At 30.2% G+C, this 288,358-nt stretch overlaps 9 protein-coding genes across 10 annotated transcripts; 5 read left to right on the top strand and 4 right to left on the bottom strand.

The window, feature by feature from the left end:
- The first annotated feature begins 21,373 nt into the window (after positions 1-21,373).
- LOC135959525 (glycerol-3-phosphate dehydrogenase [NAD(+)], cytoplasmic-like) lies at positions 21,374-23,176 on the top strand. Its single transcript, XM_065510487.1, has 7 exons — positions 21,374-21,431; positions 21,498-21,675; positions 21,739-21,945; positions 22,014-22,202; positions 22,259-22,596; positions 22,801-22,893; positions 22,985-23,176. Exons 1-7 carry the CDS (start codon positions 21,391-21,393, stop codon positions 23,013-23,015), a joined length of 1,077 nt encoding a protein of 358 aa, XP_065366559.1. The 5' UTR covers positions 21,374-21,390; the 3' UTR covers positions 23,016-23,176.
- A 29,091-nt stretch (positions 23,177-52,267) lies between these two features.
- TkR99D (Tachykinin-like receptor at 99D) lies at positions 52,268-212,299 on the top strand. The gene is made up of 11 exons (XM_065516292.1): positions 52,268-53,053; positions 75,938-75,970; positions 123,961-124,789; positions 147,845-147,996; positions 177,938-178,112; positions 188,535-188,747; positions 198,791-198,941; positions 199,193-199,389; positions 206,306-206,445; positions 206,745-206,810; positions 210,806-212,299. The coding sequence occupies exons 3-11, from the start codon at positions 124,350-124,352 to the stop codon at positions 211,237-211,239; spliced, it is 1,968 nt and encodes a 655-aa protein (XP_065372364.1). The 5' UTR covers positions 52,268-53,053; positions 75,938-75,970; positions 123,961-124,349; the 3' UTR covers positions 211,240-212,299.
- A 33,948-nt stretch (positions 212,300-246,247) lies between these two features.
- On the bottom strand, positions 246,248-269,311 carry Vps13B (vacuolar protein sorting 13B). 2 transcript variants are annotated; one of them, XM_065516286.1, is made up of 13 exons: positions 268,491-269,287; positions 267,773-268,394; positions 265,923-267,462; positions 264,680-265,858; positions 260,406-261,474; positions 258,875-260,335; positions 258,655-258,811; positions 257,322-258,598; positions 257,162-257,247; positions 255,530-257,035; positions 255,315-255,469; positions 246,818-248,614; positions 246,248-246,739 (listed from the first exon to the last, which is right to left on the bottom strand). In XM_065516286.1, the coding sequence occupies exons 1-13, from the start codon at positions 269,168-269,170 to the stop codon at positions 246,515-246,517; spliced, it is 11,754 nt and encodes a 3,917-aa protein (XP_065372358.1). In that variant the 5' UTR covers positions 269,171-269,287; the 3' UTR covers positions 246,248-246,514. The 2 variants fall into 2 exon arrangements, with proteins under 2 accessions (XP_065372358.1, XP_065372359.1); XM_065516287.1 differs by lacking the exons at positions 246,248-246,739; positions 246,818-248,614; positions 255,315-255,469; ... (5 more) ...; positions 260,406-261,474; positions 264,680-265,858 and having other exon boundaries at positions 266,897-267,080; positions 267,145-267,462; positions 268,491-269,311.
- A 323-nt stretch (positions 269,312-269,634) lies between these two features.
- On the top strand, positions 269,635-271,320 carry eIF2Balpha (eukaryotic translation initiation factor 2B subunit alpha). The gene is made up of 5 exons (XM_065516288.1): positions 269,635-269,764; positions 269,822-269,923; positions 269,979-270,345; positions 270,764-271,034; positions 271,099-271,320. The coding sequence occupies exons 1-5, from the start codon at positions 269,731-269,733 to the stop codon at positions 271,243-271,245; spliced, it is 921 nt and encodes a 306-aa protein (XP_065372360.1). The 5' UTR covers positions 269,635-269,730; the 3' UTR covers positions 271,246-271,320.
- On the bottom strand, positions 271,243-271,768 carry LOC135964175 (calsequestrin-2). Its single transcript, XM_065516290.1, has 2 exons — positions 271,622-271,768; positions 271,243-271,566 (listed from the first exon to the last, which is right to left on the bottom strand). Exons 1-2 carry the CDS (start codon positions 271,766-271,768, stop codon positions 271,411-271,413), a joined length of 303 nt encoding a protein of 100 aa, XP_065372362.1. The 3' UTR covers positions 271,243-271,410.
- Positions 271,769-271,800: 32 nt separating this feature from the next.
- LOC135964174 (uncharacterized) lies at positions 271,801-272,654 on the bottom strand. Its single transcript, XM_065516289.1, has 2 exons — positions 272,293-272,654; positions 271,801-272,123 (listed from the first exon to the last, which is right to left on the bottom strand). The coding sequence occupies exons 1-2, from the start codon at positions 272,555-272,557 to the stop codon at positions 271,801-271,803; spliced, it is 588 nt and encodes a 195-aa protein (XP_065372361.1). The 5' UTR covers positions 272,558-272,654.
- A 365-nt stretch (positions 272,655-273,019) lies between these two features.
- Positions 273,020-273,906, top strand: Rrp46 (exosome complex component Rrp46). The gene is made up of 2 exons (XM_065516285.1): positions 273,020-273,446; positions 273,513-273,906. The coding sequence occupies exons 1-2, from the start codon at positions 273,096-273,098 to the stop codon at positions 273,876-273,878; spliced, it is 717 nt and encodes a 238-aa protein (XP_065372357.1). The 5' UTR covers positions 273,020-273,095; the 3' UTR covers positions 273,879-273,906.
- LOC135964170 (CDK5RAP1-like protein) lies at positions 273,867-275,681 on the bottom strand. The gene has a single exon (XM_065516284.1). The coding sequence runs from the start codon at positions 275,643-275,645 to the stop codon at positions 273,924-273,926; it is 1,722 nt and encodes a 573-aa protein (XP_065372356.1). The 5' UTR covers positions 275,646-275,681; the 3' UTR covers positions 273,867-273,923.
- Positions 275,682-276,097: 416 nt separating this feature from the next.
- Positions 276,098-281,639, top strand: alpha-Man-IIa (alpha-mannosidase 2). Its single transcript, XM_065516282.1, has 8 exons — positions 276,098-276,577; positions 276,832-277,151; positions 277,211-277,512; positions 277,583-277,769; positions 277,832-278,429; positions 278,799-279,184; positions 279,315-280,419; positions 280,489-281,639. Exons 1-8 carry the CDS (start codon positions 276,209-276,211, stop codon positions 280,648-280,650), a joined length of 3,429 nt encoding a protein of 1,142 aa, XP_065372354.1. The 5' UTR covers positions 276,098-276,208; the 3' UTR covers positions 280,651-281,639.
- The last annotated feature ends 6,719 nt before the right edge of the window (positions 281,640-288,358 follow it).

The raw sequence follows: 288,358 nt of genomic DNA, 5'->3' as shown, positions 1-288,358 counted from the left end.
AACTAAAATTTAATATCAATGTATATGGCTTGTAATATTGAACTCTTAAATATATAAACAAAACATAACTTAAATCTAAACATATACTATTAATATCTAACAGATTGAAGGAATCACAATAAAATTTAAATTTTTTTGATGTTTATTAATGGTTTTTATACCAATTTAACTAATGAACTCGAATCTATATATATATTAACTCTTAAATTCTATTTCCCTCAGCGCTTAAGTTTTCACTTCCTCAAATCTTGGATCTCGATGTTATTATGACCTACAACTAAAGGAGCTCCCTGAGTCGTGCATTTCTATAACCTTCTCACTGTTCGCAGGCCTTTATTCACGCGCTTTTCTTAAGCTCTGGTAAATAAAATTTAATCTATATATACATATGTTGTTTTTCTAATACTTTTTTTTTTTCTTTTCCGGTTCTTACACTGATTTTGTGATTCAAACAACAACAATTAAAACAAAAATATTTGACGCTTACACTTTACATAAAAAAAAACTTTCTTCACGAACTCACAACCTAATATATCTTATAATCTATTTTGTATTTCTTTAACTATTATTTTGATTTTTTTGCGACAAAAAAAATAGGTAATGTGTTGGCTAACCTAAGTGAATTGTTTAAATTGTTTAATACATAATTAAAAATATTTTTATTAATAAATATTAGTATATACTGATAAATCACCAATTCTCTATTTTTTTTTTAAGGATGATATCTTTTCACTTTTTTCTTTTATTTGTTTTTGGCAATTTCAGGATTTGTTTTGGTCTCGATTGCAGATATGTGATTGCTATGTAATTTATAATAATATAAAAAATGGTTACCTGGCTAATTCTTGCAGTGTGGACTAGGCAACTTCTTCGTCACTTCCTTCTTGTTAAATTAGCCAGCTACAAATTTATTTTTAAAGAAGAAAAAAAAACACATATCACTATGGAACTATTTATTACCTCTCCTCAAAGTGTAAACTTACGTTTATTCAATTTTAAATTATTATTTATTAAATTGATTTATTTTCCTCCAGGAAAATCATTTCACTATCTCACAGAAATTCTATTCGGTATCCACACTGTTTTATTTACTTTTAGTAACGACTTTATTTTTCAAAAATTAAAGTTTGCGCACTGTCTTTTCACTTAGAATTTTCATCACCAACTATGCTAATCTTATCCTAACATGAGCTTAAATACCCCCTTTAATTTTCCCCTAACTTCATTTACATTTTCCCGCGGCTTTTCACTCTCAAAAAAAAACTATATTGATTCAAGAAAACTATTTACTTATTTCCCCTTTCATTATGTCATTTCTCCTTTACTCGTATCAGATAGGCCGTCGATCACGTCATCATGTATTTTTTTATATATGAAGTTTTTTGTTTTTCCTACTATTGGTTGTTTATCACGCCATCTGTAAGTTTTTTTTTGTTCTTGTAATTTAAAAATTTTTTCGCGGCATAATAATTTTAATGTAGTACATTATTTTCTACTTATATTTTTATATTTGGCGGGTTTCTTCCATTTGGCGGGCTTTACTACTTTATTACTTCGCCAAATTATTTGCATTAACCTAACTCCCACTTTTAGGCGCTTTCCCTGCATTTTCATATGTTTCTACCGCCTACTCTACCAGGAGTTCATGAATTTTAGGAAGAATTGTTTTTCATTCATTTATTTAAATTTTCATATAAAAAAAAATACACACTCCCATGTCTGAATGAATGAAATGTCACCCTGTACTTATTTACGGTATGTTGCGTAGTTAACATTTTTTTCTACGTTGATATTATAACAACCCTGAACTCACATACATTCATACATTTCTGACAGCAGCTGGACGGACGAACGCGTGGTAAGTATTTTGACTAACTTTTATTTTTAATTTGTATATTTCTTTTCTTTTCAGGTTTTCATAATTACTGGGAACATTTTAAGGTAACAAAAAGTATCGTTCCTTTCTTTATGAACATTTATTAATACTTTTATCTTTTTCAGCCTATCAATAAACAACTTTACCAACAAAAATTACAAACCAAAAAAAAACAAAAATACAAATACCTACAAAAAAAAACTAATTAACTAATTTACTAACAAAAAAAATGGAAACGAAATTTTACTAACAAAACTAACAAAAAAATACTAATGGAAATATAAATAAAAACACTGGGACCCGGGCAGGAGGTAGTGTCTCCACAGGCCGCAAGCCCCTCCCCACATTTCTGAAGACAGGGAGTTGAGGTCAATGTAGTTTCTGGCCTCCTCCCGACGGTTTCCCTAAGGTCCCCCCACGCAAAATTTTTTTTGGGGTCAGGCGTATAACCTCGGGGTGAACCGCAACACAAGGACTAAGTTTAGTCAAACTTTGTATTAATATTTAAAATAAATGAATGATACTTTCATATCGAATATCATTATTTCTTTAATTCAGTGAGAACAAGCTGAAATCACATCTGTAGTTTTTGTATAATTTTCAATAAGGTACTGAATAAGAGAAAAAATAATTTTAAACAAGTAAGTTTTAGTATAATGTTTATGTAGACAGAGAAAACAGATTCGTGATCACAATCGAATTTGTCGCCAATCAAATTTATGAGGTTCCGAATTTATTTAATGGTACACCCAACAGTTTTCAGTATAACATTTTAATACTTTTTATTGAAAATACAAAATAAATATTCAAAAAACGAAGAAGTATAATTTAAAAAAAAACTAAGTAAAAAAAAATAAAAAATTTCTGCAGATAAATTTGGTCAGTGTTACAATATTTTAAGTTACGTAAATCTTATGGATAGATCAGCAATGAAAGTCGTACGGAAACTTAAGACTTTTGAGTTTTACATGGATTAAAGATGTTGTGGACAAAATCATAGAGTAATTCATAGAAATAGTAATTTTGCAAAAAAAAAAATTAAATATTGCAAAAAAACGTCAAATGTATGTCTTGAGTTACAAAATATTTATTTTGACAAATATCTCACTCCAAAACAAAAACCTCTTGAAGGAATTGACCTAAGCTTTATTTTGACCAAAAAAAAAAAACAATTAAAAAAAGTCCCATTTTGAAAATAAAAATAATATAAGAAGTAAATAAAAATTTGTTTATTAATTAGTTGCATAATATTGTAGGGAGAGGATATTAAGAATTTCTTGAAATGTTTCTATTCTACATAAAGCTTTAAGATCTACTTTTTTATCATTTGAATTATGTTTCCAAATCGCTATAGAGAGCGTTTGTAATTGTTTGGTAAAAAATTGCAGTGGATTTTGGAGCACTTATCATATATGAAGATTAACATCTAAATTTGACTTCCAAAATTTTAACAGAATTATCAAAAAGCCTTACAATAGTGAAATGATTTATTTTCTTTAAAACTGCGGAAAAATAAAAAAAACTTTTTTGCATTTTTATTATTGGAACTCAAAATACCGTGACATTTCCTATGTTTCTTCCTTTCTCATCAATTGATTGTTTTTTAATGATTTCCTAATATCTTTTGTTACAATTTGTAACAAACGTGATATTTTCGATGGATCTTAATATTCTGAACATTTGCTGAAAAGTTGTTTAATTTTACATTAGTGGTAAACTGTTAATGCCCAACCATAACTGTCTCAAGCAACCTTAAGTTTTTTTTTTTAAATGTATTAAACATTTTGTTAAGAAGTTGCCAATTTTCTTTTAATTTTTTATGTATTTTTTACTATTTGTTAAATTTTGATATTTGTGTGTGAATATTTTTAATTTAATACAAATATATGGAAACTAAGATCCCTTAAGTCAATGAAAATTTAATGAAGATAAGTCGATTATGGGTACTCCATTTTTTTCTTTAAGTAGCTTAGGCAAATTATCATTGGACCTTAACAAAATTGTAAAATATAGAAATAAAAAATTAATATACAAGCAATAAAATTATATTTAGAAAACAAAATAATGGAAATAAAGAAAATATGCAACAAAAATATGCAGTTATGAGTTAAATATGCAAAAATATGCTATAAAATGCAAAATATGCAAAAATATGCAGTAAAGAGCAAAATATGCAAAAGTATGCACTAACAAATCGATGCCAAAATTCTTATAATTGTCTGAAATGGATAAATAACTAACTCATATGTTTATACGACGCACAGCAAAAAATATGATATTGCATATTTTGAGAAAAAACTTCTGTTTGGCCAAAATGTCAAATTTTGACTTCCTCTATCTCAGAGAGTTCTCGACCGATTTGTTGAAAAATTGTGAATTACTATTAAATAGAACCTTGGTACAAATTTCATCCCGATCGGAAGACATCGATTTCAAAAGTTGATTCATTTGACATGAAATCCCCCATATGTATGCAAGGAAATCGGCCACCATGATTTTTCATGTTCGAAATGATGCTTGAGATGAAAAATGGATTCATTATGATAACTCGAAGTGTAAGAGATCGTATATGAAGACCGATCAACCAGTGTTAAGGTAGTTCTCTGTAGCTGGTGGGGCAAAAGGATCCTATCTATTATGAGTTCTGAAATCTGTTCAGACCAAAAACTGATAAGTTTGAAGTGAGCAGAGAACGCCCAGAATATACGGCCAGGTATGAAACTGTAATATTTCATGACAACGCTCAGTTCAGTGGGAAGTTCCGACGAATACTATTTTTATCGATCGAGGCAGAACGCCGTCTCTGGGATACCCTTCACTTTGAAACCCAGTATCCGATATTGGCTTGATTCGTTCTTGGTCTCAGAGCAGATATTTTGGCTCGGATTCCATATGTTGCCAGAAAGATGGGAAAAGTTTGGTCAATAATTTGAATAAATTTATATTGTACAAATGTTTCAAAATTAAACAGTTTTTTGACCCAGAACTCGAAAACTCAAATTAGATGTGAAACCTTAAACCTTAACCAATTATAGACTTTGGAAGTACTGAAAATCGACAAAGTCGAGTATAAGTGTTTACTGTACATGTGTTTACTGTACAGACTGCTGTATAAAAAATGTTTCTCCATGTTGTTTTTTTCTTTTTCCTTTTCTAAAAAGTATTTAATACCACTTGTATCATAAATTCATGTTCTAAGAACTAAAAATCTGTGTTAGCTACAAATATATAAAGATTTTTTTTGCGTTCATTTTAATAATGTTTGGCAAAAAAACTACAGAAGGGGGAAATAACCCTATTTTGAAAGAATTTGTTGTGTATAGACAACATCGAAATGGAAAGTAAACAACATCAAGTAAAAGTAGTAACAAGGACACGACCAAAATAACGACTAACTATCATTACAACTATTTAAGTAGGTACATATAAAAAAGTTTTTAGTTTAAAAGAAATTTAAGAAAGTTTTTTTTTTTATTTCATTTGTGTAGTTGCATTTTGTTAGATAACAATTGTTAATTGGTCAAGTTTGTTAGTTAGTTGTTGCAAGTAAATTATGTTTATGGATTTATAAGTAAACATTATTTAACACTTGAGTTTAGTCTCGAAATATTTCAGTTGTTAAAAAACATGTAAAATTTTTTAAATATTTAACTATATTTTATCTCTGCGTGTAAATTATTAAAAACTAGTTGACCGCGCCGGCTTCGCCCGGTAGCATTTACTAATATTATTTCGTCAAGTTTCTCCAACCCTGCCTGTTCTTATTTATTTGCAAATAAAATATCTATATTTGTACTGCATACTTTAGGGGCATTTTTATTACAGTTGACTGGACTCAAAAAAACCGATTTTAGCAGTAATTTTTTAATTTTTTTTCTTTACAAACCATCTCCTGAAAATTTCGAATCGAATAAAAAAAAATCAGTCAAATCGCGTGATGACATTACATACATGGACCATTTCATTTTTATATATATAGATACAAATTGTACATTAACTCGAAAATAATCTTAGTAACATAAATATTATTTCATATAAACAATCCTAAGAATGCCTAAAGTAATCAAAACTTTTACACATTTTTATTTAATATAAACAAGTCAATGATTTTATTAGCATTTAACCCAGACATATACAAACAAACAAGTTGCATTAATAACAATATTGAAATCATTATTGTAAATTCTCCAATTGTCTGGATTATTATATAATGGAAATGTTGTCTTAAATTTTGAAAAATAATACAAATTCATTTACTCATACAAATGTCAGAATATTAAACATAAAAGTTTTTTTTTCCTTTAAAAGCTAAACAATTATCCTTTTAATGCATGTGTATGTTGGTTTACATACACATAAAAATATTCATTAGGGTGGCCCTTACTTGGTAAGTAGCTGCCTAGGACGAAAATTGTTAGCCGTCATTAATAAACTAATTGCTGTAAATTCTAGCAAAATCAGCATTAATTTGAAGTTTTGAGTTTTGGGTAAAAAAATTATAACATTTAATACCCTACTCCATAGAATAAACACATAGAACGGAAGGAGAGAGTAATATATATGGAAAAATTACTCTTCACACATACGGGTGATACAATAACAAAATACATGCAATACATTCTCATGAATTAGGTTTTTGACAACAGACTTAGGTTTTTGGCTATCAGTTACCTATCTAGTTGTTGTCTATGCCCTACTCTAAGTAAATAAGCAAAAACATTTTTCTTTTAAAATTTCAAAAATATATATTTATGAGTGATTTTCGGACGTGGGCCTTATATGGGAGCTATGACCAACTGTGGACCCATCACCATGAAAGTAGGTCATGTTACTTATGTCTATATGAAACTTATTTATGTTGAATTTTATTTGTATACCAACATTTTTAGGAGATTTATGCACGTTAAAGTGATTTTCGGAAGCGGGTCTTATATGAGAGCTATGACTAATTATGGATCATAATAAAATTTGTTGAAATGTATTCCGCATATAGAAAACTTATTTGGAGCGAAGTTTGTTTATATCGAGGGTTTATATTCAAATAGTGCTATAAGGAAAAAACAGTTTTTTTCGTTAACTATAAGAGTAATAACTAATGTTTATTTTACAATGTTATTTAAAAACGACGTCTAAATCTTACATATGTTAAGTTTTTATTAATTCCTCATATTCGCGCTTATATGTTAGATATAACTTTTTACAAGTTCAAGTTTTTTTCGATTCTAACAGTGAAATAAGCAGATAGCTCTATTTGAACAAAAATAAGAATGAGCTCATACACAACACCATCAATGATGTGCCATCAAGTGATTGTGCAATTAAGGTGGACACACACACTACAACAGCATGCTGGTACAAAATATTTTTTTTTCCAAAAATTGTGTGGAAAAGGTTGTAATGAATAACGATAAAATTTGTAATGCATTTATTATTGCTATTATCCTAAAACGAAAAAGGAGTAAAAAAACGTGTTTGAATGAAGAAATTACTAGAAAACAAAGGAAAGCTAGGTTTTATTTAACTCTTTTGAGCTAATTTTGGAACACTCGATTCAATCATACTGATACAATCAAAAAAATATTAAACGATTTTTGATAAAGCACCAGCAGCTGGTACAATCACGCTACAAGCTCATACATGGCCAAGCAGCTGGCACAATCACTTGATTGCACATTCATGATGGTGTAGTGTATGGTACCTATAACACGAGCTTTTAATATTTGCTTAGTTGAATAGGCCATAGTTTTACATACGTGAAGAACTTCGTAGTTGTAAGAAAGTTTATACATAAAGCTAATCAGCTTTCTAGAATTTTCCACAGAATTTCTTTTTGTAGAAAGCTGTGATACGTGGGTCTTTAAAAAAAATTGCTTACTTTCTCAGGACATACTCCAAAACGTTTCAAATTTAGGCTGTAGGGAATTCATTTTGTTGGTTGATCGGGTATGCCAGACTATACCATTTCACTTGTTTATAAAAAAGTATTCTTTGTTTCTTTTCACAACGGTTTTTGTTATATTTTTTCGAATGAAATATTAAAATAAAACATAAAAAATCAAATAATGCAAATTTAAAATATTATTTAACACTTAAGTAGTGAATATGGAAGGATGAAATTTTCAATATTTTGAATATTTTTTTTTTAAATTATTGCAAATCTAAAAGGATATTCAAGGAAAAAATTTGAAAGGACATTTTTAACATATTTTGATCCTAACAGGATAAAATCAAAATAATACGAAATTTTTTACAATCCTTCTTGGTCATTTGACATCAAATTTGGCATAGTAGGATGATCAGAACTATTTTAAAACATGTTTTCAAAAATTTATGTGTTAGATAGCACAATACAAATTTTATGAAAAAAAACCATTGGAAATATATATATTTTTTTAAATTTAAATGACAGATGGCAGATTAGTCAGGGAATACGTTGCTAAAAAAAACTCATTTTCTAGAAAATGTCGTATAGCATTATTTGAATATAAACCCTCGATATTCCTATATAAAATAAACATTTATGACCGATAAAGTCTAATTTGGGAAGGACAAATGTCTAGGTGAAATAATGCACTGATTTCATAAATTCCAAAGCGGTCACTGCGTTCTGCTATAATTGATAGAATCGTTAAATTGTATTTTTATAAGCCTCATTAAGAGTTATTGGAATTAAAATTAATTATTTAATTTTAATTCCAGTTATTCGGCTGTCTCGAAATACCACCAAAGCATATTTTAAGATAATGATTGGAAATATTTGTTGATGATTATGATTTAAAAAATGTTTAATGTAAAAAAATGTGTTTATAAAATATATTCCTCAATTTTGACTCATTGCATTTTCATATTATTAGTGGCGGCAAGTGCTTGCCCACAAAACCAAGCACCCCCAGGTTCGATCCCTGGTAGAGGACGAAAAATGTTCATCATGGTTTTCGAGTTTTTTAAAATTAACCCCCTCTAAACAATCCATCCCAGAAGACCCCTGTCAGTTCCTTCCCATGGAAAATCATGGCGAAGGTCAGGCAGCCCGTCACACCCGGGAAAAAAAGGTAGGAATCAAAGATTAGCAAGGTTTTCCACCACTACACCAAATACACATAGGGCTTTGTTTCTAGGCAACGACAGATGATCTATGAATCATTAATGTAAGTTATTTGGGGAATATGGAAAATTGATTTCAACATACCAGCAGACAGACAGATAGACGCACTGGCTATATCGACTCCGCTATCTATAATGATCCAGAATATATAACTGATAAATGTAGAAAGTACAAATGTAATGACAAACTTATATCACAGCTCATGGATTTTAGATTTCAGATATGCATGAAATTTCATAATTTTTTGTGGTATTAAGTTTAAATGGGTTTCCGATTTCAGAAAATTTTTATATTTAGGCCCTAATTTTGTAAATCACGTCACAAAGTGATATTTAAATGGAAAGCGAAAACAAAATTTCAAAAATTTTAAAAATTTGTTTTTGTTTTATATACAAATTCTTAACAGAACAAACGCACCAAAATTCAAGCGTTGGTTTGCCTTTCATAAATTGAAAATTTTGTATATAAAACAAAAATAAATTTTTAAAATTTTTGAAATTTTGTTTTTGTTTTCCATATAAATATCACTTTGGTGACGTGATTTACAAAATTAGGGCCTTAAACAAAGGCCCTAATGAAATACAAAGCCTCGTTTTAATTGAACTTTTTTCAATATTTAATTTCTTAGAAATTTTTGAAGCTTTAATTAAAATGTGCAAACTCTAAACGAATTTGCTCAAATTTTGCAGCATTAGAATTTTAGATGAAGTAGGACAATTTTAAGTGCAAAATAAGTGCAACCCTAGTGTGTATATAAAACCTATATGTTATATTTGTACTAGAGTATTGAGAACATTAATACGTGCACTTGCTCCAGTTAATATACGAATCTATTTTGTATTGAATGTCACAGATGTTGCATAAATTATTGTCAATAATCTTGAGAGAAAATCTCTAGCACATACAGACGCATTCATAAATAAATGTATTTATGAGAATACACGCAAATAAGTATTGATACTCGTATTAATGGGAATTTGTAATTCTGGGAACATTTACTTTAACTTAAGTAAATAAGTTGGAAATTTTTAGAATAATGTAAGTAAGATGTGTTTAGTGTTCAGAATTTCAAGGCCTAATTATTTAAATGCAAAATATGAATTTACTGCATTAGAATGAAACTTTTTTAGATAAAATGCGGACATAATTTCCTAAATATTGATACTTAATATGACTAACTTATTGTCTAAAATCCACCTTGATGTTTTGAGGCTAAATCCCCTCCCAAAGGTCCAAACCCCCAAAATCGGACTATCCGTTTAGAAATTACAGATTTATTTCCCTTTTTCAGTTCGACTGATGTGCAATGTAAATAAAGCTTTCCATTCCATCCACTGTAGATGTTTATTATTTAATTTATTCAAACGCAAATTTAGTTTAGTCCTTTTTATAATTTGATTAAAATCTAATTTTATCATAATGTTTATTTTAGCACTAAATTAAAGCGCTTTGGCTTTTTGGTCATATTTAATAAGAAAATATTACAATTCTTATCCACTTCTAGGCCATAATATATATTTCTTTTCCTTGGCAAATGAAAAATTATCTATGTTTGAAGAACAAAATTACGGTCTCAGTCACAGTCTAAGAAATTTAAAGTACTTTTTTTCTTTTGGTTGTGCTTATTTGGTTTTAAGCTCTTATAAGGTTATTAATTGTGATAAAGAAAGATAACATGTCTGCTGGTGTCTGCTTAAAAAATAAATTTATTTATTTAAAAAGTACTATGGAATACAATGAATTGAAATACACTCTTCATATGCAAAGCTTCATGACCTATAAATCCTCAACACATTACCCAATGCATTATCTGGTAATTGATGGGCATTATTTGGTAAAAAGGTTTAAATAATAATTAATTTCTAACATAGTCTCCTTTGAGCTCTATGTAATGTGTCCAACGTTTATCCAATTTTTGTTATACCTTCCTAAAAATAAGATTTGTAAGATTGTCATCATAATAGGTAATTGTTTGTGAGATGATTTCATTTCGGCAGTCATCTTACGGAAAGCTTTCTAATACCCAAGTGATCATTAAAAATTTAAACTACTGAGTCATGTGAGATGCTTATGGCTTCCACAATCTCTCTCACTTTCAATCTCCGATCAGCCAACACCATATCCTGATTTCTATATCCTTCACCATGTGTGGCAAGGGTAAGGAGTGAGATCGAAAAATTCTTAACACACGTTTTTCATTACATTTTTTAACCCAAGTATTATTTGAATTTTTTTTTGATCAAGTTACCTTTGAAAAACATGTCAGTTATTATGTGTAATGTCAATTATATTAATTTTTTTGTTAATCTGATTAAAATGAGTGACCAGAAAAAAGTGCGTACTGAAATTATTAAATATTTTCAACAAAACCCAACTTGGTCTTACAAAAAGTTGGCCAAGCATACAAAGGTCTGCCGTCAAACTGTTTCCAATGTTATTAAACAGTACCGGGAGAACTTGTCAGTTGATAGAAAACCTGGTTCAGGTAGAAGGAATGGTCCACATGATGTTTCTAAAGCCAAAAAAATAGAACGCATTTTCAAAAGAGCTCCCAACACATCCGGTAGGAAAGCAGCCCGGTTAGCTCAGTGCTCGGACTATTTGGTACGAAAAGTTAAAGCTAATGCAGGTTTAAAAACATACAAGGCTCAAAAAGTTCCTGACAGGAACGCTACTAAAAATTTAGAGGCCAAAAACAGAGCACGGAAATTGAAGTCAAGTTTTATAAAAAAATATTCTTGCTGCATAATGGATGACGAAACGTATGTTCTGGCAGATTTTTCGCAACTTCCAGGTCAAAAATTTTATGTTGCTGATGCTCGAGGGAATGTTGAAGAAAAGTTTAGGACCCAAAAGCAGACAAAATTTCCCAGAAAGTTCTTGGTATGGCAAGCAATATGCAGTTGCGGCAAAAGAAGCCACTCATTTGTTACAACGGGCTCTATAAATACCGAAATTTACATCAAGGAATGTTTACAAAAAAGCCTGCTTCCATTCATAAGACTTCATAATGTGTCCACTTATTTTTGGCCTGACTTGGCATCCTGTCACTATGGCAAACAAGCCCTTGAGTGGTACAAGAACAATAATGTGGTATTTGTACCAAGAGAGGCAAATCCTCCAAACTGCCCGGAGCTAAGGCCAGTGGAGAGATATTGGGCTCTTGTTAAAAGAGAATTGAAGAGTACAAAAAAGGTGTCCAAAAGTGTGGTAGATTTTAAACGGAGATGGACTACATGTTCGAGCAAAGTGACAGAAAGCACTATAAAAACGTTAATGGAAGGGTTTCCGAAAAAGGTTCAAAATTTCATCACTAGTGATTAAAACTATAAAAATAATTTTTTTTGTAAATTGTAATAATAATTTCAATCAAATAAAAAAAAAATTAAAGCTGTAAGTTTAGTGGTTTCTTTTTTATAAACATATATGTATGTTAAGAATTTTTCGATCTCACTCCTTATATAAGTTTGTTATTCCGTTTGTAATTTTTACATTTTTGATTTGTGACCCCACAAAGTATATATATTCTGGATCGTTATAGATAGCGAAGTCGATATAGCTTTGTCCATCTGTCCGTCTGAATGTTGAAATCAACATTCCGTATCCATTAAATAACTTACAAACACGATTGATACATCAATATATCGGGAATTCTCCCGACTCAGTTCCTATTTAAAATCGAGAAAATCGGACATATTTATGATCTATATCTGGATTACTAAGTCATTCATATAGTCAAAGTCCATTTCTACGATGTACATATATAAGGCTATAGTAATTTGGTAAATAGTATAATGGGTAAAAATCGGGAAAAATATTTTTGAAGTGGATTTGTTTTAACCAAAAATTTTTTTTTGTATTTTAAAGTATTTAAATTTTGTATTTTAAAGTATTTGTATTTTAAAGTGAAGGGTAAATAAGATTCGGCACAGCCGAATATAGCTCTCTTACTTGTTTTTCAATTACTTCCGTTGTAGATTCTCAGGTACAAGAGTTAAAATTTGCATTTTGAATCCTTATTTATTGGGTACTGAATTTAGAACATTTTTTTTATTTTTTTTATTTTTTTTTAAAAAATAATTATGAAGATGTAAAATTTAGAACTTGAGATATGCTTGAAATTTCATATTTTTTTCTGGTATCATAGCATCTATGGAGAAATGAAATACAAGAGCAGTTTTTTTGAAAATATTACTACTTTGACCCAAAACACGAAACTCCAATTAAAATGGGCAACCTCTAAAAGTTATCAGATTTTGCTCAAATTTCAGCATTTGATTTATAGATGACGGAGAGCAATTTTAGACCTTGGGAGCATCACAAAAGTGAAAAATAAGACATGATTACTCATGCCAGTGACCAAACTAAACCTAGAAAATACGCGTTGAAATATGAAAATGTCCTTAAGCACTTATCATTCTTGTTTCTAATAAATTTCGATATTAATTACTGATACTTTAAATATTTCAAATCTTTAACAAACAACAGTTAAATATGCAATGCTCAATCTGTAATATTTCAAACCGAAAATCAATTTTTTTGTATTAAAATTCTTAAATCGCGAATAATTTCATAAATAAGCATTTAAATGCGGAAAACTGATCATTAATTTTTAGAACAAAAATCTTAAATTTTCTAAAACTGTGTGAAAACTTTCACTCATATTTCTCAAAATTTATATTGGGTGTATGACTTAAAAATGAGGGATTTATAATAGATGGAGTATCTTTTGAGTAACGAATATGTCATTTTGAAGGGTAAATATACATATGTCATTTATTCTCACTTAATTATTGAACATTATAATGTAAAAAGTTTGTTTTGCGTTATATGCTGAAAGTTTTGCTTTACTTCTTTTAATTGCTTTGTGCGATTAAGATATGGTGATTTTGACTACACCATGAAGATTGTTGTCAACTCAACAAGAGCCTGCAAAATCAGTGGGAGCTACTCAATTAGCAATTAGAAGGATTCATCCAAAAGCCAGAACCCCTTGAAGGTAACCTCGATTTTGTACGTCTGAATTGCTGCTTAAACGCTATAAAAGAAAATCATTATTTGCGATGAAAAATGGATCCATTACGATATTCCATCAGGACAACTCTAGGACACATGTTTCAATACCTGTAAAAACTATTTAAAAATAAGTGAATGGGATGTTTTGCCTCACCTGCCTTATAGTCCAGACCTTGCCTTGTCCGAATACTATTTGTTTCGATCGATACAGAACGATCTCTCTCTGAGATACTCTTCACTTTGGAGCATAGTATTCGATATTGGCTTGATTGGTTCTTGGCCTCAAAGGTTGAGCAGTTCTTTTGGCTCGGAATCTATATATTGCCAGATATGCCAATACCTTGTATAAATTTATATTGTACAAATGCTTCAAAATAGAAGATAAGCATTTTAAAAAATTGCGCATTTTAAAGTTATACACCAAATACAGAAATAATTTGAGCCAAAAATCTATTGCCCAATTCAGTGTTGTAGCATTGTATGCCATAAATATTTTTCAAACAAATTTTTCGAAACAAAAACAAAACATTAATAAAACAAATTACGACATACAACGATACAACGCTACGACACCAATTGTGAATTGGGCATATGTTTTATATGAAAAGCTCTATTCAGAAAAGCGTGTAATCATCAAAAGTACCTCAATTTACTTGCACTTTTGAACTTGTGCAATTTAGTTAGTTAAACCTATTTATAAACTAAAGAATTTTATATTAATGTTGAATAAAAATTTGTGCCAAACTAACTATCACAATCAACAGTGCAACCACCTAAGAATAAATAAACACCAAAAACCATAAACAAAAAAGTACAAGATTCCCACTTGTAGGTACTTGGGGGAATATGGATACAGACAAATTCGCAAAATCTTTTCTATTTATGAAAGAACTCAAGGGTAAACTAACAAACCATCAAAATGCAATAGCGGCAAAAACATTGAGTTATTTAAGGATAATTGTGTAAAATCTGGTAATAAAAAGGCTTTTTTCTAGGGACATCCTAATTTACATAAGATTTTAATAAATTTAACAAGTAAGAGAGTGTTATATTCGGCTGGGCCGATTGTTATGTACCCAACACCAATATAATACGATCACCGATTGTTGGGACTGGGTTGTACGAATCATGTATGTACTTTATTTGGGACAGATTGATCTGGCTACATCGACTCTAGCAAATGAAATATGAAGAAAGTACAAACCGAATGATAAACTTATATATTTATACTTTTACCACTCATGGTGATGGATATAAAAATGTAACAGAAATACACTTAAACAAAATCCACTATAAAATTATATATTAAATATGACTGACTGCAGACATGGTGAAGAGGCTATACAATTTAATTTTTTTTCCCCAAAAATGAAAAGCAATGAACTCTGGATGATTTTTAAAGTGTTTAGACGTAAAAACGTAAACAACATTTGCATTTTTCGTTTGTTTTTTGGGGGTAACATATGTCAACAGTGAATTTGAACAAATGAAAAGACAACCTTCAGCTTGAAAAAAAAAACAGAAAAAACATTGGAAAAAATATAAAGTTGAATGAATGAACAGATGTTTTTTTTTTGCCAACAAAAAACCAAAAGATATTATATTTTTAACAAATTGAATTTAACACCAACATCATCAGTGTCAAGGTTATAAATTATGCAGTTGTTTTATGCGGTATATTCTTTTCTATTACTTTTATGATTAAAATGAAAAAGAGTTTATTTGAAAAAACACTATTTAAGTTCATTAAAATTTTAAATCCATTAATAAAACAACTTATAAAAAAGGGCATATTTATTTACCTTAACCCAACAAAAATTTAAGAAATTAAAAATAAAACCAACCATGTACCAACATTTTTTTTTAACGATTAATAAGAACTTGTGAATATTTCCGTACAACTTGCATTTCTAGCATATTTTCACATTTTAGAAATTTCTACTTATGTATATCACAAAAGAGTTTTTCTACGTTATATAAACAAAAGCATAATTTCAAATAAATTCCTTAAATACATATGTTATTTTTTCAACTTTTCTTATTCAGATTAAAAGCGCAACTTGGCTCGTTTATAATTTCTCCGTGAACTCTTAAGTCTGTACGTCAACACGTCCTATAGATTATATTTATTTAATTTTTATGTTTTATAAATTTTAATGTTCTAGATAATTTATGAATGAAAATGTATGTTTATAATGTGAAACATATATCAAAGAAGACTGTAATAAAAGCTTTACTCAGCTGGATGAAAAATGGTTACAAGTGCTGGTACTTTACTTAGCGAATAATGTTTTTTTTTTTATAAATAAATTGTCACACAAGTACTTACTTATATGCTTGGAAAAACGTGTGAAATGAAAGTAATAAATAGTACTAATATTTAGTCATTAAACTTATAGATATGCACCTTAAAATTTATGGAGTTAAAACATTATGAATATTAAAATTTTTCTGCTTTTTATATGTGATAACTCAACAATTTTTTTGCATTTATAATAACTTTATAAACATGATTTCGATTTTTAATAAAAAAATGTGTAAAATATTCAAATTCTGAAATTGGTGGAAAAATTACAAAATATATATTTACTAGAGAAATACACACAAAATTCTCAATTCTCACTTAATTTACTTGATTATGTACTACTGGTACATATTACCCGATAATAACTATGTACTTTGTAAGCAATCTATCTAAGCCAAGAACGCGACTTTTAATAAAAATATATTTGCTGAATTCACAAAACCCCTTGTATCATTGTATCGAGTGTATTATTGAATTCAAATACAATAGTGTAAGCTTGTTGTTGGAAATTTTCATACACAAATTAAATATACTTATACACTTTTATTTTGTATGTTTTTAAAAAGTTGTATTGGTTTACAGCTATAAATTTCTCTGAGCACATAGTACCCGTAAATGTGAGAGAGTAATTTGAAAAAAATGAGAGTCGGTCTACTTGTTATACATACTACGCTTTCAAAAACATTCATACAATATACAATGGGTGTTCACAAACTAATAAACAAAAATTGTATTTAATACAAGATACACGATACAAATTGTTGTGAATTCAGCAATTGAAATTAAATTTTTTAATAATTTATGATTAGCTGGTTCATGAATTTTATGTATTAAATACTAGTTCACATTACCCTCCAATTTTTTTAATGCTGGTTTTTGGGTTCCTTACAATATTTTCACATAATTTTTTTATCCTTTGACGGAAAAAATTTTCAACTGCAAAAACAATTAGAGAATACATACATACATTAGCTAATTTATTGCTTCACAACTTTTTATACCCTACACCACCATAGTGGGGAAGGTATTATGCGTTTGTGCAGATGTTTGTAACGCCCAAAAATATTAGTCTAACACCCACCTTAAAGTATACCGATCTACTTAGAATCACTTTCTGAGTCGGTTGACTGGCTGGCTGTCCATGTAAACCTTGTGCGCAGAGTACAGGTCGCAATTTTGAAGATATTTCGATCAAATTTAGTATATAATATTTTTTCGGACCAAGGACTAAGCCTCTTGAAACTGGCTGAAATCGGTCCATTATTTCACTTAGCCCCCATACAAATGTCCTTCCGAAATTGGACTTTATCGGTCATAAATGTTTAATTTATAAATGTATCTCCACAAATTGCGCTCCAAATAAGTTTTATATATACAAAATTCATGTCACCAAATTTTGTTACGATCGGTCCATAATTAGTCATAGCTCCCATATAGACCCGCTTCCGAAAATCAATTTAACCTGCATAAATCGCTTAAAAATGTTTGTATACTCACAAAATTCAACATAGCAACATAGTTTATATAGACATAAATCACACGACCTAATTTCATGGTGATCAGTCCATAATTGGTCATAGCCCCCATATAAGGCCCACTTCCGAAAATCACTCAAAAATATAAATTATTGAAATTTTAAAAGAAAATGTTTTTGCTCTTTTACTTAGTGTAGGGTATTATATGGTCAGGCTTGACCGATCATACTTTCTTACTGGTTTAATATCCATATATATTGTGGCCAAAATTTAAAAAAAAACGGTAGTCCACATTACCCGAAGTTACTCTACTTAAAAAGGCCCCAGTTTATTCTCACTAAATCAGCAGAGAAACTTAAAATTAGTCGAGTTACAGGTTTATAGGTGCAAAAAGGCTTTTTACCCATAACTCAAGATTTTGAGGGTTTGGTAAATTTAAAAAAATATTCTTGTACTCGACAATACCTATCAGAAAACTATATATCACTTCGCAGGCATTCTATTTTTTATCACTTTATTTCTATGAACCAAAATAGTTTTTTACGAGGAAAAACTCTAACAATTCATTACTACTTTATAAAAGAGCGTTACTTGAATCTGTTATTAATACATTTTTGCAGCTTTGAAAACAAGCATTTAATTGAGAAAATGACATTAGTCAGTGATCATAGTTGGGGGTAGTGCACTTTATGTTGATTGAAATCAGCATTGCACTATCAGTCACTAAAATTGCAAAAAATTTAGTTTGCACTATTTTTTATCAGCTTTAGTGATAATGCTTATTTCTTAACTAGCACTAAAAAAAATATTGATAGTGATCATTTTTTAACTATCACTAAACGAAGATTTAGTGCAAAAATCTGCACTACAATTAATTAGTGCAAAATTTTAACCTGCAATCAAAAAAAGCTGCATTAAACGTACTATCACTAAATTTTCAAAAATGAATAGTCATGAAATTGTTGAATCCAAATTGAAAAATAAAAATTTTTTGTTATTTTTAATGAAATATTAGTCTTAAGTTTTAAATTAGTGCACAGAAATAAACTTAAACCATTTTGAACTTTAAAATTTAGTGCACAATTTGAAGTTGCACTCGAATTAGTGAATACAAAAAAGTTGCAATAAACTGATGATTGCATTTTTTTAAATCAACTAATTTAATTTTGAGTGCAACATTTTTTAACTCACTGTCACTAATGTTTAGTGAGCCTGCTAATTTTCAACTCAGCACAAAATATGAACAAAATGATTGCACTAATTTTGCACTATCACTAAGTACTAGTGCAAACTGCAAAATTAGTGCACTACTCCCATCTATGTCAGTGATCACATTGCTGATCAAAATTCAATATAAATTTAGTCCATGAAATGCTTAATTTTATGATCATTCATATATTTTTGTTTAAATAAACTTGTTATCGACAAATGTGCAACAATGTGATCAATCATATTTATGTTCGAAAACTTTGAAAATAAGCGTTAACGTGTTAAAGGTCCTCAATATAAGTTTACTTACTATATTCTACGAAAAATCAGAAAAAAAAACTATGATTGTTAAGAACATAGACAACATACTAGATCTAGGTAACTGTGTGCCAAAAACCTAAGTTTTTTGTCAAAAACCTAATTCATGAGAATGTATTGCACAATAATCGGTGTTTATAGCAAAAAAAATATCATGAAAAGCTTTGAGTTAAGCATTGTTTTGTAAGTATGGCAATACTAAATGATTAATGATTAACATCGAAAGCTCTAGAATTCGAATATTCTAGTTTGAAGATCATTGTAGAAATATTGCTTTCTAGTCGGTAATGCAGCGCATATAAATTGGCCGTGAGAACACTAAACGATTGAGTCTAATTTGAAGCATCGTTAAGTAAAGACATCGACTGATAAAATATTCCGGTTTCATGTCTGGCCGCTTGTTATTGGCGTTTATCGGTCAATGCTCGCTTCAAACGAATCAGTTGCGTTCGCTATCGATTCCTTGTGATGTTATGATTAGATTTCAGCAGCTCATAATAGATAGGACCATATCGTTCCCACCAAATATAAAAAATTACCTTTGCGCCATGAATATTTAGATCTGATGTCGATTCGGCTGGTTGGCCGGGCTTCACCTACCATCTCTTACGCTTCGGGTTATTGCAAACATTTTGAAATTGCAGCTTTAGTAGCTCCCAATGATTTTGTAAGCTCTGGAAGCATTACTCTTTCCAAGATGTCTCTATAGATAAATCCATACATTATTTCATTCATTTAGAGCGATGGGCCAACACCAGCAGCAGAAAAACTGCCCCCATACCATTACGTTGCATCCTCCATGTTTCAGTGTCTTTTTGCAGTATCGTGCTTGAAGCCGCGTGTTAAGTGGTCGTCTTAAGTAACACATGAAATCATTTCCGATGATATTAAATTCGGATTCGTCGCCAAATAGGACAGTCGTCCATTTGTTTTCTGGCCAATTTAAATACTCCATAGCAAACTTCAAACGTTTCTTTTGATTACGTTTTGATATAAGCGATTTTTGCGCGTAGGGAAAACGTCGGTGAAGCATGCAGGATGCAACGTAATGGTTTGGGGGTTGGTTTTCTGCTGCTGGAGTTGGCCCATCGCTCTAAATTAATGAAATAATGGATGGATTTATCTATAGAGACATCTTGGAAAGAGTAATGCCTCCAAATTCTGAGGATAATAAGCCTCTTCGATGAGTTATTCAGCGCGATAACGACCCAAGCACTCTTCACATGTTGTTAAATCGTGGTTAGCACAAGAAAGTGTTTCGGTAATGGAATGGCCACCACAATTACCAGATCTAAAGCCCATTGAGAACATTTGGGAAATCGTTAATCAAAGAATCGATCCCGAAAATTGCACTAATTCAGATATTATGTTTCAAGGATTGGTAGATGCTTGGAACGCTATTCCTGCAAATTGTATTGCCAATTTGATAACTTCACTGCCTTGCCGATGTAAGGCCGTCATTGAAAATATAGGATTTGCCATGAAATATTAAGTTTTATAGACAGAAATGTTTTAGAAGCAATTAGTTGCATATGTTTTGGCCAATGAAATATCAACCAATACGTAGTTTTTTAAATTTTTTTCTTTTCAATGCAAAAAATTCTGAATTAAATTTCATATTCTTATTTTTAAAGCATTAATTAAAAATATTATAAGCAAATCAATATTTTTGTTTACATCTTAAACTAGTTTAAACAACTTTTGTAAAATTATGTTGCTGGTTGCATATGTTTTGACCACCACTGTATATCGACGAGAAATTTCAGCTTTATTATTTCGATTAATAATTATGCTGTTTTATTTGGATTTTGTTGGCTTGATTCAGAAACACGAATAAATAATTATGTTCCAATTACAGATCCCACATGAAATAAAAGAGTTCAGTTATAAACTGTTTGACTGATCGAACGTTTCTTTTAATTTCGATAACTTTGTACAAAATTACAGAACAGGGTTTGAATAATTTTTTTTTTTCAATTGATTCGTTTATTTAATTAAGTAAAAACCCTGAATTTATTTTGAAACTTTTGTTTTTTTTGTTTTCCAGGAATTTAAACTGACAAAAGTATAAATTTAATTTCCAAATATGGAAAAGACTAGCATTTGTGTTATTGGTTCTGGAAATTGGTAAATATTACAAGAATATTTGATATTAAAATATACAAATTATGTTTATTCCTTTACAACATAAAGGGCCACTGCCATCGCAAAAATAGTGGCTGAAAATGCCTCAATTTTGGCGGATGTTGAAGATCGTGTCAATATGTTTGTGTACGAGGAAAAATTCGAGGGAAAACGTTTAAGTGAGTTGATTAATACGCTGCATGTAAATGAGAAATACGCACCACAGCTAAAGCTGCCAGAGAATGTGGTAAGACAAGAAGAAACCTCTAAAATGTTAAACGAATTAAATTTTAATAAATTGATGTTACAGGTTGCTGTCACCGATTTGGTAGAGACTGCTAAATATGCTGATATTATTATATTTGTCATGCCTCATCCACTTATACCGGATTTTTGTCGAACTCTTTTGGGTAAAATTAAACCCGATGCTCTGGCCATATCGGTGACAAAGGGATTTACACCGGCTGAGGGGGCAGGATTTCAGTTGGTTTCACATACGATTACAAAATACTTAAAGGTATGAATTGTTTGGGAATAAAAATTAATAATGAAGTTATTGAAATTGAAGTTTGGGTTTTCCAAAAGGTTCCTTGTGCCGTTTTAATGGGTGCTAATTTGGCCACTGAATTGACTTTGGACAACTATTGTGAGGCTACCTTGGGCTGTCGTGATGCCAAACATGCCAAATTGTTTAAAGACATATTGCAGTCGCAAAATTTTCGTGTGACCGTGGTTGATGATGCCGATTGTGTTGAAGTTTGTGGATTTCTTAAGGTATGTAATTTGTTCTTTAAAATTTTGTTTGATTTAGGTTTGATGTTTATTTTCAGCATCTTTTGTCGTTTGGTGCTGGTTTATTGGATGGTTTCGATTGCAATGTTAATACCAAATCAGCCTGCATACGTTTTGGTTTCTTGGAGATGATTCGTTTTATTGATGTGTTTTATCCAGGCAGCAAATTGTCTACATTTTTCGAAAGCTGCGGTTTGGCCGATCTAATCACTGTTTGTAGTGCTAGTCGTAATCGTCGTATAGCAGCAGCTTTCGTTAAGACCGAACGTCGGTATGAAGAACTTGAGTTACAGCTGTTGGGTGGTGAGAAGCTTATAGGTCCGGTTGCTGCTAGTGCAGTGTCTGTGATGTTGAAGCAAAAGGGTTTGGAAGATAAGTGAGTAGATGCTAGGATTCAGTTACATGTTTTTACTCTTTATTTGTGATCATCGAGAATCACTTGAAAATGTGAATGTTCCTTAGGGTGTTCAGATTAGAAATTTAGGAGCTTTTGATATAGGAACTAGAACTTAAAATTGTCTTAAATACAACCTTATTTGTTTATGCTATTTTTATTTCATTTTAAATTTTCTTCTTTTAGATTTCCTCTATTTACCACAATTCATAAAATATGTCAATATACCGTAAAGCCTGAAGAAATATTAAATTGCATACGTAAAATACCGGATATTATGTAAGTGATGACTGACTGAAATATAGAAATAGAATATTGTTTAAACAATACTGATCCTTTTCCTATCTCTCTCTCAATTTCCCCTCAATAGCTATCATCCTACACATGTGTTTCCTTTATAAAATTTGTGTAAACATTTCAAATTGGTTCTTATTACTTTTGCAATTCATTTTACAATAAATTGTATTTTATTTTTTTATTGTATAATACATAATTAAACACTCAAACAAACATGTTGATAGAGAAACGAAATTATTTATGTGCAATAAAAATGTTATTTTGAAATCATTAAAAATGAATGTAACATCTTGTTCAAAATGGTATTGTATATTTGATAAGCATTATTTGTCAATTAGTGTTCTAGGAAATTGAAAACTTTTACAAAATTCAACCTATTATTTGCAGTATAATGAAAAGATATTGAGTGAGTGACATACATACATACAAACATATAACTTTACAAATGATTTGATGATGATTTTGTTTATTATTGAGAGTTTTATGAGGTTCGAGGGTGGTATGGTAGGAATGATCTTCGTCTTTAGAGCTATGGAAATGCAGCTTTAAAGACCAGAAAGGTCTGCAAACAACTTTAGAATACTACTTATGTGAGGAAACAAATCGCTAATACGAGTAGCTGACGTCGCACAGTGGCGCCATTTGAGTTTTTTTTCGTTGCAAAAATCATAACTTTTAAACCAAATGTTATAATCAAAAAATTTAAAAGGCATATGATAGACAATTGATCAGCCTATGAAATGAGTGTCTGAAAGTGGTTCTACGCCTTTCAGGTGTCTACTTATGGGTTAGCAAAGTTGAAATTTGTGGAAAAATCTATTTTATGGGAAGTAAAATAAAATATTTTTTTAAATTTTTGATTTTTTATGTTTCTTTTTAAAAGCTTTTGATTTAAAATTATTCCAGAAAAGATTAAAAAAAAAAATAAAATTTTTTGGTTTCAAAATTTTACCTTTAGAAAAAATGTTTCCCGTTACATTTTTTCTCATTAGGTAAAGGAATAATCAAAGAACTTATTTTGAAAATATGGCAAATATAGAAATTGATAGTTTTTTTATTTTCCATCAAAGTTGAGAAATATCGAAAAAATGGATAGTTGGTAAATATAGATTTACCTGGACAAATACAAAACAAAAAGTACAATTTTTGTTTATTCTTTTCTGAATAAATAGGTCTATCAATAGAATCAAAATAATGATTCGTTACATAGTTTTCGATATATTGTATCTGAAAGCGAACCAAATTACCTAAAACTGGTCTGTTTTTTTGAAAACTGAAAATCAGTCAACTTTGAAGGTCTATATCTTTTGAACCAAAAATCTGATTGAAATAAGAGTAGCATATTTGAAATCGTTGGACAATTTACTGTAAAATAGGTTTATTCAGTATTTTTAGTATCTGATTTAAAAATTAGCCTAACGCTTTCCAAAAATATAAAAATATCTGAAATCGGATGGGAAACAAAACATAGCACGTGTTTAAACAGCATTTGTAGGTCCCATTTTAATAATTCTCCTTGGCTATGTCCCCGTCAAATTTTATACCGATCGGACCAGCCGTTTATAAATGCCAGATTTATTTCCAAATTAGATAGTAATTCAGACACAATTTTTCAAGATCGGTCAAGAACTCTCTGAGTTAGAGGGGGTCAAACTTTTACATTTTGACCAAACTTGTATTTCTTCACATCCATTTAACTTCGATCTTCGACATTTCGAAAAAAAAATTTGATTTCTTTCCAGTGGGATGCCACTCGCATCACACTAAGCGACCAAAAAGGTTTTCATGGAAAAGACCTATGTGTAATTTTGAGCAAAAAAAATTAAAAAAGTTTCCATTTTTAACAAAAAGTCAAAAAAAATTTGATTTCGGAAAAAAATGTCAACATTTTTTTTAACTTTGTTTTTTCGAAAGATCGATGAAAATAAATGTGGGACATATTTTGCTAAGAACAATAGGTAATAAGTTACATGGTTGCGAAAAACACCTGCTTGGCCAAATGACATATTTTGACTCCCTCTAACTCAGAGAGTTCTCGACAGATCTTGTAATATTCTCTTAATTACTATCCAATAGAACTAACTAATCCCGATCGGAAGACATCGATTTCAAAAGTTGGTTCAATTGACATGAAATCCCTCATATTCATTACGAATATACAGCATTATATTCGGAACAGCCGAATATTACTTGTTGTTTATTTAGCGTTGCAAATATATTAAGACTTAAAGCGTGACCCTCGTATATATAAATGTCTGATTGGAAACGCTTTATTAGTTCTTGTTTATTTGATTGTTAAATGTTTCGTATTTTATTTGCCAACTAGCCACCCATGGTGTTTTTATGCCAATGAAGTGTATTTGTTTGATTTCACACAAAATACTAAACTGAAGCAACATTTCATATTAACTCTTTTGTTCATCCTACACAAAGTAATAAGTACAAAACAACTACTTACTCTATGTAAAAAATATTAAAGATGTTTTGAATTTCTGCTTTTTAAATTAGTTGCCAGACAAATACAAATAGATTTTAAAGTAATACATTGTACTAAAAATAAATTTATCAAGGGACTAATTTTGGTTCGGTTGGATGACACTTTAAATTTAATGTAAAATAATAAGCAATACAAATATTAATTGTCTTATGTTCAGCGTGAACACAGTATAACCGACAAATATGCTTAGTATTTTCATGAGAGTATTTTAAGACTAAAATAATTAATTTTTGACAAATATTTTGAAATAACAAAAACAACATTTTTTTCCTGAAGATGCTACACATCGATGTAGCGAAATATTGAAATAAAAATTAAATATTTTTATAAAAAAGACCTTAGCATAAATAATTATTATATTAAAATAAATTTAAAAGGTCAAATAAAATTAAATAACTACTAAAATAATTACCATATTATTGTTTTATAAGTTAATTGCTTTAAAAACAATTTTGTTTGTAAAATATTATTGCTTTACAATGACACAACACAATACTACATACGTTGTGAATTGAATAATGCTATAGAAATTACATCAATTTCACAAAATTTAATTAGTTTTAAATTGAAGTAGATTTTTTTGCAGTTAAAAACACCCCCTGTATTTAATAATTATATTGTTCTAAAATATATATTTGTAATATTTTCTAAAATAAAAAAAATGTTTGTCTTCACTTAACAAATTAAGGTAAAAAATAAAAATAAAACACAAAACCTCCCTTACCTTTATTTATGTACAAAAGTATTTTGTTCGAAAATTTATTTTCCCCATTTATCACAATATATTGTTCACACAAATTTACCAGCATTACTTTGTGACTTTGACATGCCGCTTATCTCTTTTGAGAGTTGCTGTTCTTTTTGCCTGTGATATTCTACCTTTAAGAAAATGTAAGAAATGTTAGCAAGAATTAATAATATTGTTAAAATATATTACAAACATTAAAAAGTACATAATGATATAGGGCTTTACTTTTCATTATTGCCATCAATTTCGTTTTCAACACTTGAAATTTATGTGAGAATGGAGCAACAAAGGCAGAATATTCGATTAGATTTAAAATTTAACAAAAGTAACTCTAAATAACTATAAATAACAATACCTCGCTTATTTTCGGGTTTTTCTCGATCACTTCGTTTAGTACTTTTTTTGATTAATAAATATATTTGAATAACGTTATTCTTAAGTATAAGTATGTTGTTTTGAAAAGATATATGTTTTACATTTCATACGGTTAGAAAATGGCTCAGTTGCGATCGTTTACGTTTCAAAAAATTATAATTTTCTTGACCCTCTAACTTGATCACGAGGCAGTAGAATATTTATACCCTACACCACCATAGTGGGGAGGGTATTATGCGTTTGTGCAGATGTTTGTAACGCCCAAATAGTCTAAACTTAAAGTATATCGATCGACTTAGAATCACTGAGTCATAATTAGTCATAGCTCCCATATAAGGCCCGCTTCCGTAGGTAGGTTCGAAATGTTGGTAAGACAAAATTTAACATTTTCTGATAATAATTGATGCTGAATTCCGGCTTCGATTAAAATTTCCTGTCCGTTCAAAAGTTTTAAAGATATCACTGTTGAAGATATCATTAAATTCAAATCCATTGATGTTATTCTCTGCTCATAAAAATCATGGAATTTAATATTATGAACAAATTACTAATTTACGGAATGAAAGATAGTTAAATATTATAGGTCAAAATGCACAAAAATGAGTTTGGCAATATCGCGGTTATTATGTGTTCAGCGGATTTTTGGAATTATTAGAATAAAAACTTAATAATTAATTTTATACGAGAAAAGTGTATGTATACTAACTTTTTGTCATACATTTCGTTTCAGAATCACTTTCATGTGGAAAATGATATAACTAATTAATATGCGTATAAGCAATATTTAATATCATAATAATAAATATTTATTACTCATACGCCTCAGTTTTTTTTAAACTGTTATTACCAGAGTATCGCGATTTTTTCGTTAGTGAATTTAATTTGAATTTTTCCTTTCGATTCGCGAATTTAATTATTAAATTAAATAAAGACGAATTTAATTAAAACGAATTATTAGCACATTTTTATTTTATTTTTCTTTTATGATATTTTTCATATTTCTCGCTAAGGAAACATATGAAATATTGATGTAAGGTTTTTAAAAGAAAGGTTTTTAAAAGAGGCATTCAATCAAATCGGAGAGAAAATAGTAAAAGTAAAATTCGAACTACATTGAATTTCCAAGAATATAAAAAACTGAAAAAAATCATTGATCGTGGTGCTGTAACGATCTCCAAGAAATAAGGACCAAACAGTCCATTTTTCTGGATGTAATGCAGTCTGTAAGTCTGTAAGTCTGACTCTATATGCGGCAATTTTGTTTTCTAACAAAAGCGTTAATTAAAAAATGAGAATCATCGCAATTCTTTCTACCGATAACGAATAGATAAATTTCGATAATTTTCACCACTTTCGTTTACAGCGGCGAAATTGTCTTCAGTACGCACATTTCTTGGACATGTTGGTGTTATTGCATCATTTAGAGAGTATGTGGTATGAAATCTATCTACAGTTCGATGAAACTATTGCTCAGATAGACGTCTTTATAGTCGTCAATGAAAATTTTTTATAATTTCATAGCGTTTTTCAAGCGTCAGTCTATTCATAATGATTTGCCAGAGTATACTGATCATAAATGTCAAAAATTGAGCTCAATATGACAGCACGTTTGACAGTTAACACTTTCATAAGTTCTATCGGGCCTAAAAAAAACACCATTTGCAATAACGGTAATGGTATTCTAGATAACGGTAACTGTATTTTCGATTATTTCGATATTACAGTTATTTCCGTAACATTGTTTTAAATATAACAATGGGAATTTTTAGGATAATGGTAGAATACCTAGATTTTTCTACCCTACACCACCATAGTGGGGAGGGTATTATGCGTTCGTGCAGATGTTTGTAAGGCCCAAAAATATTAGTCTAACACCCACCTTAAAGTATACCGATCGACTTAGAATCACTTTCACGATGTCCGTCCGTCCGTCTGGTTGGCTGGCTGGCTCTCCATGTAAAACTTGTGCGCAGAGTACAGGTGGCAATTTTGAAGATATTTGGATAACATTTGGTACATATTATTTTTTCGACCCAGGGACCAAGCCTATTGAAACTGGCTGAAATCGGTCCATTATTTCACCTAGCCCCATACAAATGTCCTTCCGAAATTGGACTTTATCGGTCATAAATGTTTAATTTATAAATGTATCTCCACAAATTGCGCTCCAAATAAGTTTTATATATACAAAATTCATGTCACCAAATTTTGTTACGATCGGTCCATAATTAGTCATAGCTCCCATATAGACCCGCTTCCGAAAATCACTTTAACATGCATAAATCGCTTAAAAATGTTGGTATACTCACAAAATTCAACATAGTAAACTTTTATATAGACATAAATCACACGACCTAATTTCATGGTGATCGGTCCATAATTGGTCATAGCCCCCATATAAGGCCCATTTCCGAAAATCACTCAAAAATATAAATTATTGAAATTTTAAAAGAAAAATGTTTTTGCTCTTTTACATAGTGTAGGGTATTATATGATCGGGCTTGACCGGCCATACTTTCTTACTTCTTACTTTTAAAAACAAACATTTAACATATTAATCGATTAACAAAATAACCGATTTTTATAAACCAACACATGCTGTATTTTGAAGCTGCCAGCATAAATCTAAACAACAAAAGCAACAATACATCAACGACAATAACAATAAAGAAAAACAAACATTTAACATATTAATCGATTAACAAAATAACCGATTTTTATAAACCAACACATGCTGTATTTTGAAGCTGCCAGCATAAATCTAAACAACAAAAGCAACAATACATCAACGACAATAACAATAAAGAATGCTTGATTTGTCAAAACATAAAAATAACCAGGAAAAAAATTATAAAAAAACTGCTGGTGACATTGATAAAGATGACGAAAAATAAATCAAGGTTACAATACATTCAAACAAGAAACAAATTGAAGTTTCAGCCATTATTCTTTTTTTCAATGGATTTTAAATAGATTATCCAATTTTTAAAATATTGAGTACAATAAATAATTGTTTATAATTAGGGCAAGTTTTTAAAGCTTATAGCTTGGAAAGTAAGTTGTTGCATATAAAGACTGAGTCAGTTAAAACTTATGTATACACACTATTCCAGTCAAAACTTTTCCTTGGTTCAAATAATTATTATTTTTTTAATTACGTTAGCTTTTAAAAAAAATTTAAGATGCTATATTTTCTAAATCGTTCATTACTGTTATTTCGGTCAAAATGGTCACCGAAAAAAAGTACATAAAAAAATATTTCAAACTTTTCAAAAAATCCAATATGGACTTTCATAAAAATACTATCAAAATCCATTAAATAGTATTAGGAAGACTTGAACATGGAAAGAAAACCAGGATCAGGATGAAAAACAGGTCCAACAGATATTGGTAAGGCAAAAGAAGTCGAACAACTCTTTCGAAGAACACTTCTATTAAGTAGAAAAACAACTCGTAAAGTAAAATGCCAAATTTATTTGGTTGTAGACCCCTAACTTATATGTACTAAAGACGTTCAAACTATGTCCGGCGGTTTGTCTGTCTGATAAAATCAAAAAATAATATGGTTTTATTATATAATTTTATGTAACAAACATATATAATTTAATTTTATTAATTTGAAAAATACTTGATTGTACATTGTAACCATGTTCTTTATTACAATACCATTTATTTATGCTTTTAACTTTGATTTTTCAAATGCATATTAAAGCTTTTTTATGCATATTAGAGAGCATTTTTCAAGTTTTTTGAACTTTGCCCTGTTTATAATAAATATTTCAATATAAATAAATTAAACAAAATAAATTTCGTGGAAACACTTAAACATTATACATATTAAACACAACAATTAAATATTACACATTCATATTTACATACTGTTTATATGGAAAAAAAAAAACACAATTGAAACACCTCTTAAAAAATATAAATTTTTCAAACATGAAAAAAATAAACACATAATCCCCAAAATAAGATTGGTGTAACGCTCCATATGATTTCACACAGAGTTAAATCAGACAGAACCATGTTGTTTTATGGCCCACCAACCTCTTTCTATTCCGCTCTCTAAGTGAATTAGAAGGGCGTACATTGAACTGATATTAGTATTTACATATATAAATAAATTGTATTTCATAAAATTTTAAATTTCGTAACACAATTTGTTAAATTGTTTTCTTTTTGCCAAAGTTGAAAACCATAAACCATCAATTATTTTATTTATTTATAACATTTTTAACATCATATGAGCGTGTATTTCATTTAATGAATTTAATTTAAAATAGACAACAACTTTAATTTGTAAATTTTGAAATTAAAATTGTAAAATATATCCACTGTTATATAAAAGTAGACGACAGCTGTATAAGGTGGTTTTCATAGAAAGTGACAAAAAACATAACATAACAATAAACATGTTAGAAATGACAGTAAAAATGACTGCACAACAATGTTTTTTGGTGAAATATTACACCCTGTAACAATTTTAATATTTTTTTTTTTTTCGTTTTCATGTACACGAAAAAATCGATATATACCAGGGTTCTATAAGACGATTGTTCGAACAATCGACTTTTTGCTGAAAAAAGTCGATATCGAATTTTTGGTCGGATAAAAGTCGAATAGTCGATAAAAGTCGAAAATAATCGATAAAAGTCGGAAAAAGTCGAATAGTCGCTAAAACTCGAAAATAGTCGATAAAAGTCGACATTTTAGATTGTTAAAAAAATATTTAATTTCAATATTAAACTAAAACTATTGCAATTTGGTACACTTGCATTTTTTGTATTGTATGCTAATATAAATAATAAATAAATGTTTATAAAATAAAGCTGTTTTCTACACAAAATTCTTCCAACATTCTTCTAACTATTATCGCCTTGATAAATTTTATTTTTATTGCTAAACATTACAAAAGGCGCATCAATAATTGTAAAAACTATGGCCCATAATCATAGTCAAACACTAAAGTCGGTTCTTTTTAAAAACAACTTTAAATTAAAAACCCGCTTTATAATATTTCTCAACTATAGTCAAAATTAAATTATGTTTTAAATTGAACCGACTTTAACTGGGTCCACCCTCAAATGTAGAAAATGTTTTCATACAGTATACAACAATATACAGACAAGTGGCACCGCTGAACAGCTGACATAGAAAATTAAAACAAAAACCATAAAAGGTAAACAATAAAAGTAACCGGGGCAACTAAAGAAAAAAGTTTTTTTGTGGTGGAAAAATGGAAAAGATAAGACTAATATCATATTTAGAATATTTTAATACTAATTTTATTGATAACTGTTCAATAATTGCAAAATCTCTGCCAAATTCTTGTAACTTAATTTTTTTTTACTTTTTGCCGAACTTTTTTACATGGTGAAGAACAGCTGATGCTGTTGTTAAATGAGTTAATAACAGCTTCAGCTTGTTTTATATTTACAATCGACTTTAACGTCAAAACTATACTTTAACTTGTCTATGGTAGACCTAAAGTCTACTCTTAAGTAAAGACGACTTTATTTCTATTAAAATATACTTTATTTCTGACTATGATTATGGGCCTAAGTCATGCACTTTTTTATGGGCTCCCAAAGATTTGGGGCCTCGGTGTCATTTTTGCAAAAAAGTGATCTTTTTCTCAGGCTAATATCTTGCAAACAGTTCGGAGTTTTGATTTACTCTCTGAGCCAAAGTTGTAGCCCTTGTCATAAAGAACAAATTCAAATAGGTAGCAAACCGTTTAAAATTCAAGGAAACAATCAACTACCAAAATGTACCTAAGATCTCAATAAACAACTTTCTAGAACATTTGAACTTCCTAGGCATGATTCTTAACACCGTTTAGATAGGTCAATATAAGTTAGTAAGAAAAAACTAAAGGAATTAAGTGTTTTCGGCCATACACTATTATAAACTAAAGCATACTTTTAGGCAGCTTTAACAAAATTTATTTCGTATTTTTTTTAAGTTTTTTGCGATTGTTTCAAAATAAAAGCTAAACATTTGAAAAAGTGACCCTATTTTTAAGTCATACACCCCCAATATAATTTTTTAAGAATTGTTTATCCTCTATTAAGTAAAACTGGGATACACAGTGTTATCGAATTTTTCATATGTATAAATTACTGTTTCATGGTGTTATCAACAATTTTTATAGTTTGTATGTGAGAAGGGAAGGTAAACCTACCAATCCGGTAGAGAAGGTTTAGGCATTATAGCATTTCGATGCGATTTTATTCCTTTCACCTTCGTGCGAAGGGTTTATGTACACTCAGGTCTCGTTTTATGCGATAGATGCGTTCCAAAAAAATCGCATAAATTGAATTCGCATAAAATGATACTCTAGCTTCATATAAAAACTAATGATTCGTTCCAAAATTCTGAAAAACCGCATAAATTAAAATTTTAATTAAAAAACCAAAACAAAATCGCATAAAAAAAATCAACAAAAATATATTTATTTAATTTTCTTAAACGTAAAAACAAAATACGTTTTAAAAAAATAAACAAAAATATAATATTAATTCATTAATTACAGAAAAATAGAAAATGATCCAAAAAATATGCTAAAACATTTTTAAGGAAATTCTGTAAATATGTATGATTAATCTGAATCACTGAATAATTGTCGACATCGTTTTGGAATTAGTTAAACGTCACTTTCATCACTAGATGATATAATCAATTTTAAAATCTGTTAAAATTCTAAAAAAATCGTTGATTTAAAAATCGCATAAATTTGAATCCGCATAAAACGAGACCTGAGTGTATATAAGTTTGTTATTCCGTTTGTAATTTCCACAATATAATTTTCCGACCCTATAAATTATATACATATATTCTTGATCCTTATAGATATCGGAGTCGATTAAGTCATGTCCGTCTGTCTACCTTTCCGTCTGTTGAAATCAATTTTCTGAAGACTCCAGATATCTTCGTGATCCAAATCTTCAATAATTCTGTCAGATATGCTTTCGAGAAGTTTCCTATTTAAAATCATCAAAATCGGTCCACAAATGGCTGAGATATAAGGAAAAAACCAGGACAACCTCGAATTTTGACCTGTTTTTGACCTATATCTGGATTACTAAGTGATTAATATAGACAATATGGATATCTGATGATAGATATTTCAAAGACCTTTGTAACGACGTATACAAAACCATAGTAAGTTGGACCTACAATGGGTCAAAATCGAAAAAAAAATTAGGAAAACAAATAAATTTTGTTTACCTAAAAATATTTAAAATAAGATAAGATTCGGCACAGCTCTCTTACTTTTTAAGTTTTCTCTATCTATCACAAGAATTTCCAACCCATGGAATGTATGTCTTTGGAAAATGAAAGATGTCTTTTTTGGGATATCTTTTGTACATTTTTTTTGTTGCTAAATACTGTTTTGATGAACAACAAATTTCTATAAAAAAAACTTTCAAATCTACGATTTATTTAGAGTTAAAACATCTGACTAATACTTCAAAAGTTATTAATAGTTTGAATGGAGGTATTAAAAACTGAAATGAATGAACGTTGAATCTATTTAAAATGTTCGATCAAATTCAGAAGAGCTAAGGTTCAAAAATTATTTTTTTTATTGACATTTTTCTTTTCATACCATAAATTTACAATATTGTTTACAAGAATACCTTCCTTTTAGTTTTGAAATAATTTTTAAAATAAACCGCTTTTATTTTTAGATATGTATGTATACATATGTACACATATCTTGTCTTCATATCAAAAGTTTCTATTATTAAATTGCAATTCATGAGTGTTTGACTTTTGATACGTAATTTTTTTTTATTTTTTCATGAAGATTAAAAAATTGTATAACAAAAACCACTGAAAAGCTGTCATGTTTTTAAATTTTTTTCATTTATTATGTATACAAAATATAAATAAATATTTAAATATTTTACAGCTGATTTAGACCGACCTAGTGGTGATAGTACGCAAAGAAACACGATAATTAATTAATTGTCAAAAAGGTTACTAGTACTTCATAGAATTTCCAAGAGTTTGTGTTAACAGGATAGAATTTTTGCAATGTAACAAACATTGTAAGAAACTCAAAATACCATCATTCAATTTGTAAAGACAAGGTGTGAAAGTGAAACATAAGTAAGTCTTATGAACTTAAATGTATAAAAATTTGGCTTAAAAAGAGTTTTATTTTTTTGGCGCACAACATGTCTGGCACTTGGTTGAAACATAAACCCGGCTAAAATTCACATATCCAAATACACATCTTCATATACATACACATATACTGGTACATACAAATATTCTCTCTTTACGTCATCATTAAAAAAAAATTCATGTATTTGTGTAGGACTCTGTCGTGTTAATATCATCACATCAAAAACAATTTAACACAGCAAATGTTGAGATTTACAAAAAAAAAAAAAATCTAAAACAAAAATTATAAATAAAATGAAAATGAAAAAATAACCCAGAATAAATAGTGACAGCGTGTGAAATTAAAACACATTTTTGTGAAAGTTAATTTAATTGAAATTCTGTTTCGTTTGCACAACATTTAAAATCCAATACGATTTAACCAAAAAAAAATATATAAATGATGGTAATGCGTAGAAAAAATCAGATTAGCTAAATAAATTCTTGAACTGTTAAATACGCGGGCATTAACTTTAATGGAAATCAAATGAGATTGTTTAATAGGTATTTATTTAAATTAAATATATTTATACAATAAAAAGCAATACTATCACGTAGAGGATTAAGATAGTTTTTGTAATTATTTGCATTTCCTGAAAAGTTTGAGTTCTTTTCAGCAAGCTACGAACATTTCAAAATTTAAATTAAAATATTTTCTTAATAGGATTTAATGGGTCCCCTTTTTAAGTTCTAAAGGGAGTTTTTTCTAGAGGAGGAGAATTTTAAATTGAAATAAAACAGAGTAAAACGTTTTTAATATACATAAATAACTTATGTTTGATTAAGATATGATCGTCTGACTGTTTGTGTAAATCACTCCCACATCTAGAATACGAAATTGAAATTATTGAAATTCACTCATACTAATTACTAGTATCCTAAGTAGTTTGTTATTGAAAATCAGTAAAATCGGTTCAGTATGAAACATATTATAAAGCAAACTGTAAAACAACTCAAACAAATTTTATATTTTGTATTAAAATAGTTTCTGCTATTATTAAGATTACTATTATATTGTTTTAATGAGTTTAATATGTTTTGTTATACTTAGGTGCTATGTCATAATATCCTTGGAATGTCAAAATATGGAGACTTTTAGCCACTAGGTATTTATTTACTACTAAATATTTTTCTCCTTTAAGATATTTTTCGTATTTATAAACCAAAAATAACTTTGCAGACACTAATTTATATTGTACAAGACAAATAAATATTTATTTATATACCTACTTAATAGCGAACAATTTTTTTGTAAAAAATAAAAAAAACAAAAAAAATACTAAAAATAATTTATACGATAATAGCTACTATGAGTACGAGTTTATGTAACTACGACTATCAATCATGACTGTCTCAAGGAAATTAACAGGAAATTTTTGGTTTGAAAAAATTAAAAAAACTTTATTAAATTCAATTATTAATAGAAAAATAAATAAAATTCAAAAACCTTAAACATACATATATTATTTAATTGCGCTATTAGACGTTATAAAAATACATCTTAACAAAATTTCACTTGTATATTGATTTTGCCACTACGTTTATGATATATCGAATCCAAAAGTATATATAAAGGATTTCATGTCAAGTGAACCAACTTTTGAAATCGACGTCTTCCGATCGGGATGAAATTTACACCAAGGTTAGTCCTATTAGATAGACAAAATTTTTCAACAATATCAGTCAAAAACTCTCTGAGTTATAGGGGGTCAAAATTTTACATTTTGGTCAAACAGCTGTTTTTTCTCATCCATGTAAATTATTACTTATTGTTCTTGGCAAAATGTGTCCCAAATAGTTTAGATAGCTATTTCTTCAATATTTCAAACAAAATTTCTGATAGATATCCCGCTCGCATCTCACTCAGCGAGAAAAAACCTTTTAAAGAAAAAAACCTAAGCTTTCTTTTGAGAAAAAAAATAAAAAAGTGTCCATTTTGAAAAAAACAAATCAACAAAGTTTTTGATTTTTCAAAAAATTTCAAAAATTGTATGTTTTGAGTTACAAAACATTTATTTTGATACATATCCAACTCCCATCCCACTAAGCGACTAAAAATATCTTAAAGGCTTCCTAAGCTTCTTTTAAAAAAAGCCCCATTTTGAAAAGGAAAGTCAAAAACGTTTTTGATTTTGGAAAAAAAATTTCAAAATTTTTTTAATTTTAATTTTTTTTCGAAAGATTGAAGAAATAGCTATCTAAACTATTTGGGACACATTTTGCTAAGAACAATAGGTAATAAGTTACAGGGATGGGAAAAACATCTGTTTGGACAAAATCTCAAATTTTGAGAAATTTTTTCAAATTGAAATTTATATTTTATTTATTAATATTTTTAATTTTATTTTATTAATATATGTACATATGTATATAGATTTTTCTATTGGAAATGGAAAAACAAAACCAAATTTTGAAATTTATTATCAGAAATCTCGCAATTCCCAAAAAAGTTTTGAAAAATCCCAAAAATGGTATTTTTTAGTTTTTTTGCTATTAAAGCCTGTACAAAATAATTTAGAACATATTTGACCAACTAAAATGGGTTACTATTAGTGTTTGTAAAAAACCGACTTTTTAAAAAACCGGTTTGTCGGTTAACCGAAAATTGGCCCTTTTAAAAAACCGGTTAACCGTATATACAGCTCTACAGCTCTAAAATTTGTGCTTTTTAGTAGTCAGGAATGGTTAATATTAAATAACTATAAATATAGAAAAGTGCTAAGTCCATTTTATTTTGCAAAAATTTCAAAATTATTACCTCAGTCAAATGGAATTGAGTATAAATATGTTACTAAATATACAATACTTGTTATAATTATTAGTTTATTCATTAAATTTCAACCAAAAAATGTAAATCAATTTTTTAATTAAATATTTGATAATTTTGAAATTTATTATCACCTCGCTTTCTGATATGAAACAGAAAATGTTACAAGTCCCAAAAAAGGACCTATATGATGCAAACGCACTTCTTCTTAGCTGTGATTATTTGCCATTAGAAATCATATTTATGAAAAGCTAACGAAATGATTAATAAATTAAAATTTTAAGAACAAAACACACTAATGAAGTCAAATTTATTGAAGGAAGGTATGTACATCGAATTCATTTTAACGTTTGTTAAAATCATTACTAAGTTTTTAATGAGATTTAGCCTAAGCTTATAGAATTATGCGGAATTTAATTTTAATTTTTAATAGTTTCATTATGTGCAATTTATTCTGAAATAGTTTTTAAGTAAACTCATCGTCCTCTACTATTTAGAATCATTGTAATTCTTAAAAATATTAATCTGAAGAGGTTTCAATTGTAAATCAGAGGTTTGTATTGCAAATTTTAGTCCCAAACTTTAAAAACCGGTTAACCGTAAATCAAAATTTTAAATTAACCGGTTCGAAAAAAACCGAGATTTCGAAGAAAAACGGGTTTTTCGGTTAACCGGTTTATAAACACTAGTTACTATAATTTGATATCGACTATTTGAGAATTTTTGACCGAAAAATTAATTTAACATAAAAAATAGGCGTTTTTTTGGTCCCCTCGGTATTAAAAATTTTCAAACTTTTTTTAATTTAAGATATCTATGTTAGCTTTTCAAAAAGTATAAATTCTTTATACATCGTCTTCGAACATTTTTCAATTATTAAATTCAAATATACATAACTTTGGAGTCAGTCATGATTTTTAAAGAATTTTTTTTTTATTTCACATATTTGATAGTCCAATAAAAGAAAAAATGGAGAAAATCGGGAAATATTTGGACCCGGTGTTATCAGGAGTAAGAAATAGGATCGTTTTAAAAGTTGAATACCGCGCTTCTGGTGGTTCCAGCAAATTCAAAACTTAAAGTCGACAACACTTCTTCTTTACGCATGGGAAATTTCATTTAAACCGGACTATCCGTTTAGAAAAATGTATTTTGTGAAAAAAAATTACGATTAAAAAATGTTTCCCGATATCTATCATTAGTCTATATTAATCACTTAGTCCCGGTCCACACTGTGAAACATTTGCTGCAAAACATTTGAGTTTGTTGATGAAAGGGGAAAGAGGAATGAAAAAGAGAACTTTGTTTCATGTACATGCAGTTTTTGTTGAGTATGTCATCCACATTTATTCGTTCGTATTCGTACTGTACAGAAATGTCAAAAACTGAAAAGCAAAAACTTCACTGTGTGGACACGAATGCAGTTTCAAAAGAGAATTTAAAAATGTTTTGCAGCAAATGTTTCACAGTGTGGACCGGGATTTAGTGATCCAGATACAGATCAAAAATATGGAAAAAATCGAGGTTGTCCTGTTTTTTCTCTTATATTTCTCGAGTATTAATAGCAACCGAACCGGGTCTATGGTGGATATATTGGTGTATGATTCATGTATGTAAGTTATTTGCGGGCTACTGAATGTTGATTTCAACATACAGACGGCATGGCTACATCGACTCCGCTATTTATAACGATCCAGAATATACTTTGTGGGACTCGCAAATGAAAAATGTAAAAATCATAAATGGCGAAGGGTATAATGAACAGTCAACATTGCTCAACCATGAAAATAAATATTTGTAAATATTCAACTAAAGCTAATAAAATAAATAATAAATTTAAGAACATTTCATTCTTTAATGGCTAATTGTTACCTATTCTATTCCAGTAATGACAAATTGCTAACCAAATCATTAACTATAAATTATGAGTACCAGTGATATCTAATTTTTAATGACCATTTTTTTTAACAAAATAAATCATTAATTTTGAATTAATTACAACAGTGATATCTACGTTCCTACTAATTATCTTCAGGTCACACTCTCAATTTTCATGGTGATAAATGATGCCACTAATTTTTGGTGCTAATAAAACGTGCTGTGCTAATTATCTCTATATATTTTTTTCCTAATCCCACAGCAAGTGTCTACATGTTTAATGGTCAAATAATTAATTTAAAACAAAAAAAAACAATTTGACTTAAGTAAATTTTGATTTTTTTCAAACCATCATAAATTAACATTGCCGAAACCGTCAGCCTGAAATTTGATCAAGATTAAACAATTGTTTAATAAGGCAGCAGCAACATTAAATCAAGTAAAAGAAACAGAAATGCCTAACAAATTACTTAGCCTAAGTAAACGAAAAATGCAAGAAAAAATATATATCACATCCTAGACAAATTAATTATTGTTTGTTGAAGAAAACTTTTGTGACTTTTTTTATGCCTCCATAATGTTGTGGTTGTGCAAAGACTAATTTGATTGAGGACAAAATATGGGAATAAATTTAACCCAGCAAAAAATAAGATTTTAACAGTGTACAACTAATTCAACTATAGCTGCCAGCAGTAATTTTTCGCTTACATAATCACAGCAAAGAGGCAGTTGCGTCAGGGAGATGTTAGCGAATTACATGATCTAATCAATGGTCAACCAGCAACAAACATGTTTTCAATATATTCCATAATGTGAATAATGTGCGTCTTTTGCTGAACTTATATAAGATTTCTACGATAAAGGTAGCTTCAATTTATTATTTTTGCTGGGTAAAGATCTCAAATTGTACAAATAATTTGCTTGCTTTCTGTTGTGAAACAATAATACTTTAATGGATATGTTAATGTGTTTTTAAAAGATCTTTGACTGGGGAAAGTATTAGAGATAACAACTATTTAATTAATGTTAGGTCAGATTAAAGTGTTATTAAATATTTAGATTATAAACGGATATCAGGTCAAAAGTATTTCCAAGATTCTGAAAAAGTACCTTTCTGTCTAATATAGCATCTTCTGGAAAAATTGTTAATTAAAATTAAAATAAAACATGCTTAAAAAGATAACTTACGTAAAACAAAGTATTCCTATAAAAGTACTTTTTGATAAAAGTACCAAGAAGTAAACATACTTCAAACACAGTAAATTATATTATATTTACACTGTGTGTAATTTTTTGAGTCATGGAAATATAACCATATACAGACACCACTACATGATAAAAGACGAAAAAAATGCATGTACTTTTTTTATGGGCCTCCAAAGATTTGGGGCCTCAGCTCATATCTTGCAAACAGTTCGGACTTTTGATTTACTCTCTGAGGCAAACTTGTAGCCCTTGTCAATTAACAAAAATTGTAAACATATAAAATCAAAAAAACTTCATCTTCAAGATCAAAATCGCAAAAAATCTTTGGTGGCCCTTAAAAAAATGTGCATGGACTTTGTGTCTTTTTTTTTGGTCTTTTATCATGTAGTGGTGTCCGTATATGGTTATATTTCCATGACTCAACAAATTACACTCAATGTTAAAAAAATGCAAAAAGGAATAAAATAACCTTTTTTAGAAAATATATCAATTAGTCCCCATCCATACTGTGAAACATTTACTGTAAAACATTTAAGTTTGTGGAAAGGGGAAAGAGGAATAGCAACGGGTACTCTACTTTATGCACATGAAGTTTTTGTTGAGTATGTCATCCACATTTATTCGTTCATATTCGTTCTGTACAGAAATGTCAAAAACTGAATAGCAAAATCTTCACTATGTGGACACGAATGCAGTTTCAAAAGAGAATTTAAAAATGTTTTGCAGCAAATGTTTCTCAGTGTGGACCGGGACTTACTGATTTGTTTTATTAATTTTTTTATTTTATTAATGAAATTATTTTTCGAAATGCGAAAAAAGTAATTTTTTTAAAAAAGTTTAAAAGGTATTTTTTAAAAAAGTTTAAAAGGTACTTTTTTTTTAAATATCAACAAATAAATTCCAAATTAATAAAATTCTTAGGTAAAATTAAAAAAAAAAAATTTTTTGATAAAAGTACTTTTTTTAAAAAATTGCTATTTTTTAAGTACTTTTTTCCAGTATCAACAACAAAATTTAAAATTATTTAATTAAATACAAGAAAAAATTATGATTTTTTTATAAAAGTACTTTTTTGAAAAAGTACCAACTACTTTCTTTTGAAAAAAGTACTTTTTTAGGCACCAACAATAAATTTCTAAATTAATTAGATTTATTTAACAAAAAAAAAATAGAACAAAATAAAATCTAATGATTAAATAAAAGTTATTTTTTAGAAAAAGTACCAAATACTAATTTGAAAAATTACTTTTCTAAGCAGCAGCAATTACATACGAAATTAATCCGAGTTTTCTTGGAAAATGCTAAAAAAGCTAAGATTTGGAATAAAAACCCTTTATAATTCAAAAATATACCAAATTTAAAATTGTTTTAAAAAAGTACCATTTTGAAGTACCAACAATTATTTTTTTAAATAGTAGCAACTACAACTACTAAGATTTTGGTAAAGAAGAATCTTCGTTTTTTGAAAATATACCCACTACTGATTTGTTTTGCAAAAGTACTTTTTTAGTACCTACAATAAAATTCCAAATTAACTAAATTATTTTTAGAAAATGCGAAAAAAAATACTGTTTTTGATAAAAGTATTTTTTAAAAAAAGTACCAGCCATTCTCAAAAGGTACTTTTCTTGAGAATCAACAAAAAAATTAAAAATTAACGTAAAAGGACCTTTGCTTTTAGAAAAGTAAAAGTACTTTTAGTGCCTGCCTATACAATAGCAATTATCAAAAGGTATTTTTCTTAACCACCACAAATTTTTGATAAAAGTACTAATTTCAAAATGTGCTAACTACTAATTATACCCTACACCACCATAGTGGGGAGGGTATAATGCGTTTGTGCAGATGTTTGTAACGCCCAAAAATATTAGTCTAACACCCACCTTAAAGTATACCGATCGACTTGAAATCACTTTCTGAGTCGATTAAACGATGTCCGTCCGTCTGGTCGGCTGGCTGGCTGTCCATGTAAACCTTGTGCGCAGAATACATGTCGCAATTTTGAAGATATTTCGATGAAATTTGGTACATATTATTTTATCGGCTCAAGGACCAAGCCTATTGAAACTGGCTGAAATCGGTCCATTATTTCACCCATACAAATGTCCTCCCGAAATTGGACTTTATCGGTCATAAATGTTTAATTTATACATGTATCTCCACAAATTCCGCTCCAAACAAGTTTTATATACACAAAATTCATGTCACCAAATTTTGTTACGATCGGTCCATAATTAGTCATAGCTCCCATATAGACCCGCTTCCGAAAATCACTTTAACGTGCATAAATCGCTTAAAAATGTTGGTATACACACAAAATTCAAGATAGTTAACTTTAATATAGACATAAATCACACGACCTAATTTCATGGTGATCGGTCCATAATTGGTCATAGACCCCATATAAGGCCCACTTCCGAAAATCACTCAAAAATTTAAATTATTGAAATTTTAAAAGAAAAATGTTTTTGCTCTTTTACTTAGTGTAGGGTATTATATGGTCGGGCTTGACCGACCATACTTCCTTACTTGTTTTTTTAAAGTTCTTTTTTTGAGTACCAACTATATTAAAGCAGAAAGGATAAGTTTCAATAAAAAAGTATTTATTAAAAAAAATACCAAACTTATTTATTAATAAAAGTACTTTTTTGAATTCGAAATTTTTTATAAGATTTGTTAAAAAAAATTAAGAAAAAAAAAATTATTTTTTTATAAAAGTACTTTTTTAAATTAAAAAAATAAAATTATATTTTTTAACAATAAAAAGTACTTTTGTGTCAAAAAAGTACCAGAAGACCAAAGTATTATTAAAAATACAAAAAGTACTATTTTGTAAATAAATTAAACTAAACTGTATAGAATTAACATTTTCAAAAATATACTCTTTTTATAAAGTACAAAATAAGTAAAAGTACGTTAAAAAGTGTATATAAAATACTATTTTCTAGAAAAAATTTTAAATTTATTAGATTTAGTATTAAATTAAAAAAGAAAAATATTTTTCACAAAGAGTACTTTTTCAAAATAAAATTACCAAGATATTTTTTAAAGAACTTTGAAAATTACCATTTTGGTACAATAAAAAATAAAATAAAAAATTACGATTTCTTATAAAAGTACTTTTTTAACTATTTATTTTTTTATTTTGAAAAAAGTACTTTTATAGACACCAATAATAAATTTTTAAATAATTGAAATTTTCTGCTAGATTAAAAGTAGAAAAAAATAGTTTTTTTTTTCAAATAAAAGTACTTTTTAAAAAAAGTACCAAACTAATTTAAAATACTACTATTTGAAAAAGTACTGTCCTATGAAACAAAAAAATCAGAAAAATAAATATATTTTAAAAGTACTTTTTTGAAAAGTATCAACTGATTTGGGTATATCGATTTCGCTATCTATAAGGATTTCATTTGGGACCGCAAATGAAAATTATTTAATTTTTAAAGTATTGTTTTAAGTATGAACAATTAGAATCCAAATAAATATCGGTTACTGCTAGACTAAAAAGCAGACAAAATATGTTTTTCTAATAATAGTACTTTTTGTTAAAAGTACCAAACTAATTTATCTGATAAAGTACTTTTTTTAAATTCCTGTAAATTCCAAAATAATAAGATTTGTTAAAAAAAAATCAGAAAAATAAGTTGTTTTTATATCGTTTCCACTATCTACAAGGATTCAGATTTCATTTGATATCCATAATTTAAATTGTAGAAATTGCAAACAGAATGTTAAATTTTTCCTATTTATACCCTGTGTTCTAATTATGACCAAAGTTCAGGTATCCTTGGCCAGGATTCCTGGCCCAGAGTACAAAAGTTTAGAAAATCATTTTACCATTACTTACATTGTGGAGAGGTTTCGCAGAAATTTAATTAAATTTTCAAGTTACACTTTAATCATATTAGTAAACAACATGAGATTCTTAGTAAAAATGATTTGTTAATTCCATAAACAATATTAATTATTGTCTACATATGTACAAGCTTAATTAAAAGGCTCAAAAATAGCATTATAAAATCATTAAAGTATTTAAAATTCTATTTATGAATTTCTTAATACCTTAAATTTAAAAAGGAGGAAAAGTAATAACTTAAACGTCTCATGTTGACTATTTTACTGATAACTAGTAATTTTGTGCTTTAATAAATCTGCGGAGATTTTAAGCTTTAATAAAAACATTTTGCTAAAATGTAGCTAAAATTTACTTTAATACCCATAACAATATTCATATTTTTTTCTTTGTATACATTTTTACTGGGTTTTTACAAACTTGTATAAAAAGAAAGTATTTTTTTCAGCATAATTTTTACATTTTTGCTTACTGTCTTACTTTTACTTTAAGAGTGGCATAAAAAATATTAATGATCCATTGCCATTATCATCTTACCTTTTGGTATTTAGTTGGAAAAGAAAGTATTTTTTCATATTGTTTACAACAAATACCCTACATGACATGAAATGAAGCTAAATTTATGCTAATTTATGCCAAGTGGCATTTAGAAACATTAAATTTCTTCAGCTTATGAAATCTTACATGTGCTTTAGGGACGTGAGATGAACTAAGAATTATTTCAGGAAGCTACTAGAAATTTAAAGAAAAAGTTTGTAAAAATATGGGATATGATACAAAAAGTTCTCCTAAAAGTAAGCACTTCATTTGAAAGGGGTTTACATTTAAAATAGCTATTTTGAGTTCTTAATTTCTTTTAATGTAAACAGTTATGAAAATTATCTTATTGTTATAGTCGACTTTGTTAAATTAAAAGAAAATAGTTTAAAAGAAAACAATCTACATTACACAACATAAGCTGAGAAAAGCAAATAAATTATGTGTAACATACTCTGGGTAAAATTAAACGTATGTATACAAATTTTGTTATTATTTACACGTACTCACTCGTACTCAGATCTCTTCACCTAATTTAGCTTTTAATAACCTCCCAGGTTCATAAGTTTACTTTAATGCTCATTATTAGGTTGACAAAGGTAAAATTCTGATGGAATGTATCTCTAATATTACAGGACTTGTTGTGTATGGGTCCTTACATAATTCTGTTTGTTCCTTTTTTTCCTGGGAAACTGAGGTTGTTTATTCAAATGTATGTTAAACTTTATACTCTAAATACGTACTTGTATTTCAGTGTGGTTACTAGGGTGGTCCTTATAATAAACTTTTTTGATTTTCGACTCAAGCAGCGTTTGCAATCAGCAGGATTCATCCAAAAGCAGGGAAATTGTGTACCATACGAATTGAAGCAGAATGACCTTGAAAATGATTTTGTATGTCTCAAATGCAGCTTGAACGCTACAAAAGCAAAGCATTTTTGAACCGAATCCTTAGTTGCTATGAAAAATGGATCTATTGCGGTAACCCCAAGCGTAAGAGATTGTATGTGAAGCTCTACCAACCAGCAGAATCGATACCAATGCCAAATATCCTTGCCACGAAGCTTATTCTCTGTTGGGACCAAAAGGGTGCTATCTGTTAGACCAAAACAGGGAACCTTTACCGAAAACAACTTATTCGTTTGAAGTGAGCATTGGCCGATAAACTCGCAGAATATGCGGCAAGGGTACATGTAGCAATACCTATTTAGAAAGAAGTGGCTGAAGTGTTTTCCCTCACCCGCATTATAGTCCAGACATTGCCCCGTCCGACTACTATTTGTTCCGATTGGTGCAGAACGCTCAGTCTGGGATACGTTTCACTTCAGAACAGAGTATCCGAAAATGGCTTGATTGGTTCATGGCCTCAAAATATGAGCAGAGCCTCGATAGACTAGACGATAGTGTAATGGACTATTAATCCAAGGGTTGCGGGTTCGATTCCTGGCAGAGACTCTGGGTGTTTCTGCAGACTTTTATTAAAAAACAAGTAAGAAAGTATGATCGGTCAAGCCCGACCATATAATACCCTACACTAAGTAAAAGAGCAAAAACATTTTTCTTTTAAAATTTCAATAATTTAAATTTTTTAGTGATTTTCGGAAGTGGGCCTTATATGGGGCTATATCTAATTATGGACCGATCATCATGAAATTAGGTCGTGTGATTTATGTCTCTATGAAAGTTTACTATGTTGAATTTTGTGAGTATACCAAAATTTTTAAGCGATTTGTGCACGTTAAAGTTATTTTCGGAAGCGTGTCTATATGGGAGCTATGACTAATTATGGACCGATCGTAACAAAATTTGGTGACATGAATTTTATATATATAAAACTTATTTGGACCGCGATTTTGCTGATTTTTTTTTATTCGATTCGAAATTTTCAGGAGATGGTTTGTAAAGAAAAAACAAAATACGGCTAAACCCGGCTTTTTTGAGTCCAGCCAACTGTAATAAAAAAGTCCTTAAAGTATGCAGTACAAATTTAGATATTTTATTTGCAAATAAATAAGAACAGGCAGAGTTGGAGAAACTTGACGAACTAACATTAGTAAATGCTACCGGGCGAAGCCGTGCGGTCAACCAGTAAAAAATAATTTAAGGAACAAAATACAATTAACTATTATTATATAAAATTATCTATTAACATAGATTCTTTCTTTTGACTTCAAATTCTGTGTAATTTGACTGAACGTTTTTTTAATTTGTTTTAATAAAAAAATAATTTAATATAACGCAATTCTTAAATTGACAAAAAAGCCTATAAACCGGTTATTCGAACCGGTTTTTGATAGAAAAAACCGAAAACCGGTTTTTAAAAATTACGCTTTTTCGAATTATTCGAATTAAAAAAAACTAACCACAAAATTGGAATACATTCGGTCCAAAAGTATGCTCTACATTTAAAACAAAAAACGGACCAAGGTATGTCCAAATTTTAAAATTTAAATTTTGATCTCGGAAATTGTAAGAGATAAATAAAAATCTTGGAAATAGGATGGGAAACAAAAAAAATGCCAATTTTACATGTCGAAGGTACCCAACATGTCCATAGTGTCGCCCTTCGAGCCTTTGTAGGACCCATTTTAATAACTTAAACTCGAATACTCCTTGGCTACGATCAGCAGTTTAGAAATGCCAGATTCATTTCCAAAAAAAATTGATTCTGCCCCACTGTGCAGTATTGGACAGTTTTGACCCAAGATGTGAAAGGTTTAATAATGTTTTTGAAATTTAAAATTACCTAAATAAAAAAATTTTAAATTAAACATTACTCTACGAATTATATTTGTAAAAAATAATTTAACCAAAAACTAAATGTCTTTGAAATTTTTAAATTTCAAAACATTCTTTGGTGACATAAATTTTGTATACATAAAACTTATTTGGAGCGGAATTTGTGGAGATACATATATAAATTAAACATTTATGACCGATAAAGTCCAATTTCGGAAGGACATTTGTATGGGGGCTTGGTGAAATAATGGACCGATTTCAGTCAGTTTCAATAGTTACAGTTAAAATTTGTATTTGTAATCATTATTTAGCGTTTATTAGAAACAAAAATATTTTCCTTATGTTTTAGAAATTTCGTGTGAACATTTGTTTTTAAATATTGATACTTTGCACAAAACTCGAAATTTCAAATAAAATGTACAACATCTAAATGTTATACAATTTTTTTAAAATGTTCAGTATTTAGTTTTTAGATGACGTAGAACAATTTTAGACCAAAAATGGAAAAATTGTAATATAAGGACCACCCTATTGATTGTGTAAAAGTATAAAAGTTGTGCTAACCTGTATGTCTGCATATTTAAACATAAGGAAAATATTTTGTTAATAAAACTTAAATATTCATGAATGACAGGAATAGTTTAAGAAATTCCCGTGTTTGTTTACAACATTACTTATTGTGCCAGGCTTCACCTATAAAACTAAACAAATTTCAACAATTTCTATATAACTTTAATTTCTTCATAACTCCTACTTAACATGATTTTTAATTGCGTAAAACGTAAATACATCAAATGTATATAAATCAAAGAAAAAGTTTTTGTTTTCCTCTTCCTTGAACTTGATGGTTTTTGCAAATTAATTTAATGTGGTTAAGCATCTGAAATTCCAGGTACTTATTCATCTTTTACTTGTATTTTTTTATGTTATGCTGCTTTCATTTCTGTTTATAAATAAAATACTTGTAATTTTTTTTTTAATTTCATTTTATTAAAACACCTTTTCAGTTGTTTTCAAAGGCCGCAAAACAATAAGTAAAAAAAAAATGATGAAAATCTGTGTTTTGGTCTCAAGGAAAAGCACAACAAAAATTATTTAAATAAATAAACAAACAAGTAACAATAATAAGCACAATAACCAGCAAACTCTCACACTTTAAAGCCAACACGTGTCTTTACGTTTTATTGTTTACGTACGGAATGACCAAAACAAAGAATGAATAAGGAGAGCAAAATATTTCAGCGCATGTGTTAAATTAAACAGTGAAACATTAAATAAATGTTAAAGATAACAGCTAGTGTTAAATTAACAGTAATATACATATGTTATTGAGAATGGTGTTAAGCTGATATTGTAATGGTTGCAATATTCAGGGTTCAGTCTTTTGTTTTACAAGCTTTTCTAAATATTGAATTTCCTAATTTTCTTTATCACTTATTTATTGAGGAATAGAAAATTTACTATTATTATAATTATGTATTTGACATCGTGGAAAACAAAGCAATATCCTCAATACACATTTCCCTCCAAAAAAATTATGGTTGTGGAGACCATAATCAAATAGCGAAACCTAACACAGGACAACAAATGAAAAAACAAATTTTGGTGCTGTTTTTTACAAATCCTTTTCTGTTTTGAAGACAAAACTTATATCTTTCAAACAAAAGAAACAATTTTAAAATTAGTTTAAAAAGAAAATATTCATGAAGTTTTGAAGTTTTAGAATACAGTATTTTACTAAAAAGAAGTGATAGAGAAAAACTTAGTTAGGCCAACGTTTGTATACCCTACACCACCATAGTGGGGAAGGTACTATGCGTTTGTGCAGATGTTTGTAACGCCCAAAAATATTAGTCTAAGTCGATTAAACGATGTCCGTCCGTCTGGTTGGCTGGCTGTCCATGTAAACCTTGTGCGCAGAGTACATGTCGCAATTTTGAAGATATTTCGATAAAATTTGGTACATATTATTTTTTCGGCCCATGGACCAAGCCTATTGAAACTGGCTGAAATCGGTCCATTATTTCACCTAGCCCCCATACAAATGTCCTCCCGAAATTGGACTTTATCGGTCATAAATGTTTAATTTATAAATGTATCTCCACAAATTGCGCTCCAAATAAGTTTTATATATATAAAATTCATGTCACCAAATTTTGTTACGATCGGTCCATAATTAGTCATAGCTCCCATATAGACCCGCTTCCGAAAATCACTTTAACGTTCATAAATCGCTTAAAAACGTTGGTATACACACAAAATGCAACATAGTAAACTAGTGTGATTTTTCAAATTTTTAGCTTTTATTTTGATACAGACTGAAATGACCTTAAATCAATGGCATTAGAATTTTTGAAATTTTTTATTTTCAAATACCGAAATTCCTAAAACGGGGAAAATGTACTCCAAAAACTGAGTTTTTTTAGAAAAGTGCCTACTGTTACGTTATTTACCGTGTGATAGTAAAACTACTTAGTAAGTATTTATGAAACGTATGGGGTTATACAAAGCTTTTTCGTGGATCGGTGCTTTGCCTTTTTAGAATTTTTCACACAAACCGAAATTTTTATTTTTACTGGGGGATTGTATGTCCGCTTAAGTGAGCCAAATTTATCTTTACACGCTTTTGCATTAAGCTATCTTTCCGGATCATATAAAAATTTTATATAGTCCCGAAGAAATTTTTTTTTCTACAAAAGAAAAACATATGGGTTTTTTTGGAAAAAAAAACGTAAAAAATACGGCCCTTTTTACAAATTCCAACTTTGGATGCGTATACATTTTTATACATTTTTAGTTTATTTAGAATTTTATCGCCAATATAGCTGATAATTTAAAAATAAATTTCGACAATCCGTAGGCCCGCCATATCTAAAAAACCATAAAAAGATCGAGCAAAATTAAAAAAAATAATCAATAAACCTGAATATCTCTTCAACTAATAGAGATAACCTAAATTTGTAAGGGTATTTTTTGTAGATCTTCTCAAGGACTATTGATATTCAAAATTACAGTCCGAATTTGAGACCCGAGGTGACCAACTTTGAGGGGCTATGTACAAGGTGGCGCAAAAGTAATAATCCTATCAGAAAATGCTATACATTTTGCGATTGGCCCCTAATGTCAGTTCTGTTTTGACATTTGTGTAGTAAACACATGCGAAATACACGCTAATAAACAATGTTACGCTACACTGCTCCAGAACGCGGAATATTGCTGACTATTTATTTGACCAATAATCGGTCGGTGATTTTTCATCAAAAACAATCATGAGTGATGAGGCCCATTTCCATCTTAGCGGGTACGTAAATAAGCTAAATTTACGCTTCTGGGGCACTGAAAATCCGCGTGTAACCCACGAAGAGCCATCACACCCGCTCAAAGTCACTGTGCTGTTTTCGCTGGTGGAGTCATCGGACCTTTTTTCTTCGAAGACGTCGCAGGCCAAACGGTTACTGTGAATGGTGAGCACTACAGAGCAATGATCAACGAGTTCTTTTTGCCGCAACTTGATGAATTGGGATTGGAAAACACGGGGTTCCAACAGGACGGTGCAACGGCACACACTGCACGTGCCACAACCGATATGCTGAAGGATGCATTCCCCGGGCGCCTAATCTCCCGTTTTGGCGATTTGCACTGGCCAGCAAGATCGCCTGATTTGACCGCTCCAGACTTCATTTTGTGGGGCTTTTTGAAGTCGCGGGTTTATGTCAACAAGCCTCAGACTCTTGCAGCTCTTAAAGACAATATCCATCAAGAATGTGAGGACCTATCGACGAAAATTTTGGCCAAAGTGATGGAAAATGCCATAAAAAGGGCTCAAATGATAATCAACTGTGGCGGCGGCCATTTACATGACATCATATTCTCGACTTGATGTAAAAAACATTAAAAGACCAAATAAAAATAATCCACAAGAAGAATCAAAGTTTTTCATTTTTTTCTTAATTACAGCCAAAAAACATCGGAAGTTTACTTTTGCGCCACCTTGTACTTGCTTAAACCATGTGAAATTTCGTAATAATATCTCCAATAGTTCCCAAGATACCGAATTATTTCCAAAAAAAGTTTCTAAACCACTGTGGATCGGTGCATAATTAGTCATAGCTTCAATATAAGGCCAACTTACGAAAATAATTCATGAAAATAAATGAAAGTAGGTTCGGGTCGAACCTACTTTCTTACTTGTTAAATATGATTTGGTAACTGTGAAAACATTCACTACCAAATTCTATTTCTCACGATTTCAGATGAAGTCCGCAGATTAAATTAAATTTCCACGGTGAAATGTAAAATATTGCAATGAATTAAGAGCCTTAAATATAAGATTTCTGTTATAACATGTTTTACTTCCTATTAAAATCTAGCATAATTTAAGTATTATTCTAACAGTCTGTTAAATTTAACAGAAAAACCGGCATTTCTCTGTTATGTTATGCTAGCTAACATAACTGTTAAAATGATTTCCTTCTTATATGCTGCCTACCCTACACACATTTTTACAATACCAAAAAAACAAAAATTTCTTAATGAACTTGAATATTGAAATAGCAAAATTCAGTTTGTCGGAAAACTTCAAGCGCAGCGGTTGCAAAAACTCTTGAACAACGGGCGCTAAACAAGAATTTGTAATTTAATAATTCAATTCCATTCAATCATTCATTCACCTCTTTAACACTCTACAGGGAAAATACAATTTGAGGGGCTGAAAACAACATTTAGAAAAGAAAATAAATAAATGAAAAAAAAAAATTGTGTAGAATTATTTAAAAAAAATTAAATTAAAGATAACAAATCGAAATGTAAACATTTGTTTAAAAAAACAACAAAAAAAATTTGTTTGTGTGAAAAAAGAAATGAAGGAAAAATTAAATAAAAAAAAAAATAAAAATGTAAAATAAAGTAAAGTAATTTGAAAAATTAATGATTTGCTATTGGCCACAATGTTTACTGTTTAAATATTAGCGGATAATTAAAAACGTCTAAATAATGATGTGTGAAAACAGTGGCACACAAAAATATCAATAAAAATTCTTTAACTAGAAAATAACAAAATATATATTAAACATAAAAGTGTAACACCAAAATTAAATAAATATAATGTGTTAAAACATTATAAAATAAAATAAAGTTGAAAATTATCCTAAATAAAGGAAAATTTCCAACATCCAAAAGAAAAAGTTTATAAAATTAAATTTAAAATTGAGTGTTTAAGAATTAATAAACAAAAATATAAATTATAAAATATTTAAGGTGTGGAATATTTAATTTTCTTAAGACCTTTAACAATTTATATAAAATACATAGCAGTAGCCCAGTGTTGCTTGTTTCAATTGAATTCGCTTATACTACTGACGCAGTAAGTCTGTTTTTTTTTTAATTTAAATACTAAACAATTTAATTATTACCACAGTCTTTATTTACAAGACTATAAATTTAATCAAGTGTTACAAAAGGAAAGTTGTTGTCAATATTTTATATTTATCTATTGATTTTCTTTATTTTTTTCTCCAACACACTTTTCATTATCTTTTATTTCTATTTAAAGTTATTGTCTAGAGGTAGAATAACAAAACTACTTGAATTTTATTTATTGTGCATAAAATATACTTTACTTTACGTTACTTACAATGTCAATATTATTTTCAAACTGTTTTTTTTTTTTGTTAAATACACTTAAATAATTAATGAAGTGTAAGATAATAAATCTATTGTTTAATATGTTAAATAAAATTTAATGAAAAAATATTGTTGAATTATTTTAAAGAGAGAGAAAAAAAAAACACTTTAATATTAATGTATTTGCTAAACTGTATGGTTTAATTATGTTTGCTTAATAGTTTCATTAATTAACTTTGATGTTGTTTAAAACAGTTAATATTTTTAGAAAATTATTAAATGAAATATTTGCTATTCAAAAACAAAAAAAAATGCAAAATATCCCAGGAAAATATTTATTAGTTTCATAACATGCAAACCAGCCAGCACTCATTCTTGTTTGGCGTTGAGGCTAATGGTTTTTGTTTGAGATTATCACCTCCATAACTGATTCCAAAGAAGCAAGAAGCGTTACGGAGCTAGCACTTGTTATTTAGAATGATTCTGGAATCAGTTACTTAAGCAATTTTTTTGAGAAATTGTCACCCTGGTAGCAAGTTCTAGAAAAACTTTACGAACCAATCACACATTCTTAGGATAAATTGAAGAACTAGTTCTTCCGTCAATGATTTTTGTTTGAAATTGCTACGATAAAAACAAGTGCAGTGCCTTGCAGATTCATTACACAGGGCAACAAAAATTTTGGAGGCTTTTTAAACTACTACACAATTTTGATGTATTGTGGTTCCAGTAGTACAAAAAATGGTAAAATTTTTTAATTCTATGGATAGATCTTTTTTAAATTTTTTTTTTTCTAAAATTGTGAATTTTGTTATATGTTGCTTCACATAATTTATGATAACTCAGAAAGGGTTAGAACGATATTATTGAAGTAAACTTAGAAAAGCCTTTAATCTGTTGATATATTGCATTTTAATCGGCTCAGTAGTTTCGGAGTTATAATACCAAATTGAAGCAAAAAATATATTTTTTACGTGAAAATAGCAAATTTTTGTGTTTTAAAAAACTCGTAAAAAAATCGAAAACGACAGAACTTGTTCAGGTTTATTACTTTTACACAAAGCTACACATGTAAATTTTACATGTGTTTTGTTATTGTAACAAAAACAAAACCCATGTAAAATGTACACTCAAAATACACGCTTGTACGCACATATAATTTTCTGAAAATAACCGAATTCACATAATTGTGAATAAATTCGAAAGTAATCCATCGATTTTTATAAACGATATCTCATTTTGTTCTTATTACATAAGGCTTTTCAATAAATCAATAAATCTAAACAATTTCTGCCGTTTTCGATTTTTCATGAAATTTTTTAAAACAAAAAAATTAGCTATTTTCACATAAAAAATATATTTTTTGCTTAAATTTGTTATTATAGCTGCGAAACTACTGAGCCCATTAAAATGCAATATATACATGAAATTTTATACATAGCATTGGTAAAATGTTTTCAATATATTCAATCAATCGAAAGAAGAACATTAACTACTCAATTTTATGTATATAAAAAAAAGTTAAATTTTGTGAAAATGAGCGAATTCACTTAATTGTGAATAAATTCGAAAAGAATCAATCTATTTTTATGATCGATATCTCATTTTGTTGCTATTATATGCGGCTTTGCGACAAAGTAATAAACCTTAACAAATTCTGTCGTTTTCGATTTTTCATGAGTTTTTTAAAACACTAAAATTTGATATTTTCACGTAAAAAATATATTTTTTGCTTCAATTTGTTATTATAACTCCGAAACTACTGAGCCGATTGAAACGCAATATATATGTGAAAATTGGGGAAAATGTTTCCAAAATTCAATCAATCGAAAGAATAACATTAACTACACAATTTTATGTATATCAAACAAAAAAGTTAAATTTTGTGAAAATGAGCGAATTCACTTAATTGTGAATAAATTCGAAAAGAATCAATCGATTTTTATGGTCGATATCTCATTTTGTTGCTATTATATGCGGCTTTGCGACAAAGTAATAAACCTTAATAAATTCTGTCGTTTTCGATTTTTCATGAGTTTTTTAAAACACAAAAATTAGCTATTTTCACATAAGAAATGTTATCAGCCCAATTATGAAATGATTCCCTGGAGTTAAAAATAAGAAAAGAGAAAAAACTCCCGGATAATTTTGTTCATAATTGGGCTGTATATGTATTAGAGTTAATTTCCAAAATTTAATTTGCGGGTATCATATTTTTTCTGAAGGTTTTTGCGTAAATAAAAATAATGGCGTAATTTTTTGGAAAATTTTCACTCCTTGTGTTGGTTCAAGATGAGCATTTTGAGCATATTTTTCTGTAGAGCTAAAACGGTTGTATATATTGCAGTCGATTCTGAATCAAAAATTAATACAATAGATTTTCTTGAATCCTTAAAAATAGTTCCAAAAACCCACAACAGGGTGCGCAAATCTCATAAAAAAATAAAAAAATAATTTCAGTTTTTAGCAAAGCTTTGCAAAACGGCACCAATTTTTCCTCTCTGTCACCAACCATTAAAAAGTTATGTGGCTTCAAATTTATTTATTTAAGTAGAAAATAATAATTGGTAAAAAAAAGTTTAGAAATTTGTTTATTAATTTTCCTTAACAAAACAGTGTCTCCCAGTTTTGCCCCAAGTCATGCATTTTTTATGGACCCCCAAAGATTTGGGGCCTCGGTGTCATTTTTGCAAAAAAGTAATCATTTTCTAAACATTTCTTGCAAACCTTTCGGAATTTTTATTTACTCTCTGAGGCTAAAATCAAAAAAAACATCATCTTCAAGATAAAATCTCAAAAAACTTTGAAAAATTCGATTTCTGTTACCTTTTTTCAGGTCCATAGGTATCAAATCGTATAAAATTTCAGGAAATAATCATCTACAAAAATGTATCTAAGATCTCAATAAACAACTTTCTAGAACACATGAACTTAATAGGAATGATTCTTCACACCGTTTAGGTAGCGCTTAGGTGGCCGCTAAAGTGAAAAATTTCCTGACAATAATTTTTTTTTTAATTTTGTGATCTCTACGCTTTGGGAAAAAGTTTTTGAAATAGACGAATGCATCGAATTTCACACCGTGTAATTTTATGAAACTCTTTGATTATCTAGCAATGTCCGTTTGAAAAGTAAACTTTTGATCCCAATGACTATCCTGTTGATTCATACTCCTTAATATTCAAAATAAAGTAAAATAAAATACTGAAAGTTTTAGAAATGTGCATTAAATGTGATCACAGGAAAGAAACGTATTTAAGATTAACAAATAATTAATAATAAAGACATTTTCTTGCACATTCATCTACAAAAATACAATTGTATTTGGGGAATTCAAACGGTCCGCTATTAAGTCATATTGTCATAATGTTCTAATATATTATGATAGTTTAAACAAATTGTTGTTGTGCTTCAAACAAAAAAGTGTTCAAAAAGTCTTATTAGTTTTGAACTTTTCAGTTTGAAACACAACAATAAACTATCATAATATATTAGGATATTATGACAATACGACCCAGTAGCAGAATGTTTGAATCCTCTAATTATTATTTTTGTTTAACACCTACAATTTGCATATTGTTTATTTGTACAGAAAAATCAAATACCACAAAGACTACTGTGTGTAATTAAGATGGCATTTGTTTATTTTCTTATTATTTGAATAGATAGCGAATATTGCAGCTAAAAGAAAACTTTCGAAAATAAACATAGATGTTTAAATATATGTATAAAGAAAATTAATTTTCTAATTAATTTAATTTCAAAAATTCCTGTTTATACAACATTAAATGTAATAGTGAAAATTGTGTAATCATTTGAGATTCGATAGCTATTAGATGTTTAGTTTTTTGACTAAAGAAACAAAAACAAAATTAAATTGAGGAAATAAAGAGTTATAATTCTCTTTCAAAATATCATGATAAATGTGTCATTGACTAACAAATTGACATAGTTCAACATCAGCAAATATTTGTTTTATCCTTCAGTACTTTCATCCTTCAACAACTTTATTTTTAATGTTATTTTCTAACCATAATTTGTCTGCGAAGTGTTAAAGGTCATTTAAGCTCCAAAAAAAAGCATATGTTGCAAATATGTTAAAACCTTTTCTGCCACCAGCTACATCATCACACAGCATTACTACTACATTTCCTGAACGTGTTGACTATTAGTAAAACTGACAAAATATTTAAATAAAAAACCCATTTCGACAAGTGTCAACAAGTAGTAAATGTAAAAAAATAAAAGAAAAGAGTTCTCAATTTTACATTTCTTGAATACTTGATGAACTTGAAAATTGCTTGCAGCTTGTAAATCAGTGATGGTAATTTATGGTAACACTTTAATATTGCCACGAAGCTTTCAATATAAGTTCGGTACTTTTTCATAGTTTCAAAATATTTTATATTTAAACATGTATGTTGAATAGGTTTGCGTTTATTTTGAAATACTCCCAAAGTTTAAAATTGCTCAATGTCATCTAGAACCAAAATGCTTAACACAATCGGATAACGTTTTGAGGTTTCACATTGTTGTTGATGTTTCAAGTTTTTAGTCAAAGTAGCAATAATCAACATGACTGCTCAAATAGTATTCCTGGGGGACATTTGTATGGGGGCTTGTGGAAATAATGGACCGATATTGCCCATTTTCAATAAGAGACAAACCTCATCAACATAGAGCCAGCTAGCTCCTTTCGCTTGCGACCTACCGTGTTGTCAACAGACAGACGGACAAACGGACGGACGAACGTCTTACAATTTCATAATGAACCAGAATATAAATGAGGGATTTCATGTCAAGTGAACCAACTTTTGAAATCAATGACTAAATCGTTCGAGAGCTCTCTGAGTTAGAAGGGTTTAAAATTTTACATTTTGGCCAAACAGGTGTTTTTTCTCATGCATTTAACTTATTTCCCATTATTCTTAACAAAAGGTGACCCAAATAGTTTAGATAGCTATTTATTCAATCTTTCGAAAAAAAAGATTTTGAAATTTTTTTCCCGAAATCAAAAACTTGTTTGACTTTTAAAAAAAAAAAATTAGCCCTTTTTTCTGAAAAGAAAGTTTAGATATTTTCCTTGAAGAACTTTTTGGTCGCTTGTTGGTGATGCGATATTTTAGATATTTATCAAAATAAATGTTTTGTAATTCAAAACATACAATTTTTGACTTTTTTTGCAAAATCAAAAACTTTGTTGACTTTTTTTTTCCAAAATGGACCCTTTTTTTCTCAAAAGATCTTTTTTTTTGGTCGCTTAGTGGGATGCGAATTGGATATTTATCAAAATAAATGTTTTGTAAGACCCCTTTCACACTAGGCAATTTAGTTGCGCAAGTCTCTTGCCCAACAACAAACCAGCATGCAAAATTTTCTTCTCCTCAACCCGACATTACCTCTGGTATCTACAAGCACAAGAGACTTGCGCAACTAAATTGCATAAGGAAAAGAAAGGCGTCTACTCAAAACATAAATTTTTTTACTTTTTTTTGCAAAATCACAAACTGTGTTGACTTTTTTTTCAAAATGGACCCTTTTTCTGCTCAAAAGAAAGCTTAGGTTTTTTCCTTGAAGACATTTTTGTAAACACATAAAATTTTGTGAAAATGAGCGAATTCACTTAATTGTGAATAAATTCGAAAAGAATCAATAGATTTTTAAAAACGATATCTCATTTTGTTTGTATTCCATGTGGCTTTGCAATAAAGCAATAAATTTAAACAATTTCTGCCGTTACCGATTTTTCATGTGTTTTTTAAAACAAAAAAATTGCCATTTTCCTGTAAAAAATATGTTATTTGCTTCAATTTGTTATTATAACTCCGAAACTGCTGAGCCGATTGAAACAAAATATATGTGTGAAAATTTGTACATAGCATGGGGCAAATGTTTTCAAAAGTCAATTAATCGAAAGAAGAACATTAGCTACTCAATTTTATATATATCAAAAAAAAAACAAAAATTTTGTGAAAATGAGCGAATTCACTTAATTGTGAATAAATTCGAAAATAATCCATCGATTTCTACAAACGATATCTCATTTTATTCCTATTACATGTGGCTTTACAATAAAGCAATAAATCTAAACAATTTCTGCCGTTTTTGATTTTTCATGAGTTTTTTAAAACAAAAAAAATGTAATTTTCACGTAAAAAATATATTTTTTCCTTCAATTTGTTACTATAACTCCGAAACTACTGAGCCGATTAAAACGCAATATATGTGTGAAAATTTGTACATAGCATGGGGAAAATGTTTTCAAAAGACAATTAATCCAAAGAAGAACATTAACTACTCAATTTTATGTATATCAAACAGAAAAGTAAAATTTTGTGAAAATGAGCGAATTCACTTCAGTATGAATAAATTCGAAAAGAATCAATCGATTTTTATGTACGATATCTCATTTTGTTGTTATTATATGCGGCTTTGCGACAAAATAATAAACCTAAACAATTTCTGCAGTTTTCAATTTTTCATGATTTTTTTAAAACAAAAAAAAATTATATTTTCATATAAAAAATATATTTTTGCCTTAATTTTTTATTATAACTCCGAAACTACTGAGCCGTTTAAAACGCAATATATAAATGGTTTAAAGGTTTTGTAAATTTGAACTTTTGTAAGTTTACTACAATAATAACGGACTAACCCTTTTTGAGTTATCATAAATTATATGGAGAAACATCTAAAAAAAATTCAGAATTTTAGAAAAAAAAATTTAAAAAAATCTATCCATAGAATTCAAAAATATTACCATTTTTATACTTAGGTAATCATGATGCATCAAATCTAAGTAATGGTCAGTGAAGACTTTTTTTGCTGTTGACCTGTGTAATAAGTTACAAGCATGAGAAAAAACAACTATTTGGCCAAAATGTCAAATTTTGAACCCCTCTAACCACTCTAACACATAGAGCGGAAACTCTCCTGCCAAAGAACTAACTCAGTTGTCAAAAACCTAAGTATTGAGAATGTATTAGTAAAAAAAACTACGTGAAAACAAAAACAACACTGGTATGTGTAACTTTTTTGAGTAATTTTTTTGTTTCAGTTTTTTTTCGAGTTTCCGCTCTATGTTCTCTATGCCTCTAACTCAGAGAGTTCTAGACCGATCTTGTTGCAAAATTGTGTCTGAATTACTATCCAATAAGACTAATCCCACCGGATGACATCGATTTCAAAAGTTGGTTCACTTGACTTAAAATCCCTCATATACTAATGTGGTTTTGCAATTTTTTTGATACTAACAAAATCTAATTTTTATTAAACGAAATTTAAATAAATTTAAAAAATTGTTTTCGAATCTACAATATAAAGTAATCAACTCCCAATAATCAACACGTAAAATAAAAAATATATAAAATTTATTGGAAAGTTTTCAACTGTTACCATTAAACATTTTCCATCACTATCTTAAAATCCCCCAAAATAAGTATCTCACACAAAAAACCGAATTCCTGACCTTGTGTCAACAAATTACTTTAATATTGTGCGTGTGTTTTTGTCTCTAAAAAGGTGATAAAGAAAATAATTCAGATAAAAAGTAGAAAATTTAATACTTGATTGATGACAGTAAGACACATTTGTTATTTAGGGAACACATTTTTAAAACAACACATGTCTGAGAAATAAGAAATTGTTATAATACTCATGTATGTAATGTCATTTGATATACGAGCATAATGACATTTTAAATCTGGAAAATTTAGCACAACATAAACAGCAAACCAGCTACTTTTAAGCTGATTATTTATAGCCAAAAAAAAATTAAATGTTAAAGACAGGTACTTTCAAGCAAAAAAAAAAGAAATATTGTTTAAGAAAACATAAAGAAAATCTTAAGACCTAAGATATTAAGTTAAAGAAGTTCTAGCAAATTTTAGATTTAGAATTTTTAGAATTTAGAATTACAAAATTTTTACTAAATATTTAATATACATTTACAACTAAATTAAACCATTTCGCCCTGACCATTAGAAAATTTCGTATGTGTAAATAAATTGTATTGGTTTAACAAATGACAACTGACGACTGTTGATAAAACCAACAAAAATAAATAATTTTCATTAAGTATTTACCCCAAAATTGACTTTAGCAAATTGATTTTAACTTTCTAGTGGATTTTTCTACTATTTTATTTATTATTTTTCTAATTCTCTCTATTTATTTTGTTGATTTTTAAAAATGTTGTTTTAGCACAATGTTGTTTTTCCACGTCTAAAAACAAATAAACAAAAAAAAAATAAAATAAACTCTACAAAACTTGCACGAGTAAATACGAGTAGAAAAATCAAACTTTTGACTTAAAAGTGCAAAATTAAAAACTGTTTTGTGAACATAAAAGTTGGTAAATTATTTTCCAGGGAAAAAACTTATTGAAGTGTTACGAGTATATTTTGAAACCTCATGTATGTTAGGTAGGTACTCATACATGAACATTAGGATGGCCCAGTTTATTAGGGGTCAGGTTCAATATTCACAACTGGTTTTTCTGGAAAATTTATTTAACACTGCTCTCTCTGACAATTCATATAAAAGTTTTAAAAAATCGACAAAATTCAAAACCGCGATTTCGGTTTTAAAAATTGAAAACCAATCGGTTTCGGTTATTTTCGGTTTGGGACTTGTTTCTTCAATATTATGATACTGTTAAGTTTTTACCTTTTAAAAACGGTGGGTTATTTTCTTCAAATAAACTGTAAATACAAGGTGGCGCAAAAGTAATAATCCTATCAGAAAATGCTATAAATTTTGCGATTGGCCCCTAATGTCAGTTCTGTTTTGACATTTGTGTAGTAAACACATGCGAAATACACGTTAATAAACAATGTTACGCTACACTGCTCCAGAACGCGGAATATTGCTGACTATTTATTTGACCAATAATAAGATGATTTTTCATCAAAAATAATCATGAGTGATGAGGCCCATTTCCATCTTAGCGGGTACGTAAATAAGCAACATTTTGAAAAATACGCGTGTAACCCACGAAGAGCCATTGCACCCGCTCAAAGTCACTGAATGGTGTGCTGTTTTCGCTGGAGGAGTCATCGGACCTTTTTTCTTCGAAGACGTCGCGGGCGAAACGGTTACTGTGAATGGTGAGCGCTACAGAGCAATGATCAACGAGTTGTTTTTGCCGCAACTTGATGAATTGGGATTGGAAAATACTGGGTTCCAACAGGACGGTGCAACGGCACGCACAGCACGTGTCACAACCGATATGCTGAAGGGTGCATTTCCCGGGCGCCTAATCTCCCGTTTTGGCGATTTGCACTGGCCAGCAAGATCTCCTGATTTGACCGCTCCAGACTTCTTTTTGTGGGGCTTTTTGAAGTCGCGGGTTAATGTCAACAAGCCTCAGACTCTTGCAGCTCTTAAAGACAATATCCATCAAGAATGTGAGGACCTATCGACGGAAATTTTGGCCAAAGTGATGGAAAATGCCATAAAAAGGGCTCAAATGATAATCAACTGTGGCGGCGGCCATTTACATGACATCATATTCTCGACTTGATGTAAAAAAAATTAAAAGACCAAATAAAAATAATCCACAAGAAGAATCAAAGTTTTTCATTTTTTTTTAATTACAGAAAAAAAATCGGAAGTTTACTTTTGCGTCACCTTGTATAACTGTAGCAAAGCTTTCTATCAACTCCATCACCAGCTACACGCCGTTACTATTTATATACCACAAATTCCAGTATTATCTATTACAATGATCAACCAGAGCTTTTTAAGCTGCTTCACAGTTTGTCGGGTTTCGGCTTTGAGCTATGAAAAAAAGCGGTTTCAGTTTCGGTTAAAACCGAACACGAAACTCTAATTCATATGATGCCACAAAATTGTCAATAGTCTTTTGAATTTTTCTAATATTTTTTTGTTGGGCCATTCTAATGTACATAAGTAATTAGTAGCTATGTTTGTGTTTGTACATGAGAATGTGAGGATAGCTGTCGGTATTTTTAACAACCCGATTTAGTAGAATACAAATTAGTTTGAATTTTATTATTCAATTGGCACAAATTTTATTTAGCAATTAAGAGGGTTCATTAAAAATTATTTTAAAAATGCTTGGTAATGGTGTCTCTCATTAATATTTCAGATTTGTCGATTTTTGTTTTAGATATTTCTAAGGTTAATTCATTAATTTTCATTTAGTTAGTTTTGTGTGCAAATTTTATAGGAGATTTACACTTTGTTTGAAATATTTTTGAAATCTGTTATTTAGTGTAATTTATAATGATAAATAATCACAGTTTAGAAGAAGTACGCTGGCGACTTATAAGTACCTTTTTGGAAGTTAGTACATTTTATATTTTTTAGAATTTTTTACTCATACCAAAATTTTTTTTTTTAAATTGTCCAAGTTTGGTTAGTTCTGGGGGTGTTATGTCCGGTCAAGGGAGCCATATTTTACTTTACACGTTTTTGCATTAAGATCTCTTTCCGGATCATATAAAAATTATATATCGTCCCCTCAATAAAACAATAGTGTATAATAGAGTGGGTCAATTTGTATGGATCAAAAAAAATGCACTAAGCGGTTATCAAAATCTTAATCTACGATGAATTCTAAGAATGTTTGCCGAAGAAACCATGGGTCTAAAATCAAAACCGAGCTTCCCATATTTAACGCAAAAAATTTTGCTTTCGTATTTTATTGACCTTTTTAAGAAACTTGACTATGTTTGGGCTTTTTCGAAAGGAAAGAAAGGAAAAAAAAGATGAATCTTTGCAAATAGAGGTTACAAAATGTCATATTCTGGTTGTGCGAGAACCTAAATCCGATATTTTGGGTCACAGTGGGGGAAATGAAAAATAAAAAATGTGCAAAGAAATTTGTAAGTTCTAAACCGATAGGTGAGCCTAAGTTTTGAATGTGGACTTTCAACACTAAGGTGGTGCGGAGACTCAAGACCCCAAATTGGGCTGTCTCGGGTATATTACAAATTAAAAATGATGCCAAATTGTTGTTCTCGATCCGATTTGAAATATTTGTATATATGTGTAATCTACTGGAAGAGAGCTACAAAAAATATTACTATAGCTTTATTATATCTTTTATAGTTTACGAGATATTCACCATTGAAAATTAAAATTTTATGTTTTTTACCTACTTTGCTCTGTATTTTTGTAAATATCGGATTCAAATCTCTTCCGATTTTTTTCAAATATATATGTTTTAATTCACAACAAATTTATAAGTATTATAAGGAAATAATTATTTCGAAATCCATACCAAATCAAAAGTGCACATAAATTAAAAAAAATTTAAAAAGTAGTTTTTTTTTTCGCAATTTTTTTTAATATTTAATTATACAGAAAATAAAAACAAAATAAATACTGCATTTATATTTTTCTCAACGGTAACATTTTGGGAAATTCTATGGAAGAAAAATAATTTCAATATTTGTATAACTGCGTGGTCAAGAGCCTTCCGAAGTAGACCTATCTTTTATGGAAATTTCAAATTTATGGCAAATTTTCTCTAATCGCATAGCTGCTTTCAAAAAATGAAAACCTCTTCTATAAGCCCCAATATGTTCTTAAATATTTTGCAAAGGGAATTTATAGCCCGGATCTCGATACCGTCAACGGAGTCAAAAATCTAAAATTCCATTTTTGTAACTCAACTCGAAAACATCTCAGCTCCAATCATGTAAAATTTCATAAAAATGTCTATAATAGTTCCCGAGATACTGAATTTTTTCCAAAAAAAACTTCTTCAAACCACTGTGCAATGTGAAACTGCGAAAAATGTGTTGATGTGTTACAAATGCACTATAGGAAATTTTCCCCATTTTTTGGCCATAATTAATTACAGCCAAACGGCTGGACCGATTTCAATAATTTTTTTGGATTCGAATTTTTAAAGACTCTTAAAAGGGAGGGAGGGACCATTAAAACTTTTTCATACACTGAAAAAAAATTTCAAAGATAAAAATAAAATTAACTAAAAATTTCTTCCAAACTGTGTTTCCGGGTTACTGGTTCCTGGATCCAGTCCAAACCTGTAACTTTTAGGTATTTGCCTAAACTCTTTTCTTCTATTTTGTTTTTTGAGTGTAATCTAACTTTTGATAATAAAACAAACATAGTTATGTTTAAAATTTTATTTTATTCATCAATTTGATTTTCTCATTCTAAATTATTAACTATATTTAAAAAAACAAGAAAGGCTAGTGCTTCATCAGCAGATAGCTTAGTTGGTGAAATTAGTTTTCGCACTTTGGAAGCTCTAGTCGGAGCCTCTTTTAAAATCACTGCTAAATCTAATTGGTTACATTTACGAGCAGTCGCACATGCAGCAAGTAGTAGAGGTTCAACTTCATTATTTTGATCTTTAACGATTTCGTCTGCAACTCGTCTTTTTGTTCTTTCAGATTTTTGACAAAATGTTAATTGCGGTTGACCAGGCTTGAATTCAGTGGGGGCAAGGTTCACTTTATTTAGTTTCATTGAGGTATTACCTTTAAGGCAAACAGCATGTTGTTTATTAAAATATAACTATTACTCCATTTGGTTTTTATATTTGCACAAAACATTCGTGACTGCTTCTCTAAACATTGATTTAGATTTTCTGAACAATCACTTTTATCAATATGTGACAAGAAATATGCATATATAGCGGCTCTTTTTTCATTCTCACTATATTTCTCATGCCATACATTAAATAATTCTGAATTTTTCACACTGTATTTACCTGAAAAAAGGCGTTTTTTGAAAAAGTATGCAAATATATGCAGCTGAAATATGAAAAATTCTGTAGGTAATTGACTGTCCTAAAGAACTGTTATGATGTTATAACTAACATCTGCTAACATTTTTTTGTAAGTCCAAATTAAATTCCGTTTCATAATTTTATTATTTCATCGTAAAGTCACTTTAATTTTTCCAATTTAATCGGTCTAACATCCAAGTTCACCAAGACTTATCTATATATTAATAAAGTAATCACTTCCACCATTATTTTTAATTTTTTAATTTTTAAAAACTCTATATTTTTATTATGAAAATTTTTATTAGAAATTGTATCAAAATTTGCTGCACTCAATCGTTATATAAAAACTTATTTAGAAATAGAATATAAAACAACTGATAAAGTGACAGATAATCTACTTTTCTCCAAAATTTAAAAATATATGTTTACTTTGTTATATTTTTATTTATACTAGAGTATAAAAAATTTATTTTTCAGAAATTTTAATTTTGCATTTTGGCCAAGAAATGGGGAAAATTTCCTATAGTGAAATGGAATGAAAAAAAAAATATACCCTGCATTTTTTCTTTTTTAATGGTGGTTTATACCCACCTATAATTAATAATTACATAAAGTTGTGCTTAATAAAATGTATGAAATACATTTTTGTTTTAACGAATAGTTAGACTGAAATGTTGTGATTGAATTCTTAATATTAATTTTGATTAAGTTTGAGAAGGGTATTTCGTATCCCAAAATACTACTGACTATAATCTTATTATTTTAATAATTTCATAAAAATGTATTTATTTAATATTGAAATTTTTCTTTTAACTATGAACTGTTTTCTTAATTAAATAAAATATTTTTATGCCAACCCTTACCACATCCCTTCTGTATTCACACTAAACCTTTAAATTTGTTGAATAAAAATAAAATTGAATAAAACTTGGTCATGTGTTTCAACAGATTTTGGCCTCTTTTAACACACTAATAAGGTCCTTTGTAGGAGGCAAATAAAAAAATATATATTAATAGAAATATATTTGTGATAACATAATTTTCTTTTTGAGGTTTTGGGGGTTATTTATCTTTTAAACCAATATTTAGATTACTTTTGCCTTTTTTTCCTCAAATATAGCAATTTTGTTGATATTTTTTTTTTTTTTGGTGTCTTTTGTATTTGTGCATAAATATTGTTGAAGAAGTTTCTTGTTTAGTTTTTAGTTTGTACGAATGTTCCCTTTATTACTTTGAATATGTCAATAAAATCATAATCAAAATATGTACAAATGTTTCATACATAACTATAAAAGAAAGTAAGCCTTAAGGGACATCATTGGTCAAGTAAATCCTTGATATCCTTTTCATTTTGTATTTGCGGTTGTTTTTCTTTTTGGTATTTGCAGTTGTGGTGGTTGCTGTTATTTCCGGTAGTTTTTTTTTTTTGGCCAGAGCTACAAGTAAATTTGGTCTCTTGCTGTTTTATTTATTTATTTTTTGGAGAATCCTTAACCAGGCTGTTTAAGCAGTGTGTTTTAAATAAGATGTTCTTAGGGTTATTTTATTGGGATTTGTCGGTTTCCAGTAGTTTGTTTGCTTTTTCATATTGCAAGCACGATTATTTATGGGAAATATGTACTAGAAACTTAAGTAAATATTAGTTATTTATTTAAGAATATTATCAGGCTTACTTGCATGCAGGAAGGGGATAGGAAAAAAATCACAACAGTGGATAAAAGTATCTACACATTAAGATACTATGGGTTTTTTATAATTCAAAATCTATTTTTAAACTATATAACTCAATTAGAAAGTTTCTCTAACACAAATTTAGCTTTAAACAAGTAAGAAAGTATGGAAGGTCAAGCCCAACCATATAATACCCTACACTAAGCAAAACAGTAAAAACTTTTTTTTTAAATTTCAATAATTTATATTTTTGAGTGATTTTCGGAAGTGGGCCTTATATGGGAGCTATGACCAATTATGGACCGATCACCATGAAATTAGGTCGTGTGATTTATGTCTATATGAAAGTTAACTATGTTGAATTTTGAGAGTATACCAACATTTTTAAGCGATTTATGCACGTTAAATTGATTTTCGGAAGCGGGTCTATATGGGACAAATTATGGACTGATCATAACAAAATTTGGTGACATGAATTTTGTGTATATAAAAATTATTTGGAGTGGAATTTGTGTAGATACATATATAAATTAAACATTTATGACCGATAAAGTCCAATTTCGGGAGGACATTTGTATGGGGGCTAGGTGAAATAATGGACCGATTTCAGCCAGTTTCAATTGGCTTGGTCCTTAATCCAAAAAAATAATATGTACCAAATTTCATCGAAATATCTTCAAAATTGATCGACTCAGAAAGTGATTCTACACTCAGAGAAAAAATATAATTGGGAATGGTTACTGTAACCATTTAAATAGTGTTACAAGATTTTTAACTATATTATAGTCACAGTAACCATTTACATGATTGTGGTAACCATAATATGGTTAATTTATGATTCACATGATTATATCAACCATATATATGGTTACAGTAAACAAATATATGTTTGTGGCAACCATATTTATGATGAATAATTTTATCATAATATGTTGTTCTCAGATTATGATAAGCCTTAAGCCGAGAGCAACATAATATGATAAGCCCTTCATCATATGAATGGTTGTCACAATCATATATTTGTTTACTATAACCATATATATGGTTGCTACAATCATGTGAATCGTAAATTAACCATGTTATGGTTACCACGATCATGTAAATGGTTACTGTGACCATAATATAGTTAAAAAACTTGTAACAATATTGAAATGGTTACAGTAACCATGCCCAACTATATTTTTTCTCTGCGTGTAAGTCGATCGGTATACATTAAGGTGGGTGTTAGACTAATATTTTTGGGCGTTACAAACATCTGCACAAACGCATTATACCCTCCCCACTATGGTGGTGTAGGGTATAAAAAATCATTATATTTGGAGTATTACTTTTATTTTGAAAGATTTGTACAATATAAATTCAATCAAATTCTTGGACATTGTTAGCTATGAACTTTTCCCATCTTTCTGGCAGCATATGGATTTCGAGACAAAAGAACTGCTTATGTTTTGTTCAACAACGAATAAAGCCAATATTAGATACTCTGTTCCAAAGTTAAGCGTATTCTAGAGAGATCGTTCTGCATCGATCGATACAAATAGTAATAGTGCGGTCACGTTCTGGACTATAAAGCGGGTGAGGCAAGACTTCCCAACCACTCCATTCTAAATGGTTTTTACCAAGTATTGCATAATGTGGCCGATCGTTGTCGTCATGGAATATTACGGTTTCATGTCTGGGCATTTTTTGGCAAATTCTTCCAGATCACATACCTTAATTTGTCCTCGTTTTTCCTCATTGATAATGCAACGTTATTTTGTAGTAAGAGTTTGTCGTATCTGGAATTAATAAATTGAATTGAAAAAATTTAAAAAAAATTGAAAAAAATTCTCACTTTAAACGAATCAGTTGCATTCGGTATAAGTTCCATGTGATGGTCAGATCGGATTTCAAATGCTTATAATAGATAGGACCCTTTTGATCTCATGAAATACAGAGAATTATCTTAGAACCATGGATATTTGGCTTTGGTGTCGATTCAGCTGGCTTGCCGAGCTTCACATACGATCTCTTATGATTCGGGATATCGTAAGGTATTCATTTTTCATCGCTAGTAATGATTCGGTGCAAAAATGTATTTTATTTTATTTTATTTTATTTTATTTTATTTTATTTTATTTTATAACGTTCAAGCATAATATCGGACATGCAAAATCTTCACTCAAGGTGTCTCTGCTCTATTTCTCTGTTTTTGGATGAATAATGCTGCCTGCAAACGTTTTAAAATTGCTAATTGAGTAGCTCCTAATGATTTTGCAAGCTCTTGTTGAAATTGACATTAAATTCATGGAGTAATGCCTGCAATTCATGGTCATCAAATTGTTTTGGCTGGCCTGGGTAATCTTTGTCTTCCGTGTCAAAATCACCACTTCTGAACCGCACAAAGCATCTTTGAAACCGATGGAACATTCACCATACATCGACGGGCTTCAGCGACCCCTTTTTTTAAATTAAAGAAGTAAAGCAAAACTTCCCGCATATGACGCTTTGTTGGCACAAAACTCTACATTTTTGATGCCAAAAAAAAGTTGTTGTTTACACTTTAATGCTCAATAACAAAGTGAGAATAAATGACGGATATGTACCCTTCAAAATTAAATATATGTTATTTAAAACAAAAAAACGTGTTCAAAATATACGCCATTTATTGTAGCAGATTGTTGGCACAATCTCCCAAATAGTATATTTTTTTTCAAAATTGTCTTTATCCATTCCCTCTTTCTAAGAGCCCATTAAATTAAATAGCAATCTATCTACTTTGGCAAAACATAAAAGTGCTTTTTATTGCACAATAGCGGTTAAAGTCACTCTCATAAATCTAGTTTGCTTTAGAAAACCAAAGAATATAAAAAAACGCTTTGATTGCCCATAAAAAAATGAAATAAAAGATGAATTTTCGATTGTTTGTGACACACAATTGACACAAATTTCATAAGAATTTTTGGCCAGAAATTCCTGTTTTTTAGTGCTTGTTTGTTAACCTTTATAAAGTCATTTAGATTTATTTTCTGCCTCCCAAAAAAAATATCGATTTGAGATGTGATTTCATTCAATTGTGATAATAAAATTTTACGAAATTAAGTGGATTAAAGATTTTATTTCGGTATTTAGTTACATACACATGCAGGAAGTGTGAACAAGTTGGTCAGCGGAAGTTTATATAAAAATGTTATTTAATATTGATATTTTAGCAAAGGCCAGTTTATAAGTAGCAGCTTTAGGCAATTTTTCAATGATGAAATAAAGATAACACGAAAAAAGATAACCATATACGGACACCACTACGTGATAAAAGACCAAATATAATTAAGAACCGTGTCTCCCAGTTTTGCCCAAAGTCATACACTTTTTTATGGGCCCCAAAGATTTGGGGCTTCGGTGTCATTTTTGCAAAAAAGTAATCATTTTCTCAGGCTCATATCTTGCAAACAGTTAGGAATTTTGATTTACTCTCTGAGGCAAAGTTGTAGCCTTTGTCATAAAGAACTAGTTTTGCCCAAAATCATGCACTTTTTTTATGGACCCCCAAAGATTTGGGGCTTCGGTGTCATTTTTGCAAAAAAGTAATCATTTTCTCAGGCTCATATCTTGCAAACAATTAGGAATTTTGAGTTACTCTCTAAGGCAAAGTTGTAGTTGTAATAAAGAACAAATATTGTGAACATATAAAATCAAAAAAAACTTAATTTTCAAGATTATAATCCCAAAAAACTTTCAAAAATTCGATTTTTTACCTTTTTCCCCTGTTTAGAGGTCAAACCGTTCAAAATTCAAGGAAACAATCAACTACAAAAATGTACTTAAAATCTCAATAAACAACTTTCTAGAACATTTGAACTTCCTAGGCATGATTCTTAATACCGTTTAGGTAGGTCAATATAAGTTAGTAAGAAAAAACTAAAGGAATTAAGTGTTTTGTGCCACAAACTATTAAATTATTATAAACTAAAGCATATTTTTAGGCAGCTTTAAAAAAATGTATTTCGAATTTTTTAAAGATTTTTGCTATTTTGCTCTTGAAGATGAAATTTTTTTGATTTTATATGTTCACAATTTTTGTTCTTTATGACAAGGGCTACAACTTTTTCTCAGAGAGTAAATCAAAATTCCGAACCGTTTGCAAGATATGAACCTGAGAAAATTATCACTTTTTTGAAAAAATTACACCGAGGCCATAAATCTTTGGGGGTTCATAAAAAAAGTGCATGATTTGGGGCAAAACTGGGAGACATGGGTCTTTTTTTTTGTCTTTTATCACGTAGTGGTGTCCGTATATGGTTATATTTCCATGACTCAAAAAATTACACTCAGTGTAAGTAGCCAATTAAAGAAAAAGAGAATAATAGCAGATTTGTTCCATCAAAATTTTAAATCATCCGAATTAAATTTAAATAAAGATGTAAATTAAGCTGTTACGTTTTAAAATCAATTTTTTTTTAAGGAAATTTTGCTTAAAACATTGTTTAAATTTAAAATTTTTGTATGAAAATATTAATATTTATGTATGAATATTTTTGTAATGATATCATTGTCAACATTATTTTACATTATAATTGGCCATGTCTTGATAACATTATTAAAATATTTTTGAAAAATTTCCCTCAATTATGAGACATTTTTTTCCCCCCAACAATTCACAAGAATTTCAATAACAAAAATATGTGCACAAGTAAAAATTTCTTGTTACTTCCGTTTGTCATACAGCTCATGTTTTGAACAAACTTTAAGCTAAACAATATAATTAGAAGAAAAAAAACTTCATTCTTGGTAACTTTTAGTATATGAATTACAGCTCTAAAAGGTTCATATTACAATGAAACGAAATAAAAAAAAGAAGAAAGTAACAACAGAAATCGAAACACGTGTAATAATCATTCAAAACCTGCAACTTGTATTTGTAAAATGAAACTATACACGGCAGCGTATTAATGTAAAATACACAATTTCTATAAAATTCATCTAAAAATAGACTGGGAAGGAAAAAACTAGCTGCCCTACACTCCCTAAATTGTCAGTGTCAAAGGTTTCGAGAGGAAAAAAAGGGTAAAAGTTATGAGCATGTGTGGAATATAGCAACAAATCTTTTAATGTTTAAAATAAACTACAATAGAATTGAATTCTATTGAATTCTTTATTGTAATAACTGCAAATTGTTTTAAAACTATATTAAGAAATATAGCAAAATTTGTTGGGAATTTATTTATTTGTATAGCTTCTTCAAACTTATTTTCTGGGTATAAAGGTGATTTTGAAAGTAAATATTCATATATTTTATTTGGAAGATTTAATTTATCATATTCATTTTGTAAATACAAATACTATGCAGAAGTTGTCTGTTTTAGTCAGAATAACCAAGCTAATGTCTAATCACTTGGCTGATTGCAATTTATATATGGTATTATGCGTTTGTGCAGATGTTTGTAACGCCCTAAAGTATACCGATCGACTTAGAATCACTTTCTGAGTCGATAAACAGAGTACAGGTCGCAATTTTGAAGATATTTCGATAAAATTTGGTACATATTAATTTTTCGGCCCAAGGACCAAGCCTATTGAAACTGGCTGAAATCGGCCCATTATTTCACATAGCCCCCATACAAATGTCCTTCTGAAATTGGACTTTATCGGTCATAAATGTTTAATTTATAAATGTATCTCCACAAATTTCGCTCCAAATAAGTTTTATATATACAAAATTCATGTCACCAAATTTTGTTACGATAGGTCCATAATTAGTCATAGCGTCCACATAGACCCGCTTCCGAAAATCACTTTAACATTCATAAATCGCTTAAAAATGTTGGTATACTCACAAAATTCTTATTTCATATAGACATAAATCACACGACCTAATTTCATGGTTATCGGTCCATAATTGGTTATATCCCCCATATAAGGCCCACTTCCGGAAATCACTCAAAAATATAAATTATTGAAATTTTAAAAGAAAAATGTTTTTGCTCTTTTACTGTAGTGTAGGTCGGTCAAGCCCGACCATAATTTCTTACTTGTTTTGTAGTGCAAAAGGAAGTCAATTGGTTACTTTATACACCCTAGGTAATCTAGTTGAGTTAACGGAATGTAAGAACTGGAGAGGCATAACTCTGTTGAACACCATCCGGAAGGTTATCACAATGTGAATAACAGACCGAATTTCGCCTACCATTGAAAAATCTCTTCCGAATGGACAGAGTGGATTTAGACCGAATCGATACCATCAATAGACAGGCAATATGGTATACACTGGTAAATATTGGAATACCTGACCATCTCATATCTCTTATATACAGGTGGCGCAAAAGTAAACTTCCGATGTTTTTTTTTTTGGCTGTAATTAAAAAAAATGAAAAACTTTGATTCTTCTTGTGGATTATTTATAATATGATGACATGTAAATGGCCACCGCCACAGTCTTTTGAGGCCTTTTTATGGCATTTTCCATCACTTTGGCCAAAACTTCGGCGATAGGTCCTCACATTCTTGGCGGATATTGTCCTTAAGAGCTGCAAGAGTCTGAGGCTTGTTGACATAAACCCTCGACTTCAAAAAGCCCCACAAAAAGAAGTCTGGAGCGGTCAAATCAGGCGATCTTGCTGGCCAGTGCAAAACGCCAAAACGGGAGATTAGGCGCCCGGGAAATGCATCCTTCAGCATATCGGTTGTGGCACGTGCAGTGTGTGCCGTTGCACCATCCTGTTGGAACCACATGTTTTCCAATCCCAATTCATCAAGTTGCGGCAAAAAGAACTCGTTGATATTTGCTCTGTAGCGCTCACCATTCACAGTAACCGTTTGGCCAGCGACGTCTTTGAAGAAAAAAGGTCCGATGACTCCTCCAGCGAAAACAGCACACCATACAGTGACTTTGAGCGGGTGTAATGGCTCTTCGTGGGTTACACGCGCATTTTCAGTGCCCCAGAAGCGTAAATTTTGCTTATTTACGTACCCGCTAAGATGGAAATGGGCCTCGTCACTCATGATTATTTTTGATGAAAAATCACCGACCGATTATTGGTCAAATAAATACAGCCCAATTATGAATAAAAATTCCGCGGGAGTTTTTTCCCTTTTCTCATTTTTCCTATTCAATTTCAATGAGAAAAAACTCCCGGGGAACAAACTCCCTCGGAATTTTTTATTCATAATTGGGCTGATAGTCAGCAATTATCCGCGTTCTGGAGCAGTGTAGCGTAACATTGTTTATTAACGTGTATTTCGCATGTGTTTACTACACAAATGTCAAAGCAGAACTGACATTAGGGGCCAATCGCAAAATTTATAGCATTTTCTGATAAGATTATTACTTTTGCGCCACCTAGTATGAACTAAACAAACTCAACATCTTCAATTCTAGCGTAAAGTCGGTCCTTCTCTACGGGTGTGAAATGTGGAAAGTCACTGAGTGCTTAACAACAAAACTACAAGTGTTTGTAAATAAATATATGCGCAAAATAAAGAAAATATTATATTATAAAGAAAACATCACAAACGCCGACCTGCTGTCAATTAGCAACCACACACCCGTCTCCCACGAAATCCGCCATCGTAAATGATCGAGGATTGGCCACACGCTTCAACATAGCAAAGGCAAGTTTACAATGGAATCCGCAAGGGAGACGAAATGTTGGACGACAACGAGCAACATGTAAAAAGATCTGTTGAAGCGGAGCATTTACAACGAGGCTCACGTGGCCTCAAATCCCACATATGTCACTAGATAGAAATCGCTGGAGAGCCTTCGTGAACATATTCCCCAAACATACGAATATTAATTCCCTATTCGCTATTGTTTGGTAGAACTTAAGTAAATATATCTTTTTGTTTCTTCAATGTAAATAGTCCTTTTACAATTGTATCGCTAGAAGCTTCTTCTCAGGAGTAGCACACCTCGACTGTGCCGACTAAATACAAAACTATTGTTAAAAAACTTTAATAAAAATTTTAAATGTTTATGGTAATTATGTGAAACTATATTTTTTCTCTGTGTGGATCACCAGCAAGATCACCCCGAACTGCTTGAATATGGTATGGAGGCTGTCAAAATGATTTAGCCATTCTATTTAATACTTTTTAGCCATTTGTTTAAGGAAATATTCTTAAAGTAAGAAGTTCTTCAATTTATGTTCTAATAAAATTATAAAAAATATGTAAAAATATATAATCAAACCTTCAGTTTTTCTTTTTTTTATTTAATAAAATCTTTTGCTTTTCTTCTTATTTCAGTAAAACAAACAGCAACAGAAACTAGTGATAGTGGTAAGTTAAGAAATGAAACGAAACACTTTTCTATTACATTCCATTATCATTACTATTCATAACATAATTTTTGTATTTAATTAAAACCTCACATATTTTTTATACCTAGAATTAGTAAAGGATCATAATAGAATTAAAGCTTTCAAGAGTTTTATAAAACATTCATTTTCACAGCACAACTAAGTAATATTGCTGTTGCTGCTGCTGCTATATATTTTGGAAATGAAATGCCATTTGTATTATATTTGAAGTGTTCTTAAGGAGCAGACATCACATCAAAAGTACTAGAGAAGACAAATATAATAAATGTAAATAAAAGACATGGCACCCTTATCTCAACAAGGAAATAGAAACAGTTTTTGACACAAAGTTGTCGAAGAAAATTAAGTTACATTAGTTGATCTTAACATTTGTGGCACATAGTACATCTTACGACGACTCACAAAGAATACTTTCTAAGAAAATCGATAAAAACAAATTCTCATTTTAAGCAATCATACAGCATACTTAAGGTTTTTTTTTCATTATGCATAAGTAATAGTAGCTTCTAGGAAATAGTCATGTATCTATTCCCTTTTGAAAGTTTTAGAAAGTATTTGCAAGCAATGCACGTTACTTATCAGTGTATGTTTAAGGGAATTAGGAGTAGAAGTAGAGATAGAAATAGAAATAGAAGTGAGGAAACGAACAAGAATGAACTTTATATTTGTTAATGTCGGTATTAACTAAATCCTGAAGTGCTACTTAAACTGAATTAACAAGTATTTTTAAATATAGATATAGACTTCATTAGTCATACACAAATACAAAAATTAGGGCCTAAAAATATCTAATTAAATGTTTAACCATAAAACAAAGTTATTACCAAAAAATCATCAAATTTAAAGCATATCTCAAATCCGAAATTTTACATTTAAAAAATTTTTTCAACGAAAATTCAAAAAATTATTTTCTTTTCTAATAAATGCTAAATGAGGATTACAATTGAAAATTTCAACGGATGAGCGTATTATGGATTAGCAGGAGAGCAAACAGAAATATTCAATAATGTAGCGGATCTTATGGCCGTTCAAAATTTCAAGTTGCTCAACCATTTTTAATTCGCTTTGGTTTGTCTTTTATCGATGGTTAAAGTTGAAATTGTACTAAGTATTTCAGTTATTAACAGTTGGCTTTACATCCATATACACCATGGTTTTTCTAGTTTTCAAATTTAAGTGGCTTCTACTTCCCTGCAAACAATCCATCCAAGAAACCCACTGACACCCCTCCCCCTGGGGAGACAAAGGTCAAGCAGTCGCCACCCCCTGTCAAAAAAGGCAGGATTCAAAGATTAGCAAGGTTCCCCACCACTATACCAAATAACAGACGGCGTTTTTTGATCTTGTCAGATGGCAGCCCCATTATCCTAGGACCTGCTGACCAATCACCGATTAACGAAACTGACTGGCAACATCCTCTGACACATGAAAGGGAATGCGCAATGGAATGTACGAACCCTTCATGAATCAAGGCTTTCACAATTAATACATCAAATGACATCATATAAGATCGAAGTCCTAGGCATAAGCGTAATGAGATGGAATAATAATGGTGAACTTATCACTGGAAATGGTAATACTGTAATCTACAGGAAGATGGCGGCAATATTGGAGTTGAAATCAGTATATCAAAGAAAATCAAAAACTCCCTCCAAACATGAAAACTTATGGAAATAATGGCAAGCTTCAAGAGCAGAGTAAGGCATATCAGCATAAAACAGTGTTACGGCCTGACAGAAGACACTGATGATACTAAGAAGGATGAGATTCGAAGAGGAGATATCATAATACTCATGGTGACAACACCAATATTAGCACTACCATTGTAACTCACTACACTGGAGTTAGTAACAACAACGGAGAGCGGTTAATTAAACTATGACAGATATTTTAACTCGTCATAGGTGGCTCCATATTCCTAAGAAAATTAAGAAATAATTCCGATAGTATAACAAGGATGGAAGAAATCCTCAAGGCTTAAGAAGCCGTGGTTGGCCAAAGAATACATGGAGATGCACGATACTCCAAGAACTAGGACAGTGCAATCTCACATGGGAAGAAGCGAAAACAACTGCAACAACCGTGTAAGTTATAGATGCTTTGTGGAAGCCAAATGTTCCCAAAGTAATGTGAAAAAAAGACACTGTTGAAAAACCTAAACAATATTTTAATTCACCAAAATGTTGCTTTTTTAACACCTTATAATATTCTATCGGATGGTGATTATCTGCCAAAAGTTGAAATTTGTGATTAAAAATTCAATAAAGTTTTGTTCGTTTCAATTATTTTTTTATAGTTTTCAACTTTAGGAAACTACGACGGCGGGTCAATAAGGCCGTGTCTTTTAGAATTTCCCGCCTCTTAACTGAAAGGGCAATACAGCTCTGGTCATCAGACTTCTGTCAGTTGACTTCTCATTTAGTTTGTGTTTGACAGAAAATGGAAAAAGTAAATTTCGTGTGCTGATCAAGAATCACTCAAATAAAGGCCAAGATTGAAAAATACTATGGGAACACTGCACCAGCAATTTCAATGGTAAAAATGTGGTTTACAGAATTTCGTTGTGGCCGTACAAGCACGGAAGATGCCGAACGTTCTGGATGCCCAGTTCTCTACAACCGCGAAACAACTGAGTTTGAAAATGCGAGAGATTGTGGAAGCCATGGGCATCTCACATGGCTCAGTGGTTTAAATTTTGAATGATTACATGGATATGGGAAAGCTTTCCCACGTTTTCTTACAATCGACCACAAACGCAATCATGTGACAGCTTCGCAGGAGTGTTTGGCTTGGTCGAACCGAAATATGGACAAGCTTTTGGGTCGTTTCGTAAGCATGAACGAATAGACGCAGCCACCGCAACACACCATATTCCAAACAGCAGTCGAAGCAGTGAGATTCTCGGGAATAATCGGCGCCAAAGAAAGACGAGATGGGGTTTGTCAGCCAATAAAGTTATGGCTACCGTTTCTTGAAAATGTGAGAGATAGTGGAAGCCATAGGCATCTCACATGACTCAGTGGTTTCAATTGTCGATGACTACTTGGGTATGAGAAAAGCTTTCCTAAAGATTGATGCCAAGTCTCACAATCGACCTCAAATTCAATCGTGTAACAACTTCGCAGGAGTGTTTGTCGTGGTTCAAATGGAATATGGACGAGTTTCTGGGTCGTTTCGTAACCATGAACAAAATGATCCATCCACCGCAACATACCATAGACCAAACAGCAGTCAAAACTGTGGTTTTCTCGAGATGAATCGGCGCCTATGAAAGATGAAGTTGGTTTGTCAGCCAATAAAGTCATGGCGACCGTTTTTTGAAAGTGCGTTAGATTGTGGAAGCCATAAGCATCTCACATGGCTCAGTGGTTTCAATTGTGGATGATTACTTGGGAATGGGAAAGCTTTTCTCAAAATGGGTGCCGCGTTTGATCGCACTCGACCACGAACGCAATCGTGTATCAACTTCGCAGAAGTGTTTGGCGTGGTTCAACTGCAATATTGACAAGATTTTGGGTCGTTTCGTAACCATGGACGAAACGTGGATCCAATGCAACACACCATAGACAGTCAAAACAGTGGATTTCTCGGGGTGAATTGGCGTCGGCCAAACATAGTCGAGGTTGTCAGTCAATAAAGACATGGCAACCGTTTTTTGGGAAAAAGGGTAATACAATCAATGGATTGGGCAAGATAAAAGTTCTTTTTCACCAGGGAATCCATACAAAAATCCATGAATTAGGCTACAAATTTGCTATCTCATTCGACCTATTCTATTGTTTCCAAACCTGAAAAAAAGAGATTTGTCTCCAACGCTGAAATCATCTCACAAACAAATATCTATTATGATGACCTCGACAAATTTTAGTTTTTAGAAGGGATAAACAAATTGGTGAAACGTTGGACAAAGTGTATAGAGCTCGAAGAGGAAAAACAAAACAAATTTTTTATCCAAAAACTTGTGATTCATTCAAAAAGTCACGAACTTATTGGGCCGCTCTTGTGTAACTAATAAAGATATAGACCTTGGATTCTGAAATTTTGCAATTTTGTTGTTAGAGCATAGACAAATTCAATATAAGGGTCATTCTAAATTCTAAGTATGAGGCAGGTTTTCAATGACAGTTAGTTTGGGAGCGATTGTCATTAAAATAGGTTGAATTTCATTTGGATACCAATCAATCAAGATTTATGTTCATCGAAGTGACTTACGGCAGTGAAACTTATTTGCATTGAACTATTTTATTTATGTAGATGCCCATATTCTTCGTTAAAGCTATTTTCGGTAGTGGGCACTCAGAAAGTTATTCTCAGTGGATAGGTCTACTTTAAGATGGGTATTAGACTAATGCTTTTGTGCGTTACAAACATCATCATAAACGAAATATACTGAATTGTGTTTTCTATTCCTATATTTTGGAACACCTTTTATTACACGCTTCTTTAATTTGTTTAGCATTTCTATTATCCTACTATTTTCTATTTTCACTACCAATCGCAACTAATTTTAAAATTTCTTTAGAAAACAATTCAATTACATCTATAGCTCCAACCATGCGTTATTGTTTGCAAAGTATTTGTGTGTTTGAAATGTTTAAGGTGCACATATTTTATTGCATCACTGATTTACCTTTTTCTTTCACCCTTCTTTAGTTAAGGTTGATGAGGCTTTTGTTAATATCCCCCAGGAATGTTTAGAAAATTTATAACAAAAATAAACAAATACAAAACCCTAACCTAAGGCAAATGCCATAGAATTCTAAACAGAATACCAAAGAAATTATAATCTTTTGTGGTTCGACCTAAAGTTAATGGAAAACTTTGTGTGGGATCCCTTACTCCCTCTATGTATAAATTTTTTTAATATTAAAATCTTTTGGCTATCCTAAATCTATGTTAAATGGTGGTTGAGTTTCAAATGCAAGTTATTTATGGAAAAAAATCTAAAATTAAAAATTTTCAAGTTTCTCTAAAGGCATTTTTTCTTACATATAAATAGCTAAAAAAAATGTAATTTTTTAGCTATTTATTAGTTTGTAACAATTTTGTAAGAGTATTTTGTTATTTGTTTCTTTAATTTTATTGTTTTTTTTATTGCAAAGACAAGAATTTAGAGAGTTGAGAGGGAAATAACCAAAAAAAGCTAAATGCTTCAAAAGAAAATAAAAATGTACTTAATGTTGACAAAAATACTTAAATTAGCAGTGAGTTCTTGCACAAACAGAGAAAAATCATGTTTCGGCATGGTTATGACAACTCTATAGTGTTCTTTGTAACAATATATTGTTGTCGTACAAAAATAATTGTTATTTTATTGGGTGTATGACTTAAAAATGCGAGATTTTTCCAAATTTGTATGCTTTTAATTAAAACATTTGTACAATATAAATTTATTCATAGTATTGGCCATTGTTAGCTATGACCTGTTCCCATCTTTCTGGCAACATATGGATTCCAAGCCAAATGAACTGCTCAAGGACGAATCAAGCCAATTTCGGATACTATGTTCTGAAGTGAAGCGTATCCCAGAGAGAGCGTTCTGCATCGATCGAAACAAATAGTATTTTTGCGGGGCAAGGTCTGCCCTATAAGGCGGGCGATGCAAAACTTCCCAACCACTTCATTCTAAATAGTTTTTAACAGGTATTGCAAAATGTGTCCCAGTGCATATTCTAGGCGTTTTTTTCCAATGATCGCTCCAAACGAGTCAGTTGTGATCGGTACTCGTTCTCTGTGATGTTCTGTTCAGCAGCTTCTAATATATAAGGAACTTTTGCTCCCACCAAACACAGAGTATTACCTTAACCGCTTCGCGTACGATCTCCTACGCTTTGGGTTATCGTAATGGATCCATTTTTCGTAAGTAATAATTCGGTACAAAAATTTTCCTGCTTTTGGATGAATCCTGCTGCTCGTAAACGTTTTGAAATTGCTGCTTGAGTAGCACCCAATGATTTACCAACCTCTTGTGGAGTTTGATAACAATCTTCATGGAGTAATGCCTCCAATTCTTGGACGATCTTTGACTTCGGTGTCCAAATCACCAATTCTTATACCCTTCACCACACAGAGAAAACAGATTCGTAATAGCAACCGAATTTGTTGGCAATCGAATGATTCTATCTTAGTGACCGAATTTTACAGTTGTGACTACAATATTTTGTAAGGGGTAACTAAAGTTTGGTTGCCTCAACTGAAATTCTTCTTTATCAACTGACTTTCTGTTGTTAGAACTGAAAAATTCTTTGTGTGCAACCGAATCATTCGATTGGCAACAAATTCGGCTGCTATCACGAACATGTTTCTTATATAAGTTTGTCATTCCGTTTGTAATTTCTACATTTTTCATTTGCGACCCCACAAAGTATATATATTCTGGATCGTTATATATAGCGAAGTCGATATAGCCATGTCCGTCTGTATGTTGAAATCAACTTTCCTTAGCCCCCACACAACTTACAAACATGTTTGATACATCAATATATCGTCTCAGTTGCTATTTAATCGAGAAAATCGGCCCACAAATGGCTGAGATATAAGAAAAAAACCGGGAAACCCTCGATTGTTGGCCTATTTTTGATATATATGTGGATTACTAAGTCATTAATATAGGCAATATGGATATCTAATGATAGATATTTCAAAATCCATTGCAACGATGTATATAAAGCTATATAGTAACTTGGCCCCACAATGGGTCAAAATCGGGGAAATATATTTTTGAACCCGATTTTTTTTTACCCAAAAATTTTTTTTTAAAAATAAAAAAAAATTTCGAAAAAAGAAAATTTTGATTTCTTTTATTAATTTTCAAAAACAAAAAAAATATTTAAAATTTGTATTTTAAAGAACATATAATTTAGCTATCTTACCACGATGTATATAAGGATATATAGTAACTTGGCCCTACAATGGGTTAAAATCGGGGAAAAATATTTTTTAACCCGATTTTTTTTACCAAACAATTTTTTTTTTTTAATAAAAAAAAAATTTGGAAAAAAATTTAAAAAAAAAAACAATTTCGAAAAAGATAATTTTAATTTTTTTTTTTTTAAATTTTCAAAAACAATTTTAAAATTATTTTTATTAATTTTGTTACATAAAAATATTTAAAATTTGTATTTTAAAGAACACTATTGAATTAAAAATTTGAAATAAAAATAAATCAAATTTGAAAAAATCGCACAAATCTCTCGCACGTTGAAACCGATGGAACGCAAAAAATCCTTTTTTTCTTAAGACTCCTTTACATTACAAGTATTTGACTTGAACATGTTTAACAAGTATTTTTTGCTTTGTACTCAAAACTTCATAAATATTTCTTTCTTATTTAGATTGAATTTGTAGTGATTTTATTTAATTTTTTTTTTCATTCATTCTTTTGCATTTTCTATCTGTCTTTGGCTGTTGTTCTCATCTGTTTAATAAATAGAAAGAAAAAAAAACTGTATTTTGTTTGCTGTAGCCGGATTGTGTTTTGCAATCAATGTTAATTGTATTATTGAGCTTAAATTCACTTTCAAGTATTATGTTCTTAGCGCAGCTATTGTCACCCTTAACTACGAATACTTTTATTCCCACTCAAACCCACAGAATTGAACACAGTGGGATAATTGGGATTTTTGTTATGAGGAACAGAATTAGAATTTTTTTTAGCGAATTATAAGCATTGCCAGCTGTGAGAGTAGTTTCCTTCTAACAAGTTAAGACTCAGAACATTCGCAAGCAGCAGGTGTTTATTATGTCCTGTTCGAATGAATGTTGAAATCAACACAAATTTAACAACATCTGTTTGTTTACAAATGATAATTTTAATTGTCCTAATTATATCACAACTCAATATTTACATATCAGCACATTAGCTTACAAAAATTATTTAAAATAAATTTTCTTAGAAATTTTCATTCAAATCATGATTTTCTCTTCCCACTGTCTTGCACAGTACTCTAGTTGTGTATCTGTAACTCGTATTTATTTTTATGGTAAATATTTCTTTTCAAAAGGAATATCTTGCTTTCAATTCAAAAATGTCTTGACTCATTTAAATGCAGTCATTGTATTACAATTGATATTCTGTTAACAAAGGAAATAATGCATATTTGTATTGTATGTTGTGTACGTTGGTGTATGTTTACTTTCAACACGTACTGTCATATACACGGACATTGTTTGCCTTTGCTCTCTCATGTTTGCAATAAAATTCGATACGTTTTCAAACATCATTTATTAAATACACTTTGGCACACAATGTTTTTTCACACGTATTATTAAAGTAATTGATAATATAAAAATTCTTATTTAATTTAAACTCCCAGCAGGTTTAAATAACATGTAGCCAGACACGAATTATACATGCATTGCACTAAACATATTTGGTTTCAAATTGTAACTTTTAAATTTATTCAATTTAAAATTTTGTACAAAATTTATAATAAACGAAAACAATATAAAACGCCTTAACGGAATGACAGACTAGCTTTCAAGGATATTACAGGAATTCATTTTAAATTAATATCGTTAAAGTAATTCAACGGCAATAAAGCAAACCCCCTACTTTTAATAAATACTCAACACAATAAGTTCACTGACTTAAATTTAGCTTACAATAAAATAATGCTGCTTTTTATTAAACTACAAGAGAATGAATGGTTAATGACACTTGTTGCAATTACTTGTACTTGCTACAAAAGGCAAACAATGACATGAATAATGCTATTTAAATATGTAAGTATGTTTGCCCATGATGATGTTTCAATGTAAATGTAAATGAATGAAGTTTATTCGATCAACATCATTATTGCCACCATCATCAGTTTGTAAGGCATCCAATGAACTAAACTGTGCTGGGTGTTTATTTATACACTTTGCAAAGGGCATATTAAATTATGCTAATAGGATGTTATAAGAAATATCCTTAATTAAAGAATTCTTAAGAAAAAGCTGGTTTATTAAGATATTAGTTTACACAATATGTAGGCTACAATTAGCTTACTCATGCTCTGAAAATAATTCTATTAAATTTGTTCGTAGCAAATCAACTTAAATGTTAGTTTAAGTCTAAATAATCATTTTAGTGGTTAGAACTAAAACCAGAACCAGAACTAGAATCAGAACTAAAACCAGAACTAGAACCAGAACTAGAAGCAGAACTAAAACTAAAACTAGAAACATAACTAGAACCAGAAGAAGAACTAGAGCCAAAACTAGAACTGATCTAGAATTGAACTGGAACTAGAACTAGAAACAAAACTAGAACCAGAACTAAAACTAGAACTAGAACTAGAACTGAACTAGAACTGAACTAGAACTAGAACTGAACTAGAACTGAACTAGAACTGAACTAGAACTGAACTAGAACTGAACTAGAACTGAACTAGAACTGAACTAGAACTGAACTAGAACTGAACTAGAACTGAACTAGAACTGAACTAGAACTGAACTAGAACTGAACTAGAACTGAACTAGAACTGAACTAGAACTGAACTAGAACTAGAACTGAACTAGAACTGAATTAGAACTGAACTAGAACTGAACTAGAACTGAACTAGAACTGAACTAGAACTGAACTAGAACTGAACTAGAACTGAACTAGAACTGAACTAGAACTGAACTAGAACTGAACTAGAACTGAACTAGAACTGAACTAGAACTGAACTAGAACTGAACTAGAACTGAACTAGAACTGAACTAGAACTGAACTAGAACTGAACTAGAACTGAACTAGAACTGAACTAGAACTGAACTAGAACTGAACTAGAACTGAACTAGAACTGAACTAGAACTGAACTAGAACTGAACTAGAACTGAACTAGAACTGAACTAGAACTGAACTAGAACTGAACTAGAACTGAACTAGAACTGAACTAGAACTGAACTAGAACTGAAATGAACTAAAATTGAAAGAAACTCAAAACTAGAATGCTGAGTATACCAACATTCAATTTCATCACTTACTAAATAACCTCTAGTAAGTTAGCCTTATATTAATTTTCATCCAATTAAGCCATACATTATTTGGCTAGTAATATTTTTAAGAGGTAAAATGTATGTCAGATTGACTCGTTTGTGTTGATTATTTTATTTAATTTATGGCTTTTCATGCGGTGAATAAAATTATACAAAATCTTTGTAATTTGTTTTAAAGTCATCATAATTAATATGCACCTTTTTAGTTTATGGTTTCTCTGACGTTATATATGCATTTTTAAATTTGTTATGGTAAATTATGTTGGTTGATGAACAAACTAGAAATAAAATCAATTATTACAAAGTAAAGCATATCTATGTTGGAAATTTAATTATGGTTTAGTCAATGTCATTTAGTTGCAGTCCAACAAAAAAGTATTTCCATAGCAAAGTATCTTTAAAAGTTTTGTTATAAATTTTACCAAAATTAATTTAATGTTTAAATAAAAAGAAATACATTTTTTTTCTTTATGATGATATCATCACATTCAAGTAACACAAATATGAACAAGTTTATAATTGATGTATTATTAATGACTGGGAATACCTTCATAAGCAAAATTTACATAATATCGGTAACCATCCATTTCATTCAAATAATTATGAACTGACAGATGTCAATATGTGTATGAAAAATAAACAAATACTTGTCAAAATGTTTGTTATACATACACGCGTCAACATACTTTATTTTAATACAAAAAAACCTATTTGAAGGAGAGTTTTTTTTAATCTTTATAAAATATAATTAAAATGAACAAAAAAGGCGAAATTTAATATCAAATTACACATGATTAACTACATAATAAATAATATTTATCTTCAAGCAGTAGACATTAATAAGAACTGCTAAATACTCATGCGTAGTGGGTATTTAACAGTCAGTTATTTAGCGCATTCAAGTGAATCCAACCTAATTATAGTTTTGTTTGCCCCTTCACATTTGCTCCCCCTCCAATATTTACTTAATTTAGATATTTTTTGGACAGTAAACACAGCAAAAGATTAAAATGTAATTTAATGCGAATGAAAGCTAATTATACTCAGATTGTGTAGTGATTTTGATTTTTTAAAAATAGACATTTCAGCAGCTGTCAAAATTGTATAAAACAAACACAAGCATTTTATATTTAGCATTGGAAAGCAAATAATTACAAGGCCTATTGTTATGATGGCTAATGGATGGGTGGAGAAATTAAATGGGTTATTGTTGGTGTTAAATGAAAATGATTAAACAGGAGTAAATTGAAAGGAAATTCTAAAAAGTGGAACAGATTGAAATAGACATTTCAAAAACTAATAGGGGAGGCTATTTTCTAATGATTATATTTGAATTGATGTGGATTTTGTTATAACTTATGTAATTCATGCAAGTACTTACTTGAGAATGTTGAAAATTAGTAAGACTGATTACTGCAATCTAAAAATAAAAGAGTAACACAAAATTTCAGTATTTAAAATTTTAAAATTTATTAACAAATCGGAGACAACCCTAAACTAAGTAAATGAGCGAAAATATTTTTCTTTTCAAATTTCAGTAAGTAATTTATTTTCGTGAAAGATTTTCGGAAGTGCTCCTTATATATGAGCTATTCTGAGTCGATCGGAATACTTTGAGGTGGCTGTTAGACTAATATTTTTTTGCGTTAAAAACACCTGCATACATCCAATATACCCGTCCCCACTATGGTGGTGTAGGGTATAAAGACTCGCGATTTTATTCGTGATTTTAATTTTTGGAAACATTTTTATTCTTTTAAATTTCGAAAAACACGCGATTTTATTCCCGATTTACAGTATTTTATCGGATGTGTGACTTAATAATGCTGGATTTTTTTTATTTTTAGCTTTTATTTTGAAACATTTGTAAACTATACATTTTGGCCATTATTAGCTATGACCTTTCTGGTAACGAATGCATTCCGCGCCAAACGAAAGGCCCACCTTTTGAGGTGAAAAACGAATCAAGCCAATTTCGGATACTCTGTTCTAAAGTGAAGCGTATCTCAGAGAGAGCGTTCTGCATCGATCGAAACAAATAGTAGTAAGACAGGGCAATGTCTGAACTATGAGGCGGGTGAAGCAAAACTTATCAACCACTTCCTTCTAAATAGTTTTTAGTATTGCAAGTATTTATTTTTCATGTGACTGATCATTATCATGATGGAATATTACGGTTTCATGTTTGACCGCATTCTGGGTGTTTTTCGGTCAATGCAATGGCCAAATCATTTGCATTCGGTACAAGTTTCCTGTGATGTTTTGGTCAGATTTCAGTAGCTTATAATAGATAGGACCCTTTTGCTCCCACAAGATACAGAACATTAGCGCCATGGATATTTGGCTTGGGTTTCGAATATGAATATGTTCAAATATGATATTTTACCTTTCGGCTTATAGCAATATATCCATTTTTCATCGTAAGTAATAATTCGGTGCAAAAATGATTTTCTTTTATAGCGTTCAAGCATCATTTCAAACATGCGAAATCGTTTTTTAGGATCTCTCGGCTTCAATTCGTATGGTACCCAATTTCCCTGCTTTTGGTAGAATCCTGCTGCTCGTAAATGTTTTAAAATTGTTGCTTGAGTTTGGCAACAATCTTCATGGAGTAATGCTTCTATTTCTTGGTCAAACTTTTTCAAACTTTTTTGGCTGGCCAGGGCGATCTTTGTCTTCCGTGTCAAAATCACCACTTCTGAACCGCACAAACCATCTCTCGCACGTTAAAAGCGGTGAACACATTCACCATAAGCTTTTGTGAGCAATCGGTGTGCTTCAGCGGATTTTTTTTTTTTCAAATTAAAGAAGTCAAGCGAAATTTCCTGCATATGTAAATTGAAGTTGTGAGAATAAATGAGAGACATGTACCTATCAAAATGACATATCACACATCATATGGTAACATAGAGATGAGACGGATTTGTTAAAAACCTAAGTCTGTTGTCAAAAACCTATCTCTTGCAACAACAAAATACATGCTAGACAATGTATTTTGTTGTTGTATCAGAAATATTATTTGTTGTATTTTTGTTTGACAAATCGGAGTGTCTCGTCTCTATGTATAATTCTCTATGTCACACACCCTGTTCAAAAGTGGCACAATTCAAAATTTGAATTTTTCAGAAATCACATAAAATTATATACCAATTGAAACATAATGACAGGCATAACTGTTTTTTCAGCAACAGTTAACAACAAAGAAGTTCACTGATACTTTTTTTATAGATAAACAGGTGTATTGTACATAGTTTAAGCACACAGAGAAAACAGATTCGTGATAACGAATTTGTTGCCAATCGAATGATTCTGTCTTAGTGACCGAATTTTACAGTTGTGGCTACAATATTTTGGAAGGGGCAACTAAAGTTTGGTTACCTCAATTGAAATTCTTCTTTATCAACTGACTTTCTGTTGTTAGAACTGAAAAATTCTATGTGTGCAACCGAATCATTCGATTGGCAACAAATTCGGTTGCTATCACGAATCTGTTTTCTCTGTGCATATAAACCCGTAAAATGAATTTTTAGTTGTATGACTTTTGAACTGGGTGTGCGATATAAGTTATTAAAAACAAAAACCGAGTTCAAAAAATACGCTATCTATTGTAAATATGTCATACACCCAATATGTAGTCTAAAGAGGGCATAGGTATCTTTCAAATGCATCTTAAATCAATAAAATCCAATTACAGTTTCAAAAAATACGATTATTTAAAGTTAGAGCCCATGAAAATATTGATTTTTACACAAATTTCAATCGTAAAAATCTCAAGTTTTTCGAAATTTAAAATAATAAAATTGGATATGTGTTTACCGTATCTGTTCAAAGTCGAAAGACTCAAAGTCAAAAATTCTTCTGTGCTCTTAATTACCATTAATTTACAAACTGACAGTAAATAAAGACCATTCGATTCGGATTTGCTAAAAATTCTGATTTAAATACAATCAAAATCCCCATTTCCTTTATACTCACATAAACAAAATACCACAGTTAATTAATTAATTAAATTTCTATCAAATTCAAAACAATAAATTAAATCATACAATGCCAAATATTTGGCAGCATTTAATTACTTCCCACCATCATAATTTACCGAAATACATCATCATCAATGTTTAGTGAACAACATTTAAATAATCATAAATGATTTCATTAATAACAAGTAAGAGAGCTATATTCGGCTGTGCCTAATCTTATATACCCTTCAGCAAATTAAACTTTAAAATAAATTTTTTTTTTAATTTAAAAAAAATTTAAAAAATATTTTTCCCGATTTTTACCCATTGTAGGTCCAACTTACTATATCTATCATTAGGTATCCATATTGTCTTTATTAATGACTTAATAATCAAGATATAGTTAAAAATTAGCTAAAAATCTCAGCCATTTGTAGATCGATTTTTTCGATTTTAACTAGCAAAAGAACCGGGTCTATAGCGGATATATTGATGTATGAAGCAAGTATGTAAGTCAATTTAGAGCTACGTATATTTGATTTCAACATACAAACGGACAGACACACATGGATATATTGACTATGCTATCTATAACGATCCACAATATATATTTATATTTTGTGAGTTCGCAAATGAAAAATGTAGAAATTACAAACGGAATGACAAACTTATGTATGCCCTTGCTAATCATGGTGAAGGGTATAAAAAAACCAAATTGAAAAATAAATAAAACAAACCTCTTTCTTTTGGTAACCACAGTGAATAAGCCACAATTTGGAAAAACAATAATATGTAGAAAGAAAATAAAAATAAAAATAAAAAAACAAAAAACATTTTCAGTGCGTGAATAACTAAAATAATCGCACTCGTATGTATTTAACAAATTTGCTAAATAAATAAAAGAAAAAAATATATAGCATTTGAAATGGAAGCACAATAAACAACGGTGCAAATACTAAAAGTTTAACAATAAAAATGTTTTCCTTAGAAATAAACAATTGCTTTCTTTTTTCTATTTTTCTATTCTGCTTCTTTTACTCATTTTCCTAAACAAGCCGGTATAAGAAACAATGATGCCAGATTATAGGAACAAAATTGCACATAAAAGTAGTAATTATTGGTTCAAGCTATATATTAAAATTTTTAGGTTTTGGATGAGAATCTCCTGTTTCCTGGTTCAGAAGTGGATGCCAATGATCGCTCAGATCTGCCAAAAAAGTTTGAAGACCAAGAATTAGAGACATTACTCCATGAAGATTGTTGTCAATCTCAACAAGAGCTTGCAAAATCATTGGGAACTACTCAAACAGCAATTTCAAAACGTTTGCGAGCAGCAAAATTCATCCAAAAGTAGGGAAATTGAAGCCGAGAGAAAAATTAATTCTTTACGATAACTCGAAGCGTAAGAGATCTTAGCTAAATTTATGTATAAATGATGTAGCAATTTATTTTTCTAATGCTTTGTATTAAAATTTAAATTTTCATAAAATGTGGACTTAGCACGTTTGCATACTAAGCTAACGATATATCATACATCATTTTAAAAATCAGCAAAATCTGTTCATAAACATTTTGGTTTATCATTATGTTCCTTCCACATTATGGTAAATAAAAATGCTGAAAGCACATGTAGCATAGGACAAGTTTCAGCAACATGTTGTTATTATATTTATTACTCCAACATGTTGCTAAGAAAAATATTGTTATGTTTCAGCAGCTAGACAAATTTTAAACAAATACAGTAGAAACATACTTTCTTACCGATATGTTTCAGCAACATTTTTGTTAGCAACATGTTTCTGAAACATATTATCACAGAAACATGTTGCAAAGAACATATTTTTGGACAAGAGTTGATATACCTATAAAAATTACGATGAACTAAGAAAAAATACTTGAGCTACAGGTTTTTCAGGAGTCATTTTGAATTACGATATGTATGTATGAATGTACTATTTGAAAACCTGGGTTCCAGGGTAGCGATTAACGAAATCTCATCTGGCAACGTTTTGCCGAAAACTAGCACATAAACGTCACAATATAAATAAACGTTAAATTGAGCATGTGTCTGTGGTTGAATAAAATTTGTTATTGGCAATTTTTATATATCTATTTTATTATTTTTTCTCTCTCTTTCTGTATGTCGCCCTAAAAAGTAACAAAACTTAAACATGAGATTTTAATGCCACCCAATACTACAATTCTACATTTTCATCATGAGAAGAGATGTTAACATTTAACACAAGCACATAAACGTTTGTATAAATATTTTCACTTACGGGTGTCAGTAGCAAAAATCTTTTATGACCAAAATACAACAAGGGAAAATATGTTCGTTCACACACATAAATCCTTCAGATGCCAACTCATCGACAATTAGTGGATTTAAGGAGATGTGTGTGTGTTTATGTGTATTAGGGCGGACCTTATTTTATATGAATATATAAAATCAAAAAAACTTCACCTTCTAGATCAAAATCGCAAAAAACTTTAAAAAATTCGTTTTTTTTTACTTTTTTCCCCTGTCTAGGTCCATAGGTAGCAAACCGTTCAAAACTCAAGGAAACAATCAACTACAAAAATGTACCTAAGATCTCAATAAACAACATTATAGAACATATGAACTTCCTAGGAATGATTCTTAACACCGTTTAGGTAGTTCAATATAAGTTAGTAAGAAAAAACTAAACTAATTAATTATTATATATTATGCATAGCATGCTTTTAGGCAGCTTAATTTATTATTTCTAAATTTATTTCGTATTTTTTAAAGTTTTTTGCGATTTTGATCTTGAAGATGAAGTTTTTTGATTTTATATGTTCACAATTTTTGTTGTTTATGACAAGGACTACAACTTTGCCTCAGAGAATTCGCCAAACAAAATTCTGAAATCTTTGCAAGATATAAGCCTAAGAAAATGATCACTTTTTTGCAAAAATAACACCGAGGTCCCAAATCTTTGAGGAGCTATAAAAAATTGCATGACTTTTTTTGGTCTGTTATCACGTAGTGGTGTTCGTATATGGTTATTTTTTTCGTATTGACTGTGTTATTTAAGCCCAACCTCTTAAATTTTCAAACAAATTACAATTAAATAAAATACAAACACCTTTTTAATTGGAACATCTTTTCAACATTTAACCCATGTTTTTATAACTTTTTATTTTCAACATTATTGAACGAATTTTATAATTTTCAAACAAAATTCAAATTTTTTATAGAAGCGGATAACTTTAATAAAATAGAGACCAATGTTTTTAATATTCATCTAATTGAAATATTTAAACAATACAAATTTATTCAAAATATTGGCAATTGTTAGCTATGACCTGTTACAATCTTTCTGGTAACTTATCAACATATCTAGAACGAATTAAGCCAATATCGGATACTCTTTTCTGAAGTGAAGCGTATCCCAGAGAAAGCGTTCGAGAGCATTGATCGAAAATAGTAGTCAGAGGGGATAGGTCTGGCAAAACTGTTCAACCACTTCTTTCTAAATAGTTTTTAACAGTTATTACATCATATGGACGAGTGTTTTCATGATGGAATATTATGGTTCTATGTCTGACCGCATTTTCTGGTCGTTTTTCGACCAATGCAGGTTACCTGTAATGGTCTGGTTAGATTTCAGCAGTTCTTAGTAGATAACACTCTTTTGCTTCCACCACATACATAGAAATACCTTAGCGCCATGTATATTAGGCTTGTTGACTAAGCTTCACATACGATCTCTTACGTTTCGGGTTATCATAATGGATACATTTTTCATCGCAAGTAATGATTTGGTGCCAAAATGATTTTCCTTTATAGTGTTCAGGGCATGCAAAATCGTCTTTTAAGGTCTCTCGTGTTGAGTAGCTTCCAATCATTTTGCAAGCTCGTGTTGAGTTTGACAACAATTTTCATGCCTCCAATTCTAGATCTTTAAACTTTTTTGGCTGACCTGGGTGATCTTTGTCTTCCGTGTCAAAATAACCTCTTCTGAAGCACAAAAACCATATTTCGTACGTTGAAACCGATGGAACACGTTCACCAAAAGCTTTGGTGAGCAATCGGTGTGCTTCAGCGGCACTTTTTTCAAAAATAAAGTATGGTCGGTCAAGCCCTACACTAAGTAAAAGAGTGATTTTCGGAAGTGGGCCTTATATGGGAGCTATGACCAATTATGGACCGATGAAATTAGGTCGTGTTATTTATGTCTAAGTATATGAATGTTGAATTTTGTGTGTATACCAACATTTTTAAGCGATTTATGCACGTTAAAGTGATTTTCAGAAGCGGGTCTATATGGGAGCTATGACTAATTATGGACCGATCGTAACAAAATTTGGTGACATGAATTTTATATATATAAAACTTATTTGGAGCGGAATTTGTGGAGATACATATATAAATTAAACATTTATGACCGATAAAGTCCAATTTCGGAAGGACATTTGTATGGGGGCTAGGTGAAATAATGGAGCGATTTCAGCCAGTTTCAATAGGCTTGATCCTTGGACCGAAAAAATAATATGTAGCAAATTTGATCGACATAAATTGCGACCTGTACTCTGCGCACAAGGCTTATATGGACAGCCAGTCAGACAGACGGACGGACAGACATCATTTAATACTCAGAAATTGTTTCTAAGTCGATCGGTATACTTTAAGGTAGGTGTTAGACTAATATTTTTGGGCGTTACAAACATCTGCACAAACGCATTATACCCTCCCCACTATGGTGGTGTAGGGTATAATAAAATAATTATTTTTGGCAAATAAACAAAATTAATTATTATACATATAACGAAGGTACAACAAAATCTAATGGAAATTGAAGCCATTCAGATACAAATATCAAATGGTGACAGGTTTGTATATAACTAGAATTAGAAATCGAGTCAGTTTATCTCTTTATATTAAATTTTTGTGGGATTTTTTATTTGCATCCAATTACATTTTAAAACCAAAGAAATTTTTTAGATTTTTAACGAAGTCTACATTCTTAAAATAGAATAATTTGTGCTGGTTGGGAATTCCCAGAATCCTGGGAATTGAATTTTTTCATTGACATTTCTCTCTTCTTCCGTTCTATGGATTTATTCAATGGTGCAAACTCTAAACGTTATTCGATTTTGATAAAATTTCCAGCATTTGCTGCTTATAAGATGAAAATTCAAGAACACTAGGGCCACCCTCATGTGTATGTGTTTGTTTATGTCTTGTTGTTTTCTTATTTAATAATCTTCTAAGTGCGTGCGCGTGGTTTTAATTGTATTCACAGTCACCGATATACGGTACTCATGTGGGTTTATTGATGTATAAATAGACAGACAATGCATGCTGGTGGACTCTCATACGAGTACTTTTGTTTTTAAATACAGATGAGTTTATAGGCAGTTATATTTATCAGTAATTGAAAGGAAGCTCTTGAATTTCATGTATATGTTTCTTTTGTTGTCACTGTCTACTTTAAAAACATTTTAAGTCAAAAAATTTGCTTCAAAGTTGTCACTCTCATGGTATTCAACATTGAATACAGGTGTCATTTACATTAGAATGCATTCTATCTTCAAACTGGTTGTTACAAACTCTCATATTCTAAAATCTTAGGTACTTCTCAATAATTGTTTTAATCATGCCGTTAGATATTGATTTTATCAATCCGTTTATAACACATCGAAATATTCGTCGCAGACCCACAAAATAATAAATATTTTGAGTCCTTATGAGATTCTAATACGATCTAGCTATGACCGTCCATCTGTATGTCTGCTGTAGGGCTCTAACGAAAGGAAATTATCCACAAATTCCCCCTCTTGATAAGGTTTGTTTGGTATTGAAAATTGGCAATACCGGTCCATGATTTCACCTAGCCCACATACAAATATCCCCACGAAATAGTGTTTGAGCAGTCTAAATACTCGGTTGTTAAATTTTCCTTGTAAAATATAAATTATTTCTGCAACTTATCAATTGGGCCACTTTCTAATCGTTTCTTCCTGAGTAGCCCCAGTAATAAACAAATGGGGGAATTTTTTGAGTTTATTATTCATGTTTTTCTGTTTCTTCTGTTTCTTTTTTTTGTGGGAAATTTTTTTAAAAACATAAAATTCCATTCACACTCATCTGCCTAAATATTCATACATATGTTATGTACTGTATATTAAAATTGAATAATGAATTTGCCAAATGAAGCTGAAGGAGTTAAAGAAAACAAATCTTGTTGAAAATACATTTTTGAAAGGTAAATCGTTAACACGCCATAAATTACAAATTTAATGGATTTTTCCCATAAAGATAGTACATACATACACTTAACAAGAAAATCCTATTTAGATTTAACAAAACATTATTCAATTTTATGGCCTGCTTGTTTAAATTAAATTAAAATTTCAACACTTTATTATTATTGTTTGGTATTAAATATTATTGGGAAATTGTTATTTTCTCTTACGCCTAAAAGCCTACTGTGAAATCTGGCATATGGAAACACCTTAAGGTATACTCAACAGAATAGACAAGCAAGTTTATGTTGCTGTAAGTAAGATTTAACGCTAAAACACCTTTCAACACAATTTGATTATTTGTCATAAATTTAGCTTGCCTTCTCTAGCTCTCTCTGTGTTTTATTAATATATTTTTTATTGTTTTAACAAAATCCGCACTCTAGGCCTAAAACGGAACAAATAATAAATAAAACTTTTTACTTTTATTAGTTTCTTTTCTCTTTAAGCAACACTAAATGTTGGGCTGGTATTTTTATGATTCACAGCCGAAAAGAACACAAAGAAAAATAAAATGAAACAAATTTATTGTTTCTCTGAAACGATTTATGAATTAAATTGAATTCTTTGTCCAATTTATATTGATGGACTGATTAGTTTAATGAAATTTATCACTGGCATTTTAAAGGTTGATTTTTATTTGAACTTTGTTTATGATTATTGTTATAAATAAAAAAAAAGTTTATGAAACAATTAAAGTAAATTGAAAGTTAATTGAAAAAGTCTACTAAAATTTTATAACAAAACGTAAATGTTGAGTTGAGTTGAGAGGAAAGAAAAGTGTAATAAAATTTGGTAATTTATGGTTAGCGATAAAATTGAGAGAATCAAACGAAAATGGAATAATTTGTTTTAAACATTTACTGTTTCTAAGCAGACAGCTAAAAAATGCGTTTAAATTGTTGGAAGAAACTTTTAAAAAAAAATTTTAGAAATAAAACAGTGATATTTTTTTAATGAAAATTATGTTATGACATTTTGTTAGACAGAATTATGTCCAGACAAGACCTGCATTTTTTTATAGCCAAAATTATATCATGTTATAATATAAGTTAATTTATAGACATAATTATTACATGATATAACGAAAATGTCGTGACATAAAAATATTCTCAAGATAAAAAAAATTACCTGGTATATATATGTAGACAATTATGTCCTGATATGACATGAAAAAAATGTTAGGAAACAACGAAATAATAAGAATTTTAGATAAAAAAAAGTGGGAAGACAAAATTTTCATTAAAAATATTATATTAACATTTTCTAAAAAAAATATATAATGATATGGCAGAAATGTTCTATAAAAAAATATGGTGGCATGACGACATTTTCTATAAGAAATCGTATGTCATGACATGAAAGAAAATTATGCTCTGACAGAAATTTTCTATAAAAGAATGAAGTCATAACATGACAGAAATTATTTAAAATTAAAAATATCTATAAACAAATTAAGTCACCTCATGACAGATATTTTCTATACAAAATCGTAAGTGAGAAAGAAAATTATGTCATGAAAGACATTAAAAAAAAAATTATGTCATGACAGAAATTTTTATAAAAATCGTAAGTTATGTCATAAGAATGAAAATTATGTCATGAACCATATTTAAAAAAAAATTATGTCATTTTTTAAAAATGTAACAGAATGATGTTATAACATGAGACAAATTATCTCTGATTAATATCAATAAAAAAAATTAAAAAATAGTATGTCATGACAGAAATTTAAAAAAAATTATGTCAGACAGACATTTTTATAAAAAAATTCTCACATGACATTTTTTATAAAAAAAATTCAAAAATTACGGAAAATTTACTATAAAAAATATTGTCATGTCATAACAGATAGAAATTTTCCATCAAAAATATTGTCATGACAGACATTTTCCATAAAAAAATATTATATCATGACATGACAGAAAAGAATTATGTCATGACATGACAGAAATTTTCTAACAAAAAATATTCTGTCATGACACGACAGAAATTTACCGTAAAAAATTATGTCATGACATGACAGAAATTTACTATCAACAAGTAAGAGAGCTATATTCGGCTGTGCCGAATCTTATATACCCTTCACCAAATTATACTTTAAAATAAATTTTTTTAAATATTTTTAGGTAAACAAAATTTAATTTTTTTTTTTTAATTGTTTTTCAACATTTTTTTTCGAAATTGTTTTTTAATTGTTTTAAAAAAAAGTTTTTTAAAAAAATTTTTTTTTGGAAAAAAAATGTATGACAAAATCGTTTCAATGGACTTTGAAATATCTATCATTAGATATCCATATTGTCTATATTAATGACTTAGTAATCCATATATAGATCAAAAATTGGTCAAAAATCGAGGTTGTCCCGGTTTTTTGCTCATATCTCCGTTATTTATGGACGGATTTTGCTGATTTTAAATAGCAAACTTCTCGAAAGCATGTCTGACAGAATTATTGAAGATTTGGATCCCGAAGATATCTGGGGTCTTCAGAAAATTGATTTCAACTAACAGCTGGACAGACAGACATACGGACATGGCTTAATCGACTCCGCTAGAATGTAGAAATTACAAACGGAATGACAAACTTATATATACCCTTCTCACGAAGGTGAAGGGTATAAAAATATTGTCATGACATAAACAGACATTTTTATAAAAGAATTATGTCATGACATGACAGAAATTTTCCATTAAAAATAATGTGATGACATGACAGAAATTTTCTATAAAAATATTGTCATTTTATAACAGAAATTTTCTATAACAAAATTATGTTATGACATTACAGAAATTTTCTATGAAAAATATTGTCGTGATATGACAGAAATTTCTACAAAAAATATATTACGTCATGACATGACAGAAATTTTCTATAGCAAAATTATGTCATGACATTACAGATATGTGTCATTATAATGCCATCATATGACAGAAATTGTTTATAACCAAAATATGTGACAAAATTGCATCAGACATGTCAGAAATTTTCTGTAAAAAATTATGTCATGATATGGCAGACATTTTCTATAACAAAATTATGTCATGACATTACATACATGACTGTAATTATAATGCCATCATATGACAGAAATAACCAAAATATGTAAAAATTGCATCAGACATGGCAGACATTTTCTATAATAAAATTATGTCATGATATGACAGATATTTTCGGTAACATTAACATTAAGTTATGACAGATATTTTCTATAACAAAATTATGTTATGACATAGCTGACATTTTGGTATAAAAATTATATCATAACATGGCTAAAAATTGTATAACTAAATTATGTCATGACATCGCAGAAATTTTCAATAACAGAATTATATCACCACATTTTGTTTAACAAAATTATGTCATGACATGTCAGACATTTTTTATAAATGAAAATTTTCTATAACAAAATTATATATTGATATGAGAAAAATTGTTCATTACTAAATGAAGTAGTGTTATGACAAGTCATTATCATTACATTTCATTTTCATAGATTGTTATAAATGCAAGTCAGCAACTTTTTTTTTAATATTTATAAAAAACAAGGATTTAAAGTATTAAATAAATACTATTAAGATCATTTAACTTACTTTGTAGGAAAAGGCCAAAGTAACCCTTTTAAAATGTTTAACCCATTTCATTATTAGGCTTTATATTTTCATTTAATTTCATTAAATATCATTTAAATATTATCAACTACATTTATACAATAACAATACCTTATTAAAAAATTTAATTCTACAGAAATCTTTAAGAAAAGCTTAATTTCTCGCTCTCTTTTCTTTAGTCCTTAAAAAATTTTTGTACAAGTTTTCATTGTCATCTGGCAGACAATATGAGTACGTAAAACACATGCCAACTTACATGACGTAAAGAGATTTTTCCGCAAACAAACAAACAAACTAACAAATTACGAAAAATGTCACAGATGACAGTCATTGTCAATCTTATGCATAAGACCTAAGGAAAATATATATATGACAAAGTTTAACATTAAACCTAAAACCTTTTTTCTGGAAAATTATTTTCTACTTTTTGTCTTAATCTTTTTTTTAGCATTAAAAGCTCAGGTTTCTTCTTATTGTTGTCTTTTGGGGGAGGGTGGTTGTATTCTGTTTGTGACTTTTAAAACATTAAATTACAAATTTATCAAATAAGAATTTCATTATTATTCTATAAACATATAAATGAAAATAATTAATTTATTATGTAAACCATTTAAATTCCTGAACATGAAGAAAAAACAAACTGTCATAAATTCATTTATGCAATTAATCATAAAAACATTTTAATAAAACATTAAAAAATATTTTGCAGCAGTAAAAATTATGTAAAAAATTTGTTTCCTTAGAATACAGGTGAACATTAAAAACAACTTAATGCTTATTTTATTATCCACATATTGTAAGCATGTTTATAATGGGGGAAGTAGAAAACGTAAATTATATTTCAAAAAGTATGATTTTAATTAATATGCTTTTTTTATTGTTATCGAACCACTTGATTGTTTCTTACTTATCCTAAATTTAACAGATGTTCAAATTTCTTAATATATTCAATTTTCACTTAGAATTTATTAACATTATTTTGCAGTCATTAAGTTGTAGTTAAATTTAAACAAAAACTTTATTTTATTTAAATTTTTAACTCATAATTTAATAAATTCAAAGCCTCAACTTTGACTGCCGATAGATTACACATAATTTAAAAAAGGTAATTATTATTATAATTTTCCAAAAGCTAAAGTCCTCTTCTATAACTTTCACTTAGAAAGTTTTTCAATTGGATCAATAGTTTAGAAGCTACATACTTATTATGATTTGTTGAACTATCATAACCACTGTGCGTATGATTAATAATTGAATATGAGTAAATTAATATTAATCATACGTATCATAGTGGGTTCGTTAGGAAAAAAGTGGTAATAGACCTTTAACTTTTAAACTAATAGTCAGATTGAAAAATTATATACTAACAAATCGTAGAGGAGGGCATAGGCTTTAAGTAAATGAAATTTGTGGCATCTCTTTTTGGAAAACAAGATGAGATAAAGGGTGTCAAAGTCGACCACCTCTGATTTGCACAATTTTGTAGAGCAAATCTTTCTGAGCCAAAAGAACTGCTCAACGTATCTCAGAGAGAGCGTTCTACATCGATCGACACAAGTAGTAGTCGGACGGGGCACGGTCTCGACTATAAGGCGGTCTGGACTACTAACCACTTCTGTTTAAATAGGATTGAGATCGAAAAACCTTAACACACGTTTTTCATCAAAACTTTTAACACAAGTATTATTTGATTATTTGATCAAGTTACCTTTGTAAAGCATGTCAGTTATTAGGTTTAATGTTAATTATGTTCATTTGTTGTTAGTCTGATTAAAATCGGTGACGCGAAAAAAGTGAGTACTAAAATTATTATATGTCTTCAACAAAGTTAAACCAAACTTGGTCCTAAAAAAAGTTGGCCAAACAATCAAAGGTTTTCCAATGTTATTAAACAGTATCGGGAGAACTTGTCCGTTGATAGAAAAGCTGGTTCATGTAGAAGGGATGGTCCACATGATGTTTCTAAAGCCAATAAATAGAAAGCATCTTCAAAAGAGCTCCCAACACATCCGGTAGGAAAGCAGTCCGTTTAGCTCAGTACTCGGAATATTTGGTTCGAAAAGTTAAACCCAATGCAGGTTTAAAAACGTACAAGGCTCAAAAAGTTCATGACAGGAACTCTGCTAAAAATTTAGAGGCCAAAGACAAAATATACGTATGGACAACTTTTCTCAGCTTCCGAATCAATATTTTTATATTTCTGATTATGTAGAAAATTTTAGGACCCAAAAGCAGAAAATTGTTCCAAAAAGTTCTTGGCATGGAATCCAAAGGGTTCTATAAATATCAAAATTTACATCAAGAAATGTTTAAAAAAGTGGATGCTTTCATTCATAAGACTTCTTAATATGTCAACTTATTTTTGACCTGATTTCGCATCCTACCAATGTCTTATACCGAAAGAAGCAAATCCTCCAAACTGCATGGAGCTAAGGCCAGTGGAGAGATATTGGGATTTTGTTAAAAAATAATTGAAGAGCACAAAATTTTTGTTTGTATTTATTTTATAGCGTTCAAGCAGCATTTCAGACATACAAAATCGTCTTTCTCTCAGCTTCATTTCGTATGGTAACAATATCCCTGCTTTTGGATGAATCCTGATGCTCGCAAACGTTTTGAGGCAGCATGCTTGAGTAGATTCCAATGATTTGGAAAGCTCTTGTTGATGTTGTCAACAATATTCATGGAGTAATGCCTCCAATTCTTGGTCTTCAAACTTTTTTGGCTGGCCTGGACGATATTTGAGGGGCTTAGAGCACAAGGGGTTCAAGTGCCTTTTTTTTCTAAAATTGAGTTAAAATATGGAGTTAGTAGATGAAGTTCAGAGAAGTTCATAGCACAAGAGTTGAATTTCGGATTCTCATCCGTTAGCGAGATATAGCGACCAAAGCTAGCACTTGTGATTAAAATACCAGTTTCGCTTGGAGCACAAGGGGTACATGTGCACTTAAACTCCTTGTGCTCTAAGCAAATATTAAAATTCATTTTTAACATGGCCTGAATGAGTGAATTCAGATAAGTGATCAGCTAAAATCTAGCGAGTAATTCCATCACTTGTTATCAAAGCACCTGTTCAAATACCTTAGTGCACTTTGTGGATTATTTGCCAAAAAAGGTAACATAAAATAATGGAATCGATTGTTGATTGTCTATTATTTTTGGTACGTAAAACCATTAAAAATTAGTGAATCTGAAAATTCTGAATCTGATCATCTCATACAAAGATAGTCTTATGAATGTGCAAAAAAACTTCACCCAATAAAAATGAAAGCTCGAAATGTTGACCGAGCCGTGCAGTTACTATCCCAACTTCCTCCAAAAAACAGCGTCAAACCCATAAAGTTCCAGAAATTCAAGAACCTACAGGATATTCTTTGCTATATGCCACCAATTTACCATGAATGGTTTAAAACACTTCCTCGCGATAGAATGGAAGATATTCCGGAAAGAATCGAAAGTCAAAGTGAGGATGAAGATGAGCCTGATGATGTCATGGAACCAGATTATGACGACTAAAAAATGTAACAGAGAACCATAAAAGCGTTTCTTAATAAAATGTTATTTAATAATATTTAGTCTATTTGGTTTTCTTATAAGGTAATTTAGAAATTCAAAAAAAAAATTAAAACACAAGGGGTATAAGTGCGACTTTCCTTACTTCAAAGGTAATTTTTGGGTATTTCTATATATATATATAAAAGATGCTATTTTTTATATATAGAAATACCCAAAAGTAATATTCCAGATAGTATCTAACATTTTTTATTGTAAATTAACTTTAACCTCTTTTTTCTCATTATTAAACACTAGTCACTTGAATCCCTTGTGCTCTAAGCCCCTCATTTGTCTTCCGTGTCAAAATTTTCAAATTTTGAGTTAAAAAATTACTTTGTTATTTACACTATAATGTTCAATAACTAAGTCAGAATAAATGACAGATATGTGCCCTTTAAAATGATATATAATTAATTAAAAATAAAAACCAAGTTCAAAATATATGTCATCTATTGTAAATCACGCATTTTTAAGTCATACAGCCAGTAATTTTCAGAAAGTTTAGTCTTCCTCTATGATTCCTTCATATATTATTCTAAAATTCATTGAAATCTGTGCATATTTATACAAGTTAAGTTAAGCTCTACAAAGTTTTGCACAACAGAGGTGCTCGACTTTAACACCCTGTAGCTCACCTTGTATTTTAGCAGGACTCTCAAAAATTTAATTTTCTGAAAACTTATGTTGTTCTGTACGATTCGTTCTCACATGATTTTGGAATCCGGCCTGTAGTTTTTTAAGTTATTACAATTTTTTGTTATTGACTCCACTGTACCAGGGTGAGTATGATTAATAATAATTATTTAAAGACAGGAAATACATATTAATCATACGTATGCATATGGGAAAGTGACTGACTACTTAAATCACCATATTAAACAAGAAGTCATTTTGTTTAATTTTACAATAAATTCTGAAGTGACGCCAACAATTTTAACAGACATTATTGATTGATGGACATTCCTCCTAAAAGCTAAATAAAAAGTTTATTGAACTTTTTGTTTAAAGAAATTACCCCATCAATCTTATATTTTTTATAATTAAATATTTTATTTAATATCTTTAAGTATTTCTCCCTTAAAGGAAAGTTTTTATTTGCAAATTTCTATATATTTTTGTTAACAAATATTTGTATTAACATTTGTTTTTTGCAAGATGTCATTGTATAATAGATAGATATTCATTATTAATTTAATATATTTTTTAAGGAGTGAGTAAAACGAAGAAAATAAACAAATATTTGCAAAGAAATAATAAATAATTGTTCTTGGGCTGAACAAATATTTCTGTCTAAAGCCAATAATGCTGCCTGGAAACAGCAATAATAGACATTTTCAGTAAAGAATACGAATTTGATTTTGGAGAGGATTTTTAGGGGTATGGTGTATTAAATTTGATAGAAAAAAATAATAAATTCAATTAAATTCAACTTTATGGTAATATGTATTTATACCGCCATTTAAATTATGAATCATATTGAAAACTTATTACTGTTTTATTATGTATTTAATTTTTTTTAATACTTTAAGGTTCTTGTCTATTAAAAAAACCAGCAGAAAAAAAAACACTCGTAAAAAGGAAATGAAGCATCATCTTTTTATTTTTTTTTTGTTAAACAAAACTTGGCAAGGAATAAAAAATATTTGCTGCCTCTACTATAACAAGAAATATTGTTTTAGTTTATCATGTTTAAGATGATTTCAGCTGTAGCTGCTGAAAGCCATCCAAAAGTTTTTCTTTGTCAAGTGCATCAACATTATTATCAGCGTCTTCATCACCAACATCAACGCAGTTGTCGTCAGTCATACTTTCTTATCATGCTTCCTCTTGGTCAAGGAAATTTCTAAATGATGCCTTAAGATATGCTACACATATACACGACCAACCACCCATCACCCAGCCATCTACATTTACTTATACTCTGCACTCGAAAAAAACCAAACATCTTCAAATGTTTTTAAACTTTATGGAAATATTTTAATAAAATGGCAGGAGTATTACCAGAAAATGTAAAAAAGCAAACAAATAAAAACTCACACACACACAGCATGTCATCAAAAATATTTTAACAATGCATTTGTGCCTATACACACTTACATAATGTTTAACATACGAAAAGTTTGACAGAAAGTGAGAATGCTATAGAACTGGCAAACAAATATTTGAAATAATAAAAAATTATCATTTTGAAAAATCTTTCGAAATTTTGTGAGTAGAGAGAGAGCAAGCAGCATACAAATTAAGTATGTACGTACTTGTGTTCTTTTTAACAAATTTGTTTTTTTTATTTTCTCTAAAGTAAACTTTAAAATTATGTTTAAGCACGTATGCATATATTTGTCGATCAAAATTATTATTTTAAATGTTTACAGTGAGTTAAGGAATAGCAGGAATGGCATTCAAAGTAATGAAATATTACAGCATTTTTAACAAATGATGTCAAATGATTCAAGTGAACTCAAATTGATAAAATACATTATAAAACATACAAGGAACAAAATCGAAAAAAATTTAAAGGTGTTTTAAAACACTTCACAATTTTGATGTACTGTGGTTATAGTAGCACAAATATGGTCCAAATTTTAAATTCTATGGAGAGTTTTTTTTACACATATTTAAATATTGCATTGAAATCGGCTCAGTTATTTAGGAGTTATAATAACAAACTGAAGCAAAAAAAATATTTTTTACGTGAAAATAGCAATTTTTTTTTTGTGTTTAAAAAAATCATGAAAAATCGAAAACGACAACAGATTTATTACTTTATCGCAAAGCCACATGTAATAGGAACAAAATAATATATTGATCACAAATATCCGTTAATTCTTTTCGAATTTATTCACAATTTAGTGAATTCGCTCACTTTCACAAAATTTTAGTTTTTTTATTTGAAATTTTTCTATCATATATTTTCACTTAATTACACCATCCGACAAATAGAGAACAAATTCGTTAGACACGAACCGGATGATACACGTCTGAATCTACAAATTTAATGGAGAAAAACTGTGTTTTCAGTTTTTGATTTCGTGATCCGTGTCCTTTTTTAAGGACTTCAAAGTTTCAAAGAAGTACATTTTTCAAAAAATATTTAAAAATACTTCTACTATTCCAACAATGACAAATTGTATGTCAAAAGAACAAGAAGAGTTGTAAAATATTTTGTGTTATCTTTATTTTATCCTGTAAGGATCAAAAGATGTCAAAAATGCCCTTTAAAATGTTTATCCTTATATTCTATTCACCCAACTATTCTATACTAAAAGTCAAAATTTCATCCTTTATAAACATATATAAAGGTCAAATTAAAATTTAAAAAAAAATTATTGGAAATCTAAAAGGATATTCAAGGATAAAAATATTTGAAAGGACATTTTTGACATCTTTTGATCCTTACAGGATAAAATAAAAATAATACGAAATATTTTACAGCCCTTCTTGATTATTTGACATCAAATTTGGCAAAGTAGGATGATCAGAAGTATTTCAAAACATTTTTTTAAAAATGTACTTCTATGAAAATTTTAAGTCCTTTTAAAAGGAAACAGGATCACGAAATGAAAAAACTGAAAACACAGCTTTTCTCCATTTAACTTATTGTTTCGGACGTATATCATCCGGTTCGTGTCTAATATTGAGTGTCGTACGGTGTTTTTGAACATTAAAGTGTAAAGTAAAATGTTAGTTTTGCTTCGTAAATGTCGAATTTTGTGCCAACAAAGCGTCCTTTGCTTTCCTTCTTCAATTTGAAAAAAAGTGCCGCTGAAGCAAACCCAAGCTTATGGTGAATATGTTCCATCGGTTTCCACGTGAGACGGATGGTTTGTGCGGTTCATAAGTGAAGATTTTGACACGGAAGGCAAATATCGCCCAGGTCCGCCAAAAAAGTTTGAAGACCAAGAGCTGGGAGTATTACTCCATGAAGATTGCAGTAAAACTCAACAATTTCAAAACGTTTGCAAGCAGCAAAAGATGGAAAATTGGGTACGTTACGAATTGAAGCCGAGAGACCTTGAAAGACGATTTTGAATGTCCGAAACGAGCCTGAACGCTATAAAAAAATCGTTTTTGCACCGAATTATTACTTGCGAGGCTTTTTAAGTTCCCGATCTTTTTTGATTCCCGGTAATCGGGAAATTTTTTTCTACATTCCCGGGCACCCGCCTATTACCGAAATATATAATGATACTGTAAATTAGGAATATTATAGCCAAATTTCATATAAAAACTTAGTGTTATAATTATTAAATATCAGACCTTCGAATTAATTAATAAAATTTGAGCTTAATTAACTAAAATCTTAATCCGTAATTAATGAATGTCAGCCTTTCATTCCATAAATCCATTCCAAATATTTAATTTTTTAGATTCATTCCAAAGCCTTTGTATAAACTGAATTAATTTTAAAGTTAATTAATAACAGAATTTATTCAAACTTTTAATGATTAAATTTTTGTTAAATCAAATCATTAACAAAATTAATTGAAAAAATTGTTTTAAGCCTTTTTGTACTAGATTTGAATTGAAGAACAATTTAATAATTTAATACATTTTTGAAGCTATTTTGTTATGGATTTGAAGAAGAAATTTAAAGAAATTAGAATGATTCAATAAGAAATAAATTCTATAAATAATGAATTCACTTTTTAAATTTTCATACGAAAAACCCCAAATAAATAATAAGCGGTCTATTATTGCCGAGATATAAGCAAAAAACTGTAAAAAACTTTTCAGTGTTTTTTGGTGAAAAAAATAGAGTTCTAACTTGTTTTCTATGTAATTTCGTCAGTTTTTAATTCCCGGGATTCCCGACTAAACATCCCGGGAATCGGGTAGTGAAAAATTGGCAAAATTCCCGGGAAATTTGTACCGGGAATTCCCGGGATAAAAACCCTACTTGCGATGAAACGTGGATCCATTACAATAACCCGAAGTGTAAGAGTTAGTATGTGAAGCCAGACCAACCAGCGAATCGCCAAATATCCATTGCGCTAAGGTAATTATCTGTATTTGGTGGGAGCAAGAGGGTCATATCTATTATGAGCTGCTGAAGTCTGACCAGATTATCACAGATCTATTGGTGAATGGCTTGACGATTATCATCTTTCCAAATGCAGCAATGCTGTTTACATTGCCATTTATCCCAAAAGAGTACTTCATCACTGAACAAAATATGGAAATGAAGGGTGTGTAAAAATTGACGAACAAACAGATTAGATCATCTTAGAATGTTATAAGACCTTAGAATATATATAACTTTTGTTTCTACGATTAATATTTTGATATGTTATAAACGGAATGACAAGCCTATTTTTTTAGTGGTTTAAAAATAAGCTTAATCACATTATGTCTAAGTAAATAAATATAAATAAACTAACGCAAAAATACCATTTTAAGCAATTGGAAAATTACTTTATTCGCAGCAATTTTATATAAAAATCAAGTCATTTTGATTGTTGTCAGCTCAAATGACTGATTAGTATAAACAACATCGCAGATGAAAACAGGGTAAATACAAAAGCATAAATTTAAGCTAAAGCAAACAATTATGTCAAGAAACTGGGACAATTTATTAAAACTGTATGTGACAACTGCTTTGAAGAAAATACATGATTTTTTTCAAATACGCATCACAGTTATTGAGACAAGTCTTTAAAAACTGTTAAGCTGAAAGTATTAATGAATGAATGAATGACTGAGTGAGTTTATCTTTTAATATGTGATGAATCCTTCATTTCTTTAGTTTTAGGTCGTTGTCACAAAAGGCTTGCAAAAATGTGTCATGATTTTTTTTTTTTTTCTTAAAAAAAATCTCCTTTTAAATACGAAAAATATTGTGATTCTGAGCCATTTTATCAATTTCGTTTATTATATTTAATTGTATTAAATACATAAGAAAGACTAAAATAAATGTTGGTGTTTTTTATTGTTTGACTCAAGGCAAATTTATTTACAGGTATACCCAATTCTACAACAAATACAACTTTACCAAAAACAACATGTACCTTGTTTTTGTAAAATTATTTGCTAGCTGTCAAACAGCTAAACAACAGCAGACTGCAAAAATCAAAAACAGGGGTGAAAATAAATAAATACGTGAAATTTACTTTCAGTAAGTACTCCATTCACTTTTATATTATCAATTATTCACTTTTCTACTATTTTATATTTTTTATTAAAAGAAACAAAAACGTTAATTTAAATTGATAAAGAAATGTAAACAAACTTTGACAGCTAGAAGTGAAAAAACAAATCGAGCAAAAAATAGTCAGCTGGCTTTTCGACGTCACCTTATTAGATACGCCTTGGTTTGACTCATGGTAGAACCAACCAGGTACAATTATTAGGGAGAGTTTTCAATATTTACCCCTACAACGTCAAATAACGCATTTACTCTAATCACTTTTTATTTTGTTTTCTCAATGTTTTGCACGTTATATTAATACTAACACATATTTATTTGGAAAAAATTTAATTTGAATTGAATATTTTAGGAAAAAAAGTAAATACACAAAAATTTGTTTAATTATTTTTTTTGTCTTAGACATTTCGTTTTGTTTTTTTCTAATTTTCTTTTGTTTGACGTTATAGGGAATGTATAATTGAGAACGTACTTTCTAATAATTGTACCTTGCTTGTTCTGCTATGGTTTGACTATTTGTTATATTATTGTTTATATTTAGAGAGAAAATCAATAAAATACAATAAACAATTATTAGCTTTGTTCAATAACTAAAAGCTGTTACTAGTTAGTAACAATTATTACTGGAAAAGCGTTCATTAACTCAAAAAAGAGAAAAAATCAAGAGAGTATAAATTTTGGAGAGTCTTCTATTTTGAAATCGTAATATTTAGCAGCTTATATTTCATATGTTTTGTGTTATTGTTTATTTATTTACAATTTTATTTTTGTGGTGAAAAAATATAAAAAAAAGAATTTTCAATAAAATTGAAGAAAATGTGAGTATTTATACATTTCAAAAGGAATAAAATAAGAAAATTGTGTGTATAAAACAATTGTTACTGAAAAAGCGTTCATTTACTTTTTACTATTTTTGAGAATTTAAGAGAGTAATTTTGTAAATTTTGATTTTATTCTCTCGTTGCAAGTATTTACTGGGAAAGTAAATGAACAGACCTATTATCTTTTCAATTTCTTTTTAACATACTACTACAATTCTTCCACTAAGAAGATATTATTGAAAATTCAAAACGAGTAAATTCGGTAACCTTATATCTTCTAAAGAAATAAAGAAACAAACAAATTTAAAATGCATCTTCATCGATATAAAAAAGTGGGCAGGTGTTTGATACTTTTTTGAAATTCTAATATTTTAGAGCAAAAAACTTGTATTTTTTACCTTTTAAATCAATAAACATAGAAATAAATTTTAAATCGTATTCTTTACATCCAAAAAAAATATCAAATACAAATTGTATTTATTTTTGGTACTTTTTTATATAAAATATGTTTTTATTTAAATTGATCTAAACAAATTTAAATTCAATGTGGACAGAAAACTACCATACATGGTAAAAACGTGATTATTAAGAAAAAATTTGTATCAGAAATTATTAAGCCAGTTTTTATACCCCACACCACCATAGTGGGGAGGGTATAATGCGTTTGTGCAGATGTGTGTAAAGCCCAAAAATATTAGTCTAACACTCACGATGTCCGTCTGGCTGGTTGGTTGGCTGGCTGTCCATGTAAACCTTGTGCGCAGAGTACAGGTCGCAATTTTGAAGATATTTCGATAAAGTTTGGAACATATCATTTTTTCGGCCCAAGGACGAAGCCTATTGAAACTGGTCCATTTTTTCACCTAGCCCCCATACAAATGTCCTTCCCAAAATTGGACTTTATCGATCATAAATGTTTAATTTATAAATGTATCTCCACAAATTGCGCTCCAAATAAGTTTTATATATACAAAATTCATGTCACCAAATTTTGTTACGATCGGTCCATAATTAGTTATAGCTCCCATATAGACCCGCTGCCGAAAATCACTTTAACGTGCAAAAATCTCTTAAAAATGTTGGTATACATACAAAATTCACCATCAATAACTTTCATATAGACATACATCACACGACCTAATTTTATGGTGATCGGTAAATAATTGGTCATAGCTCCCATATAAGGCCCACTTTCGGAAATCACTCAAAAATATAAATTATTGAAATTTTAAAAGAAAAATGTTTTTGCTGTTTTACTTAGTGTAGGGTATTGACCGACCATACTTTCTTACTTGTTTTTTATGTATATCTGTATTACTAAGTCATTAATGTCTATATTAATATATGGATATCTAATGATATTTATTGCAAAGTCCATTGCAGCGATGTATATAAGGCTATAGTAAGTTGGACCTACAATGAGTCAAAATCGGTAAAAATATTTGTAACCCAAATTTTTGTCACCAAAAAAAATTTTTTGTCACACATTTTTTTTCACAAATTTTAAAAAAAAAATTAAAAATAAAAAAAAAAAATTTAAAAAAATTGTAAATTTTGAAAAAAAATATGTAATTTTTTTTACCTAAAAATATTTAAAAATTGTATTTTAAAGTATAATTTGGTGAAGGGTATATAAGATTCGGCACAGCTCTCTTACTTATTTTTATTTGTCTGGTACCTTTTGAATTTTCTAAGTGGAAACTTTTTCTTATTCTTAATGGCACTTTTTGAATTTTCTATATTTATGAATTGAGAAACATATGGTAAATGAAATGAAAATTCATGAAATTACCGATTTTATAGTCACGTTTATGCATCATTTATGTTTACGCCAAAAGCAACACTTAGCGATTTTCCTAATTTCCCTGCAATTCCTATTTTCCTCAATATATACTAATGCAGAATGCTATGTGTTGCAGTATAATTCCACTTGTCATTACGTACTAAATTAAACGTCAAGGTTCGTAAATACTTTTTTTCGCGAGAGATACAAGTCTAACTCTGAACTGTGCACTTCGTTATCCTACTCATATTGTTCCTTAGTGGTAAGAATCCATTGTCCAAACAATTGAATAAATAATTCGAAAATATACTAATTACTTCGTTTTATTTCTTTCTATTTTCCATATTCATTTGTCCAAATGTTCTGAGTAACAAAATCTAAACAATTTTGTTTCGGCTCAGAGAGTTTGAACATCTCTTCCAATTATCCAGCCTTTAACAACAATTTAATTTTCAACAATTTTGAATTGGTTGAAAATGAAGTGATTATTGCCCTTTTTTCGTTTGGACCCCTATTATCAAACTTATAGTCACATTAATGTCTCATTTAAATTTCATATGAAAAATCGTTTTTTTTTTTTTTGTTTCATTTTCATATGAAAAATCAATTAAAGTTTGAAAATATTAGTGACCACAGATAATCGTCCTTTTTCCATTTAAATCACTATTTTAAGCAACTATTAGGTGGCGATGCGTAACGGATTAGCTAGTCATATATAAAACAATTTGTATTTGTCTTTAAGTCATAACCAGGGAAACCAAAATATGCAAATGCATGTTTTTTCTGGTGAGTCTAATGAGCACATGGATAAGATATTTACACGTTTCAGAACTATTTAAGAATTTTGGCATTGATTTGTTAGTGCATATTTTTGCATATTTTACCCTTAAATACATATTTTTGCATATATTTGTTTTAAGAGCATATTTATGTCATATTTTGCGTTTTTAGAGCATATTTTACTGTTTAATAGCATATTTTGAGTTTATCAAAAACAAATTTTGTCTTACTTATTTTTCGCTGTTGTGTTACAGGTTTTTACTTCCTTTGTTTAAAATTCAAAATTGAAAAATACATGGCTTTTCACCAAAAAAAAATTTAAAAAACAGAAATTTTTTTTTTAAATTTAAAATAACAATTCGAAAAATTTTTTTATCCAAAAAATGAAAAAACTGAAAAAAAATGTTCAACTAAAAAAAAAAATTTTTTTTTTCCAAAAAATTAAAAAACTGAAAAAAAATTTTTGTTCACCTAAAAATATTTAAATTTTTTATTTTGAAGTATAATTAGGTGAAGGGTATATAAGATTCGGCACAGCCGAATATATCTCTCTTACTTGTTTTAATATAAAATAAGCACTATTTTAATAATATCTCCATCTAAATATCAAATTTTAGTTATAATTCAAAGTTAACCGTTCTAAGTGTTAAAGAAATATTGTCTTTTAAATTTGCTCCTGTAACATCAGTTGATGTCGAAAGAACATTTTCTATGTATAAAAATGTTTTCAGATCCAATAGACAACGATTTTTATTTGAAAATTTAAGTAAATTTTTTTTGGTTAAAAATTATGTAAAAGTTTGTTTTTTTAAGAGCATATTTTTTAAATTTAAAGAGCATATTTTAAAGTTGTTACTGCATATTTGAAGCGCCTAAAATGCTTTTTTTAGAGCATATTTCCAGTTTCCCTGGTCATAACTATGGTTAAAGTCTTAACAATTTAACAGAGCTTATGTATAACATAGTTGCCACTAATTCAATTACTTCAATTTTGATAAAATTTAATCTATTTTTGATATACAGACTATAAAACACAACATCAAATTTCTGCATACGAATTAATTTTGCTAAAAAGACCTCAAAAATTATAGAATTACACAAAGAAGAAACATATATAATTTAATGATAATAATATATGAACAATAAACCTACAAACTATTATTATATTTTCATTTTTGTTGCTAAAAAAATATGTCACAGTATCCTGTCCACAAATCCCTTTCAACATACAAGACGTATGAGTGATGGCAAAATGTAGCAAAATGAATTAATCATATGTTGGACAGTTTGGACAAAAATCATTCAACAATAAAATGGGATAATTTAGCGCCTGTATCATTATGACTGAGCACAAAGTCATTATAAAGATACAATTGTCTATGACCTTAGACTAGAAGACAGTGGGTTGTTAATGGATACACGTTTTTATTTATTTTTTTTTTATTGATAATAACAGTGGAATAGACTAAGAGACAGCACATTATTATAATCATATTGTTACGAAATAGCATTATCTATTTGAATTTAACGGTTTGTAACTTGAACCAGCTAATCAGACAGTCTCATTGTTACCCAAAAGGGTCTATTGACCCTCTGCTTAGTAAATGCTATTTATGTAACTAGTTGATAGGTAAAAATCACTAGTTCGGGACAGTCTCCTAGAACTGATGGGATGTTATGAACAAAACTGTGAGCCAATCTTAAAAATATCTATAAAATAATCATAAAAATAATAAGTAAAATTTCACTTTTGTCGGAAATATTCCAAGAACACAATAAAGAAGAATGTAAATTTGGTTTTAAATTTACAGTATTCAATTTTGTGTAAACGTTGTACTTCTTAAATTTTATTTATTTTATTACATAGAAAATTGTATTAAAATAAAACAAAAGAATAATAAAATAAACCAAATCACACCAACATCGAATCCAAAAAAAAAATTATTGCTTAGCGACATGCTTCACATTGGCAACCAGTAAAACAAAAAAAAAAATAAATAATTTTTATGTCTGCTTACAAACTTTGTCTGCGTCTGAATGTCACAATAAATAATGTAACTGTAAGTTTATTATAAGATTTCTACAAAGTTAATTGAAGGTAATATAAATTCGGTTTTATGTTGGTAACATCAGCACTGTCCATTTAAGAAATTTTATACGCAAGTTGCTAATTATGGGTATTAAGCATTTAAAACACGTGCTAGTTATCATTATGATGATAATGATGAAGCTAATAAGTAACGTTAATAGAAGGAGGAATAAGTACAGTTAACACATATCACTAATTTCACTTAAGACTAATGAAAAAACACAAGTTATTTGACCAAATATGGTAAAATTTGTTTAAAAAAAACACATATTCTTAGGTGTCCTTTGGACATTTTTAAACTTTTAAATTTCAAAAAACTCGTGATTTTATTAAAAGTATTAAACAAATTGCATATAAGTGACTGAAATTTAGTTAAAAAATAAAGAAAAAAATATGTGATCGAAAAAAAATTGGTTTGGCCAAACAATCATGGACGCTTTGAAATGATCGGAAAAGTTAGGTTATTCATATAAATGCCTGAAATTTGGTGTACATTTAAGAAAAACCTACTTGATCCATCGCAAAAAAATATTACAAATTGCATACAGGAGTTGGCCAAATAAACATTGTCGTTATAAAAGTATCGAAAAAAGTAAGTTTTGTAAATGGCTTCAATTAGGTTTATAATTAAAAATAACATACATTCTTAGGTGTGATCCATTGAAAAAATTTCGACATACAAATACATTGTTTGGCAAATCAGCATAGACGCAAATAACTCTCAAACCTACATAATTTTTGAAATTGACCAAAAAATACCAAAAAAAAATGTGAAAAATATGAATTTGTTCTGCCCTTTCAAACTTTTTTTAATTTAGTTTCTATTGATTTAAAACTAGTTCCTAATCACTTCACTTTTATATAAAAAGAACACGCAAAAACTCCTTAATAACTACGTAGAATGGTTAACTGCTAACTGTTTTATAAAATCATCAAACTTTAAAGAAAAAAGCACAGGCTACTTTGATTCAAAAGTAAAAAAATCACATATTTCTAATATTAAAATGGCAAGACAAATCCTTTGACTTTACAGCTCTATAAATAACCATATACACTCAGGTCTCGTTTTATGCGTTCCCAAAAAAATCGCATAAATTGAATTCGCATAAAACGATACTCTAGCTTCATATAAAACTAATGATTCGTTCCAAAATTTTGAAAAACCGCATAAATTCAAATTTTAATTAAAAAACCAAAGCAAAATCGCATAAAAAAAATCAACAAAACTATATTTATTTCATTTACTTAAACAGTAAAAACAAAAACCCTTTAAAAAAAATAAACAAAAATATAATATTGATTCATTAATCACAGAAAATAATCCAAAAATTAAGGTAAAACTTTTTTTAAGGAAATTCTGTAAATATGTATCAATCAATCTGAATGACTGAATAATTCTTGGCATCGTTTAGGAATTGGTTCAACGTCACTTTCGTCACTAGATGATATAATCATATTGTAAAATACCATTTTCATCACTAGAATTAAAAAAAAAACATCTAAAATTTTAAAATCTATTAAAATTCCAAAAAAAAATCGTAAATTTAAAAATCGCATAAATTTGAATCCGCATAAAATGAGACCTGAGTGTAGTTACTTTGTAGCCAAAATAATAATTATACTGTATATTCTGAAGTATTAAGAAAAATTTACTATCAAAATTTTATAAAAATTAAAAAAACAAAAAAAAAACATTTTTGGTCGGAATTTACCACCGTGCAGTGCAATGCCACAAAATGTGTATATTATATATTGAAAATCTATAGGTAAATGAAATACGAAAATTATTTTTAATTTGATTTATTTTTTTCACATTTAATTTTGAAAGTATTTTGAACTCAAAACTTCAAATAAAATGAGCAACCGACTTTTCTGAACTTTGCAGCATTAGGTTTTTAGATGATGGAGAACATATTATGGTTACATCACAATCATATCATGGTTAAGCCAAAACACATTCCATCTAATATCTTCAGCAAATGTTTTCATTATGAAGACCACGAGGAAACGGAGTAACATCGCTGCTCTTTGGGAGACCTGGACTAAGATATTGCTGTTCATATCAGCGCGACCAGGACTGGTGGCTCTAAGGAGGACATTGAAAACCGCGTCACAAAAGCCAGACAATCCTTTGGTATGCTGAAATCCATTCAACACAAACATGAAGTCAATCCTATTCTATGGCTGTAAAACATGAAATGCTGCATCCTGAGCTATCCAATAGCTGCAAGTGTTTGTTAACCAATGCCTTCACAGAATCATACGTATCTTCTGGCCAAATGTAATAACTAATGTCAGATTGTGAACCGAAACTAAGCAAATGCCACTTGCTACAGAAATGAAGAAACCCAAGTGGAACTGCCATGAAAAAAAGTTGGGGAGAAATCAAATTACTTGCCCATGATAAATCACGCCTGAAACTTCATATATATCCCACTCACAAAGTGACGAAAAAGCTCTTAAAAGAATAGATCTAAGATCTCAAGACAAAAATTTTATGTCTTGAGTTACAAAACATATAGATATCCCATTCGCATTCCACTAATCGACTACAATGGTCTTTAAAGAAAAGACCTAAGCTTTCCATTTAGGAATGGTATGTCTTGAGATACAAAACATTTATTTTGATAGTTATACAACTTACCTCCTACTAAGCTTTCTTTTGGAAAAAAGGGATCCATTTTGAAAAAATTTTAAAAAAGTTTTTGATTTTGGAAAACAATAATTTTAAAATTTTTTGTATTTTTTTTAACAGAATAGCGATCCTATAATTCCGAAAGGGCATATTGAGTAGATAATTTTTGTAGAATAAACATATAGTCCATAAACTTTGTAGATCTCCTTAAGGACTATTTATATTTTATATTTCATCTCATAAAGATCTTACTTGGATTTTTGGCGATTTTTTTTTTAAATGTGAGACCCAAGATGGCGTGTAATCTTGCGAATTAAGCGTAAAGAGCTTTATTTACAACTTTGGTATCTTTGGTGACCCCCACTAAAATTTTACGGCAAAAATTTTCGTAGAATATTTGAATCCTTAAATGTAATTTTTGAAAGGACTTTATTTGATTTTCTCAAAAAAAGGGTCAAATTGACCCCTAAAGTGAGGAGCTAAAGGGTTAAGATCTTCCACAAAAATGATCCCCATAAAATTCCACAATATAACTCTGACAATAAGAATTCTCTCAGACATTAACTTAAAACATTTTTTTCAGTTAGTATAAGGGGAGAACTGTGGTTCCAAATCAAAATCTAGGTGGACAAAATTATGAAAATCGGTATCTTCAGAATTTGGAAAAACTAAGTTTTTTCGGAAGCTGACTATCTGCTCTCCTCCAATACAAATGAGTTTTTCAATTGGACATTTCGTTTTCTCGACAGAAGCGACAGAAGTTCACCAAATTTTGAATCATATTTTCGTTATTTTTTTAATATTTTACTGCTTTACTAAATTAGATATATCTCAATTGTTTTACCATATAGAAATTCATACTTCAAAACATAGATAAACATTGATATAGGCTTCTATAAAATGTATATCTTATATTTATGGGCATCTCCATTTTCATGTTATAGTCCTTTAAACTTGGGTCTCAAATATACTGATATATTTTTTTTCTAAGAATGTTATATAGCTTGCCAAAAAACAAGACCGTCGAAGCCCGTCCAATGACTACACGCAGAGAAAAAATATAGTTGGGCATGGTTACTGTAACCATTTCAATATTGTTACAAGTTTTTTAACAATATTATAGTCACAGTAACCATTTACATGATTGTGGTAACCATAATATGGTTAATTTACGATTCACATGATTGTATCAACCATATATATGGTTACAGTAAACAAATATATGTTTGTGACAACCATTTATATGATGAAGGACTTATTATATTATGGTGCTCTCGGCTTAAGGCTTATCATAATCTTAGAACAACATATTATGATAAAATTATTCACCATAAATATGGTTGAAACAAACATATATTTGTTTACTGTAACCATATATATGGTTGATACAATCATGTGAACAATAAGTTACTTGGATGAGAAAAAACACCTGTTTAGTCAAAACTCAGAGAGTTGTTGACCGATCTTGTTGAAAAATTGTGTCTGAACTATTATCTAATAGGACTAACGTTGGTGTAAATTTCATCGGAAGACATCGGTTTTAAAAATTTGTTCACTTGACATGAAACACTCCTAATAGTTAGGTTGAAAAATAAATATATTATGATTATGCTGCAATCATAATATGTTTGGGCTCAACCATAATATGTTAAGCTACAAACATCATGTTTTTACACAACCATAATTGTAAAATACAGCCTATTTCTATTTTTGTTACTTCGATTATAATAAATTTCTCTTATAACTATTAAATTTTTATTTAAATCATCATTACACTAAGAAGATTTCTGTGTTTCTTTATATTACATTATTAAAATTTTATTTTCTTAAACAAATGTGGGAAGTAGTATCACATTGTTTTAATAATAGAAATAGAAATAAACAAAGAAATAAGTAAACATTTCATTTAAAGTTTGGGTATAAATGGAATGCCTCTGGGAGATTTAAAACAATGATTGCATTTGTTATAAACAACTTCTAGTTAAGTTCTTTTATGGTATAAATATGTATTTTCCAACAATAAACATAAACTATGAAAATGACAATTTCTCTATTAAATTACCAGAGTTGTTATTGTTACAATAAACAAATCTTATTTTCATATAAAAAGCTGTCAAGTTGACAGCGAGCAGGATGTAAAAGAGAATAATAGAAATGATTTAAAAGGGAGAGAAGCTGAATATTTGTTTACAAATTTACAAAATAATACAAAAGAAAAAGTAGAAGAACATTAACTTAACACATTTTTATGGATTTATTTAAAAATATATCAAATTCATAGGGAATATTGACTAGACTTCATAGCTGAGATTTAGGTTTAAACATACATACATAACTAGATTTTCCTTTAAAATAGTTTCTTCGTTTTTGCCTCGATTCTTATTTATTAAATTTTTTTCTAAAATACCAGAAATAATAACAGCTTTATTGACAGTTTTTACTAGCTAACAACGTAAGTTATGTGTCAAAGTGGCACTTTGTTTAAAATTTAATATTCTATTTTACCACTGACATTTCTGCAAACTACGACTACAATTTCTCCCATAAAATGTGTGAAAATAAAACATGAAAATAAACAATCAGACATTAAAGGAAACGGAAACACAGAAGAGCTGTAAAGTAAAGCAGTAGAAAACACAAACAACCAACCAACAATATTAAATCACAACACATGCAAGCATAAGAAGAAATAATACTGTGATTTTTATTTATTATTTCTTTTTTTTTCTTGTCTTCTCTAGTCTTTAAATGTCATCAGTCATCAAACTGATAAGAAATCAAATCAGTTGTTTTTTTTTTCTTACACATTTTCTGGGTTTGAGGAAACACCATTAAATAAATCTCATCTCTTTCTGGGTTTAAGGTTTCCTATTGGTTTAAGGCTAAAAATAGACTTGTTAGAAAGATTTTTATTTAAGATTTACTTTGTTTGACTTTACTTATCATTTGAGTATCTACATAGTAATACAATAATAAAATGTGTTTGTTTAAAGTTCATCAAATGTAATGAAATTTGTTTTAGAAACTTTTGTTTTGATAATGCGTTTCACTGATGGAAAATGCAGACAGTATAAATAAAAACTAATGAGAAAAATATGTTTGCTTTTGAAGGTCAAACATTTTACTAAAGTTTAACAGTCAAAATATTCTTAATACAAATAAATGCCAAAACATATGTTTGTTGGAAATAAGAAGATAAGAAGTGTTATGTATAACAAACAAAAAAAAATAAAATTTTGTAGAAATGAGCGAATTCACTTAATTGTGATTAAATTCGAAAAGAATCAATCGATTTTTATAAACGATATCTCATTTTGTTCTTATTACATAAGGCTTTGTGATAAAGCAATAAAATTGAACAATTTCTGTCGTTTTCTATTTTTCATGATTTTTTTAAAACAAAAAATTTCCTACTTTCACGTAAAAAATATATTTTTTTGCTTAAATTTGTTATTATAACTCCGAAACTACTGAGCCGATTGAAACGCAATATATGTGAGAAAATTTGTACATAGCATGGGGAAAATGTTTTCAAAATTAAATCATTCGAATGAAGAACATTAACTACTCAATTTTATGTATATCAAACAAAAAACTAAAATTTTGTGAAAATGAGCGAATTCACTTAATTTTACATAAATTCGAAAACAATCAATCGATTTTTATAAGCGATATGTCGTTTTGTTCTTATTACATAAGGCTTTGCGATAAAGCAATAAATCTGAAGAAATTCTGTTGTTTTCTATTTTTCATGATTTTTTTAAAACAAAAAATTTCCTACTTTCACGTAAAAAACTCCGAAACTACTGAGCCGATTGAAACGCAATATATATGAGAAAATTTTCACATAGCATAGGGAAAATGATTTCAAAATTAAATCATTCGAAAGAAGAACATTAACTACTCAATTTTATGTATATCAAACAAAAAACTAAAATTTTGGGAAAATGAGCGAATTCACTTAATGGTGAATAAATTCGAAAAGAATCAATCGATTTTTATACACGATATGTCGTTTTGTTCTTATTACATAAGGCTTTTCAATAAAACAATAAATGTGAACAACTTATGTCGTTTTCTATTTTTCATCATTTTAAAAAAAAAAAAAAAAATTGCTATTATCACAAAAAAAAAAAAATATATTTTTTGCTTCAATTTGTTATTATAACTCCGAAACTACTGAGCCGATTGAAACGCAATATATACGCTAAAATTTCTATATAGCATGGGGAAAATGTTTTCAAAATTCAATCATTCGAAAGAAGAACATTAACTACTCAATTTGATGTACATCAAGCAAAAAACTAAAATTTTGTGAAAATGAGCGAATTCACTTAATTGTAAATAAATTCGAAAATAATTAACCGATTTTTATAAACAATATTTAATTTTATTCTTATTACATGTAGCTTTGCGATAAAGAAATAAATCTGAACAATTTCTGTCGCCTTCTATTTTTCATGATTTTTTAAAACAAAAAAAATTTCCTACTTTCACGTAAAAAATATATATTTTTTGCTTCAATTTGTTTTATAACTCTGAAACTACTGAGCCGATTAAAACAGACTATATATGTGAAAATTTGTACATAGCATGGGGAAAATGTTTTCAAAATTAAATTTTTCAAAAGAACAACATTATTTACTCAAATTTATGTATCAAACAAAAAACTAAAATTTTGTGAAAATGAGCGAATTCACTTAATTGTGAATAAATTCGAAAAGAATCAATCGATTTTTATAAACGATATTTCATTTTGTTCTTATTACATAAGGCTTTTTAATAAAGCAATAAATGTGAACAATTTATGTCGTTTTCGATTTTTCATGATTTTTAAAAAAAAAAAAATTGCTATTTACAAAAAAAAAAAAAAATATTTTTTGCTTCAATTTGTTATTATAACTCCGAAACTACTGAGCCGATTGAAACGCAATATATATGAGAAAATTTGTACATAGCATAGGGAAAATGATTTCAAATTAAATCATTCAAAAGAAGAACATTAACTACTCAATTTTATGTATATCAAACAAAAAACTATTTTTTTTTGAAAATGAGCGAATTCACTTATTTGTGAAGAAATTCGAAAAGAATCGATCGATTTTAATAAACCATATCTCATTTTGTTCTTATTACATAAGGCTTTTCAATAAAGCAATAAATGTGAACAATTTATGTCGTTTTCGATTTTTCATGATTTTTTTAAAAACAAAAAAAATTCCTACTTTCTCGTAAAAAATATATTTTTTGCTTCAATTTGTTATTATAACTCCAAAACTACTGAGCCGATTAAAACAAAATATATATGTGAAAATTTGTACATAGCATGGGAAAAATGTTTTCAAAATTAAATTTTTCAAAAGAAGGACATTAATTACTCAATTTTATGTATATCAAACAAAAAAATTAAATTTTGTGAAAATGAGCGAATTCACTTAATTGTGATTTAATTCGAAAAGGATCAATAGATTTTTATAAACGAAATGTTGTTTTGTTCTTATTACATAAGGGTTTGCGATAAGATAATAAATCTGAACAATTTCTGTCGTTTTCGATTTTTCATGATTTTTTTAAAAACAAAAAATGTCCTACTTTCACGTAAAAAATATATTTTTTGCTTAAATTTGTTATTATAACTTCGAAACTACTGAGCCGATTGAAACGCAATATATAATTGAAAATTTCTCTATAGCATGAGGAAAATGTTTTCAAAATTCAATCATTCAAAAGAAGAGCAACTACTCCATTTTATGTATATCAAACAAAAAACTAAAATTTTGTGAAAATGAGCGAATTCACTTAATTGTAATTAAATTCGAAAACAATCAATCGATTTTTATAAACGATATTTCATTTTGTTCTTATTACATAAGGCTTTGCGATAAAGCAATAAATCTAAACAATTTCTGCCATTTTCAATTTTTTATGTTTTTTTAAAACCAAAAAAAAATATTTTTACTTAAAAAATATATTTTTTGCTTCAATTTGTTATTATAACTCGGAGTTATCATTAATTATATGGACACAAGTCTGACAAAATTTATAATTTTACTTAAAATTTAAAAAAAATTAAAAAATTATACCATTTTTGTACTTAGGTAGCCATGATGCATCAAATCTATATAATGGTTAGTCAAGCCTTGTTTTACTGTTGACCTGTGTTATATACATTTTATTTAAATACCGCTATAGCAAATGACATAAATTATTTCCACAGAAATTAAACATTAATTTAACTATTCTTAGTCTCAAGTAAATTTATAACTTTCCATAATGAAACTTGACATTATTGCTGCTGCATACGATACTAATTTCATTTTTATTTTTATCATTACAGAAGCAGCATTAAACACAATTGAATAAATTTATTGCAATATAGAGAAGGAAAGGATCCATTACAATTTACTACAAGAGGAAGAATTGCTATAGACACATTAAATGCAGCATAATCAAAGAGTCTTTCATACAAGCAACTTGAACTAAAAGATACTAATGTCTGTTTTAATGTGATGACCACTACTAAAATACATTGAAAGACACAAACAAACAACCAAAGAAAGAATTTATTTAATATAGTTAAAGTACAACAAACCAAAAAAAAAACTGAAAAAGATAAATGACACAACAAAAATCATTTAGAAAATTCACATTAACAATGCTGTAGTTTGTAGAGCAACCCCAAAACACTACAGTTAAACAACAGTACAAGTATCTGTAAACAAAGAAATGTTAGATCTCAACATTCCAACTGCAAATCCAATAACCACTACTCTTGCACCTCATGATGATGATGATGGTGATGTTCTACAACGCCACCTACTCGCAACTGAAATGTCAAACTCATTACAATTTGACTCCATTTCGAAGTCGTTGGCAAACGATGCAAGTGCTATAGCAATGGCAACAAATACTACGACGGCCCTTAATTGGAATACAGCAAGCCAGACAGCAACGGCCAACAACATATCCGCCACAGCTGTCCCCATGGTGAATATAGCAACAAATTTCATTTACGATTGGTGCAATCAATCGTCATCGTCCTCATCCCCATCGTCATATCCTGCCATTACAACAGGCAATGGCATTGGCAGTACAACTGGCGGCAATTGCTCCCTCTATACAACTTCATTAAATAGTTGGAATAACTCAACGAATGATACATCTGTGTAAGTACTGGCCACTTTTACTTGCATCCACAAAACAATTCAATTCAACTGAGAATTTCAAAGTGTCCTGCAGCTAAATGCCAACAAATACAGATAGTTTGCTATGCAACAGAACCGTAAAACGTTTTAAGCCAAAAAGAATTTAAGTTGGTAGTTTTTTTCTAGTAAACAGAAGAATTTCTAATATTACTGTATTTAATGTATGCCGGAGATGCTTTTCTATTTTTTTTTTTATTTTAGTTTACATCATACATTTTGATGTTTTTTTTCTGGATTCCCTGTAATTCCTTAGATATATAAAGGACAGTTTCTACCCACTTGTTAGTTGGTTGGTTTTTTCAAAATACTATGACAACAATAAATAAATATGTAGTAGTTCTCTTAAAATGTTTTGTATGAGCATGTATTTATGTAATCTTTTGTCATGGATTCCATTGAACTTTTGTAACGTATGAGTGATATTAATTCAATGTATGATAGATATTCAAGGGTACGTATGATTGATATAAATATCAATTTTATTTAAAGTCTTAAAAGATATAAAATGTATTAAATTGAAATGAAGAAGAATATGTTAAGGAAGAGCAGGTAATCTGTATAATCTTACTTACATATAGAGACATTATTTTCAATATAATAACTGAGATCGAAAAACTTTTAACCCAAGTATTATTTTATTTTTTGTTTGATCATGTTAGCTTTGTAAAGCATGTCAGTTAATAACTGACATGATTAATGTCAATTATATTCATTTGATGTTAATCTGATTAAAATGAGTGACGAAAAAAAATATGTAAATATTTTAAATAGAAAGCATTTTCAAAAGAATTCCCAACACATCCATTAGGAAAGCAGTCCGGTTAGCTCAGTACTATCGGTACAAGTGCCATAAAGTATTAATTTCCATTTTTATGCTGTTATTATAAATACTAGACTTCATGTTATTATACCCTTCACCATGAGTGGCAAGGGTATATATAAGTTTGTCATTCCGTTTGTAATTTCCACATTTATCAATAACTTACATACACGTCCAAATAACTTACATACACGATTCATACATCAATATCTCCCAAATTCTTCCGGCTCGGTCGCTATTTAAAATCGAGAAAATCGGTCCACAAATGGCTGAGATATAAGGAAAAAATTAGGACAACCTCGATTTTTGACCTATTTTTGACTTATATCTGGATTACTAAGTCATTAATATAGACAATATGGATATCTAATGATAGATATTTCAAAGATCTTTGCAACGACGTATATAAGACCATAGTAAGTTGGACATACAATGGGTCAAAATCGGAAAAAAATATTTTTTAACCCGAATTTTTTTTTTCATCAAAAATTTTTTTTTTGTCATAAATTCTTTTTCCAAAAAAATAAATGAAAGAAATTTAAAAAAAACTTTTTTAAAAAAAATTTGTAAAAAAAAAATGTTAAAACATTAAAAAAAAAATTTGATTTTGTTTAAATAAAAATATTTAAAAAAAAAATATTTTTAAGTATAATTTTGTGAAGGGTATATAAGATTCGGCACAGCCGAATATAGCTCTGTTACTTGTATTTTTCTTAAGTTTCATCAAAATCTTTAAATTAGAAATACCAAATATTGAAAAATTTTAACTTTGACCTTCACGATTTAAGGTTAGCGTATTCCAATTTTAGTAAAACTTTCAGAGTATATTTAGAATTATCTGGACTATAATATTCTGTATAGGTTTTAATCAAATTCATAATAGTAAGGAAATTTAGCTCATTCGCCAAAATATGGCCCATTAATAGGTTTTTCTCGAAAATTTCAAAATTTAAATCACAGGTACGTAAAAACTATAGGAGATATTTTCATAATTGAATGGAGTTTTGAAACTGCCGTTAAAAAATTTATTTTTTTGGTCATACCTGCGAATAGGTTAACGGTATCATACAAAGACAAAAACTGATATATATGTAAATATGGACATATTTTAAGTAAAATGAGCTTTAATTTTAATATTTATCAAAATATGTTAATTTTGTTCCTACCTTTCTTATTCTAGTTTCCTGAGACACGTTAATGGCCTGGCGAATTTTTAATAACTTTAAAATTTTTTGACCAATTTCTGTTTTGTTATATCTCATTAGAACGACAATTACGTACACATTTCGATTCTTTTAAATTAAATTGCAAAAGTAATTTTTTAATGGCAAAATTTTTACAAAAACTGAAATAAAATGCATTTTTTCCCGTTTTAAATGCATCTGAAAACTTCAGAGGGCTTGCGGCACGTCTTAACCCTAACCGATTTACCTAAAAAAATTTCAGGATGATTTTTTTACTAATGTTCACCAAACTGGGGGGAGATCAAAAAAACCTTAACACACGTTTTTCATTAAAACTTTTAACCCAAGTATTATTTTATTTTATTTTTTGATCAAGTTACCTTTGTAAAGAATGTCAGTTATTAGGTTTAATGTCAATTATGTTCATTTGTTGTTAATCTGATTAAAATGAGTGACGAGAAAAATATTTAAATATTTTCAACAGGAATGGTCAACATGATGTTTCTAAAGCCAATAAATAGAAGCATTTTCAAAAGATCTCCCAACTAGAGATGCTAATCGGGACTGATTTTTTAAAATCCCGGGGATCGGGATTTGGTAAAGAATCCCGAAATCCCAACCCGGGGTTTCGGGATTTTGGGGAAATCTAAAATCCCGAAAATTATAAGAAAGAAACGTACATAATTATGTCTTTACAATTGAAAGAAGTAATTTAGCAATTAATTTTTATTAGACACTAAAAAGCACACTATTGCATCTATGGTTTCGACTGCCATTTTGGAACGAATTTTGTTTCCGACATATGCTGCTGTCGAAAAACATCTTTCATATTGGCAAAACCGTTTACGAATACTTATAACAAATCTGCAAGTATTTTCCTCTTGTTCCTTCAGAAATAAATTGTTCTATTACTTTTGCAAGTTGCAAATCTACATTATAACTTGGTTTCGTTATTGTTATTTTGGTTTTTTTACATTTATTAATAATATCTTTTAGCCTTTGAGCAATTGAAATATTTTCATTTTGTTCAAGCTCCTCATCTGAGATAAAATCAACTTCGTTTGAAGAGGATTTAATTTGTGTTTTGTTAGGTAACTTACAAAAAAATGTGAAGATTTGATTTTCCAGAGCCCCACTCTAGGAAAACCAAAAATACCGCTTTCCTTTATTAACTATGTTGTAGCAGGAGTTGTGCTTAACAACTTTGCTGAACATCACTTTGCGATATGCGGGCATGAAGAATGTCAAAATGCATAAATAAGGCACACAAAAATGACAATTTCCCCTATTTATTTATGAAAAAACGGGATTTGGAAAATCCCGAAAATCCCGGGATTTAAAATTAAAAAATCCCGGGCTTCGGGGTTTAAGAAATCCCAAAAACCCCGGAATTTTCGGGAACGGTATTCCCCGTTTGGCATCTCTACCACAAAGTATACAGAGGCGACACGGCAAAAAAAATATATTTGTCTCTTTCGCTCGAAACAATTTCAACTGGTTTGGTTTTGTGCTTATTTATATAGTTGTTTGTTTTAACGCACTGTCTGTATTAAGCCGCAAATTTGTTTTCTCTTTCTATCGAAACAATTTCAAAAAAAGCTGATTTTAGTGTTTTTGAACTGTCAAATTTGACGCCTCTGTATACTTTGTGTCTCTACTCCCAACACATCCGATAGGAAAGCAGTCCGGTTAGCGCAGTAACTCTGAAAAAAAATTTAGAGGCCAAAGACAGAGCACGGAAATTGAAGACAAATTTTATAAAAAAAACATGCCTGCTTGCCTTCAGCTTCCGGGTCAATATTTATATGTTGCTGATGCTCGAGGGAATGTTGTAGAAAAGTTTAGGACCCAAAAGCAGACAATTTTCCCAAAAAGTTCTTGTTATGGCAAACAATATGCAGTTGCGGCAAAAGAAGCCAAACATTATTTAGAAATAGCGAAATTTACATCAAGTTATGTTTACAAAAAAGGATGATTCCATTCATAAGACTTCTAAATGTGTCCACTTATTTCTGGCCAGATTTGGCAACCTGCCAAGAATAATAAAATGGTATTTGTTAAAAGAGAATTGAACGGCACAAAATAGGTGTCCAAAACTGTGGACCATTCCTTCAATATGAACCAGGTTCTCCCGATACTGACATACGAACGGATATAGGGAGATCGTCTTAGAATCTTATGATGACGCAGAATATATATGCGGCATTTCATGTCAAGTGAACCAACTTTTGAAATAGATGTCTTCCGAAATTTGCACCAAGGTTAGTTCTATTGGATAGTAACTCAGACACATTTTTCAACAAGATCAGTCGAGAACTCTCTGATTTAAAGGGGGTCAAAATTTTACATTTTGGCCAAACAGGTGTTTTTTCTCATCCATGTAACTTATTATCTATTGTTGTTAGCAAAATGTGTCCCAAATAGTTTAGATATATCTTTCGAAAAAAAAAATATTTAAAAAAAATAAAAAAAATTTTATATATAAATTAGGCACTTTTTTTCTTTTTTTTTCTTTTGTAACTCAAAACATACAATGTTTGACTTTTTTTTTGCAAAATCAAAAACTTTGTTGACTTTTTTTTCAAAATGGATCCTTTTTTAAATTAATTTGTTTAGCTCAAACAAAAGCTTAGATATTTCCTTGAAGACCCTTTTGATCACTTATTCGGATCAATCAAATTTTTTTTTTTGTAAAATCGAACTTTTTTTCCAATATGGGCCCTTTTTACAAATTCTTTTTTTGCTCAAAAGAAAGGTAAGGGTTTTCCTTTAAGACAAATTTGGTTGCAAATTGTGTCTGAGTTACTATCCAATAGAACTAAGCTTGGTGCAAATTTCATCCCGATCGAAAGACATCGATTTCAAAAGTTAGTTCACTTGACATGAAATGCACCATATATTAATGTTGGTATGCAACAAATATTTTGATGTGTTATAAACGGAATGACAAAATCAATATACCCCTCATCTTTTTTGATGGTGGGTATAAAAATTCTACAACATAATGAAAGCACTTCCACATGATTTACCCAAAAGATTTTACTGTTTTCCATTTAAGAGAAAGCAAAAACTATAAACTATAATTTGAGTAAGAACCATCAGCAAATTGCTTTCTGAGCATTCTTATATTTGTATGTCTTACACACCGAAAGTGACTGCAACATGTGTTTGCAGTCTGTAACATCATGTTGATAAACAACAGGACGATTTTTAAAGGAATCTCAAAAGCTCATAAATAAAGCTTAATGTATTTTAAATGTCTTAATGTAATTTAAGACATTTCAAAAGCAGAGAATAATAAATAAACCGTCAAAATATTATTAAAAAGAGATAAATATTAAAATAACACACACAAATATATAACTTATGGCAACAGATGGTTTTTAAATTAAAACCAAACAAATAAATTTATTCGATTAATCGAAAATTTTTCATTAAATATTTTTTATTCTAACTTGAATATATTTTTTACTCGATAAAAAATATATTTTTACTCGATTATTCGAATAATTTTTATACGAATAACAACTTATACTTATACGAACATCTATTGCTCAACATTATTCTAGTTCATTAATAGAAATTTCAACACTTCCAATGAAACCTTGCAAGGCACATAGATATTATTAATTTTTCACAATTTTGTTTTACATTTGAAAAATGTATTCTTGTTATTAGCCACCTAGACCACAACAGAACATTCTATAAGGCAATTAGTAAACATTATAGAACATATTTTGTTTATTTTTTTTTTTAGTATTCCTTGTATTTTATGCAACTCCAAATAACACTGCCAACTCTTAAATAATGAAAAGTAATACAGAACAAAAATTAGCATTTAACAAAATAGAACAACATTTGAAACTCAATGTCAACATATGACATGTGAGTAATTTACACGCCATGCTTTCTGGCATAATAATAATATTTTCTATTCTATTTACAAGCACTGCGTTAAATTAATTTAAATGCTAAACGTACCGTACTTAGTAACATAAATATATTTCTTGTGGTTCTTTTGATTTCCTTCTCTGGTGTGCGTTTTCAAATGACATCAAATAAAACTGTCAAATATTCTGTCATGTGTTAAGAAAATTTATTTTTCGGAAATGTTTACTATTAATTTGCATAAGAAAACCAAATGAGAGAATAAGGCAAAATGGCATTTTTTGTTTAACTAAAAAACACTGTTTTAAAATTTGCTATTAAAAACAATTCTGCAGGATGTTTTCAATAATGCGGTTTGTTTACACTTATCCCTAGTAGTGCGGTTAAAGTATTTTATATATTACTAGCTAAAACCCGGTGTGCTTCGCTATCTGCATCGCACAGAGGTATTTTGGTGTCAAAAAGTCAATTTATCAAACACTCAATTTCAACAAGTAAGAAAGTATGGTCGGTCAAGCCCGACCATATAATACCCTACACTAAGTAAAAGAGAAAAAAAAATTTCTTTTAAAATTTCAATAATTTATATTTTTGAGTGATTTTCGGAAGTGGACCTTATATGGGGGCTATGTGACCAATTATGGACCGATCACCATGAAATTAGGTCGTGTGATTTATGTCTATATTAAAGTTAACTGTGTTGAGTTTTGTGTGTTTACGAAAATTTTTAAGCGATTTATGCGCGTTAAAGTGATTTTCGGAAGCGGGTATATATGGGAGATATGACTAATTATGGACCGATCGTAACAAAATTTGGTGACATGAATTTTGTATATATAAAACTTATTTGGAGCGGAATTTGTGGAGATACATGTATAAATTAAACATTTATGACCGATAAAGTCAAATTTCGGGAGGACATTTGTATGGGGGATAGGTGAAATAATGGACCGATTTCAGCCAGTTTCAATAGGCTTGGTCCTTGAGCCAAAAAAATAATATGTATCAAATTTGATCGAAATATCTTCAAAATTGCGACCTGTACTCTGCGCACAAGGTTTACATGGACAGCCAACCAGCCAGCCGACCAGACGGACGGACGGACATCGCTTAATCGACTCAGAAAGTGATTCTAAGTCGATCGGTATACTTTAAGGTGGGTGTTAGACTAATATTTTTGGGCGTTACAAACATCTGCACAAACGCATAATACCCTCCCCACTATGGTGGTGTAGGGTATAAAAATCAAATGATGCAGTTTTGTAGAGAAATGTTTAAAGATGAAATGTACACTTATAGTTTTAAGAAAAATTTTATTTTATTTTTAAAAAATTTAAGTGAAGTCCATGCAAGGGTGTTAAGCAAAAATTTACTTATATTTTCGCGCAATTCAGTGCGTTTATATATGTATAATTTTCCTAATAATACCATTTAACTTTAACATATTTGAAAAATATAACATTTCTTCATAAATTAAAAAAAAAAAAAATATGGTGATATCATAAACCGTTAAGAAGATATGCCCAAATCTATAAGTCTCTAAAAATTGATTTATTTTTGATTTTCCATGGAAAAAAATGTAGCCCCACTTTCCCCCAAGCTTTTTTTAATAAAATGAAAGTTGGGAGTGTGTTGTTTCGATTAAAAAAAATAGTTTTCGGAACAGGATGAAAACTTATAATTTTTTGTCGAATAATAAACGAAATATTAAAAAAAATCTTATCTATGTATGGGATTCGTGGGCGGTGGGCGTGACCGATGTTATTGAAACTAGGCATGCGTTCTTCTTTTGTTTCAAAATATATGTACCAAATTTCTAGGCTTTTACTTGGATAGGAAAAATTTTATGCGAAAAAATCGATTTGGACTGTTTGGGCAGTGGGCGTTGGGCGTGGTCGATTTTGATAAAATTTTATTTTTTGTCTTAGTTTGGTTCATATAATTCTCGGTGCCAAATTTCAGCGCTCTATGACCACTCCTTATAATTTTTGCCAAAAAATGTATGAAGCCATCCATCACTCTGTGCATCGTATTGAAATAAAAAGTTAAAAAAATAAGTTTGAATAATCTGGTAATTATAGTACTCCAGATATTTAGAAATAACTCTTTACTTTGTATGGGAGTTGGTACCCTCTGTACCAATCCCTCCCATTTTATCGTTAAACGTCATGCAGTGATACGAAATTGATTCATATAAAGTAAGAAAACTTTCACAATTATAGTTCCTGAGACATTGCAAAATAACTATTTACTTTAGATAATAGGTGCCACGCCCACAAATACAATACCGTGAATTTTCAGCCAAACTCCATAAAGTGATAAGATATTAATTTGTACAAAGTTTAAATTCTTTTACGATTATAGTTCTTCGGATATTGTATGGGAGGTGCCATGCCCACTAATACAATAACGCCCAATTTTAGACAAACTTTGAGCGAAATTTTAAGACTTCCACAACTATAGTTCTACAGATATTCGAAACTAACTATTTACTTTGTATGGGAGGTTCCATACCCCCTGTTCCGATCCATCTCATTTTTGGTTAAACTTCATGCATGGTGCCATTTTCAAATTCCGCCCATTTTCAGCCAAGAAGCGCACAATGGTACCGAAGTAAATTCCGCGAAGTTTTGCAGCTTTCACAATTATAGTTCACCAGATTCATCAGATATTCCATAATAACAATTTACTTTTTATGGGAAGTGTCATGCCCACTTGAAATTTTAAAATAAAATGTTTAAGTTGGATTCATACTCATTTAGAACTAGTAGACATTTTTTGTTCTCCATTGGAGGCATATTGGCTTCCACAAAGCATCTCCATCTTATACGAATTGTTGCAGTTGTTTTTAGCGTATTTCCCATAAAGATTGCACTGTCTTAATTATTGGAGTATCGTGCGTCTCCATGTACGATGTTGCCATTAGATCCATTGTTATTTTCCTTTTGTATCAGTTTAAACGGTTGTTGTTCCAGCTTATTAGATGATTGGTCTGCTGCACAGAGGGATGGCTTCATACATTTTTTTCCAAAAATTATAAGGAGTGGTCGTAGAGCGCTGAAATTTGGTACCGATTATTATATGGACCAAACTAAGAAAAAAATTAAATTTTATCAAAATCGACCACGCCCAACGCCCACTGCCCATACAATCCAAATTGATTTGTTCGCATAAAATTGTTTATATCCAAGCAAAAGTGGTACATACATTTATTGATACAAAAAAGGAACGCATGCCGAGTTTCAATTAAATCGGTCACGCCCACCGCCCACGAAACCGATACATAGATAACAATTTTTTTGATATTTCGTTTATTATTCGACAAAAAATGTGAAGTTTTCATCCTGTTCCGAAAACTATTTTTTCTTATAAACGAAACAAGACAATCCCACCTTTCATTTTATTATAAAAACAGCTTGGGGGAAAGTGGGGCAACATTTTTTTTTCTCCATGGAAAATCAAAAATAAAATAATTTTTAGAGGCTTATAAATATGGCCATATCTTCATAACGGTTTATGATATCCCCATAATTTTTTTTTGTATTTATGGAGAAATGCTATATTTTTCAAATATGTTAAAGTTAAATGGTATTATTAGGAAAATTATACATAAATAAACCACTGAATTGCTTGAAAATATAAGTATGGACTTTACTTAAATTTTAAAAAAAAAAAAAAATATTTCTTAAAACTATCAGTGTACATTTCATCTTTAAACATTTATCTACAAAACTGCATCATTTAATTTTTGAAATTAAGTGTTTGAAAAATTGACTTTTTGCTGTAGCGGGTCCTCGGATACATGTATGATGTTGCCATAAGGATCCAATCTATTGTTATTATTGCCTTGTGTCAGTTTCATTAATCGGCTGTTGTTGAAGCTAAGTAGATGATTGGTCTACTGTAGCTGGTCCAGGATAATGGTGCTGCCATCTGTTGTTGCCTAGAAACAACGCCCTCTGTGTATTTGGTGTAGTGGTGTTGAACTTTGCTGATCTTTGATTCCTACCTTTTTCTCCCAGGGGGTGTAGAAAATTAGATTGCTTTAAAAATGATCAACATTTTTTGGTACAAGAATGTAGTTCATGGAATAAATCAATTTTCGGTCAAGACTCTTGAGGGAGCTTGTTCCGGAAAATCTCCTAAGGAATTTGCATCCGATCATACCCTGACTGTAATATATTCCGGCTGTTTAGCATAGTCTCACATACTGGAGTTATCGACCAGGAGTACAATCTTTGTCATCCTTAAGGATGAGGAAAGACCTTCCATACTATACGGAATGACTTTAGATCTTCCATCATCTTGAAAATCATGAAAAGGATAATCGAAAGGATATCTTCGATCGCTGATAGATTCAGCCAGAGATTTTGCCTCACAACATGCAGGGAACTTCAGTTGAATTTGATGCCGTTATATCCGTTTTTAAAGCATCTGGTGTAATTATTAATTACTTTCCTTCTCTGCATACCCGCATACATAAGTAAAGGGTCTTCCAATAGGGACTTCCGAATTTTGACAGTTGATATTGTTATACCCTACACCACCATAGTGGGGAGGGTATAATGCGTTTGTGCAGATGTTTGTAACGCCCAAAAATATTAGTCTACTTTAAGGTGGGTTAAAGTATACCGATCGACTTAGAATCACTTCCTGAGTCGACTAAACGATGTCCGTCCGTCTGGCTAGTTGTCTGGCTATGTAAACCTTGTGCGCAAAATACAGGTCGCAATTTTTAAGATATTTCGATCAAATGTGTTACATATTATTTTTTCGGCCCAAGGACCAAGCCTGTTGAAACTGGCTGAAATCGGTCCATTATTTCACGTAACCCCCATACAAATGTCCTCAAGAAATTGGACTTTATCGATCATAAATTTTTAATTTATATATGTATCTCCACAAATTCTGCTCCAAATAAGTTTTATATACACAAAATTCATGTCACCAAATTTTGTTACGATCGGTCCATAATTATTCATAGCTCCCATATAGACCCGCTTCCAAAAATCACTTTAACGTGCATAAATCTCTTAAATATGTTGGTATACACACAAAATTCAACATAAATAACTTTCATATAGACACAAATCACACGACCTAATTTCATGGTGATCGGTCCATAATTGGTCATAGCATCCATATAACGCCCACTTCCGAAAATCACTCTCGAATATAAATGATTGATATTTTAAAAGAAAAATGTTTTTGCTCATTTACTAAGTGTAGGTAGGTCGGACTTGACCGACCATACTATCTTACTTGTTGAAGCTACATCTTTAGAATTGGCTGTCAATTATTCAGTTTGTTTTACAAAATCACCATGAACGAATAAAGCGTTTAAAAACACGTGCAAATGATAAAATTTTTTTTTCAAAATGGGAGTTATGTTCAACCGACGATCAACGCGCTTCGCCTCCTACGCGAAGAATTGGATAATATGGACACCAACGTCATGTGCTTTCAACATGAGGGCGCTATGCGCCACCCAGCTAATGCCACATTGGACATTCAACCAGATCGATGTGAGGGCATGGTCCTCTCATGTGGAAATGTTGTGAACTGACCACCAAAACTTGCGACGGGGTCATTAGACTTATTCTTGAGGGGTTTTTTTTTAAGTCGCAGGACTATGCGAATAAGCCACAAATCACAGCGGACCTCAAAGCCAACATAACCCATGCCATTAGCCAAATTCAGCCAGATTTACGAAATTTGGAATGTGCGCCACCCAGCGAAACTGCGGTCCACATTTGCATGGTGTTATATTCCATACATAATGGCATCGAAAGTCATTTCAAACGAATAAAAAATATCGATGATATCTAACACACACTTTGTTTTATTGAAATCTAAAGATAGAAAGCGCTTAATGAAAGACCCTTTACAAAATACTTGTAATAAATTAACACGGCCACATGTTTCCTATACAATGTATGCAAGGGAAACATTCAGCGCTAATTGCATTCCTCTGCGGTAAAGTCAATTTTGAAGTAATTTTCTTCTGAGATAACTTTGAAATGACATCATATATGTACATTTAAAGCGACAAATTTCTGTTATATTCATTGCTAAAGTTAAAAAGTAAAAACAAGAATCACATTCGCCCACATTACTTTTACATTTAACAACATAACATGAAAATTCTGTTATTCATTAATTTTAGTGAATTTTTCTTAAAAAACAATATCAAAATATTTAAACACTCACAGCCATGGAAAACAAAAGCAAATACAGACACATGCAGCAGGCAACAACTAAGCGGAATTGTAAAGAAAACCCAACTCATTTAATGACACATTAACTGCAAAGTAATAGTATTATATGGTTAAATACAGATTTTTTAACATGTAAATATGTCAGTATAATGCCAAAGGTTTGAGTTACAGGAAAACAAGAAAATTGTTTTCATTTGCTCAAAACCAATATATGGTGTGGTGCTTGAGATTTCCCAGCAGTTCATGGTGATAAACTGGTTACTTGAAATATCAGTTAAGATGACAACTACATACATAAGTAGTTACGTGACTACTGGTCCCCAGTAGTCAATACATTGTATTCACATACCGGTTACATAGAATCAGTTACCTTACTAGCTACCTAACTGGTTACTTGATCAGCTACATAACTAGATATTTTAACATGTATGGGTGCTAAATGACCTCAAATACTCAGTTAAAAAGACATCTCTTAGGTTACATAGAGATCTTTAGGTTACATTAGATCATCTTATGATGATCCAGAATATGAATGTCTTACGGAATGACAAACTTAACATACCCTCTATCTTTTTTCGTATAATAAACGTTTAAAGTGACTACACTCTAGATTACCTAGAGACACTTAAGTGACGATTGACTTCACACTAGATTACATGGGATGTATAAAGTAACCAATTGTCTTCTCTCTGCACTACAAGGAGCTTATAAGTGCCAAATAACCCAAAATATATAAATTGGAGTTAGGCAAGTGATCAGAAATTAGTGATAATTACTCACTATAAACAATACATTGACTACTTGCTTAACTGCTGGGTTTTTTTTTTCTCTTTTCCCACTTTTTTCCCGATTTTATTTATTCATAATTATTTTTTGAAATTTATTTTTTTTTAACGTAAAGGTATGATGTTGTAATTAAACGTAATAATTCTCATTACTCTTTTTTAATTGCGACATTTTATGTTTTTTTTCCATGAATTATGGATGAATTGTTGGTTGGCTGAATTTACCACAAAAAACACACAGGTGCAGAAATAACTAGCACTTGTGTTAGGTTTACATACGTATGATCAAGTAATATAAAATTTTTTCACACTCATACCTGCACACAAATTTAAATTTGCATGCGGTAGCAAATTGTGTTTATGGCGTATTAATTAAATAAAGTTTATTGGTTGAAGGCAAAAGTAATTTCTGAAAATTAAAATTAATTTTTTATATGAAAGCCCGATTTCCATTCCCCTTAGAAAATGACTTGAACATTCATAATTGTATAATAACACAGGGCAACAAAATCAAAAAAAAATTTTAGAGGCTTTTTAAATATATTTTTGCTTCAATTTGTTATTATAACTCCGAAACTACTGAGCTGATTGAAATACAATATATGTGTGAAAATTTGTACATAGCATGAGGAAAATGTTTTCAAAATTCAATCAATCGAAAGTAGAACATTAACTACTCAATTTTATATATATCATACAAAAAAACTAAAATTATGTGAAAATTTGCGAATTCACTTAATTGTGAATAAATTCGAAATGAATCCATCGATTTTTATGCCCTATATCTCATTTTGTTCCTATTACATGTGGCTTTGCAATAATGTAATAAATCTGAACAATTTCTGGCGTTTTGATTTTTCATGATTTTTTTAAAACAAAAAACAAAATTTATTTTCACGTAAAAAATATATTTTTTGCTTCAATTTGTTATTATAACTCCGAAAATACTGAGCCGATTAAAACGCAGTATATATGTGAAAATTTGTACATAAGATGGAAAAATGTTTTCAAAATTCAATCAGTCGAAAGTAGAACATTAACTACTCAATTTTATGTATATCAAACAAAAAAGTAAAATTTTGTGAAAATGAGCGAATTCACTTAATTGTAAATAAATTCAAAAAGAATCTACTGATTTTTATGACCAATATCTCACTTTGTTCGTATTACATGTGGCTTTGCGATAAAGCAATAAATCTGACCAATTTCTAACGTTTTCGATTTTTCATGAATTTTTTAAATGCTATTTTCAAGTAAAAAATATATTTTTTGCTTGACTTTGTTATTATAACTCCGAAACTACTGAGCTGATTGAAATGCAATATATACATATGTGAAAATTTGTACATAAGATGGAGAAAATGTTTTCAAAATTCAATCAATCAAAAGTAGAACATTAATTAATCAATTTTATGTATATCAAACAAAAAAATAAAATTTTGTGAAAATGAGCGAATTCACTTAATTGTGAATAAATTCGAAAAGAATCCATCGATTTTTATGATCCCATTTGGTTCATATTACATGTGGCTTTGCAATAAAGCAATAAATCTGAACAATTTCTGGCGTTTTGATTTTTCATGATTTTTTTAAAACAAAAAAAATTGCTATTTTCACGTAAAAAATATATTTTTTGCTTCAATTTATTATTATAACTCGGAAACTACTGAGCCGATTGAAATACAATATATGTGTGAAAATTTGTACATAGTATGAGGAAAATGTTTTCAAAATTCAATCAATCAAAAGTAGAACATTAATTAATCAATTTTATGTATATCAAACAAAAAAATAAAATTTTGTGAAAATGAGCGAATTCACTTAATTGTGAATAAATTAAAAAGAATCTACCGATTTTTATGACCAATATCTCATTTTGTTCCTATTACATGTGGTTTTGCGATAAAGCAATAAATCTGAAAAATTTCTGCCGTTTTCGATTTTTCATGATTTTTTTTTAAACAAAAGAAATGCTATTTTCATATAAAAAATATATTTTTTGCTTCAAATTGTTATTATAACTCCGAAGCTACTGAGCTGATTGAAACGCAATATATATGTGAAAATTAGTACATAGCATGAGGAAAATGTTTTCAAAATTCAATCAATCGAAAGTAGAACATTAATTAATCAATTTTATGTATATCAAACAAAAAAACTAAAATTTTGTGAAAATTATTTTGAATAAATTCGAAAAGAATTCATCGATTTTTATGTTCGATATCTCATTTTGTTCCTATTACATGTGGCTTTGCAATAAAGCAATAAATCTGAACAATTTCTGACGTTTTGATTTTTCGTGATATTTTTAAAACAAAAAATTGCTATTTTCACGTGAAAAATATATTTTTTGCTTCAATCTGTTATTATAACTCCGAAACTACTGAGCCGATTAAAACACAATATATGTGAGAAAATTTGTACATGGCATAGGAAAATGTTTTCAAAATTCAATCAATCGAAAGTAGAACATTAATTAATCAATTTTATGTATATCAAACAAAAAAATAAAATTTTGTGAAAATGAGCGAATTCACTTAATTGTGAATAAATTCGAAAAGAATTCATCGATTTTTATGTTCGATATCTCATTTTGTTTCTATTACATGTGGCTTTGCAATAAAGTAATAAATCTGAACAATTTCTGGCGTTTTGATTTTTCATGATTTTTTTAAAACAAAAAATTGCTATTTTCACGTGAAAAATATATTTTTTGCTTAAATTTGTTATTATAACTCCGAAACTACTGAGCCGATTGAAATATATGTGTGAAAATTTGTACATAGTATAAGGAAAACGTTTTCAAAATTCAATCAATCGAAAGTAGAACATTAATTAATCAATTATATGTATATCAAACAAAAAAACTAAAATTTTGTGAAAATTACCGAATTCATTTAATTGTGAATAAATTCGAAAATAATAAATTGATTTTTATGTTCGATATGTCATTTTATTGTCATTATATGTGGGTTTGTGATAAAGCAATAAATCTGAAAAATTTCTGCCGTTTTCGATTTTTCATGAGTTTTTTAAATCATAATAATTAGCTATTTTCACGTAATAAATATATTTTTATATAGTATATAAACGTATTAAAGGTTATGTAAATTTGAACTTTTCTAAGTTTTATTCAATAATATCGGACTTACCCTTTTTGATTTGTCATAAAATTATGTGGAGAAACATCTAAAAAAAAACCCAATTTTAGAAAAAAAAAACTTTAAAAAATCTATCCATAGAATTAAACAATTTTACCATATTTGTACTTAGGTAACCACACGCAGAGAAAAAACATGGTTGTGGTAACCATAAACTAAGAGCAACATATTATGATCAGATTTATGCTTGTAGTCCAAAACATATTATGATCATTATTTGTATCATTAAATATCATAATATGTTCTGAAATAATCATATTATGATATAAATCAAGCATAACATGTTCTGAAATAAACATATTATGATATAATTCAATCATAATATGACACAATGTAATCATATTTATGACCCAATTAAATCATATTATGATCCAAAGTAATCATGTTATTATTAAAATTTATTTTTAAAAATACAAAATTATATTTTAATAGGTTTTAGTTTTATTGTACTAAATTCCCAATTAAAATATTATTAATAAATTACAGAAGTTTATTGTTATTCGCTCTAGGAAAGTTAAAGATAATATACAAATAAAACTATAGAACGAATGGGAATTACAGACACTCAAAATTTACTTGTAAAAATAACATAGCTTAGACAAACACCAACACTCACAAATGGTGGGAAAAAAGACTATTAAAAGTAAACATATTTTGTTTGCTTCTTAAGCATATTATGACTACATTTATTATTATTCTGTTTACATCTTAAACATATTATGACTATGCGTATAGAAACTTAACATTTAATGTTTGTACATAATAATAATATGTTTACATATTTATCATTATTTAGTTGTCCGAAAACCATATTCATATTTATAATTGTGATGAAAATATAAACGTTTACAGTAACTAAAATATGGTTGAAATTAAATTAAAACAACAATTATATGATTACGACAACAATATATTATTACATAGAACATAGTATAGTTGTCGTAACCATGTCGAACCATGTTTTTTCTCTGCGTGAATGATGCATCAAAACTATATAGTGTGAACTTTGTTGACATTCGTGTAGTTTACAGGCAAATAACCGATTGTGTTCGCATAGCCAACCTATGTGTACCCATCACTGCTTTAGCTCAATTATAATTTCTTTATTAATAGTTATTTTTAGACACAATTAAAAAAAAAATAAAAAATTATTAAAAAGGTTATATTTAACTAACAGTGACTGATGCTAGTTAATAATTTTTATATATTTTTTTTCATTACATTTCATTGTATAGCATAGCATATTAATTTAAAAACTATTTTTTTTTTCCTGTCACCACAAATTTAATTTTTATGCTGAGTTTTTTCAGCAGACAAGCAAAAAAAAATCACAAAAATTCTCAATGCAGATGTCCCTGAAAAAAAAAACACAGTAAATTTACTAAAATAAGCGGTTTTTGTGGTTTTTGGAGAAAAAGTTTATAAATAGTTTGCAGTTGTGTTCGTATTTAACGACAAAGAAATAATCAGTTTAAAAGGTTGTTGAATTTTCAGTAGCCGCCAAATGAATACAGAATTTCATTTAATTCAAAAAAAAAACATTTCCACAGAGTAAAACCGCATTAAAATCACATAAAATCCTCAAGTTTATTCTGTTTTATATAAAAACAAGTAAGAAAGTATGGTCGGTCAAGCCGACCATAGAATACCCTACACTAAGTAAAAGAGCAAAAACATTTTTCTTTTAAATTTTCAATAATTTATATTTTTGAGTGATTTTCTGAAGTGGGCCTTATATGGGAGCTATGACCAATTATGGACCGATCATCATGAAATTAGGTCGTGTGATTTATGTCAATATTAAAGTTAACTATGTTGAATATTGTATGTATACCAAGATTTTTAAGCGATTTATGCACGTTAAAGTGATTTTCGGAAGCGGGTCTATATGGGAGCTATGACTAATTATGGACCGATCGTAACAAAATTTGGTGACATGAATTTTGTATATATAAAACTTATTTGGGGCGAAATTTGTGTAGATACATAGATAAATTAAACATTTATGACCGATAAAGTCCAATTTCGAGGGGACATTTGTATGGGGGCTTGGTGAAATAATGGACTGATTTCAGGCAGTTTCAATAGGCTTTGTCCTTGGGCCGAAAAAATAATATGTACATAATTTGATCGAAATATCTTCAAAATTGCGATCTGTACTCTGCGCACAAGGTTTACATGGACAGCCAGCCAGACGGACGGACATCGCTAAATCGATACTTTAAGGTGGGTGTTAGACAAATATTTTTGGGCGTTACAAACATCTGCACAAACGCATTATACCCTCCTCAATATGGTGCTGTAGGGTATAAAAATGCTGCTTAAACTTTCAGATTTTTGTTGAGCTGTTAAAAGTTTGATTTTTTGGGGGTTTAATTAAAGCCTGCAACACTAAATCATTTTACTAATTATGAGTTTTAATTAAAAGTATTTTTTTTTTGTGTTGAGAAACTTTAAACCCCTAACTATGTGTTGACATTGTCTGCTACTCACAGAAATATATATATATACATGCTCCCAGCAGTTCTAGGAGACCGTCCCTAACTAGTGATTTGACCTATCATTTATGGTAGCAACTAGTTACATACCTAACTACATGACTAGTTATTTTAACACGTGCATGTATTCAGCAGGAGCTCAATTGACCCTTTTGTATTAAAAAGCTTCTTGATCAGCTATATAACTAATTATTTTTATATGTAGGGGTGCTAATTGACCTCAAATAGTTAGTTAAAAAGACATTTTATAGACAGTCCAATTACCGATAGCTTTCTCTGACAACTCACCAATAGATTACTTCCGGTGGATAAAATAACTACTTTCGAAAGTGCAGTACAAAATAAACGTTTAAAGTGACTACATTATAGGTTACTTAGAGACACTAAAGTGACAATTGACTTTACGCTAGTTTACATTCTAAAACAAAAATAAAATAAACTGTATAAGACTTATATCAACTCAATTTCTATAAAGTGACTACACTCCAGATTACCTAGAGACACTTATGTGACAACTGACTTCACTCTAGATTAACTGGGATATATAAGGTAACCAATTGACTTCACTCTGTACCACAAGAGAGAAATATAAATTGGAGTCAGCCAACAGCTCAGACATTAGTGACAGTTACTGTTTATAAAGAATACATTGACTACTTGCTTAACTGCTGGGATCTGACAAATGTTTCAAAGTCATTACTTGCGACAGTAGAGCACAAAGATAAAAAGTATTCAAGCAGAAATCATACAAACACCTCATTAAATTTGCTAAATTAAATTAAAAAATATACAAAAAGAAAACAGTTTTTTAAAATAAATAGTTTGTCTACTAAAGTTGTACATATTTTTGGAGAATTTCGTATGAAACAATAATAAAAAGTTTTTGATTGTTGTTAATTAATCAAAATAAAAGTCATAGTAATTTATATTATTTTTACAATTTGTTTTTCTTTTGAAAAAAGGAAATTTTACCACAATTTACTATATATATGAATTAAAATAACTTTTATTTTCTAACCCAAATCCTTGTATATATATATGGATGTAAGTATTTCATTTTGTGGCAAATGCCAACAAGAATACTTACATATGAATGCTTAGAAACCAAATATACTATGTTCAAAAATTCATAATAGGCTATCATTGATATTTGAAAATCCAATTTTTGTTTCAAACTAAATTATAAAATAATGAACGCAGAGAGATGCAGCAAACTTAGAATTTTTTATTATAAAAGAACTAAAACAAGAAATCTCCTCTAGCGTCACTCTTTCGGAAGACATTTAACTATGTATACATTGACTGAGAATACAAAATGGCAATTTTTTTGAAAAATATATTCCTTAATTAAATCTGTGTTTGTGGAGAAATAAACACATATTTGAGATCAAAACATTGTGTGCAAAGTATTTAGTGAAAATTTAATTAGTGGGAAAGCGGAAACTTTGTCATTTGAAGTTTGGTGTACCAATGATTTGGACAGAACCGATAAACCACATTGATGATTGATATTTTAATGTTGTTAAATTAAATGGTACGGGAACGGGCCAATATGTTCATGACTTTATGAATTTCCCGCCACTTAACTGAAAGTGCAACACTGCTCCTGTCAATAGGCAGCTGTCAGTTGACTCTTGTCAAAATTTGAACAAGCTGAGTCATTTTGTTAGTGTTTGACAGCAGATTACAGGAGGAGGCAATGGAAAAAAGTGAATTTCTTGTGCTCTTGTGTAATTGTTATTTTTTGTGCAAAAATCACTCTAATCAAGGCAAAGCTTGATAAATATAATGGGAACTATGCACCATCAATTTCAATGGAAAAAAGTGGTTAACTGAATTTCGTTGTGGCCGTACAAGCACGGAAGATATCGAACATTCTGCACATCGAGTTGAGGTCTCTAAACCCGTAACAGCTGGAAAAATTTACAATATCGTGTTGACCGATTGAAAGATTAAAAGTGCGTGGGATTGTGGAAACCAAATGCATCTCACATGGCTCAGTGGTTTCAATTTTGAAAAATCTTTTTGTATCAGAAAGCTTTCCGCAAGATGGGTGCCTCGTTGGCTCACAATCGGATGCACAAATGTGCAGTTTCCATGGAAAATATCCGATACGAATTACCACGAGTGATTATTTCTTGTTTCCAAACCTGAAGAAATGGCTCGGCGGAAAGAGATTTGACTTCAACGATGAAATCATCTCACAAACTAATACCTATTTTGATTACCTCGACAAATTTTTTTTTTTTGGAAGGGATAAAGAAATTGCAGAAACATTGGAACAAAGTGTAGAGAGCTCAAAGGAGACTATTTTTTATCCAAAAACATGTATTTCATTCAAAAAATCACGGACTTATTCAGTCGCCCTCTTATGTTTAAATGGAAAATGACACATCTGTATTTACCGCCTGCTATACAATTTTCTATGAAGTAACATCTATCAGGTTTGTCGGACATAGAGATGGTAGAAGTTTTTTCGGATGAAAACATGACAGCAATTTTGATGCCTTCAGTTTTTCACAAGTCTTGATAAAAGACCTTGACCTTTCGAAAGAAGGGTCTGAGCTGCTAGCATCTAGAGTCTAGATTCTAGACTCAAAGAAAGAAATCTTTTAACTCAAGAAAAATAACATCTTCCATTTGTTTTAGCTCAGAAAACTATAAGTATTTTGTAGTGATCTTGGATTGTATAGCGAAGAATAAGGAAGACATTCCCATCAAGATTTAAACGTGATGGAAGATAGATACCAAGGTTGCTGGTATGAAAATATGATGGCTGATTTTTATTTCTTTGTGCTTGGACCAGCACTCAGGGGATGACCCTACACATGCAATGCATTGTGTTGGAACTAGAGAAATAGGTAACGAGAGGATAGAGGGGGTAGTGTTTGTGGACATTTGGTTTGAATATTCCTATATTGAAAGTGACATGAAAGACTTCAGCAGGAAGCTTATTCCACACACAGACAGTACGACTAAAGAACGAATTTTATCACTGTGCCGTCGACCACGAATGTCGAAGAACGTGTATTGCGTAAAAAATTACTGGTTTCTAATTTCAGCAGAGCGCATTCCATTGTGGTATCTGTAGAACAATGAAATCCAACTCACATTGCGACGATGTTCCAGTGAATCAATAGACCTGGATATTATACTGTCACCGATCAGCCCCTACGAGTTCTCCTGTACTAGGTCAAGAGACTCCAAAATAGTCTCCGAAGCACCGACCCATACATGAGAGCTATATTCTATTTTGGGTTCAATATAAGTGGTTCTGCCTCATTGCCCCAATCTACAACAGGCTTGGTCTATAATTGAATAAATATGAATGACAAATGTTGCTGTGATCTGCAAAAAAAAATAGATAGGGTTGAAGGTTTGGCGTTGATAAGTAAGAAATCGTAGAAAATCTTAAAATAAGAAGCTTCTAACCTGTGGAATAATTCAATAAAATGTTGTAGAATCGTGTATTTTCCTGTTTTTACCTCTGCAATTGCTAGAAAATTACATTTAAGTAACATTTAAAAAATAAGTATACAGTTAGAATAAGGGTATCGCACCAAAATCTTTGTAGACCTGTGTGGACTTACAACTTAAAGTGCTGATTTTTTAACAACTCAAAATATGTTGAAATTTCTAACTCCTCAATTTGAAACTGTAAATAAAAAGCAGTAATTAATTCCATTCCAAGGAAGTCCTGATTGATTTGTATTCATTTGTTTAATGCTTTCCACACAGTCCTGTCATATCCCATTTCGTATTTTGCTCATACGATTTTTAAGCATCAACACAAGACAAGAAAGCAAATGCATGATTTGAAATGAGTTGAAAATGCATTCAAGTAGAAGTCTACTAGAACATAACAGTCAGCAACAAATTAGGAATTTCCAATTATATTTTGAATAAAACCAATGGGAAATGAAGGCCATCAGTAGATCAAAACCGCCAACAGAAAATATATTGCTATTTAGATTTTATTGTGATTTATATAATTTAAATGTTAAATTTTAATCCCCATATTTATAATCATTTTTTAAATTTTTAAAAGGTTTATAAAACCAACTTTCCTTTGATGAATTTAAAAATTGTATTTCAGACAGTATTTCAGTCGCACAAATATTCCTGAAGAACCAAATGGATTAAAATTATTGAGACTTAATGTAATACCAGTTTAATTCTTTTAAAACTAGACAATTAGTTGAAGTAACTTAAAGTCAAATAAGTTATTATGTTGTTTTGTTAAATTTCATTTTCTAAAAGCTACATTTACTCCATTTGACTTTAATCCCCACAAAGTTGAAATAAATCTGTTTTTCTTTATTCTCAAGAAAAATTATCTCTTAAGAATTCTTGTACATTCTTACAAAGATGATGATTATGATGATTATTGTTATTATTATGAGTGTTATTTGCTCTATGTTTAATTCATTTGTATTCTTTATATTCTTTTTACATTTTGCAGAGATATTTCATTTATACTGCCATGGTGGCGCCAAGTATTGTGGAGCATTTTGTTTGGTGGCATGGTTATTGTGGCGACTGGCGGAAATCTAATCGTTGTATGGATTGTTATGACAACAAAACGTATGCGGACTGTAACAAATTACTTTATAGGTAAGTTATTTATTGTTGTTCTTTTATGCAAGTTTAAAATCAAGCAAATTCTATAGGAATTTCTAGGTACATTAGGGTGGTGCTTATTTTGCACTGTTTTGATGCTCCCAAGGTCTAAAATTGTTCTCCGTCATCTAAAAACTAAATGCTGAATATTTTAGTAAAATCGGTTAACTTTTAGAGGTTACACATTTTATAACATCGAGCAAATGCCTGTCATGGCTTCGCTGGGTAGCGCGCATCCGAAATGACCTATTTTCAATGACTCTGGTTTATAAAACAGACAGAATTTGAGCCATGACATGGTTTATGTTGGCTTTGAGGAAAGCTGTCGTTTGTGACTTATTTGAATAGACCTGTGACGTAAGAAAACCTCACAAGAAAAACTTAAACGGGGTCAAATCGCACGATCTCCATGGCCATTTCACATCACCAACACGCACAGTGGTATAGAAAAAAAGGAAATAAATCTGTACGTTGTAAACCCTACGACCGATTTAAATGAAAATTGACATGTGCAAAGAAGAAGTGTTTTAGAGTTTTGAATTTTGACCACATGGGCCCGCCAGGGGTCTCCAAAGTTTGCCACCTCGGAATATTCAATTTTTAAAACGATTCTATTTCTTAGCCTGTGTTCCGATATCAAAAAAATTACATTTATACAAACTCCTCGTCGAGCACTACGGCTATCAATTATCTCTCATAACATGGGAGATATTCGTATTTGAAAATTAAATTTTCATCATTTTTACCCACCCTACTCCAGTTTTTTGATATTAGCGGCTCCAAATACATATATCCCGATTTAGTCCATTTTTATTTTATTGAATTAACAAATGTATATATAAAAAAAAAGATTTTTTTAAAAGTCATGACTGAATTCAAAGTTATATTCATTTGAATTCAAAAATTGCGATTTTTCGCTAGTTTTTGGGGAAAAAAGTACCTTTTTTTTCTTCTTCAGTTATCTAAAAAATTTCTAAAAAGATGTATTAGGAATTTATACTTTTTGAAAACTAAATTTACATGACATATTTTAAATAAAAACAAATTTGGAAATTGTTAATACCGAGAGGACCAGATCCATCCAAATAACGACTATTTTTTATGTAAAATTAAACTTCAGGGCAAAAATTCTCAAATCCCATAGTCGATATCAAAATATAGTAAGCCATTTTAGATGGTTAAAAATATGTTCTTAATTATTTTATAAAGGATTCCGATAACCCGCACGTGGTAGGGTATTATAGCCAAAAAACTAGAAAATCCCATTTTTGGGATTTTTCAACACTTTTTTTGGGAATTACGGGATTCCTGATAACAAATTTCATAATCTGTTTTTATTTTTCGATTTTCAATAGAAAAATCTATATAACCGTAAAATTTCATTAAAAAATATTCATAAATAAAAATTTTATTTCAATTTGAAAAATTTGAATCTTTGCAAAAACTCAAAAAAAACAAATTTTTTATCATATTTTTCAAAAAAGTATTCCATGAATTTTTGAATTGTTAAAAGTTGTATATATTTTTGAAAAATAGACAAAATCCCCTATCCATTGATATATAACATACATGTCTATCTTATATATTATTTAGGGAAAACTTAACAACTCGCAGAGAATTTACCTAATTCAAATTTTTCAAATTGAAATAAAATTTTTATATGTATGTTTATCAATGAATATTCTATACCGCTGTGCGCTGTCCTGTTACAATTACATGTCGTTGGTATCTATTAGGGTATTCATTCGACTAATGATCGTTCGATTAATCGAATAATTTCTTACGAATAATTATTCGAACAATTTAAAAATGGCCATTTTCGAATAACGAATAATTCGAACAATTTTATGTAGAATAATCGAATAAAACGAATAAATGGTCATATATATTTAAATTTACAAAATTGCTTAAAATTTTTCATAATTCCAATTTTAACTAAGTAATAATGACTCACAAAATTTGTATTGTTTCTGAAATTCGACAAATAACTAAAGACAAAGGGACTTTCGATCACTGTAGATGAGTGTTCCGATAGCTCCTTCTATAAATATATAAATATTACTGCAAGAATTTACAATTCTAAAAACAAATATTTCAAAATTTTTAACTTAGGACTTGAACCAATGAAAATAAAAGGTACGGAATAAAATATTTGTTATTTAGCTGGCGAAATATTGGAAGAATCGCCATTAATAATAAAAATATTAACTTATATTAAAGTGGAGTTTAATGTGATGGAGAATATGATTTTGAAACGGCCGTCGAAAGTGATATTGAGGATGATATTTATATTGAAATAGATGAAGGCCATGATCTTAAAATATATGTATATAAGTGATGTCATTAACCGCGTACGCGTAAGTGTTGCAAAATATTTCATAAGTCGAATGATAAACACAAATATTGCAAACTAACGTTTTGTTGCAAGAAAAGCATGGAGTTCGTCTTATACATGATTTTGACCATCGTTGAACAACTTTGTCTAACATGGTAATAAACTTTTTGCGTATTTGTAAATGCGTCAATCATGCACTGCCTGACTTCAAATTTGCCACGTTCACTGACAATGATATCAAACTTAGGACAGATTCCCTTTATTATGTAATTCCCCAAGACCACTTTATTAAGCAAAGATTCGGCAACGTTGATAGAGCTTGATGTTTAATTAGAGATGCTAAAAGGGAAATCCTGTTCCTGAAAATACCGGGGTTTGCGGGATTTTCCAAATCCTGTTTTTCATAAATATAAAGGAGAAATTGTAATTTTTGTGTGCCTTTTTCATGCATTTTGACATTTTACAAGCCCGTATATTGCAAAGTAATGTTCAGCAAAGTTGTTAAGCTCAACTTATTCTACAATATAGTTAATGGTATTTTTGGTTTTCCTTGAGTGGGACTCTAGAAAATCAATTCTTCCCCTTTTCTTGTAAGTTGTTTAACAAAACTCAATTTAAATCCTCTTCAAATGAAACTGATTTTATCTCAGATGAGGATCTCGAACAAAATGAAAATATTTCGATTGCTAAAAGGCTAAAAGATAAGGTACTCTTTTTTTCCGTATGTATATTAGAGTTCGTTTGTGACCAGGTCACTTCATTTGTTTTTCGGGTATCATAATTTTTCTGAAGGTTTTTGTGTAAATAAAATAAAGAGTACATTTTTGTTTTGAAAATTTTCAAAAAACTAAATTTTTTTAAATTTTTTTTTATAAGATGTGTGTGTTTTTGGAACCATTTTTAAGGATTCGAAAAACATCAATTGTATTAATTATTGATGCAGAATCGACTGGTGAAATCATGTTTGCAATATATTCAACTGTTTTTGCTCTACAGAAAAATGTTGAGCCAACACAAGGAGTGAACATTTTTATTTACGCAAAAACCTTCAGAAAAATTATGATACCCGCAAATCAAATTTTTTAAAATAACTCTAATGTACATACTTTATTATTATTTATTCTTATATCATGCACTTATGCAAGTATTTTATGCTTTTTAGTGCCTAATAAAAATTAATTGCTAAATAAAAAAATTTACTTTCAATTATAAAGACATAATTATGAATGATTAATTTACTAAAGAATTAGTTACTCAATTTAAAACCCGAATTAATGAACGACATAAAATAGTACTTAATACGTTTATATTGTTTTTTAAAGCATAGCTACAAAACGGAAACTAAAATGTTTGCTAGTCAATTGTTTTCTAGATGTTTCGGGAGGGAATGTGATCAAAATATTTCTGATGAAAATTTAATAATGGACATTATTTTTTAATATTTTTTAACATTATCAGTACTTGAATTTTTAACTTTAACGTTATTTTTGTTTTCCTTTAACAATAAAATATTTAATTATTCGAATAATTCGATTAATTTTAAACGTGTGATCGAATTATTCGAACAAGTTAAAATCTCTTATTCGAATTATTCGTTTTATTCGAACAAGAGAAAAATCGAATAATTCGAATACCCTAGTATCTATATCATCCAATTTAGCATCAAATAAGTTCGTAATCATAAACTTATGGTGACGGCCTGCAGCCCAAAATCCAAACCAAATAGTCGCTTTTTCGGAATGCCCCGAAGTCCATGTGTTTTTGATGAAAATTAGGTTCGGTTTCCAACTGCTTCAGAGCCCATTCAGCGAACACATACGGTTGCAATCCTTAGTCCCGATGCAAAATTCCCGAAGTTGTGGTCTGCGTAAGACCGAAATCGTTTTAGCTACGCGAAATCTAATGCCTCGGATAATCCTGCACGCTCTCACGGACAGCGGATATTGGTTCATTGTTTACTGAACCAAATTTATCCATCACACTGCGAATAGTCCTCATGGTATGAGGATTATGGCGTCCTTAAAATTATCGAAATGCGCGGAACTTTGCCGGTACACAACTCCCATTTTGATAAAACAATTTGTTGATTTGGCATAACAAACTGAATAAATGACAGCCAATTCGAGATTTATTGCTTCAAGTCCCTATTGGAAGACGCTTTATAATAAGTACAACCATTAACAATTCTTATTTTCAATCCTTATTAGTATTGATTACATTCAATAACAGATGTTCAGCTTTTGAAATTTCCTTAAAAATAAACAACCATTAAAATTTCAATTTTTAATCCTTATTTTTGTAGTATATATTTTTGACCTTGGTAGCATCGAAAATCAATACTGTTATTTTATTTAATATTTTAATGAACACATTTTAAAGCTAAAAAAATTTGTAAGCTTCTTAGTTTTTAAAAAATAAGGAATATATTGTTAGTATGAAAACATCATTATGTCAAGGATTAAAAGGGACAGATAAAGAATACACACATATTTAAATAACAAAAGGAATACTGGAAAAAGACAAATTGTTACACAACAAAAACAATTTGTTATTGCAACTCCTAAAATCTACTTAAATTCACTCTAACAAAAGAGTTTATTGTTTGCAGTGATTTTGGCATTCATTAAGTAAATGTTATAGAAGAAATATGTATAACACTGTGTGTAATTTTTTGAGTCATGGAAATATAACCATATACGGAGACCACAACATGATAATAGACCAAAAAAAATACCCGTGTCTCCCAGTTTTGCACAAATTCATGCACACTTTTTTATGGGCCCCCAAAGATTTGGAACCTCGGTGTCATTTTTGCAAAAAAGTGATCATTTTCTCATTCTTATATCTTGCAAACAGTTGGGAATTTTGATGTACTCTCTGAGGCAAAGTTGTAGCCCTTGTCATAAAGAACAAAAATTCTAAATATATAAAATCAAAAAAACTTCATCTTCAAGATCAAAATCGCAAAAAACTTTAAAAAAATCGAAAGAAATTTAGAAATAATTTTTTTAATCTGCCTTAAAGTATGCTTTAGTTTATAATAATTTAATAGTTTATAGCCCTTAACACTTAATTCCTTTAGTTTTTATACCCTTCACCTTCGTGAGAAGGGTATATATATAAGTTTGTCATTCCGTTTGTAATTTCTACATTTTTCATTTCCGACCCTATAAAGTATATTCTGGATCTTTATAGATAGCGAAGTCGATTATGCCATGTCCGTCTGTCTGTTGAAATCAATTTTCTGAAGACCCCTGATTTCTTCGGGATCCAAATCTTCAATAAATCTTCTGTCAGACATGCTTTCGAGAAGTTTGCTATTTAAAATCAGCAAAATCGGTCCACAAATGGCTGAGATATGAGGAAAAAACCAGGATAATCTCGATTTTTTACCTATTTTTGACCTATATCTGGATTACTAAGTCATTAATATAGACAATATGGATATCTAATGAAAGATATTTCAAAGACCTTTTCAACGACGTAAAACCATAGTAAGTTGGACCTATAATGGGTTAAAATCGGAAAAAATATTTTTTAAACCGTTTTTTTTTCACCAAAAAAAAAATTTAAAAACAAAAACATTTTTTTTTAAATTTAAAAAAAATTCTAAAATTTTTTTTCCAAAAAATAAAAAAAAATTTTTGTTCACCTAAAAATATTAAAATTTTTTATTTTGTAGTATAATTTGGTGAAGGCTATATAAGATTCGGCATAGCCGAATATAGCTCTCTTACTTGTTTCTTACTAACTTATATTGACCTACCTAAACGTTGTTAAGAATCAATCCTAGGAAGTTCATATGTTCTACAAAGTTGTTTATTGAGATCTTAGGTACAGTTTTGTAGTTGATTGTTTCCTTGAATTTTGAACTGTTTGCAACCTATGGATCTGAACAAGGGAAAAAAGGTAAAAAAAATCTAATTTTTTAAAGTTTTTTGCGATTTTGTTCTTGAGTTGTTCACAATTTTTATTCCTTATGACAAGGGCCACAACTTTGCCTCAGAGTGTAAATCAAAATTCCGAACCGTTTGCAAGATATGAGCCTAAGAAAATGATCACTTTTGTGCAAAAATTATAACGAGGCCTCAAATCTTTGGGAGACCATAAAAAGTGTGCATGACTTTGAGCAAAACTGGGAGACAGGGGTCTTTTTTTGGTTTTTATCACATAGTGGTGCCCGTATTTGTTTTTTTTTCGTGTTGCACTGTGTAATTTATACTTTTTTTATTTATAAATTTTCTTTTTACCAGAATTTAATATAAAATCTCCTTAATTTCATTTATCTAAAACCTTTAGAAATTATTTAAAACATTGTTTATTGCATTCTCTACTATTTACTAGACCATTTAATATTTCAAGGTCTGTAGTGCGTATGATTTATATTAATAAATACTGTTACTTGTATTAATATAACTCATACGCCTTGATGTACATTTTGCATAGTTCTTTTTAATAAATTGCTCTTATTTTAAACAAGAAAAAAAAAAGAAAACATTTTTTAAAAGAATATGGAACAAAAAGAAAAATGTATTAAGTTTTGTTTCCAGCAACAAAGACCACAACAAAAATATTTTTTTCCAAGAAAAATTTGTATAGAATACCGGCAAAGCAGCACCTTTTCGGCATAATTGCCTAATTTAGTCAGACAATGGTATGAATGAATATTTTTGGAAACAAAATTTTAGTATACAACAAATTTTGCTTAAAGCATTTGCTTATAATGAGTTTTAAAAATGAAATATTAGAAAATTATTTATACATAAAGCATGAATTTAGAAGACATTAAAAGAAACACCACTATAGATGACTAGAAGCTAATGTGTATTTGAGCAGAAGTACTGGGTAGCTTAAGTTTAAATTTGTATGCAGCCAAAAGGTTATTGTTTTTAATTTAAAGTTTAGTTTGTTTAATGTTTAGGGAAGATAAGGGGTCCACTTATTTTTAGAAAGTCATTAGGTTTAATCCATCATTAAGAAATCACTTTTTCTAGTAAATCACCAAATGATATCTGTATGTAAAAAACTTTTTAATATATGGTTTTTTTAAAAAGTAATTTCACATTTTTCTAAATTTTCGCTCCATTTCTGACAGCCCACTGTGTGGTGGAATCAACATTTTTATACCCTTCACCATGAGTGGCAAGGGTATATATAAGTTTGTCATTCCGTTTGTAATTTCTACATTTTTCATTTGCGACCCCACAAAGAATATATATTCTGAATCGTTATAGATAGCGGAGTGGATATAGCCATGTCCGTCTGTCCGTCTGTGTGTTGAAATCAACTTTCTGAAGCCCCCAAATAACTTACATACACGAATGATACATCAATATCTCCGATATATTCTTCCGGCTCGGTTGCTATTTAAAATCGAGAAAATCGGTCCACAAATGGCTGAGATATAAGGAAAAAACCAGGACAACCTCGATTTTTTACCTATTTTTGACCCATATCTGGATTACTAAATCATTAATATAGACAATATGGATATCTAATGATAGATATTTCAAAGACCTGTGCGACGACGTATATAAGACCATAGTAAGTTGGACCTACAATGAGTCAAAATTTTTTTAACCAAAATTTTTTTTTTCACCAAAATTTGTTTTCACTAAATATTAAAAAAAAAAATTAAACACTAAAAAAAAAAATTTTTTTAAATTAAAAAAAAAATTATTAAATTTAAAAATTTAAAAAACAATTTCAAAAAACCACTGGAAAAAAAATTAAATTTTGTTTACCTAAAAATATTTAAAATTTTTATTTTAAAGTATATTTTGGTGAAGGGTATATAAAATTCGGCACAGCCGAATATAGCTCTCTTACTTGTTTTGAAATAAATCTGGCATTTTTAAAAGTGTGGTCCAATTGGGATAGACAAGCAGTATACGAGTTTAAATTATTAAAAGGGACCTTACAAATGCTCCCCAGGGCGGCGCTATGGAAGATCAAAGTAGGGTACCTTTGACATATAAAATTTTTAAACACGTGGCATTTTTTTGTTTCACATCCGATTTTAAAGTTTTTTTTATATTTTTGTGAGGCGCTCGGCTAGGTCTTGAAAAAATATGCTTGCGCGTGCTATCAAAATTTAAATTTTAAAACATTGCCATACCTTCCGTCCGCTTTTTTAAAAATATAGGTCGTACTTTTGGACCAAATAGACTCGATTTTTTATATTTTGATAAAAATATACCAACGATTTCAGAGCAATATCAATTGTGTATCTAAAAATAAGTGATTTTCAATTTAAAAATCCAAAAATAGTAGATTTTTGCTGTTTTTAGGGGGAAAAGCCTCTTTTTTATTAAAAAAATAAAAACATTCTTTAAGAACGTATCACAGTTTTTAGTTTTTCTTTAAGGTATCTTTACAAAGAACATTATGGTGTAAAAAACGTATCCTATTTTTCGACCTTCGGAATTTGACCTGTTTTTTATCAAAACTTCAACTTTGCGCCACATGTTCTAAAATCCAAAAGCTGAGATCAGAAATAGGAAAGCAGCTTTGGAAACCCTAATGTGTTCCCTATGTATCCCCAAAGTATTTTACCAGTCCCGAAGGAAATGTGGATCCTACGTGCAAAATTGTAAAAAATAAAATTTTTGGGATTTTCGCTCTAATTTTTAGGAATTGCGGGATTCCCTTTGACCTTTTGACAAGTTTTGCTTGACTACTTTAATTTGCAAATAGTGGCGCTGAAGCGCAACGATTGCTCACCAAAGCTTATGGGGTATGTGTTCCAGCGGTTTCAACATTCGAGAGATGATTTTTGCGATTCAGAAGTGGTGATTTCGAAACGGAAGGATATACCAAACGCAACTGATTCATTTGAAGCGAGCATTGGCCGATAAAGGCCTGGAATATGCGACCAGACATGAAACCGTAATAATCCATCATGACAACGCTAGGTCACATGTTGCAATAACTGTTAAAAATTATTTAGAATGAAGTGGTTTGGAAGTTTTATATCACCCGCCTTATAGTCCAGATCTTGACCCGTCCGACTACTATTTGTTTCGATGGATGAAAAGCTCCCTCTGTGATACGATTCACTTTGTAACGGAATATCTGGTATTGACTTATTTCGTTCTTGGCCTCAAAAGATAAGCAGTTCTTTTGGCTCGGAATCCATATGTTGCCAGAAGAATGGGAAAATATTTTAAATAAATTTGTATTGTACAAATATTTCCCCATTTTTAAGTCACAATATCAATAATTTCACAGCTATCGGTCCACAATTGCTTATAGATCCCTTCATTTCGGAAAATCACTCTCGAAAATAAATTATTGAAATTTTAAAAGGAAAATGTTGTCACTCATTTACTCAGTGTACTTGTTTATAACTGAAAATAAGTGTAGTGGACACGTGGATTTGTGGACGAGTTATTATCTATGTTCGCTTATCATTTAATTGCTAACCTTCCGAGAAGTCAGTTCTACGAATTTCTTAAACTTCTTTGCTATTAAATTATCCGCCTGATTAATGTTCAAAGCTAAATGAATTGTTATAGAAATTTAAGCTTTATTCAAACCAAAATTTCATATCAGTTGGAAACAGCGACAACACATTTTAGACAATCTAATACCCTTGAGAATCCTCTTTAAAAAGTATGTCCCAAAATAGCAACACCAAATTTATACTCATATACTTTTGTATGTACAAATGAATATTTTGTTTCCATTTGTTCATAAACATTTTATTTTCAAATTGTTTTTTTTATTGTAAACTCTGCTGAAAAATCATTTGTTTAAATTTAAAATGCACAACATTACGCAGCTTTTGTGACCTTGTCCTAGCTAAGCCAATGTAAAATCTTTTCTTTTTTATTAATGTCTATTTAATGTTTTGTTTTTCCACATAATATTAAGTATATGCATTTATACTTAGACTTTTTCGCCACATTTCCATTATACAATTTCCCCATGGGTCGTATGAGTGTTGTGCTAATATGTGAACAACATTTTGCTTAAATAAATCATACGCACCATAAACCCGGCAACGGCCAATTAACAATGATGGCTCAATTTAACAAGAAAACAGCAAAAATTTTCATTTTTAAAGCCCTTTAAATATACGACATTAGGCTGTTAAAATAAACACATTAAGATTCATCAGCAGACATTAAGATTTATTTGCCAAATAAAGATATTCTTATGATTTTATACTTATTAAGGATGTATTTAAATTAGCATAGGCAATTGTTGAAGACTTTAAGCATAAGATTTCCATGACAAATCATTTAAGGCGAAATTAAGTGAAATGCTGTTTAAAAATTCTATTAATAAACGATTAGATAAGGAGATTTATGGGGGGAATTAACAACACTTTTAAGGTTATTTTAGTGACAGACAGAAGTCACGAAACCAATATGTGTAATTTTAAATGGAACTTATGTTTGTCGCATGTTACAAACATGGAAATGACATTGTTAATATTTTATGTTTATATTTCAATAAAAGCTAGATATTAAATCCATATTTTCATGTTAAAATTGTTAAATTATTATGTACTAAAACAAGTAACAGTGTAACCAAATGTATTTGAGACAAATAAATTAAAGCAATAAGCAAAGAGAGTAATACTCAATAAGTTATTGACTTTTTGAATTTTTAGCCTCTTAACTGAAAGGGCAAAGGCATCTGACATTTGACTCCTGTCAAAATTTCAACAAGCTGCGTCATTTAGTTTGTGTTTGACAGCCATTAATAGCAGACTATATAGTGACTTGAAGAGAAATTGGGAAGAAAACCGTGAATTTCGTCTGCTCATTAAGTATTATTTTTTGCGGAAAAAACCAAGGCTAAGCTTGTTAAATACTATGGCAACTTTGCTAACAATCGACCACAAACGCAATCGTGTATCAGTTTCAACTTTAATATGGATGTGAATCTACCACAACACTCCAGAGACTACACAGCAGACAAACAGTGGGTTTCTAGTTTGTCAGCCAGTATTTTTTTGGGATACACGCGGTATAATCTACATCGATTACTCTCAAAAAGTAAAGCAATCAATGGCGAATATTATGGCAACTGAGTGGGTAGATTTAATGAGGATTTAAAAAAAAACGACTGCATTTGGCCAAGAAAAATTTTCAGGAAATTTGGTCCGCTTTCAGATACAATATATCAAAAACTATTTATTAAGAAAAGAATAAACAAAAATTGTACTTTTTGCTTTGTATTTGTCAAGGTAATTCAATATTTACCAACTATCCATTTTTTCAATATTTCTCAACTTTGATGGAAAATAAAAAAAAAACTATCAATTTCTATATTTGCCATATTTTCAAAATAAGTTCTTTAATTATTCCTTTGCCTAATGCAAAAATCTCAAGCTGCCCGTCCTTGCTCCATTTTTTGCTAGAGTTAATCATGTTTCCAAAAATGATATTAACCGTGAAAAACAAACCAAAAAATTTTTTTTCCGAAAAAAAAATTTTTTTTTAATCTTTTCTGGAATAATTTTAAATCATAAAAGCCTTTAACAAGAAACATAAAAAATCTAAAATTTTAAAAAATACTTTATTTTACTTCACATAAAATGGATTTTTCCACAAACTTCGACTTTGCTAACCCATAAGTAGGCAACTGAAAGGCGTAGAACTACTTTCAAACACTCATTTCATAGGCTGATCAATTATCTATCATAGTCCTTTTAAATTTTTTGATTATCTCATTTGGTTCAAAAGTTATGATTTTTGCAACGAAAAAACTAAAATGGCGTCACTGTGCAACGTAAGGGTGTTTCCATGGCAAAAATGCATGAATTCGGCTACGAGTTGCCCTATATCCGGATTTTGTCGCGAGTAACTATTTCTTGCTTCCAAACCTGAAGAAATGGCTCGGCGGAAAGAGATTTGACTCCAACGATGAAATCATCTCACAAACAAATACCTATTTTGATGACCTCGACAAATCTTATTTTTTGGAAGGTATAAACAAATTGGAGAAACGTTGGGCAAAGTGTGACTATATTGAATAATAAAATGATTGTGTATCCAAAAACCTGTGTTTCATTACAAAAGTCACGGACTTAAATGAATCCTTAAAGATAGCAATCTGTAACAATTTTAATATTGTTTCCTACACATGGAAAAATCAATATCTTTTCTTTTAAATTCTATGAAACCGAGCTTAATTGTATATTATTTCTAAAATGTTTATGACACTACTAGCAACAAAATTAAAAATTTCAGATTCCAAGGTCAATATCTTTATTAGTTATAGTTTCCTAATGTTAGATATGTAGAAACGATCTGTTCAGAATATGGATTCCAAGCGCAAATAACTGCTCATCTTTTGAGGCCAAGAACGAATCAAGGCAATATCGGATACTTTGTTCTGAAGTGAAGGGTATCCCAGAGAGAGCTTGATGCAAAACTTCCCAACAACTTCTTTCTAAAGACTTTTTAACAAGTAGCCGAGCGTTGTCATGGTGGAATATTGCGGTTTCATGTATGGCCGTATATTCTACGAATCAGTTGTGTTCAGTACAGGTTTTCTATGACCATTTTGGTCCCATCAAATTACCTTTGCGCCATGGATATTCGGCTTGCGACTCGGCGGGTTGGCCGGGCTCACATGCGATCTCTTTTTGTCGCCAACAATAATAGTTACACTGTTTATTATTAGAAAGTACTTAATCTCCTCTTTAACTTCATAATGTGTCTGCATTATCCACAATTTAACATTTATTTATACAATTTATAAATAATATTTGTGAGCACAAACAGTCATCTTAGAATATTAAATCAACATAAATATACTCAAATATTAATAAAATATTTCGCTTTCTCTTTGTATTTGTTCAAGATGATGACACAATTATATGACAAAAGTAAAATTGTAATAAAATAGATTTATATAAACATATAATTACAAATGATGGATACAATGCGGCAATGATATTTGCGTTAGTAAGAAAATAATATTTGTATTTGTATTTGCACACTCAAGTAGAAAATATGAATGAAAATCAATCAAATTGAGTAAAAGCCGAATTATTATTTCATTATTTGTTAAGATTTTTGTAGGAAAATTTAAAAGCACTTTGTCAGCCAACTTAAAACTTTCTTTGTTATTGTTTACGCCAAAACAACACTTAGCGATTTTCTTAATTTCCTTGCAATTACTATTTTCCTCAATATATACTAATGCAGAATGCTATGTGTTGCAGTATAATTCCACTTGTCATTACTTACTAAATTAAACGTCAAGGGTCGTAAATACTTCTTTTAGCGAGAGATACAAATCTAACTCTGAACTGTGCACTTCGTTATTCTACTCATATTGTTCCTTAGTGGCAAGAATCCATTGTCCAAACAATTGAATAAATAATTCGAAAATATACTAATTACTTCGTTTTATTTCTTTCTATTTTCCATATTCATTTGTCCAATTGTTCTGAGTAACAAAATCTAAACGATTTTGTTTCGGCTCAGAGAGTTTGAACATCTCTTCCAATTATCCAGCCTTTTCCCCCTTCACCCAGCTATTCAGCTCAACAGTTATTTATAATCAGACATCGAAAACAACTTGTCAAAAAATTCAAGTGTTGAAAGTGACCACTAATGTATGTATTTAACTAATTTGTAATTCATTCAACATTATGGCTTGATGTCTTAGATGTTTTTATTAGTTTTGTTACTCTTTATATTGAACTCTTTTTTTCTATTCTCTGTCACCTTAAGCTATGTACGAGTCTGTGAGAATATTTGTTTTCAAACTTTAAATTTAGTAATTTTACTGCTGTGTTTCTCTTAACTACTTATCACATAAAAACTTCTCTCAGTGAATAACAGCAAAAAGTAAATTTTAAATGATAAATTTTAAAAAATTATCTTTTAAATATTGGTGGTCCACTAATTTTCGGTGGTCTCTGGTACTGGCAACATCAGTAAGTTGGTTGAATCATTGGGCATCATTCTCTAATAATATTAAGAGGTTATAACAATTCAACTCTTTTCATTTAAAAAAATGCAAATATTTAGCTACATAATTTTGAAAAAAAAAATCGAAAATCGATTTTGTTTTAAAATTACTCTATAATTATTTGGCAGGTAAATTGGGTACTAAGAAATTTCAAGTATGATTTTATCGCTCCATCGCCTTTTCCTTGTATAGGGCGCAATAAATACACCTACGTTTATAGTTTTTTTTTTTTTTTATTATGAATATTATAAACATTATTATATAATGTTGGCGTGCTATTGCACACAAACACAATCTGTTAAGCCCAACCAAATATGTAACTAACCTTGAGGGTGACTTAACAATGAATAAGAATAAAATAGTAAAAAATATATAGTAAAGAGTGTGGAGAAGGATGCCTGGCATTTGCTATTCGTAAAAGGGACATTTTTAAAATCAAAGCAATTTTTCTTAAATAATTTGCAAAAATTATTATAATTAATTTACAATTAAAAGTTATTTTAGAAATATTAAAACAAAATTTTAGAAATTTTATTAAAATTTTTTAATTAAAATTTTCCTACAGGGATATTTTCTTAACTAAGACAAATTTTTGAAATATTATCGAAATTGTTTCAATTGCTATTAAAAGTAATTGAAAATTACAAAACTGTATAACAATTTACAATATTCTATATTTCCTCAAATATGAAATTTTGTTAAAAAAGGAAATTTTTAAAATATTATTAAAATGGTTTAAGTGGTATTAAAACTATTTAGAAATTACAAAATTGTATACAAATTCATAAAAATAAAAATTTCCCTTCAAAGAAATTTTCATAAACCAGGGAAATTTTAGAAATATTATTAGAATTGCTTTAATTGATTAAAAAGTATACAAAATTATAACTTGCATAAAAATTTTCTAAAATAATAAATTTCCTTCATGGGTATTTTTTTTAATAAAGCTAATTTTAGATATATTATCAAAATAGTTTAAATTGATATCAAAAAATATATAAAAAAAAAATTTAAAAACTCATAAAAAAAAATTTCCCTAAAAGGGAAATTTTCTTAAGCAGGCGAATTTTTAAAAATATTTTAAAAATTATTTTAAAAATTATTTTAAATTTGATTAGAAATTATATACAAATTCATTAAAATAAAAATTTCCTCTTAAGGGAAATTTTTTAAATATTATCGAAATTTCCTGAAATCAAAAATTCTGTTACCAAAAAGGACATTTAAAAATATTATTAAAATATTTCTAATTAATATTAAAATTAGTTAGAAATTAAAAAAATTTATACAAATTCATTTGTGAAATTTTCTTAAACATTTTAGAAATATTTCTTGGACAATTCTTCAACCAAAGTAAATTTTAAAAATGTTATTAAACTAGTTTTAATTGGTTTTAATGTTAAAACAATAAATATTTTTTTGAAAATTTTCTTAGGCAAGAGAAATTTTAAAAATTTTAAAATGAGAAAAAATTTTGATAAAAATTAAAAAATTAAAAATAAATTCATTAAAATAAAAATTTCCCTAAAAGGGACATTTTCTTAAGCAAGGGAAATTTTAAATCTAAATTGTTTTAATTGAGATGAAATTTAGCTAAAAATTAAAAAATTATATAATTCATTAAAATAAAAATTTCCCTTCAAGGGGAATTTTGTTAACCATAGAAAATTTAAAAAAAATTATCTAAATTATTTTAATTTAGATAAAATTTAGCTAAAAATTATAAAATTATATATAAATTCAATAAAATTAAAATTTCCCTAAAAAGGGAAATTTTCTTAAGCAAGGGAAATATTACCTAAATTATTTAAATTGAGATGAAATTTAGCTAAAAATTATAAAATTATATTTAAATTCAATAAAATAAAAATTTCCCTAAAAGGGAAATTTTCTTAAGCAAGGGAAATTTTTAAAATAATATCTAAATTTTTTTAATTGAGATGAAATTTAGCTAAAAATTATAAAATTATATTTAAATTCAATAAAATAAAAATTTCCCTTCAAGGGAAATTTTGTTAACCAAGGGAAATTTAAAAAATATTATCTAAATTACTTTAATTTAGATCAAATTTAGCTAAAAATTATAAAATTATGTATAAATTCAATAAAATTAAAATTTCCCTAAAAGGGAAATTTTCTTAAGCAAGGGAAATATTACCTAAATTATTTTAATTGAGATAAAATTTAGCTAAAAATTATAAAATTATATTTAAATTCAATAAAATAAAAATTTCCCTAAAAGGGAAATTTTCTTAATCAAGGGAAATTTTAAAAATACTATTTAAATTGTTTTAATTGAGATGAAATTTAGCTAAAAATTATAAAATTATATTTAAATTCAATAAAATAAAAATTTCCCTTCAAGGGAAATTTTGTTAACCAAGGGAAATTTAAAAAATATTATCTAAATTATTTTAATTTAGATAAAATATACCAAAAATTATGAAATTATATATAAATTCATTTAAATAAAAATTTCCCTAAAAGGGAAATTTTCTTAATCAAGGGAAATTTTAAAAATATTACCTAAAATATTTTAATTGAGATCAAATTTAGCTAAAAATTATAAAATTATATATTAGTTCATTAAAATAAAAATTTCCCTTCTATGAAAATTTTCTTAAGCAAGGAAAATTTTAAAAATATCTAAATTATTTTAATTGAGATGAAATTTAGCTAAAAATTATATTTAAATTCAATAAAATAAAAATTTCCCTAAAAGGGAAATTTTAAAAATACTATTTAAATTATTTTAATTGAGATGAAATTTAGATAAAAATTATATTTAAATTCAATAAAATAAAAATTTCCCTTCAAGGGAAATTTTGTTAACCAAGGGAAATTTAAAAAATATTATCTAAATTATTTTAATTTAGATAAAATATAGCCAAAAATTATGAAATTATATATAAATTCATTTAAATAATCAAGGGAAATTATAAAAATACTATCTAAATTATTTTAATTGACTTAAAATTCAGCTAAAAATTATAAAATTATACATTAATTCATTAAAATAAAAATTTCCCTAAAAGGGAAATTTTCTTATGCAAGGGAAATATTAAAAATAATATCTAAATTGTTTTAATTGTAATGAAATTTAGCTAAAAATTATATTTAAATTCAATAAAATTAAAACAAACTAAATTTCCCAAATGTATAATGGCCCATAATCATAGTCAAAAATAAAGTACATTTTAAGAGAATTAAACTCGACTTTACTTAAGAGTGGACTTTAGGTCTATCATAGACAAGTTAAAGTATACTTCTGACGCTGAAGTCGACTCTAAATATAAAACTAGATGAAATTGTTTTTAACTCGTTTAACAACAGCATCTGTTCTTCGCCGAGAAAAAAGTTCGTCACAAAATAAAAAATGTTTAAGTTACAAGATATTGGTAGAGATTTTGCAATTATTGAAGAGTTATCAATAAAATTAGTACCAAAATATCGTAATTATGATATTAATCTTATCCTTTCCATTTTTCCACAACAAACAACTTTCTTTCTTTAGATGTCCCGGTTACTTTTATTGTTTACGTTTTTTGTTTTTTTTTTTTTAATTTTGCATGTCAGCTATTCAGCGTTGCCACTTGTCTGTTTTTTGTTGTATATAGTATGAAAACATTTTCTACATTTGCGGTGGCACCCAGTTAAAGTCGGTTCAATTTAAAACATACTTTAATTTTGACTATGGTTGCAAATTTATAAAAAGCAGGTTTTTATTTTAAAGTTGTTTTTAAAAAGAACCGACTTTAGTGTTTGACTATGATTATGGGCCAATATCTTTAAAATGTAACAATTTTAAAAATGACTTTATTTTTTTAACAATTTTCATAAAATCGAAAAATTGTTTTTCTTAAAATTAATCAAGAGGAATACTTCCCCTGTAAGTAATTTTACATGTCAATGTGTAAATGTAAATGTTTTAATACTTAAAGTATTGTGAATAGGAAAAGACACTCCTTTTGCTAAAAATAATAAAAAATAAGTTTTAGTATTTTGTAAATTGTTTTCGTTATTATGTTTTTTTCTTTTTGGGAAAATTGTTTACTTTTCATTATTATTGTATTCATTTTATATTGAATACACTCTTTTATTATACACCGACCTAAACTATGAACAAACATTTTTCCTATATAGTACTTCTTTTATTTATTAAATTCTTTTGTATTCAAGCTTGACATTATAATTTTTAGAAAAAAAAATGAAAATTTAAATAATTTCTAACAACCAACATCTGTCATTGCCACTACTAACACAGTAGGCTTATGCATAGTAAATCTATGTGGGTGTAAGAATGGCCGTTACAAACAGATTCAATTTATTTAAATCTTTGTAAGAGAAACAGGTTGTGTAGTTTATGGTTTATTCATCTTGATTTTAATACCGTTTTGCTTTTTATTAGACTTGAAATTAAAGTAAAAATATTACGCTAATCTAGTGGCCCCACAAGAAAGGATTTTAACTGTTTGTATAGAGAACAGCAGGATACTTTTTATTAAGAGTTGGGCAAAAAAAAAAATAAACATTTTCTAAAGAATTAGTTTCCTGTAATATAATTTGCTTAAGACAAAGTATTTAAAGGCTTTTAATATTAAGAGTGCAATGGAAGTAATAACTAGCACTGAACAAAAGAAAAACAAATAATAATTTATGAATTTCTGTCAGATTTCTTTTTATACACTTTATAGTGGCAAGGGCTCAGCCGAATATAGCTGTCTTACTGGTTTTTTACATCCATTGAAGAACCTAGTTTTTTTACTAAATTAAAAAGAAAATTTAAAAATATTTTTTTACTCAAAAGTATTTTTAAATTTTATTTCAATTGGTGAAGGATAAAGGCACAGCCGAATATAGCTCTCTTATTTGTTTTTTTACTTTAAATTAAATTTTAGATTGAAGAACCTAGTTTTTAATAGCATTCCTTTTTATTATGGAACTCTCCATATAACAATTTCCTATTTATTATTTTTTATTTTCCTCAGCAACTGTGATTTTTAATGTAAAATCCTCTTACAAATTGCAATATGTCGTACAAACTATTTCCTTTAAACTATTTTTGTTTTGTTAACAATAAAATACCCAGCCAAGACAACTATTCTCTTGAACAAAAAAAAAGACAAGACAGGAAGAATGATGGGAAAAAAAGAAAACTGATATTTCCTTTTACATTTACTTGCACTTTTAGTTGAAAATTTTTTCGAATGCTGCAATACTGAATAAACCACATACGAGTACCCAAGTATTGCAACTCGGTGAGAAGTTTTTCAATTGCATTTTTTTCAAAACTCATGTGGTTTTTTTCTACTTACATTTCTAACATTTGTATTATTATTTCTTTATTATACCTTTCAGCATTGTGATAAGTTTGTAAATATATAAGTTTGTCAAGCTGTTAGTAATTTTCAGAATATTTATATGCTTCACTACATATATTCCAAATACTTATAGATAGTGAGTGAAGTGGATTAAAAAATGCCCTTCTTATTAGATATTAGATATTATGGGAATTGTTGTAATTGTATAAAAAAATATTTTTTTTAAAAATCTCTTAAAAAAAATTTCCTTTTATTGGAAAATGTTTAACCAAAAAAAATGTTAGAAATGTCATTAATATAGTATTAATTGATATTTAAAATTAAAAATATAAAAAATTTGTTGAAAATCTTATAAAATAAAAATTTACTTAAAAGGGAAATTTTAAAAATATTATCTAAATTATTTTAATAGAGATCAAAACCAGCTAAAAAATATAAAATTATATACAAAATCCATTAAAATAAAAATTTCCCTTTAAGGGAAATTTTCTTAGCTCCGCCCGGTAGCATTTACTAATGCTAGTTCTTCAAGTTTCTCCCACATACAACTGCCTGTTCTTATTTATTAGCAAATAAAATATCTAAATTTGTACTGCATACTTTAAGGAGCTTTTTTATTACAGTCGACTGAACTCAATTTTTTCCAAGTTTTACCCGGAATTTTTGAATTTTTTTTTCTTTACAAACCATCTCCTGAAAATTTCGAATCGAAGAACAAAAAAATCAGCCAAATCGCTCCAGCCGTTCTCACGTGATTCCATTACATACATGGACCATTTCATTTTTATATATATAGATAGATTTACAAAAATTAACGAAGAAACATTATTTAAATATTCTCAAAATTGTTTTCATTCATATAAAAAGTAATTAAAAATTACAAAACTGAAATAATTAATTAAAATCAAAATATCCTTAAATTGGAAATATTTTTTAACCAAAGGAACATTTAAAAATATTATTAAAATTGTTTAATTAATATTAAAACTAGTTAGAAATTACAAAATTATATAAAAAATCAATAAAAATAAAAATTTCCCTTCAATGAAAATTTTCATAAAATATTCACCCTTATCGCGAATAAATATGTTTCCTTTACCCATTTTTCGTTCATAAACTTTGTTCACATGATGTGAAATTTTTAGATGGAATTTTGTAAACAATAAACAGCTGTTACGAACAAAATCAACTATTGTGAATGAAAATTTCAGGGGAATATCACGATAGCAATTTTCCCTTCGAAGGAAATGGATATTTCATGGGAACATAAATTTCACATGCTTTGTGATTATAGGAACTGTTTTAATTGATATTGAAATGCATACAAAATAACAACTTTCATAAAAATATAATTAAATAAAAATGTCCTTACATGGGAAAGTGTTTAATAAAGGTAATTTTTTTTTTAAAAACATCTCCAAAAATAAAAATTTCCTTACTGGACAAATTTTGTCAGGTCAGTTATAAAAGTTTGATGACCGAGAATTGCAAGCATTACTCCATGAAGTTTGTTGTAAAAGTCAACAAGAGATTGCAAAATCATTGGGAGCTTCTCTAGTTGATTTGAAGCCGAGAGACCTTGAAAGACGACTTTCCATGTCCGAAATAATGCTTGATCGTTATAAAAGAAAATCAGTTTTGCACCGAATCAGTACATATGATGAAAAATTGATCCATTACGCACAGTAGGGCAGAATCGAAATTTTTTGGAAATAAATCTGGCATTTCTAAACGGCTGGTCCGATCGGGATAAAATTTGAATTGGGCGTAGCCAAGGAGTATTCGAGTTTAAGTTATTAAAATGGTTTAAGTAACTAAAATTTATATAAAAATTTTAATAGGATTGCAAATATTAGGAACAATTTGATCCACATTTATTCCGAGCTATATTGTTTTGTTTAGATAAGTTAATTTTTGGTCTTACAAAAAAAATTTCAAGTCAATATCTCAATTACATTCAAAAATATGCCACTTTAAAACTCCGTCCTTCAAAAATATAGCACTTTTTCATACTAAAGAATTTGTATAGGAAACAAAAAAATGCCACGTGTTTAAAAATTTTACTTGTCGAAGGTACCCCCATAGTACCCCCATTTTAATAACTTAAACTCGAATACTCCTTGGCTACGCCCAATTCACATTTTATCCCGATCGGACCAGCAGTTTAGAAATGCCAGATTTATTTTCAAAAAATTTCAATTCTGCCCCACTGTGAAGCGTAAAATATCGTATGTAAAGCCCGGCCAAGCGATACCAAAGCCAATTATCCATGGCGCTAAGGTAATGCTCAAAATAAGGTGAAGTGTACCTAATATTCTGCACTGCCGATTACTACCAAGTTCTTACTTGTTTTTCTATAGATTTACAATTGTACGTTTTCAAATGTTTCTATATTTTATTTCTTTTCTTGGTCATTTTGAAATGGCATTTTGGTATGACATGAAAAGTATTTTCATATTTATTTATTTCTTAATATTTTGTAACTGAAATCAATTGCATATTTATCAATACATCGAGTGCAATTACAATTGAATATACAAGAAAAAAATAAATATAAATAAATAAGTATATCTATATTTATACATATATGTATGTATATTACGTTCATTTATGTCAAATATATCTTTATAGACATGGAATATGGATATTTATGTAAACAGTTTTTTACAATGTTACGAAAATATGTATATGAACAACATTTTTAAATACTGCCATATATGTATAAATAACTAGCTCAAACCCGGTGAGTTTCGCTACTCGTATCGTAATGAAATAAAAAGTTTAGAGTTAAATCTTTTGAATCAAGCCAATTTCGGATACTATGTTATGAAGTAAAGCGTATCCCCGATAGAGCCTTCTTTATCGATCGAAACAAATAATAGTCGGACGGTGAGGCAAAACTTCCCAGCCATTTCATTCTACATACTTTTTAGCAGGTATTGCAACATGTGGCTTAATATTGTCATGATGGAATATTACGGTTTCATGTCTTGCCGCATATTCTGGTCGTTTTTCGGTCAATTGTCGCTTCAAACGAATCAGTTGCATTCGGTACAGGTTCCCTGTTATGGTCTGGTCAGATTTCAGCAGCTCATAATAGATAGGACAGTTTTCTTCCCACCAAATACAAACAATTACCTTAGCGCCATGGATATTTGGCTTTGGTGTCGATTTGGCTGGATGGGGGGGCTTCACATACGATCTCTTACACTTCAGGTTATCGTAATGGATGACTCGGTGCAAACATTATTTTCTTTTAAAGCATTCTAACATCATTTCAGACATACAAAATGATCTTTCAAGGTCTCTCGGCTTCAACTCGTATGATACCCAATTTCTCTGCTTTTGGACTCTAGTTATTACAGTTTCGTAGCTATTGTATTTGTGGGAGGTGCCACGCCCACAGTTGCCTCCCTAATATTAATACAAACAATGGAATTGCTCATGTTTGAGGACTCTAGCTTATAATAACCCACTTGAAATTTCAAAACAAAAACTAGGCTATAGTTCTTTTTAGATATACAGGAAACAAATAAACATACAACACACACATACATTTGTATAGAAATATATTAAAAATAGCTACAACCAACTCATCATTGCTCAACCTAAACTATCATTATTTTTAATATCCCTGAACTCATTTTTAAATTAAACACATCCGGCTTAAATTTGCCTATACACAAGTATTACCCGTATAAATTAAAAATAAAGCCATTTTGTACTAATAAATACATACAACATTCTAAAAAAACAAAATAGAAAAAGAAAAATTGTTGTTTACACATAAAACTGCGTACAAATAAATACCTTGTATGAATTATTTAAAACTACAAGAACGCCTATTATTTACAATTTGTACAAGTTTGTGCATGTGCCAACAAGAGAATATCAGTAGATAGATGGTTTGTATTATTAAAAATTCCAATTCAATCTAAACAAGTTCAAATAAATCACAAAAATTTCACAAAACTTTTGTAAACAACACAAAAACATTTTTCCAGAAACAATAAGTTGTTTAATGTGGAGGAGATATAAAGTTTATACTTTTTTGTTTTTGTTTTTTTTTTTGCAAATACTTAATATGATGGCATAGAAAATGTTGAAAGGGGAAAATATTTAACAATCTAACTAAATCTATATGGCTTTTATCAAAAAAAACAACACAAGAGTTAAATATAAACTACTAGAGTTTTAAGTGTACTACACTCAAACAAATGCAGATACACCCATATAACTAGTCAAATACATATAAACATTACAAAATCAACGGAAGCCAAATATCAACAGTATCTACTAAATATGTATGGAGTACATGCAAACATTAACAGGCTATCAACACAGCACAATGACAGCAACAACAAAACCCTAACACAACATCACCAGCAGCAGCAGCTTGTTAACAAGGATGTCTATAAATTTAACACAACAATACCACACCCATCCATCCATAGTCACATTAGGGTGGTCATATTTGTATTTAGCCATAGATGTTTGTCTGAAATTGGGCGGTATTGTATTAGTGGGCGTGGCACCTCCCCCATACAATGTAAATAATTAATTTAGAATATCTGAAGAACTGTAATCGTAAAAGTATTTTAAACTTTGTACAAATTAATTTCTTATCACAGATTGGCTGAAAATGGGCGGGATTGCATTAGTGGGCGTGGCTCCCATCTTACAAAGTAAATAGTTATTTTCCAATATCTCGAGAACTATAATTGTGTCTTCAAAAAGTCTTCAAACTTTACATGAATCAGCTTCACATCACTGCATGAAGTTTAGCCAAAAATGTGAGGGATCGGAACAGGGGATGAATCACCTCCCATACAAAGTAAAGAGGTATTTTTAAATATCTCGAGAACTATAATTACGAAATTATTCAAACTTTGTCAGAATTACATTCTTATCAATTTACATAGTTTTACTGATAATGGTCGGTATTTGATTAGTGGGCAAAGTAAATAGTTAATTTCGAATATCTGGAGCATAACAAAAGTCAAAAAAAGTCCATTTTGAAAAAAAACAAATTTTTTGTTTAATTATGTGAAATAAACAATAAATATCTAGTTTATTATACATTGTTTTGTAAAATAACGTATAAAACAGTAAAATATGTTTATATTTTTGGATTTTTTTGTTTTGTTTTACAAATGACAAATTTGCCCCATTACTTTGGCGTATTTACCCCATGAATGGGGTGTTTTCGCCATTTTTGGTCAGTCTATAAATGTTAAAATGTATTTTAAGATGAGATAGCCAAGATTGAAATGAATAAAACTAAAGCCAACATATATAAGTATCCGAAACATGAATAAATTTAAGAATATGTATTGTGGTTTTGATTTGAGTTGGCCTCAAAAAAAATAGTGGCGTATGTCCCCCTTCTACCTTATTCTGATAGATATCTCACTCGCATACCACTCAGTGACAAAAAAGCTCTTGAAGGAAAAGACCTAAGCTATATTTTGAGGACAAAAAAATAAATAAGGGTCCATTTTGCGAAAAAAAAACGTCAAAAATATTGTATGTCTTGAGTTACAAAACATTTATTTTGATAATATCCAACTCGCATCCCACTAAGCGACCGAAAATATCTACAAGGAAAAGACCTAAGCTTTCTTTTGAGAAAAAAGGGGTCCATTTTGAAAAAATAAAATAAAAAAAGTTTTTGATTTGGAAAAAAAAGTCAAAATTTTTTTTGTTAATTTTTTATTTTTTTTCGAAAGATTGAAGAAGTAGCTATCTAAACTATTTGGGACACATTTTTCTAAAAACAATAGGTAATAAGTTACATGGATGAGAAAAACATCTGTTTGGCCAAAATGTAAAATTTTGTTCCCCTCCAACTCTGAGTGTTCTCCATCGATCTTGTGGAAAATTGTGTCTGAATTACTATCCAATAGGACTAAACTTGATGCAAATTTCAACGCGATCGGAAGACATCGATTTCAAAAGTTGGTTCAATTGACATGAAATCCCCCATATATAAAAATTAATGTGTTTGTATGTTTATTTCTTTGATTTGCTTGAAATTTTTACAGTATATTCCTGTATATCTGGAAGGAACTATAGGCTACTTTTTGTTTTGTAAAGCCATTTTGGGCGTGGCACCTGCCATATGAAGTAAATTTAAAAAATCGAATATATAGGATACTATAAGAGATAGAGTCCATAAATTTTGTACTGGTTATTCTACCATCAATATTAATATTTAGGACAAGAAGGGCAGACTATAAGTAGTGGGCGTGGCACCTCCCATACAAAATAAATACTAAAATTCAAATAAAAAAATTCTGTATAATTGTAATATGTAAAGTCTTGAGAGTTCATATGAATTACTTAGTTTGGACAAAAATGGACAGTCTAGCAATAGTGGGCGTGGCACCTCCATCGTTTACTGTGTCAGGACTTATATTCAATTTGAACATTATTTAAATCGACCTGTATTGATTCTTAAGACCTTATTCAATAACAATTGCAAAATTCACAATTGGTGGCGTAGTGTTGTAGCGTTGTATGTCGTAATTTTTTTTATTAATATTTTGTTTTTGTTTCAAAAAATTTTGTTTGAAAAATATTTTTCACAAACAACTTACAACGCTACGACTTCGATTGTGAATTGGGCAAATATAAAATTAAATTTTGTATTGAAATTTTGCTTTAAAACATTCTTTAAATTTAAAATTTCATTATGAATATAGAAGGGTATTCGAATTATTCGATTTTTCTCTTGTTCGAATAAAACGAATAATTCGAATAGGAGATTTTAACTTGTTCGAATAATTCGATCAAACGTTTAAAATTAATCGAATTATTCGAATAATTTGATTTTTTTAAAAAAGTAAAGAATAAAGTTTTGATGTCGGTTTTTTAATATTTTATTGTTAAAGAAAAACAAAAAATAATATTAAAGTTAACAATACAAGTATTGATAATGTTAAAAAACATTCGAAAACAAAGACCATCATTAAATTTTCAACAGAAATTATCTGATCAGATTAACTCCCGGACAATCTACAAAACAACTGACTAGCAAACCCTATTGTTTCCGTTTTGGAGCTATGCTTTAAAAAATTTGAGCTAGTTGGACATGATTCTGAATTCAAATACAATATAAACGTATTAAGAACTTGTTTATGTCGTTCATTAATTCGGGTTTTAAATTGAGTAATTAATTTTTTAGTAAATTAATTTTTCACTATTACTAAATTATTTATAACAAATTCTCTTATACATCAAGCTCTATCAACGTTGCCGAATCTGTGCTTAATAAAGTGGTCTTGGGGAATTGCACAATAAAGGTAATCTGTCCAAATCTGTCATTGTCAGTGAACGTGGCTAATTTGAAGTCATGCAGTACATGATTGATGCATTTACAAATACACAAAATGTTTATTACCATGTTAGACAAAGATGTTCAACGATGTTCAAAATCATGTAAAAAGGTGGGTCACACATGGCAAATATTTGCTCAAAAAAGCGTAACAACTTTTTTCGCACAAATTTGTTTGACGTGTTTACTCTTACAAGTGTTTTGTAAGATCAAACAGCATCAAATAAAACAAAACTAAATTTTTTGTTTTGAATCATACTAAGTAAAATAAGTTTTTAAAATAAATAAATGAATTCAAATGTATTTTATTTAGTGGTTACGTCGTTTTCGTCAAATATTTGTCATGTGTGACACTACCTTAAGACGAACTCCATGCTTTTCTTGCAACAAAACGTTAGTTTGCAATATTTGTGTTTATCACTCGATTTATTAAATATTTTGCAACACTAACGTACGCTTTTAATAATATCACTTATATATATTTTAAGATCATTGTCTTAGTCTATTTCAACGTAATCATTATAAATCTCATCCTCAATATCACTTTCGACTACCGTTTCAAAATCACATTCTCCACTTTAATATAAGTTAATATTTTTATTATTAATTGCGATTCTTCCAATATTTCGCCAGCTAAATAACAAATATTTTATTCCGTACCTTTTATTTTCATTGGTTCAAGTTTTAAGTTAAAAATTTTGAAAGATTTGTTTTTAGAATTGTAACTTCTTGCAGTAATATTTATATATTTATAGAAGGAGCTATCGGAACACTCATCTACAGTGATCAAAATACTCCCTTTATATATAGTTATTTGTCGAATTTAAGAAACAATACAATTTTTGTAAGTCATTATTACTTAGACCCCTTTCACACTAGGCAATTTAGTTGCGCAACTAAATTGCCTAGTGTGAAAGGGGTCTTATTTAAATTTGGAATTATGAAAAATTTTAAGCAATTTAATAAATTTAAATATATATGAACATTTATTCGTTTCATTCGATTATTCTACATAAAATTGTTCGAATTATTCGTTAATCGAAAATGGCCATTTTTAAATTGTTCGAATAATTATTCGTAAGAAATTATTCGATTAATCGAACGATCATTAGACGAATGAATACCCTAGAATATAGGGGTTAGAATTTAAAAATAAAGTTTTAGATTCGCCTTAATGCACATACATGCTTACCAACACATACATTACACTCAATCTCTATTAGTTACCGTTAGAAGTCTCTCCCATTCGCACTCCGTCTCTCAACTTTAATTCAGTTTATTATTGAATCAGCTTACAGTGTCAGGAATTTCAAATTAATTTGGTAATAGATATAGATTTTAGGGATAGACAATCTGTAGCCAGAGAAAAAATATAAGAATATATAATAATTATATGCTAGAGATCACATATGGGCAATTCCATATCATCGTACGTGACATTTGTATGCCTATAGAGTGGAGTGATAGATTTTGCAAAAATAAGAAATAATTTTGTCTTTATGTTCCATTCATGAGGGTACAATATTTTAAAGAAATAACAAGTTCTTTCGAAACATTGTTGTCCAAAATATCGAGCGAAATATTGCTACATAGTACGTGACATAAAGCGGAAGTAATTATGCGGTACATGTAGAATTATGCAAAAATTTGCGAATCGGAGAAAATATCTCAAATAATTAGTAATTTTTTGCAGTAGCACATTGGCACAACATTAGCACAATAAAGCAAGTTGTTTTTATATTTTTTTTTTTTGTTTTTTTCTTTACTCACTTACACACTACAGTTTGTGTCGGCAAGAAACCAACCAATTGTAGTAAGGAAATGTAAGAAAAGATAAAATCGCGGTTTATTGTTGGTGTTTTGTTTAAGCTTTGATATTTTTACAAATAAAGCTTGAGTGTCTGTAATTCTCAAACACTCTATAGTTTGATTTCATCAGGAATCCTTTTGGGAAAAGGTTTCCTGATGATCTCGCCTAAGCAACCAGTGAAATGCGCATAGGAACTAGGTTAATCCCCAACAATAAATTTCAGTGAATTTATCAAATTAAAAATTGGGAATTTAGCATAAAACAATTTTACTAAAATACTGTTACGAAATTGTACTTGAATTCAAATATAACGATTTTAACGGCTGATTTAAAGTTGCATAATGCTTTCAAATAGCAGTGCCCAAAATTTAACAAATCTGTGGGCAATATTAACATTGAATAAAATCTTTCAGTTGACCATTGATTGTAAGTTGGCAACGCTGTTTGCGGCGACCTTATATTCGAATTCGAATATTCAGTTAAAGAACATTGTAGAAAATACACCACAGATGGCGTATGTATTAGAAACCTCTAGACAGTTAAAGATAAATCTAGAGTGCAGATGGCAGTGTTATAAATAGTGGCAGAGGTTGCAGTAGTGAGTGAGTTTATCAGAGACGCTTTTCAAATAAACATCAACTGAGTGCCTTAAAGTGTGTTGTATTTTTCAAGTGAATTCGTTTACATTAAAAAGTGTGTCTGTATTTCTGCGAATTTATAAACGTGTATAAAAAACATTGAGTGACTATTTAATTCTGTTGTTGTTCTACATTTGAATAAATAAAGAGTTGTTACAATTTTCAAACTACTAAACGGCTTTTATTTGCAATCAAAAGTATACGGTTTATTTAAAGGAAATAAACAAACGTTTTGAAAAGGTTAAAACGTAACAATACATTGGTTTATTGTTTTAAGAAATTTAAAATTAGAACCAGCTGAATATAGCTGTCTAAATAATTTGATTTTAATTAAGACCCACTGTAAACTCATTATACCATTTAATATTGCAGTTTTTGTTCACAATGACAGCAAATAAGTATGATGATAATGATGATGACGATGCTACTGATATAGATATTATTGATGATAATCAATTACTAACCATGTAATTAATATTCATGCAATAATATATTATTTCTGTTTATTATTAAATTCATTGTAATAATTTTTGTCTGTTTATTCCCTGCTGCCAGTTAATTTGTCAATAGCCGATGCCATGGTATCAAGCCTTAATGTTACATTCAATTACATCTATATGCTGGACAACGATTGGCCGTTTGGTGAACTCTACTGTAAAATATCACAATTTATAGCCACACTAAGTATAAGTGCTTCAGTATTTACCCTGATGGCGATATCAATTGATAGGTAAGTGAATTATTGTTAAAAACACACAAACACTAGCATGCTCATACTCATGAATACATATGTACATTAGACAGGTCCATAAAAAAATACAAACAAAATTATTAAAAATATAATAAAATAGATGAAATTTGAAAGTTTGAAAGAATTAATTCTTAATTTCATTTTCGAAATCAAAATAAAGTGCATCTCTTAACCATTGCGTTAATGAATTCATTAAGAATTAATTCTTAGGCTTAATTCTTTTATACTTCAGCTGTATTGAATTCATTCCTTTGGGAATTTATTCTTTATAAAATTAATTCCTTATTAAATCATTAAAATTTTCTTGATTATATGAAGACCTCTTTTGATTCCCAGGAATCGGTAAAATTTTTCTCAACATTCCCGGGTACCCGGCTATTCCCAAAATATATAATAATACTGTAAACTATGAATATTATAGCAAAATTTCATATAAAAACTTAGTGTTAGAATCATTTGGTCAATTCTTATCATGTCATATTGTCATAATGTCCTAATATTTCACAATGGTTTTTATTGTATTTCTAGTAAAAAATTTCCAAAATTGTGTTATCGTAACCAACCAGCAGAGACCTGCGCTGAATGCCTAGGTATCGGTTAAAACGAGACGCCGAGTCGTAATATATTAGGACATTGTGACAATATGACTGATTAGAGACCTTGTGAATTGACCAATTATATATAGAGCTTCGTATTAATTAATTCAATTTGAGCTAAATTCACTAAAATTTTAATCCGTAATTAAAAAATTTCGGCCTTTCATTTCATAAATCCATTCCCAATATCTAATTCTTTAGCTTAATTCAAAAGCTTCATTTAAATTGAATTATTTTGAAATTAATAACAGAATTTTTGTTAATTCAAATCTACTACAAATTGAGTTGAAATGTTTTTTTCTTCATTCAGTTTTATTTAGCTTTTAATCATTTTCAAAATGAATTGAAAAAACATTTCTTAAGCCTTTTAGTAAAAGGATGAAATTAAAATCTCGAAAATTTCCAATTTATTGGATTCAAAGGTGAATTTTTATAATACAACATCTGCAAAACACTCTTACTATAAAGCTGTCATTGTTACCAAAATGGCCCAAATCAATTCTATACTTGAAAATACCAAATGGTGTGCCGCCATCAAAAGTAGGGACTTTTGCTCCACTAGTGTTTTCTGGAATAATTCGCATCGGTCAATCTTGGCATTGAAGGTTATTCACCTTTATTTCTAGAACGTGCAGTTTTCCATTTGCTTTTTTAAATGTTCATTCGAAAAACCCCAAATAAATAATAATAATAAAAAGCGGTCTATTATTGCCGAGATATAAACGAAAAACTGTAAAAAAAAAAACATTTTTAACTACTTTACTAACTTGTTTTCCCAAATTGGGTAGTGAAAAATTGGCAAAATTCCCGGGAAATTTGTCCCTGGAATTATCGGGATAAAAACCCTAATGAAGACCAATCCTCACAAAAGTTGATAGAAAGATTTAGGTTCATATAAAATTTTTTTGTGTCCAATTTCATTACAATATTAACTCTTTCAGCCACAGTTTTATGTGTATAAGTATATAATTAAAGCAATTGCATTTTTACTTTAATTAGGATTCATATATTATGAAAATTAAGAAAAAATAAAAATACAGCTAAAGGTTCTTAAGGAATAAGGTGGTTAGTAATTTTGTAATTTTTATAAGTCATGGAAATATAACCATATACGGGCACCCGTGTCTCTTAGTTTTGCCCAAATTCATGCATTTTTTATGGGCCCCCAAAGATTTGGGGCCTCTGTGTCATTTTTGCAAAAATGTGATAATTTTCTCAAGCTCATATCTTTTAAACAGTTAAGAATTTTGATTTCCTCTATGAGGCAAAGTTGTAGCTCTTGTCATAAAGAACAAATATTGTAAACATATAACATCAAAAAAACTTCATCTTCAAGATCAAAATGGCAAAAAACTTAAAAAAATATAGATTTTTTTTACTTTTTTCCCCTGTTCAGGTCCATAGGTAGCAAACCGTTCAAAATTCAAGGAAACTATCGACTACAAAAATGTACCTAAGATCTCAATAAACAACTTTCTAGAACATATGAACTTCCTAGGAATGATTCTTAACACCGTATAGATAGTAGGGTATTCGTTCGACTAATGATCGTTCGAATAATCGAATAATTTCTTACGAATAATTATTCGAACAATTTAAAAATGGCCATTTTCGAATAACGAATAATTCGAACAAATTTATGTAGAATAATCGAATAAAACGAATAAATGTTCATATATATTAAAATTTATTAAATTGCTTAACATTTTTCATAATTCCAAATTTAAATAAGTAATATGACTCACAAAAATTGTGTTGTTTCTGAAATTCGACAAATAACTAAAGACAAAGGGACTTACGATCACTGTAGATGAGTGTTCCGATAGCTCCTTCTATAAATATATAAATATTACTGCAAGACGTTACAATTCTAAAAACAAATCTTTCAAAATGTTTAACTTAGGATTTGAACCAATGAAAATAAAAGGTACAAAATATTAGAAGAATCGCAATTAATAATCAAAATATTAACTTAGATTAAAGTGGATTTGAAAGTGAAGACCACAACCCGAATTAATGAAAGACATAACGAATTTCTTAATACGTTTATATTGTATTTGAATTCAGGATCATGTCCAACTAGCTCAAACATTTTAAAGCATATGTAGCTCCCGAAGGGAAATCAATTGACTAGCAAGATCTTTGATAGTCAATTGATTTGTAGATTGTTCGGGAGTTAATCTGATCAGAATATTTCTGAAAATTTAAGGATGGACTTTGTTTTCGAATGTTGTTTAACATTATCAATACTTAAATTGTTAACTTTAACAACAAAATATTAAAAAACCGACATCAAAACTTCATTCTTTACTTTTTTTAAAACAATTATTTTATTCGAATAACTCTATTAATTTTAAACGTGTGATCGAATTATTCGAACAAGTTAAAATCTCTTATTCGAATTATTCGTTTTATTCGAACAAGAGAAAAATCGAATAATTCGAATACCCTAATAGGTAGGTTAAGTGTCATAAACTATTAAATTATTATAAAATAAAGCATACTTTTAGGCAGCTTTAAAAAAATGTATTTCTCAATTTATTTCGAATTTTTTTAAAGTTTTTTGCGATTTTGATCTTGAAGATGAAGTTTTTTTGATTTTATATGTTCACAATTGTTGTTCTTTATGACAACGGCTACAACTTTGCTTTAGAGAGTAAAAAATTGAAAAAATTATCACTTTTTTGCAAAAATTACACCTAGGCCATAAATCTTTGGGGGTTCATAAAAAAAGTGCATGACTTTGGGCAAAACTGGGAGATACGGTTCATTTTTTTTTGTTCTTTTATCACGTAGTGGTGTCCGTATATGGTTATATTTTTTCATGTTGCACTGTGTAAGTCACTAACAGAAGTATTAGTCAAATTTGAAAATATTGTTACGAAATTGTACTTGAATTCAAATATAACGATTTTAACGGCTGATTTAAAAGTTGCATAATGCTTTCAAATAGCAGTGCCTCTCAAACTGTGACCGTATATTCGAATTCGAATATTCAGTTAAAGGACATTGTAGAAAGTACACCACAGATGGCGTATGTATTAGAAAGTTCTAGAATATACGAGCTTTGACAGTTAAAGAGCAATCTAGAGTGCAGATGACAGTGTTATAAATAGTGGCAGATCGTTGCAGTCGTTAGTGAGTTTATCAGAGACGTTTTTCGAATAAACATCAACTGAGTGCCTTAAAGTGTGCTGTATTTTTCAAGTGAATTCGTGTACATTATAAAGTGTGTCTGTATTTCTGCGAATATATAAACGTGTATAAAAAACATTGAGTGACTATTTAATTCTGTGGTTGTTGTACATTTTAAATAAATAAAGAGTTGTTACAATTTTTAAACTACTAAACGGCTTTTGTTTGCAATCAAAAGTATCCGGTTTATTTAAAGGAAATAAACAAACGTTTTGAAAAGGTTAAAACGTAACAATATTTTAACTGAAACCCCAAAGGTATATCACCCAGCACCATCATCAGATCGACTTGCTTCGCATTCGAAGGTATTTCTTCGAACAAAATATCTTCAATTTAATGTTCATTGAGTGCACGTGGCCTCATTAAAAAATAACCATAATATCATGAACAAAAACACTTTATATAAAACCTATTTCAGTCACAGTGGTTAGTAATCTAACCACCTTATTACTTACGTTATTTATCGAAGAGTATAGTATAAAATATTACTTTGTTACCACAAGCCAACCAAAGAAACGCTAAGTAACAAAGTAACACTGAATTTGATGAATAATAAAACCCTTAGAAAAACTGTGGTTTACAATATTTTCAAAGTAATCTTTCAATCTAACTAGAGCAACCCGACAGAAAAGGTTTGCCAAAAAACTTAAATGATGACTTAAAAAAATTTAATTGTTTAGCAAAATGCCAATAGATGTCACTAAAATTGTTTAAAGACTCTAGAAAAGGTGGTTAGAAAAGTGACCACTTTTAAACTAAATATTATAAGACAATTATGAATTTTATAGTCATTTTCTGAGGGGGACCTTGTTCCACAAATACGTTATACGATTTTTCTCAAAATTTCCGATGACTCAGATCAATTCTAGTCCATGGCAGCATCAAAAAATGACGGCCATCCTAATGTTAATATAACGTATCATATTAACAAGATAAAGTACAGAGAAATTCGCAAATAGCATTTATAAAAAGCTTAAAGTAAATACTATACGCGTACATACATACATAAAATAACATATTCTGTCATTTGAGCATACATATACATTTCTGTATTACAATAAAAATTTTCGGTGGCATTTTTATAATAAAATTGCCGAAAATAACTTTATGTGTTGAAATTAAATTAAATGAAGCTTTTAAAAGCTCAAACATGTGCATGGTCACGAACGAACATCTATTTTAATGGATTTTGTGTGGTTATAAAGTTGGTTGGGTGAAGCCAGGTGGGGAATGTCAGGGGGTAATACAATAACATTAGTGGAACTAAGCGAATTTAGATATGTTGTGTTACACTGTTCAACAAGAAATTGTATGACGATTGAGATCAACAATTTCAATTTATAATTAAAGATTTTAAAAGCGCAAAAAACATTTCAAGTCAATATGTCAATTAGATTCAAAAACATGCCACTTTAAAACTCCGTCCTTCAAAAATATTGCACAAAATTTGTATAAATTTTCTTAATGTGACTGAGTCAGAACCAATGACTTGTGTTGAATAAAATATTAAGAAAATTTATACAAAAATTTTAGTATGAAAAAGTGCAATATTTTTGATAGACTTAATTTTAAAGTGGCATATTTTTGAAACTAATTGAGATATTGACTTGAATTTTTTTTTTGTACGACCAAGAATTAACTTATCTAAACAAAACAATATAGTTCGAAATAAATGTGGATCAAATTGTTCCTAATATTTGCAATCCTATTAAAATTTTGATATAAATTTTAGTTTTACAAGGTGGCGCAAAAGTAAACTTCCGATGTTTTTTTGGCTGTAATTAAAAAAAAAATTAAAAACTTTGATTCTTCTTGTGGATTATTTTTATTTGGTCTTTTAATTTTTTTTGCATCAAGTCGAGAATATGATGTCATGTAAATGGCCGTCATTTGAGCCTTTTTTATGGCATTTTCCATCACTTTGGCCAAAACTTCCGGCGATAGGTCCTCACATTCTTGACGGATATTGTCTTTAAGAGCTGCAAGAGTCTGAGGCTTGTTGACATAAACCCGCGACTTCAAAAAGCCCCACAAAAAGAAGTCTGGAGCGGTCAAATCAGGCGATCTTGCTGGACAGTGCAAATCGCCAAAACAGGAGATTAGGCGCCCAGGAAATGCATCCTTCAGCATATCGGTTGTGGCACGTGCAGTGTGTGTCGTTGCACCGTCCTGTTGGAACCACATGTTTTCCAATCCCAATTTATAAAGTTGCGACAAAAAGAACTCATTGATCATTGCTCTGTCTTCGAAGAAAAAAGGTCCGATGACTCCTCCAGCGAAAACAGCACACCATACAGTGACTTTGAGCGGGTGTAATGGCTCTTCGTGGGTTACACGTGGATTTTCAGTGCCCCAGAAGCGTAAATTTTGCTTATTTACGTACCCGCTAAGATGGAAATGGGCCTAATCACTCATCTGCGACGAAATTCACGTTGTGCCAAAGTCACCGACCGATTATTGGTCAAATAAATAGTCAGCAATATTCCGCGTTCTGGAGCAGTGTAGCGTAACATTGTTTATTAACGTGTATTTCGCATGTGTTTACTACACAAATGTCAAAACAGAACTGACATTAGGGGCCAATCGCAAAATTTATAGCATTTTCTGATAGGAGGATTACTTTTGCGCCACCTTGTAGAAACTCAATGAATATGTAATATGTAATAAAATCTTTATTTATTAACGAAGCTCAATGAAATTTTTAACGTTTTTTATGTTTGTTATTCTAAATAACAAGGTGTAAAAAACTTGTCAAAGGCAATACCGCAATTCCTAAAAATTGGAGCGAAAATCGCAAAAATGGTATTTTTACAATTTTGCCTATACGGTCCACATTTCCTTCGTGGCTGGGAAAATAATTTGGCGATAAATAGGAAACACATCAAGGTTTCCAAAGCTGCTTTTTGTTTTCTGATCCCAGCTTTGGGATTTTAGAACATGTAGCCCAAAGTTGAATTGTTAATAAACAAGTAAGAGTGCTATATTCGGCTATGCCGAATCTTATATACCCTTCACCTTTGTTGTGGATGCATTATTATTTTTTATAATTAGTATATACAGTGGTGGCCACCAATTTAAGACAAATACTTGAATTTTTTTCATCAACTGAATTTTAAGTGCGATAGAGCCAAAATAAAAGAACCTCTAAGGGTATGAAATTTATTATTAATGTTTCTAGTTTCTGAAAAATGTTTGGAAAAATCGGTAAAACATATATGGACAAAGATATGTGAAAATACGTTGACCCACCTCAGCGAACATCCGCTGTTAATAACATGATATGACCGAAACTAATGGAACTAAAAATACGAAATTTGGTCCGAATATTTTATAATAATAAAAATATAATGATATAAATGTGAGAAAATATGTTTATTTAAAAAAAAAATTTTTTGGTCAAGTTGTAGAAAAATCGTATGTGTTCGTGGTGAATATGTATGAATTGACACAGTCGAATAAAACACACTTGTGTGTTAAAACAGTCCTCATGCATACATATTTGTGGAAATATTTGAAAAAATAATTGACAATCACGTGGAATTTAGCAAACAATTTTTGTCTTAAATTCCTGGCCACCACTGTATGTACAGTGAATGTCACTTAAAATCGTACACCACGTAGTAAAATTGTATTCATTAGTTTTAGAAAGTTGATGTTTTGGAAATATTTTAAACTACTATTTTTTATATTGTGTGTGCTATTACATATCAGAAAATATGGTATAATTTTAATTGCCCTTATCTACAAATAAAAAAATTGGGTAACACCGTCAGTGCCCACAATATTAACTCTTCACTTAAAATCGTACAGGCACTAAAAAATAGCAAAGGATACCCTACAAAGTATTAGGATTATTTAATATTAATATTTTTTTTAATTTTTAAAGTTTTAATTAAAATTTAATATAAGTGTTATATAAAATTTAATATAAGAAGTGAAATATGAATTTTGTGATAATTTTTAATTTTCATCAATATTTTTTTCAGGAATTGAGGTTTTGTTATATTTTTTGTTGAAATACATATTTTTTGTTCCAATTAAAAAAATTACTTTTAATTTTTTATATAATCACCTGTATAATTTCATAATATTTAAAAAAAAAATATGTTGTACGATTTTGAGTGACACTCACTGTATGTATGTACATTGCCCACTTTCAGCGTACAGCATCCTAAATTTATCAAGAACACAAAAAACAATAACAACGCCAAACGAAACAAAACACCAAAAGAAAAAACAAAATACGCAAGCCAATGAAACCAACACACGTCCAAACATACGTTTAATTGTATAAAAAACAACAACGCCAAAAGAAACAAAACACACATACGATTTGTTGCTTTTTTGTCCAAACATACGATTTGTTGCTTTTTTGTCAAAAAAACCAACACACAACCAAACAAACGTTTAGTTGTATAAAAAACAACAACAACGCCAAAAGAAACAAAACACACAAAAAAACAAAATACGCAAAGCATGCACAACCAAGCATACGTTTTGTTGCTTTTTTGTAAAAAAAACCAACACACAACCAAACAAACGTTTAGTTGTATAAAAAACAACAACAATGCCAAAAGAAACAAAACACAAAAAAAAAACAAAATACACAAAACTTGCACATCCAAACATACGTTTTGTTGTTTTTTTGTCAAAGCATGCAATACATTGTGTTTTTTGATGAAATTTTCAGAGGTTGTCTCGGATTTTTGCTCATATCTCCGTTATTTATGGACGGATTTTGCTGATTTTAAATAGCAAAATTCTCGAAAGTATGTCTGACAGAATTGTTGAAGATTTGGATCCCGGAGATATCTGGGGCCTTCAGAAAATTGATTTCAACAGACAGACAGACAGACAGACAGACAGACAGACAGACAGACAGACAGACAGACAGACGGACAGACAGACAGACAGACAGACAGACAGACAGACAGACAGACGGACATGGCTTAATCGACTCCGCTATCTATAAGGATCCAGAATATATATACTTTATAGGGTCGGAAATGAAAAATGTAGAAATTACAAACGGAATGACAAACTTATATATACCCTTCTCACGAAGCTGAAGGGTATAAAAATAGGTCTAATTCCGAAGGGCGTAGTGGCGATATATTCTAAGAATAGGCCATGTTATTTATATCAAAATGTTCTCCGTAAAGATATCTTTCAGAAAAACATAAAATTGTTATATGTTCTTAAAGAAAGGTTTTTTTTTATTAAAAAAGAGTTAAGTCACCTTTTCGCCCAAAAAACAGCAAAAATCAACTATTTTTTGAATATTTAAATTGAAAATCGTATATTTTTGGATCCATAATTGATATTGCTCTGAAATCTTTTGTATGTTATTCGTAATTTAGTTGTCTAACTAATAAAAATGTTCGAGTCCATTCGGTCCAAAAGTACGACCCAAAATTTTTAAAAGGTTTGGCAAAATTTTAAAATTTAAATTTTTAAATGCCTATAACTCGAAAAGTATAAGAGATAAATAGCACAGGCAAGCATGTTTTTTCAAGACCTAGCCGATCGCTTTCCAAAAATATAAAAATCTTTGAAATCGGATATGAAACAACGCGTTTGCAGGTGTTTAAAAATTGTACATGTCGAAGGTACCCTACTTTGAGCCCCCATAGCGCCGCCCCTGGATCATTTGTATGGCCCACTTTAATATCGAATACTCCTTGGCTACGCCCACGTCATCTTGATCGGAAACGCCGTTTAGAAATGCCAGATTTATTTCCAAAAAATTTTGATTCTGCCCCACTGTGCAGCCCAAAAAACAGTTTGATATCTTTTCAAAACCTTTTTTCTGCAATTGAAATTTGGCACACGTTACTCCTATTATTACATGTCACAGAATTCCATTCCGATCGAAAGTTGAATTAATTCCGCATTTTGCTTCTTTAAAAAAAGTAAAACGAACTTTTTTTTTCGCAATGAAACTACTTTCAGCTTTCTAAGTGGAATTGATATTGGTTTGTATTTATTTGTTTTTTCTAATATTTTTAAATAATTTCTTTACGAAAAACTTTATTTTTTGTTTAATATACAAAGCAATGCCAAATTAAGTATAGAAATTCAGAATTATACAGCCGAATTATGAAAAAAAATTCCTTAGGAGTTTTTTCCCTTTTCTCATTTTTCCTATTCAAATTCTATGCTAAAAAAATTAAAATTTAAAAAACTCCCGGGGAATTTTCTTCATAATTGTTCTGATAAACAATTTTGGGAATTGACAAAATGATATCCAAAGAAGCTAAAACAAAATCACTTGGAATAATAACTGCGGAATTGAAACCATTTTGAAAGAAATGTGTGACAGACCTGTATAAAAGAATAATTGGTGTACTACCGGTACAAATATCTTCCCGGAATATGACTCAATGATACATAATTAGCTATGGAATTCACAATTTAATATTGGAAAATCGTTGTCTTACTTATTTATTTTGTAGCCTAGTGTTATAATTTCAACATCTCCTAAAACTCAATAACACTTGCTAAACCACATTCTATGAATACCACATACATACATATACAGTCAGTCTCTTTTAAAATGTTTTACTATTAAATTATTTTAATCTTCATTTCATCGTTTTCTATTCATCAGGTATGTGGCCATAATGAAACCTTTGAAGCCACGTATGAGCAAACGTAACAATTTGGCAATTGCTGCTGTCATATGGCTGGTGTCGGCCATTATATCCTGTCCAATGCTGCTCTTCTTCACCACCGATGTAATACCCAGCAAAGATGGTCTGCGAACTGTATGCTATACAGAATGGCCAGATGGTTCAACAAATCATTCACATCATGAATACATGTAAGTATTAATAAGGATTAAATTACTGTGAACTGTGTGCAAGTGACTTGGCAATGAAGCTGGGTATCATTTCAACATCTATCTGTACACCATGTTTATAGAGTCATATGGCAAAAGCCACAGAAAGGCTAAACAGTAAAAAAATGGTTGTTTATTGAAACGTTCATACTCATGCATTTGAAATCCTCTTTATACCTGTTGACCTGTATATATGTGGATCTGATGTTGTTTCTGTTTATTTTGATTTACCTAATTAAACCGATTTACGTTCATTCATGTTTGCTTTATGTATTCTTGTTTTTCAAGTGGAACAATTTGTTTGTAATTACTTTAGACACACGCTGTGCACAAGTGTTTGGCAAAAGACTTCAGAATTATTGGTAAACAAAAATTCATATTGAAATTTGATGTTAAAAGCTTTTTTGCAATATTGGCTCAGACACTCAACCGTACGTAGATTAATTGAAGTTGTAACATTTGTTAGCAGAAATATGTTCAATAAAAATGATGGTGAGTGGAGGAGTTGCATACAAAGAATGTAGGATAAAGAAGAAATTTATTTAACAACTCAGAAAACAATATTCTGAAAATTTAATTCGTACTCTTTAAATTTGTCAAATTGTGTCTCAATTTCAAAAGTTATATAGTTTATACAAGGTGGCGCAAAAGTAAACTTCCGATGTTTTTTGGCTGTAATTAAAAAAAAATATGAAAAACTTTGATTCTTCTTGTGGAATATTTTTATTTGGTCTTTTAATTTTTTTTACATCAAGTCGAGAATATGATGTCATGTAAATGGCCGCCGCCACAGTTGATTGTCATTTGAGCCCTTTTTATGGCATTTTCCATCACTTTGGCCAAAATTTCCGGCGATAGGTCCTCATATTCTTGACGGATATTGTCTTTAAGAACTGCAAGAATCTGAGGCTTGTGGACATAAACCCGCGACTTCAAAAAGCCCCACAAAGAGAAGTCTGGAGCAGTCAAATCAGGCGATCTTGCTGGCCAGTGCAAATCGTCAAAACGGGAGATTAGGCGCCCGGGAAATGCATCCTTCAGCATATCGGTTGTGACACGTGCAGTGTGTGCCGTTGCACCATCCTGTTGGAACCACATGTTTTCCAATCCCAATTCATCAAGTTGCGGCAAAAAGAACTCGTTGATCATTGCTCTGTAGCGCTCACCATTCACAGTAACCGTTTGGCCCGCGACGTCTTCGAAGAAAAAAGGTCCGATGACTCCTCCAGCGAAAACAGCACAGTGACTTTGAGCGGGTGTAATGGCTCTTCGTGGGTTACCCGCGGATTTTCAGTGCCCCAGAAGCTTAAATTTTGCTTATTTACGTACCCGCTAAGATGGAAATGGGCCTCACACTCATGATTATTTTTGATGAAAAAACCGACCGATTATTGGTCAAATAAATAGTCAGCAATATTCCGCGTTCTGGAGCAGTGTAGCGTAACATTGTTTATTAACGTGTATTTCGCATGTGTTTACTACACAAATGTCAAAACAGAACTGACATTATGGGCCAATCGCAAAATTTATAGCATTTTCTGATAGGAGGATAGGAGAGATATCAATTAAGAGTTTTATATTCGTCTGTGCCAAATCTTGTATACTCACCATCAATATTTGACAATAAAATATTTTTATCGCGTTAGATGGGGGGCCCTTACAAAAGTCGGTAGATAGAGTTAGGTTCATATAAAACTTATTTATGTCCAATTTCATCACGACATATGAAATCCAGGTTTTTGGATAAAAAAATATTTTATTTCTCAACATAGTCTACTCTGAGCTCTATGTATTTGTCCAACGTTTCTCCAATTTTTTTTTATCCCTTCCCAAAAAATATGATTTGTCGAGATCATCAAAAAATATATATTTTTTGTGAGATGATTTCATCGCCGAGACATTTCTTCAGGTTTGGAAAGAAGAAATAGTGACTCGGGGCTAAGGTTGGATCATTTCGTAGCTTAATTCATGGATTTTTGCCATGGAAACTTTTTTTACCATTGAAATTGATGGTGCAGAGTTCCCATAGCAAACAAAGCCTTTATAGGTGTGGTGGTTTTCCAATTTCCAATTTCTCAAGTCACAAGGTAGTCTGCTATCAACGGCTCTCAAACACAAACTAAATGACGCTGCTTGTTCAAATTTTGACAGGAGTCAACTGATAGCTGTATGTTAACAGGATCAGAGTTTCGATTTCAGTTAAGAGACGGGAAATTAAAAGTTGAATATTTCGAACTGTTACAAACTCTTCTGAATTCGATAGTATTTATTAGACTGTATTCCATAATCATACAAAATTTAATAATCTCCAGATCTTCGAAATTCTCTTTAATCATTTCAATCTTAAAATTTCAATAAAACAAAGTCTGTATGAGATATCATCGACATTTTGTATTAGTTGGAAAGGCAAATCGTGCAAAGGTCCGCCTCGGCTTCGCTGGGTGGCGCTCATACGAAATGTTAAATTTTCCATGACTATGACGCATAAACCAGGCTGAATTTTACCAAAGTCATGGGTTATGTTGGCTTTGAGGGCTGCCGTGGTTTATGGCTTATTCGCATAGAAATCCGACTTAAGAAAACCCTATAAATAAAAGTTTAACCAAGTCATATAGCACGATCTGGGTGGCCTGTTCACATAATCTCCACATGAGATGGCCATCGCTCAAAACGCTCGTGCAGAATATCCAATGTGGCAAGAGCTATGTGTCACGTAGCGCCTTCATGTTAAAACCACATGCTGTTGGTGTCCATATCATCTAATTCATGTCAAATGAAGTTGGTAATCATTGACCTATAGCGCTAGCCGTCAACGGTGATGGCCTGACCAACGCCGTTCTCACAGACAGCCCAAAATCCACACGAAACAGTCGGGTTTGTCATAGAATCCAATCATTGTCGGAATCGGTCTTGAAAAAGACAGCAAATCTAGAATTAAATTCTTCATCGGTTAAACAACAAAATTGCATTGGATTTCATAAGTCAAATGTACATTTTTTGTCGTTTTTAAAACCGATTCCTACAATTATTGGAATTTATGACAACCCCGAGTAACATTTTCGCGATGCATTGGACGCTTTCTCATCTCATGTTGATTGGTATCTTCCCAAATTCGACAATTTTGTTTGTTGACGTAAACATTCATACTGAATTGTGCATCACTGTAAAGGGGGCAAAATGCGTGTAACTTTGCTCAAACAGAACACCCATTACTATACAAATATTTTATAATTTTTCGAACACTAATATCCGAACATGGTTATTTGGCAAAACAAACTGAATAAATGTCAGCCAATTAGTCAAATTTAGCTGAAAAAATATGGCCGCTTGCTCAATCACACCGATTGCTCAGCAACGCTTATGGTGAATCTGTTCCACGGAAGACAGGTCAGCCAAAAATGATTAAAGACCAAGAAGATTGTAGAAAAACTCAACAAGAGCTTGCAAACTCCTTAGGAGCTACTCAAGCAGTAATTTCAAAAAATTTGCGATCAGCAGCATTCATTCAAAAGCAGAGAAATTGAGTACCATACGAATTGAAGCCGAGAGACCTTGTAAGACGATTTTACATATCCGAAATGATGCTTAAACTCTATAAAAGAAAATCATTTTTGCACCATTATGATAATCCGAAGCGTAAGAGTTAGTATGTGAAGCCCAACCAACCTGCTTAATCGACACCAATGTCAAATATACGTGGCGCTAAAATAATGCTCTGTAGTTTGTGGGAGCAAAAGGGTCCTATCTATTATAAGCTGCTGAAATCCGACCATCACAGGGAACCGGTACCGAATGCAACTGATTCGTTTAAAGCGAGAATATGCGGACAGATTTGAAACAGCAATATTCCTTCATGACAACGCTCGGCCACATGCTGCAATACCTGTTAGAAACTATTTAGAAAGAAGTGTTTGGGAAGTTTTTCCTCAACCGCTTTATAGTCCAGACCATGCCACGTCCGACTACTGTTAATTTCGATCGACTGAGAACGTTCTCTCTGGGATACGCTTCAGCTTAGAGCAGAGTATCCAATATTGGCATGATTCGTTCCTGGCCTCCAAATATGAGCAGTTCTTTTTGCTTGGAATCCATATGTTACCAGAAAGATGGAAATAATTTTATGTATAGTGTACAAATGTTTTAAAATAAAAGCAAAAAATTTGGAATATTTTAAATATAAAGTGAACTTTATAATATGGAATTTCCCTCATGTAAATCACTCAGTATAACTATGTATGTACTATATGATTTCAAAAGGCTGCCTTTTTGTTGCTCCTTTTCTTCAAAGGTACAAACATACATGTTGTAGGACGAGTAGATACATTTTGTATATGAATTGAACTACCATCCTCATCATTCGCATCTACTCCTACTCTTACCAGGCCCCAATATAATTGTTTGATGATGATTTCAATTAACGTTTGAAGTGTTTCGCAATATGGGTACCTACTACGCAATTCTCTTTTTAAATCTCTACTCCATACATACATATATGTATTTTGTGCGGTGTGGTGCGGTATGTGTGCATGTGTTAAAGATTTAATTTATGACTCCGTAAAAACTCATATGAATGAAGAATGCCTACATGGGCTAGCAGCAGCCCATGTTTTTTAATGTTACTGACATAAACGCAACAAAGCGAAATAATCAAACCGTAATAAAAATCTAACGAAATTTGTAAATAAAGTGTTTTTAATGGCAGCAAATATAAAAAGAGAATTGTAGAATAAAATTTAAATTGTTGAATGATTATGACAGTTAAACGCTCATATAATACTAATTAAGGGCTGTTGGAAATTTTTGAAATCAAAAGTAAACATTTAATAAAAATCATATTTCGGAGAATTTTTGAAAAAGAGTAAGTTTGGCCTTAATATGATTATTTATTCAGTTACACATTAATTGAAAAAGAATTTCTAATGAAATGATAATTTAATCATTGATTAATATTAATTTCTATTAATAAGATGTAAGTTTTTGCAGAGTAAATAAAATTAGTTTGAGGAAGAAAATTTATATAGATTTTGGATTTTTCATTTCAGATTTAAAGGAAATTCATCATTGTTACGAAACTGTATTCGAATTCAAATTTAACGGTTTTAATAAATAACTTTAGTAAATTGCTGAAGAAAGGATAATAAATTCTATCAATTTTAATAGTTAAAAACTGAAAGTTTCTCTAAAGTTTCCTTAGACATTCGCACATAATGTTTTTAACTTCTTTAAATAAAAGTGGCTGGGTCCAGGATGGCACTGTGGTTCCAAATCAAAATCTAGATGGACAAAATTATAAAAATCGGTATCTTCAGAATTTTGAAAAACGAAGTTTTTCGGAAGCTGACAATCTGCTCTCCTCCAATACAAAACGGTTTATCAATTGGAAAATTTCGTTTTCTCGACAGAAGCGCCATAAGTTCAACAAATTTTGAATCATATTTTCGTTAATTTTTTTTAATATTTTACTGCTTTACGAAATTAGATATATATATCTCAAAACATAGATAAACATTAATATAGGCTTTTATTAAGTGTATATCTTATATTTATGGGCCTCTTCATTTTCCTGTTATAGTCCTTTAAACTTGGGTCTCAAATATACTGATATTTTTTTTGTCTAAGAATATTATATAGCTTGCCAAAACAAAAGACCGTCGAAGTCCGTCGAATGACTATATACATTATTTAATGAAACTTCTGGGGAATGTCTTTGTGTCTTAGACCCTACTGTAACTTGAAATAAAGTTTATATTGATATTTTAAACATTTTTTTTTGGAATCGCAGATACCAATTCTATATAAAAAGAGCGCCAAATAATTTTGTCCACCTAGATTTTAATTTGGAACCACAGTGGATGGTAGGGACCCCTTAAAGTATCACTTTATCACATTATATAAAGTGGACCTATACGAATTTCAATATTGTTACAGACTTTTTAACAATATCATGGAAACTAATTATTTAACAATTAGAAGCCGATAGCCTTAGCTGCTAGTGCTTTAGAATTTAAGTTTTATTGTAATTTAAATTATAATAAATTTAGAAATAAATAAAATAATAAAAAAACAATTACAATCTAATAATAAAGATATATTTAGCATGATTGCAGCAATCATATATATAATTGTAGTAATTAAGTATATTTGTGTGGCAATCAAATTCATGATGAATCATTATATCACCCCTATCGCCAATAACATGTGAAATTTATGTTCCCATAAAATATCCATTTCCCTCGAAGGGAAAATTGCTATCGTGATATTCTTATGAACTTTACATTCACAATAGTTGATTTTATTCGTAACAGCTGTTTATTGTTTACAAAATTCCATCTAAAAATTTCACAACATGGGAAATTTTTTACACGTCAACAAAGTTGATGAACGAAAAATTCGAAAAGAGAATATATTTCATGTGAAAAGTTGATGCTCTCAAATTACGATTATCATATTATTTAAATAATTACAGTGGCCATAATATTGCTTAAAAAAACATGTAATAATGATGAAATGATTGCGGTGATGATGAACATATATATGGAAAAAATCTTACTAAATATGGAAATGGACGGACCTCTTAATTGTTTTTCAAGGTCGTGAGATTTGACTCTTTTCGATTACTTTCTGTGGAACACGTCAATTTACTGGTTTATGCTGATAATCTAGCAACAATTGACGGCTAGCTAAACTCGAAGAAGTGGCTCACAATTGGACGTCTAGAATGCGCTTCACCAAGAACAAACACGGTGGCCATATGCCCTTAAAATTTTTCAAATGTTTTGATTAAAATTTACTTTTTTGTGTTATTTTTTTACAATTAAAAAATACCCTTTATAAAAAAATACTTTTAAACAAAGCTTTATATGAGATAAAACATTTCTTATTGAACAATTTGAAAAAAATGAAAAATAAAACTTTGGAAAAATGTTTCTATTTTGTGCAGAACATTTTCTTCTTAAAAAAGTATTGGAAAAAGACTTTATTTGTAAGAAAATTTTTTGAATTATAAAAAAGCTTTCTTGTACTGGGTGTATAACATAAAACTGCGAGATTTTTTTAAATTTTTAGCTTTTATTTTGGAATATTTATACAATATAAATTTATTGAAAGTATGTAGTAGCCATTGTTAGCTATGAGCTTTTCTTATCTTTCTGGCAACATCATTAGAGGCCATGAACGAATCAAGCCAATTTCAGATACTCTGTTCCAAAGTGAAGCGTATCCCAGACAGATAGCGTTCTGCATCAAACTAAACAAATAGTACTGGAACGGGGCAAGGTCTGGACTATAAAGCGGATGAGGCAAAACTTCCCCACCACTTCATTCTAAATACTTTTAGCAGGTATTGCAACATGTGGCCGAGCACTGTCATAATGGAATATTGCGATTTCAAGTCTGGCCGCATATCGCTTCAAACGAATCAGTTGCGTTCGGTACAGGTTCCATGTGATGGTCTGGTCAGATTTCAAAAGCTCATAATAGATAGGACCCGTTTGCTCCCACCTTAGCGACATGGATATCTGGCTTTGGGGCCGATTCGACTGGTTGGCCAGGCTTAACATACGATCTCATATGTTTCGGGTTATTGTTATTATTTTTCATAATGATTCTGTGCAAAAATGATTTTCTTTTTAGCGTTTAAGCATCATTTCTAACTTGCAAATCGTCATTGAAGGTCTCTCGGCTTCAATTCGTATTGTACCCAATTTGCTTTGCTTTTGGATAAATCCTGCTGCTCGCAAACGTTTTAAATTGCTGTTTGAATGGCTCCCAATGATTTTGGAAGTTCTTGTTGAGTTTTACAACATTAGTAATGCCTTCAACTCATGGTCTTTAAACTTAATTTGGCTGGCCAGGGCGAAGTTTGTCTTGCGTGTAAAAATCACCATTACTGAACTGATCTGAACTTATCTCTGGCACGTTAAAACCGATAAGACACTTTCACCATAAGATTCGGTGAGCAATCGGTATGCTCATAATAAAGCAAAACTTCCCGAATATTCGAAGATTCGTTGGTACAAAATTCGCCATTTGTTCTATAACTAAGTAAGAATAAATTACAGATATGTACCCTTCAAAATGTCACATAAGTTATTAAAAACAAAAACCACGTTCAAAATACGTTATGTCTTAAAATTTTATATATAGACACCTCTCCCGATGTGTAGATCCACTTAGAAGAAATTTTTGGAAATTCTAATTTTAAGGGAGGAAAATGGGAAAAAACGGGTAAAATCTGTATCTCTACATCTCCGGAACTAATAAAGCTAGCACCAAAAATCCAAATTAATCTTAATTTATGCAAAAAATAAGTGGGGATAAAACGAGCAAAAACCCAGTTTTGATACTTTTTTGTAACCCATATCTCAGAAATTAAATTTAAATGGAATTGTTGTCTTTCTAAAATATGTCAAATAGATTTTGGCGGTTTTTTGAAATTTGAACGTACCAAAAAATTGATTTTTGGTACTTTTTTTTACAAAAATATTTTTAATTAAAAAAAGTTTATTATAAAAATAAAGAATTAATAAAGAAATATGTTTGTTTTGTACAGAGAGACAAAATATGTACCAACAAGTAAGAGAGCTATATTCGGCTGTGCCGAATCTTATATACCCTTCACCAAATTATACTTTAAACTAACAATTTTAAATATTTTTAGGTAAACAAAATTTAAATTTTTTTCCAGTTGTTTTTTAAATTTCTTTTTTAATTTTTTTTTTAATTTTAAAAAAAAAAATTTTTTAGTTTTTAAATTTTTTTTTTAATATTTAGTGAAAAAAAATTTTGGTGAAAAAAAAATTCGGGTTAAAAAATATTTTTTTCGATTTTAACCCATTGTAGGTCCAACTTACTATGGTCTTATATACTTATCAGTCGTTGCACAGGTCTTTGAAATATCTATCATTAGATATCCATATTGTCTATATTAATGATTTAGTAATCCAGATATGGGTCAAAAATAGGTCAAAATTTGAGGTTGTCCTGGTTTTTTTCGTTATATCTCAGCCATTTGTGGACCGATTTCAGTTGATTTCAACACACAGACGGACATACGGACATGGCTATATCGACTCCGCTATCTATAAGGATTCAGAATATATATACTTTGTGGCGTCGCAAATGAAAAATGTAGAAATTACAAACGGAATGACAAACTTATATATACCCTTGCCACTCATGGTGAAGGGTATAAAAACGTGTAAATTACGCATTTTGGAACATAATAATGGTTGCTGGACAAATTTCCCTTGCTAATTCGAATAATATTTCAATAATAATATACATATATTTCAACTTTAGCAAAAATTAATAATGAAAATACGACGAAAGGGGATTTGACATTTAGGAAGGTTTTTCTGCAGGTACAGGTAAAAAATTAAAAATTTCTGTGAGTCAAAGCTTTCTAGCAAGGAAACAATTGACACCTTAAAGTTTCATTGTGTTATACTTTAATGAATACTAACTAGTAGTTTAAGTTTTCTTAAACAATAAAAATATTGTGTATTGAACTTACCATTGAAACAATTGTTATACAAAACATGTATTTCTCCGTACAATTAAATTTTTATTACACCTTGTTGAATTTCTGAGGAAACCATAGTCTGCAAACAAATAAGAAAATAATGGAAAAATATTATTTTAGTAACTAAGGCCTTAAAAACAAAGATATTTTTTAAAAAATAAAAAAAAATACTCAAACATTTTATACAAAACCAAAAGCCAATTATAAGAAAAAGAACTAAATGGCTGTGCTGCTGTGATTTGTTAGAAATTTTAAAATACATATTTATTTATTACAATTCGATTTATTGGGATGACAAGAAGTTCGAGGTGTTGTTAGCTCATTGTTAAATTTAGCACGTGTCATATTTTTTGTATTTTGTTTTACTCTCTGTTTTAATTCATTTTCAAAATTACATTTCTGCTCCCTGATATGATATTTATGTTAAGAATTTTAGAAATGTGTGTTAATTTATTTACTTTTTTTAATAACATTTATGATTATTTTTCTTATTGTTTCTTAGCTACAACATCTTATTTATGATACTCACATACTTCCTACCAATTATCTCAATGAGTGTTACCTACTCCCGTGTGGGTCTGGAATTGTGGGGTTCGAAAGCGATTGGAGAATACACACCGCGGCAAGTGGAAAATGTCAAGAGCAAGAGACGTGTAAGTTTTAAGAGACGCTGATTTTATTCGAAATGAAGCTGTCATATTCAAAAATTCCTATTATTTATTATTTTTATTAAACATTTGTAAAGAGAACGAGCACGTGGCTACAAAATAAAGGAAACCCTAAATACTTTTTAATTAAACCCATAACTTTGCAAAACAAAGAAACTGTATTTATTTTTGCCACCATATTTTTTTCATTCTTTGAATAACAAACCTATTTTATTTTATTTAAATTTCATGCACAGGTGGTAAAAATGATGATAGTTGTGGTTTTAATATTTGCCGTATGCTGGCTGCCATTCCACACGTACTTCATTCTGACTTCATGCTATCCGGCCATAACGGAAACACCCTTTATACAGGAGCTGTATTTATTCATATATTGGTTGGCGATGAGTAATTCCATGTACAATCCGATTATATACTGCTGGATGAATTCACGGTAAGTTTTCTACTTTTTCATTTTTTTACTTTTATCACAATATTGCAAAAGTCAGCTAAAGAAGAAGGCGTTGTGGATGAAGAAATGAACAAAAAGAAACATATTCATATAATAAGGAAACTGCTGGTAAACAGGAAATGTAAATATTTGAAAGATTACTAGAGCATTACGCACAAGAGCAAACTTAACGCTGAAGCTTAACATCCTTAAGTGTGCGTTTGTGTGTGTGTTTTCTTACCGCAATGTGTTGTAAACTTTAATAGAGATGTATGGCTAGAGATTGATGAATCCCAGCTAACAAATATTTTGAATTTCTTTTTATAGTTTTTCACAAAATTTAGCTTAGAAAAATGGTGAAAAAATCCAGTAAAGTAAAGCAAAAAAATGGCTACTGCTCTAAGTAGTTAGTATGGGAAGCAATTAAAGCACTAAAATATTGCTTGATTTTTATACGCGATAACTCGCCTAGAGGCGCTGACTTACTCAAAAAAGTGCAATACAAAATAAACATTTAAAGTGACTACACTCTAGACTACTTAGAGACACTTAAGTGACAATTGTCTTCACACTAGATTACCTGGGACGTATAAAGTAACCAATTGATTCCTAATTGTACTACAAAGAGCACATACATGTCAAATAAACGAAAATAATATAAATTGAAGTCAGCCAAGTGGTCAGACATTAGTGACAATTACTGTCTAGCTATAAGAGTTACATTGACTACTTGATTAACTGCTGGGTGTGTTTATATTGTTAGTTTGTGGCTGCAACTTTCCGTGACGTCTTCAACTAAATCACTCATCAATGTAAGCCATAGAGGTTTTCGTATGTGTGTAGAATGTGTATGTGTGTGTGTGTTTGGTTGTATTATCTCAACTCCTGATATCACTGTTCTACGGATGATTGCTTGTCAAAGACGCTTGGTTTTGCGTGATTTTATGCAAAATACTGCTGTATTAAAGACAACAGTGACAAACTAAAGTGTTTACAATGGTTTAAAATAACTCTATATTAAGCTGACGTTTATTATAATTGACTAAGTCTTAATATTTTTATAAAAAAAAAACAAACTCGACTTCGCTGGGTGTCGCGTATCTTATATGTCAAATTTTCCGTATTTCTAGCGCATAAATCAGGCTGAATTTGACAAGTGGCATGGGTTATGTTGGCTGTGGTTCGTGACTTATTAGCATAGGCCTGGAACTTAAGAAAACCCCACAAGAAAAAGTATAATGAGGTCAAATCGCACGATATCGGTGCTCAGTTTGTGAGATGACCATGCCCCCAAATCGCTCTTGCAGAATGTCCAATGTGGCATGAGTTGTGTGGCACAAGGTGCCGTCCTGTTAAACCACTTGTCGTTGGTGTACATATCATCCAATTCAATCCCAAAAAAAATAGATGGTAATTGTCGACCTATTTCGCTCACTGTTGACGGTGATGGCCCGGTCAACGTCGTTTTCAAAGAAATATGGATCGATTGAATTCAGTAAAAATTCTTACAGTAACATCTTTTTTTTCGTTCACAATTTTACTTGTCACTGCTTGTTTTTACAAGCACATACTCTCACTATTTGCATTTGTGTCATCTGCATCCATGCTGTCACCAGCATTTAAATTTGACTTAAAATTAAACATCAAGGAAAAATCTGAGTGCATTTTAATAAAAATAAAAAATATGGGGTTCGAGAAAAAACCTGCTTAAATATTCAATAATAAACTTAAGTAAATAAAAACGTTTGCTATAAAATGCCGCTATTTTATAAATATTATTAAAATAATTAAGTTTATTTAAATAATCAGCTTATTTTTAATTTTCGTAAATTTATGAATTTAAGTAGGGACGAAATTACCGTCGCGCAGTGGGTTCAATGGTACCCAAAGTATTATATTTTTTTTACTGATATTTTTACCAAATACTATATATTTTTTTACTGATGAGTTATTATAAGAATTTTAGAAAAAAAAAAGTTAAACATTTTTTTTTAACCCGTTAAGCGCAATATTATTTTATAAAAAAAAATACCTTAGTTCACAATTTATGCTGTAACTTTGGAATGGAAAGCGATAAATCAATGAATTAAATTGGAAATTAAAGCATACTGAATGTGCTATTAAAAAAATTAAATAATAAATAAGTATTTATATTAGTATAAATTTAATTTAAAATCCAATTTTTATTTTTCTCAAAATTACAATACATAAAAACACAGCTTTAAAAAATGGAAGAAAACATTTTTATACCCTACACCACCATAGTGGGGAGGGTATTATGCGTTTGTGCAGATGTGTGTAACGCCCAAAAATATTAGTCTAACACCCACCTTAAAGTATACCGATCGACTTAGAATCACTTTCTGAGTCGATTAAACTGGTCTGACTGGTTGGTTGGTTGGTTGGCTGGCTGGCTGGCTGTCCATATAAACCTTGTGCGCAGAGTACATGTCGCAATTTTGAAGATATTTCTATAAAATTTGGCTGAAATCGGTCCATTATTTCAAATAGCCCCCATACAAATGTCCTCCCGAAATTGGTCTTTATCGGTCATAAATGTTTAATTTATACATGTATCTACACAAAATTCACTTCAAATAAGTTTTATACATACAAAATTCATGTCATCAAATTTTGTTACGATCGGTCCATAATTAGTCATAGCTCCCATATAGACCCGCTTCCGAAAATCACTTCAACGTTCATAAATCGCTTAAAAATGTTGGTATACTCACAAAATTCAACATAGTCAACTTTCATATAGACATAAATCACACGACCTAATTTCATGGTGATCGGTCCATAATTGGTCATAGCCCCCATATAAGGCCCACTTCCGAAAATCACTCAAACATATAAATTATTGAAATTTTAAAAGAAAAATGTTTTTGCTCTTTTCCTCAGTGTAAAAAAAACATATGCTGTTTTTTTCAGCATATGTTTTTTAGCAACTTCACTATAACTTAAATAAGTAAAAAACCTTAATAAACCCGCACGGTTTTTTTTTGTTGGATATACTATAAGCTGAAATGTCATATTTTAAGAGCGTTTAATGAAATTTACCCGATCTCGACCTGAACTTTTTTAAACTCAATTTTTATATCGAAAAAACCCCAATAATGGAGCACTTTAAAAAAAACATAAAAAATATTTGCAAAACATTTATCTAAACAAAAAAATATTTATTTATGTACTCAAATACCTGAAGTTGATGATTCCATTTCAATATTTCTACTTTTAACAGACTTAACAAAAAATATAAGCTCTCGAAATATCACAATTTTCAATTTCTCGCAAAATTTTTAAAAATTATTTGACTTTGACCGCTCACTGCCAATAAAGTAAGTTACTCACAATTGTAATTTTAGCAGTTAGTGATGTAGAATTTAATGCACTTTTACCCCATACCAAACATAACTGTAGTAGATAAAGTTCAGCTTTTGAATTAATCGCCACTTTTGGTACATTTCAACCCTCTGTCCGTCGTTATAAAAATGCTAATAATACTAAAATACCGCTAAAATGACGTTACAAAATAATCCAAATTAGCGATACCATTATTTTTTAACCCTTTCGAATCGGTAAAAATCGTTTTATGATTCTGAAAATTGTAATTCAAATTGTCTTATTTTTCTAAATAAATGGTATTTTAATTTTAAATCATAAATATTCTCCATTTATAACAAAATTTATATTTTAATTCACAAGGTCTCCTATCATTTCATAATGTCCTAATATTTTACGACTCGGTGACTCGGCTTAACCGACTCTTAGACGATAGGCGCATGTCTCTGCTGGATGGTTACGATAACACAATAAACATACACTGGTGCATGTTCCTAGAAACGCATTTAATTTTTTGCTGTATTTTTGTTATATCTTTGTTGTTCTCATCAAAAAGCAAAATTTAACTTTTTTAATGAGAGACAACTTAACGGTACTTTTTGAAAGTAAACAAGTTTTTTTTTTCTTATTCTTGTTGTTTACCTTAATTATGCGATCAAATGTTCTTGGTGCTATTTTAAGTGGAATATTCGTATAAACGCAGACGTGAAATTTGTTTTTAAAAAAGTTTCCAAAAATTAAATATTATCAATTTTAGTACGTTTCTAATAGTAACATCTCAATTTACTGCAACTTTTTCTATTTGAATCAATAAATTTCATCACTTTTAAAGATGCCCAAGGGAACTTTTTTGTCCGATCAAGAAAAGATTCAAATTAAATTTTTTCACGACCAAGGATGTTACAATAGAGAAATTGGACATGAAATCGATCGTTCGGAAAGTGTGGTGCGAAATTTCTTGAAGAAAGGTCAAAATTATGGAGTTCGCAAACCTACAAATGGAAATACAAAACTAACAAGAAGACAACTTAATCTAATAAAACAAGAAGCAACCCGCAACAAATTGAATTCCACACAAATAAAGAATACGAAACGATGAAAACATAAAATGGAAAAAACCGAAATGTCCTGACTCATACTCGTGCTATTGGTAGGATTTGAGATCAAACGATGTTCGGATGTCAAAACGTAATTTCGGTGGTCGAAAATATGTTTTGTTTCGACAAAAATTAATAGTGCGATTTATAACGAACTGTTGGAAGATGCTCTTCTCTAATTTATGGATGAAAAAATTGATGAAGATTGCATTTTCTAATAAGATAATGCTGCAATCCATGTTTCTAAGCAATCGAAATCTTGGTTTAATGAATATAGCATTCCTCTGTTGAACTGGCCGGCTTTTAGTCTGGACTTAAACCCAATGTAGAACTTGTGAGGATACATGGCCCGTAAAGTTTATGCAAATAATGCCCAGAATGAAAGCATAATGACTGTGACAGAGCTGAAACTAAGAATTAAACAAGTCTGGTAGTAAATTGATTCCGATCTGCTTAAAAATTTAGTGGAATCAATGCCAGACCGCATTTTTGAAAGAATCCATAACAAAGGATCATCCAAACATTATTAATAATGCTACAGTGGCCCATAAATTAAAGTGCGTTTACAGGAAAATACTGTTAATCTTGAAAATTAAGTAAAAAAAATAAATAAAGTACAAATGATTTTTTTGTAAACAATATTTTAAGTGAAGTCTTAACTAATTTAATAAACAAATTTGTAGCCCGCTAAATATGTTCTTTGTGAAATATTAAGACATTATGACAATATGACGTGATAGGACGGACCCCTTGTGATTTGAAAAATTGTATTTTATGACCCTGATATATGTATACATATTAACATTGATAAGACCAAGATCGAACGCCTAAAACAACTATATCCTTATTCAGAGCACTGAAGTTCAATATAATTACATTCAACATGCATGTTGTCTAGGGTTTGAGGTTTTCTGGGAAATGGGAATGAATAATTTCATTTCATTTAATTTTCAGTTTTAAAACGATGTTGAGTTATCTGCCGTATTGTCACTTAACTGTCTCTAAGTAATCTAGAGTGTAGTCACTTTAAATGTTTATTTTGTTCCGCACTATTTTATGAATGAGTTTGTACAAAACTGATTTTATACAAATTGTGATGATACAGTTTATTTCCAGTTTGCTTAAGTGTACTGACATCCCATGTAACCTAGCGTGAAGTCAATTATCACTTTAGTGTCTCTAAGTAACCTAAAGTGTAGTCACTTTTTAAAGAGCACTTTAAAAAGTAGTTATTTTACTAACCAGATTTAATCTGTTGGATAGTTGTCGGAGGAAGTTTATTGGATTGTTTATGAGATGTCTTTTTAACTGAATATTTAAAGTTAATTAGCACCCGTACATGTTAAAATTGAATTTAAGTTGACTGTTATATCGATTCGGCTGGTTGGTCGGACTTCACATACGATCTCAATGGATCCACTTTTCATCGCATGTAATGATTCGGTACAGAAACGATTTTCTTTTATAGCGGTCAAGCAGCATTTCAGGCATAAAAATCGTCTTTCAAAGTCACTCAGCTTCAATTCGTATGGTACCGAATTTCACTGAATTTGGATGAATCCTGCTGCTCTCATACGTTGTTCATTGAGTATCTCCCAATGATTTTGCAAGCTCTTGTTGAGTTTGACAACAATCTTCATGGCGTAATGCCTATTATTCTTGGTCTTCAAACTTTGTTGGCTGGCCTGGGTGATCTTTGTCTTCCGTGTCAAAATCACCACTTCTGAACAGCACAAACCACCTCTCGCACTTTGAAACCGATGAAACACATTCACCATAAGCATGGTTTAAAGAATTAACTTCCCTCATACGACTCTTTGTTGGCACAATTTAACAATTTTATTTATACACATTTAAATGTGTTCAATTTAAGTAATACTACGCCATTTTCTCTTACAACAGTATTAATTTAAATCACCCACCCCCAAAGGCGGTATCACTTCCAGCAGCACTTAATGGCTTGAATTACTGTGCAGAAAAAAAAAACTCAAAAGAAATAACTGCAATTTGGTATTAATTTATTTAAATCGACAAAGAGTTTTAACAACATTTATTTGTGAAATTTCTCATGTTCCTACGAGTATTTGCACCATACATAAAGATGGTTGCAATTGCTGTTAATGTCCTTAATTGTGTACAATAATATCCTGCGTAGACGTAAGAAATTGTTTTTATAAAAGTAAAATCAAGATTTATATTCTTATAAGCATGGCAAACTTTAAAACATTTCTTCAGGGAGAAATAACTTAATTAAGGTTTAAAATAAAATAAAGTAACAAGTAAGATTAAAGTATGTTAAAGTAATAAAATTTACATTGTGTAATTAAATCCTGCAACATATTTGCTAGAGTTGTGAGATCATTTTTACGTCTTCACTGCCTTCTCTTTTTTCTTTGTTTTATTATATTATTTTCCTTTAGCTCTTGATTGTTTAAATAATTTAATACATGTCTTTTGTTGTCTATTTACTTTTACAGATTTCGTTTCGGCTTCAAAATGTTTTTTCGATGGTGTCCGTTCGTCCATATAGGAGCAGAGAGTCTAAATCGTCGTGACCAAATGACTTCACGTTATTCGTGTTCGGGTTCTCCCGATCATAATCGTATTAAAAGAAATGGTGAGTTAAGTCCTTTTTTTGTAAATTTTTAATAGTTATAAACAGGGCAAACAAAAATATGCAGTTATGGGTAAAATATGCTAAGAAAAGCAAAATATGTAAAAATATGCTTTAAAAAGCAAAATATGCACTAACAAATCGATGCCGAAATTCTTAAAATTAGAAACGCATAAATAGCTACTTCAAATGCAGAATAGAAAATATGATATCGCATATTTTTTTTGTGACCCTGATTTATAATCAGTTATGAAGAAATATTGAAAAAGCTATCTTTATCGTTTGTTTCTTTAATTTATTAGATACCCAACGTTCATTTCTTTACACATGTCCGGGTTCCCCCAAAAATCGTCGCATCTCACATTGTGGTAAGTCTATTCAACATTGTTACATTACATTAAGCTAAATAATATTATAACCCATTTTCTTGCAATTTAAAAAATTAACATAATTTAAATATTCAAATAAAAGCTCATTTTTACTTAAAATATATTTACTTGTATATGACTTTTTGTCTTCGTAGGATACCGTTAACATATTCGCAGGTATAACAAAAAAAAAAATTTTAACGGCAGTTTAAAAACTCAAATTACAAATTTTTAAAAATTTTGTTAAACAAATTTCAGAATTTTTCAATCATCTCATTTGGGATTTATTGAAAATATAATATATATACCTGCGATTTAAATTTTGCGATTTTCGGGAAAAACTAATTGTTTGGCGAATGATACCAATTTCCTTACTGTTATGAATTTTAAATAAAACCTATACAAAATATTATGGGCCAGATAATTCTAAATATACTCTGAAAGTTTTATTAAAAGCGGACAACGTTAACCCTTAAATCGTTAAAGTTAAAGGTAAAATTTTGCAATATTTGGAATTTTCTAAATGAAGGTCTTAAATTTACAATATCAGTGCAAAAATGGAAATTAACTCTTAATAATGATCAAAATGACACACACTTTGACTGTGTTTTTCGTGATTTTAAAGTTGAGGATCATTTGGACCCAAAGTTCTCTTAAGGGTTAATTTTCACATAAGGCCTACTTCAGAAAATTACTTTAACGAGTATAAAAATCTTAAAAATGTTGGTATCCAAATAAAATTGAATAAAAATAAGTTGCATATGTATAAATAATTTTTATACATATTTAGTCATAGTAAGTCTGACCTACAGTGGGTCAAAATTGGGAAAAATATTTTTTAAATTGATTTTTTTTTTTCATAAAAAAAAATTAAAAAAAAAAGCAATTAAAAAAAATTTGTTTTTTTTATTAATAAATTAACTTTTTTTTAAATTTAGTTTACCAAAAAATATTTATTTTATAATATAATTTGTTTCATATATGTCGCAAAGGAAATATATTGTTACGAAATTGCACTTGAATTCAAATATTTAAAATTTCAAAAATTTAAAAATTGTTAAAAATGTATATATTTTTCTAAAGGCAACACTCCAAGCAATCAAGAAAATATATTTTAAAAAAACAGTTGGCAACACTGGCGGTCTGCTAGGCTTTCAAAGTTGAAACTTTAAACACGTGATCCTGCCTTAGTGACCGAATTTTACAGTTGTGGATACAAAATTTTAGAACTTGTAACAAAAACATGGTTGCTTCAACCGAAATTCTTCTTTATCAAATGATTTTCAGTTGTTATAACCGAAAAATTCTATGTATGCAACCGAATCATTCGATTGGCAACAAATTCGGTTGCCATTACGAATCTGTTTTCTCTGTGTAGTATTTTCATGGTATATTTTTAAATTTTATTTTTGTTGAGTCCTTGTCGTAATTCTTGATATTGTGATTGTGTAGTTTTGTAGTCTCTCCATAACCTATACTTGCATAGAAGTTTAAATGTGGAAGTGTTCGTCAAAGTATGTTTTTTGACGTAATTTTTCAGCAAACACCCACAATTGTCATTTTATTTTAGCACAATTTTTGATTACCCGTACGGAAATGCTTTCGGATTGGACAACAAACGTGCGCAAATATGATATACTAATAGAGTAGGTTCTTTAAAAAATCAATAAAAATCTGAATAATAACAAAAAAAATCAAATAAACCAAAATGTTATAATTTTCTTCAGTTCAGTTTGGATAACTTCCCATTTAGTGGGCTTAGAGTGTGGGCGTGGTCCAATTGACAATTTTTTGTTTTAATTTATTTATATGCCATGGATATTAAATGTGCTGAAATTAAAAGCTCTGACATGTTTATTTTAATGTATGCCATAAAAATTCGATTTGGAACCATAGTGGGCTGGTTTAAAGTTGAAAATACATCTCAAACAGCAGTGCTTCTCAACCTTTAACATAGCTGTGGAACATTCAATAAAAACTTTGAGTTGATCTTTGTTTGAAAGTATGGCAAAATTAAATGTTTAAGCTGCGAACATTAACATCGAAAGCTCTAGAGTTCGAATTCGAGTTGTCCGTTAAGATCATTGTAGAAGGTTCATGAAAGATGGCGTGTGTATAAATAGTGGCAGAGGTTTTTTTCGTTAATAAGTTTATCAGAGACGCTGCTCGAATAAACATCAACTTAATTACCAGTGTATTACCAGTGTGCTTTTAAAGTGTGTAATATAAACATGCGTATATGTATAAAACACATACTTGTTGTACATTTTAAATAAATAGGGAGTTGTTACAATTTAAAACTACTAAACGGCTTTCATTTGAATCAAAAGTACTCGGTTTATTTAAAGGAAATGAACCAACGTTTTTAAAAAGGTAAAAACGTAACAATATGAAATATTGAGATCATGCTTTCAATGCCGTATATGAAATGATTATGTAAGTCCAAAAATATTCAAATTTTTTTGAAACTAGTTCTTATAAAAAAAATTAAGTTTAATTTTTGTCAATATGTATGCATTTTTCACACTCGAGTTTATTTATTTGGGGAATAGATACTTTTCACGACTAGGCAGATTGAGATTTTGCAAAAAAGAGGTTTCCACGTTTTGGTTTGGAGTTTATTAAATATAAAATGGTGTTTCTTGAAAATAAATTTAAAAATTCCACAAATTCCATTTCCTGAAAGCTTAAGATTTGCTTGTACATCATTTTTTAATCGTATCAGTAGTTTAGAAGAGACATGTTTATTACCACATTTCTTCCGATCTACCCCTGTGTTACAGATTTTAAAAGAACTATCAAGGTTTTTGGAATCAGCATATGCTAGGAAACTATTGTTTGAGGAATGTGGGAGAATAAAAATATTTCTAAAAATTAATTAACCCGGCAATTCCCAGTGTCACCTACAGGTGACAAAGATTAACGGTAGTTTTAAACATGGAAACAGATATCATTGATAAATAATGATATTATTTATATACAGACAAGATCCTGTTTTATATCAGATTTTATTTTGGCAACGCTAGAATTTTATTAACTAGGGGATATTTAAAAATCTTTAAGCAGTGTTTTTGATTTTAACATACTGATGTGAGTTTAATGATAAATAAGTTGTTATAAAAATGCCAAACGGTTAAGTATCACAATAATTTTTTTTAATAAATACTGCTAGATATTCAGGCTAACAATATCAGCAAGTATTTTTAGAAAATTATTTTTTCTCTGCCCAGTGTCACCTATTGGTGACCCCCGCTATAAAATCGCAACTAGCTATATTTTTTTTTATTTTAAACTTATTTATAGTGTAAACTAGACGTATTTTTACTATTTTTAATAAAAACAAATTGTTTCTCCCTTTGGCGAGGGTATGGGAATTGCCGGGTTAACTTTGTTAATTTTAAATTTATTGTTCCAATTTTAATGTTATTTTTAGTACTTTTAATAAATATCTAATCCTGGATTTTTTTTTTTCAATATTTTTCCCCAAGTTAGACGTTTCACATCAGGAACAAACATCTTGAAAACTAGTGTAATTGACGGCGTAGGATGTGAACTGCTTTTCTTTACATAGAATTTATAAAAATTCAAATTGATTTGTACTTTTTTCTAGTTACTAAGGAAATTTACAAAATCTTAAAGAATTCTTTTATTTTTCGGCCTAAAATTTGTTGCCAAAAATATATTTAAAATACCGAATTAATTAATTGAAACACTTTTATGGTTTGACAAGAAAATGGGTTAAAACAAAACTTTACCAAATACACACGTATTGAAACTGAAATCTGGTAAGAATTGTAAATTCTTTATAACATCACGTATAAATACCCAAACAAAAAATACAATGAATTTCCGTTTTAATTGGCTAAATACAAGATAAAGTCTTGCCTTATTTCCGTTTCAACAAACATGTGTTATGTAATACAAAAACCTACAAACAAAATACATTTGTAATTAATGAATTTTTTTTCCTTTTTCTAAAAATCTAAATGCTGCAGGTATTTTACGTAGCTCAACTATAGCAACACAACGTGATGGCTTACGACACTCAGCACCCATAACAACCCTAAGAGCAGGGCCAGGTGGTGGTGGAGCAGTAGGCAATTATCATCATCATAACTCCACATATCATCAACGTTGTAGTCTCAAAACACCTGACAGTGCGGCTATGGCCAGCATGAAAAACACACACGAATTGTCGGCTTTAAGTGGCAATGGACAGGGACCTACTTTGGCTTTGGCCAACAATTCAAAAGATTTCCTTATCAAAACAAATCAACGATCAAGTGTGAGATGGACAACGCCAGCGGTCTCAGCGCAAACACCACCATCATCAGTTACCGCAACAACATCACTGGAGACAAGTTCAGCTGCCTACAATGGAGGAACAGATACAAATTATTTAGCAAATCGTGCAGCAATAATGTCTTGACAACAGCAACAGCAGCAGGATGAGAAACCCTATATACTGCAGCAACCACAATCAGCCGAAACCATAAATTATTTACAGCAACATCATCGTACTAACGGAAACGGAAGTTTACTCCATAATACTTTGACAAATGGCAACAGTAACAACATTAGCTGCACTAACAATTGCATCAGCAGCTCGAGCACGACCAGCAGCACCAGCGGCAAACACATGAACAACAATTTAAACTTAATTTTAAATGCAAATGCTAATTCAAATTCAAATGCCAAATCTGTTTTATTCAATACCAGCACAAGCGATTATGTCACGGAAACTTGTAAAGATTCATCTTCATTTAACAAAGGGCCGAGCAGTACAATTGTTGGCAGTGTTGGTGTTGGTGTAGGCGTTGCTGTCAGTGGCAGCAACAGTAAATCTTCAATAAGCCATAATAATGATAAAACTTGGCTTTAAGAATCTTGTGTAAATAATTATTATGTTTTCCCCCACTTTTTTCCATCAATTCTTATCAATACAACCACTTAATCACTCTTGGCTTTTGCAGGCATTAAATGTGTGCAATTTTTCTTTTTTGTAAGATTAATATGTGGGGAATTTCATATTGAGAAAATGCTTGCGATAAAAGCATTCCAATGCATCATACAGATTTTTCAAAAATAAACAAAAAAATTCTTTAACTAGAATTCCTGTCAGTGTGTCGGATTATAACAAAACCGCTTAAAGTTAAGAACAGATATTTGAATTTAATATAAAAAATAGTCAAATGTCATTGTCGTAATATGAAACTCGCCTCATAATCAAGAGGTAAGACATACAGTGGTTGACAATGCAATGAAAACTTTTACTAATAAGCCAAAATCCAAAAATTCGTTATAGACTCTGAGACCATCCAACCGATAAGCTCTAAACCCGTTTCATTGGAAAGGTAATTTTCTGAAGATGGTTTAAGACACCGAAAATACTACATTAGGTCCATTCCACTATGGTCCCAAATCGATGTTTTTTTTTGGCAAAAATTAAAAAAAACAAGTTAGAGTGCTATATTCGGCTGTGCCGAATCTTATATACCCTTCACCAAATTACACTTCAAAATTTTAAATATTTTTAGGTAAACAAAATTTAATTTTTTTCCAGTTGTTTTTTTCATTTTTTGGAAAAAAAAATTGTCCGATTGTTATTTTAAATTTTTAAATTTTAAAATTTTTTTTTTGTTTTTTCAATTTTTTTTTTTGAAAAAAAAAATTCGGTTTAAAATTTTTTTTCCGATTTTGACCCATTGTAGGTCCAACTTACTATGGTCTTATATACGTCGTTGCAAATGTCTTTGAAATATCTATCATTAGATATCCATATTGTCTATATTAATGTCTTAGTAATCCAGATATAGGTCAAAAATAGGTCAAAGATCGAGGTTGTCTTGGTTTTTTCCTCATATCTCAGCCATTTGCTGATTTTAAATAGCAAAATTCTCGAAAGCATGTCTGACAGAATTATTGAAGATTTGGATCCCGAAGATATCTGGGGTCTTCAGAAAATTGATTTCAACAGACAGCCGGACAGACAGACAAGCGGACATGGCTTAATCGACTCCGCTATCTATAATGATCCAGAATATATATACTTTATAGGGTCGGAAATGAAAAATGTAGAAATTACAAACGGAATGACAAACTTATATATACCCTTCTCACGAAGGTGAAGGGTATAAAAATTAAAAAATTGTTAAAAATTAATTTATTTTCCAAGAAAATATATTTAAAAAAAACTGTTGGCAACAATGCCGGTCTGCTAGGCTTTCAAAGTTGAAACTTTTAACACGTGGTCTTAAATAAGTGTTAAAATAAAACAGTGTTACAATTGTATAACGAGCAAACGTTAAAAAATAAAGTTATAAAGTATTCCACAAATGGCAAATTCATGGTATATTTTTAATTTTATTTTTGTTGAGTCCTTGTCGTAATTCTTGATATTGTGATTGTGTAGTTTTGTAGTCTCGCCATAACCTATATGCAAATATGATATACTAATAGAGTGGTTTCTTAAAAAAAAATCAATAAAAATCAATAAAAAACTAAATTTATATAATTTTCTTTTTCATATAAAAAAATATTTCAGTTTGGATACCTTTCCATGTAGTGGGCGTAGGGTGTGGGCGTGGTCCAATTGACTATTTTTTGTTTAAATATATTTATATGCCATGGACATTAAATGTGCTGAAATTAAAAGCTCTGACATGATTATTTTAATTTATGCCATACAAATTCGATTTGGAACCATAGTGCATTCGTAAAGCCGATTTTCGAATTTTCCCACACAAACATTTTTCCCAAATTTGAACTTTTGAAAATTTGTATGTCTTGAAATTTTGTATGTAGGTGAGAACTGTCAAAATCTAGGTTATGTTTGATATAGGATAGGTGTCTCCGATTCCACAAAAAATGTTTAAAAGATCCATATACACTTTTTTTCAAGTTACAGTAGGGCCTATATATATATGAGGGACTCAAACGGTCTGCTATTAGGTCTACTATATGGTAAAACAATTGAGATATATATAATTTAGTAAAGCTGTAAAACCCCATTTGTATTGGAGGAGAGCAGATTGATTTGGAACTACAGTGGTGTGTAGTACTTTTTGATTTTTGTACTTTTAAGGGTATAAAACTGGCGAACTTTTTTGTATCCCACATCCAAGAAATGTTTTTGAAATTAGAATTTTTAGGGGGTAGAAAAGGGTAAGATAGGTATCTCTACATCTCCGAAACTAATAATGCTAGAATCATATTTATACCCTACACCACCATAGTGGGTAGGGTATTATGCGTTTGTGCAGATGTGTGTAAAGCCCAAAAATATTGGTCTAACACCCACCTTAAAGTTTACCGATAGACTTAGAATCACTTTCTGAGTCGATTAAACGATGTCCGTCCGTCCGTCCGTCTGGCTGGCTGTCCATGTAAATCTGTGCGCAGAGTACAGGTCGCAATTTTGAAGATATTTTGATAAAATCCTATTGAACTGGCGAATCCTATTGAAACTGGCTGAAATCGATCCATTATTTCACATAGCCGCCATACAAATGTCTTCTCGAAATTGGACTTTATCGGTCATAAATGTTTAATTTATATATGTATCTACACAAGTTTCGCTCCAAATAAGTTTTATATATACAAAATTCATGTCACCAAATTTTGTTACGATCGGTCCTATTTAGTCAAAGCTCCCATATAGACCCGCTTCCGAAAATCACTTTAACGTGCTTAAATCACTTAAAAATTTTCGTATATACACAAAATTCAACATAAATAACTTTCATATAGACATAAATCACACGACCTAATTTTATGGTGATCGGTCCATAATTGGTCATAGCTCCCATATAAGGCCCACTTCCGAAAATCACTCACGAATATAAATTATTGATATTTTAAAAGAAAAATATTTTTACTCATTAACATGGTAGGTTATTATATGGTAGGGCTTGACCGACCATACTTTCTTACTTGTTTTAATTTATCACCATTTTCCGATTTTGGAGAGGTTTATTGTGTAATTTAAAAAAAGTTTCCATTGTATTGTCAGTCACTGTATTTATATTACCCCCAAGTTGAAATGCAAAACAACTGCAGTCTTTTTTGTAAGCCAAGGGCAGGCACTTGCTTAGAATCTTATTTTTATTGTATTTAAACTTTAATTTTTTCTTTTCATTTAAGTAAAATATGTATGCAGGTATGTAGCCCTGCCATTGTATATACTCGCTATTATTCGCATAAAGTAATTTTAAGGTTTCAAGGCGTATAAGTTTGAATGTATTGTATATGAGGAAAGTTTTTAAAATTTATTTGAAAACAAATCGGTATTTATTGTATTTTTTTGCGTGAATGTCTGAGTGTCTGTTTTAAATGTTGTTAAAAATTTAAGAAAAGTTATGTATTTTATTAGAACTACAATAAATAAAAAAACAAACACACACACACAACAAATATGCAAAACTTAGAAAACTTACAAAACAGATGAACTAAAAGTTCCTTGAACATAAATTTTTTGTAAATAGTTAAATAAATGTGTATGTACCTTAATATTAGTTATGTTTAAAAATAAATAAATATGTAAACTATTACTTAGTAATTTAAATAAATTTAACTACTCGAAAATAATAAAATAAATGACAATTATTTAGTTATGAGTTTAAAATGTTTATTAATAAATTAAGAATACACTCAGGTCTCGTTTTATGCGATAGATGCGTTCCATAAAAAAGCATAAATTGAATTCGCATAAAACGATACTCTAGCTTCATATAAAATTTAATGATTCGTTCCAAAATTCTGAAAAACCGCATAAATTCAGATTTTAATTAAAAAATAAGAACAAAATCGCATAAAAAAAATCAACAAAAATATATTTATTGCATTTACTTAAACAGTAAACACAAACCCCCCCCCCCTTTAAACAAAAATAAACAAAAATATAATATTAATTCATTAATTATAGAAAAAACAGAAAATATTTTTTAAGGAAATTCTGTAAATATTTATGATTAATCTGAATCATTGAATAATTGTCTGCATCGTTTTGGAATTGGTTCAACGTCGCTTTCATCACTAGATGATATAATCATATTGTAAAATATTATTTTCATCACTAGAATTTAAAAAAAAAAACATCTAAAATTTTAAAATCTGTAAAAATTCTAAAAAAAATCGTTGATTTAAAAATCTCATAAATTTGAATCCGCATAAAAAAAAATCCGCATACAACGAGACCTGAGTGTATATAGATAGTGAGTGTCTGTCTGTTTTCAACACCAACCTTTTCTGATCAACAATACCCCTGTTCGTCATGTATACCTACCATTAATATCAAGTTTAGGTCTTACATCAGGACTTGAATCCGAATTTGATAGAGTGATCAATTTCTTTAAACTTTAAATGCAATTTATGTTATTTATGTTAGGAGTCAATTATGGAACGATCCTCACAAAAGTTGGTAGAAAGATCTTGGTTCATATAAAACTCAAACTCAAACAGTATTCCGGTGGGACAAACAAATATTATCAACTGAGATTATTTGTGGAAAAGTTCAGCAAGCTAGCTCCTTTCTTCGGGTTTCCAACAGACAGACGAACGGACGGGCGGACGGAAATAGGTAGACCTTCTTAGAATCTTATGAGGACCCAGAACATGTATACTAATGTGGGTTTGCAACAAATATTTTTTGATATATTACAAACGGAATGAGAGAATCAATATACCCCTCTTTTAATATATATTAAGTATTTTAAAATTAAAACAATAACCTGAGGTTTTTGTCAGTGTAATTTCGTCCCTATGTCTACCTCTATGATTTATGTGCCGTGAGTCGGTCAGTATGTTAGGCTGAAAGCTAGCCATTACTAAACTACTTCAAAGTAATGTAAGCAGTATTTTCTTGATATTACAAAGTAGCCAGTAACATCATGTCAAGTTGTTGTTGGGCATTTTAATACATTAAAAATATATATATATTCTAGAGTATACAGTTCCCCATGCTTCCGATAAAACTTGCCATATCGAGCCCTTAGCGCCAAATTATCGTAAGCGACAAAACTCAAATTTTACAGGAGAAGGTTTTTTTTGATTATTTTGAAATTTATACATAGAATTAAAAATGTTATGATGCGATATAATATAATTTCGTTCAAGCTATTTGTCTATTTTTCAAAAATATTTATAACTTTTGACAATTAAAAATTCATGGAATACTTTATAGAAAAATATGACAAAAAATGTTTTTTATTGGATTTTTGCATAGATAAAAAGGTCCACGTTCAAAACATAAACTCGACAACACTTCTCCTTTGCGCATGTGAAATTTCATTCAAACCAATCTAACCATTTAGAAGTTACAGATTTATTTCCCTCTTTTTTTTCTATATCACTGTGTCGTCGCTTACGATAAAATGTGTTTACTGTAAAATATAAACATTGATTTACGATAAAATCTTATCCCCTATATTTTTGATGTTATTAACAATTTTGATATTCTGAGAACGCTAAAACATCAGTCGGTCCATAAAATTTTAATTTCTGCAATAAAACATAAATTTTAAAAATGTCGCTTACGATAATTTGGCGCTAAGGTCTCGATATCAGTCTGTAAAGCATCATCGACTCCGAGATCCTGAACTCCGAGATTACCAAGAGTAGAAACACAAGCTTGTGGATTGGATGTAGAGAAAGGAAATCATATGAAGCAGTGAGCATGTATTTTCACTCTTTATTAGCGTTCATGTAGAGCTGAGCAGTCACAAAACCAATATTGTACCTACTCCTCTTTTTTCTCCTCTAACAAGCAAGGCTAGGCATGTAATTATACTCATCACAAGTGTAACCGATATTCTATCAAGTGCAGCAATGACTTTTCTATCTTTACTACTCTTAAATGAGGACCAGAAGAGTTTAGCTATCCTAAAAGCTATAATCATAGACCATTAGATATCACTTGACAGTCCCAGCAAAATAAATCGTTGCAGTTCATAGCCGATTCATACCTACAGCACTTGTCTGTCATTTTGATTCCTCGAATACCCTGACACCAATATCACATATATCGCAGAGAAAAAACATTGTTCGACATGGTTACGACAACTATACTATGTTCTTTGTAACAATATATTGTTGTCGTAAACATATAATTGTTGTTTTAATTTAATTTCAATCATATTTTAGTTACTGTAAACGGTTATATTTTTATCGTAATTATAAATATGAATATGGTTTTCGGACAACTAAATAATGATAAATATGTAAACATATGATTACTTTGGGTCATATTATGATTATTTCAGAACATGTTATGATTAATTTGTATCATAATAATAATAATGATCATAATATGTTTTGGACTACAAGCATTCATCTGATCATAATATGTTGCTCTTAGTTTATGGTTACCACAATTATGTTTTTTCTCTGCGTATAGTAAAGCTAGACATACAAATATCGAAGGTTGATATTCCCATATTAAATTCTGCGATGCATCTCATGGCTACATTTATAAGATAAATCTTCACTCCCGAAAACAGTCGATTTATTAGTTAAACTGAGATATATTGGGTTTAGATACCAGTTATCACTTCAATCTTCACTCTATCAGCAAACACTAGGATTTCGAATAAAAGAATTAACGCTCCTGAAAACAATACATGTCTTAGGTAATCTGAAAGATATCGGGTTTAGGGAATATTCCGGAACTAGTTCTTATATCAGCTAACTAACACTGAATTTGCATTATTTCGAATAAAGGAATTGAACGTCTAATCGCCTCTGCCTGGTATATTTAATAAAATTCATTCGGTTACTTTCGACCACGACTCAAAGTATAGTACCATTACCAATGCAATTAATTCTTAATTCGCTCGACTTTCTGAAATGAATTTGATGTAGACATCAAGGGAAGCCAAATTTAGAATGGTATCCAGACCAATCTAAGGAGTATTTATATCTCACAGACTAAGCTCGGTATCTTGTAAAGGATGAAGTCAGTACATAAATGTGCAATATTCGGGAATTTGGTAGTAAATTGTGACCTACTACTTTTTACATGCATAGAATGGACCATTTTTAGTTATGACTTTTACCCATCTTCCTGGTAACATATAGATTCCGCGCCAAAAAAAATTGCTCATCTTTTGAAGCCAAGAACGAATAAAGCCAATTTCTGATACTCTGTTCTAAAGTAAAGAGTATCCCAGAGATAGCGTTCTGAATCGATTGAAACAACCGGACGGGGCACGGTCTGCAGTATAAAGCGGGTAAGGAAAAACTTCCGAACCACTTCTTTCTAAATAGTTTTTAATAGGTATTACGAAATGTGGCCTAGCGTTAGCATGATGGAATATTATGGTTTCATGTCTGGCCGCATATTCTGGGAGTTTTTCTTCAAAAGAAGCAGTTGCATGTGATGGTCTGGCCAGATTTCAGCAGCTCATAATAGATAGGACCGTTTTGAACCCACCAAATACTGAACATTACCTTAGCGCCATAGATATTTGATTTTGGTGTCGATTCGGTTGTCCGGGTCGGGTTAACGTAATGGATCAATTTTTATAAAAATTTATAAAAATAATTTTCTAAAACTGATTTCTCCATTTGTCCATGTGTGGCAACGTGTTCTTATATTGGTTTAAAAAAAAAATTCAAACATATGTATTTTCATTCAATAATTTTTCTAGATGACGGTTATTTGTTTATTTTATTTTATTTATAGAAATACTATTATTAATTCCTTTAATATATTCCTTGAATATTTCAAATTGTATTGCTACTATCTATATTTAGAAGTTGTTATAATAAAATTAAAAAAATAACTGAAAGCAAGTAAATAAAATATTTCTTAGAAAAACGACACAATATAATATTATTATAGTCTGGTGCTTCGTAAGCTTTTCTTATAAATAACTGGCAATAAATATTTCAATACAATTTATTTATATACAAATCGCATCCATTCAGTTAATAACAACAATGAAATATAGAATATAGGCAATTCCATACGTGACATTTGTACGCCTATAGAGTGGAATAGATTTGGCAAAAATAAGAGTATCTGAAAAATAATTTGGTCTTTATGTTTCATTCAAAGATACTATATTTTAAAATAAGAGTTCTTTCGAAACATTGTTGACCAAAATATCGAGCGAAATAAGGGTATATCGTACGTGACATAAAACGGAAGTAATTTTAAGGTACATGTAGAAATAGAAATTTTCGAATCGTGAGAGGCGTTATATTTTCTTTTAATTTCTTACACTAAACGAAATATTTTTCCTTTACAATCCATCATATTTAAATAAAAACAATCTTTGGATGATTTTATAATAAATAAAATTTAATATCGTACGTGACATACCGTACGTGACAGATTTTTCTCTTATAGTAAAACAATATATATTCTGTAAATAAACATATGTATACAAAAACTAAAAAAGTGAATAGAAAATATACATTCGGTTTCAATAAACAATTTTATAATAGCAAATAAACAATCAGAGTCAAATTCATTTCACACTATATGCTAAGTTTTAGCCAAAAACACGCCAATTAAATTAAAAAAATAAATATAGTCAGTTTAAACTATTATTTTTACCAATAAAATATTGTAATAAGCTCTAAATACTTACACATAGTAATATTTTAGTGTTTTCTCTTATTCTAATCATCTTGAAAAAAAGTTTCAAGGGTTTTTGGGTTTTCAGTCGTGGTAGTCATTCTCATGGAATTGCCCATATGTATCTATTTTAACTACAATAAAATATGTATGTAATTGGAATACGAAAAATATGAAATAATTTTTTTAAAGTTATGATAACAATTAGGACACACATTAAGACAAATATAAAACCCTTATTATATTTGGATGTTCCGAATCTTATACAACCATCACTAAAGTATACTTTAAATATTAAAATATTTGGTGGAATGAAATGGTTGGTGAAAAAAGAATTATAGTGAAAAAATAGAGGTAGTAGTTTTTTGTAAATATATCAGCAATTTGTGGACCGATTTTGTCGAGTACAAATAGCAATCTAAGTTGGACTATAGCGGATATATTGATGTACCAAATATGTATGAAAGTTATTTGGGGGCCTCAGAAAGTTGATTTCAACAGACAAACTCCGCTGTCTATAACGATCCAGAACATAGGATAAACGCATAGAACGGAAGGAGAGAGTAACTATTACTATCTTTTCACACATACGGGAGATACAAAAACAAAATACATGCAATACATTCTCATGAATTAGATTTCTGACAACAGACTTAGGTTTTTGGCTCTCAGTTACCTATCTAGTTGTTGTCTATGATCCAGAATATACATACATATATACTTTATGTGGTCTCAAATGAAAAATGTAGAAATTACAAATCCTTGCCATTCATGGTGAAGGGTATAAAAATTCGATTTCATAAATGTAAAATTTACAACTTATGGCGAAAGGTGTAAAAACAAGCCAATATTTAGGCAAATTAAATGATTAAAATTGCTTAGCATTCAATAGGGAGGCGCTAATTTAATAAATATTCTGGAATAAGTAGTAAATAATTGTCATTTCAGGAAGCAGTTATTACAATTTTTATAATTGTTTAAACAAGTATTTTATATTTAGTATTTGTTAAAACTTGTATATAATTTATTTAAAACTAAGATAATTAATATAGTATTCTATTGTTATTATTAAAAAAAAAAATAATGAGAAAACACGCTAATTGTTGTAAATTGTACAGTTTGTTCTATAAATACAAATAACTGTGTGATAAATTGATATTTTAATCAAATGCCTACTTTAAACTTTATGAATCAACATTTTTTTTTAACACACCACTTTTGCTTAATAAAAAATGCCTAAATGTATGCTAACAACACTTCTTTATTTAAATGTTAAAATAAATTCTTTAAAAGAAATTTTAAATTCTTTAAAACTGTTTTGATATTCTTGAAAATAGTTTTTAATTAAATTGCTTTAGTTTGTAATAAATTAATTTCCAGGTTCTTATTTTATAATTTAATATATGTTTGTGTTATTACGAATATAGCAAAATGTTTATAAACAATGAATATTACATTATTTATCACTTAAGACTTTGAGATTCCAATTTTATTCAACTTATATATAAATTAAAATGCATTAATATATAAATAAATAAAGAAATTGTTAAATTTAATGAAATTTTTATTTAAAAATGGCAAACATCTAATATTTTAAGGTAAGTTATTTCAATTAAAAGCAATTTCAAACAATACTTTGAATATTCAAAATCAAAAAGTTAGATTGATTGATTTAAAATTTTATAAGGCATCAGAATATTTAGAATTTGACTTTTATTTGAGTTCTTAACTGAAAATAGCTAGGACTCTGAACGGGTAACAAAATATTTTAAAACAAGTTTATTGCGTCAAATTTATGGAAATTATATTAAAGTGCAACAAATGTAGGATTCAGGTGTTTTGGTTTTTGTTACAACTTCATTAAATTGGCAATTATATAAATTAGATTTTTTTAAAGGGTGATTAAAAGGAATACCATGATGGTTCATAATAGTTTTTCAAAGCAATTCAGTGAGCACGAAGCATTATTAAATAAGTAAGAGAGCTTTATTCGGCTGTGCCGTATTTTATATACCCTTCAAAAAATTATGCTTCAAAATAAAAATTTTAAATATTTTTAGGTAACAAAATTTTTTTTTTTTCCAAAGTTGGAAAAAAAATTTTCGAATTTTTTTTTAATATTTAGCAAAAGAAAACTTTTGGTAAAAAAAAAAAAATCGGGTTAAATTTTTTTTTCGGATTCTGACCCATTGTAAGTCCAACTTTCTATATGTCGTTGCATAGGTCTTTGAAGTATCTATCATTAGATATCCATATTGTCTGTATTAATGACATAGTAATCCAAATATAGGTAAAAAATCGAGGTTGTCCTGGTTTTTTCCTCATATCTCAGCCATTTGTGGACAGATTTTCTCGATTTTAAATAGCAACCGAGCTATCCAGATCCAGAATATATATACTTTATAGGGTAAATCGGAAAATTATATTGTGGAAATTACAAACGGAGTGACAAACTTATATATACCCTTCTCACGAAGGTGAAGGGTATAAAAATATGAGAATTTTGAATTGATGGGGTCTGTAAGTTAATATTGTCTGTTAAAAGTGTTGCCCTTTTTATTAGTGTTCTTAGTTGAAACAAGTAAGAAAGTATGGTCGGTCAAGCCCTACACTAAGTAAAAGAGCAAAAACAATTTTCCTTTTAAAATTTCAATAATTTATATTTGTGAGTGATTTTCGGAAGTGGGCCTTATATGGGTGCTATGACCAATTATGGACCGATCACCATGAAATTAGGTCGTGTGATTTATGTCTATATGAAAGTTTACTATGTTGAATTTTGTGAGTATACCAACATTTTTAATGCACGTTAAAGTGATTTTCGGAAGCGGGTCTATATGGGAGCTATGACTAATTATTGACCGATCGTAACAAAATTTGGTTACATGAATTTTGTATATATAAAACTTATTTGGAGCGAAATTTGTGGAGATACATATATAAATTAAACATTTATGACCGATAAAGTCCAATTTCGGAAGGACATTTGTTTGGGGACTAGGTGAAATAATGGACCGATTTCAGCCAGTTTCAATAGGCTTAGAATACATGGGTATCCACTCTTCAAACAGCTCACTTGGGTCCATTCAAAACTGATCCCAGTCGATCGGTATACTTTAAGGTAAGGCTTTCTGTTACGTTCCGAATCAGTTGTAGTTAGTTTTTCTGTGCTGTTCCGTTCTGTTCCGGACGAACCTGTTAAAAACAAAAATTGTCTACGTAATTGTAAGTGACAGCGGCATTTCAAATAAAGAAAAAAATTATTTGTTATTGATTTTGTGAAATTTATTAGAAATTTGGAAAAAAACGAGGCGCCTGGGCGAAAATATAAAAGGAAATGGGAATGCCAGGTAAGTTAATGTGTTTTAAAGAGGAATTATGTGTTAAAAGAAAAGAAAAATTATATATGTATTTTGTCACAGAACAACTAACTGTCATAAGTAAAATCCAGAACGGAACAGAACGCAACAGCAACGGAAAGTAAAGACTAATGAAGCCTTTAGACTAATATTTTTGGGCGTTACAAACATCTGCACAAACGCATTAAACCCTCCCCACTATGGTGGTGTAGGGTATAATAAGGTAGGACTCTGAATGGGAATAAGTTAATTTTAAATGTTGATAAGTAGGCAGTTTAAGCTGTTAACATTAACATTAATATCTCTAGAATTCGAATATACTAGTTTTGTCCGTTAAATGATCTTAACGGACAAAACTAGAAATAGAGCTTTCAAGAAGAATCTAGATGATAATGCAGCGTATATAAATTGGCCGTGAGAAAATTGACTGGTTGATGTCTAATTTGAAGAATCGTTAAGTAAAGACAAATTAACTGCCTTAAAGTGTGCTGTATAAGTTGCGAGTTAGTTTATTATAGGCGCTGCACAGTGGGGCAGAATCAAAATTTTTTGGAAATAAATCTGGTATTTCTAAACGGCTGCACGATGGGGCCAACGACCAGTTTTGAGGCAATAAATCACAGGAAACAGCTAGACCTTTAAAACTTCGTACAGATGATAATAATAAGTTTTTAAATTTCCAGTAAAAAATTTAAGTCTATCGGGCAGTGCCACGCCTATTTCCAGTAGGTGTATTAAAGTGCAACTGCGGATGAAGATCACTGGAAAATAATAAGTTTCTGACTTTCAATTAGGTCGCATAAATGTTCACCAAAGACATTAGTAATCATTTCAAGTCAATCCGCCTACTGCCACACCCACCTCTAGTGACAGGAAATATATGCATGGCTATAGGCGGATCGTGAAATTAAGTGAGGAGCTATCACTAGTTATGGACAAATCGCCCTAAAATTAGGTGGCATGTTTTCTGTGTATATGAAACTTATTTGTGTTGAATTTTATTTTAAAACGAACATCTGTAAGAAATCTATGCTCGTTAAAATGATTTTTGGAAGTGAGCCTTATATGGGAGCTATGACTAATTATGGACCGATCGTTATAAAATTTGGTGATATGAATTTTGTATCTATAGAACTTATTTGTATTGAATTTTAATGGAATACCCACATTTTTAAGAGATATATGCTGGTTAAAGTGATTTTCGGAAGTGGGCCTTATATGGGAGCTATGACTAATTAAGGACCGATCGTCACAAAATTTTTTGGTGCGATTTCGGCTTATATAAAGCCTATTTGTGGTGAATTTGGTTTGGATATCTATATAACTAAGATTTTTATGAGAGCTTAACTATTTTCAGATAGGGCAATCGTATGGGGGCTAGGAGAAATAATGGACCGAGTCTAACCAAATACAATAGGCTTTGTCCCTGGTATAAGAGAAATGCTTGTACCAAATATTGTCGTATTATCTTTAAAATTGCAACCTGTAGTTTAATTACAAGGTTTACATTGACAGAAGGACAGGCGGACGGACGGACATCGCTTAATCGACTCAGAAAGTGATCGAAAGAGAGCAGATTGGTACACCATAAGGTGGGTGTTGGAACAATATTTTTGCTCGTTATAAACATCAGCACTAACCCAATATACCCTCCCCACTATGGAGGTTTAGGCTATAAATATCCAAATTTTTAAGTTATACGCTATCAGGAAATAAATTTTTATAAACAGCGGCACATTATTACCTTTCCCCACACATATATTTTTTCACGGATACGCTCGGATAAACAAAGTTCTATTCCAAAGAATATATGGACGACAGCAAAAACTTCACAAAAAAGACAACACAAGTTGACACAAAAAATTATTTACTACATCTAACTTTTTTTTGAAATTTTTAATAATATTTTAATTAACACACCTTTACAAGTGTTTTCCATTTTACAAAATTTTTATAATCTTAAAAGTTTTTGTTTGACGACTAAAATTCCTTTGTTGTTTCATTATGATTGAATGTCGGAAAATGTAGCAAAGCAAAACTTGGCAACTTTGGCAGCTCGGCATGTCGCCATGAGTTGCCACCTGACTTTAATTTTTTAATATTTGAGTGTTTCAAGGTGTTAAATATAAAATTCCGTTATTATTTTTTTGAAATGGTTGACTTGAAAAAAGGACTTTTTGCCTCAAAACCTGTCATTGGCCCCATCGCACAGTGTCGTGTGTTTATATAACGAGCGGCCAAAAATAGAAGGAGTTATCGTACAGTAATAAAATTTGGCACACGTGTTTAAATTGGTAAAATATAATCACACCTAAAATTTGGACAGTTAAATATCAAGGATTCGTGTCCTTCCCATATATTCTTGAAAAAAAATTACCATAACGGAGAAAAAAACAGTTTAACTTATTGAAATTTTGTATAGACACTAATCTAAATATATTTTTTAATGCTTCATCAAAATTTCATTCAATGTAAAAAATTAATTTCCTTCACTTGTAATGAGTTAAATGTTTAACTACACACAACATATACTACAAATCATACATGCAATTTGGACATTTAAATTACAAGGACTCGTGTCCTTCACATTATATTCTGCAATTTGTGTAATAATGCCCTTAATTTTATAACTTAATTGTGGCTACTCGGATATGTCCTTTTCATATCGCTCATTTGCTGCAAAAATGTTACAACTCAAAAAATTTTATTTTTGAGTTAATAATGATTGTTCCACAATGTATACATTTATACGTGTGATGTTCTTACTTTTACTTTAACTATGAATAACTTTTGAAAGAGTTAACTGTAAAAATTTCACACAAATATCTTGTATACTCAGCATTGAAAAAATAATAAAATTAGCTTTTTGTATTGTGTGTGAAAAACTTTAATCTGATTTTCTGTAAAACTCCTGTTTTTGAGTTATGACGTTGTTCCAGCAAATGAGTGGACATATTGTGTCCTTGAAATCGAAATTTTAATTAAATTTAAAATTGTTGCCCATTACTAGAGATAATAGTCTCGGAGAGTATTTTATTTTAATATTACTATTAAAATTTTACTGGAAGAATATTTCTTTCTGGCTTATGTAATGTACAAAGCTATATATTTTAAAACAGAATGAAGTTTTAATTCTTGTTTTTATTTTGAATTTAATCATTTTCAAATTCAATATTTAATATACAGGAAGAACAACAATATAGATATGTATGTAACAAAAATTTATAAAATAAATGCTATTCATCTGAATTACATTCAGTATCACTCACTTCATCCTCACTTAATACTAAGTTTTGCAAAGTTTGATCATTTTCATGTATTTCTTCAGTAATAAAATTTTGTATGTCAGTAAGACTAAAATTTGTGTTATTCTTATCTTGTCTGAAAATAGATAGTTTTGATTCAGACATCAAAATCATTCTTTCGATAAGATCTTTATTAGTAGATTGGCGATTTGTTTTTCTGGTGTGGTATAAACGAGTATTTCTTACAACTTTATGAGTCGATTCCAGGGCTTCCTCAGATAATATGCCTATCGGTATGCTCAAACGTTTAATAAATTCTACTCCATGAACCGTAGCGGGCATATAATACCATGAATATTTGTCCATGTATAATTTCCACGTTTCACTTAGAAGTACTTCAAAATTTTTTATATTAATTTCTTTTCCACTAGAAAGAGTCCTCAATATCAAGGAAAAATTTTTAATAAGAGAAGGATCAATTTCTGTTATCTTAGACGAAATTTCAATGTTATTAAAAAATCGTCATGAGGAACATTTATTTATAAATCGTTCTTTCATATAATTATGCTTTTTATAATTAGTTTTAATTCTTAATAATATAAAGTTAATTTCTTTAATTTTTTCATTAGAAAGTTATATTTTACCAGTATTTTCAACATAAGTTATTATATTAGACTTTGCTGCACTAAATGTTTTATGTCTAAGACAAATATCAAAAAACGTATGTATTTTGATCTGAGTTGTCACTGAAAATTGTAAAAATAAACTCTTAGGGGAAAAAGGTGAACATGAAACCGAAAGTTTTTAAATCTAATTACTTGTAAAAATATAATGTCAGAGTATGAAAAATATATTTTTTTATATTTTTTTTCTATAGACCACCAAACTTGTACTTTTTTCACTTGAAAATGTTTTTCTTTCCATTTACATTATAAGTAACGGTACATCGCATATGAGTTACAAAATATGGAAGAACGTAATGTAGCCATATTATAAAAATATTGCCATTATATTTTATTGCAAGTTGTACTGTAATATCAACACTTTTTTTTAATTAAGCTGTTACAATTTGCATACGTTCTTACCATATTTTCAAATATTTGCGTACTTACCTAAAAACTGTTGACTTTGAATCATCAAAACTTTTTAAAAAATCAGTCTTTTTTAAAAATTCTTTTTGATTTTATTTAATTAGAATATTGCACACAAAATACAGTAATTTGTTCGTTTTAATTCAAAACTATTTTTTTTTTATTTTTGGCCGCCTTCGCGACAGTGTGCATCGTGGGCTGGTCCGATCGGTATAAATTTTGACGTGGGCGTAGCCAAGGAGAATTCGAGTTTAAGTTATTAAAACAGACCCTACAAATGCTCCAGGAGCGGCGGTATGGCTCAAAGTGGGGTACCTTCGACATATACAATTTTTAAACACGTGCAATTTTTTTATTTCCCATGCAAGCGCTCGGCTTACATGTGCTTTTACAATTTCCGAGTTATAGGCATTTCAAAATTGAAATTTAAAAATTTTTCCAGACCTTGGTCCGATTTTTTAAAAATATAGGTCGTACTTTTGGATAACTTTGTTAGTTAGACAACTAAATTTCCAATAATATACAAAAGATTTCAGAGCAATATCAATTATGGATCCAAAAATAAACGATTTTCAATTTAAAAATTCAAAAAATAATAAATTTTTGTTGTTTTTAGTTTATTACAAAAAAATTTTCTTTAAGAATTTATGTTTTTCTGTAAAGTATCTTTACGGAGAACATTTTGGTACAAAAAACATATCCTATTTTTCGAACATGTCGCCCCATACGTCTTCGGAATTTGACTTATTTTTTATCAAAACTTCAACTGTGCGCCACATGTTCTAAAATCCCACAGCTGAGATCAAAAAATGGATAGCAGCTTTGGAAACCTTGTATTTTCCCCGCCCCAAAAGAAATGTGGACCCTATGGGCAAAATTGTAAAAATACCATTTTTGGGATTTTCGCTCCAATTTTTAGGAATTGCAGGATTCCCGTTGACCTTTAGAGAAGTTTTTTTTGCACTTTGTTATTTAGAATGACAAATTTAAAAAACGTTGAAAATTTCATTGAGTTTTGTTAATAAATAAAGATTTTATTACATATTTATTGAGTTCTAAAACTAAATTTTGTATCGAAATTTGAATAACATTGCTAATACAGGCAAATCCCGGTATAACGAACGATATGTTGTCAGGCCCATTCGTTAAATTGAAAAATTCGTTATACTTTTTCTATATTGGAATTAGGTTGGATGAGCGGTGTGACATTAGGAGGCATGAATATCGTCCAAATTTGTATATCTATAGTTGTTTTTACTAATTGTTCTTCTGGAGGATGGCTTTGTGTATTATCCATGATTAATAAAGCCTTCATTGTAAGGGATTTCGATTCGGAAAATGAAAATTAAACTCAGGGACAAACATTTAAAAAAAAAACAGATTTTGAAGATTCTAGATTCCACTTAATTTGTGTAAAGACAATTTACTGGAAACACTTAGTCACTATAAAATGTTTTCATTTTCTTCAAAATACATGTTGAGAATTTTATTATTCCATATTTCATTCATTCATCAAAATTTTTAGTTTTTCTTTCAATGAAATTCTTCTACGGTTTCCTATATTTAATTCACGTGAATTATAGTCTGATTCACAATATCGAATGAAAGATTTCGTTCGCATTCTAAGCGAAAGAAAGCTGATTTTGGATTCCCTAACTTCATATTTATGTGAACGAATCGTTTTTCTATCGAACGAAATCTTTCATTCGATATTGTGAAAACAAGCAATTAAAACCACTATAGAAAAAATGTCAGCACCTATTATTAACCATTGAAAACGGTACTGTAACGACTTATTTTCTTATTTTTACGTTCTTTACTACTTTTGTTTTTATACTTACTGTTCGTTATATTGAGCGTACAATTTTCGAAATATTCGCTATATAAGGTTGTCAATGCTAAAAATTTGGTCGTTTGTTTAATTTTGTTTGTTTTTTTTGATCATTCGTTATATCGAGCATACAATTTTTGAAACGTTCGTTATATAAGGTGGTCAATGTTACGAATTCGACCGTACGTTAAATCGGATTTTCGTTAAAGTGAGATTCGTTATACCGGGATTTGCCTGTATTAGGAACAATTTGATCCACATTTATTCCGAACTATTTTTTTTTTTTTTGGTTTAGATAAGTAAAGGTGTGGTCTTACAAAAAAATGTCAAGTCAATATCTCAATTAGATTCAAAAATATGCCACTTTAAAACTCCGTACTTTTTCATACTTCTTAATATTTTGTTCAACAACAAATCAATGGTTCTGACAAGTCAATGGTTCTCACATTTAAATATGAAAAAGTGCAATATTTTTCAAGGACGGAGTTTTTTACTTTCTCTACGCTCACGTCAAATGTTATCCCGATCAGATTTATTTCCAAAAAATTTGGATTCTGCCCCTTTTTTACGTATTAATTTGTAGTTTATTTGAAATAACCACTTTTTTCTACCCCACTGTGTCCTATTACGGCTGTAATAGTACTCCCCTATCATTTGTGCATAATTGAGCAAAATTTTCATGGCAATTGAAGCACAACGATTTATCAAACAAACAAACTTTAATGTATTTCCTTGGCATCTTATTCACTCATGTTGCACTCACTCACTTATTCATGCACACACAGACTATTAAATGATTCAAGTTGATTTAATTTAAAATAATTCTCTACTTTTATACAAAAGAAACCCCATCAAGCAATATGCAAATGTACAAAAATATTTCCGAAAAAAAATAAGTTACAAAGTTTAAAGGAAATTTAATACAAAGAATATATTTGTTGTTATTTATTTGGAAAATGATGCAGAAAATAAAATTTTTTATAAAGTTCTAAATCAAATAAAATGAAGGAAAACAATTTTATGATTTATGTTTCTGGAACAATTTAAAGTTTGCCAAAAATCTTGTAACAAATCAATGCAAAATTTAAGGTAAATGGTTAATAATAACGTATAATAAATTTTGAATAAATTTCTTTTGTTTGTTCTTAAAATCGATCGCATTGAAATTTGCATTGTGTTTTTCTTGGGCCCTTTAAATAAACTTCCTTAAGAAAACATGCCCCTCCATATAATTTATTATTATATTTGTTTAAACTTATAAAAATATTTGCAAACATTGTTAATTCTCTTAAGAGTTAAATGTCCTCCTTCCTGCCTTTGTCACGAACTTTATTGTTAAAACCGTTATCAAGGTTCATTTGTATCTTATTTCTTTTTAAATTTAAATCCCCAAACAATGAACAAACAGACATATGGTATTGATTTTGTTACAATATGAAAGGATACAAAAAATAAATAAATAAATGTGCTTCCGTTTTTTGTTTTCATGCATACAATATAAATTAACTTAAAATAAAGTAAAGTAAAGTGAAAAAAACACACACAACAATGTTTGTTATACAATAAATGGAATATTAAAAAGGACCAATAACTTTATCGCGTTTTAATAGAATGTAAAGAAAAGAAAAATGCGAAAATTTCCGTTGTATTGACATACATTTTACTAAAAAATAAACAAAAACAAGAGATGGAGTTGGAGAGAATATAAAAAGGGGGATGACATGTATTTGCATAAAATTATAATAAACATACAAAACCGACAAGCTGGCAAACATCCCTCAACAGACAGTTTAGAACAACATTAAAATTTAGCCATCTTGGGATGGTGGCATGATTTGTTGAAGTTATTTGGTTGTTGTGTGTTTAACTGCTTGTTCAGTTACTTGGGCGCATAAGTACGAAATATTTGCTCAAATAAATATTAATCATACGCAGTGTGTTGTCATCATTTAGTTGCAATATGTAGCAGAGATTTATCGACGAAATATTTGTAGAAAATAAAATATCATGACATAACCTTGGGATTTAATTCAATTCAACAAGTTTATTTAATAAATTTGTACTTCTTTTCTGTTTTGTTGAAAACTTTTTGAAGAATATGTAAATTACTGTTAAGAAGGTCTGTTTAAAATGAAATTAATTTCTTTTCTACTTTTAACGATGTGAAAATATTTATTTATATTTAATATTATTTAAATGGAATAAAAGATAAGTATGCCTATAATAATTGATCAATTAAGGCGTTAAAATAGTCATAGTCTAGTCATAGTCTAGTCATAGTCTAGTCATAGTCTAGTCATAGTCTAGTCATAGTCTAGTCATAGTCTAGTCATAGTCTAGTCATAGTCTAGTCATAGTCTAGTCATAGTCTAGTCATAGTCTAGTCATAGTCTAGTCATAGTCTAGTCATAGTCTAGTCATAGTCTAGTCATAGTCTAGTCATAGTCTAGTCATAGTCTAGTCATAGTCTAGTCATAGTCTAGTCATAGTCTAGTCATAGTCTAGTCATAGTCTAGTCATAGTCTAGTCATAGTCTAGTCATAGTCTAGTCATAGTCTAGTCATAGTCTAGTCATAGTCTAGTCATAGTCTAGTCATAGTCTAGTCATAGTCTAGTCATAGTCTAGTCATAGTCTAGTCATAGTCTAGTCATAGTCTAGTCATAGTCTAGTCATAGTCTAGTCTAGTCATAGTCTAGTCATAGTCTAGTCTAGTCATAGTCTAGTCATAGTCTAGTCATAGTCTAGTCATAGTCTAGTCATAGTCTAGTCTAGTCATAGTCTAGTCATAGTCTAGTCATAGTCTAGTCTAGTCATAGTCTAGTCTAGTCATAGTCTAGTCATAGTCTAGTCATAGTCTAGTCATAGTCTAGTCATAGTCTAGTCATAGTCTAGTCATAGTCTAGTCATAGTCTAGTCATAGTCTAGTCATAGTCTAGTCATAGTCTAGTCATAGTCTAGTCATAGTCTAGTCATAGTCTAGTCATAGTCTAGTCATAGTCTAGTCATAGTCTAGTCATAGTCTAGTCATAGTCTAGTCATAGTCTAGTCATAGTCTAGTCATAGTCTAGTCATAGTCTAGTCATAGTCTAGTCATAGTCTAGTCATAGTCTAGTCATAGTCTAGTCATAGTCTAGTCATAGTCTAGTCATAGTCTAGTCATAGTCTAGTCATAGTCTAGTCATAGTCTAGTCATAGTCTAGTCATAGTCTAGTCATAGTCTAGTCATAGTCTAGTCATAGTCTAGTCATAGTCTAGTCATAGTCTAGTCATAGTCTAGTCATAGTCTAGTCATAGTCTAGTCATAGTCTAGTCATAGTCTAGTCATAGTCTAGTCATAGTCTAGTCATAGTCTAGTCATAGTCTAGTCATAGTCTAGTCATAGTCTAGTCATAGTCTAGTCATAGTCTAGTCATAGTCTAGTCATAGTCTAGTCATAGTCTAGTCATAGTCTAGTCATAGTCTAGTCATAGTCTAGTCATAGTCTAGTCATAGTCTAGTCATAGTCTAGTCATAGTCTAGTCATAGTCTAGTCATAGTCTAGTCATAGTCTAGTCATAGTCTAGTCATAGTCTAGTCATAGTCTAGTCATAGTCTAGTCATAGTCTAGTCATAGTCTAGTCATAGTCTAGTCATAGTCTAGTCATAGTCTAGTCATAGTCTAGTCATAGTCTAGTCATAGTCTAGTCATAGTCTAGTCATAGTCTAGTCATAGTCTAGTCATAGTCTAGTCATAGTCTAGTCATAGTCTAGTCATAGTCTAGTCATAGTCTAGTCATAGTCTAGTCATAGTCTAGTCATAGTCTAGTCATAGTCTAGTCATAGTCTAGTCATAGTCTAGTCATAGTCTAGTCATAGTCTAGTCATAGTCTAGTCATAGTCTAGTCATAGTCTAGTCATAGTCTAGTCATAGTCTAGTCATAGTCTAGTCATAGTCTAGTCATAGTCTAGTCATAGTCTAGTCATAGTCTAGTCATAGTCTAGTCATAGTCTAGTCATAGTCTAGTCATAGTCTAGTCATAGTCTAGTCATAGTCTAGTCATAGTCTAGTCATAGTCTAGTCATAGTCTAGTCATAGTCTAGTCATAGTCTAGTCATAGTCTAGTCATAGTCTAGTCATAGTCTAGTCATAGTCTAGTCATAGTCTAGTCATAGTCTAGTCATAGTCTAGTCATAGTCTAGTCATAGTCTAGTCATAGTCTAGTCATAGTCTAGTCATAGTCTAGTCATAGTCTAGTCATAGTCTAGTCATAGTCTAGTCATAGTCTAGTCATAGTCTAGTCATAGTCTAGTCATAGTCTAGTCATAGTCTAGTCATAGTCTAGTCATAGTCTAGTCATAGTCTAGTCATAGTCTAGTCATAGTCTAGTCATAGTCTAGTCATAGTCTAGTCATAGTCTAGTCATAGTCTAGTCATAGTCTAGTCATAGTCTAGTCATAGTCTAGTCATAGTCTAGTCATAGTCTAGTCATAGTCTAGTCATAGTCTAGTCATAGTCTAGTCATAGTCTAGTCATAGTCTAGTCATAGTCTAGTCATAGTCTAGTCATAGTCTAGTCATAGTCTAGTCATAGTCTAGTCATAGTCTAGTCATAGTCTAGTCATAGTCTAGTCATAGTCTAGTCATAGTCTAGTCATAGTCTAGTCATAGTCTAGTCATAGTCTAGTCATAGTCTAGTCATAGTCTAGTCATAGTCTAGTCATAGTCTAGTCATAGTCTAGTCATAGTCTAGTCATAGTCTAGTCATAGTCTAGTCATAGTCTAGTCATAGTCTAGTCATAGTCTAGTCATAGTCTAGTCATAGTCTAGTCATAGTCTAGTCATAGTCTAGTCATAGTCTAGTCATAGTCTAGTCATAGTCTAGTCATAGTCTAGTCATAGTCTAGTCATAGTCTAGTCATAGTCTAGTCATAGTCTAGTCATAGTCTAGTCATAGTCTAGTCATAGTCTAGTCATAGTCTAGTCATAGTCTAGTCATAGTCTAGTCATAGTCTAGTCATAGTCTAGTCATAGTCTAGTCATAGTCTAGTCATAGTCTAGTCATAGTCTAGTCATAGTCTAGTCATAGTCTAGTCATAGTCTAGTCATAGTCTAGTCATAGTCTAGTCATAGTCTAGTCATAGTCTAGTCATAGTCTAGTCATAGTCTAGTCATAGTCTAGTCATAGTCTAGTCATAGTCTAGTCATAGTCTAGTCATAGTCTAGTCATAGTCTAGTCATAGTCTAGTCATAGTCTAGTCATAGTCTAGTCATAGTCTAGTCATAGTCTAGTCATAGTCTAGTCATAGTCTAGTCATAGTCTAGTCATAGTCTAGTCATAGTCTAGTCATAGTCTAGTCATAGTCTAGTCATAGTCTAGTCATAGTCTAGTCATAGTCTAGTCATAGTCTAGTCATAGTCTAGTCATAGTCTAGTCATAGTCTAGTCATAGTCTAGTCATAGTCTAGTCATAGTCTAGTCATAGTCTAGTCATAGTCTAGTCATAGTCTAGTCATAGTCTAGTCATAGTCTAGTCATAGTCTAGTCATAGTCTAGTCATAGTCTAGTCATAGTCTAGTCATAGTCTAGTCATAGTCTAGTCATAGTCTAGTCATAGTCTAGTCATAGTCTAGTCATAGTCTAGTCATAGTCTAGTCATAGTCTAGTCATAGTCTAGTCATAGTCTAGTCATAGTCTAGTCATAGTCTAGTCATAGTCTAGTCATAGTCTAGTCATAGTCTAGTCATAGTCTAGTCATAGTCTAGTCATAGTCTAGTCATAGTCTAGTCATAGTCTAGTCATAGTCTAGTCATAGTCTAGTCATAGTCTAGTCATAGTCTAGTCATAGTCTAGTCATAGTCTAGTCATAGTCTAGTCATAGTCTAGTCATAGTCTAGTCATAGTCTAGTCATAGTCTAGTCATAGTCTAGTCATAGTCTAGTCATAGTCTAGTCATAGTCTAGTCATAGTCTAGTCATAGTCTAGTCATAGTCTAGTCATAGTCTAGTCATAGTCTAGTCATAGTCTAGTCATAGTCTAGTCATAGTCTAGTCATAGTCTAGTCATAGTCTAGTCATAGTCTAGTCATAGTCTAGTCATAGTCTAGTCATAGTCTAGTCATAGTCTAGTCATAGTCTAGTCATAGTCTAGTCATAGTCTAGTCATAGTCTAGTCATAGTCTAGTCATAGTCTAGTCATAGTCTAGTCATAGTCTAGTCATAGTCTAGTCATAGTCTAGTCATAGTCTAGTCATAGTCTAGTCATAGTCTAGTCATAGTCTAGTCATAGTCTAGTCATAGTCTAGTCATAGTCTAGTCATAGTCTAGTCATAGTCTAGTCATAGTCTAGTCATAGTCTAGTCATAGTCTAGTCATAGTCTAGTCATAGTCTAGTCATAGTCTAGTCATAGTCTAGTCATAGTCTAGTCATAGTCTAGTCATAGTCTAGTCATAGTCTAGTCATAGTCTAGTCATAGTCTAGTCATAGTCTAGTCATAGTCTAGTCATAGTCTAGTCATAGTCTAGTCATAGTCTAGTCATAGTCTAGTCATAGTCTAGTCATAGTCTAGTCATAGTCTAGTCATAGTCTAGTCATAGTCTAGTCATAGTCTAGTCATAGTCTAGTCATAGTCTAGTCATAGTCTAGTCATAGTCTAGTCATAGTCTAGTCATAGTCTAGTCATAGTCTAGTCATAGTCTAGTCATAGTCTAGTCATAGTCTAGTCATAGTCTAGTCATAGTCTAGTCATAGTCTAGTCATAGTCTAGTCATAGTCTAGTCATAGTCTAGTCATAGTCTAGTCATAGTCTAGTCATAGTCTAGTCATAGTCTAGTCATAGTCTAGTCATAGTCTAGTCATAGTCTAGTCATAGTCTAGTCATAGTCTAGTCATAGTCTAGTCATAGTCTAGTCATAGTCTAGTCATAGTCTAGTCATAGTCTAGTCATAGTCTAGTCATAGTCTAGTCATAGTCTAGTCATAGTCTAGTCATAGTCTAGTCATAGTCTAGTCATAGTCTAGTCATAGTCTAGTCATAGTCTAGTCATAGTCTAGTCATAGTCTAGTCATAGTCTAGTCATAGTCTAGTCATAGTCTAGTCATAGTCTAGTCATAGTCTAGTCATAGTCTAGTCATAGTCTAGTCATAGTCTAGTCATAGTCTAGTCATAGTCTAGTCATAGTCTAGTCATAGTCTAGTCATAGTCTAGTCATAGTCTAGTCATAGTCTAGTCATAGTCTAGTCATAGTCTAGTCATAGTCTAGTCATAGTCTAGTCATAGTCTAGTCATAGTCTAGTCATAGTCTAGTCATAGTCTAGTCATAGTCTAGTCATAGTCTAGTCATAGTCTAGTCATAGTCTAGTCATAGTCTAGTCATAGTCTAGTCATAGTCTAGTCATAGTCTAGTCATAGTCTAGTCATAGTCTAGTCATAGTCTAGTCATAGTCTAGTCATAGTCTAGTCATAGTCTAGTCATAGTCTAGTCATAGTCTAGTCATAGTCTAGTCATAGTCTAGTCATAGTCTAGTCATAGTCTAGTCATAGTCTAGTCATAGTCTAGTCATAGTCTAGTCATAGTCTAGTCATAGTCTAGTCATAGTCTAGTCATAGTCTAGTCATAGTCTAGTCATAGTCTAGTCATAGTCTAGTCATAGTCTAGTCATAGTCTAGTCATAGTCTAGTCATAGTCTAGTCATAGTCTAGTCATAGTCTAGTCATAGTCTAGTCATAGTCTAGTCATAGTCTAGTCATAGTCTAGTCATAGTCTAGTCATAGTCTAGTCATAGTCTAGTCATAGTCTAGTCATAGTCTAGTCATAGTCTAGTCATAGTCTAGTCATAGTCTAGTCATAGTCTAGTCATAGTCTAGTCATAGTCTAGTCATAGTCTAGTCATAGTCTAGTCATAGTCTAGTCATAGTCTAGTCATAGTCTAGTCATAGTCTAGTCATAGTCTAGTCATAGTCTAGTCATAGTCTAGTCATAGTCTAGTCATAGTCTAGTCATAGTCTAGTCATAGTCTAGTCATAGTCTAGTCATAGTCTAGTCATAGTCTAGTCATAGTCTAGTCATAGTCTAGTCATAGTCTAGTCATAGTCTAGTCATAGTCTAGTCATAGTCTAGTCATAGTCTAGTCATAGTCTAGTCATAGTCTAGACATAGTCTAGTCATAGTCTAGTCATAGTCTAGACATAGTCTAGTCATAGTCTAGTCATAGTCTAGTCATAGTCTAGACATAGTCTAGTCATAGTCTAGTCATAGTCTAGTCATAGTCTAGTCATAGTCTAGTCATAGTCTAGTCATAGTCTAGTCATAGTCTAGTCATAGTCTAGTCATAGTCTAGTCATAGTCTAGTCATAGTCTAGTCATAGTCTAGTCATAGTCTAGTCATAGTCTAGTCATAGTCTAGTCATAGTCTAGTCATAGTCTAGTCATAGTCTAGTCATAGTCTAGTCATAGTCTAGTCATAGTCTAGTCATAGTCTAGTCATAGTCTAGTCATAGTCTAGTCATAGTCTAGTCATAGTCTAGTCATAGTCTAGTCATAGTCTAGTCATAGTCTAGTCATAGTCTAGTCATAGTCTAGTCATAGTCTAGTCATAGTCTAGTCATAGTCTAGTCATAGTCTAGTCATAGTCTAGTCATAGTCTAGTCATAGTCTAGTCATAGTCTAGTCATAGTCTAGTCATAGTCTAGTCATAGTCTAGTCATAGTCTAGTCATAGTCTAGTCATAGTCTAGTCATATTCCAGATTAGAAAATTTCATCCAGCTAGCTCTTTTCTATTGTGGTCTTTCGTGTTTTGATTACCAAGTAAATAATTGAAATGTTCCAATAGTTTTTAGCGCCCAAAGATCTTTCAAAATAACAATTAATTAATTCTATAATGTATAAGCAACTATTACAATTATTTCATTATTTTTATTTTAAATGCGAATTAAACAAAAATAGATACTTTGAGTATGTGTTGTCAATTGCAAAATAAAAAAAACTGCAGTAAATACTTTTCTGCTTCATTCATTATTCCACAAATTGTTTTCTCCAGCAATTAGATTGAAATTTTAATTAATTTTTGTTTATAAAAACATTTCGATAGGAATTTAACGTTGTTTGTTATTTTTCCTTCAATTTGGAAAATAAATTACGCACATCTGTATATTTCTTGTCTGTCTAAATATTTGCGGCGTTACAAGCATTCTTGGAATATAGGGATATAATGCTAATAGCCATGATACTTAGTTTAAAAGGTGTAATAATTAATTAGTTATTTGTTTTAACAATTATATTTCAATGTTAGGGTATTTTTAAGTAATCCCTTAGCATTTAAGTATAAGTATTTGGTTACTTGCCAACATATCCCTTTGGTGTTACCTTCCCCTAGACGTTATCTACTTATTATTCAAAACACTAAATATAAGATCCATAACTACAAGTAAAATGAAATGAATGCATTGCACAAAAGACTTTTACACGCACATTTTTCAGCACTTTAAATGTCAATAGTATTAAAAGCAGCAGCAACAGTAACAACAATAATGGCATAAGCAACATAAATAGTAGTAGAATAAAAATAGCAATATATAGTACTCTAAGTATTCTATGAAATGCCTGCAGGTGCAAAGAAAACGCTTAATTGAATTTCTTTCTAAATACCACGTACCAAATAATTGAGGGAGTAAATGCAACTTTAAAATTCATTAAATATGTATGTGTGATTGTTACAGTGGGGAGAAAAAGTATTCGCACTTACTAATTTTTGTGTTATATTAATGATTCTTCCCATTTGACGATCTTATAGATATCATTAAAGCTCAGCAATCGATTTTTTCAATTGAGAAAATTTTAGCTTTTTCAACAATAAGAGGTGTTTTTTTCTGATTTATCTAAAGACTGATTTGCCATCAAATTTTTAAAAAGTTTGACTTGTGAGTGCTGGGTAAATAGGTAAAATTTAGACTCATACTATAATTGAATATTAGTTATGTTTTGTAAGAAAACAAATTAGTAAAATAAACAAAAAAATATAAGCTTAAATAAATAATTTAAAATACAAACAAAAACACTCCAAAGTTCTTTTCAGTAACCACAAATTACCTTCAACCTCAATATACCCACTTACACACAAAAATTTATTTAAAAAAAATCCTTTCAGTTTTGAGTGTGACTATGTATCCCTTTTATAAAAATATTCTTACTTGGTTGTGTTAGATTTACATAATGGATGCAAATACAAATCCATTGGTTGTTTTTCACATCCCAGGTAATCTAGCATAGAGTCAATTAGTGTGTCTAAGCAATTTAGAGTGTATTAATTTTATACTTTATCTGTCTAGTAGTTATATTATTCGCCAAAAGTACTCTGTTAATTGTTACTTGTGTTTCTTTTTAATAAGGAGATCGTTGCACAGTGGGCTCGGAAAAACGTGGTAAGAATTCACAAACTTTAAAATTTATCAAAATCAGTCTGCTATCCTAAAAAAACTGAAAAATCCTACCAAATTTCGTAGAAAAAGCCCGCCATAGATGAACTATATTCTTATTTGCAGTACAAATAAGTTAAAGTGACAATTGGCTTCTTGCTAGTTTACCAGGGATGTATAAAGTAACCAATTAAGTTATCTTTGCATTACAAAGAGGACATACGTTAGTGAAAATTACTGAGTAAATAGAATTACCCTTTGGGACATGTTTGTTGAACATTTTGTTGATCTTCCCACACCTTGGTGCTATGGTTCAAAGAAAGATATGGAACGAAACCGGAGTTCCATGGAGTACGGGCCCCATTTCTGGAAAGAGGTTAATTTAAACTCGCAGCTGTCCAGAGTCTTTATCTAGCACAGCGAGAATCCAGTGAGCCCCATGACTTTTCCTGACTGCATCGTTGGTGAGGTCACTTCGGTGAGCACGATGTGGCTGTGGTTAAAAACCAAAGCGAGTAGAATATTGGTTAAATGGCTAATGTTTGGTCTTTGGTGGTGTTACTGATTCAACAGACCTATTACTTAATAACGGAATGCAATTGGCTTAGTGCTTAGGAAATGTATTGGAGTGGTTGGAGATAATAACATAATGGTGGGAGACCATATGTCGGACTGGATTGCCAGGCCGGACGATGCTGCTTTGATAATTGTCCTGAGCTTTGGTGATTGATTGATAGCTCAAGCACATGAGCAAAGTTGCTTGTGCATTGATCCTTGCAGTTAATGTTCGAAGATTGCAAATTGTGTGTTCCTGGCAAGTCACACAATGAGGGTGACAGACACATTGTCTCTATCCAGTGTTAAACCAACACGGCCGGTAAGCACTTTAATCTTAAACACATCCTCTCTAAAAGGGATAAATTGAAAACTTGTAAAACTGCTGGGTAGTGAGTGATGATTCTTAATATCACACACATTTATCAATTCGGAACTAGTTCCATGTACTGCAGGAAATATTTGTGTGTAAGTTGGTTGGAATGTATTTATTTAAGAGATCGAATTTATTTATGCATGTAAATGTAAATATAAAAAATGCAACTTATTGGAATACACAGCATTATTATGTGCAATGAAAAGGAAACGGAAATGTAATACCTTCGAACGCATACACTAAAAAAAAACACAACATTTGTGTTTTTTTTTTTTTGCTATACACTACTTCAATCGCGTAATGCTGTTTTTTATACAAACATAATAAACCAAATATAAATAAAATTCCCCTCGAAAAAAAATATAAAACTAAGTCGTCATACACATGTGTAAAGTTACTAAACCGTGGCAAGAGTTTTCGCTGTGGTTTTTTGAAGACCCACCCAACTGCTATTTAATGGTAGTAGTTTTTTTTATATTTTTTTATTTACTTTTAAAGTTACTTGTCCTTGCTGCAAACATGCATGTTAAAGTTTTTATAACCGTAGTATTTTATTTTGTAGCTTTTAAACATTTTCGTACAAGGAAACATTTTGCCAGCTCTCGCTAGCCATAACAAATTGAATTTATTTCTGTTTAATATTTTATATTTTTTTTTGCATAACTGCGGTAATTTTAGCTGGAATAGTATGATCAAAGAGTAAATGAAAAGTTACCTTTAGTTTTAATTTCTTGCTCTTTTGGGTTTGGGCTTTTGAGGGATAAATTAATTTATTGTGTTCATTATTATTTTGTCTATGGCCAGTGGCAATTATCCATTTTTTACGTAAGTAGACATACTTATAGTATATTAAAGGTTGAAATTAGCAAAATCGAACTGTTTTTAAATATATTCCCCAACTCAAATTAAAATAAGTAGGAAAGTATAGTCATCAAGTTCGACCATAAAATACCCTACGCTTAGGAAATGAGCAAAAACATTTTACTTTTAAAATTTCAATAATTTATTTTCATGGGTGATTTTCGATGTTCAATTATGGACCGATCGCCATGAAATTAGGTTTAGCGATTTATTCTACTTTAAACTTCTTTCTGTTAAATTTTATTTTTAAGAGATTTATGCACCTTAAAGGGATTTTCGGAATTGGCCTTGTATGGGAGCTATAATTATGGACCTATCGCCATAGGTCGCGTGATTTCGTTAAACTAATTTTCGGTAGGGTTCCTTATATGGGAGCTATCTATCCTATTTCGAGAAGACATTTGTATGGTGGCTAGGTGAAATAATGAACTGATTTTTACCAGTTGCAATAGGCCACAGACGAAGAGACATTCGCCCCTATCGCGAATCAATACTTCACATGAAATATGTTCCCATTTCCCATTTTTCGTTCATAATCTTTGTTCACGTGAAAAAATTCCCCATGTTGTGAAATTTTTAGATGAAATTTTGTAAACAATAAACAGCTGTTACGAACAAAATCAACTATTGTGAATGAAAAGTTTAGGGGAATATCACGATAGCAATTTTCCCTTCGAGGGAAATAAATATTTCATGGGAACATAAATTTCACATGTTTTTCACGATAGGGGTGATTATATCAACAATCATTTAATATAAATTTTGTATAGCTAGATGAATGTAGTACAAAGAAAGTTATATGATATTTAATCAAATTGAATAATTCCAAAAATTTAAAGAAATTACTATTGAAGCAGAAAAAATTAAATTAAAAGTCTCTAAGGAATTTTCACATTAATATTCTGTAATAAAGTCGCAACGTGGTCAATATAAATATATTTTTATATGGGAAATAGACTGTGTTAAAATCAGCTTAGCTAAAAGAAACCTCCTTTTATCTCTGTCTTAAAAGAACCAAGAGTTCTATTTTACTCTGAAATAAATAATATCAGAGAATAAGTGAAACAGAGAAAGTAAACTTTAGGAAGCTCATTTCCAGGATTTAAAAAAAGAAAAAAATTCATAAGGATCGCTGGCGATATTAAAATGCTCCCAATTTTTTACATGTTAATATTAGATTTTATATCACCTGGTCAGCCAATTTATTGACCTTCTGATCCTAGAAAAATCTGTGATCTAATAGATTCTGCCATATCAAGGAATTTAAATAGAAATGCTATTACTCTAGAAATATCATAGGAACTATCATGTGATCGATCATTCTTCCGTTATACGAAACTATTACTTCTAATATCCATCGTCTCATACAGAAGCTTCATTGTTCAAGACTGATAGCTTGAAAATTAAAAAATACATAAGCAGTCAAGTCATATCCACACTCAATTTAAAGCAGTGGTGCCCGAAATCACAATTCCCTAGCACGCGTAATAGGGCAAGAAAATTCTGCTGACGTTACTTTGATACACATACACTATAAGCTTACTTGTGCGTTTTCTTATAATGATCATGTGTTTGTTGCTTTGATTTCATCTCACAGAACAAAATCAAATCAAATTCTCCGCTGTTTTACCAACACAACCAAAGCTTTGATGGTATGTGTTCGGGCACCACTGATTTAAAGGTATCAAGATGTTAAAGATATCAACAATTGTATGAGAGACTTTAGGTCTCCAATCTTTTCGGATTTGGATCACTTTGTCCACTGCAAGTAGAAACTAAAAATAGCCCTTCATTCGGAAGAGGATCGCAGAAATCGAAACTATATTGAAAGTTTAATCAGTACCAATTAGTACAAACTTCTGCCTTTGGAAGGCAGCTAAGAACATTAAGGCACCGGTAGAGGTTCAAATGTGTTCCAACCAAACCCTAACAATTAATTTTGTATTAGGAACTAATCAATGTTAGTCTAGAAGATGTTCAGAAAATCATAAAATTCAAAAAATATCCATCCATGATTGGAAACCTACCAGATATGACTATTGTTGTGCTCATAGTATTATTATTGAATGCGATCTTGTCTCTAGGAGTTTTTCCTCACAAATTATAATAACACCCAAGTCAGGCATTGACATTGACATCATCCTACAGAACGATTTGCTTACTGCCTTGTTTGTCTAAACTATTTGAGAAAATAATCCAAATCATCAATTCGGATTCCGTGAGCATCACGAATCAATTGAGCTTGTTAACCGTCTAACTAGAGAGATACGAAAATCTCGAACTAAAAGTGTACTACTGCTCGGCAATATTTCTAGATGTTGCCCAGGCTTTTGGCATAAATGTCTAATACACAAGATAAAATGCTTAACTACTGCCTTCTACACCATTTCCAATTGTATTTCAGAAGTTTATAATTGTATTGCAGAAATTTCCAATTGAATTTCGGAAATATCTAATCATATTTCAGAATTTTCTAATTATATTTCAGAATATTCCAATTATATTTCAGAACTTTCCATTTATATCTCAGTATTTTCCAATTGTGTTTCAGAATTTTCTATTTGTATTTCAGAAATATCCATTGGTATTGCTATTACAGTTTTCTGAAATACAAATGGAAATTTCTGAAATACAATTGGAAAATTCTGAAATACAATTAGAAACTTTTAAAGTGTAAATTTAAAATTCTGAAATGCAAATGGAAATTTCTGAAATACAATTAGAAATTTCTGAAATATAATTAGAAATTTCTGAAATATAATTGGAAAATTCTGAAATATAAATGGAAAATTCTGAAATTCATTTTAAATTTTCTTAAATATAATTAGAAATTTCTGAAATACAATTGGAAATGGTGTAGTACACACAAAATACTAGAGTACTACCTATCGGATCACTTGTTTAGAATAAAGTGCGGCGATTATGTGACAAGCTATTACGAGATCAATGCTGGTGTACCTCAGGGAAGTGTTCTAGAACCAACTCTGTTATACACGTCTGATTTACCTTTACTTGCCTTTGGTCATGGATGAATTTAGAAAATCTCGTGAAGCTTATTTGTCAAAATTACGTGATCATCGATCATCCAACTCGAAACAGATCAAGGCTATACTAGTTATGATTCACGAAGTTAATTATTATGGGGACTAAGGACAAATGTTGCCCGATTTCCGTCATATTTTACAGTACAATTTGAGAGTAATTAGAACTTAGTACTTAGAAAATTTTAGCCAGCTCCTTTTGTTTGGGCCCTATCATGTTTTCAACAGACAGGTCGTCTTATGGGTCGATTACGGATGACAACCGAACTTCAGTTGCATTGCCAGACGGCAACCTCAAATTTCTGGTTGAAATGATAGCTGCCAATTGCCATCAGTAATGCCATTTAGGCAACTGACAATGCAACTGAAGTTCGGTTGCCTCATAGAATCTTATGAGGACCAGGAATATATATACTAATACGACAAATATTTTGATGTGTTGCAAACGGAATGACAAACTCATTTTTTTTAATGGTGGGCATAAAAAATATAGAATTACGTGAGAAACACGAAAAAATAGTATAACAAATTTTACTAAAAAGTAATAATATAATCTTAATATTTATTTATCTTTAATAGACTTGAAAAAGCATCTGGTGTTTTGTAAACCTATTTTTAACATTATAATATTGATTTCTTTAGTACTTACCTTAATTTAATTACTTCATTCAATATTAATGTCATCGATATTAGCAATTTATAGTATATTCTTGAAAATTATCAATAAATTCTGTAACAAAATTAAATAAATCTAGTATGTAACTTTATTTCACCAAATTTTATGTTGGAGGAAATTAATTAAACCAGTTTTAGCAACTAATTTTATAAAACGAATGAAACACTTAAAGTTTCAATAAATAAAACGTTTTATAAATAGTTATCATAATAAAAGGCCAAAAATTAATAAAAAATATATGGAAATTAATAGTTCCAATTTTGTAATTAAATTATTCTAGTTTAACCAATTGTTTTAAACTTGTTATAAAACTTACCATACAAATAAACAAAGTTTATTTGGCATTTAAATGTTAGAATTTATATTGAGAACAAAATTTAATAATAGCAGCTTTAAACATTGAAAAGAGAAAGAAAAACAGAAATTATAGAATTATTGTATATCAAAAAATTATAATTTAAATGTAAAGTAGTACGCTAAAACAAAAACTTATTAAAATTTAGTATATAAATATATTTATATACATACAACATTATACTGTTTACAGTCTTTTTTAAGATTTCTCTTTTAAATTTATCGTTTTTTTTTAACTACAAAATAATACCAAAATACACAAGTAGGGGAAATTTTAAGAGTTAAATCTTTGGGAATATGTATGTGTATGGAAAATATATTAAAAATAAATACATAAAAACTTACTTAATTTCTTATCATTTTTGAATTTAGTATTTTGAAATAACGCATTATGTGTTCACCCAAATGTTCACTTATATAGAAGGACCAATCCAAGGTCTGTTGACGCCTATAACCGCCAGATGTTAGAGAGCCACCGGTTTGTAATAAATCATAAAGCGAATCTGAAGTCATTTTAATGGATGAGGTGTGCAGGAAATTCATAATACGTTCATTGGTATAGCTGACATCCTGAAAATTTGTATAAATGAAATATTAAAGGAAAATAAGTAAGTTAGGCTGTTCACAAAGGGTATTAACACAACTTACCTCCTCAATGTCCTCTCTTTCATTCTTCAAATGTACATAGTACAAGGTTTTATCCAGATTATCAGCTGTTATCTCCACCTTATCCACCGGAAAAGCAAATTGTAATTTATCCCATTCGGCCTCCGTAATGGCAAATACTGCTGATGTTAGGAAAACATAGCCACGCTTAAGTTGATCCTCCACCGACAAAGTGATTTCATGATAAAATAATATTTGATCGGAAGACAATTCCACCGGCAACAGCTTCCATATACGATAGCCCGATGGTTCGGTAGCTAAATTGCGGCTTGTTGAGGGACAGCGTTGTCTGGGCATGGCATTAAAGCCTACAGTTTGTAACATGCCTTGACCAGCTAATGCCAACAATTCGGCAGCACCACTAATGGGTTTTGTAAATGCCCCCACCAAACCTTTGCTAAGGCCGGTAAATACCTCGACCGTGGAACGAGCCTCGAGGGTATGATGAGCTAAGCCACCTACAGCTCCCAACATACTTATACCCAAACCAGTCATGCCCTGTGAAAAGCCTTCGGTGAAACCTTGTGGTCGAGAGCGTCTTAAAGCTTCTGTTCTTTCGATATGCTCTTCATCCAAAGTCAAACGATCCAAATTTCTAGCCACCGAGGCTGCTAATTTTGTTACAGAATTCACTGTGCCAGCAGTTACGTTCCTTAACAAAGAAGCTGAACCCTGGGTAACACCCACAATGAAACCCCAGGGTCCCCGAAATAGGCCCTGAACGGGTAGAGATACAAAATCCTTCAAGCCAGTAGTAACCGAACGTGCTAAACCACTAGGACTGCCCAATATCTCCAAGGAACCCACCACCCAGCCAGCCCCAAATATAGCACCAGACAAATAATGCATGCCCAAAGATTGGCCAAACTTCAGAGGCAAAGTCAACAGATGTGAGCGCTCATAGGTAGAAAACGATAAAGGTGAATGATCCAAAGCAATGTACAGTCGCACAGAAGTGTGCACCGACAACAAAACTCTCATCGATTCTATGCAAAAAGATCTCAGCTGTAAAGGTTCTGCTGCGTAGATGGCCTGCGTCTCTACATCTCTGGGTATGCTAACTTGATTCTCCACCAAAATTTTACGTTCGTACTCTAATTTCGGCTTATATGCACAATTCGAGGTTTCACACTCCACCAAGGCATCTAAGAAATCCGTTATATAGGCATCCTCTATGTACGCTCGCACAGGACTCAATTTACAATTTATAGAATTCATTTTGAATTCATCTTCAAACAGTTTTAATTTTATATTAATCATTATGTTTCTTTCTTTCAATAGTCTATAATAAGTCTCCAAATAATAGGGTTCGGGAACACAGTCATTTTTCTCATACAGCTCTTCGGCACATAATATCACTGGAAAATCATATTTTCCTGTGGAAAATAATTGATTGTCTATTTGTAAATTAGGTATCACAATATTCATGATGCGTTCATCTTCGTTGTCCTCGTAGGCTATCAGCAAGTAATCGGCATATATAGAGACCACTTCACGTTTCATATACTGACGTGTACTGTTGTCGGTGTGTAGACTTAAATTTATTTCTTTAACAAAGAATCGTACTTTAAGATTCTGTCGCATGGTACCGCAATCATTACGGAAATGTTGACAAACTTCGGTATTTAATTGTTGAGGTGTCTCTTGATAAGTGTTCGTTGCAGGAAGTAGAAATGAGGAAGATGTTTGATCAACAGTTTGCTGTTCTTTGGGTAGAATCTTTGTGGGCTCGGTGGTAGAGAGACGTGAACGCAAGTCTTTAACAGAGAATTCCATTTGCTGAAAAATGGGGATAATAAAAATAAAGTTGTAAACTAAATTTAAGTATTAAAATCGATTTTTGATGGCAAATATGAGTGATCACAAAACAACGTCCTTTTTCCATTTAAACGCTTTTTAACAAAGTTATAGTTGATTTTAGGTTTTCACTTAAAAAATCGATTTTTGATGAAAAATATGAGTGATCACAAAACAACGTCCTTTTTCCATTTAAACGCATATTAACAAAGTTACAGAAGATTTTAGGGTTTCATTAAAAAAATCTATTTTTGATGAGAAATATGAGTGATCACAAAACAACGTCCTTTTTCCATTTAAACGCATATTAACAAAGATATAGCTGATTTTAAGTTTTCACTCAAAAAATCGATGAGATATATGAGTGAGCACAAAACAACGTTCTTTTTCCATTTAAACGCATATTGACAGAGTTACAGGATATTTTATAGCTGATTTTAGGTTTTCACTCAAAAAATCGATTTTTGATGAGAAATATGAGTGATCACAAAACAACGTCCTTTTTCCATTTAGACGCATATTAACAAAGTTATAGCTGATTTTCGGTTTTCACTCAAAATATTGATTTTTGATGAGAAATATAAGTGATCACAAAACAACGTCCTTTTTCCATTTAAACGCATATTAACAAAGTTATAGCTGAATTTAGGTTTTCACTCAAAAAATCTATTTTTGATAAGAAATATGAGTGATCACAAAACAACGTCCTTTTTCCATTTAAACGCTTTTTAACAAAGTTATAGCTGATTTTAAGTTTTCACTCAAAAAATTGATTTTTGATGAGAAATATGAGTGATCACAAAACAACGTCCTTTTTCCATTTAAATCCTGTAACACAGAGTTACAGGATATTTTAAGTTTTCACTCAAAATATTCAGCCCAATTATGAATAAAAATTCCGCGGGAGTTTTTTCAATGAGAAATAACTCCCGGGAACAAACTCCCACGGAATTTTTTATTCATAATTGGGCTGATTGATTTTTGATGAGAAATATGAGTGATCACAAAACAACGTCCTTTTTCCATTTAAACGCATATTAACAAAGTTATAGCTGATTTTAAGTTTTCACTCAAAAAATTGATTTTTGATGAGAAATATGAGTGATCACAAAACAACGGCCTTTTTCCATTTAAACGCATATTGACAGAGTTACAGGATATTTTAAGTTTTCACTCAAAATATTGATTTTTGATGAGAAATATGAGTGATCACAAAACAACGTTCTTTTTCCATTTAAACGCATATTAACAAAGTTATAGCAGATTTTAGGTTTTCAATAAAAAAATCGATTTTTGATGAGAAATATGAGTGATCACAAAACAATGTTCTTTTTCCATTTAAACGCATATTAACAAATTTATAGCTGATTTTAGGTTTTCACTAAAAATATTGATTTTTGATGAGAAATATGAGTGAACACAAAACAACTTCCTTTTTCCATTTAAACGCATATTAACAAAGTTATAGCTGATTTTAGGTTTTCACTCAAAAAATCGATTTTTGATGAGAAATATGAGTGATCACAAAACAACGTCCTTTTTCCATTTAAACGCATATTAACAAAGTTATAGCTGATTTTAGGTTTTCATTAAAAAAATCGATTTTTGATGAGAAATATGAGTGAACACAAAACAACTTCCTTTTTCCATTTAAACGCATATTAACAAAGTTATAGCTGATTTTAGGTTTTCACTCAAAAAATCGATTTTTGATGAGAAATATGAGTGATCACAAAACAACGTCCTTTTTCCATTTAAACGCATATTAACAAAGTTACAGAAGATTTTAGGTTTTCACTCAAAAAATTGATTTTTGATGAGAAATATGAGTGAACACAAAACAACTTCCTTTTTCCATTTAAACGCATATTAACAAAGTTATAGCTGAATTTAGGTTTTCAATAAAAAAATCGATTTTTGATGAGAAATGTGAGTGATCACAAAACAACGTTCTTTTTCCATTTAAACGCATATTAACAAAGTTATAGCTGAATTTAGGTTTTCACTCAAAAAATCGAATTTTGATGAGAAATGAGTGATCACAAAACAACGTCCTTTTTCCGGTTAATCGCATATTAACAAAGATATAGCTGATTTTATGTTTTCTCTCAAAATATTGATTTTTGATGAGAAATATGAGTGATCACAAAACAACGTTCTTTTTCCATTTAAACGCATATTAACAAAGTTATAGCTGATTTTAAGTTTTCACTCAAAATATTGATTTTTGATGAGAAATATGAGTGATCACAAAACAAGGTCCTTTTTCCATTTAAACGCATATTAACAAAGTTATAGCTGATTTTAGCTTTTCACTCAAAAAATCGATTTTTTATGAGAAATATGAGTGATCACAAAACAACGTCCTTTTTCCATTTAAACGCTTTTTAACAAAGTTATAGCTGATTTTAGGTTTTCACTCAAAAAATCGATTTTTCATAAGAAATATGAGTGATCACAAAACAACGTTCTTTTTCCATTTAAACGCATATTAAAAAAGTTATAGCTGATTTTAGGTTTTCACTCAAAAAATCGATTTTTGATAAAAAAAATATGAGTGATCACAAAACAACGTCCTTTATCCATTTAAATGCATATTAACAAAGTTATAGCTGATTTTAGGTTTTCACTCAAAAAATCGATTTTTGATAAAAAAATATGAGTGATTACAAAACAACGTTCTTTTTCCATTTAAACGCATATTAACAAAGTTATAGCTGATTTTAGGTTTTCACTCAAAAAATCGATTTTTGATGAGAAATATGAGTGATCACAAAACAACGTCCTTTTTCCATTTAAACGCATATTAACAAAGTTATAGCTGATTTTAAGTTTTCACTCAAAATATTGATTTTTGATGAGAAATATGAGTGATCACAAAACAAGGTCCTTTTTCCATTTAAACGCATATTAACAAAGTTATAGCTGATTTTAGGTTTTCACTAAAAAAATAGATTTTTCATAAGAAATATGAGTGATCACAAAACAAGGTCCTTTTTCCATTTAAACGCATATTAACAAAGTTATTGCAGATTTTAGGTTTTCAATCAAAAAATCGATTTTTGATGAGAAATATGAGTGATCACAAAACAAGGTCCTTTTTCCATTTAAACGCATATTAACAAAGTAATAGCTGATTTTAGGTTTTCAATCAAAAAATCGATTTTTGATGAGAAATATGAGTGATCACAAAACAAGGTCCTTTTTCCATTTAAACGCATATTAACAAAGTTATAGCTGATTTTAAGTTTTCACTCAAAAAATTGATTTTTGATAAAAAAAATATGAGTGATCACAAAACAACGTCCTTTATCCATTTAAACGCATATTAACAAAGTTATTGCAGATTTTAGGTTTTCAATCAAAAAATCGATTTTTGGTGAGAAATGTGAGTGATCACAAAACAACGTTCTTTTTCCATTTAAACGCATATTAACAAAGTTATAGCTGATTTTAAGTTTTCACTCAAAAAATTGATTTTTGATGAGAAATATGAGTGATCACAAAACAAAGTCCTTTTTCCATTTAAATGCATATAACAAAGTTATAGCTGATTTTAAGTTTTCACTCAAAAATCGATTTTTGATGAGAAATATGTGCGATCACAAAACAACGTTCTTTTTCCATTTAAACGCTTTTTAACAAAGTTATAGCTGATTTTAGGTTTTCACTCAAAATATTGATTTTTGATGAGAAATATGAGTGATCACAAAACAACGTCCTTTTTCCATTTAAACGTATATTAACAAAGTTATAGCAGATTTTAGGTTTTCAATAAAAAAAAATCGATTTTTGATGAGAAATATGAGTGATCACAAAACAACGTTCTTTTTCCATTTAAACGCATATTAACAAAGTTACAGAAGATTTTAGGTTTTCACTCAAAAAATTGATTTTTGATGAGAAATATGAGTGCACACAAAACAACTTCCTTTTTCCATTTAAACGCATATTAACAAAGTTATAGCTGATTTTAGGTTTTCACTCAAAATATTGATTTTTGATGAGAAATATGAGTGAACACAAAACAACGTCCTTTTTCCATTTAAACGCTTTTTAACAAAGTTATAGCTGATTTTAGGTTTTCACTCAAAATATTGATTTTTGATGAGAAATATGAGTGATCACAAAACAACGTCCTTTTTCCATTTAAACGCATATTAACAAAGTTACAGAAGATTTTAAGTGTTCACTCACAATATTGATTTTTGATGAGAAATATGAGTGATCACAAAACAACGTCCTTTTTCCATTTAAACGCTTTTTAACAAAGTTATAGCTGATTTTAGGTTTTCACTCAAAATATTGATTTTTGATGAGAAATATTAGTGATCACAAAACAAGGTCCTTTTTCCATTTAAACGCATATTAACAAAGTTACAGAAGATTTTAAGTTTTCACTCAAAATATTGATTATCACAAAACAAGGTACTTTTTCCATTTTAACAAAGTTATAGCTGATTTTAGGTTTTCACTCAAAATATTATTTTTTGATGAGAAATATGAGTGATCACAAAACAACGTCCTTTTTCCATTTAAACGCATATTAACAAAGTTACAGAAGATTTTAGGTTTTCATTAAAAAAATCTATTTTTGGTGAGAAATATGAGTGATCACAAAACAACGTCCTTTTACCATTTAAACGCATATTAACAAAGTTATAGCTGATTTTAAGTTTTCACTCAAAAAATTGATTTTTGATGAGAAATATGAGTGATCACAAAACAACGTCCTTTATCCATTTAAACGCATATTAACAAAGTTATTGCAGATTTTAGGTTTTCAATCAAAAAATCGATTTTTGGTGAGAAATGTGAGTGATCACAAAACAACGTTCTTTTTCCATTTAAACGCATATTAACAAAGTTATAGCTGATTTTAAGTTTTCACTCAAAAAATTGATTTTTGATGAGAAATATGAGTGATCACAAAACAAAGTCCTTTTTCCATTTAAATGCATATTAACAAAGTTATAGCTGATTTTAGGTTTTCACTCAAAATATTGATTTTTGATGAGAAATATGAGTGATCACAAAACAACGTCCTTTTTCCATTTAAACGTATATTAACAAAGTTATAGCAGATTTTAGGTTTTCAATAAAAAAAAATCGATTTTTGATGGAAATATGAGTGATCACAAAACAACGTTCTTTTTCCATTTAAACGCATATTAACAAAGTTACAGAAGATTTTAGGTTTTCACTCAAAAAATTGATTTTTGATGAGAAATATGAGTGCACACAAAACAACGACTTTTTCCATTTAAACGCATATTAACAAAGTTATAGCTGATTTTAGGTTTTCACTCAAAATATTGATTTTTGATGAGAAATATGAGTGAACACAAAACAACGTCCTTTTTCCATTTAAACGCTTTTTAACAAAGTTATAGCTGATTTTAGGTTTTCACTCAAAATATTGATTTTTGATGAGAAATATGAGTGATCACAAAACAACGTCCTTTTTCCATTTAAACGCTTTTTAATAAAGTTATAGCTGATTTTAGGTTTTCACTCAAAATATTGATTTTTGATGAGAAATATTAGTGATCACAAAACAAGGTCCTTTTTCCATTTAAACGCATATTAACAAAGTTACAGAAGATTTTAAGTTTTCACTCAAAATATTGATTATCACAAAACAAGGTACTTTTTCCATTTTAACAAAGTTATAGCTGATTTTAGGTTTTCACTCAAAATATTATTTTTTGATGAGAAATATGAGTGATCACAAAACAACGTCCTTTTTCCATTTAAACGCATATTAACAAAGTTATAGCTGAAGGTTTTCACTCAAAAAATCGATTTTTGATAAGAAATATGAGTGATCACAAAACAACGTCCTTTTTCCATTTAAACGCTTTTTAACAAAGTTATAGCTGATTTTAAGTTTTCACTCAAAAAATTGATTTTTAATGAGAAATATGAGTGATCACAAAACAACGTCCTTTTTCCATTTAAATGCATATTAACAAAGTTATAGCTGATTTTAGGTTTTCACTCAAAAATCGATTTTTGATGAGAAATATGTGTGATCACAAAACAACGTTCTTTTTCCATTTAAATCCTGTAACACAGAGTTACAGGATATTTTAAGTTTTCACTCAAAATATTTAGCCCAATTATGAATAAAAATTCCGCGAGAGTTTTTTCATTTTTCACATTTTTCCTATTCAATTTCAATGAGAAATAACTCCCGGGAACAAACTCCCACGGAATTTTTTATTCATAATTGGGCTGATTGATTTTTGGTGAGAAATATGAGTGATCACAAAACAATGTCCTTTTTCCATTTAAACGCTTTTTAACAAAGTTATAGCTGATTGTAGGTTTTCACTCAAAAAATCGATTTTTGATGAGAAATATGAGTGATCACAAAACAACGTCCTTTTTCCATTTAAACGTATATTAACAAAGTTATAGCTGATTTTAAGTTTTCACTCAAAATATTGATTTTTGATGAGAAATATGAGTGATCACAAAACAACGTTCTTTTTCCATTTAAACGCTTTTTAACAAAGTATAGCTGATTTTAAGTTTTCACTCAAAAAATCGATTTTTGATGAGAAATATGAGTGATCAAAAAACAACGTTCTTTTTCCATTTAAACGCATATTAACGAAGTTATAGCTGATTTTAAGTTTTCACTCAAAAAATCGATTATTCATAAAAAATAACTTACCTGTGATATATAAAAAATATTTAATCTAATAACACGATGTTTATCACAGATTATAACTTTAACATCACCATGGCCAGGTATGTGCAAAAATTTCTTCCACGTTTTATCCAAGCGTATGGGTTTTGACCATTTTATGGATTTTTTGGTAGATAAATCTTAAAGAAGTACAAAATATATTATTGTAAATAAATTTCAAATGACAGCTAAAGACTTACCACTAAATAAAGCCAAAGTTATATTGCACAAAGTTGTCTCAACATCAGGAAAGTGGGTATACCACTCGGGAGGTGTATAAAAGGATTTACTTTGTTTGGGTATCACATGATACCATTCCAAATGTTTGCCCTCATATTCAGAAATGGTCGAAGATACTTTACTATTTTCACCAGCATTCGTTTGTGCAATTAAAAAGGGACAGTCGGTTTGGTTGTTGATCAAAACAGCTGGCACCACATCCTCAAATATGGTTAAATAATAGACCTGTTCGTGTTCAATCAGTGATACCATTAAAGCTATAGACTCTCCGCCATTTTGTATGCTTAAACATTTGCGATTGAAGGGTAAAGTTAAGGGTATGGGTATGGAAATGTCTGTATCTGCACAATGTTTTATGACCACAAAATATATAAAAGCCGAATCTACAGAACGTTGTGCACTTTGAGCATTTATATCGTAGAATTGGCTAAGGGAAATACCAATGCTGTTTTGTTTGAAGGGTGTTGCTCTCAATACTGTCTTGGTGGTAGAGGCATCTAAATGTTCTACATCTTTTCGTAGTATACTCTCCTTATGATCCATGGCGAAAGGTAGAATGCATAAACGATTTTTGGTATGATTAACTACTGCAAATTTCGATGACAATTTAAACATTTTACGATTGTTTTCAAGTGTTAGAGTTAAGATAAACTTAATGACTTCATCGCCCCTCAAGATGACAATGTCGGTGTATTCACCCTCGTTGACGGTATAGAAATGTTTACTTTGTGTTACTATGGCATTTTCCAAATATATTGGCAGCGACTGTAGCCAATTGGAGCCATTACGTATGCCTATGCTAAATCCTTGTGAGATATTGAATAACATTTCCAAGCCATTGGCATCCACTTTTAGCTCCTTGGGCTGTACACCCAACTCACATATGCGTATTTGTATGCCGGTGGCATTTATAAACATACCCCAGGGTGCCACTTCCAAATTAAGGGTACAGGCAAATTCCCTGGTAACTCTTGTATTGTAGATTACATCGATGCCATGATTTGATTCAGAGATTCGTTTCACTCTCAGCTCTTCTTCATCGTTTAAAGGCCAATTTCGGGCCACTGGTTTAGCCAGTAGACTTAAAGTGTTTTCTATATTCCACTTTTGTTCATCATACCAAAAGAATTTCTGCCAATCTAAGGACTTTAATTTTAGAGTATAATTTTTTGATGAGGCTGTTCCCAAAGGAAAGCTGTACATGAACTCTATTTGATGTTCGGTAAGATGTGTGGCTGGTACATCTAGTATGTGACGTGCACCTTGACCTGGTAAATGTATTTGCGCTTCTTTTCCCGTAGTTTCTTTGGCCTGTGTGGCACAACTTAACATGGAGGATATCTCAAATATGGGCCATATTGTGATGAGTATTTTTTGGGGATAAAAGTTTTCCGTTGCTAAATCGGGTATATCTTCGCGTAGCACTCTTATCCAAAAGCTAATGAATTCATCACTGTTGATGGGTACTAAAAGGGAAAAGGGGAAATGTTGGAATAATAATAATTGAGATAATTTTGGTAAATAGCAGTTTTGTGTAACTCCTCACTATTATTGTGATTTAAAAAAAAAACTAATTTAAATTGACAACTTACCTTTAACCAGCCAAGGTAGTTTTTTATTTGTTCTCAATGGTATATCGCCGGTGCGAGCCCTTATATTATTATCTGCCAACTTCAGTCTAAAATAAAAATTAAAACTCAACATTAAAACCAAACTCCAAAAACCCGTCAACTCCTCTTAAGTAAAACCCACCTCATGGTTATATTTGAACTCTGTTCCACACTATGATAAAACGAATTACGTCCCTGTTTCTCAATAATATATTCCAAAGATTTGTGGCTGACTTCATCAGCTTTAATTTCTTGGCGAAATTCCAAGCGTAAATTATGCGAAACCATCGATAACAATTCTATCTGACCCTTAATCAAAACAAATATTTGAGAATTCGATAGTTTGCGTGATTTGACGGTGATAACTTTATTGCCAATACGTAAGAATTGCTCCATGTGTTGGCTTTCGAATTTAAAAGGTATATGCAGCGACAATGAGGTATCCACTGTATTTGTTTCCTCATCCGTTATATAGAATGTCAACTCCTGACTGTGATAATCACTGCGAAAGGAATACAAATAACATTCTTTGGGATTCAATTGTATGCGTTCATGAGTACCAGTTTGACCAAAGGCCAAAGAGGTCATGGTGCGATTCACCACTATACATTTGGGTATTAAGGCATGACGTATGCGACGTTCATCTAAATCCAAACACTCGGACCAATGATTTTTCGAAGACAGTAGTGTGTGTATTATGGCCGGACCAATATTAAATTGTAAACGGTCTAATACAAAATTGGCATTTATAATATTTTTCTTTTTGTCTATTTCCATATAGGATTGCACAGTGGTTTCCTCCATCAAGGGCATCATATTGAGAAAACCATAATCCAAACATTTTACACTGGCATTAAACGCTATATTTAGATTAAACTTTTGCTGGTCATAAAAAGTGGAATGAAATTTAATATTTTGCACGACAAACATCAAAAACGCTTGGGAGATATGAGTAGTTTTGGCCAAATGGAATTTCTTTAGTAGGGGCGGTAAATCTGCACTTTCATCTGGCTGATTGAGCAGTTTCACTTTAAGCAAATTACAGCTAAGTAGTAATTGAACTTTTGGCACACAATTCGATTGGAAGGTGGTATCGACACGCATACAACCCACTAATACTTTTGGATGTAATATAAAATCAGCATCTTGCCGGCCTTTGCCCAAAACTTCGTCTATATTCATGCTGGCTATAGAATGCAGTTCTTCATCCTCTTCGCTGGTATCAAAACATTCACCATTTACCGATACCAGGGACTGTAGAATAACAACACGCCAAATGGTGGCACAGATTTCTCGCTCTGGTAGTTTAATATCTTTGGAATTGGTCTCCGAAAGCCACAAGTCACAGTAATGCAAAAAACATTCATGGACTTCGCTAAAGTATTCCATGCGACATTTAATGTGTATGGGATTTTCCACCTTAAAATAAAAAATTTACAGAATTTCTGAAAATATTTCTTTAAATATCTACTTACTGCCATGGGCACTGGATAAATATGAATTTTACACATTTTCCTAGGCTGAGGATAACGCCAACAGATTATGCCGTAATCTTTTTTGATTATTTGTATTTGATAGGGTAAAGGCAAAACGCTGTCCGACATTAACTCCACAAATTGAAAAGCTCCAGCTCTGAAAATAATTGAAATAATTTGTTTATTGCATGAAACTGTAACATTTCTCTTTTCCACTTACCTTAAATCATCTTGATAGAACTCCTCTCTTTTAATACTTTTATTATTTTGTATAAACGAACTTACACGTGGACATTTTAAAGCCTTTAACTGTTTTACATTTACAGCCTTATTTGAACCATTACCCTGCAAATGTAGACGCTGGAAACGTAACAATTCTTCTCTCACATAACTGAGTATTGTATTGAAATCATTTACAGCTTGGCGTAGTTGTAGAATGACATAAATACCCAAATCTACTTGTATAATATTGAATTTAACAATAGCATTAATGAGAGGCAAACGATGCCAGGGTTCACTAACAAAATCCATGGAACCTTTGAGAGATATGGGATGTACGAAAACCTTTTTACTTGTACGTAAATAAACAGCTCCCAATGAGTATTTAGCCGAACATTTCTCTGGTCTGGTAAGGTATTTAAGATTTATCTTAAGATCACTGAAAACCAATTTACATTCGTACTCCTGATGATCGGTGAGCTTGAGGGCAATATTATTACATTTGATATTCAAACGATCTGCATTTAGAGTATTACTCTTCATAAGCATTATTTTTGATTTTCGATACACTGGTCCTTTATAGGGCATACTAACACAAGTGTAGGCCTGCAAGGAATTATAAATAACCATTAGATTTTTACATAGTTCAGCTATATTGCGTTCGCTTATTGTGACCACCAATGGCTTGGCCAATTCTATATCAATCTCACACATTTTTAGTTTGGTTAGATGAGATTTATAAGTAAATAATGAGGGAGGTATGCCCGTTGAGGTCATATCACCTGGCATGGTATCAACAATATTTTCCGGGAATAAATTTGTGGCCAATTTTGCTTGCATCGTGTCCATAGTTGGTAAATATACACTCAAATTAAAAATCGAAAAGCTAATGACAGAATCATAGATATTTTGGTTAATCATAAAACTGGGCTGGGATATGGTAAATGACATTAAGGGTTTTTCCATCTCCATTGCCTCAAATAATACACGCGTCTCTGTTTCGTTGCAATTTGAATCGAATATTTTAAATAGAAATACACCGGCCACAAAAGACACTGTTTTCGGTAGACATCTGGGTTGAGTTTGATTATTTTGTGGATATTCGGCCAATTTTTCCAGTATAGCGTTGGTTGAATTTGATTTTGCTGATTGCAAGATATCTTTTGTGGTTATAGAACGCTTTGATGATTGCGATAGAACACCCGAATCGGTTTTGGCTGGTGGTGGTTCCGAGTCTTCATCTATCGACTCAAATTGTGTTTGTGAACCTAAACGACTGAAACGTCGTATTTCTGTTTGGGAGTTTGCCGTTTTTGCTAAACTATTTAGGGATTTAATTGTACGTAAAACCGTTGTTGAGTTGGAACTTTCGGGTGAAAAGAAAAGTGTACTTTCTGATAGAGATTTTAAACTGGCCGCTGCTGGTGTTGAAGGTTTCAGCTTACAAACCTGATTGAGAGTTCTGCAAGTCAATAAAATGAAATATTTTCAGTTAAAAAGAAACAGAAAGCTGGCAAAAATATAAAACTTACTCTGATATTTTTTCCAATCTTCTCAAATGACAACTAAACATATTCAATTGATCCGTATTTATGCTAGCCATAAAATCAGTAGCACAATTAAACTCAATGGCCTGGCCACAAATTAAAATATTATTATAAACTATATTGGGGGCATATGTGGCTATTAAAGTGAAATTCTTGAAAATTTCATTTAATTTCAAAGATTGTTTACGTTCTGGATTATTCCATTCCACTGCCGGATTAGTGTGAACATTTTGTGCTTTATTACGCATGTGTGTCAAAATTTCCAACCAGTTACCCGAGGCTGCCGACAATTTCTTCAAAGTCATCTCATATTGACGATCCTCAACAATTGAGCCAGGTATACTGAGTATACCCATGCTGGCCGCTTTACCATAAACATCCGGTCTTAAAGGTTTACGTTGCAGTGGATTTTGTAGATTGGGTGTTACATTTATGCTATCGATTTTACATATCAATACTGTACATTGTTTCTTAAGATTATCGAGGGGAAAATAGCATGTAATGCCTTTACTTTCAAAGTGTACTAGAGGCAATTCAGAGGCAATAATTATATTTTCTTTAGCATTTTTAGTCTCTAAATCTTGTTGATTTTTATCGAGTATTACACACAAGGGTTCCATAAATTCTTGTACACGATCTAAGTCCACAATAATTTCCATTGCTTGCATTACTATTAAAACCTCACTGATATTACGACCTACTTCTCCTTTCCGTTTGACACCGATACGTTTATAGAAGTCTTTCAAGCTGACTTTGGTTAGTATGACATTCAGGAAAGGATGTTCATTCGATTCGGCTATCATACGCATGCGTAAATATTCCTGTTGTAACCAATCATATCTATCGGACTTCTGATAATAGTTTAGACTAAAATTGCCAATTTTACTGGTGTACTTAGTAAAATCTTGTCCTTGATCTACGGTCGAGAGAAAATCTTCAAATTCCACAACAAGTTTACTTTTCTGCGTTTGTTCACGGGCACTCTCAACTTCGGCCACAACTTTGGCTATGGTCCACTGACAGAAGAGAGATATTTTGTTGAGAAGGGATTTTTCTGGAATTTATTACAAAAGAAAAAGGTTAAAAAATATATATTTATTTAACACGGAATTGATAAAATGAAATAAAATAAAGCAATTATTGACTGTAAGTTCTTTTTGGCAAAGAACGACTTTGACAATATTCAAATAATACGCCTTATTTGGAGGCCATTTTATGTTTGATTAATTTGTATGTTCAAAGGGTTTTGCACAAATATCGTAGGTTTATTCATTTTTCAGAATAAACAATTACAGCTAATTCCACCTTTATTTTATGTGTCTAAGTTAATTATTTCACACAATTTAGAGTAATTTCATGATTGCTGGTTCTTTATTACAGACATTTCAAATTGCCCCTACAATATCCACATTCTTATTCAATCAGGACTATAGTAATAGACACTCGATTATACATAAAATCATAGTTTGAAAACTAATCTGTCAAAGTCAAAAACCTAAGTGATTAGAATGTGAAAACAAAAACAACACTTTTAGTTTTCACTAGACAAAAATGAACAAAAGTAATTTAGCGTAAATAATTTATTTTTTAATTCGAATGTTGAAATAGGAGCCTAAAATATGAAAAACAAGTAAGAGATCTATATTCGGCTGTGCCGAATCTTATATACCCTTCACCAAATTATACTTTAAAATAAATTTTTTTTAAATATTTTTAGGTAAACAAAATTTAATTTTTTTTTTCGAAATTGTTTTTTAATTTTTTTTTAAAAAAAAGTTTTTTCCAAATTTTTTTAAAAAATAATTTAAAATTTTTATTTTTAGTTTTTAATTATTTTTTTTAAAAAAATTTGTTTTTTTTTTAAAAAAAAAAATTATGACAAAAAATTTTTTGGAAAATATGATATCCATATTGTCTATATTAATGACTTAGAGCTAGTTTCTTACTTGTCAGTTAAACTCAGCTTAACACGCTGTTATATTAAACCAGAAACATATTTTGCCGGAATTTAACCAACGATTGTGTTTCTCAGTAGTGGATTAATTTTGTTAGCATTGCCATACTTTTCAGTCAAATCACATGTTTATTCCTCAAAATTGTTCATATAAATATGGCAATACTTTATATTTTATAAGAAAAAGCAACCGCGTACATAACTTTTTTTTGTAAATTATAACTTTGTAAAAGATAAAGTGACATTAAAGTATAAATGTATATGAAAAATTATATTGATGTTAATAAAGCAAATGAAAACAAAGAGCTGCTGTGCTAAATTGTTTATTTTATTTTTCATCTTTTTGTGCTTTGGTATTTTATACTTAGGTTTAACTCACCAATGATGCTGAGTTAAACCTAGATTATATAGCATATAAATAATAAGTGAGAAACACAATTTTTAGTTTAATTTAAGTTTAAACGAAGAATGTAGATTATCTTTATCCCAGAAACTAGCTCTTAGTAATCCATATATAGATCAAAAATAGGTCAAAAATCGAGGTTGTCCCGGTTTTTTGCTCATATCTCCGTTATTTATGGACCGATTTTGCTGATTTTATATAGGAAAGTTCTCGAAAGCATGTCTGACAGAATTATTGAAGATTTGGATCCCGAAGATATCTGGGGTCTTCAGAAAATTGATTTTAACAGACAGACGGACATGGCTTAATCGACTCCGCTATCTATAGGGATCCAGAATATATATACTTTAAAGGGTCGGAAATGAAAAATGTAGAAATTACAAACGGAATGACAAACTTATATACACTGATGGACAAAATTCACCGCCATTTCCCCTTTAGGATGTGTAAAGAACCACCACGCTACGTTTTTGTAAATTAGGTTAAGTTAAAATGTCTTGTTTTAACTGAAGTATAATTAAAATGAATTATTGTTTTTGTTGAAAAAATAAAATTTTGTGTTTCAATTATATTTATAACATGGTAGTCCTTTAAACATTCTAAAGGGAAATGGCGGTAACTTTTGTCCATCAGTGTATACCTCTCACGAAGGTGAAGGGTATAATAAGATCACTATTGTTCATACGAAAATATGTCTGAACTCTGTATAACGAGAGCAGGTCAATTAGTCCGTAACTTTTTGAATTTCCCGCATCTTAACTGTAATGACAACACTGCTCCTGCCAACAGGCATCTGTTGAACAAGCAGCGTCATTAAGTTTAGAATGGAAAAAAGTGAAATTCGTGTGACCATTAAGCTGCTTAATTTAAGCATTATTTCTGGCGAAAAAAAAACATCACTCAAACCAATGGTAAGCTCTGCACCATCAATTTCAATTGTTGAAAATTGGTTTACTAAATTTCGCTGTAGCCGTACAAGCACAAGGAACATGCCGAACGTTCTTGGCGCCCAGTTGAGGTCTCTACAACCAAATCAATTGAAAAAATTCACGATATGGTGGAATCCATAGATATCTCACTTGGCTCAGTGGTTTAAATTTTGATTTAACAATGGAGGAACTTTACCAAAGTGTATAGAGCTCAAGGAGACAATAATGAAAAAAAATATGTTTTATCCAAAAACCTGAGTTTCCCCTCGTATTATGGACGAAATTTGTGATAAAACATAATATTTATGAAGGAAATCAAGTTAAACATTTATATGGTCCTGACGAACTTGAAAATATCGTGTTACTCATTTGTTATATTTCTGAAATATTCTTCGAATTATATGTTTTAGTAAGAAAAATTAAAGGAAGATGGATCAGGAATACAATAATCAAGGTATGTATTGATTTTATAATAAAAATTAACTATTTCTTAACTATGTTTGGGATATGCCATGTTAATTCAGTCAGTTACGTTACTCTTTTATATATATATTAGCTGTCTCGGCAAACGTTGTCCTGCCATACAAATTATTTCTAGTGAATATTTTGGTTCCAGCGGTATGAAATATGTATACTCCACGACCTATTCTCATACTTACCAATTATACATACATAATTTCATAAAAATCGGTAGAGCCGTTTCGTTCTGTTTGAATTATTTGGATATTTTGCTAATATAAAAATACTTAAATCGCGATTAAAAAATGTGTAAATTTGGGTTTGTATGTATTTTTTCTGGATAGGGACCCCCTAATGACCTAGCAGTATGAAATATTCTTTACGACCTATTCTCATACCTACCAAACATACATACAAAATTTCATAAAAATTGGTTGAGCCGTTTCGGAGGAGTTCAAACACTAACATTGTGACACGAGATTTTTATATATTAGATAAATTAAATTTAACTTACTCTCATTAGCTGGTAGTGCTGATACATCCGAATTGCTATCCAAATCCATAAACTCCTTAATATGTTGATTTTCTTCTGAGGTGGTTAAAATCAGTAAAGGTATCTTCGATGTTTTACAACTGCTTTTGCGTCTACTTGACAATGTGGGTGTGCAGGAAATCTTTTGACTCATTTCAATTATACTCATGAGGTGAGCGAAATGTAATTGCAATATTTTAACATTATTGCCAAACAAATGTATGGTAGAGGAGTCTAAATGTAGATTTAGACAAACAATTTCCTCAAACTTTTCATTATTTGCGGCATTTTCCATGGCGGGCTTTGAACGTAAACTGGGTTTAGGCGAAGGCGGTGGTGAACGTTCGCTACCCGAAAATATTTCCTTTAAGGAATTCGATGATACTGAAGAGTTTTCTATAAGTTTAGCAGTACGTTCGGGTAGATTTTTACTTTTCGGCTTTAATTTGGGCGAACTTGTGCGGGATTGAGATTTAAAGGTGTAGTCTAGATCGGTATTAATGGTAACGGCTTGTTTGCGTTTAGTGGTGGCCACAGTTAAAGTGGTCTGCCATGGTTTAAGCACAGGCATTATTATGTTGTTGTCTTCCAGGGTATTTATGTCCATATCTTGAAATTGTATGGTCCAGTTGAAAGTAGTTTTGGCTGTAAGGGGCGGATTAACTTTCAGGCGCAGACTGGAACGTGTGATATACTCAGCAAAGGTGGATTTCAGCAAAATCTTGGGTAATTTGAGACGGGTATAGAGTTTTTTGAAAACATTTTCGCTTTCATTTGTTAGACTTTTATTTGTTACATCCAATTGACTTTGTGCTATATCAATATAGATTATTATGGTGTTGAATAGTTTAAAATACTTTTTGATTTTCTCTTCATCACTTTCGGGCGGTATTTCATCGGGTATATCGATTACAATGGGATCTGTAACGGTCAGTTCGAGGCGTTCATCCTTTTCGGAACTAAAATGTATGGTTTCTTCGGGTTGCGATATTTTTCTTAACGAACTAGAGTTGCGTGATGATTTGCGTGCAAAAATTTGTGGCATTGCATTGTTGGCTTGATAAATTATGGAGGTGGAAGGGGCGGAACTGGCAATTAGACTGGCCGGTACTGGAGGGTTTTGTAAGTTTTGTGTTTGTATTTCTATTTCTGCGGAATAATCTTTAATAAAGATTGATTAAATTTAAATTATAAACAATTTTAAAATTGTTTAAATAAAACTCACCTGTTGCTAATTTACTTTCCTGCTGGGTAACAAATGATAGAAAATCCAATAGATTTTTGTCGGCATTCAAATTGAACTTGTCCAGCCACACACCAATGGCCATTTCTATATGTTCATTATTAGTTTTTTTTATAGATTTCGATTGACTTGCAGGCTGTTCATCACTGGACAGATTGGGATATTGCAGTTGTAGTTCAAACCATTTATTTTGATTGTTATGCATTTTGGCTTGTGTATTTAGGACATTATAGCGGCGTATTTGTGAAGTATTTCTGCCAATTACCACATCCGAGTGTAGAGCTGATAAAGTTACATTCCATATGCCAAAGCTATGATAATAACGTTGCTTCACCATTAGCTTAGATAACACGGAATTCAAGGACAGTGTGTCAGCTGTAACTAGAAAATGATTTAATACCTCTACCATTTTAATAACACTATGTGGTTCATAGTTTAAGGAGGCCTTGAATAATTGTAGTCCAGCTATTAATTCTCTTTTGGTGAATTGTAATTTAATAACATCACATTGTAAATCCAATTTTTTTATAGGAACTTCATCGTTTTTCCAGTAGTATGGTTGTAATAAAGTACCATAGGCCAGCTGTAATTTGGGTATAGTCAGCAATTTTATGAGATTATCGGTAGAGGGTGATATTAGACCCATGGAAAAGTCCTTTATGTATAATTCATAATTATCATAACAGGCATTTAATAACTCTTGAGGTTTATCAGGCAATTGGCAAGTTGTGTGAACTAATTTATCGGGATTTATGGGAGTCGATAGAGTGCCTTCGACTTTATCAAAATATAATAACATATAGGGCAAGCAATTCTTTACAGCATTTGGCAGTTTCCTATGTATGCGTAAGGAGGGCTCTGGTTCTGTTTTAGCATAAACTTCTATACGCATACGTTTTAGTTCAACTTTATATTTACACAATGGTATACCTTGCATCAAAGCATCATAGTCTTCTACTAAGGGAGGATGTAGCTTGGGTGATCCTTCTGCTAAATGCACACCACCTGATCTTGCCAATACATGAGCCCTGGTTTCATCTGATTCTCCCACTTCTCCGCTAACCGTGTTAGTGCTATGATCCTGTGCTATTAGGATTTTTTGGGTGTTTGTAGCACCTGCAGTGTTGGTTTCCGTTTTCTCTACATTTGATGAATATGCTGTTGAATCGTATGAGTCTATTATAGTTTTAATTACATTTTTAACCTGCAGAAATGTTTGATTGTAACGAAATGTTATGCCAGCCGATAGTATACGATATTGTCTATGTAAATCCGTTAGTTTTCCCTCATTTGCGGTATTTGTGAGGGTGGTTGTGGCAGTGCCACCACTCTCCTGGCTGTCTACATGACTTGAGCGATAGGTTATAACATCGAAGGCGAATATGGGACTCCTGTAGAGCAAGTAGTCATCTGTGATGCGTGTCACGTAATCATCGTAATTGGTAACACCCCAGCCCTTGTCTGCAATCATGCATTGATCATCAAACAAGGATTTATCAATGAAGGAACGAATGTTGGTGAACTGCGGGGCAAACAAATTAAATATATAAATATTTTTGGTTAATTGTAAGATGTTGGGAAAGGATTTATAGAATGAATGGCTGAAATTTTTTAATTCTGTGAAAATCTTTTGATTAAACAAATTTTGAGTGAAATATTTATGAAAATTTGTAGTTAGAATTGATTGAGGCAACAAATTTTTAGTGGAAATTGTGTGGGAAAACAAAATGTCAATAATAAAGATATTTTGGTGAAACAAAGTCTTAAGCAAAATTGATATATAAAAAAAAATAGTGAACATTTCTTGGATGTGAACAGTATTTCCCACTTACCGGAGGTGTATCTATTATAGCATAACTATTTGTTTGATCATCAGTGCGATAACTGCCCAAAGGTTCTACATAAATACTGGATATACCCATCTTGGTATTTGACCACTCCAACTCTTTTGACATTACTCGCTCCCAATACAAACCACCAATAGTAAATCGTACAATCGGCATATAACGTATACGCTTTATACCACCCATTATAGCATCGTTTATAAATTCCGAATTCTTCAGGGTCAAATTTAATTCCTCCACATAAATGCCTATATCCTTAGTGTGTCCTACAGGATCGTCTGTATTGCAGTCATCTTTTTCCTCATCATCAAGACTGAAACTTGGCAATAGATTCCATGCCCATGATAAATACGTACCGCCACTATTTGCCCTACTAGTGGCCATATCCGAAGCACTAAAATCGTCTGGAGTTGTGGACGTTGAATCGGAGGCATTTGTTTTTTCCGGCACCATTTGGGTGATGAATTTTATGAGACGCATTAGCAAAGGTATTTGCATGGTGGAAAGGTTTAAATCGAGATTTTGTGTAAACACACCAATACGCGTTGTACTGCTGTTGGCCATTGTTTGGCAATTGTATTTGCGTAAAACGCGACATTCTAAGGTGCATCTGGAAATAGAGGAAAGTTATAATAAGAATAACAGAAAGCAATTTCTGTAAGATACATAAATTTGCGGTGCACCTTTACACGACTCTCAAACTTACCGATACATAACCGGCTCTTGACACACATCAATTTGTCCTGCATCATTGCGTTTATCCAAACATATTGTCAAATCGGAGATATTTATCAATTTTCTCATCAACACCTTATTGGGATTCACATCGACAATGGCCAGATGCCACTGTTCGTTGGCCGGACCATAGCTGAGATGCTGAACATTCATGGACACCACAATGTCCTCCTCAATATATTTCAAAATAATATTCTGGCATTGGACATTAATGTTATTGAGAATTTTCGTGGCCAAACTAGAACCAATCGACGAAGTATCCTCACGTTCATTATTTTTATTGCTGGCACTAGTGCCCTCAACCGATGACTGATGTTGTGGTGAACTGCTGCCCGTGGGCGATTTAGTGCCACTAGTATCTTCACGATTTGATTTCAAGACAAATTCAATAGTATTGATCGATATGCGTATGGGTTCTGAGGTAATCTTAGTCCATGGCACCGATATGACTAATTCGTGTATGTGACCCGATAAGAATTGAAAGGGCAAATCTAATTCCTGTTGCAACACATCTAAACGTAAATCCAAATTATGGAATGTTACTTCACCCTCCCACAAGGAAACTTGAAAATCTTGTGGTCGTATATTTTTGACATATTTCGTCAAATAGTTCAGAATAAGAGGAGTTATATAGGATTCGATTTTAAACATGTTTTCACCTCGTATGAGCACTCAAAATTTTTTGTGGCAATAATTTTATTCAAAATCTATAACATTTTTATACACATGGCTATGTCAATTTACTTAGAATAGAAAAAATCTTATTTTTTGGCTTTTTTAAATACTTTTACATTAAATTTTAAATTTTTTTCTCAAAAATTCTTTCAGAATTAAAAACTTCACACGTCAATGAAAAAAATATTTTCCAGCTGTTTAAACAGCTGATGACAGGGTCACCAAATCCACCTAAACGATGTAAACAAATAAAAGCCGGTTAGAAATAATAATGCCAGATGTTTAAAAATGTATGTAAACAAATCCCAGCTGTGTAAAATAGTGCTACCAGATAGTATAAATGCATGTAAACAAACTTTACCTGTTGATTATAGGTTGCCAGATTAAATACACTTTTTGTAAACATTACACAGATGTTTCAAACACAGAGATGTTCTGTTGAAGATAACCTTTCTTTTGACAGCTGTTGTGTGATTAGGTTTGCGTGTCAAGCTTTCTAACAAATTTTTGCTAAATTTTATAAATTATTTAAGAAAATGCCTTTATCACCACATAAAAATGAAGACTTTGGTAAATTGTATACTACTTAACAAAATAACTAGCAGCTAAATTTGTTTTATTATCTAGACGTGGTCAAATATTTCCTTAAATTGCTGGACGACGATAAGGAGCTTTCATCTGGTATTGCGGCCATAAAAACTCTTTTAATGATATTGGAAAAGAAGCAATGTAAGTAAAATATAAATTTTGAAAGCGATAAACTAATAATTTGTTATATTTTTAGTTGGCACTATTCATATTCTACAGAATACTATGCAGGAAGCTGTGGCGGCCATGCGTAATACAGATCTTTCTATAGCAGCTGTGGTGTCGGGCGGTGAACTGTTCTGTCGTTTTATTACTTTAAGTTTGGATGATCGTGGCATGGAGGAGTGCCGCGAGATCATGTTAAATCGTGGAAAAATATTTTTAACCAAATTATTGAATTCTCGTAATGTTATTGCTCAACAAGCTCAAAAGTTTATTACCGATGGTTGTCGCGTATTGACCCATTCCAGATCCCGAGTAGTGTTAAAGGCTTTATTGACGGCAGCCAAGTCTAACAAACAGTTTCATGTGTTTGTTACACAAGGAGGTCCAGATAACTCAGGGTAAGAGAAAAATTATGAAAAATAATAGCTGAACTTTACTGATGCAATCACCGGCGAATTCTTGCAATCGAAAATAAAATCTGGCTGCAAAAATTTGCATTACAAAAAACGTTTAAAGAAGCAATAATAGCTAATATTATTTTCTGAAGGCTAAAGACAATGAAGATTATTGATGACTCCTTGTCAAGTTAGAAAATATATTCCAATTTGCCAATTACATTTTCAATGTCGGAGTTCAATATTAAATTCGAATGGACTAGCAAAAACACAAATATAAAATACGAAGAAAAAGCTTCAAAATATTACATTCGCAATCTATCTTGTCACGAATAAGTTTATCAGCAGACAATTCGCTCTTAATACTGAACTAAATATGTATACATATAGCATCTTTAAATTACATTTTATTCCCTTTTAGAGAACAAATGATAGCCGAATTGGAACGAGCTGGCATTGACTGCACTATGATCTTAGATTCAGCTACAGGCTATGTAATGGAATCTGTGGATTTTGTTATGGTGGGTGCTGAAGCCGTGGTTGAAAGTGGAGGCATTATAAATCGTATTGGTAGTTTCACAATGGGTTTATGTGCCAGAGAAATGAAGAAACCATTCTATGTTCTGTCCGAAAGTTTTAAATTTACACGACTATATCCACTTAATCAAAGAGATTTGCCAGATGAATACAAGGTGAAACATTTTAATGATTTGTTTAATTTTCTTTGGTTATTTTTTTCTTTTTATTTCCTTTTAGTACTCCCGCAAACATTTAAGTGATGTTTCCAAAGTACATCCATTGGTTGATTATACACCACCTGCTTATATTACATTACTTTTTACAGATTTAGGCATTTTAACACCTTCAGCTGTAAGTGATGAATTAATTAAACTATACATGTAAATCTTGGCATTGCTTTGCTCTTTTTATGGAAATAAATATTTTTTACATAAATATTTTGGTTAAAAACCAACTTAATTCATTGCTGTTTTTTTATAATTAATAATAATGAAGAGTAATAAAGTGAATGAAAATGTTAAAGTAGAAAATATTTATTATAAACAACTATTACCATGAATTACCATTTTCATCATCGTCTTCGTCATCTGCATCTGCACTAGAATCCGTGGTATATTCATCGTAATTATATTCGTCATCGTCGTCATCATTATTATCGATATACTCATCATCATCATTATCAAGCCGATTAAATTCTGCAGCCGCCTTAAAATAGGAAAATCGTTTAATATCAATTAAAATAAATCGTCCTATAACATACCACTTGCCCCGATTGTATGTTTATTTCAATCTGTAAACGTATATCCATAATAAGAAATGCGGTAGTTACCAAAACTGGTATGGTTAAGCGGCTCTTCCAGGCTAAATTAGTAAGAAACATAAAAACTTCACCAAATGGAGAATTCATTTTTATCGATTATCCAGTGGAGTCGCAAAAACTTAGCGGCTGTCTGGTAGATTTTCTTCTAGTTCTTCGTTTGTGGCTTCAGTTTCAGCCTCCAAACGTTGCTCTTCCAGTTGATCGTATTTCACTATATGCACAGTTTCACCCACCGTTACCGGTTGGACAGGTTGTATTTGTCTGTACAAGTTTTGTACAGCTGAGTCAGAATTTGTAATGCTTGCTTCTAACTCCAACAATGTATCATTATTGAAACCGTTGCTCGAATTACTCTGCAGCATAGAGCGCAGGCAATCGTCCCGCTTCTCCGATAAAGCGTCAACTAGTTTTGAGCCTTTTTTAAGTTTTTCAAGTTTACGTTCTGTCATGAAAAATAAAATTCAAATTAAAAACATTTACTCGTGCTTATCAATCAAGTTTACAGTTCATTTCAGCTATATTATACATATATTTTGTTAATTCTATCGAAACTAAAATATGCCTTATTTTGTTTCCCCACCCCTTTTTTTGTAAGTTAATGGCGTAGTTACCTAAACTCTGCAAATATGTTTCAGAATCGGACAGAGGTTGATGCTCAGTGTGCGCGTCTTCCTTTGAAGAGGTTTTATCACTATCTGCTACCACTATTGTATTGGAATTATTATCTTCTTGAATGAAACTATCCTCAAACCCCAAAGTTTGGGAATCGTTTCTTGGATCAGCACTTTTACGTTGGTTATTTTCTTTGGACTCGTTTGTTGAATTATCTTGTCGTGTAACTTCGTTTGTGCCTTGGACCGACCAGGGATCCGTCATGGTTTAATGATGTGTTTAAGTCGAAAGTTATATTTATGGATTTTTTTTAGTGAATTCTTAAATTGTTTATAGTCGTCATTGATTAAAAACCAGGGTTGGAACTCTTACTGCTCTTAATTTTTATTTGATACTATTCGTTGTTCAAAAAGTACCATAGTACTTCTGTCTTATTTGATAAAAAATCCCAAAAACGATAAAAAGTGCCAGTTTGAGCATGCTCCGGCTTACGATGAGCAAACCCATTTTTTTTATTGATTTTATCAAATCGAGAAATGGGGGGTCATCAAACCAATCAGTCCTTACATGAAAAATTTTAAAATTTAATTACCCTATGAAATTTATATGAAAAGTATTTTATTTTAATGTGAATAGTACTCGATGTTTTGTTTTGGACAAGTGGCATCCTTGCACATATGTTTTCTAAATGTTAACAATTCTAAGTGAGTGTTGGCAGAAAAAGAAGTTGATAAACCAAAATATTCGAACACATTTCATTTTTGTTTCATTTAAATTAAAAATAATCGTGTATTTGTGAAAGATGGTGACAAAAATGTTGCAAGATGATAAAACTTTAGAGGACGTTAAAATACGTTCCATGAACTGCGAATTAAATCCATTGACCAGGGCTGATGGTTCGGCTTTATTTGCCCAAGGTGGCACATGTGTTCTGGCCTCATCGCTGGGACCTGTTGAAGTAAAATTACAACATTTGAAAATTGACAAGGCTTATGTAGAATGTATATATCGTCCCAAGGCCGGTTTGCCCACAATACGTGATAAAATGCGTGAAGCTATTATTAAGGACACATGCGAAGCAGCTTTATTGTCAGCCTTACATCCCAGGACAATGATTTCCGTACAGCTTCAGGAATTAGATGATAGAGGAGGTGTAAGTACATATATATTATATTATTGAAAACAAACATTAATTGCCAATCGTTATTTATATTCCTAGTTGGATGCTTGTGCTATTAATGCCGCCTGTATGGCTCTAGTTATTGGTGGAGTACCCATGAAATTTACAGTTGCCGCTGTTCACTGTATCATTGATAAAGACGGCCAATTAATTTTAGATCCCGATCAATATCAATCCAAAGACAGTCGTGCCAGCTTTACATTCGTTTTTGATTCCTTGGAACGTGACTTGGTGACGGTACATAGTTCGGGTTGTTTTAAAATGGCTCATTTCAATGATGCTCATTTAATGTGTCGGGCTGCTAGTGGCTTAATATTTGAATTTTATCGCAAAATAATGACTAAATTTCATAATAAAACATGTACTGGTGAGGAGAAAAAGTCTGCAGAAAGTATGGAAGAATAAAAGATGTTTTCTTTTTTTAACGTAACAACTTTGTTTTAATATTTATTATACTTTAGCATAAAAATCTTGTAAATTTGTTATATACAACGGTTGGCCTTTTAAAACCTGAGAGTTAGTTTCCTCAATATGAGCCACTACAAAATCACCAGGAACAATTCCTTTGGTATCTGAATTATTTTCAGTGGAAGTCAAGGGTAATCTTTTAATAGGTACAATTACTTTAATATTGGCATCATTTCTACCAAATACACAATCATCGGAACGTTTACTTTTTCCTTCAATTAATATTAACTCTTGGCGTCCCTCATACATTTTATGTAATTCTGTGGCGCCTTGCCGAAAAGCCTTAACCATTCTCTGCAGTCTTTCGGTTTTTACATTAAGTGGTACATCATCTTTATATCGGCGATGGGCTGTAGTTTTTTCTCTCATACTATAGGCAAACAGGAAAGCAACATTATAGCGCACTTGTTCAATGAGTGTAACAGTATCTTCAAATTCTTCTTCGGTTTCTCCACAAAAACCACAAATGAAGTCACTAGATAATCCTACGTCGGGTAAATATTCACGTATAGTTGCTACCAACTGCAAATAGGCATCTCTGGTATAGCCGCGACGCATGCGTTCTAGTACTTTATCGTTACCAGATTGTGCTGGTAAGTGTAAATTTTTACATACATTTGGGTAATCTCTTATAACACGTAAAACATCTTCGGAAAAGTCCTTGGGGTGTGGAGATGTAAAACGTATGCGAACTTCAGGCACAGCTTCGGCTACTTCTTGTAGCAGCACTGAAAATGGGAGACCTCCTTTTTTGGGTTTATAAACAGTTTTGAAGCCAGGGGCTGTCTTAACATTTGCATCCATTTCTTTAGAAATATCTCTATAACTATTGACATTTTGGCCCAATAATGTAACTTCTTTAACACCATTATCTCTTAAATGTAAGACTTCTTGCTTTATGGACTCTACATCTCGCGAACGTTCTCTGCCCCTGGTAAAAGGTACTATACAATAAGTGCACATATTATCACAACCTCTCATAATGGATACAAAAGCTGTGGGTGAATCAGTGTTTAGTCTCACCGGCATAACATCGCCGTATGTTTCATCTAAACTTAAAATAACATTAATTGCAGACTGTTGATAGTGTCGGGAAATAGCCAATAACCTAGGTAGATCTTTATAGCTATCTGGTCCAGCTACCACATCTACACATTTTTCTTTTTCCAATAATTTCTGTTTCAGTCTCTCCGCCATGCAGCCCAGTACTGTGATTTGCAATGGGCCTTTTTTCGCCGATCTTTTTTCTTTTAAGGCTTTTAAATGATTTAAACGATTCCATATCTTGGTTTCAGCTCCCTCTCTTACTGCACATGTCACTATCATTACAACATCGGCATCTTTAATATCCTGGGACTTGGTATAACCGTTAGCCTTCATAATAGACCACACCACCTCGGTGTCATTGGTATTCATTTGACAGCCATATATTTCAAAATGTACTTTACGTCCTTGGCCTTGGTAGCTTTCTAAAGGTAAATAAGGTATTAATTCTTCTTCCTGTTGTGCTGCACTTTGTAATGGTGAGTTCAATTTAGGTTTTACATTAAAAAATTCTTGCAAACCAGGACCCGCAGACACACGTTCTAAAAAAGTTTCTCTGCTAGAGGGTTTAGCAGAGGTACTGTGACTCCGACAATTGCTTAAACATCGTATGGAATTGCTTTGTTGTCTACATAGATTATAAAGTCTTTGTAATTTCATTTTAATTTAATGTTTTTAAAATGTTCACCAATTATACAATAATTGCACAAAAATGAGATGTTTTGGTTATTAAGCTGCTATCGTTTCACTGTGAATGTTTAAATAAAAACATAAACAATACACAGGATTGCCTATTCTTCTTTATTTAGTTTAAAATAAAAAACGGCCGAAATTAATACTGATTTTTTTTTATTTTTTACATTTTAAGAAAGTTTTAATATGTTTAATTTAATTAATTTTATAACTTTTAACTAATACCAATTGTTCAGAAAATCAAAACAGAATTTGCAAGTTCTCTAACTAATAAAACATTTCTATATAAAAATTTCCCTTTCAACGTTTTTGTTTAGATTAATGTATTGCAAACATTGTTTTGCATTGATTTTATTGTAACAACAAAATTGTATTTCGTGGAGAGAAAAATGAAAAGAATCTGACTCGAATATATTTTTACTAACTTTTTCCACGTATAGGAATTTCCATATTATTAATTGGCATTGTAAACATATTGTTTAAATAAATAAGTGCATAGTATTTAGTTAAATAATAAAAAGTGCGTTAAAATGTTACGAATACGTCGGCGTTTTGCCCTAGTACTGTGTGCCGTTTTCGTGGCAATTTTCTTGGCGGTGTATTTCCTTATCAATTATGCGGCACCGGCCGAGGATAAAAAGCCTAATTTCATGAATCTCGATACAATTGAGGCATTAAAGCAAAAAATGGATCTGCCCAAATTGGTGGAAACAAACAAATTGGAAAATAATGTTGGTGAAAAGCCACAAAGACAAACTGAACATTTAAAGAAATCTGCAGATTTGATCAAGCATAAAGATGAAGGAGATGCGTTGAAGATTGAAGAGAATATGATAAGTGACAATAAAGATGATACGTGTGATTTTGATCCACAACAAGTGCCGCAACCAAATATTCAGGTATAATTTTTTAAATATTCTTTGTTGATCAGAAATATTTGGTATTGAATACGGATAAAATCGATTAAGTAGAACCAGAGTTATGGACCAAAATGTGAGACAACCTCCTAAAATGTGAATATTTTTCAAATATGTTTTGCTATTGTCTTTAAATATATTTTACACCTATCAGTTGTACGGAATTTTGTACCAATACGTTCCACTTAAGTTTTGACGAGAAAATTTATATTGGTATAAATCTTACTTTTTTGCAGATGCTAGACATGTATAGTAAAATGAAGTTTGACAATATTGACGGTGGTGTCTGGAAACAAGGTTGGAATATAAAATACGACCCTCTGCAATACAACGATCATCATAAGCTAAAAGTGTTTGTGGTTCCGCATTCACACAATGATCCGGGCTGGATCAAAACATTCGATGACTATTATGATCATGAAACCAAACATATACTATCGAATGCTTTGAGACATTTGCGTGAAAATCCCGAAATGAAATTTATATGGGCAGAAATTTCCTATTTTTCGAAATTCTACGAAGACTTGGGAGATTCCAACAAACAGGAAGTAAAAAAGTAAGCGTAAAATAAAAAATAAACTACTTTATATATAAAACAAACGATTTGCTTTTCAGATTGGTGGCAAATGGTCAGCTGGAATTTGTTACCGGTGGTTGGGTTATGCCAGACGAGGCCAATTCACATTGGCATAATATTTTACTGCAGTTGACGGAAGGTCAACATTGGTTAAAGAAATATCTTAATGTTACACCCACTGCCTCCTGGTCCATTGATCCCTTCGGTCATAGTGCTTCTATGCCGTATATATTAAAGAAATCTGGTTTTAATAATGCCCTTATACAAAGAACTCATTATTCGGTGAAAAAGGAATTGGCTTTAAAGCGTAATTTAGAGTTCTACTGGAGGCAATTGTGGGGTAAGTAAATATAGGGTAAACAAAAAGCAAAGTTTAATAGTTATTAATATATGTTTATTTCTTATGTTAGATGACACAGGCAGTACCGACTTATTTACTCATATGATGCCCTTTTATTCGTATGATATTCCCCATTCATGTGGTCCCGATCCAAAAATATGTTGTCAATTTGATTTCAAACGAGTTCCCAATTTTGGTTTAATGTGTCCCTGGAGAGTACCACCACAAACTATAGATGATCGCAATGTTGCTCAAAGGTAATTTGTTAATAAAAATGACTAAATATGAAATATTTATATGATTTCTCTTATGTTAACAGAGCTGAACTTCTAATCGATCAGTGGAAGAAAAAAGCTGAACTTTATCGCACTAATGTTGTGCTATTTCCACTTGGCGATGATTTTCGCTACAGCCAAAGTACCGAATGGGAGGTACAGCGTGTAAACTATGAGAATCTCTTCAATCATATTAATGCCGAACGTAAATATTTTGTTGAGGCTAAATTCGGCACACTACAGGAATATTTCGATGCTGTACATCAGGAACAGAAGGAAAAACATCGTGATTTTCCATCTTTAAGTGGTGATTTCTTTACATATGCCGATCGTAATGATAACTATTGGAGTGGTTACTACACCTCACGTCCCTATCACAAACGTATGGATCGCGTTTTAATGCACTACATTCGTTCAGCGGAAATATTGAGTTCTTGGGATAATTGGGATGTCAGCACCAAGTTTGACGAAATGTTACAGGAGGCCAGAAGGCAATTGTCCCTGTTTCAACATCATGATGGCATAACGGGCACGGCCAAAACACATGTTGTTGAAGATTATAACAGACGTATGTTGGATGCCATAAAATCATGTCGATTTGTTATGCAACAGGCAGTTTACAAGTTATTGACAAAACCTTCCGTGAGTAAAAAAAAATATTTTTTATTAAAAAGGTCTTTATAAAAAAGTTATATTAAAAAGAAACTTATTAAAAAGGTACTTTTTTCAAAAAGATACTTTTTATCAGAAAGGTACTATTTTAAGTAAAGTACTTTTTTAAAAAGGAACTCTTTTCAAAAACGTACTTTTTTCCAAAAGTTTTTTTTTTCAAAAGTTATTTTTTTCAAGAAAGTACTTTTTTCAAAAAGGTACTTTTTTTTAAAAATGCATTTTTATCAAAAAGGTACTTTATTAAAAACTAGATTTACAAATCAAAAATAATTATCTTGGATTGAGTTTCTTACTGCAAATATACTAACTGAGGAAAACCGAATAAAATTTGTCTTTTAGATTTACAATGCAGACAACAATTTCAATTATTTCTTTATGGATGATTCTCGCTGGCCTGGACCGGATGACAGTCGCACCACAATTATTTTGGGCGAAGAATTGCCCCAAAAACATTTGGTATTCCACAATTCATTGCCGCAATGGCGAGAGGACGTTGTAGATTTCTATGTGGCCTCCCCTTACGTTAGTGTTGCTGATTTTAACAATAATCCTGTGGATATACAAATTAGTCCGGTATGGACTTGGCATAAACATACGTTTACTAATACCATCACACCACAAGCTTCTACCACAAAATATAGGTTGATATTCAAAGCAAAAGTACCGCCGCTGGGATTGTCAACGTATGTTGTGAAAGTTGAAACTCCCGAAACTATAAAACCTAAGTGAGTATACATATTTCTATGAAGATTGACTTAATAGAACAAGATCTCAAGCTCGGTTATAGATACATATGTAATTTATATAGCAAACTGCTCATTATTCATTATTTTTTTTTTAATTTTTCCTCTTAAGCTACATTACCTTTGCATCGAATCTCATATTGACTAAAAATCCTATTACCACTCAGCTGGGTGATTATCCTAAAGAGGTAAAGTTCGGTGAACATCGGGAAATATCCCTAAAAGTCGGCTCAGGACCCACGGTTGCTTTCAGCTCTGAAGGTTTGATGAAATCCATACAAATAAAAGAATCGGAGCAACATACACCCGTAAGAGTACAATTTTTCAAATATGGTGTACGTCACAAGGGAGAACACTCGGGTGCTTATCTTTTCCTGCCAAATGGTTTTGCCTCCCTCATAACTAATGCCCAACTGCCAGTGGTTTTAGTTACTAAAGGTCCCTTGGAATCTTCTGTAAGCGTTGGTCTACCCTTTGGGGTACATCATACGATACTGCGTGATGGTGAAGCACCCGAAATTCGCAATAACATTGACATTACCGATATGGATGATACGGAAGTTGTAATGCGATTTCAGACACGCATTCACAATGGTGATACCTTCTATACGGATCTCAATGGTTTACAACTAATTAAACGTCAGCGATTTGCTAAGATTCCTCTACAGGGCAACTACTATCCCATACCCTCTGCGATGTATATAGAAGATGATACTTTACGTTTTACAGTAGTTTCGGCCCAGCCTTTGGGTGGCTCTTCGTTGGCCGAAGGTGAAGTGGAACTAATGCAAGATCGTCGCTTAACTCACGACGATGAGCGTGGCTTAGGTCAGGGCGTTTTGGACAATCAACCAGTTATGCATATCTTCCGTGTACTGCTGGAGAGAATCGATAACTGTGAGAAATTGGCCGATAATCATCCTTCGGGTATTTTAACATTACCCGCTTTTCGCAACTTAAAGTCCATATTAGATCCCATTGATAAGTTTATATTTACCGAAAACGACTGGTTGGGTGTAATGCCAGAATTTGGTTCCTCACACACGGCATTGGGTGAAGATATGGAAATAGTAGTAATGAGAGATTTGCCAGCCTCAAGTACTATACCGGCCGTGGCCAGAGATCGTAAACCGCATATGCAACAGAACACAGGTCTAATAGTACATCGAACTAATTTACTGCAATGCTCTGGTCTTCAGGCTCAAAATACTGGCGAGGTAAATTCAAAATTATCTTAAACTCTATTAAAACTATATATTAACAAATTTATGTTTTTCTGTATCTAGTTAAATTTACATCATCTGTTGCAGTGGGGCTCCCACAATGTTTCAGCGGTTTATAAGACGACTTTAACATTCCTTAAACATTTGTCCTCCCAGAAATTTGACGAAGATATAACCCTTTGCCCCATGGATTCATTGGCATTTATTTTACAAAGACATAGTTGATTTCATTTCGAATAATTGAATTTATTTTACTTTTTTTTTTTACTTTTTTCTCTTGTTTTAACTAATATTGACTGACTTACAATGACTTGGAGTTTACTTAATACCAAAAATGTTTTTTTATTTGTTTTTAACTTGACGATTTTATTGTGCTGTAATTTATTTAATGTAGATCTTTTTTTTTATTTTAGTAAGTCAGTTGTTTTTAATATTATTTCTGCTTTAATGTTTTTCTTTGTAGTAAAAATTGCTGTCTTAATGTTTATTGGGCTTTCTTTCTTTTTAATGTTATAACAAATCTCATTTTCAAACACTAATTTAATTAATAATTAAGGCACGTATGACTGTTTGTTGTATTTAATTTTGTTTAAAGTAAACTATTTAATACTATTAAACATATTTATTTATGTATGAGTGATATTAATACAACAAGGAAAAAATAAAACATACATATTTTCATAAATATGAACAGACTTTTTCAAAAAGTATTTTTAAAAGCAGAATTTAAAAAAGAATATTCGGGTTAACTATCGCCAGGTAGCGATAAATAGTTTTTTTTTAAAAAAAATTTAAATATTTTAACATCTAAACTTTTTCTATTTTAATTTTCTAATATTTATTTTAGGTTTTACCGTTTCTAATAAGAAAAATAATACTAATTAGAAAACTTGAGTACGGGGCAACGGTTTCCTGTAAAACCTGCATGTTTTAACAAATTTATTCGTACTTAAAATATCTTCTCATCCCAGTGTCTATCTGTCTTTCTTTAAACATTTTTCGAACAAAATAACTTTTTGAAAAAGTCCTACGATTATTGATCAACCACCTAAATTTAAGTTAATTTAAGTAATATTAATGTAATAATTATATAAATAAATTGATTATTTAATACTATTCAATGATATTAATTGTGTTAAATGGCATTTTTTTAGCAACATAAATACTTACATATAATTTGAAAATAAAATATAAAAAAACTAACGAAATTAAAATTATTCACATTTCAGATTTTCTCAATAAATACAAGGACAATCCTAATCGGTATTTTTTTGGTACAGAAATTGATTAAACATTTTAGAAAAACAAATAATTACAAAGAAATATCAATTCCACTTTGAAAATTGAAAGTGGTTTCATTCCGAAAGATATTTTCGTTTTACTTTTTCTGAAGAAGCAAACTACGGAATTAATTCCACTTTCGAAATACAATGTATAAAGTATACAAATTCGAACAAATTTCTTTTCGAAAGGAGTTAAATAATAGCCCCCCAGCACAAAGTATACAGAGGCGTCAAATCTGACAGTTCAAAAACACTAAAATCAGCTTTTTTTGAAATTGTTTCGATAGAAAGAGAAAACAAATTTGCGGTTTAATACAGATAGTGCGTTAAAACAAACAACTATATAAAGAAGCACAAAACCAAACCAGTTGAAATTATTTCGAGCGAAAGAGACAAATATATTTTTTTGCCGTGTCGCCTCTGTATACTTTGTTCCCCCAGGGTAAAGAAATAAATCCTTTAAAATTGTACGGCTTTCTCTAATACAGCTCACCAGATATTTTGAGACAATTTACGTAAAATTATAAAAAAAATGTTTCGGACAAAGTTTAAAAATCTCGCAGTTTTAGTTATTAAGATATTGAAAATTGAGTATGCACTTGGCATGGGAGGGTCCACACACTTTTCCCATCCCGACCATTTTTAGCTAAACTCCATATAGGCGACTCAAGTTTAAATACTTTTGCAATTATAGTTCTTCAGATATTCAAAATAAACCATTTACATTGTATGTGAGGTGACACGCCCACTAGTTCAATAGTGCTCATTTTAAGTCAAACTGTAGAATGCTATTCGGACAAAGTTTGAAGACTTATAGTTCTCCAGATATTTGAAAATAACTATTTATTTTGTATGGCTGTTCATATCCTATCCGTCCCATTTTCAGTTAAACTTCATGTAGCGATATGAAATCGATTCTTATAAACTTTTAATATTGTCACAATTATAATTCGGCAGATATTCGAAAAAAAAACTATTTACTTTGTACCCCCACGCCCATTTATACAATCCCGCCCAAAACCGAAAACCGAATTGAAATAAATACAGGCGAATTCACTAATTTTTTATATGGAGTTTGAAATAAATGCGTCCAGTTGAAGATTTTTTATATGTGTAGTTTGACATTATTGCGTGTTATTTCTATAATCAGCTGTGCTCCCGATGACACCTTGGCAAAGTGGTTGTATTCATTTACAGTACCCGTGCTCAGAGACCTGCGCCCAAGGAGCATTTAATAAGGTGCCATCGACAGCACAGCTGATTATAGAAATAGCACGCACAAATGTCAAACTACAGATATAAAAAATATCCGCTAGTACGCCCGTATGTCAAACTCTATATATAAAAAATAAGTGAATTCGCCTGTATTTATTTCAATTCGCCACTGCTGTCACCTTGTTAAATACGCCTTGCCTGCGCCGAACGGCTGTAAGCCGGCCGAGCCTCACATAAATTATAAAAGCCGCCGACGCCGAAATTTTTTCAGCTTAAATCGGCTTGAAAATAGCCGCCGTTTTTGATAAAAGTTCCCTATTAATTTTATAAAATTTTCGAAATTTCAGTTTTTACATTTTTATTGTTTTAAAATTTGCTTTTTGCCGCCGCCGACCGTTTTTGGAATCAGCCGACGTCGGCGCCGTGAAATTTAGTCGGCGCAGATCTCTGCTCGTGCTACATTTGAATGAGTGTTACAAAAGTAAAGTGTTTTAAGATAAAAATTTAAATAAAACAATCTAACTAAACAAGGTAAGAAGAAAAGCATTGAGTGAGTGTGTCTACACAAAAAAGTAAACAAATAAAAAAGGATTTTATTAATTGCAAAATAAAAAACTTGAATTAAAAGTTTACAATACAAACAATATTTATACGGGTCTATTAGTAAAGTACATCTTATGGATTTTTTTAACTATTCGCACAAAAAAAGGAGAGTGCAAAAACAAAAAATACACAGAGAATAATAAAGAGAGGTAAAGTTTGTGTAGAAAGCAGCGTTGCCACTCATAAAAAATTTTTCCTACCAAATTTCTGATTAAAAATACCAAAATCTACCACAACCTACCAAATTTTAAATATTTGAGAAATTCTATTTGGATTCGTTTCAAAATTAATAGTTAAATTAAAATAATATTAATGCTGTTATAACATAACCCAGAGGATGAATATTATTTAATTACACTACAATCATAAATATGTCACACCTAAAAATTGAGTGTGAATCGTTTCATTATTCACCATAGCTCCCATATAGGGCCCACACCTAAAAATTACTTTAACTTCTAAAAGTGTTGGTATCCCGACAGAATTCAACACAAATTAGTTTCATACAGAAATAAATTAGGCGTCTTAATTTCATGGCGATCGGTACATAATTGGTCATAGCTTCTTCTCAAAATCACTCAGGAAAATAAATTATTGAAATTTTAAAAGAAAAATGTATTTGCTAGCACAGGCTATTACTTATTACTTCTTTTAACATGACTACGCACAATTTAAATAATATTTGTTATAATTTGGACGATTTAGAATATGTAAATTAAATTGTTCAAGAAATCTTGAAGCAGCACAACAAAAAATTTTAAGAAAAATAAAAGTATTGCGAGCCCTTTGGCATTTTTTGAACTGAACTCTACGAAATACGTACACATTTACCTGACTAAACTAAAAATTTAAGATAATTCTGTCTTCATATTCAATTTTTCATAAATAATTTTATTATTTTGGAGTAACATAGTTTTTTTTGTTATGATTTTTATTATTTTGTTCTTAAAAATTCTTATTCAAAAACCTACCATAATACGACAAAAATCGGAACAAACCAACCAAACTACCAAAAGTCAATTTATTAACTTAAAACTACCAATTTTGGTCCAATTGGACCAAAGCGGCAACGCTGGTAGAAAGTGATGCCAGACGAAGTTAAATGGAATGTCTGTTCAGTACAAACAAAATACGCCAAATGCCAATATGCTATATTCAGAGGGTGAATTAAAATGGTTTTTGGCGTCGGTTAGCCCGAACCAATTCGGCGGCAGATTATAGTGGTCTTAAAGCCGAAGTTTTTTGTTTAAATATTTTTTGATACTTAGAAACAATTTCTAGAGTGATTTTTATATGATTCAGAAAAAAATATAAATACAGTAGCCCAAGAAAGTCTACATACAGGGAAAATTATTATGTTACTTTAATTTAAAGCAGTTTTTATTAGTTTTTTATGAGATATATTAATACATGTCTTATGTAGATTTTAGCAAAAACAAAATTCAAATAACGCCCAAAAGTTCACCGTTATTAGAGTTATTGATCCTGAGTAAAATAACGAAAAATTTATTCTCGGTCACACCTACTTTTGGGTGGGCGGGGCTATTAAGTTTCATAATATTTTGATATAAAAGCCCAAAAAACCAAAAAAAAAATTCGTTATTTGACTCAGAATCAAAAATTCTAATAACGGTGAAATTTTAGACGTGATAGGAAATATTACTAAACCCGACTTAAGTGATGTTGTTTTAATTTTTTATAGTGTGAATTTATTTTTTTTAACAAATATATTTTATTACTTTTAATTTATAAATACAGCTTTCAACGAAAGAGATTTAATTTGAATTCCTGTATGTAGACTTTATTGGGCTACTGTATATGTATCTATCATAATTGGCGACTAAATGATATCAAACCATTTGAGATAGAATTACATATCTTAGGAGATATATTTGATTTTTGCTGTTTGAGAGTAAATGATTTCCAAAAAAATAAAACAAAAACCGCATGTTTCCTCTATAAAATTTTACATACGAATTATTTACGCCATTTTATTACTCATACGATCTGAATGATAACCCTAGGTCTCCACGTAGCAATATTTATTGCTGCAATTGTCAAATTTGATTGCGTCAATGAAATTTGCGAGTGTAGACCGCAAATTGCCATATGTAGCAATCCATTGCGCAATGATTGCTCTGCTGATTGTCTGAGCAATTATTGCTAAGCAATAAGCTGTCAGTTCAGTTGTCATTAATGTAAAATTTCTTCTTTCTATGATTCGATGCGATTAATTCATCCATATTTAATTTATTTAAGAACCAAAACAAACAAAAAAACAAAGAAATTAGTGAAAAAAATCATTTAACGTAAAATAAACCACAGTTTTTCATAGAACTTCTCGCTTTGAAAATTTTGTATTTGTGACGAACGTTTTCTCCACCTAAAGCAATCAGCAATCACTCTGCTGTTGCTCTGCCGACGTTATTGCTTGAGCTTAGCAATAAAAATTGCTACGTGGAGACCTAGGGTAATAATCAAATTTAATCAAGGTTGGCTATCGATTCGAAACGGTAAATAGGTAGCAGTAATGCTAATTAAACATAAAGTTATTTTGGTTATACATAGGATTTTGAATGATTTAATATCACTGCAACTCATCTGATTTCATTTAATCGACTATATTATGTATGTATTTTATTGCATTAACTAGCTGACCCGACAGACGTTGTCCTGTCCAAACTAAAAAAATGCTTGTGTTCGATTTGTGAATTTGTGAGAAGCGGTTTAAAAAGGGTAAAAATAGTTAAAAAGAAAAAAAACGTATTATTGAATGATAATTTTTATTCATATAGGACATAGAATAAAATATACATAGGAGCACTACTGAGAGACAAAGAACATAAGTTTGTTGTCAAAAACCTAAGTCTTGCAACAACAGAATACATGAAAATCAATGTACATATTTTGAGTTTTTATATACATAAGTAATCGAATTTTGGTCTGAAAAATGAGAGATCACAGATAGAGCTCCTTTTCTTGATTAAACGCTTATTGGTAAAGTTATTAGCGATTTTACATATTGTGAGTTTTTATATAAAACAAGTAAGAGAGCTATATTCGGCTGTGCCGAATCTTATATACCCTTCACCAAATTATACTTTAAAATAAAAATTTCAAATATTTTTAGGTAAACAAACTTTACATTTTTTTTCCAGTTGTTTTTTCGAAATTGTTTTTTAAATTTTATAATTTTTTTTTAGTTTTAAATTTTTTTTTTTAATATTTAGTGAAAAAATGTTGGTGAAAAAAAAAATTCGGGTTAAAAAATATTTTTTCCGATTTTGACCCATTGTATGTCCAACTTACTATGGTCTTATATACGTCGTTGCACAGGTCTTTGATTTTCTCGATTTTAAATAGCTACCGAGCCGGAAGAATTTCGGAGATATTGATGTATCATTCGTATATGTAAGTTATTTGGGGGCTTCAGAAAGTTGATTTCAACACACAGACGGACAGACGGACATGGCTATATCGACTCCGCTATCTATAACGATTGAGAATATATATACTTTGTGGGGTCGCAAATGAAAAATGTAGAAATTACAAACGGAATGACATACATACTTATATATACCCTTGCCACTCATGGTGAAGGGTATAAAAATGATTTTTTATTCAGAAATATGAGTGATCACAGATCGTGCTCATTTTCTTGATTAAACGCTTATTGGACAAGTTATTAACGAATTTAGGTATTTTGAGTTTTTATATAAAAAATCGGTTTTTGGTCAGAAATGTGAGTGATCACAGATCGAGCTCTTTTTCTTAATTAAACGCTTATTGGCCACGTTATTAGCGAATTTAGATATTTTGAGATTTTATATAAAAAATCGATTTTTGTTAAGAAATATGAGTGATCGAGATCCTTTTCTTGATTCAACGATTATTGGCCAAGTTATTAGCGAATTTAGATATTTTGAGTTTTTATATAAAAAATCGAATTTTATTCAGAAAAAAATGATCACAGATCGAACTCCCTTTCTTGATTAAACGCTTATTGGCCAAGTTATTAGCGAATTTAGATATTTTGAGTTTTTATATAAAAAATTAATTTTTATTCAGAAATATGAGTGATCACAGATCGAACTCATTTTCTTGATTCAATGCTTATTGGCTAAGTTATTAGCGAATTTAGATATTTAGAGTTTTTATATAAAAAATCGATTTTTGGTCAGAAATATGAGTGATCACATCGAGCTCCTTTTCTTGATTAAACGCTTATTGGCCAAGTTATTAGCGAATTTAGATATTTTGATCAAGAATGAGATTTTATATAAAAAATCGATTTTTGTTAAGAAATATGACTGATCACAGATCGAGATCCTTTTCTTGATTCAAGGCTTATTGGACAAGTTATTATCGATTTAAGCTATTTTGAATTTTTATTCATAATTGAGCTGATAATTATATTTGCATTCAAGTCAAATTCAAACAAAATGTTCAAGTTCAGTTGGGACTTTAGAGCTGATTGAGATATTTCTCCTAACAACGATTTCATCATAGAGAATAGACATAGAGCGGAAAATCTCCTGTCAAAGACCTAACTCAGTTGCCAGAAACCTAAGTGGTGAGAATGTATTTGTACAAAAAACCATATAGAAAATATTCTCTATGCAAAAAACTATGTGAAAACAAAAACAACACTCGTATGTATGATTATTTTTATTTATTTTTTTGTTTATATTTTTTCTAGTTTCCGCTCTACGTTTCTCTATGAATAAAACTACCAATTTCAGTCCAATTGGACTAAAATGGCAACGCTGGTTACTACTGTTTTTTTTCTTTTAAAAGCTCTCCTGCGTAAAAGAGAGTACGATTTTCCGTTT

This window comes from Calliphora vicina, chromosome 1 (assembly GCF_958450345.1).
Source record: "Calliphora vicina chromosome 1, idCalVici1.1, whole genome shotgun sequence".
NCBI classification, from domain to species: Eukaryota; Metazoa; Arthropoda; class Insecta; order Diptera; family Calliphoridae; genus Calliphora; species Calliphora vicina.
This window is presented reverse-complemented; position numbering and strand designations above follow the sequence as displayed.

Bases quoted from the DNA above. Each gene is read 5' to 3' on its own strand.
- LOC135964175 (XM_065516290.1), bottom strand. From the start codon at position 271,768: ATGAATTCTCCATTTGGTGAAGTTTTTATGTTTCTTACTAATTTAGCC. The intron at 271,567-271,621 runs GTATGTTATAGG...TCCTATTTTAAG, and splicing joins ACATACAATCGGGGCAAGTG to GCGGCTGCAGAATTTAATCG.
- LOC135959525 (XM_065510487.1), top strand. From the start codon at position 21,391: ATGGAAAAGACTAGCATTTGTGTTATTGGTTCTGGAAATTG. The intron at 21,432-21,497 runs GTAAATATTACA...TACAACATAAAG, and splicing joins GTTATTGGTTCTGGAAATTG to GGCCACTGCCATCGCAAAAA. The intron at 21,946-22,013 runs GTATGAATTGTT...GTTTTCCAAAAG, and splicing joins CGATTACAAAATACTTAAAG to GTTCCTTGTGCCGTTTTAAT.
- LOC135964174 (XM_065516289.1), bottom strand. From the start codon at position 272,557: ATGACGGATCCCTGGTCGGTCCAAGGCACAAACGAAGTTACACGACAA. The intron at 272,124-272,292 runs GTAACTACGCCA...TTTTCATGACAG, and splicing joins AACATATTTGCAGAGTTTAG to AACGTAAACTTGAAAAACTT.
- LOC135964170 (XM_065516284.1), bottom strand. From the start codon at position 275,645: ATGAAATTACAAAGACTTTATAATCTATGTAGACAACAAAGCAATTCC.
- alpha-Man-IIa (XM_065516282.1), top strand. From the start codon at position 276,209: ATGTTACGAATACGTCGGCGTTTTGCCCTAGTACTGTGTGCCGTTTTC. The intron at 278,430-278,798 runs GTGAGTAAAAAA...TTTGTCTTTTAG, and splicing joins AGTTATTGACAAAACCTTCC to ATTTACAATGCAGACAACAA. The intron at 279,185-279,314 runs GTGAGTATACAT...TTTCCTCTTAAG, and splicing joins CCCGAAACTATAAAACCTAA to CTACATTACCTTTGCATCGA.
- Vps13B (XM_065516286.1), bottom strand. From the start codon at position 269,170: ATGTTTAAAATCGAATCCTATATAACTCCTCTTATTCTGAACTATTTG. The intron at 265,859-265,922 runs GTGAGTTTTATT...TCTTTATTAAAG, and splicing joins GGAAAGTAAATTAGCAACAG to ATTATTCCGCAGAAATAGAA. The intron at 258,599-258,654 runs GTAAGTAGATAT...TTTTATTTTAAG, and splicing joins TTTATCCAGTGCCCATGGCA to GTGGAAAATCCCATACACAT.
- TkR99D (XM_065516292.1), top strand. From the start codon at position 124,350: ATGTTAGATCTCAACATTCCAACTGCAAATCCAATAACCACTACTCTT. The intron at 188,748-198,790 runs GTAAGTATTAAT...ATTGTTTCTTAG, and splicing joins CATTCACATCATGAATACAT to CTACAACATCTTATTTATGA. The intron at 206,446-206,744 runs GTGAGTTAAGTC...TTAATTTATTAG, and splicing joins TAATCGTATTAAAAGAAATG to ATACCCAACGTTCATTTCTT.
- eIF2Balpha (XM_065516288.1), top strand. From the start codon at position 269,731: ATGCCTTTATCACCACATAAAAATGAAGACTTTG. The intron at 269,765-269,821 runs GTAAATTGTATA...TTTATTATCTAG, and splicing joins ACATAAAAATGAAGACTTTG to ACGTGGTCAAATATTTCCTT. The intron at 270,346-270,763 runs GTAAGAGAAAAA...ATTCCCTTTTAG, and splicing joins GGAGGTCCAGATAACTCAGG to AGAACAAATGATAGCCGAAT.
- Rrp46 (XM_065516285.1), top strand. From the start codon at position 273,096: ATGGTGACAAAAATGTTGCAAGATGATAAAACTTTAGAGGACGTTAAA. The intron at 273,447-273,512 runs GTAAGTACATAT...TTATATTCCTAG, and splicing joins AATTAGATGATAGAGGAGGT to TTGGATGCTTGTGCTATTAA.